The sequence below is a fragment of the Lissotriton helveticus genome, chromosome 7 (genome assembly GCF_964261635.1).
Source record: "Lissotriton helveticus chromosome 7, aLisHel1.1, whole genome shotgun sequence".
In the NCBI taxonomy this organism is placed as follows: Eukaryota; Metazoa; Chordata; class Amphibia; order Caudata; family Salamandridae; genus Lissotriton; species Lissotriton helveticus.
The window spans coordinates 1226172213-1226460570 of NC_136068.1; the positions used below are offsets into that span (position 1 = coordinate 1226172213).

Below are 288358 nucleotides of genomic sequence, written 5' to 3' on the forward strand. Positions count from 1 at the left end.
ATCCACCTACGGCAGACCCAAGACCTGCTGACCTTCAGAAAACTCCTCAAGACCTGGTTTTTTGAGCAGTGGCAGCATTCCCCACCCCAGCGCCTTGAGACCCTCACGGGTGAGTAGTGTGCTTTACAAATGATATGATTGATTGATTGATTGAACTGGTGCTTACCTCCCGATGCACTACGTGATGCGGTGTTCCGGAAAGAAATCCGCAGAGCCATTGTGGTCTTTTTTGCCACCAATGTGGGCTCTGTTGAGTCACCATCTACACTCAGGGAGGCCTTCAAGATGGTCATTCGGGGTGCTTGCACATCTAAGAAATCAATGTGTTTGAAGGCCGTATGAGGCCTTCTTTCCTGTATCGAGGAAGACATTTGTACGTTGGAGATGTAATATTTCCACACCAAAGATGCCACCATAATGGCTCACATCCAAGAGGCGCTGTTCAAATTTTGGGAAGAAGCGCATTGGAAAACTCGCTATCTCCACCAGGGTGCACAAGCTCAGCGATACGGTGAGGGTGGGCGCCCAGGTAAGACACTTGCGGGCATGTTCTGCAGACCACTTGTTTCCACCTACGTGATAGAACTACGAGATGAGGAATCTAACCCCCACCTCTTCCCCATCAGATCTACTTCAAACAATTACTTATTTTTATTCCCCATTATTATATAAGGCTACACTGGTACTGGAATCAAGTGAGCACAATTTTGACACTATACAGTCACTCTGGCCTGAACGTACTCATCAGACTTATTTAGAACCACACATCACCACGGAAGAAATAGTACAAATTATTGGTTCCCTACCCTGCAACAAAGCACCTGGCCTAGATAGTTTGACCATGGCCTTTTACAAGGAATTTGCTTCCTTGCTTGCCACCGTCTGCTGGGTATGTTCCAGAAAACCCAAAATGTAGGGTATCTACTGCCCTCACAAAGAGAAGCAGTAAAAATTAAGCTCCTAAAAATAGACAAAAAGGCTAATTTATGCGACTCATATAGGCCCCTATCCTTAATTACCATAGATAATAAAATCTGTGCCAAGATACTGGCTAATCACTTATCGCCACTCCTGGCACTAATAGTCCAGCCTGATCAATCGGGACTTGTTCCTGGATGATCCACCGGGCACCATTTATGCACAATCTTTGCGCTAATGTACCACTTAAATCCCCAGAGCAACTGCTGCCCTTTCAGATGCCACCAAGACATTTGATTCCCTGGAATGGGCATTGTTAGAACCGGGATCCCTAGTTGGCAGAGGTAGGTACCTTAGGCCAAGTAGGAACCCTTGTTTCCTCATTAGGGAAAGGAAGAACACCTTCTCAGTTAACCCCTGCTCACCACCTTGGTAGCTTGTTAAGAGCAGCCAGGCTTATCTTCAATGCAAATGTGTAAAGTATTTGCAACCACGCTCCCAGTGACCCAATGGTGATACCACAAAAGGACTCCACACAAGTTTCATATAAAAACAAGTATAAGTTTATATAAAAATCCAACATATGCGTATTTGTATTATACCTCCTGGCCAGTTATTAGGTCAGCCAGCTCTTGTAAGTCATGGTGGTATTAATGAGCACTTCTAGGTAATCCTATGCAGGCCTAATGCAAGGCTTTGCAATTTGCAATGCTAGAATCAGTCACTTTACAATGTAAGAATAATGCAGTTGTGATGCAAACTAATGCACTGCGTAATTCAACCATCCGGCAGTTCGTTATGCAGAAATATTGAGGTGCATAATGCACCAATCAGGTAGTTCAGTCTGCACACTAATGCAATGCGTAATACAACAATCAGGCAGTTTGTTATGCAGAATTAATGCAATGCATAGTGTAACAATCAGGTAGTTCGTTCCGCAAACTAATGCAATGCGTAATATATCAATCCAGTAGTTCGTTATGCAGAATTAATGCAATACATAATGCAACAATCAGGTAGTTCATTCTGCACACCAATGCAATGCGTAATACAACAATCAGGCAGTTTGTGATGCAGAATTAATGCAATGCGAAATGCAACACTCAGGTACTTCGTTCTGCAAACTAGTGCATTGTGTAATACACTCCGGCACCGATCACGGTGCTTCAGACGGTCTCTCCGCCCCTCTGACTGACTCGCGGTCAGTTTCCGTTACCATATGCCCCCAACATAGATCTGGTGTAAACCACAGTGCAGCTCCCCGCTCCGGACCCGGTACTGCCACTCCTTGGCACGTACGGGCCGCATCACAAGCTGGGCAGAGGCTCGCGCTGCCGGAACTGGCCCGCACCCCACCCCAGGTGCAGAAACACGTTACTTGGGGGTGCGACTTCGCACTCCTTTCCGCCTCTAACGACTTGGGCCTCCTATGTGGCTTGGTTGATTCCAGGCCGAGGACAATAACGAAGATCTCAGGCGGCAGCAGGGCACACGCAAGCAGCATCGCTGAGACTCCCTTGAGCCTTGGGTGTACACGGTCACAGGGCAATCCTCACGAAGGTCTCAGGCTGGACGAAGCACAGGCACACAGCACAGCTGAGACTCACTTGGACGCTAGGTGCATACGATCATAGGACAATCCTCATGAAGGGCACAGGCTGCAAAAAGCACAAGCAAACAGCGTCGCTGAGACTCGTTTGGACTCCAGGTGCCCACGTTCACAGGGCATGGCTTACGAAGGTCTCAGGCTGCCAAAAAGCACAAACATACAGCTTCGCTGAGACACCTCTAGAAACTTTTATGTTCCTGAGTTTCCACAACAGGGAGCCACCTCACCTCGGGCCCTTGGGTTTAAGTTACTTCAAGCACAGCAAAGTCCTTTCAAGTCCCTGTAGCCTCTTCTTTGGTTAAAACAACAAACTGCAGGCCAGCCCCAGAACACACAGCAAGGCTCAGTTCTTTTCTTCAGTCTCTTCAGCTGTTCCTGCCTTGGCAGAGGTTCCTCTTTAACATGAAGTAGCTTCAGTCTTGTTCAAACTTGATCAATCTTTTTCTCCAAAGTTCAGGGGCTTCAACTCTCATAGTTATACCCCTAAATGTCTTTAAAGTCTTTGTGTTCAGGGGGCACTGACACCTGTTCAAACCAGTTCTGGGTGCCTTTCTGCCAGTGACACCTTCTTCCTTTGATTAGTGGGGGTCTGAATACTCAATCACTGAGCAGGGGATGGAGCCATTGATTTATGGCTGCAGCCCAGGACTCTTCACCTCTAGGGGCTACTCCAACCCCCTACACTCCAGATGCTGGTTAGCCTGTTGCTGTCTCACCTCCTCCCCTGGGTCAAGACATTCCTCAGATCCTATCACTTTCAAATCCAGACAGTCAATCCACAACCAGGCAGAGACACACATAAATGTTGGAGCACAAAATCCCAGCCACTTCTAAAAGAGTGGTTTCTGAACAACACAATGCAAAAACCACCTTCATGAAAAGATGTGTTATTACATTGTGAGTTCAGGCATACTAAACTTCACCTCTCCATCTTAAGCTTTCGGGAAGCTAGGCTGGAAACAAAGTACACAGCCTTTCCCATTATGTCCTATGGGCAAGATGGCTTTTCAACAGTGAAAAACGAAATGGAGATTATTTCACTGTCAGGACATGGTACACACCTCAGTACATGTCCTACCTTTGACATACACTGCACCCTGCCCTGGGGTTACCTTTGTCCTACCATAGGGGTGTCTGATGTGCATAGAAAGGGAAGGGTAAGGTCTGGCAAGTGGGTGCACTTGTCAGAATAACATGGCGGTTTACCAAACTGCACGCAGGCCATGCAGTGGCAGGCCTGAGTTTCTCTCTATAAAGCTACTTGTGTGGGTGGCACATTTAGTGCTGCAGGCCCACTAGTAGCCTTTGCATTACTAGCCCTGGCACACATAGTGCACTTATCTAGGGACTTTACTAGCAAGGTAAACATACCAATCATGGACAACCAATTACCATTACACTTTATAAAGGGAGCACTTGCACTTTGACACTGATCAGCAGTGGTAAAGTGCCCAAAGCATCTAAGTGGGCAACTCTATGTCAAAAAAAGGTCTAAGGGGAAAGCAAAAAGTTTAGGGAACTTTCACCAAAAAGGGCCAAGTCCAACACAACCCCCTCCCAGCCATAAGATAGGGTAGACCAATCAACTACCTTGATGGACTTCCCTCCTTAGGGCGATAGAACACAGACGAAGGCCCGCCACCGCAGGGACACCCCACTGTTCTATGCCTTTCTGACTGCAGGGGATTCTCTTGGTCACTACTCCCTGGGCCAACTATGCTGCTCCATGGGTACTTCCTGGCAGTTAGGATCTCTCTAGGGGTGCTGATCTCTGGCCAACCCCCACCTAGAGCGGTACCCCTGGAAGAGCCATCGGTCAGGATACTGTCCACAGTTATCCTGCCCTCTAGGTTAGAAGTGGGTTTGCCCTGGTTACGTCTAGGGGACCTAGCCGGACTGGCTGGGAACTGTCCCACAGGTTTTCCCACGGAGTAACCCCTCCCTCTCTTAACCTTCCATTTAGACTTCTGTGCCTCCCATTTAGGAATGACACCCACAAACTTCAAGACAGCGGGAACTCTGGTTGCAGATGCCCCACATCCTCCTGATGCTAGGTGTTCTTCCTCGCACAGCTGGAAAGTAGGTCCTAGGGCTCCCACCTGGTGCACCTCTAAGGAACCCTCCAGTCTCTGGGGTGGGGTGGTGAACCCTTGGGGATGCTGCTCACACTCCCTCCCTCTCTTTTGAGACAGGGCACTAGCTTGCATGCCCCCCCACTACTCTGGGACCTCACTACTGTACTTCGCCTCTCTTCCTTCTCTAAGGCCTCCTCAGACCATTAGACCCATGCCCGGGGTCAGGCTCTTCTGCCAGCTCCCGGGAATCAAAGAGCTTGCACCCTAACACGGGTTGGCGCAATCCTGGAAAACAATTACTGAGCCTAGGCTCCTTAGGGGCAAAATTAGGCAACCCCTTCAAATCATTTGCCATGCTAACCAAAACCCAATCATCCAGTGCACGCTTGTATTCATCCACACTTGGCACAGGCTGTGCGCTGCCACCATTCAAACTGGACTCTACCTTTAATGCCCAGTTCCCTCATGCTTAACTCATGAGCTAAGAGAATCTTTTTCTCTTCCAGAGCGAGAGTGTTCATGCTCTCCTCTGCTCGCTTTTCACTTTCAATGAGCAGCGTTTTCTCTTCTCCTTGAGATTTAAGTTTTAAAACCTCCAATTCATGCTCTCTGACCCTTTGGTTTTCCTCCAGATCCTCTGGTGAAAAACTCCTCCATGAATGGCTACTACCAGCCCTGAGGCTGGTTCCTCCACTGGCAAATCCTGTGGACCAAATCCATTCCCTGGGTCATCCTCATCCACCTCAACATCACCTGTCTCCTGAGTCCCTTTGGATTTCCACCAGGCCCTCAAGGCCATTTGTAGCTCCTCCTTCTTAGCGCTACTTTTAATGGGACAGCCCAAACATCTGCAGCATTGCCTCAATAGATCAACTTTGTAGGTAAGCAAGGCCTCAATGTCGAACTCTAATTCTGCAGCCTCACTCGGCCATTATGGTTAGTTCAGTTAACTATAACTTGTGCCGCGTCAATGCACTGCTGTTGACGTCACATATTACTTCATTCATGACATGGTCAGTGACATCACTGATGACACTACTGATGACATCTCAAATGATGACCTGCAGCTCCCCTTGTGGAAAAGCAATCCAGCTTTGCTTCTCTGAAGCGACAGCAGGTTTCCCTGCTCTTGCTTCAATGAAGCAAAGCAGAGTTTGCTATGGCAGGGCGGGAGCCGCACGACTCCCGCCCTGCCATAGCAAAAAGCACTCAGGACACTGCAGGAGCCGGCTCCGGTCCCCAGGGCCAATAAGGGCTCCAGGAGGGGGGCCGTGTGGTCCCCCTCCCAACGTTTTAAGCCCCGGGGAGGAGGTAGTCCCGGGGTCCGTAACGGACCCCCGCATTTGAACTCTAAATGCCCCGGGGAGGTGGTGGGCAGTGTGGGAGGGGGGCTCGAGCCCCCCACACAAATGATTTATTACAGTGCTGGGGATGTGGCGGTCCCCGGGGCTTGGGGTGCCACAAGGCTTTTTTAATTAAGCCCCCGGGAGGTGGCGGTCCCCGAGGCAACGTGGGGGGGTGGGACCCCCACATAGTATTTTCATAATAAGCCCCGAGGTGGTGGGGCAGCGGGGGTGCCATGTGCCCCCCACACACAATCTGCATAGCCCCCGGGAGGTGGCGTCTTCGGGGCTGCGGGGGACCCCGCATGCCTCGTTACTAGTTTTTTACAATGCACCCGGGACCTGTCACACCCGGAGGCCTCATTAAAATGAAGCGCTTGATTTTTTTGAACATTTTATCAGAATTCGCGCACCAGCGCAGAAATATTTTTTCCTTGTAATCCTTGTGGGACCCCTGCGCAGGCCTAGTGGGTCAGGGTGTTTCTACCCTGCCCCCTTTTCTTGTATTTTATCTTTATTTTACAAAATGTCTGCCAAGACTTCCTGGTTTAGAATGTTGGCAGCCAATCACAGTGAAGCTCGTGCTCGGGAGGGTTCGCGAACTCGCCGCTGCCCCAGATATCGAAACGTTTTCTTTTTCTAATTTCTCAGCAACTACTGAACGGATTTACACCATTTAACAAAAAAGGGCTCTTTCTGAACCAAGGGCTACCTTTTTGCCAAATTCGGTGTAATTCCATTCAGCAGTTCGGGCTGTAGCTTTTTCTAAAGTTTCCTATGGAAATGAACAATGGGAAAACGCTTGACGAATCACCCCAAAACTGTCAAGACAGGAGCTGTCTTGATTGCCCCACAAGTTTTGAAAATTTCGGAAGATTTGTCGACCAGCGGCAAAGTTATTGGGAAAAGAAAAAATGCTTTTGGAATAGAAACAAGGTCCTAACTAAAACTACCTACTGGTGACTGCCAGTAGATATACACTAGAGTCATCCAGGACCTCAAAGATGGGCATGTAACTCCTCTTCCCCGTTTAAAACTCATCCTGGCAAGACCTGGAAAGGTTTCAAATATGCTGGAATTACTATGGTGAATGAAAATGAAAGAGGAGGAGACCGTACCAAAAAATTGAGACGCCTTGAATCGAAATTAATAATACGATTCAAAACTAGGAGCCCGTGGGGACTAAACGGGGATGAGGAGTTACATGCCCATCTGTGAGGTCCTGGATGACTCTAGTGTATATTTACTGTAAATATTGATACTTAAAATCTCTGAATGAACTTCATGCTTTCTGATATGTACAGAAATTTCCAAATTATCAAAATGAAAATATGGCTTAGATTTGAATAATGAAAGACATGTGACTTAGATACTGGTTTTTAATGTTTATTTGTCATCTGGTGTTGGAAGGCTCTGTGGACGGCACAAACGACACAATGGGAATTGAGTCGACCAAACGGCACTCAGCCATAACTGACTCTCAGACACTCAGTCATTAATTCAATATGCGCTTGGTCATGGATCTCGCAAGTATTGTGATAAGGACATTCAACTACTTGACTGTCTCGTCCATGCACTTAATATTTACTTGAAAAACGGTACAAGCACCTGCTAAATACCCCTCTGTGTCGCAGACTGCTGAAAACCGGCTCTATCCAACACCAAGACAAGCTGCAAAGCAAGCGAAGTACTACTAAGCCCATAATGCATCATAAAAAGCCATATGGTGACTCTAGTATAAATATCAAACACAAATGATGGACAATTGTTTGTTAACCGTGACCCGGGACAGTGTATGTCCGAAACGCGTAGGTGGGGAACCTAGAGGAAATTAACAACTAAAACCTTTGAAGTGGTGTGCGACGTCTTCTTAATTGAAGGTCTCTTTGCTCAGAGAGATAAACGGTTAAGGGGGGGTCCGAGGGGAAAAAAATTATTATAGACCTACTGGTACCTAGTCCCCCAACTAGACACTAAAACACACGGAAGGTACAGAAGGTCTCAGAAATACAGAGGGAGAGAAAAGAAAATAGCAAATCTCTCTATTGGGACCTAATAGTGTCCTCTTTACATGCCCAGAATACACAGTTAATCTGGAAACAACCAAGAAAACAAAAACAAGAGAAGATGCACAAGGAGAGGAAAAAGATACCCATCAGCCCACTCATAAGTGGAATCTCGTCATCTGGGTATATGTTGGTAAATGGTGTCCTCTAGGGTCTGCCTTGGAAACAATCCATAGGACTGCCTAGTGATGGACCCAGAACATTTCACCAACAGATGACAGTATATGAGCGGGAGGGGTTGAGGTTGCAGTGCTCAAAGAAAAAGAAGAAGAAAAGGAAAATAATCCAAGTGATTCTAAAAATACCTACGATGATGTCATGAAATACTTTATTAGGGCTGACCATCAAAGTGGTATGGTTAAAAACAGTATGCTGATAGCATGTAAGGAATTGCTACCCACCAATGTTGTTATTCGGTCAACATGTTTCAGCCTCAAGGGCTTTCGTCAGGACCTATGGTGCTACTGCAACACTTACTTAAGTGATGCAGTAGCACCATAGGTCCTGACGAAAGCCCTTGAGGCTGAAACATGTTGACCGAATAACAACATTGGTGGGTAGCAATTCCTTACATGCTATCAGCATACTGTTTTTAACCATACCACTTTGATGGTCAGCCCTAATAAAGTATTTCATGACATCATCGTAGGTATTTTTAGAATCACTTGGATTATTTTCCTTTTCTTCTTCTTTTTCTTTGAGCACTGCAACCTCAACCCCTCCCGCTCATATACTGTCATCTGTTGGTGAAATGTTCTGGGTCCATCACTAGGCAGTCCTATGGATTGTTTCCAAGGCAGACCCTAGAGGACACCATTTACCAACATATACCCAGATGACGAGATTCCACTTATGAGTGGGCTGATGGGTATCTTTTTCCTCTCCTTGTGCATCTTCTCTTGTTTTTGTTTTCTTGGTTGTTTCCAGATTAACTGTGTATTCTGGGCATGTAAAGAGGACACTATTAGGTCCCAATAGAGAGATTTGCTATTTTCGGTCTCTTTGCTCAAGCATAATCTGCGAGGCTGTCCCTCACCTCGCCGCCAGCACCAGCTAACCAGCTGCTCCCCTCGTTTGGGACATTTGCTTGTGGATATATATATATATATATATATATATATATATATATTCCTTCAAAGAGCCCCTGAGCTCAGAGACGCCACTCCACAGAAGAACAGGAAACTCCTTTTATTAAATGCAACCGGCTCACTTTCCCGGTAATTCATCTGTCCCTTACGCGTTTCGATGTACCTGCATCTTAATCATAGGGCGGGGAAAGTCACCAACACGGAAAACGGACTACAATATTTTCACCCTTTTCATGTGACCACCTTCCAATCCGTGGTATTCTGGGTATTGTAGTCCCAATTACTACCCTCCAGTGGGGTCCGTGTGATTCTCCTTATTTAAAAAACCCCAATTGTCTCCTCAATGTAGTAGCCCTCCAGTGGGCCCCAGGCAAGTGCTCCGGTTTAGTTAGCAGATCCCTCTGTGCTGAAAGGTGACTGCCGTCTTTTTAGCAGCCACACAGACCTGTCTGTTTCATCAGGCGGTGCAATCTCCCACGGCCGAGACAATTGGGGTTTTTTAAATAAGGAGAATCACACGGACCCCACTGGAGGGTAGTAATTGGGACTACAATACCCAGAATACCACGGATTGGAAGGTGGTCACATGAAAAGGGTGAAAATATTGTAGTCCGTTTTCCGTGTTGGTGACTTTCCCCGCCCTATGATTAAGATGCAGGTGCATCGAAAGGCGTAAGGGACAGATGAATTACCGGGAAAGTGAGCCGGTTGCATTTAATAAAAGGAGTTTCCTGTTCTTCTGTGGAGTGGCGTCTCTGAGCTCAGGGGCTCTTTGAAGGAATATATATATATATATATATATATATATATATATATATATATATATATATATATATATATATATATATATTACCAGTTATAGTTAGGACCTAGTTACCAAAGGAAATCCGCAACATTCTATTGGGAATAACTCAGGCGCAGTTGGACGAATTTGCGAGTAATTTTCCAGAATTTTGGCCAGCTCTGCTCCGCTCCTTCCCTGAAAGTTTGGGGGGGATTCGTGAAGTGGGGGCTGAGAAAAAAGGGGGGTCCCAAAACGTGTTTTCCATAGGACCTTTAGACACGGCTACAGCCCGAACGGTTGAACGGAATTACACCAAACTTGGCAAAATGGTAGAGTCTGGTATGCAGATCACGCTTTTGGTTAAATATTGTAAATCCCTCCAGTAGTGCCTGAGAAAATTAAAGTTAAAATCAATTATATATCTATGAGCGCGCACCGTGCCGTTCTGATTTGCTGTTTGACGTCTGTCAACATTCGATTTGGAGGAAATCAGGAAGTGTTACCCGCCATTTTGTCAGTGCGAGTCCACATATTGTAGATAAGAAAGGGGCACAACATGGAAAGGGGGCAGGGTGGAGACTCCCTGACCCCGTAGGTATTTTCAGGGGGTCCATTAAGGACCCCCAAGGCCGAAAATTTTTTTTTTTTCCTAAAAAGTTGCAGGGTGCGCGCACCGGGTCGCGCACCTCGTCTCAAAATGGCGTTTTACTAGTTTCTTTTAAAAGTTTGAAAACATGAGAAGGAGGCTTGGTAGACAGTCCCTGACCCCCTAGGTATTGTCAGGGGGTCCATTAAGGTACCCCAAGGCCCAAAAAAAATCATATTTTTTCTAAAACGTTGCGAGGTGCGCGCACCTGGTCGCGCACCTCTATTTACAAGACTGTTAAAAACTATAGCGGAGATCGTGGAAAGGGGGCAGGGTGGAGACTCTCTGACCCCCTAGGTTTTCTCAGGGGGTTCCTTAAGGACCCCCAAAGCCCCAAAAAATCTTTTTTTTTCTAAAAAGTTGCGAGGTGCGCGCACCCGGTCGCGCACCTCTATTTACAAGACTGTTAGAAACTATATTGGAGAACGTGGAAAGGGGGCAGGGTGGAGACTAACTGACCTCCTAGGTTTTCTCAGGTGGTCCATTAATGACCCCCAAAGCGAAAAAAACCCATTTTTTTTGTTTTCTTGTCGCCAAAAAGTTACGGGTGCGCGCACGGTGCGCGCACGGCGACAAAAAAAAGATTTAAAAAATTGAGTTAAATTAAAAGTTTGAGTGTTAAGATGTTAGATGGCTCTAAAAAGAGCCGTTGTGTTTATTGGCTGTTTTTGGTACTTACAAGTAAGTACCGATGCAGAGTCTTATGTTACAGAGGAAGACTCTATTCCCCTCATCGGTGAAATGTACACCATCTCTCCTATAGATGCCTTGCATGTTGTAACGCAAGTTGTTGTGGTATATACTACCCATTCCATAGTCTCTCATGTACGCAGAAACAGATTTATGTACATGTTTCCTTGCTTTCTCAATCTGTGAACAAAATTGGTTGGACCAGTTCCATTTTTGTCTTTGGCATATATTAGAATATACCAAGGCAGTTTTTGGAAAAAGTGTCATCAATTGCCAAAAGATGTCCTTTAAAAGCATTTCCAGACCTACCCCAGTCAAAGTGCCCAAGTCATTGCCACCACAGTGCACTATTAAAAGGTCAGGGTGTGGTAAATGCATAAAGGATTTTACCAATGGTATCAATTGGTGACATCTCAATCCTCTGTGTCCAATCCATACAATGTCCACATTTAGTAAATCAAGGTTGTAATTACCTCTGTTAGCTGCGTATTTTTGAGCCCAGTGGACATAGCTATGACCCACAAACCAGATTTTTTGCCTCTTCAAGGTAGGTGTGCTTGTATTCTGATGAGTTGTGGAACTGAAATGCCAGTTTGAAAGTGGTAGTTATGAAAAAACAGGTTAACATTCAGTGCACTTGAAAAACAAGAAATGATTGGTGCTTTCTTAAAATTCAGCACTGAAAATTAGGGTGCATGCTTTTTTTTTTTTTAAGAAGTCATTTCAATGGTTGAGAAAAAGTAATTTAAAGAAACATGGCACATGATTAGGTAGTACAGTGAGAGGTCAAACACCCTTGATGGAATATTTTGCAACATTGTATGATGAACTTTTGCACTGTGAGCTGGGTTAGGAGGGAGTTACCATGGTTACAGGGGAATGAGCACTGGGAGGATGGGTGAATGTTATGTGACTTTCAAAGTGTTCTAATGTACAACCAATTAAAATGTGCAGTTTGCTTTTGAATTTGTGTGGGAAGAATTTTTATTGGCTATGTACACGCATATGGGTCTGAAATGAAAAAGAATCTGTGCCATTATTATCAGGCTCTAGTGTCAGAAGCATTATTCAGAGAATCTGCTGCAGAAAATCTGTTGACTGTAATTGACACTATCTAGATCTTCCAAAGCATTTTAAAAGGTGAGTAATTATTATTTTAATAAAGATAGAGTGCTGTATGCACTATGGGGAAGATTAGAAGAGCTTATTGTGCTTATTTATTCTTGTATTTTGAGTCATGTTATTTTGTAATGCTGTTTAAGATAGAATGGTGCATATTGGAAATGTATTTTCAAAATGAGTTGGGTTTCTGCTTTGTTTCTGTAGTGGTAATTTAAATGAGCTGTGCTCTGTGTCAAAAACGATTTACTGTGGAAAATGTTTTCTGGTAAAAAGTGTGGTGTTTAAATTTTGGTCAAGGATTACTCTGAGTGTCTGTTTAAAGTCAGAAATTATATTTATATAATTTTCAATAATGTCACATGTGCTTTGTAACAATTTGCCACTTTTAGCTTAAAGGGTTTTCTGTGCCTGTGTCTCATCTTACTCTGTGCCTGTGTGGTACCTGAAATATGATTAATTTAATGAAGATACACTGCTGTATGCAGTTTGGGGAAGATTAAGAAGCATATTGTGTTTGTGTATGGTGTATATTGGAAAATAATTTTTGAAATGAGTTAGGTTTCTGTTTTGGTTTGTAGTGGTCATTTAAATGGGTTGTGCTCTGTGTTTTCTGGTAAAAAGTCTGGTATATATATATATGCTTATGTATAGGTAGCCTGGTTTTGGCCAGTACAGACGGTTAAATGTTAGGAGCAGACACACACACTGCTTTCAGAGACAGAGATGGTACATTACATGCAACAAGCTGCTCATGTTTTTAGATGACTTAAAAAGGATTTATGAGCAGAGACACACATATTGCTTGGAGAGACAGAGATGGTAAATTACATGCAACATGGTGTTCATGTGTTTAAGAGGACTTAAAAACGATTTAGTTTAGAAAATGTTTTCTGCTAAAAAGTCTGATATATATATAAGCTTATGTATAGGTAGCCTGGTTTTGGCCAGTACAGACGGTTAAATGTTAGGAGCAGACGGATGTATGACATTACAACGCATGCTTTTACATCGCATGCTTTTACAATGTGGTTTTTACAACGCATACCATTACAACGCATAGTGCTTTTAGGCGCTGGATAGTGAATTGTTTAATTTACTATTCCAACTCCAGTCCCCGTGGATAGTAGGGAAGATGTTGGATAGTACATTAAACTCATTCCCTATCCTAGAGCGCACCCCAGCGCAATGCGTTGTAATGGTTTGCGTTGTAAAAGTTGCGTTGTAAAGGCACTGCGTGGTAAAAGTTGCGTTGTAAAGGTTGTTTACCGTGTAATTTACCATCTCTGTCTCTGCCAGCACTATGTGTGTCTGCTACTAATATTTAACCGTCTCTACTGGCCAAAAAAATTACACACACTGCTTGTAGAGACAGAGATAGTAAATTACATGCAACATGGTGTTTATGTGTTTAAGATGAGTTAAAAACGATTTAGTATAGCAAATGTTTTCTGCTAAAAAGTCTGGTATATATATATGCTGATATATAGCTGGCCTGTTTTTGGCCAGTAGAGACGGTTAAATATTAGCAGCAGACGGATGTATGACATTACAACGCATGCTTTTACATCGCATGCTTTTACAACGCGGTTTTTACAACGCATACCATTACAAGGCATAGAGCTTTTAGGCGCTGGATAGTGAATTGTTTAATTTACTATTCCAACTCCAGTCCCCGTGAATAGTAGGGAAGATGTTGGATAGTACATTAAACCCATTCCCTATCCTAGAGCACACCCCAGCGCAATGCGTTGTAATGGTTTGCGTTGTAAAAGTTGCGTTGTAAAGGCACTGCGTGGTAAAAGTTGCGTTGTAAAGGTTGTTTACCGTGTAATTTACCATCTCTGTCTCTGCCAGCACTATGTGTGTCTGCTGCTAATATTTAACCGTCTCTACTGGCCAAAGAAATTACACACACTGCTTGTAGAGACAGATATAGTAAATTACATGCAACATGGTGTTTTTGTGTTTAAGATGAATTAAAAAAACGATTTAGTATAGCAAATGTTTTCTGCTAAAAAGTCTGGTATATATATATGCTGATATATAGCTGGCCTGTTTTTGGCCAGTAGAGACGGTTAAATATTAGCAGCAGACAGATGTATGACATTACAACGCATGCTTTTACATTGCATGCTTTTACAACGCGGTTTTTACAACGCATACCATCACAACGCATAGAGCTTTTAGGCGCTGGATAGTGAATTGTTTAATTTACTATTCCAACTCCAGTCCCCGTGAATAGTAGGAAAGATGTTGGATAGTACATTAAACCCATTCCCTATCCTAGAGCGCACCCCAGCGCAATGCGTTGTAATGATTTGCGTTGAAAAAGTTGCGTTGTAAAGGCACTGCGTGGTAAAAGTTGCGTTGTAAAGGTTGTTTACCGTGTAATTTACCATCTCTGTCTCTGCAAGCAGTATGTGTGTCTGCTCCTAACATTTAACCGTCTGTACAGGCCAAAACCAGGCTACCAATACATAAACATATATATATATATACCAGACTTTTTAGCAGAAAACATTTTCTAAACTAAATCGTTTTTAAGTCATCTTAAACACATGAACACCATGTTGCATGTAATTTACCATCTCTGTCTCTCCAAGCAATTTGTGTGTCTCTGCTCATAAATCCTTTTTAAGTCATCTAAAAACATGAGCAGCATGTTGCATGTAATTTACCATCTCTGTCTCTGCAAGCAGTGTGTGTGTCTGCTCCAGTAAACAACCTTTACAACGCAACTTTTACCACGCAGTGCCTTTACAACGCAACTTTTACAACACAAACCATTACAACGCATTGCGCTGGGGTGCGCTCTAGGATAGGGAATGGGTTTAATGTACTATCCAACCTCTTCCCTACTATCCACGGGGACTGGAATTGGAATAGTAAATTAAACAATTCACTATCCAGCGCCTAAAAGCTCTATGCGTTGTAATGGTATGCGTTGTAAAAACCGTGTTGTAAAAGCATGCGATGTAAAAGCATGCGTTGTAATGTCATACATCCGTCTGCTGCTAATATTTAACCGTCTCTACTGGCCAAAAACAGGCCAGCTATATATCAGCATATATATATACCAGACTTTTTAGCAGAAAACATTTGCTATACTAAATCGTTTTTAACTCATCTTAAACACATAAACACCATGTTGCATGTAATTTACTATCTCTGTCTATACAAGCAGTGTGTGTAATTTTTTGGGCCAATAGAGACGGTTAAATATTAGCAGCAGACACACATAGTGCTGGCAGAGACAGACATGGTAAATTACACGGTAAACAACTTTACAACGCAACTTTTACCACTCAGTGCCTTTACAACGCAACTTTTACAACGCAAACCATTACAACGCATTGCGCTGGGGTGCGCTCTAGGATAGGGAATGGGCTTAATGTACTATCCAACATCTTCCCTACTATCCACGGGGACTGGAGTTGGAATAGTAAATTAAACAATTCACTATCCAGCGCCTAAAAGCTCTATACGTTGTAATGGTATGTGTTGTATAAACCGCGTTGTAAAAGCATGCGATGTAAAAGCATGCATTGTAATGTCATACATCCTTACACGGTAAACAACCTTTACAACGCAACTTTTACCACGCAGTGCCTTTACAACGCAACTTTTACAACGCAAGCCATTACAACGCATTGCGCTGGGGTGCGTTCTAGGATAGGGAATGGGTTTAATGTACTATCCAACATCTTCCCTACTATCCACAGGGACTGGAGTTGGAATAGTAACTTAAACAATTCACTAACCAGCGCCTAAAAGCACTATGCGTTGTAATGGTATGCATTGTTAAAACCGCGCTGCAAAAGCATGCGATGTAAAAGCATGAGTTGTAATGTCATACATCTGTCTGCTGCTAATATTTAACCGTCTCTACTGGCCTAAAACAGGCCACCTATATATCAGCATATATACATATACCAGACTTTTTAGTAGAAAACATTTGCTATACTAAATCGTTTTTAACTCATCTTAAACACATAAACACCATGTTGCATGTAATTTACTATCTCTGTCTCTTCAAGCAGTGTGTGTAGTTTTTTCGGCCAGTAGAGAGGGTTAAATATTAGTAGCAGACACACATACTGCTGGCAGAGACAGAGATGGTAAATTACACGGTAAACAACCTTTACAACGCAACTTTTACAACGCAAACCATTACAAAGCATTGCGCAGGGGTGCGCTCTAGGATAGGGAATGGGTTTAATGTACTATCCAACATCTTCCCTACTATCCACAGGGACTGGAGTTGGAATAGTAACTTAAACAATTCACTAACCAGCGCCTAAAAGCACTATGCGTTGTAATGGTATGCATTGTTAAAACCGCGCTGCAAAAGCATGCGATGTAAAAGCATGAGTTGTAATGTCATACATCTGTCTGCTGCTAATATTTAACCGTCTCTACTGGCCTAAAACAGGCCACCTATATATCAGCATATATACATATACCAGACTTTTTAGTCGAAAACATTTGCTATACTAAATCGTTTTTAACTCATCTTAAACACATAAACACCATGTTGCATGTAATTTACTATCTCTGTCTCTTCAAGCAGTGTGTGTAGTTTTTTCGGCCAGTAGAGAGGGTTAAATATTAGAAGCAGACACACATACTGCTGGCAGAGACAGAGATGGTAAATTACAGGGTAAACAACCTTTACAACGCAACTTTTACCACGCAGTGCCTTTACAACGCAACTTTTACAATGTTTTCTGCTAAAAAGTCTGGTATATATATATATATATGCTGATATATAGGTGTCCTGGTTTTGGCCAGTAGAGACGGTTAAATATTAGCAGCAGACGGATGTATGACATTACTACGCATGCTTTTACATCGCATGCTTTTACAACGCGGTTTTTACAACACATACCGTTACAACGCATAGTGCTTTTAGGCGCTGGATAGTGAATTGTTTAATTTACTATTCCAACTCCAGTCCCCATGGATAGTAGGGAAGGTGTTGGATAGTACATTAAACCCATTCCCTATCCTAGAGCGCACCCCTGCGCAATGCTTTGTAATGGTTTGCGTTGTAAAAGTTGCGTTGTAAAGGTTGTTTACCGTGTAATTTACCATCTCTGTCTCTGCCAGCAATATGTGTGTCTGCTACTAATATTTAACCGTCTCTACTGGCCAAAAGAAATTACACACACTGCTTGTAGAGACAGAGATAGTAAATTACATGCAACATGGTGTTTATGTGTTTAAGATGACTTGAAAACGATTTAGTATGGAAAATGGTTTTTGCTAAAAAGTCTGGTATGTACTGCTAGAGAATCTTAGGTAGCATGTCTGTTAGGCCTGTTACTTGCCAAAAAGACTATATTTTTTGTAATAAAGATGTGTGTAACATGGTAATAAAATGTGTGGTTTTTTTTGTTTTTTTAGTGTTTGCTGCTCAAATCTAAGAACCTAGGGTGTAATTGAGAGTGTTCTGAATCTTCAAAACCATTTTTAAAGGTGAGTTTCTAATTTGTAAAGGGGATCTATTTTTTGTAGTTTATAATAATAAGAAAAAATTCTCTAAATGTTTCCACTATTTGTTCTGTGTTGACTCACAGTGTGATTTTAGACACATGACCAGCATGTTACATGCAATCTACTATGTATGTCTCTGCCTGTACTATGTATCTCTCTGCTCATACCATGTCACTGTGTCTCTACACCTTCTGTTTTTTGAAACTGCTGCATCTGTTTTTTTACTTAGAGCACTGTGCCATCAATTCTCAAATTGTAACAGTTTACTGTCTGCCTGCGTTATTTTATTTTTTGTCAGCACCATCTCTCTATATGTGTGCCTATACCATCTCTCTAGACCTTTTTATATGCATTTGCAGAGGTCTATTATGATATGATTGCTTATGTTTAGCATGAAATTTTGTACATGCTGTGCAATTTAGATTCTGAGTGTGCTGTTCAAAGGCAAAAGCAACTGTCTCTGTGGCAAATAGTAATCTTTTTAGTGAATTTACATTTCTGCACTGTGAGATGCACCTTCAGTCTGTACACAGTTTAAACACCAGTTTATTGTGCTAAACTTAGAAAATGCATTCCTAGAAATAAATTATAAAGTCTTTCATCAGTTCTATAGTCCAGAAAACCCTTAAGCAAAACTCACAGTAAGACCTCTTTTGACTGCAGTAATTGCAAAGGATAGTGGGCCAGATGTAGGTAATTCCTATTTACCGATTCATAAATACCGAATTTTACTGAATCGGTATTTATGAATTGGTAAATAGGAAGGTGGGAGATGTAGATAATTCTTAAATTTGAATTACCGAATCAGTAACATTCGGTATTTACCGATTCGGTAAATACCGAATCGGTATTGCCCATTGATTCCTATAGGCCTTGAAGCCCAAAGGAATCAATGGGCAATACCGATTCGGTATTTACCCAATCGGTAAATACCGAATCCTGCAAGGGTGCAGGGGAGGTCACTTTGACACCCTCTAGCACCCCAAATACAGGCATGTGTGCCATGTGGCACACAAACATGCCCTAAGGGCATGTCTGTGTGTCACATGGCACAGGTGTGCATGCATAGATGTGTATGCACAATTGAATTCTGTATTTTACCACCCAATACGATTGGGTGGTAAAATACCGACTTTTAAGGGCCTGTGGCTCTCTCAGGAGTGTCACCTACATGTGGAATTACCGAATCGGTAAAATTATTGATTCAGTATTTTACAGAATCGAAAATTTACCGAATCAGTAAATTTATTGATTCTGTAAAATGCTGGCCCCTACATGCCGAATCCTAAATACCGGTCGGTAAAGGTTGAAATCGGCCGTTACCGACTGGTATTTCCTTTCCTACATCTAGCCCAGTGTTATGTGACTAGGATCACAGTGTGAGTCTGTTTTCAAAAAAGAGGAAGGTGGCAGATTAATTTGTGTACTTAATGTATTTAAAAGTATGGTAATATATGTACTTATAAAATTGGTTAAGGTAGTTTTTAATTATCTATTTGTGAAAAAGATATAATTGAGTCTTTATATTTTTTTGGAAGGACCAGCAACATAATATTGCACTATACAATGGAAGACAATCAAGAAAATGTTGCTTTAACTTTCGAAATATCAAATGATGTATTAGACGAACTGATAGATGACATTTTTCCAGAGGACAATGAGACTATATTTGATGATTTTATGGATGAGAGTTTGGACAGTTCTTTTATTGAAGTGCTAGAAGTATTTGAATTCGAAAATCCAAATTTTTCTTATGATCAAAACGAAATTCCAGATGATGTCATGTTGCAAGTTTTATTGGACTATGAAATGTTTGACGAATACATTTTTAATTTATAATAAAACATTTTTTGATTCAGTCTTCTTGTAGTATTGATCATTCATGTTTTTAATTAATATGAAAATAAATGTTTTAATGAAATGTGTAAGAGATTAGGGTCACAAACATTAATTCTACTATGACCCCCTACACCGCCTGAAAACTACTGTACTATTTTTAACCCTAAAATATTATTCCTAGCAAATACGTCTATAATTTTGACATATCAATGCTCTGCTATCAAGTCAGAAACAGCACTCACTACATGATTTCCTACTTTGTTCAGAGACTGTTGCTATGTCTTATTTTTACTTATAAACTGAACCAGTGTTTATATTATTTAGTGGTTATAATTTCTATGTTATATGTTAGTAGAGGTCTATATTATTTTTTTTCTTTATTCATAACAGATTATAATTAAGAACAGAAAGAAAAATCAACATGCCGAACAAAAATGAAAAAAGGAAAAAACAAAAACAAACATACTATTCTAAGAGCAAACAATTAGAAGAATTACGTAATCAACAAAAGACGGACAAAAAGAAGAGTGCTCCTGGTAAGACAACCAAGGATTTTCTAAAAAAAAAATGTCAAAATAGAAAAAAAAGATAATGTGGGAAAGGAAAAACATTTAGCAGTATCTACAAGGACAAATCAGAGAAAAAAGAAAAATGTTTCCCAACTCTGCGGTGAAAAAATTTATAGACGTACTAATCAGTTTGCAGAAATCAGGAAACGTATGTTTTATAATAGAGTAGTTTCGAATTTGTTGAAAAATGAAAAAATCCCTAAAAGGAAATCTGCTTTTTATAAGAAAAAAAAGTATATCGAGAATGTTGTTGAATGCGCATTTCAGACAAAAAAAAAGTTATTTGTTTTAGTAATTAATAGAATAAATACACTGAATAAGGGAATCAAAGTTTTAAAAGCTAAGTGTAAATGGAAAAGAGTAATTAATCGGACTAATTTCTGTGATGTTTTTTCTGGAAAATGGATGCATAGTTCAAGTTGTGAGCCATATTTTAATGAAGAGAGTTACTTTCAAACTAATGATTTGTTGCATGCAGTTGACACCAGTGGTCGAGCATATGAGGTAAAGGATGGTTGTCCTATTGAAAAAGAGAAAATTGTGCCTAGAAATACAGAAGAGGTGAAAGCTGATGAAGTTTTAGGCAGATGTCCTAAGGCTCCTGTGTACACTTGGAATTGTAGTAGTATTTGCAGTGTACGACAGGATTCAATTGATTTCTTTCGCAATTTCTTATGTAGGTATGCTAAGAAAAGTCTTAAACAAAAAGTTAAAATGTTGCAAGAATTAGACCCTTACAGAGGGCATTCTCTGGCTTGTCTTTCTAAAAAAGTATGCCAGAGTTTTTTTCACCATTTCAGGATGTTAGCAGTGCATCATACCGAAGTAAGGAAATTAGTGAGAAGGTTGTATTATGCAAAAAGTCCAGCACTTAAGCGCAAACAGTTAAATAGTGCTCTTTTGCATGGATCTGAATTAGATGTAAAGAAGATATGTGAAGAAATTGAGGTTAGTTACTTTGGTCCAGAAGAAGACAGTGCAGAAACTGATACAGTAATAGATGGAAATGTGGTAGAAAATGTCCGGAATTTCAATATTGAAAATTTTGAACAGGAAGTAACAAAATTTAAGGTTATTGCAGGTGAAAAACCAAATTTTTCTTGTGTGTGTTGTCGACGCACTCATTATAAAAATCAAATCAGGTTAGTTGATTTATATTTAAAAAGTGAAGAGGAAAATAATTATGAGTGGAAACATTTTGCAACCTATTTGTTGGTAGAAAATTGTTTTGATTTGGGTTCTGATCAACGTATTTGTAAACATTGTTATAATAAATTAAGTGATAATAGAATGCCTGCTAGAGCTGTACATAATAATCTTGAGGTGGTGAGTATTCCATCTGAACTGAAGGATTTAAATACCTATGAGACTATTTTGATTCATTGTGTGCATCCATTTCAGGCTATTGTTCGTATGGAGCCTAAGACAGGGAAATTGCCTCCTTCAGATTTACAGAGAGGATTAAAGGGAAGAGTTGTATATTTGCCTCTTGATTTAAAGAAAACATTGAGACAATTGGTGTTGAAAATGTACAAGAGGAACCTTTAATTATTCTAGTTAATGGTGTGCCTACAAAGAGTAAGAAAATCTGGCAAGATTTAGTGGATGTTAGAAAAGTCAAAAGGGCAACGTTGTATTTGGTCAAAAACAATAAATACTATGAAAATGTATACGTAGGAGAAGAAGAAATAAATGAAGAAGAGGAAAATGATTTGCCTGCTGGACAAATTAAAAAAGTAGATGTGTCCAGAAGTGAAGAAATTTATGAACATTACAGTGTTCATCCTCTGCATTCCAAAGAAGCAATGGGGAATGCTATTGAATTATTTCAGATGAAAAAAGCAGAAGGAACTCCCATTAGTGTATGGGAAGAGAGCTTGGAAGCTCGTTGTTTTCTTCAGGTATTTCCAACAGGTCAAGGTGCATGATATGATGACCGACCTATGCAAATTCCTACATCTGAATACCGGACAACAAGATTATATGCAGAAGATGCGAGATTTCGTCAATGTATTCCATATTTGTTTCATCTTCTGTTTGAAAGTGACTTATCTGGACTTTCTTATGCAGTAAACCATATACTAAAAAGTGGAGTACATCTGCAAAATATTTCAGCAAGGGAGTTTATGGATAAAGTCCAACAAAAAGACACTGTTTTGGATTCTCACCTAATTAATCTAATGGCATGTCGACTTGGTACTAATGAGTATTGGTACCGTCGTCATGGAGATTTGAAATGTATGCTAAGAAACTTAGGAGCACCTACATGGTTTCTAACTCTAAACTGTGCTGAGTATGCTTGGGAAGATTTACTTGAATTTCTTCGAGAGGCAAATGCAAACATCGAAAATATAGAGTACAAGACACCTGGAGAACTGTGCTCTTTGGATCCAGTTAATGTTTGCAGATATTTTAATCATAGATTTGAAGCTATGATGTCTTTTATTACAAACAAAAAAAATCCTCCTCTTGGCGAAGTTCTGGATTTCTTTTGAAGAAAAGAGTATCAAGCGAGAGGTGCTCCTCATATTCATATGCTATTGTGGATCAAAGATGCTCCCAAATTTGGAAAAGACTCAGATGACTACTGTCTTTCATTGAAGAATATGCAACATGTGATATACCCAAAAGTACAATTGATAAGGACTTAAGAGGGAAAGTGTTACGATTTCAAAGCCATCGTTGTGGCAAATATTGTCGACGAAAATTCAAATAAAAGGATAAATTCTATACCAAATGTCGTTTTGGATTTCCACGAGCAGTAATTCCAAAAGGAAGAGTGAACAATTTTATGTCGTCTTTGCGACATGCTGTTACAAGAAAATCACCAAAAAATACGTACAATTTAAGAAGAAACGAAGAGTCAAAATACATAAATGACTATAACCCAGTCATTTAGTCCATGTGGAATGCTAACATGGATATTCAATCTGTTTCAGACAACTCTATTGCTGTGGCTCGATATGTAACGTCTTACATCACCAAATCTGAAAAGACGGAACTAAAGGATATGTGGGAAGACATTTCTCATGAAAAGAGCCTAAGTAAGAAATTGTATACCTACAGTTTAAAGATGTTATCTCATCGAGAAATTGGAGCATATGAATGTTGTGATCAATTATCATCAGCAAGTCTTTACGCAAAATCTCGAACAATCATTTGGGTGAGTTTAGGACTGGCAAGATCACGAAACCGAGTTTTGAAAACTGTTCAAGAAATTGAATATTTAGCAGAGAAAGAACCAAACAGTACAGACATTCTGAAGACAAACATGTTGCATACATACTATCCAAATAGAAGTAATCTGCTTGAAAACATTTGTCTGTATGAAATACTACAAAACTACACTTTTAAAAGGAATATTACAGAGGATATTGATAAAGGTGTTTATGCTGTGATTGGATGTGAAGGATATCTGGTGAAACAAAGAAAAGGATATCTGATTAATCACCGAAAGCTGAGTGGTGAAACTCCTGACAAAAGAGAATTTTACTATTTAGCTCTTTTGCAACTCTTTAAACCATGGCGTGAAGAAGAGGAACTACTTGGTGACTTTGACAGTTATGAAGATTCATTCAACGCATCTCAAAATAGTATAGAATGTCCTGTTTTTAGTAATTATCTGCAAATGTTGAAGGACGAAATAGAGCAAGAAGCAACAATAGCAGCAGAGATTGCTAGAGACAGTTCTCAAGATAGTCAAAGTTCTGCATCGTTGAGTCAAGATCCACTTGGACAACCAATTATCCAAAATGAAGCAGTCACTGCCATGGATGAGGTGGAAAGAGCAATGGAACAAGTTCAAGAGGATGTAATAAACTTAGAAGAATTGGAGAAGCAACTTAATCTGGAGCAAAAACAGATATATGATGAAGTGACAGAGCAGATTGAGCATGGTTTTCGTCATGAGAAAAAAGAATGCTCATGTATGTCATTTGAACCTGTCCAACTATATGTGAGTGGAGAAGCTGGAACTGGAAAAATGTTCTAATTAAAGGAATTGCCACATATCTACAGCAAAGAACGGACTCATCACTCTCTTGTGTTGTTACTGCTCCAACTGGGTTGGCAGCACACAATATTAAAGGGATTACTTTACATAGTTTATTGATGCTGCCGGTTGAACATGAAAATAAATTACAATACCACAAGCTATCTGGAGAAGCTTGTTGTGAAGTTTCTAGAATCCTTAAAAAAATTTAACTTCTCATTATTGATGAGGTAAGCATGGTATCAAATCTAATGCTTGCCTTTGTGCATTTAAGAATGCAACAGATTCTTAAAACAGAGTATGATGTGTTATTTGGAGGCAAACACGTCATCGTTTTTGGAGATCTACTGCAGCTAACTCCTGTAAAAGGACAACCTGTATTTAAAACTGTGACACATGAAGACACCAGAAAGTGCCTGGGAAGTATTGGAAATCTATACTACTATTATAAAGAGAGAACTTGCACCTTTTGGCCAGGTAAACTCGGGAACCACAGCGCCAATCTACACACCCGATACATCTATGAAAATGTCAAGGTGTGTAGATGGACATAGGCTATATAAATTTTAAAAAAAAGTAAATAAAAAAAATTAAGTTTGAAAACAAAGTAGTCCCCTGAAAGCAGCGCCGGCCGGGACCTAGCGCTGGCCGCGACGCGACGTGCGTGATGACCGCGACGCGACGTGCGTGATGACGACGAAGGAGGAGCGGCGGTGCAGTGACGAGCAGCTGTGCAGTGAGGAGCGGCGGCACAGGTAAGGAAAGGGAACGTTTTCGAGCTTTTCCTAAACTCTCAGTGCGAGACTGTGTGATGCAGGGGGAGGCGTCCCAGGGGGGTGAAGTGAGGCAGACAGACGACATGTCGATGGCCTTCCTAACGCGCCTGCACATGATCACACTTCAGAAAGACATCTTGAAAGAGCCGGGAGCACAGAGAGGAGGCCAGGCGACAGAAGCACGGAGCTTTAAATAGAAATCTTTTCTCAAAAGGAAGCCAGGCTGAAGCCTCAGACTGAAAGTATAGATTCGAGTTTCCTACTTCCAGGCAGAGCACGGCACCCGAAGTTTAGCCGGAGCCAGCTGCTTTTGTTTTTGGGCAGACAGAGGAAGGCAGAGTTACGGCAGCGAAATCTTCCTGGGGTGTCTTGGCAATGGTCCTCCTGCAGGGCAGGTGTTCAAAGAAGGACCTTTGCAGTGCTATCAGCTGGAAAACGCAGCAGTCATCATCTTTTTCGAATATGAGGCAGCTTGGAAAGGAAAATGTCGGAGCGGGAGTGAGTCGGGGCGGGAGGGGGGCGGGAGGGAGTCGGGGCGGGAGGGGGGCCTGGTCCGTGTCCGTGCATGGGCATGCATGGACAATGTCGGGGCGGGCGGGGGCCTGGGCGGCCGGTTGACCCTGAAGCCTCATTGCCCCCAAGCAACGCTGGGGCGGGCTGCAAGTGTTAATATATGGTCGCATTGAAGAAAATTGAATTTTGCCTTGTCATGTGTGCCTACGTGTCCCCCATTATATGTTATATGTGCATGATCGATATGCATATGTTCCCCCTTGACCGAATAAAGACGCAATTATAGTTGTGTCCAACGTTAGTATACCAGTTATCCAGTCCTCGTGAAAGCAACGAGTATTAGGCCTATGTTGCCAACGTTTTACATTATGCACGTTAATTCATCGAATTGTCCCCGTTACTAGGCCTCAAAGGGCCCGGACACCAGATTCAAGCTCCAGTCTCCTGAACCCACTCCGAGGAGCGATGCAGCCCCCACCTGCATCCCTGACCCTTCGCTTACTTTCTGCCAAGCAGCGCGGTGCCCGGCCTGGCCTGCCTGCCTGTCTGCCAAGAATATGTTATGCCTACAGTTATCAGTTCAGCTCTCCGTCTTCACATTCCTAAGCTAACGAACCGCATAAACATTTTCAGCTATAGTCTAGTCTTCCTGTCTCCATGCAAGTGAATTACTGAATTACTGTATTAATATCCATAGAAGATTCATAGCACACGCAATACATGAAGAATATATGCATGCACCAGCCTTAGTGTCAAGTAGCCTTTGCCCTGATAGCTTTTAGATTCTATCAACATGTACTCCAAACACCAGATACCAGATATGCTATAGGTACATGTCGTCCTGACATCGCAGACTTTAGTCTCCTCTTCTAGTGCAGAAGTCAGAGCCCCCAGCTCTCCCCAGTTACACGTCATGACCCGTTTGCGCGCACCACTAGGTTAAAGGGTCCAGCTGCCCAGGTAGCCCCCTCCATGTATCCACCCATTTATGACACTTCTGTGACGTTCTCATCACATGTCTTCGTGCACGCCCTGTGCACGCCTTCTTTGTACGCCCATGTGTTCTTATCTTACGTTTGTCACTTGTTACGCCTACTGTATTCAATGCAATTGTAATGTTTTACTATATATATCATGTACTGTTAATGAAACGTTGCAGCTGCCATTCCATGCCATTCTATTTCAGGCTGTTCCGATCCTGTCCCTTCCCTTATGCCTGATTAAAGCCTGTTCGACTCAGATACCCCGGATCCTACCTCTTATTTATTGAGCTATCTGTTTTATTTTATGCATAGAAAAATAGTACCGGTAATTAATTATTTATTTACCACATAATGGCGCCCGAACAGGGACGAGCCCCTTCCCCACGCGCCGGCGATGTAACGCAGGCCCCCCTGACCCTTCTACAGCCGTGACGGAACTCTACTGTGCACGTGCAGATATTTCTGCTTCATCAAGTCTCCCTCAGGCCCACGGAGGAGACGGAGACTGCGGTCCGGCATCCAGACGAGGCGGTGAGGAATGCGGTTCGTCCCGACCAGAGCCCAAGCCGAGAGAGCAAGGTCCGAGGTATCCGGAGGCCCACCTGTTTCCGAAGCCCGAAGTTCGAAGCGCATGCGTAGTAACCAGAAGTCGTAGCAGTCCAGTCCAGTCCGAGGCCTTCAAGTTCTGCTTCCCGGTGAGTACCGTTGCTGGGGGAGTATCTAGACGGGGTCATTAGTTTGTCTCCGGTCCGATGGGTTTGGGTACACAGATCCAGTCCGACGTGTCCATCTAGGTGGATACGGTATGACGTGTCTCTTTATGAGACCGGTATGTTCTGTACTGTTTTAGCAGTGCATCCAGTAATTCTAGTAAGTCCGTTCTCGAGAAATTCAAGTGTTATGTTTTTCAGTGTATCAGGTAGTATTCTGTTCGAACTGTTATTAATGTATTTCTATGTCGTGGTATGAGTGATTTGTTTGCCATTTCATTACTGTGATTATTGTGTATTGTGTTTAATTCAAGTACGACTCAAATATGCCTCTGTTTTCAAAGTTACGTCAGATAAAAACCAGAAAAGGGTTACTCGAAGAAGCAGTTCCTGTCCCTCCTAGGGACAGTCCTGGACACTTTATGTATCACAAGCATGGCTTAGATGCCATATTATATCTAGACTTATGGGTGGATTATACAAAGAATCTTGAAGAGAAATATAGATGGCCTGTATCAGGTACATGGGATGCCGAGTGCATCATGCGAGTATAAGAAGCATTATGGAAAAAGAAAGCCAGACAATCCCAGAAAGATGCCATAGAGTTATGGCGTAAAGAATCTCATAAAAGAACAGAGAAAGAATTCAGAAAAGCAGAATTAAGTAGAGAATCCTCAGAAAAAGCCCAAGAAAGGGAACTTCTAGAAGAAGGTGAACGAGTTAGAGCAGAACAGTCAGACAGACAGAGAAATGCCCTAATTAAAGGTATGTATCCTCTTCTCGCCGAGGGTTTGCCGAAGGCGACCCTGGAAGCACTCCATAATTTACCGCCACCCTTGGTTCCGACTAAGCTACGTCATAAACCGACTGCAGCTGAAATTTTTCTTTCGTCCTATTTGGATGATACAGTCCCAGAATATGCAAAACCTATTCCGCCTGGTCAACTTCAGCACCCTGTTAATAATGTAATTCCTGTTCCTCCAGCCACTGGTCCCGGGGACCCCGTTAATGCGCCAGCACCCCAGGATCAACCCACATTACGTACTCCTACTGTACCAGTCACGTTACCAGCACCCGCACATTCAGTATTAGTTGACGATTCCAGTTCAGGAGGAGCAGGGGGAGGTACTCCTATCACCCCGCCTCAAACAAGGCGACGGACGCTCAGAGATGTAGCGTTACAGCGTACGCCAAAACTGGCTACGTATGACGCCCTCCGAAAGTATCTTCCAGAGTGCGGACCTGATTGTAGATATGATCCAGTGCCAGGAGAAGATAGCATGCTAATATATTCCATACGTTTACGTCGAGTTGCAAGCTTCTTGGTTACCATATCGAATATGGAACCACATCTAGACAGAATATACCATTTTATTCAAACAGGGGAGAATCCAGAAAGTATTCACGAAGCTATGGCACACAGAAAAGTCGAGATTCAAGGCATGATTTTGCAATTTCTGATAAATTGTTTAATAAGAGAACAAGATTATCCTGATAAAAACAAAGAAGATATGAAAGTCCTGACAAGATGGAGTGACAATATATCAGAAGGAAAACACAGAACACAAAATTGTATAGAATCCATGTATAAAAAGATCCGTAAAGAAATAATAAGTATACACAAGAAGGAGGAAGAAAAGAGAGTAGCCGAGAAAGAGAATGACTCTTCAAGTGAAGAGGTAGACAGCGAGAATCCCGCCAGAATAGCGTATGTAGGTAGAACTAGATTTTCCGACAGACATTCACGTCTAGATTACAAGAAAGTTTTTCCTCCTCCCGTACCAGAACAGTGTTCTCTTGAACAAGTATTCCAGGCTACAGATAAAATTCTGAAATTACGAATAGGCTATAGTGAGCTTAGTACCATGCATGAACAAGAACTAGCCCGATCAGCAGTCCGATGGGTTAGTGATTCTACCACGTTTCCAGACGAAGTAGTGGCCCAAACGTTTCTGAAGCTGCCCCCAGCCGAGCAGCGACTGGTGGGTATGTATATGATCCAGCACCTCATTACACTGTATGAGGATCAGCATTCTGATCCAGGTCCTTTACATGATGTACTGAACGAGTTACTCCTAAACCGATGGAAAGGTCTAGGTACCGATTTAATTAGTGTTATATTAGAACAGCGCCACAAATACAGAACGTTCCTGAATCCACATTTTGTTCCTGTTCCACCCCCAGTAAGAAAATCATTCTACATAGACAGACAGAATCCGTTGCGAGAAGTACATCCAGTTAAGGGAGAGGGAGGAAATCTCGAACGAGTATTTGTTTACACCCCTATCACGAAAATAGAACTTCTAGAAATGAAAAAGTTAATACCCTGTCACGATAAAGATCCAGCAGGGTTCCATCGAGAATTAAAGGAAATGCTCCGTATGGGAGAATACACGTATCCTGATATCATTAAAATGTTAAAGGTCCTGTTGCCTGCGGGCATATATGAAAAACTCAAAGAAAAAGAATGGGAGGTGGGAGAGAAAAAGATTGATTGGACCGCATTAGAGACTGAAGATAACACACGAGTCCCAGGAACTGGTCTTGGGGATAAAGCCAAAGAATTACCCGAACTGTTAATACAGGTCTTGCCAAGATTACTAGCCACGAAAAAGGAAGATTGGGATGCCATCTCAGCCTGTAAACAGAAACAAGATGAAGACACTAGTGATTTTTATTCTAGATTTGAGAAATGTTTCATTATAAATAGCGGCCTGAAAACAAGTAGTGAATCGTATCCACATCTTTTTGTTACCAAACTAGTTGAGAATTCTTTACCGCAAGTTAAAAATAGAGTATTGAAAGTCGAAAGTACCTGGCAAGCTAATACTCCATCACAAATGCTCCAGATGCTACAGTATCACCAGAACAGAATCAGGGAAGAGCAAGAACACGAAAGGAGACGTATGAAAGACACGAAAATGAAAGTACTGGTTGCACAGTCTGTTCCACAAGACAGTCAGAAGAGGGGTCCGAGTCAAACTAGTCATTCTACAGCTCCTGTTAAAGGGACCTGCAATTACTGTAAACAGCCAGGTCATTATATAAACGAATGTGCAGTTCTGAAACACAACATAGCTACAGGTAAGACTAAAGAGAGACCACGTCCTCCTAGACAAGAACATGTTCCGCAGAATTCCCAGCCACCGCAGAACGCACAACAGACAGTTACAGTACCGCAGCCTATAGCTGCCACACAACACGTTACACAGCAGATGTACCAGTACGCACAGTCAGATTATCCAGAATATCAGCAGTATTCATGAAACAGCCTAGAGAGGGAGGTTGGCTTGCCTCTCATCGAGGTTCCTGTAGATCAAGAGGGTCCCTATGTACACAGTCAAGTATTAGGGAAAGACAGAAAGTTTCTGATTGATACAGGGGCAAGTAGGACTACCATCAGTCATGACTAGGTTCCAGGGGCTCCACTCTCAGGCTCTAGAAATGTTTCCCTGGGATTTTCAGGAAAGCCTATTGTTAATGAAATATCGAAACCAGTTTCCCTAGAAGTTGGTCCATTGTCCCGAACTACAGACTTGTTACTTACGAAATCCTGTCCTGAAAATTTACTAGGTATTAAGACCCTGAAAGAATTAGGAGCAGTTATATGCTGTTCCCCAGAAGGTGTGAGATTGTTTTTACGTGATTTTAAAGGTCATTATGTATTACGTGATTTTGATCCAAGATTATTGAAGGTACCTCAGCATTTATGGGCGCAAGGTCCAACTGATGTAGGTTGTATGCACATTACACCCTATCGTGTCACTCTGAAGCAAGGTGTTGTATTACCACGAATCCGACAGTACAAATTGCCACCTGAGGCTGTAGCAGCCTTATCCAAAATTATTGACGAGCTCATTGCTCAAGGAGTAGTTGTAGAAACTGACTCCAATGTATGTAATTCTCCTATCATTCCGATTCTTAAACGTACTGATCCCGATGCACCTCCAGTTTATCGATTAGTGATCGACCTTCGAGAACTTAATAAATGTATCATACCCCAGTACCCAGTGGTTCCAGATATTTCTTCCCTATTGACTGCCATTGATTCCGAAGCTACGTTCTTTACTGTTATTGATCTCAAGAACGCATTCTTTAGTGTCCCCATTCATCCAGACAGCCAATTCCTTTTCGGTTTCTGTTTAAATGGAAGAAGCTATAAATTCACACGAGCTCCTCAAGGTTTCACAGAAAGTCCTAGTATTTACAGTCAAGCACTTAAAAGACAACTAGACAGTATTCACATGCCAACTGACACTGCCCTGCTCCAGTATGTCGATGATCTATTGATCACAGCCCGTTCTAAACGTGACTGCGAACGTGCGTCACTTACAGTCTTGTATTTCCTGGCCGAGATGGGGCACAAGGTGTCCCCTTCGAAACTGCAATTTTGTGTCCAGCAAGTGGTGTACCTTGGACACTTACTGTCCAAGAGGGGTAGACAGTTGACACCTGACCGTATCCAGTTAATAGCACATCTTCCACAGCCCAAGACACAGAAGGAGGTACGAGCTTTTATCGGCCTCACTTCTTACTGCAGACAATGGATTCCTCAGTACGCATATCTAGCCAAGCCACTGATACAGTTAACGACACAGGAGGCAGCCACATTGACTGTCCTCCCCTGGACCCAAGAACATACACTTGTTTTCAATGAGTTAAAGAAAGCTTTATGCCAAGCACCTGTTCTAGCGACACCAAACTACAGTAAGCCTTTTACACTTTTTGTCACTGAACGTGATGGTACAGCATTATCTGTTCTTACACAAGATCAAGCAGGACAACACAAGCCTTGTGCTTATTTCTCTAGCACATTAGATCCGGTGGCCCAGGCTCTGCCTGCGTGCCTCAAGTCAGTTGCAGCCACAGCTCTAGCTATCAGACAAAGTGATTCCATAGTGTTAGGACACTCCCTGACAGTACAAGTTCCACACTCTGTGGAAGTTCTTTTGAACCGAACACAGACTCAACACTTGACAATTGCACGTTTAACAGGGTATGAACTGACACTGTTCCAGCCACACATAGAAATCAGACGCTGCATCATTTTAAATCCTGCTACACTGTTACCCTCAGTTACTTCAAATCCTGCCACACATGACTGTGTGGAAGTTGTTAACACCATGACAAAGCCACGACAAGACTTGACAGACATTGCATTACTTGATCCCGACCTGACACTTTATGTGGATGGTTCATGTATGAGAACAAGTACAGGAGAGTTAGTAGCCGCGTATGCAGTGACTACTGAAACCGAAGTTATAGAAACACATCGTATTGATACCCTGTCTGCTCAAGCAGCAGAGCTAATCGCTCTGACCCAAGCCTGCATACGAGCCAAGAACCTGAAAGTAAACATACATACAGATTCACGTTATGCATTCGGAGTCGTACACGACTTTGGAGTACTCTGGCAAGAAAGAGGTTTCATGACCTCTCATGGAACCAAGATTCAGCATGGCCCCCTCATTCAAGCTCTGTTAGAAGCAATACATTTGCCGAAAGCCATTGCCGTTATGAAGTGCAAAGCACATACGAAAGCTACTGACACCATTTCCCAAGGTAACGATCTAGCAGATCGAACAGCCAAGCTTACAGCTCAGACTCCAGACATTCCAGTTAACACGACAACGACAGATATTCCAGATCAGACTACTTGTATGACAGTTAAAGACCCTACACGAGATGTACTAGATATACAGTCACATGCTACTCCCGACGAAATCAAGAAATGGTCTGAACAAGGAGGGGTCCAGACAGATCAGGGATGGTTGACGAAGGGAAAAGCCACATGGTTTCTCCCCGACTCTATGGTTCAAGTTATTGTTAATACCGCACATAGTCCAGCACATTTAGGAGAAAAAGCCATGATAGACAGTATCCAGAATATTTGGTTTAACAAGCATTTACGAGCAGCAGCCAAACAGAAAGTACGTACCTGCATGATATGTTGTCAGTTCAATCCAGGTAAAGGTGTTCCGGTGGAACAAGGTGGATTCCATCCTCCTGACCACCCTTTTGAAGTCCTCCAGATGGATTATATTCAGATGGATCGATGTCGAGGTTTCAAGTATGTCCTCGTAGTAGTATGCGCTTTGTCCAGATGGACGGAAGCATATCCAGTCCCAGATTACACTGCCGCGACCACTGCCAGGCAGTTGGTTCGTGAGTATTTCCCCCGCTATGGATTACCGAGGGTCGTGTATTCAGATAACGGCCAGCCATTCTCATCCGAACTCATGAAACAAGTATCCCTTCTGTTAGGGTACCAGTGGAAGTTCCACTGTGTACGACACCCCGAGGCAGCTGGCCTCGTCGAGAGACATAATCAGACTCTGAAAATCCGCATTGCAAAGGTATGCGCAGAGAAAGGCGTAGATTGGATGGTAGCACTGCCAGTCGCCCTTTTTTACATGAGAATGGTTGCTCACTCCCGTTCAGGTCTGTCCCCTTACGAGGTAGTTTTCGGTCGTCCCCCAAACATGTGGGGTACACCTAGACCACGTACAATTACTGATGTTGACAGTAATATGCTGACAGATTACCTGGCTTCCTTGATGTCTGCACTACTCTCTTGTCGTTCACAGGTCGCTGCTGCCTTTCCAGACAACACGCAAGTGAAACCGCACGAGGTCGTTCCAGGCGATTTGGTGTTGATAAGAAATTTTGATCGTTCAAGTCCGCTGGAGCCCCGCTGGAAAGAACCAAAGCTCGTTCCGATGACAACAAGGACTGCGATCAAGGTGGAGGGCCGCAAAGGCTGGTTGCATTCCAGTCACGTTAAACGATTCCATGGACTCCGTCCAAAGACTTTTCTCAAGGACTGCCCCGTTCTCAAGGACTGCCCAGATACTGACTCTAAACTTCCCCTGTTAGAGAAAACTCTGCAGCAGGAGTATAAAGAAAAATTAAGGTCTAGTAAGTCAGCCAGTTTAATTGTCTAAGTCCCTCTCGGGTGAAACGGTTAGACAGGTTCCTGACATGTATGAGATAGACCCACATAGTGAGAGAGTTAGTCGAAACTCTAAGAGAATACGTTATCGAAAGAATCTTCGAAGTCGATGTATTGTTACTCTATTAATTATGTTATTTCTGAGTCTTACGATTACAGGCATAAGTTATGTTTTACATATATATTTTCCTCCTATCGTTTCACATGTACATTTTTCCTCTAATGTTACAGTAGAGCACACATTTAGTGAACTACCTCCTCACGAGTTATCCTATCGTCTTGCCATGCGCAATAATACTTTTATCCGTATGTTACACTATTCACACCAGACTAGCAATGCCACTAATTGTTGGGTGTGTGGTCGACTCCCCCCTTTCCAGACACCGAAGGGAGTTCTGCCACTCTTTCCCTATCCATTTTCACACAATGGTTCATGTGGAGCATGGTCCACGTTAACGTCATCCTCAAACGATATGTCCCTTCTGAATAGAACATGTTTCCCAGACAAGGAAGGTCTTTCCCATAGAACAGGGTTAGATCTAGAAAATGAAGTATATGATCTAGGTAATTATTCCTCGAATTTCATGGTTTTGAATGTTCAGTCCGAGACTACTCCAGATTTGCCTGCTATTACAGTCCTACCAGTGAAAGGCGAATTATGTGTCAGAAAGAATGGTTCAGTACATCTAGGACATAGTGATTGTACTACTGTGGTCGAGTATAGTGACAGTGGGAAATCTACTTTCAAAGCCTAACGTCATTCTTATTTTGTATGTGGTCAGACCGCATATGTACGTCTGCCCCTCGATTGGGATGGAACATGTTACATTGCCTTCCTACTGCCACCAGTTTTTCTAGCCCCATCCGATTATCACAGAAACACACATCTAGTACACATCAGACATAGAAGGGAGATCGAGTCCCCAATTGTCGATCAAACTGAAACTGCCTTAGAACAGTATCAAGACTTCAATAAAGGTTTCTTTTTCTTCATAGGTCCTATCCAGAATAGTAAGTTAATACGTAGGCTAACCAGAACCCTTGAAGCCGTAGTGAATGAGACTACTTCCGCTCTAGGTAACTTAACCGAAGAACAATCTGCTATGAGATTTGTCGTGCTCCAAAATCGTCTCGTTCTTGACGTCATACTGGCCGATAGGGGCGGAGCTTGTAGAGTCATCGGATCTAGTTGCTGCATTTTCATTCCTAATAACGCACCGTCTGTTTATTCAGCTATAACTAGACTTCACAAGATAGCCTATCAGTTACACCAGAATCCAGGCACCTGGACATGGTCCGGTTGGCTCTGGAGTATAATATCTGCCTGGGGATGGAAAGTATTGTCATTCCTAGGAATAGTAGTAATGATCATATTCAGTTGTTGCCTATGTTTACAATGTGGCCCTGCGATTTGCGGCTTGTGCGCTACATCTTGTATTCCTAGTCCTAAGTCCCGTTCCAAGAAAATTCAAGACGAGCAAATGATGCTATATGAACAGATAGATGGTATCATGACTATTGATGTTTCCTGAAGGAAACGTAGGGCACAAGGAGGGAATGAGGAAAATTGAATTTTGCCTTGTCATGTGTGCCTACGTGTCCCCCATTATATGTTATATGTGCATGATCGATATGCATATGTTCCCCCTTGACCGAATAAAGACGCAATTATAGTTGTGTCCAACGTTAGTATACCAGTTATCCAGTCCTCGTGAAAGCAACGAGTATTAGGCCTATGTTGCCAACGTTTTACATTATGCACGTTAATTCATCGAATTGTCCCCGTTACTAGGCCTCAAAGGGCCCGGACACCAGATTCAAGCTCCAGTCTCCTGAACCCACTCCGAGGAGCGATGCAGCCCCCACCTGCATCCCTGACCCTTCGCTTACTTTCTGCCAAGCAGCGCGGTGCCCGGCCTGGCCTGCCTGCCTGTCTGCCAAGAATATGTTATGCCTACAGTTATCAGTTTAGCTCTCCGTCTTCACATTCCTAAGCTAACGAACCGCATAAACATTTTCAGCTATAGTCTAGTCTTCCTGTCTCCATGCAAGTGAATTACTGAATTACTGTATTAATATCCATAGAAGATTCATAGCACACGCAATACATGAAGAATATATGCATGCACCAGCCTTAGTGTCAAGTAGTCTTTGCCCTTATAGCTTTTAGATTCTATCAACATGTACTCCAAACACCAGATACCAGATATGCTATAGGTACATGTCGTCCTGACATCGCAGACTTTAGTCTCCTCTTCTAGTGCAGAAGTCAGAGCCCCCAGCTCTCCCCAGTTACACGTCATGACCCGTTTGCGCGCACCACTAGGTTAAAGGTTCCAGCTGCCCAGGTAGCCCCCTCCATGTATCCACCCATTTATGACACTTCTGTGACGTTCTCATCACATGTCTTCGTGCACGCCCTGTGCACGCCTTCTTTGTACGCCCATGTGCTCTTATATTACGTTTGTCACTTGTTACGCCTACTGTATTCAATGCAATTGTAATGTTTTACTATATATATCATGTACTGTTAATGAAACGTTGCAGCTGCCATTCCATGCCATTCTATTTCAGGCTGTTCCGATCCTGTCCCTTCCCTTATGCCTGATTAAAGCCTGTTCGACTCAGATACCCCGGATCCTGCCTCTTATTTATTGAGCTATCTGTTTTATTTTATGCATAGAAAAATAGTACCGGTAATTAATTATTTATTTACCACAGCATTTCAAATATACTGAACTTATTCAAAATATGCGACAGGCAAAGGATACTAAATATGGAAATATTCTCCAAGATATAAGAATTCAAAAACTAAGTGAACATGCCAAAGAAACTTTACAAACACTATTACTTTCCAATTTGTTTCCAAATTAAAATAATGTGGCAGAGAAAATATATAGTAAAGAGGCAGAAGATAAATCAGTTATATGCCTGATGCCAACTCTACACGAATGTTCTATGTTCAATGAAAAAATTTTGAAGTTAGAAAATGAAGAAATTAAGAAACTGGAAGCTAAAGATAGAATAGAGCATGAAGGAAGTACTATTATTTTGTCAGAAAGGTTGAAGTTAAAATTGGATTCTTTAGAGAAATCAATATCTAAAACTGCTGGTTTAGAAAAGAATCTGTATGTATGTTTAAAATGTCGTATTATTTTACGAAGAAATTTACATGTGGAAAGAGGTTTGGTGAATGGAGCAATGGGTAATGTTGTTGGTTTTGTGAATTACCCCAATAGAGATGAGATTGAATTTTTAAAAATCAAATTTGATGGAATTGAAGAGGTACAACAAGTCAGTCGTTGTTCAAATCGATTTTTGCTTGTAAAAGATTTATAAGTCCGACGAAAACAGTTTCCTGTTTGTTTGGCATATGCGGTGACTATTCATAAATCTCAAGGTTTAAATGTAGATAGTGCTTTGATAAATATTGGAAGTACTGTGTTCAAAGAGGGTATGGCCTATGTTGCTTTATCTCGTGTTAGAACTTTATCTGGATTGTATCTGATTGATTTTGACGAGACAAAGATTAGTGCAGATTTAAATTGTGTGAAAGAGTATAACAGGTTAAGAAGAGAATATGCTCCTAGTTTACCTCAATATCCTTTAATTGAAAAGTGTGTGGTAGGTCGAAAAAGGAGATATGGGGAGGAGGAGCCAAGATGGCGATCGGAACGGTCGCATAACCGCCTCGCTCCGTGATCTCTTCCTCCCCGCCACCTATCCTGTATTTCATCCTGTTCGGGGTGTTCAGAATTTGGTCACTGAGGAAGAGCCGTCACTTACCATCCTTCTCCGGGGCTCTGGCGTGCAGTGATTTCGGCGTTCTGCCCTGGTCGCCTTGTTGGCCTTCCCGGCCCTGACGCCGGGGCCTCGAGTGCTGTGCCTGCCCGGAGATGTTCGGAGTGCCGGCGGTCCGGAACCGGTGGAGAGACCCGATGGTGGGAGCCTGAGAGCCGCAGGCCGGGACCCCCGGGGCGGACCCGCCCCCGCTGGTGGGCCACCCCGCATGTCCGTTCGCCTACCGGCCCGAAGAAGAGAAGCCGCGCTGTCCGGCACCCCTCAAGTGAGAAACCCACTCCTGTTGTTAATCCCGACCGGGATCCGGTGCTGGGCTCCCCCCGAGTGCTGTGGGGAGCACGCCCGTTCTTCTGGTGACTCTCCTTTCTCCGCCGAGCGCCTTCCGCCGCGGTTTGGCGGTGAGCCCTGGGGCCGCCGGTGCTCCTGGTGGACTTGGAAGAACCTGTGGCGATGGCGGAGGGTGCTGTACTTAAGATGGCGGATGACCCCTCGGGGTGTCTTTCTCCTGGAGACAGGGAGGCTGCCGCATTTGCTTTCTCCAGCCCTCGCGTAGTTTGGGCGGCCCCTACTCGGAGTGCTATCTTGTTTGCCCTGTCTGCTATGCGGATCGACCTGTCCTTGAAATGTCGAGCCATGGAATTGCGGATAGCTGCCATGGTGGCTCCGCCATTTTGTGACGAAGTGTCGTCTCCCCGAATTGTACTGCCTGGAACTTCGCCGGCGGCTGTGCTGGGATCTCCGGCTGGGTGCTCGATTCTATGGGATCTAGCGGACCCGGTGCCGATGCTGCAGTGCTTTCTACATCCTGTTCTCTTTGCTTCGTGCTGGACGGCTCAGATACTGTGCTTGGTCACATGGATCCTTGAGGAACTTTTGCATTCTGACTGCTGCAGAGTTCTCCTGGTTGCTTCTGGTTTGCCGGGACGGTGTTTTGCGGAGATCCCACCGGCTTTTCCTGACTGGTGTGGACCCACTGTGTTCTGCTGTTTTTTGGCTGTGGCGGGGTTGGGAAGCTCGACTCTTCATAAAAGTGGACAGGGGTGATCGTGCCCGGATGCCTGTGGGACCCTTTTTACATGGCATCTCCGGGCCTCGTTATTCTGGATGGTTCCTGTTTACATCCCGGTGTAGGCTTTTCTTGACTCTCCTTTTCGACCTCGATTAGTGCATTATTGTTGCGGGGGGGTAGTGTTTTATGTCTCGGTCGCTGGCTCCTCTCTTCTCTCTTTCTTCCTTATCCTCTGTTTCCTTTTCCTATTCCCCTCTCTTTCTTCGTTATAATTCCCTTTCTCTTTTTCTATATTTCGGGTGACTCTGGGCGACAGGCACGCTGTTTGGTGGGGTAGGCCGTAGCCATTACAGTGATGTAGGGTGGGGGGGGTGTTTGTTATTTTAGTTTGTTTTATTCTATGGTCCCTTTATTGCCTTTTTCTAGGGGGTGGGCTATGTCCCTTGGTGTTTACTCCTCTGTTTCGCTAGCGTCTGCACTTTCTCCTTTTTCGGGGCGGGTGGGCTGTACGTGTGGCGTCCACTTTATTTGTTTGCTGGTACTTTTCCTCTATTCTGCACCTGTTATGGGCGTGTGAGGTCTTTGGGCTTTGCCCTACTGTGGTCGTCTGCTTGCGTGGGGGGCTATTTCCCTCCCGCCCCCCCCTTCTTTTCTGTATATGTTGCATGACGCGCTGTTAGATATGGTTGCTGCCTCCTTTATATAATGTAAAATGAAACCTCTTTTATCCTGCGCTGGCGATGTAACAACTTTATTTGCATCCATCCTGTATTCTCCCTATCGTATACATTGCTTTGTTATTTTGATTCTCCTGACTTTGCGGCCGGCCCCTGTGGTTGTAGGCCAGCGCTTGTACTTATACGTGTCTTTCAATAAAGGTTTTTAAAAAAAAAAAAAAAAAAAAAAGGAGATATGAGGAAAAATGTACTGAAGTAGTTGAGAAACGAAAAAATAAATAAATGAACCTGTGATTGGTAGCAAAAAGCAAAAAGTTAGTACTGAAGAGATTGTTGGATTTAAATTTGAAAACAGTTCTGGTGTCAACTGCTATGCAAATGTAGTGGTTAATGTTGTTTTTTTTCTTAAAAGTTTACAGCAACAGATTGTTGAAAATCGGGACCAAACATTTTGTTGTTCACTAAATTCTGTGTTTCAGAAATGTAACAGTGATAATAGGCAAATAGGAAATGTTTCTGAACTTCGAAATGTTTTAGACATATGTACTGGACTAAACACTCTTTCACTCATTTAATTCCTCAGGGGCAAATTTAAAAAACCCATTGCGCCTGTTTTATACTGCCTGTGCATACGTTTTCTTACACTGTGGCAGTGCAAAAGAAGTGCCATAGTGCAGAGAGATGCATCACGTTGTAAAACCCTGCACCACATGAAACCAGTCTCAGGTTTCATGTGGGCATTTCCACGCAGGGGTAAGCATTCTGTCACAAGAACTCCTTTGAAAAGTGATTCAGTAAAATCTACAAGATTTCACTGAGTCACTTCATCAACACTAATGTGTCAAAACATTGCATCTGTTGAAGCAGATGTAAAGGTTGACATAGCACGTTACAGATAGAGGAAGTTGGAAAAGTGCTGGAGTTGCGTCCTGCATGCAACAGAATTTCAATACTGTGCAAACTTTCAGCCCTAGATGTGATGTACATCAAGAGTGGTGCAAGGATTAATTTGTGTATCGCATCTTTCCTGGTGCATCTTTACTATTTTGCAGAGATGTATTGGGTAACATAAATCTATCCCTCTGTTCCATTCCCTTTCTATGCTTTCCTAAGTCCCTTCTTTCTCTTATTCAATTTTGTAATCACTAATTTACCAATTCTCATTTTAACTTACCTCCCTTTTATCATCCTGAAATCCCCTTCCTTCATCATCTTTCCATTTCCTTTACCTTCACTCCCCTAACCCTACTCTATGTATTTCTCTTTGCCCCTTACTGTCTGTCCATATAGTCATCCTCACTTGCCTTCTGTGAGTCCTGCACTTTTATTTTCTTTTTTCATACTGTTCTTCCCATAATTTCCTTTAACTCACTAACCTACCTTTAAACATCTTGGGGCTTATTTACAAGCCCTTTACGCATCTTTTGCGCCGCTGTTGCGTCACTTTTGTGACACAGCAGCGGTGCAAAAGATGCACCATGGTGCATGTTATTTACAACGTGACGCATCTGGGAGATGTGTCACGTTGTAAAGCCCTGTGCCTTAATGAGGCATTATGGTGCAGGAGGGAAGCGTTCCTGCGCAGGAACGCCTGCTAAAAGTGGCTAAGTGAAATCTACAAGATTTCACTCAATCACTTTTAGGCCAATGCTATGTCAAAACCCTGCGTCTGATTAAAGCAGGCGTAAGGCTTGACACAGCATTAGTTGAATGTGCCCCCCAGGAGCATTGCTGGACCTGCATCGTGCATGCGACGCAACTCTAGCAATGCGACATCTTTACGGTACAGATGCGTCACACATCTGTGCCGTTTTTGTCCCATGGTGTGCCACATTATAAATGTGGAACATCAGTTGTGGCGCTTGGGTGGTTTTGCTTGTCGTAGGTTACTTGGCGCATCGCTGCTGATTTGCAAAGATGCACCATGTAACGTACATCTGCCTCATTGATTCAGTCATTCTTTTACTTCACTTTCTTCAGTCACTATACTTCCTTTACCTCACTCATTTGCTCAGTCCCTTACTCCATTTTTGTCATTCATTTCAGCTAGCCATTTATACACTACACATTCATTCAAAAGAAAGATGACACAGTGCATAAGAAATAGAGCTCTTTTTTGAAAAATGAGTTAGTTCTGAAAAGAACTTTTTTTTTTTGGTTTTCTTATTTTGTATTTTTTTTTAACAAAGTTTTATATTTTTGGGGGGGTTTTTGAAACGCAAACTGAAATCCTGAACTTCAAAAATGTTTAACAGGAACAACAAAAAACTGAATTTTAAAAAAATTATCTCTTTCTTGTGCACATATGCTCATTGATGCGCTTTTCCACAAGCACAAGACTTTGTTCAGAATATACAAGAATTTTGTTGCACTTGTTGCACTTCTTGTGCACTTTCTTCAAAAAAGGCCTCAGGTCCAGTTCAGCAGTTGAAGGAGATGGAGGTGGTGCCGATGAAGTGCTGGCCACAGCTGGTGGCAGTTGTGTGGCCAGGGCTCTAGTGGATGCCTTCGCAAACTGCGCAGGGTTCACTTGCCTCACATGTCTCATCATTGTGTGAATTGAAAATGAATATTTTTTGAAGGGTTTCCCCTAGAAAGGACAGTGTCACAAATTGTGCATGTGACTTTAGCTGCATTCACCTTCTTTAGTCCTTCAGGATATTTAAAAAATTGCCAGATAAAAGATTCTTTTACTCACCGTTGAGGAGGTCGATACTGTCCATCAGAATCAGATGACGATGATTCCTGTCTGGCTGCCATTTCAATAAATTCTCTGAGAAGCTGGAGAGGGTCCTTCTTACACGAGAATGAAACAGATAAAGAGGGAAATGGGTGGGGTTTTTGAAGATTCTAGAACTAAAACTACTATGAACCAATGAAAAGTGTTGTTTTTGAGTCACATGACTTGACGGTCGCGCACGTCGCTTTAAAATGGCGCTTTGCCCGATTATCATAAAAGTTTCAAAACATAAAAAGGAGGCAAGGTAGAGACACCCTGACCTCCTAGACCTTCTCAAGGGGTCCCAGAAAAATCTCGACGGGTCAAAAAAACGTTTTATTTTTTGTTGAAAAATAGCGGGGTGCGCGCACAAGGTTGCACACCCCGTCTCAAAATGGCGTTCAACTCAATTTACATAAAAGTTTCAAAACATAAGAAGGAGGCATGGTAAACACTCCCTGACCCCCTAGGTATTCTCAGGGGTACATTAAGGACCCCGAAGGCCCAAAAAATCCTTTATTTTTTTTCCAAAAAGTTGCAAGGTGCGCGCACCCGGTCGCGCACGTCGGGCGGGGTGCGCGCACCCGGTCGCGCACGTCGGGCGGGGTGCGCGCACCCGGTCGCGCACCTCACAATTGAATTAAAAAAAAAATCAAGTCATGTGACTCAAAAACAACATTTTTCATTGGTTAATATTAGTTACAGATCTAGAATCTTCAAAACCCCACCCATTTCCCTCACTATTTGCTTTATTCTCTTTGAAGAAGCACCCTTTGTGGAGCTGGAGACAGAAAAACCATTGAAATTCCTCTGTTATGGTTAGTTCTGCTAACTATAACTTGCGCGCCCGCAATGCACTGCTGATGATGTCACATATTACATCATTCGTGAAATGGTCAGTGACATCACTAATGACATCTCAAATGACATCACTGATGACTTCATTGATGACATTATCCAGTGAATGTGGTTTGGTTTGATATTTAAACATGTATTATATATATAGCAATCTGCATTGAAGAATGACTGGACGTCTAAGTGTCTGGATGGAGGATTTAGTAGCTGTGTGATTGACTGTTTAAGTGATTTAAAGTGTCTCACTAAATACATGGGTTAGTGACTAAACTGTGTGAACGTCTCTATCACTCTGTCTGTTGTTGTGTAAACTGCTGCATCAGTTGGTCACTTGCTACATGAAAGTCTATATTAGTTATTGATTAGTTGGCTGAGTATTTGTATGGGAGAGTGAATGTGTGTGTGGTTGGGTGGGGGTGTGTGACTGTGCAAAGATGTGTGAATAGTTGATTCACTAGGTATATGAGGTTAAGAGTGCATTTGGAAACAGTTATTTGGGTGAGTGAGTGTATTTATGGGTGTGTGATGAGCAAATATATCTCTCAGTGAGACATGTCCAACAAAGTAGAAAAATAAAAGGCAGTGTATGTGAAATGAAATGAAATGAAAGTAATTCTTTTATAGCGCATGGCTACCCGGAGGCATCGCAGCGCTTAAAGCTACGACACAGAGGTCTGAGAGTGAAGGATGGAATTCAGTTATTAGTTAGTTTCCGGGGAAAAGCCAAGTTTTTAATTTCTTACAGAATGAAAGATGATTGGGTTCCTGATGAAGGGAGAGGGGCATAGAGTTCCATAACTTTGAGGTGTTATGGGAGAAGAGGCGCCCGCCAGAGCGAGCCTTGTTGACTCTGTTGACTTCTGCCAGATTGAGTTCATTGGAGAGGAGGTTTCTGGACATTTTATATGGTTTGATCAGTTTAGTAAGGATCGGGGGGCCTTTGCCTTGCAGATTTTTATGGGCAATACAGAGGGCCTTAAAGTGTACCCGTTCTTTTATCGGTAGCCAATGAAGTGTTTTTAACGCTGGCTTGGCTGAGTAGCGATGGTTGGTGCTCGTCAGCAGTCTGGCTGCAGAATTTTGGACTACTTGGAGTTTGCAGATCACAGAGGCCGGGGCTCCCAGATAGAGCACATTACCGTAGTCCAGCCTAGATAAAATCATGGCTTGGACTAGGATCTTTTTGGCTCTATCAGGAAGTTAAGGCAGGATTTTGCGTATAGATTTTAACAAGCTGAAGCAGGTGACCGCAGTTTTCCTGGCTTGTACTTTGAATGAAAGATCATTGTCTAACCAGAATCCTAGACTCTTGATCACACTTCTTGGGGTTGGGCCAACGCCCATAGAAGGGGCCATAACATGGGGGAATTGAATGATGCCTTCTTGCCCAGGAACATCGGTTCAGCCTTCTCGTTGTTGAGTTTGAGCTGAGACTGGCCCATCCACTTTGCTACCTCCTCAAGACAGTCACTCAAACTCGTGTGGGACAGATCTGCCTGGTTCAGAGAGACCACGAGCTGAGTGTCATCAGCATAGCTGATTAATTCAATTCCGTAGGGGGCAACTATATCGGCTAAGGGGTACATATACACATTAAAAAAGTGTGGGGCTCAGGGAGGAGCCTGTGGTACCCCACACTGCAAGGGTATCGGCGGTGACTGGCAATCCCCTTCAAATACTTTAAAGTACCTTTCCTGGAGAAATGATTCAAGCTATAAAAGGGCTTTTCCCGAGACTCCGATTTTGTTTAGACGGGCTAAAAGGATACGGTGGTTTACCGTATCGAAGGCGGCGCTGAGGTCTAGGAGGATGATGGCCACATTGCCATCTGTGTCCAGGATCCTCCTAGACTCTTCAACCACCTTAAGAAGTGCCGTCTCCGTCCCTTGTCCAGGGCAAAAGCCTGTTTGAGAAGGATGGAGTAGGTTAGAGGCTTCCAAAAATGAGGACAATTGGCGGTTTACAAATCTTTCTGCCAGTTTACTGATACCCGGGAGAAGGGAAATGGGACAGTAGTTGGATAGGTCTCCCGGGTCCAGGTTAGTTTTTTTTAACAATGGTTTGACCATGGCCATTTTCCAGTCCCATGGAACTGTGCCTGCTTCAATCGAGGAGTTGATCAGATTGAAGACATGAGTAGCGATAATGGGCAGGACTGATTTCAGGATGTTGATTGGAGCAGGGTCAAGTGGCGAGCCACTTTTTACTGAGTTGAGGAGGGGGTGTAACAATTCCTCAGTGAGGGGGGTGAAGGAGGAGAGTTCAGGAGTGGTGCCTTGAGAGGGAGGTTTAGTTAACGATAGTGATTCAGGGGTGGTAATGGGTGGGAGACCTAGAAGAATTTTTGGGATTTTAGTGTGGAAGAAGAGTGCAAGTTCTTCACAACGGGACCCTGATGTGTTTGGGACAAGAGGGGGGTCAGAGGGTTTCAACAGAGTTTTGACAATTCTGAAAATCTCTTTCGATGACAGTTGTTGTATATAAATAACTATACATAACAGTCAGTCAGTGTATGAGTGATTTATGGATGACTGTATACTTGTAATAGTGATTTTATAAGACACTAAGTATGAGTTACTATCTGTATGAATAAATGAATAAATGAAGTGGTGTTTGTATAAATGTGTAGCTGAGTAAATGTAAGTGTGATCGATAGTTTGCATAAGTGAGTAGGATGACTGCATAACCGAGTAGGATGTGTGCTGGTGTGTCAATGTCTATATAGGTGTATAAGTGCATTTGATTGAGTTCTATTGATGAGTGACAGCAAGTATGAGTGAATCTATAGGTGAGTCATTAGATGTGTGTGTAGACCTAGGAATGTGTGTCTTTTTATTTCATTATTTATTTTTAATAAGCTTGAAGACAAAGCAATAACACAAAGCATATGAGTATATCATGGACATCAATATGAATAACACATTTTATATATAACAACAAAGGAAAAAGGGATAAGTTGGGCAAATCCCGTATACCCTAATAGAGCAAATGCAATAAACCATTAACAAAACTAGTTCTTACGCTTCAGATATTAAGCTATTATGTAAATGGGGCCCATATTTGTAACCCCCTCTCCCGCCTCCTCTTGCCCCACCTCGAGAACACAGCTGATTCCAAATTATAGAGAGCTAGAATCCTTGCTCTCCAATTCACAAAAGTGGGGGCATCAGGGCTAATCCATTCGGATGTTATACATAATCGTATTAAAGACATAGCAATAAATATTAGGGCTGAGGCATGACTCGTTCTAACACATGAAGCAGCAGTCTCGCAGCCTAATATTACTAATTCGGGAGATAAAACCACAGGAATTTTAAGGCTTAGGTTGATAAATGTTTGAACATCTTGAAGGAACAGATCGAGTTAGGGCAAGTGAAAAACATATGGACATCATTGGTTGCTACTAAATCACATCTCGGGCAGCTATACCCCCCTACTACCCCATTTGGATATTTTGGCCGGGGTATAGCAAAGATCATATAAGGCCATATAACTTTGGGAGCGTAAGCTCCCTGAAATTAGCACCGTACTAGATAACTCTAATGCCTGCGAAATATCCATGTCAGCCTTACCTAGCTTGTTCCCCTATTTAGTATTATGAAGAGATAGATCATCAGGGAGAGCTGAGAGTAAATTTTGGTAAAGTAACCCAATTCGTGACCTCTTCAGGATCAGATCCATAAGTGTATTCTTAACAAATAAGGTGGGGATTTTATGCAAAAGTTTATCTAAATAGCTTCGAATCTGTAGGTATTTAAAAAATTCATGAGTGTCCAAGGCAGACTTATCTTTTAAAAAGAGAAAAGAGGCCATGCTCCCCTCATGAGCTAAATCCCCTAAAACGGTAATGCCATGCAGCCTCCACCTGATTGTAATTTGGTCTTCAAAAATGGAGGGTAGTAGTCTAGCTACAGCAAGGGGAGTGTAAAAATTAATATTAGGAATGAACCATTTCCGCCGTAGCTTCCTCCAGACTATAAATTGACACAATAACTTTAAATTTAGTTTTCTTGTAGTAGCTAGGTTCGAGAACCAACAATAGTATCCCCTTGACATCCTCTCCTAAACCAATCTCAAAAATAGAGGGACTACAAATGATGGAAGTGCTGCTCTGTCCTTGAAGAGTGGCACAGCAAAATGTTGAAGTAGAGCTGACCAGTTGTAGAGCAGCAGGTTAGGGACCGACCACCCTCCCCTGTCTAGTGGCAGTTGCATCCATTTCGCCGCCCTTCGGGGCTGGCGGTAGCCCCATGAAAACCTACTGCAGCATCTCTCTGCACGAGCGAGGCTTGATTGAGCGAACTCTAACGGAATGGCCCTGAATATATAAAGAAATTTCAGTAAGATCAACATCTTTAACACATTCCTTCTTGCTGGAAATGAAGCTGACACATCGCTGGTTAGCACAATGATATCATCGGCATATGCCAGAGCTTTGAATTCAAATGAATTAATCCTAACCGGAGATATATTCGGAGAAAGCTCAAGTTTACCTAAGAAGGGGTCTATATAAAGAGTGAATAGCAGGGGGGTGCAGGGGCAACCCTGCCTAGTGCCTCTGCTAATTTCAAAAGATCTTAAGACCAAACCTGATAAAGTTGCTTGAGTTGTGGTATAGAGTGACTGCAAGGCGTTAATGAAGCTTGGACAGAACCCCTTCCAATGCAGAACTTTCCACAGGAACCCCCAGGCAACCCTGTCAAACGCCTTTTTGGCGTCTAACAGGATTGCACCGAGGGGGGATCCTGTAGCTTGAGCCCAGTTCAAAAGTGCTACAACACGGCGGACATGGTCCGCCGTGTTCCTACCGGGAATAAAGCCATGTTGGCGAATAGAGACTAATGGGGATATCACTGATGCTAATCTAGTAGACAAAATTCTTGCTATCAGTGTTGATCAGTGATATCGGCCGAAATGAGGCAGGTTCCAGCTCCGGCTTGTCTTTCTTTTTAAAAAGAATGATGGTTGTATGACACCAAGAGTCTGGTATATGGCCAAGCTGCGCATCTCTAAGATTGGTTGGGAAGTCCTCCCGAATCTCTGACCGAAATATGCATTAGAACTCCAAAGGAATAGAGTCCGGGCCGGCTGCCTTGCCCTTAGCCAATGAGTTCAGTGCCAGTTCAACCTCCTCCCATTCTATAGGTGCAGGCAAGACAATATTCTGATGATCTGTTACTTTTGAAGTGTTGAGCCCTTAAATAAAGGCCCCAAACTCATAATCTATATTAAAGTCCTTAGCTTCCTCCATATCTAGAGAACAATAGAACTCAGAAAATACATTCAAGCCTCCTTCTGGAGTGTCGTGAATGTGGCTCTGAGAGTCCTGAATCTTAACAATAAGGTTAGCCAGGGCGCGCTGCTGGAGTCGTTTGGCTAAAACCCTGCCCGATTTTTCACCAAACTCGAACATCATCGAGCAGTACTGTAAGTATTTGGCTGCTAGATCCTGGCCCAAAAATTCTAGCAGGGAAGCCTTGATAAGAGCAACCTGTGCTTGGCTATAAGTTATATCACGGCCCTCCTTGATCGCACCTGTGAGCCGGATGTCTGCAAAACGTAATTAGTCAATCCGCCCATTAATTTGCTCTTGGATTTGCCTCTGTCGATAGAATGAGAAGCTCTTTGTTTCGCCATGAATCGCTGCCTTGAGTTTATCCCAAACGATGTTACATGGGGCAGACCCTCTATTGATGTTCAAAAATTCTGATACCCAGGGCCTCATGTGATCTAAGTATAGTTGTTCTGATAGAAGCTTTGTCTCAAAGGTCCATGATCTAGGAACCTTCGCAATGCAATTTAGAGTACAACCAATAATCAGTGGATTATGATCTGAAATAATACGGGGTGAAATTGAAATTGATGTACTATCTGCGAGCTGATCGGACAAAAAAAAATAATCCAAGCAAGCCATTTTATTTTGAGGAGCTGAAAAGTAGGCCCCCTGTTAAATTTAAATCGGCTTTAAATTCTTAAAGAAAGGAAAAGTTAAAGACTTAGATCCATATAGATTTAGCTTTTCTAGATTGTATCCAAAAAGGCCTTGGCCAGAATTTCAGACTCAAAAAATGTTGTCTGGCCTTGGTGGATAACTTTAAGTTTTGCAGGGAAAAGCAAAAATACCTGTGCCCCTTTAGACTGGAAAGGGGCAATTAGCTGACGGAGCTCCCACCTCGGTTCAACCGTAGCTGGGCATAAATCGGGTCTAACAAAAAATTGACAGCCCTTCCCTGCTCTTTGCCTATCAGGCCTAGCCAGATCGTAAATCCTTTCTCTAGCTAAAAAGTTATGCAAACAGATTACAATAGCACGGGGTCTATTATCAGTTTGACCAGGTCGTTGTTTAGGTTTGAAAGGAAACCGGTGGGCACGTTGAATTTCCAATTGCCAATCCCATTCCTTAACCTCTGGAAAGGCCTCAGAAAAAAGTTCAGCCACAAACTGTCGGGTATCCGATCCTTCAATGCCCACAGGAACCCCCAGAATTCTTAAATCATTTCTCCGGGCCCTGTTTTCAATGTCCACTAGTTTCCACTGGACGTCTTCCCTCTGGGATTGGAGTGAGTCTATAGTGGTCTTCTGGGTGACTATGTCGTCTTCAAGAGTAGAGATCCGGGTCTCTGCTTTGGCTACCCTAGATGCAATATCTGCACAGGTTATGACCACTCTGCGAAGCGAAGTTTGAACCCTGTGGCATGCCCCCTGTGCACGGGCACTTTCCTGTCGAGTCTCCTCGCGATGTGCAATTATTGTCTGGTATATAATTGCCAGGGTAATTTCACCCGAGGGTGGGCCTGAGCTGGAATCAACTCCATTGGTGGTAGGATCTTGGGCATTGCCTAGTGCTCCAGACTGTGCAGAAAATGAATAGTCCCAAGCTAGGGAGCCGGTGTTTGAGTCAGAATCTTGAGGTACTTTTCGAACTGTGGAGAGGCCCTTCAAAGTGCTAGAAGAGTTCAGGACATCATTAGTTCACCAGTCACCCAGACCACTATCTTCGTCATCAGTCCAGTTCTTATCTAATCCATTGTCGTCCACTGAGGAGCCTGTATGATCTGATAGGGAGAAAAAATTATCTCCATCTGTATCGCCATCAGTATTGATTGAGGCAGATGGTAGGGGAGCTTGCAATACCACTGTCCGAGGATGATCGTTTTGAGAGGCTGTAGAAAGAACCAAAGAGTGGGCAGCTGCTGATTGTGTGTTAAGCACAGAGTCTGAAGGGACTACAACTCCCAGCAGCCCACTGGGTTGGGCAGTCAAATCCAGTAAAGGTTCCACGCTAGTAACAGTCCCAGCAGCATTACCACCAAGCACCCGACCTCTAGTGGCCCAATTGTACCTCCAACCATGCCCCCATCGATATCACTAGGCAAAGCTGTAACAAAAGATAGCAGAAAAGCATTGTCTTCCTTACCAATTGACGCCATGGAGAAATTAGGAGGAGCAGTAAGGGAATTGCGAGATTTCAAAACAGCTGGGCTCTGTGGACTTTGTGTTGTTTTATTTATGCTGCTTGCACGAGATTGGAACATAGCTGGGACTGGGACAGATTTGATGTTTTTCACTGTTTTACCAGATGCAGTGTCCGGCTGGCCCCTTTTAATATTCTTGGCAGATGGAATTGCAGACTGAGCAGCTGGCAGGTGAGGCGCTGAGGAGCCGGTTTTCGTGGTAGCCCAAGCATGGTTTTTTGCCTGCCCTTTCGGTGGCATTGCGGCGCTGACAGAGCGCCGTTGATGGAGCCGCTGAGCTGGGCACAAACCGCTACCCAGCGAACGCCATGGACCATGGATCAAATATAACAAACAACGTCGATAAATGCAGGGCCACCGGAGCATCCCCTAACACAGATCAGAATAAAGGAATTTGTTTCAATGGTTATAAATTTTCGACACCTTGATAAAGGGCAAGGAAGTCAGCAGGTCATCCGGGGAGTGAGAAACGCTGAGACCAGCTCACACGGCCAGGAAACCGCCCGCCATCTTTATATTGGTGTGTCAATGGTTTAAAAAATGGTACTTTGTATTTTACAGTGAGGGATCAAAGGTTAAACTACTGTGTGATGAGGTGTATCAGATTGTCATGTGGATGATGTCATCAGTGATGTCATTTAAGATGTCATCAGTGATGTAATCAGTGAAGTCACTAACCGTGTCATAAATGATGTAATACGTGACATCATCAGCAGTGCATTGCAGGCACGCGTTATAGTTAGCAGAACTAACTATAATGGAGGAATTTCAATGGTTTTGCACAAGTGAAATGTCCAGCTAACTATAACAACCCTGAAACCTATGGTTTTTTCAGTGAATTTGAAAGGTTTTTTAAATTATCATTTTTAAATGTAATAATAGTTATATGTATTTTTTTGCTACTGATTTTCTACCGTTTTTTAACTGATTATTTTTAAATATTTTATTTATTAAATAACATAATATATTTTTATATTTTTTATATAAATGGGAAAAAAATTAAAATATTGAAGCTGAAATATTGTTTTTTATTTTCTATTTTTTTTATTTTAATATGTTTATATTATTTTCTTTATTATTTTTTTCCCAATTTTTTGGGGGAGTCGCGCACCCAAAGCGTACCCTTCACGATCGGTGCGCAGATTCTAGCTGCCATTTTAGAAATGTTGTGAAGGATCCGCGTACAGTGTATGAGGAGTGCGTATTTTCAGAGATGTGCGCGATTGCTATGCGACCGGTCCGTGACTCCAGCTCCCGTGCATTTGCGACACATGTGTATTACTTTACGCGACGTTTGCGCGGTGAAGAGTTCTGCATGATGTCATATACGTGTTGGGCGCGGTGAGTGCGAGACTCTGGCGAATTCTTTTAGGTCTAAAAGTATATGTATAAGTATATATTTTTACTTTTAATAAACTTATATTACTTTTAAATGCACTTTTGTAAAGTTGCGTAGGGTGCGTGCTGCGTGTGTGCACGGTCCGCGAATCCCATGTGACCTGAAAAAAAAAGATTTGATTGGTTCATAACATTTCCCATTGTAACTATTGAAGGCCCCCACCCATTTCAATCATTCTTCTTTGAGCATCTTTGGAGATTCATCTCTGTGCTTTTAAGAAACCTAATTTCAGCATTTTCTTTTTGTGTTTTTCAAAAAGAAAAGAAGAACATGGCTTCAGGACAGGAGCAACAGAAGGAGGAACATTCTTCAGAAGAAGAATTTTTGCCAGGAGCTCCCCGTCCTCAAAGGCCAGAGTCAGTGGTATGGACATTCTTCTCTAATAAAAGAAAGGGACCCAAAAACCCAAAGGAGTAGGGTACCAAACGACAATTGTCTAAACCGAATTTCCCCTTTGGGCTATGATAACAGAAAATACACAATCACAAGCACAACATTCAATTCAAGTAGGAGCAAAAGAGAAAATATAAAAATTAGATTGATTTCATAAAAAGTATGCAAATTTATTCAGATATACATTAAAAACATATTCAATAATACATTGTCATTAAACAATTATACAGTAATATACAGAAATATACACAAGTGGGAAACAATAGAAAGGAAAATATAATTCCTATACAACTGAGGAAGATACAATAGCCCAAAACAATGCAATCTCACTCTATCACACGTATTGCTATCTTGGTTAGAGTTGTTGCTTCACGGACTTAGTGTATCACTACTCAGAGAGTGCATCGACGCGTTTCGGTGGGCATATAATTTAAGAGCCAACACCTTCTTCAGGATGGAAATCCTTCACCTTCCCAGCAGGATAGAAGAAAGTGAATGTCACGAAGGTCATCTGTCGGATTTGTGAGCGAGTGCTATCTAGAGGCAGTAGTGAAAAGAAGTATTCCTGTGGTATAAACATTTCAAGACCATTCATCCGGTGAATCTGGCTCAGGAGGATTGTAGACGAGCGGAAAGGAATGCTCCACCTGCAGTTCCAAGTACTTCTGGGACATCAACTGCTACATCTGCACCAGACATACGCCCAGAGTTTGCTTTTCTTGAACAGCACTGCGTCAAGTGCAAGAAACGTATTTGTTTTGAGGAGCAGTCTGTAAAATCAGTTTTTGCTGTGCAACGGAACCCTCGTTGCTGCTTAGTTTTTGGGGAATGCCAAATAATTACTAAAGTTCTTCTCAGAACTAACTTCTCTGGTTAAATAAAGAACTATATCCGTGTGAAAGTTTGGTTGAATATATGTGCATAATTGACTGAAAGAATGCATTAGTAGTGTATGGTGAATGTATAAGTGCAGAACTATAAGGAAGTGCTGCAGTGTGATACTGTAAGCTCTTTAGCTGCACTGCACTGTGGTACTTCCGAAGCACAGGGATGTGACATATGTACATAAATATGTTGCAACTCTATGCTACCCTCTGCATTGCTGCACAAACTGCAGACACACAGTGACACAGGCATCCTTGCACCATGGTGCAAGGATGTTTGTGTTGTGGGGAGATTGTTTTTGTGCAGGAAGGGACACCTTCCTGCACAAAAACAATCAGTAAAGGCATTTTCCTCTTTCAATGCAGCATACATTGAAAGAGGAAAAATGAAGAGAAATGAAAACAATTCTCCTTGGTGTGCCTTGCTACACCAACTGGATTCACACACATCTCCAGATTTATGATTTATGATAAATCTGGAGATGTGTCTTGTTCTATGAGTGTTACGTGGAAACACGCACAGCAACACCTATGGAACGCCCCCTTTCAATGCAAAGTGCTGTGTATGAAGAGCTCGTATTTACAAGGAGAAGAAAAGCTACGCAGTGCCTTTTCCTATCCTTGTAAATATAAAGGAGTGTCTGGCGCCATCAGTATGTTACAAAAAGGGACGTATTGCTGGTACAAGGTGCTTCTAAATCTGCCCCATAAGTGCTTCGGTATTGGCAGACTGATACAATAAGAACATATTGCTGGTTTGTTGATTGAAGAATTGCATGAGAGTGACAGGAGGTATCCTACACTGTATAGGTAGCGCTTTAGTATTTAATTAAGTAGACCAATAATATGTATCTGTTTAGAGATTTGTAGGGATTATGCAAAGAATACAGCATCTGTACTTGTGTTGGTGCCTAGGTTATTTTATAAGAATACCCCTAGTAACTAGAATGATGAAAGTGCTGCAAACAGAGTGGACACTTAATTTATTAGTGCTTAGGTATTGGTGGAGTAATAGGATAAGTAGCGAGTGCTGGATTGGCGATTGGAGAAATGCATGGGACAGACTGGAGGATTCGAAAACAGCATAGGTAGTAACTGAGTATTTAAAAGAATGTATCAATGCTAAGTACCTTATTAGAGGTCTGCATGCATAATGCTCACAATATTGCAGCTGTACTAGTTTTCCTGGCTAAGCCACCATTCCTTAGGTACATGATTAGTAACTAGAATAATTTCAGTGCTGCAAAGAGAGTACTTGTTCAATTTATAAGTGCGTAGATATTGACGGAGTGATAGGATACGTAGATAGTGCTGGATGGGTCAATAGAGAAGTTCATGGAACAGACAGGAGGATTTCTACAGCACTGCTTGTGTGAATGCCTGAATCATTCTGCAAATGAAAAAGCAGTGACTGGGTTCTGATACGACTAATAGCTGACAACAGGATAGGTTTTTAAGCAGTTATGTGTCAGTAAAGAGATTAAATAACTGCATGCTTCTGTCAGAATGGTTGTACAAGTGGACACAGACTCACAGTGTGATTCTAGACAAGCAAGACTATTCCCTGGACTTTACCAGAAGAGACTCACTAGTCTGGAAGGGGTTAGGTGACCGCATACATTCTACACATTTGACTACAGCAGTGCTTGTGTGAATGCCTGAATCATTCTGCCAATGCATAAGCAGTGACTGGGTTCTGATACTACTAATAGTTGACAGCAGTATAGGTTTTTAAGCAGTTATATGTCAGCAAAGAGATTAAATAACCACATGCTTCTGTCAGAATAGTTGTACAAGTGGACACACACTCCAAGTGTGATTCTAGACAAGCAAGATTATTCCCTGGACTTTACCAGAGGGGACTCGCTAGTCTGGAAGTGGTTTGGTGACCACAGACATTCTACACATTTGACTACAGCACTGCGTGTGTGAATGCCTGAATCATTGTGCAAATGCATAAGCAGTGACTGGGTTCTGATACTACTAATACTTGACAACAGGATAGGTTTTTAAGCAGTTATGTGTCAGCAAAGAGATTAAATAACCACATGCTTCTGTCAGAAAGGTTGTACAAGTGGACACAGACTCAGAGTGTGATTATAGACAAGCAAGACAATTCCCTGGAATTTACCAGAAGAGACTCACTAGTCTAGAAGGGGTTAGGTGACTGCATACATTCTACATATTTGACTACAGCACTGCTTGTGTGAATGCCTGAATCATTCCACAAATGCATAAGCAGTGACTGGGCTCTGATACTACTAATAGTTGATAACAGGATAGGTTTGTTTTTAAGCAGTTATGTGTCAGCAAAGAGATTAAATAACCACATGCTTCGGTCAGAATGGTTGTACAAGTGAGCACAGACTCACTTTCAACCCTAACCCCATTCTGCTTAATGCCTGTTACCATAGTAACAGTTCATGGAACACTCAACTGAACACACAGGTCTCAAGTTCAGCACACAATGTTGCAAATTCAAACAGCAAGTGTGCTTGACCTTCCAAAGTACAAGCTTATCTTATCTAATGTACCTTTGAAAAACGTTTTACTAACCAATAAGAAACATGCTTTTAAAACACAGAAACATGCACGCTATTTTTCAGTGTATAATGTTCTCAATCAGCCAATCATTTCTCTTCTTTTTTTAAAACTGCATCTTGTCCACCATTTTAGAAATATCTTATTTTACAAAATGCCTACTTCACATACAGACGTCTTCTGAGTGCATCCGGATTTCCCTTCAAGATGCTTAGAGTGTGGATTGTGGGACACAGCTATATTTTCTTTTGCAAAAGTTATGCTGAAAGCAGAGGTATTGACAAAGACCTAGCTTTGCAAAATGTAGATATTAAATGGATTGGACAGAGAGGATTAAAGTGGCACCAATTAATGACATTGGTTAAATCCTTTTTGCATCTCCAACACCCTGACCTCATAATTATGCACTGTGGTGGCAATGACCTAGGCACTTTGACTGGGGTAGGTCTGGAAATGCTAGTCCAATTGGTCGCACACTGCTTGTCCTATCAGCGTGTTGCCCCAAGCATTGTGGTCCATGAAGTAAGCATCAGTGGGTGCGCCTCTGCCAGGGTCTTAAGCAAAAAATCACTGTCGCGTTGGCCATCCCTGGACACGTGTTTCGAGGTTGTTACCTCTCGTCAGCAGGGAATAGGCATATATGTAGGGGTGCTGCGTAGGCTGCCAAAAAATATCCTCAGGTCCGGTACCACTCGTGGCACGCAAGTATCTGGACCTATGAATATTTTCGGCAGCCCACGCAGCAACCCCGTGCACACGCCTAATCCCTGCTGATGAGCGTTAATGAACGCGAAACACGTGTCCAGGGATGGCAAGCACACCAGTGAACACCCTCAAGACTCAACACTCGGGTAGAAGCGCACCCGCTGATACCGACTACATCGACCATCATGCTTCGGGGTCACACGCTGAAGGGACGAGCAGTGTGCGACTTCATTCGGACATACTATTTATACAGGCTCCCTTGAGCTGGTGGAGGTGACGACCTCGAGATAACGCACCTGCGCGCCTTAAGATGTATCTGGACCTATGAATATTTTTGGCAGCCCACGCAGCAACCCCGTGCACACGCCTAATCCCTGCTGATGAGCGTTAATGAACGCAAAACACGTGTCCAGGGATGGCAAGCACACCAGTGAACACCCTCAAGACTCAACACTTGGGTAGAAGCGCACCCGCTGATATCGACTACATCGACTATCATGCTTCGGGGTCACACGCTGATGGGACGAGCAGTGTGCAACCTCATTCGGACATACTATTTATACAGGCTCCCTTGAGCCGGTGGAGGTGACGACCTCGAGATAACGCACCTGCGCACCTTAAGAGGTATCTGGACCTATGAATATTGTCGGCAGCCCACGCAGCAACCCCGTGCACACGCCTAATCCCTGCTGATGAGCGTTAATGAACGCAAAACACGTGTCCAGGGATGGCAAGCACACCAGTGAACACCCTCAAGACTCAACACTCGGGTAGAAGCGCACCCGCTGATACCGACTACATCGACCATCATGCTTCGGGGTCACACGCTGATGGGACGAGCAGTGTGCGACCTCATTCGGACAGGTCTGGAAATGCTAATGCATGACAGCTTTGCAGAATTGATTTTACTAATCCCCCAAACTGCCTTTGTCTACTCTAACATATGCGAAAAACAGAAATGGAACTGGTCCAATCAATTTTGTCCACAAATTGAGAAAGATAGGAAACATGTCAATAAAGCTGTTTCTGCTTATCTCAGAGATTGTAGGATGGGGTCCATTTACAACAAAAATCTGCGTTTCAATATACATGGCATCTACAGGACAGATGGTGTACATTTCACAGATGAGGGTAACAGAGTCTTTCTCAACAACTTTAGACTCTGCATAGGTACTTACTTGTAGGTACCAAAATCTCCCAATAAACACAAAGACTCTTTTTAGAGCCACTCAAGATCTAAACATATAAGCTTGATTTATATTTTAAAATATCATTTTTTTTGCTTGGAGTCGTGCACCCAGCACATTTAGGAGTCACGCACCAAGCGCGTTCACACCAGGGGGCCGGCCTGGGAGTTGCGCACCCAGCTCATTTTGGAGTAGTGCACCCAGCGCGTTCATACCAAGGGCTGTGCTGGGAGTTGCGTACCCAGTGAATTCACACCAGAGGGCCACGCTGGGAGCCACACACCCAGAGCGTTTGCACCAGGGGGCCGTGCTGAGCACCGCACTGGAGTCACGACTTCAAATGTTTCCGTAAAATAAAAACCACTATTTCTATTCACCCCGGGGACCCCATCCCCCGGGGCCTATACACAATAATGGGGACCGTGGTGGGAGCCCCAATGCCCCACGGTCCCGCCGGCTCCCCGCGTCCTTCGGGAGCCGGCATTGCTTTTCCACATGGGGAGCTGCTGACATGCATCTCCCCGTGTCAGCAGCTCCCCGTGTGGAAAAGTGATTTTGCTTTGGTATTTGGAAGAGAGAGCAGGTTTCCTGCTCTCTCTTCCAAATACCAAAGCAGAGTTTGCTATGGGAGAGCAGGAGCCGGGAGGCTCCCGCCTTCCCATACCAAACAGCAGTGTCCTGGGGTAGGCACCCCAGGACACTGCAGGAGCCGGCCCTGAGGGGTAGTGGTCCCCAGGGCCATCAAGGGCTCCAGGAGGGGGACAGCAAGCCCCCCCAACTATTACAACAACCTGGGGGGTGGTGGTCCCCAGGGCAGTGGGTGGGGTCGTGTACCCCCTCTGAAATATATAAAACAAAGAACCAGGGGTGGCAGTCCATCTTAAAAATCAATGCCCTCGGGGTGCTGGTCCCCGGGGCAGTGTATGGGGATTGGGGCCCCCCATAATATTTTTCTCCCCTGGGACCTGCCCCACCCGGGGGCTTAATTTAAACGAAGCGCAGGAGCCTGAACTTCGGTTTTTGCATTTTTGCGGCTGGATCTGCGCAACCTGTGCGCATCACAGCATCTTTTTTTTTTAATGGTTTTTTGACCCTGGAGGTCCTTGTGGGACCCCCTAAGCAGGCCTAGGGGGTCAGCGTGTTTCAACCCTGCCCCCTATTCTTGTTTTGTACCTTCATTTTACTGATTTCCTGTACCTCACTTCTACCGAGGCACAAGATGGCTGCCAACAGTACCTGGTTTGGACTGTTGACAGCCAATTAGAATGCAGCTTCTGATTGGCAGGATGCGTGGATCCTAATCTGTAGGGTGCGCGGATCCTCCGCGGCCATAGATATCACTATTGTTTTACATTTGATTTTCTCAGCAACTACTGAACGAATTTACTAAATTTATTATGCAGACCCAGAAGCTGAGATCGGTCCTGGACCAGGGTTCAATTCCCCGCCTCGGCGGATCTTGGCCTAAAAATTCCACGGACTCGATAATTCTCGCCCCGGTGCCTCCTCGACTCTCGGGTTCACACTCTGCGACTCTGGGCAATAGCTTGCTTAATCTCCACAACGGCCCCTCGCGGCGGGATGCCTGACTTTCACCTTGTGGATACCCTGATATCTCACAGGGGAATACCAGGACGGGTTCCCTAAGCAAGCGCCGGGAAACCCACTGCGGGTAGCTGTGCGCTATATAAGCTCAACTACATTTACATTTACATTTACATTTAACAAATAGAGTTCTTTCTGAACAAAGAGCTGCCATTTTGACAAATTTGGTGTAATTCCGTTCAGCAGTTCGGGCTGTAGCCGCGGCTAAAGGTTCCTATGATAAATTGCATTTGGGACCCCCCTTTTTTCTCGGCCCCCGCCTGACGAATCATCCCAAACCTTTCAAGATAGGAGCGGACCAGAGCGGGCCACAAGTTTTAAAAATTTCGTGAAGATTCGTCAATCGATGTCAAAGTTATTGGGAATAGAATTTTCCTATAGTAACTAGGTCCTAACTATAACTATCTAATGGCGACCGCAAGTAGATAATATATAAACATATCCAAGCCCCCGTACCCAACCTACGAGTAGCCCTCGAAGAGCAGCAGCCCACTGAAAAGCTTTATTTTATTTATTTATTTATTTATTTATAACACTTATAAAGCGCGCTATTACCAATCGGTGTCATGGCGCTGAAGTGATAATCCCCAGGGAAGGTATTTCCGGGAGCTAGAGGGAAAAGAGCCATGTTTTGAGATCCCTTCTAAATGCCAGCAGATTCTCGTTCTGTTTAAGGGAAAGAGGGAGGGAGTTCCACGCCAGCGCTGCTCCCCTAACAAAGCTCCTTCCGCCCCAACGCACCTTCCTGATCCGGGTGGTTTTAACCAGCCTTAGATTGGCCGACCTAAGTTGTCTACCTGGTCTGTACCATTGAAAATGATCCTGAAGGAACTGAGGGCCAAGACCTTGGTATGCACATTAAGCAGTTCTAAGGCCGTAATTGCCTGACTCGCTTCAGAGTGTCTATATTCCTTCCTCAGAGGCTCGGCAATATAAGAAAACATATTGTGCACCACCCCTTCATTTAAATGCTCAGATGCATATCCTGCATGGAATGCTCTGCCTTGGTTTCAGTAGAGCATTATGGGCATTGTGGTGTCCTAGTTATGATCTTCTTGCCGGTAATTTTAAGCCCACAGATGAGCCTTGGTGAGCCGGTATGTGCTAAATCCTTATGCTGCTGCCCCACTGTGGGCTTAAAATTACTGGCAAGAACAATATAACAAGGACACCACAATGCCATGTGTTAATTATCAAAATAGATAAGTAAAAGGCATTGTCATTTACAATGCCAATAGCTTAAACTCTCACATATTTGAGACCTATTTCATTTCAAAGAAGTGGCGTCCATTGTCCTGGCTGCCAGCAAACTTGTTCTCATGTTGCTGGTAGCCAATCAGAGTGCTTGCTTCTGTGGGGGTCTGACTCCCAAAGGAGAAAAGGAAAAACGCTCCCTGTACCAACCAGAACGCTGTAATTTTAAATTGGTGATCCCACAAGAATATGGCGGTAGTTGCCCAGACTCAACGGTCCAGATATACAAGATTTTTTGCAAATATGTAAAAAAAGATTTAACTGATTTTTGCAAAACCTGAGATATGGCCTATCATGTTTAAAAATCTACCTTCATAACCAGCCTGGTGTAATTCTGTACAATAGTTCTTGCTCTATTAGAGAGCAAATATTATTATGGGAGTGAAAAAGAGTACAGTTACTTTCAGATCACGCCAAATAAGTTTGCTGCCCTACTGATAAAATTTAAAGCCAATGAAATAAGTTGTAGGTTTGAGATGACAGCCAACTTTTATATACATTCCTTGAAACCTACAATGTTATCAACAAAACAAAAATTAATTTGTTAGGCAAAAGCAACTTAACCATAACAACAGTTACACATGTTCACTCAGTAGCATTCACTTAAACATAGCTAAAGGAAAGTTAGGGTTCTTATCTGAGATGTGAAAAAGAAAACGTGTACAACAAAATGAAGAAATTTACCTAAAACAGCTGAAATGGCTGCACTTTGTCATCATGCAGTAGAGCTCATTTCTCATGCCTTTGGCTATGCTTAATGGCCACTGTGTGCGGTGTGAGCCTTCAGCCATGTATTTGACCCAGAGTCCATTCTTTCAAAAATTAAACCGCAGATTTAGAGACACTTTGTGTTAGGTTTGTGTTACTTTTTTAATTAATACTTAATGCAAAGTGTAGTGGTGGGATTTACAATCCAATGTAAATCGGGATTTGATTTGAATTGTAACTTAAAGTAACACAAAGCTGGGTAATGTGCTGCCCTGCATTATTTTGCATCAAGGGGGCATTCCATTGGCGTTGCACTGGCGTTCTCATGCAACCACCCTTGTTTTTTTACGCAAATCCTTATCTAGACGGAATTGTAGACAGAGATTTATGCAAAAACCCTCTGCCTCCATGAGGCAGGAATAATAAGGTGAAACATTTTTGTTTCTCCTCGTTTTTCATTTGTCGCATGTACACTGCATTCTGCATTACACATGCAAAGTGATAAATGCCTTAAAGAATAGTTTCTGTAGTGGATGGGAGCTTCTTCCTGTATCTTATGTTATGTTACATGAATTTATTGTGCGCACGGCTACTCAGGAGTGTCCCGGCACGTGTCTAAAGGGGTATCATGGTGAGCTTCAGATAAAAAATGGGTTTTCAGCTTTCTTTTAAAAACCACTGGATCCTGAATAGTGCGCAGAGCCAGCGGTAGAGCATTCCAGGCAATAGTTGACTTCACTGAGAAGGAGCCACCACCCATCCTCTGCCGCTTAAAGCGTGGGACACGGGCCAGGAATAGGGATCTGGAGCGCAGAGGGCGCATAGATGCATAGAAAGACACCCGCCTACAAAAATTATGCTTACCACAACACAGATACCGTTGAACTATGGTGCTGGAATGTCTGCGTTGGCTAGAGACTGCCAACATTGTTCTAGGGCAGGGAGAGAGCAGGACAGTGCCACATCTTGGTAGATGTGGTTCTGTTCGGTTCTCTTCTGTTCAAGCAAAGCAACACAGTTGCATGAATGTTTTTTTTATTTGATCTGTGCCCCGGTGTACCTGGGTTTCCTATGTGCACAGCTGACTCTCGACATAACTTTTTCACTGTGCACTAATTCCATTGTCCAATCCACCAACACCAACTGTGCAAGGACTTCAGTCAGACTGAGTGGGCCTGGAAGAAGGGTGTAGTCTGCCCAGGACTTGGTGTATCCCAACATAATTTATCAAGTTGCATTAGATACCAATCTTTAAGAACCAGCTCAACACGAGTGACTATGATAGCACTTTTCACAATGCTAATGATGGTGGTGACAGTGAACACAATGGTCCACATATAATAAATAGGGATGAAAGAGACACACGATCATCATTAACTAGTACAGAAATGGAGAGATGGATCATAGAAGGCGTATCTTTAATAATCCTGGAAATAACCTCAATTCCTCTTAAGTCGTCATATATGCATGTTCGGGGTATTCTACCAGACTACTGAATACAAAATATCATTCTACAAAAGTAGTTATTACCACATTACTTTTTAGTTAAGTAAAGGTTGTTATGCAAAATGTACTATTGCTACAGAGCGCATTAAAAATTTACTATCCTTAACTCCACATATATGTTCCTTGATGGGTGAAATAACATGTATGTGTCATGCTTCTTAACCATATGGCTCACATTGTCAAAGCTATAATTTTCAGTGTGTGTCTGTGACGTCTTTTTATTTCAGCGCCTTCAGTCTGGCTGGAAACTGGCAGAGTGCAGTGTTAGGCCAAAATTAGTAATGCTGCTTTCCGTCAGTTTCAAAATGTAGGTATGTGCCGTATTTACAAGAATGCGGTACTCCCCTGCGTTTCCCCTAGCACTGGCACTAATCACTAGGGGTGATTATTTATGTGCAGAAAAGGACACCTTTCTGCATATAAACACCCTTTTCAGGCGATTTGATGTTTCCATGTGTGCTGCAAAATGCAGCACACATAGAAAGAGCAAAATACGAGCATCGCCTGCTTAACGGCAGGTATTCCCAGGCCCTATTTTTGGCGCTGCCACAAACTTTAAAAATATGGGGCAGCATCAAAAGGCATTGGGTGTAGTGGTGGACCGCCCACTGCAACACCCACTGTGCCACCCTTTCGCGCTAAGTGCTGCATGAAAAGGAGCATTATTTACAAGGTGGCGTTAAGCGGCGTTAGGTGGCTTAAAGCTGCCTTGTAAATACGGTGAAGGACTTAACGCAACCAGAACGTCCAAAAAAGTGACGTTCTGGTGAAGTTAACTCCTTGTAAATATATGCCCCATTCGTGTCATTTGTCTAACAAGTCCAACTGAACAAAAGGGGGGTATTTTTCAATGGAGCCTCCCTGGAATGGGGTTAGGTTAAGTGTGCAACATCTATTTCTCACATAGAACTCTAGTTTACTATAAAATTACCTTCAAAACTATGACTCAGGAAGACGTTCATGCCTGTCATAGAAAACAACTGATTACGAGTTATTCAAGGATATGAAGGGCTACATTATTTATCAGTGCAATAAATAACAACTAATATGATATTATGGGGAATAACAGGTGGATTGTGGTTTTTAACGCACCAAAATCCATATGATAAGGTAAATACCCTAGGGCAGATTTACAAGCCCCATGCGACACTTTTGCACCGCTGTTGCACTTTTGTGATGCAGCGGCAGTGTAAACAATGTGCCACGTTGCGACACATTTACAAAGTGACGCATCTAGGGAGATGCATCACATTGTAAATCCCTGTGCCACATTATACCTCGTTAGGTGGGAGTTCCGATGCAGGAAAACCTAGTAAAAGTGACGCAGTGAAATCTACAAGATTTCCCTGTGCCAATCCTACGACACCACTGCGTCAAAACCTTACGCCTGGGAGGGACGCAGCACAATAGGTATAAGCCTTCATGAGCATTGCTTGAGTTGCGTTGTGCTTGCAGCACGACTCCAGGAATGCGTGACCATTGCAGCAAACTATGCGTGACGCATTTGTTAATCTAGCGCCATAGTACGCAGCATTGTAAATGCGATGCATCTATGGTGGTGGAAGTTTTTTTTTGCATGGCGCAAGGAAACTGAAGCAATTCTGCTATAACATAGAGATGTGTCAGTTTCTTGTAAATATGCCCTCCTCCACTGTCTTCCGCTGTTATTTTTCAGCAGGTTTGACCAATTTTAACAAAGGTTGAGTTACTTAACGCATCTGATGTATAACGGATGTGTTAAAAACCTTCAAACTCGTAATTCCGATCCATGTGTTAACAAGGATTAACGCATGGGTCTGAACATTAGAGCAACTCGCAAACGGGCCCCAACACTGAGAGGTTTGAGAGAACACGCTTCCTAAACGTTCAAATAAGACAAAATATATGATTTGAGCTGTACTGCCATCTAAAGGCAAGAATTCATATCAGTTTACAACTCCAAAACCGTTTCACAAACAAAATACGTAGTTAAGGCATCTGCACTTATTTTTAGTTATAATCAGCATTATATTTAGGCGTTTTCATTTTAGCAAAGTTTGAGTGTTCAGCTATCTACAATTAAAATAAATCATAGCTGATCCCTTACGTTTTGGTTCCATAAGAAGCAGGAATTCAATTCATTGAAGAAGCTTCTGCTCCGACTTTTCTCTCCGTCACTACGAGTGATGAGGGCGCGCTACTGGTGGAAAGGCGACGCTTCTGCAACTCCCCTGACAGAAGGCGTTCAGCATGATAAATCACAAAAAGAAAGTAGACTTCTTGGGGCAAATGCAGGATCTTAACATATCCGGTGGGGGCAACATCATGCAAATACAAACATATGCAGACAGAATTCACAACAAAGCAAAACATTACTCACACCGGCATATCTGTGCATGTAATTTGACAACTGTGCGATTTAATTCTAATCGGAAAGTGAAGAATCCAGTGACTGGTCAGGAGGAAATATTGCTTTTACAGTGTTGCACTGAGACACTAAATAGAACCGGTCACCAAAATAAAAATGACCCCCATTAGCAAATCAGATTGCTATAAAAGTAGCTAGCCCATGCTTTCAAATTGGGACAGTTTTGTCCTTGTAAAGACATGGGGGCAGATTTACAAGAAAGTGACACATCTGTAGAGATGCATCACTTTCCCTGCGCCCCCCCTGCGTAACGCCACCATGAATGTGCCGTATTTACAATACGGTGCACCATGGCGCAAGGATTGACAAATGCGTAAGAAGTTCTGTCGCATCTGCTGCAACAAATGTCAAGCATTGCTGTAGTCTTTTACGAGGCTTTCCTGCATGGGAACGCCCACCATGTATACATTATACATGACGCAGGTATAATGTGACGCAGGGCTTTACAAAGTGATGCATCATCCTAGATGCGTCATGTTGTAATTCGGCCGCATTTTTAGGCTGCTGCGTCACAAACATATTTATTTACAACAAGGGGTGGTGATGGACAGAGTCTCTGAATTAAGCAGAGTACTCTCACCCAGTCAAGAGATCAGGGCTAGATCCAACACCGTTTTTTAGCTCATTGCACCATCCCAGTTTCAGAACCTGGCTGTATGCAAATTAGTCTGTCCCTGGCCCAGTGCATCATGGGAACAGGGCAGACCAGACTACAAAAGCCAATTCTTACACTGGGAAGGAAACAAGCTTCCGGGGACCGGTTTCTGCCATTTCAGGCATCTTCGGCCCGGCTTGCTTGAATCCTGATGGTGCAATGAGCAAGGGACTCACATCTGAGTATACCCTTCCACGCTTAGGGTGGACAAAATTATTTACAACAAGGGGTGGTGATGGACAGAGTCTCTGAATTAAGCAGAGTACTCTCACCCAGTCAAGAGATCAGGGCTAGATCCAACACCGTTTTTTAGCTCATTGCACCATCCCAGTTTCAGAACCTGGCTGTATGCAAATTAGTCTGTCCCTGGCCCAGTGCATCATGGGAACAGGGCAGACCAGACTACAAAAGCCAATTCTTACACTGGGAAGGAAACAAGCTTCCGGGGACCGGTTTCTGCCATTTAAGGCGTCTTCGGCCCGGCTTGCTTGAATCCTGATGGTGCAATGAGCAAGGGACTCACATCTGAGTATACCCTTACACGCTTAGGGTGGACAAAATTATTTACAACAAGGGGTGGTGATGGACAGAGTCTCTGAATTAAGCAGAGTACTCTCACCCAGTCAAGAGATCAGGGCTAGAAACATATGCAGACGGAATTCACAACAAAGCATGACAAAACATTACTCACACCGGCATATCTGTGCATGTAATTTGACAACTGTGCGATTTAATTCTAATCGGAAAGTGAAGAATCCAGTGACTGGTCAGGAGGAAATATTGCTTTTACAGTGTTGCACTAAGACACTAAATAGAACCGGTCACCAAAATAAAAATGACCCCCATTAGCAAATCAGATTGCTATAAAAGTAGCTAGCCCATGCTTTCAAATTGGGACAGTTTTGTCCTTGTAAAGACATGGGGGCAGATTTACAAGAAAGTGACACATCTGTAGAGATGCATCACTTTCCCTGCGCCCCCCCTGCATAACGCCACCATGAATTTGCCGTATTTACAATGCGGTGCACCATGGCGCAAGGATTGACAAATGCGTAAGAAGTTCTGACGCATCTGCTGCGGCAAATGTCAAGCATTGCTGTAGTCGTGTTGCAAGCACGACACAACTCCAGCAATGTATGTTGAGGCTTATCTTCATTGTACTGGGTCAGTCCTTATGCCTGCTTCAAGCAGGCGTAAGGTTTTGATGCAGTGGTGTCCTAGAAGTGGTGCTGTGAAATCTTGCAGATTTCACTGCGTCACTTTTACGAGGCTTTTTACGAGGCTTTCCTGCATGGGAACGCCCACCATGTATACATTATACATGACGCAGATATAATGTGACACAGGGCTTTACAAAGTGATGCATCATCCTAAATGCGTCATGTTGTAATTCGTCCGCATTTTTAGGCTGCTGCATCACAAAAAGTGATGTAACGGCGTTGCAAAATGACGCAAGGGGCTTTTAAATCTGCCCCATGGTGTATAAGTATATTGCAAGGTTTAAAAGATTGCATGGTTTTGAGCTTGTTGCAGGCCATGTTTGTTTTAATATCAGAGAAATGCAAGAAAAGTTTCTTAGACTGACTAGCCTGCAAATAAACAACAGTGTTTGAGGCCTTAGATAAATCTTTGGAAGATCCAATCATAATTTTTGTTTCAGGGAGAGATACTTGAACGGGAACCTTTGTCAAAAGAAATAGTGCAATAGTGCAATGCAGCGCAGAAACCAAAGGTGCTGTGCTGTGTTGGTCTAGGGTGAGAGATCAGACCATCTCTAATCTTCAGCTCTGGCACACAAACAGTCTATCTTGCCCCTTGCATATATATTTGCCCTCAATACAAATTTGTGAGTATAGGGGGGTGCACAGTCTAAATATTGAGTTAGAAATAGCGACCTACAAAAATATTGTGTAGGAAATATCGAAGGTACATAATATCGAGGTCAAGAATATCGTTGGACAGAATATCGACCCTAAGGTAAGTAATATATATTTTTTATATCGATGTAAGTAATATTGAAGTTACTAATATCAATATTTGTATTAGTGTTATGTCTTTTATTATGTATGTGTAATATTTTTTTGTTAAGTATTTTACATGTCCCCGTCCGAATCTCCCTCGGAACCCGCTGTATGCGACATCTGTACGGCTCGCTGCTGGTTTATACGACCCAGCAAGTACGATATGTGTCGGGTACGCACCGTACGACCCTTTTTCTGCCGGAGATTAAAACAGCCGTAAAAGCAGAGTTCGCGATGATACAGGTACGGAACGGCCCCCCCGGGTCCGGTGTATACCCCCATGATCGCAGGGGTACGCACCATACACCCAGCATACATGGGGTACGGAGCGTACTCCCCATGATCGCAGGGGTATGCACCATACCCCATGTACACTGGGTGTACTGTGCGTACCCCTGCGATCATGGGGGGTACGCACCATACCCCATGTACGCTGGGTGTACGTTGCGTACCCCTGCGATCATGGGGGTATGCACCGTACGGTGTGTATGTGATTGTGCGCTTTTCCGTACGAATCGCCCTTACCTGACGTGGACCGTACGGATCGCGTCCTGATACCCTGGTCCGGATCGTACTCGTCGGGTCATAAGGCGTGTTATTATTGTATATGTATTATTTATTAATTTTAAACATTATTAAATATTTTTAACTATGTTTATTTGGTTTATAAGTATTATTTACTTTATGTTACACTTTTTTTATTTAAAAAAAATCTATATTTTTAATTACGATATTGTAATATATAGGCTGTCGATATTCTTGCTTCTGATATTCCAACGTCGATTTTTGTGTAGGTCAATATTTTTTCCGTCGATATTGTGTCAGTGATCCGTATAGGGGCATACTTATGAGCCTATTGCGCTGCCGTAGCATGATTTTTTGTGACGCTCCAACGGGGCAGAGCACCAAATTATTTTTATGAGGCCATGCAAAGTCACTTTGCATGGCTTTTAATGACCACATAGAAATGGAGTAAGGGAAAGCAGCGCAAATCACTGCATTGCCTTACGTCCTTGTATAGGGCAAGACAAGTTTTACCCATAGGCTGAAGGAATGGTGAGGCTAGGAGCTACGCAGCTCCACATATCCTATTATGCATTAGAATCCTTCTTGTGGGTGGGGACCCCCAGAGTCCCCTTTATAACATGGCCAATCCTCCTAGAGAGAGACAAAAGCCATTTAGCCGAAATGAACTCCTGTCACACTGCCATACCGCATACATGACAAGGATTTTCATAGGGATTCGAATTACGAGGTTTTTTTTTTTTTAGTTTTTGAAAACCTTTATTGATTTATGCACAATAAACAAAGGACACTTTTCGATTGGCTTGGCAGTTGTAATTACCAGAAGAATACAATAGGCATACAACTTAGTTTCCAAATGTTGCAGCAGGCAAGTAAAACCACAATACATTTCGCGTTCGACCTGCATCACCCATCCGGCCATGAGCGCCCCCTCCGCTTCAGGACCGGTCCCAACTGTATCTGAAGGTATCTTATGGACTCACTCCACAGTGCTTCTATATGCAACCCTTTACTCCCTCTGTCACTATCAGTGTCGTAGTTGTGTCACTTAAACTTCAAGGCTGATCGCTCTCAGACCTTGTGGTACCCCCTGATGGAGGCAACATCCCCTGCTTTAGTCACCCTGTATGTGCTGTACAGCGCCCAGAAGTTCTTACGTCTATTGCGAGGTGGGAGAAGATCACTATAGTTCTCTGTTTGAGTGCCGCAATATAGCATGTCATTCACCCACTGAGCCATCGTTGGAGTCGGTCCTCTCGACCAACACATCGCCACTCTGCCTTTGGCTAACAGCAGACCCATGTCGACTACTCTACGTACCCCTTTAGGAATTGTTTTGGAATAGCCCAGCAATGCCAATGCTGGCTCCGGCGCAAGCTCGAGTCCAATCGCCTCTGCAAGCACCTTAAATACTTGCTCCCATAATTTAGCAATTCCTGGGCTTGTCCATGCCAGGTGCAAAAAGTCAGCCAGCCTTTTGCCGCAGCACTCCCACCTCCACTTCTCTCTGAGGCCATATCTGAACAACCTCTCTGGAGGATAGTGGACCCTGTAAAGATATTTAAAGTGTATCAGACAGTGTCTACCATTCAGGGAGATGTGTTTTGTGCTGGTGCAGCAGTACGTCAACATTGCGTCTTCAATGTCTCTATCTAAATCCCTCTGCCAAGCTAAGCGGGCTTTAGTGAAGTGATTCTCTCTATAGGACATAGTCAGTTTATATATTTTATAGACTATACGCTTCAGGTCATCAGTTTTGATGACGCATGACACCAAAGTTAGTTCCGGTGGTTACCCTAAGTCATCCCCCAATATTTGCACCGAGTTCTGTGGAATTGAAATTCTGTAAGAAGGGTGGGCGTTGCGTCTCCGGTCACCAAGTCGATCCCGCTTTGCACTGTGCCACCTTCAAATAGGTTTCCTATAGTCCGGACCTCTATTGAGTTGAGCACATTCACTACTCCCCTATCTCTACATGGGGCAACCAGTGGCATGTGTCTAGCAGAGCAAGCGGGGAATATGGCACCCACCTGTAGTTTTAGAAGTTGGTGCCAGGCATGCGTAGTTGCTTTGATTGAGTCTAGTATCCCCGTCCTACGATCTGGGGGTGAGAAAAGCAGAGCAGGAAATGGGCAAGGGGAGGCTACCACCTTCTCTATGCGTAAGTGTGGGGTGTCTGGTAAACTATGCATCCAGTGGTAAGCCTGTGCACTTTGCGCCGCCCTATAGTATAAGTACAAATCAGGGGCCCGAGCCAGCCCATGTGATACAGTAAGGTGAGAATTTGCCATCTGGCCCTTGGCTGCTTGCCAGCCCAAGCTTATTTAATCATCAACGTTGTGAGCCTTTTGAAGAATGTGGTTGGGAGTACCAATGGGATGTTAGAGAAAAGCAACAGAAAGCGAGGGAGCACAAACATTTCCATTATAGAAATTCTGCCCATCAAGGATAAAGGTAGTCGAATCCAGCCATCCACCTCATCTTCCAAATTACTAATCGCTACATTGTAATTTTCTCTAAATACGATCTCAGAGTCCAAGTGCATCTGGATACCTAGGTATCAAACCGAGTCCGTCGACCACTGGAAAGGGTAGTCAGGCTCAAACTGCATCGTAGCAGGAGTAGGAGGAAATACGATAGACTTCAGCCAATTTACTCGTAATCCAGACACTGCACCGAAGCCAACCACTTCACGCAGAACAGGGAAAAGGTTGCGCTTTGGATCATGGATATATAGGAGCGTATTGTCCGCATAGGTAGAGACAATACGTTCGTAACCCAGGAAATGTACCCCCTTATACCTAAGGTATTCCTGAAGAGCACAAGATAAAGGTTCTGCCACCAGAGCATATAGTATCAGTGACATTGGGAAGCCCTGTTGTGTGCTCCTAGTGATATGTATAGCATCAGTTACCAAATTACTAATTTTGATACGGACTGTGGGCGCATTGTACAATACGTTGCGGAAAGACTTCCCCCAGGCCCATCCTCATCAACAATCATGAAGGTCCATTCGACAGAGTCAAAGGCTTTCTCCATGTCGAGAAGTACTGCCACCGCTGATATTTCCGGCTTTGTGTGCTGTACCGCACCGAACACTGTACGAAAATTGTAAGTAAGATTTCGACCCGCAACAAACCCCACCTGCTCCAGGGCGACAAGCGTCGGGATCAAAGGGGCCAGTCTGTTTGCTTGTATCTTCGCAAACATTTTTGTATCGACGTTTAGCAAGGAAAGCGGGTGATAGTATGCGCATTCTTCAGGGGGCTTGCCCGGTTTCAGTATGGCACAAAGATCGCCTCCCTCATCGAAGGGGGCATAGTGCCCGACACACACATGTCGTCAAAGAGAGTGAACAAGTGCGGCAATAGCAGGTCCAAGTACACCTTGTAGAAAGTGACTGTTAGGCCTTCAATACCCGGCGCACTGCCCGATTTCATGCCTCATTGAGCCAAAGTAATTTCTTACCTCTCTAGGGCTGGCATCAGGAATTCACGATGTGTGTTCGTGAGCCATGGTAACTTTATATTAGTTAGGTAGTCTACAATTTTGGCCTCAGTGCCTCCGCTACGAGTGGAGTAAAGCAGCAACTAATATTGCCTAAACCTGTCTGCTATGGCTGTCTCTTCAGTGAGTGTATCTCCCTCTGTCGTCTTGATTTCTGCGACTACCGTTTTTTTCTTGTCGTTTTTTGAGTAACTGGGCTAGCACCGCACCCGGGCTTTCACCCTCCCCGTATGTGCGAGCAGTGGCGTATTTACCAAGGTGTTTGATTTCCGCATCGTGGTACTTTTCTAACTGGCTTTAAACTCCTTCAAATTGGCATCATCTGCACCTATCTGAAGATGTGTCTCCAGGTTAGTTAAGATCATTTCCAATTCTGTAAGTCTCCGTCGTATTGCCCTAAGGACCCTGGAGTGTTTAGCCATAGCGACTCCGCTGGTATAGACTTGGAACGCCTCCCATACCACCTGGAAGCTGTCCACCGAGCCCACATTTGTGTCGATAAACGTTTCATTCGCTTCAGCCAACTTCTCCTTGAATACAGCGTCTAGCAGAGAATAAGGAGGGAACCTCCAAGTAAAGGGGGGGATAGTCTTCTGTGAAGCATCTAAAGCCAGTACTATTGGGGAATGGTCCGAGAGCATCCTGGGTAGCACCTCGCAAGACCAGGTGTACTCATACAACTGCCTGGATGCTAGCCAATAGTCTATGCGGGAATGTAAATTATAAAACGCGGAGTAATGTTTGTATCCCCCTTTGTCGGGGAATCTTTGCCGCCACACATCATGTAGGTCCAGTGGTCGAAGTGCATTAAAAAAGTACGGGAACTGTGATGCTGCGTGGGGGCTGGGTGAGTGATGAGTGATTGAGTGTGGGGGCGGAGTCCAAGGCGTGGCTAAAAAAGCTAAATATTCTGTAACTTTTTTCGGTCTTTCACAACATACAAAAAAACACACCTCAAATGAAAAATACCTTACGTGCAAATCAAGTTAATTAGCGGGAAATGCACCATTGGACATTATGAAACATTTATTAGTTAATGCACTGCAGAGGTCAGTGACGTAACATGAGCCCCCGCTGTGCTGAGGAGCCTGAGATCCAGCAGGCCCCCGCACAGCTAAACATACAAGATGATGGACGGAATGTTGCACAATGGCAAAACATTCACCCCCAGTCACAGCTCTGGGTTTAATCCATCGTTATTTTGCTCACCAAGCCACCCAGTTCAGACATGGCCATATGCAAATCAGTTTTGACCCTGTGCCTCATGGGAACAGTCCAGACCGAACTGCCAAGCCATGTCTTCCCTGGACCGGAATCAAGCATCCTAGGACCGGTTTCTGGCTATCAGCCGTCTTCAGCCAGGATAGCTTGACTCCAGTGGCATAGTGAGCACGGGACACACGTATGGGCATACCCTTCCCACATAGGGTGAACAGCAAAACACACAAGATGATGGACGGAATGTTGCACAATGGCAAAACATTCACCCCCAGTCCCAGATCTGGGTTTAATCCATCGTTATTTTGCTCACCAAGCCACCCCAGTTCAGACATGGCCATATGCAAATCAGTCTTGACGCTGTGCTTCATGGGAACAGTCCAGACCGAACTGCCAAGCCATGTCTTCCCTGGACCGGAATCAAGCATCCTAGGACCGGTTTCTGGCTATCAGCCGTCTTCAGCCAGGATAGCTTGACTCCAGTGGCATAGTGAGCACGGGACACACGTATGGGCATACCCTTCCCACATAGGGTGAACAGCAAAACACAAGATGATGGATGGAATGTTGCACAGGCAAAACATTCAAACCCAGTCACAGATCTGGGTTTAATCCATCGTTATTTTGCTCACCAAGCCACCCCAGTTCAGACATGGCCATATGCAAATCAGTCTTGACCCTGTGCCTCATGGGAACAGTCCAGACTGAACTGCCAAGCCATGTCTTCCCTGGACCGGAATCAAGCATCCTAGGACCGGTTTCTGGCTATTAGCCATCTTCAGCCAGGATAGCTTCACTCCAGTGGCGTAGTGAGCACGGGACCCACATCTGGGCATACCCTTCCCACATAGGGTGAACAGCACAACACACAAGATGATGGACGGAATGTTGCACAATGGCAAAACATTCACCCCTAGTCACAGATCTGGGTTTAATCCATCGTTATTTTGCTCACTAAGCCACCCCAGTTCAGACATGGCCATATGCTAATCAGTCTTGATTTTGCATTTGGTACTGTGCACAGGCACTGGCCTGAGAGCTCCTGACTGGGCCTGGAGTGTGGGGGGCCCTCTCCATGTACTTTGTAGGGGGTGGGAGGGCCTCAAGTTTCACTACACCACTGGCAGCGGTCTGTGTCTGTAACCAGAGGGCCACAGAATTGAACATTGGTTGAGAATAGTGACTTGTGTATTATTAGTGCTACGAGGTCGAGTCTGTGACAGAAAGCACTGTGAATATGAAAGTCTTTATTTTTAACTTGCATTATACTAAGTATAAGATAGGCTGCTACGAAATGTGCACAAAAGTTTAAGATAAAATGCTTCCAAAATATAGATGTTAATTATACCCAGACTGTACATAGTGCCATTTATTTTACAACTGTCCTTGCAATACCACTCAAAAAGAATACATTTGTGTCATCAGGAGACTTTGAGTGATTCAAGCATCCTTTACATGGGCAGGTTAACCAGTTGTGCACATTTACATTTCTTTCAAGCGGCAGCCACTCTGACAAGAACGCTTGTTTAGCTGCCTGTCCCTCTCTAGGTATCTCAGCACAGGAGACTCCCTGCCTTCAGAGATGGATTGGGGCCAAAAATTGGCCCAGGCACCTAAACCAAAAAATAAAGTGGCCCACATTTGCGGATTACAATCTTTCATGAAGTTTTGCATGTTTAGTATCATGGGGCTAACTTTCGAATAACTTTATGGTAGACAAAGTTGCCATAGCTTCTAGGGTGAGTAACATTGGTCGGGACTGGCTTAATTATTACACCGCATCTCACCCACTGGTCTCTGGGCATTTATTTTTCAGGTCCATGAATCTCTCTTCATTAATGTGCCCCCCTTCCTCCCACGCTCAGGTCCATGACTTCTTCCTGGCCATTAGGTACTAAAGCTCCTATTTGTTTGTATGGATCCTCACTTTCCATTAATCAACAGGTCACAAGAAGGTCATGCTCATCCTTCGGTCTGTTCACTTTTGAGGACCTGCTGCCCTGATCACTTCAAGACAGTGGGGTTCTTGTTCATCATCAGATTGTCCAAAGACTACCCACTCGTTATCAGGAACAGTAAGCTCATTTCAACCCTATGGGCCCAGCTGCTCCTGCTCAGCCTCACATCCCTCACACTAAGATGACAAGAGTCTTCTGTACACTTCCACATGCCCTGGCAATCCTACTCACCCTCAGGTCCACTTTTATCCCCCTTCAACCGTAGGCTCTCGATCTCTTGCTTACTCTTACCAAAACCTCCTGTGGACACCCATGTCAGGGAAGACCATGCTCACTATGAAATTCTCTGAGGTGTCTGTTTTCTTTCAGCTCAACTGATGCTCTGTGCAAACTATGGCCTTGAGTTTCCCACTTACTGCTACATCTTCAAACTCCTGTGAAAACCTAAGCTCCACGTGCTCCCTCTCAATCTTAGGTTCCCAGCAAATGCCCAGCTCAATTTAGCTCCTTGAGACTTGATCTTACACTCTGATATCTTAGTGTCCAGCCTCAATCTTAGTTTGCAGAGGCTCCTGTTAACCACACTTTCAAGGGACTCCTGCTCGTCCTTCTTAACCTCACTCGCCCAAGACCTCTCACTCCTAGGTTTCTGATTTTCTCGTTCACCCTGCTGCTCATTGCCCTTCCTAGTCACATATGAATGCCCAAACTCCTGCTTATCCTGTTTGCTCAAAGACTCTACGTGGTCTCCAGGTTTAATTATACTTATTTTCAAGGCCTTGACTGAAATGCCCCTCACTGAATGAGAAAAAAGGGAGGGCCAGCATGTTTGCCTGCCTGCTGGTCTCAAGCTCGCACCTGTTTATGTTAGGTGTGATTAGGTACACACCATCAGGCTAGCCCCCCCTTTTTCTTGCTTACATCAGGTGTGATTAGGTACACACCATCAGGCTCAGCACACTGATCGAGTTCTTTTTCGATTACGTGTAGATTAGTTGTAAAGTTAAGGTGTGCATAGACAACATCCAATTACCCCCACTGAATGAGACATTTCTGCTCATCCCCAAATGCTAGCTTCGGCCGCCCACCTCACCTACTTGGCGGCTGCAGTTGGAAGCTTCCCAAGACTCCTACGTAAGTCAATGAAGCCAGAGGGAGTGGCCATCCTGCCATGTGAAGATGTTAGGGCAGTTAGAAAGTTATACAAAAACCCACTACACACAATCAGACATACTAGACTGCGAGACTCCCAACTGTGAGTAAAACAGGTGACCAGAACAGGTAGATTACGGTATTTTACAAGCCTGTAAAATCACTTAATTATTTAAATGCCTGTTGCAGGAGCTCATGTGCACACTTCAGGGCACAATTTGGACTCTGGCAGGGCCATCTCAGCCTTTTATCTTTTCCAGACTATTAAAACTAGTACCATTGTGCTGAATAAAGGCAAGGTACATTTTAAAGTGTATAAAACGCATTACACAGCAGGCTTTGCATATGTTCTTTATGGGTTTTTTTAAGCAGAAAGAAAGGTTAGTTGGTTATTGGGGGTGTTCCTTTTGGCCTCTGCTCCTGTAATAAAGAGAGGAAGAAAATATTGTGGGCCCACATTAAACTCTTTATTGGCGCTGGGTGTGACTATGTGTCACCCAGGTGCATTGCCCTTTCTCCAACTTCCCATCAGCCTCACTAGAGTTCTTTCTAAAGTTGCCTGTAATCCCAGTGCATTGTACACCAGCTGCAAAAAAGACCTCCGTTAGGTCAGCAGCACGTTTACCTTGACCATAAAGGGACATACCTGGGATGCAATTGGCTCCTTACCCCTCTAGCAGTCGGTGCTACTGCACCTGCTGCACTATTTGTATCTATGCCCCTGAATAAGAAGCATATCTGCTGGCAATCCAACCAAGAGAGTAGTAGCAAGGTGATTTATTGTTGCCCCAGCAAATACAACAATAGCATTTACATTTATTAAGCCAATTGCTCACCTCAAGTTTACCCCAACATTCTGTGTGAAATAAGAGAAACATCCTTTTTTCTCTGTTAATATTTATTAGTTAAGCATTCCAACAGCTGGGCTAAAATAATATTAAGAAAAGGTAGGTTCGGTCATATAATCAGTCTGGGTGGCGATATTGCTTGGGTAATGCATATCTCTTCTGAATATAAAAAACTGCAGTTATAAACAAAACGACAAGTATTCAAATTACTCCGAGTCATTTTAAAGAAATTATTATCTGCGACCAGGGAGTGGGGACAAATGCTGTGTTCTGTCATCCTGAACTGAAGTCACTTTCCTGAAGGCTGGCATCGCCTCGACTCTCTCACCGTCCTAAGGCAGAGAGAGAGCTCTGCTGCTCTCCCGTGGAGAGCCGCCCACATGTGCCTTCAGAAGGGGCGGGAGATGGCGCCCTGCATGTTGTCATTGCTCCAGGGGTCCATTGTCATTCTAACAGGCTCTAACATCCTGAAAAGTAGGTGTGAAAAAATGGCTCAAAGCTATCTTCAACCAATTGGCCTCTACACCGGCCGAATGGCCTCTTTCCCAATCCGATTCGGCATTAACCGTCCCGGGACAGGTGTCTTCACGAAAAGTAGGGGAACGGTTTTCCTTGAATTAAAAAAGTATGGGCACGCCGGGCCCCTCCGGTCCCGCCCACTTCAACCACTGTGTAGGTCGTACTGGACCATGACATCTGTCACTGTCCAAGCCGCCTCCTTGACCTGCCTTTCCGGCCCCCCTGATCTATTCAGATGCGGGTTCAAGATTAAGTTGAGTTTGCCGCCCCAGAGTTGTTGCCCATCTCCGCAAGCAAGCACCTTTTCAGACAATGCAGCATAAAAGTTGGGATTATCACAATTGGGGCCGTATATATTAACTAGGAGTATGTCCATTCCCTTTCCCCGACATCTAGATATTACATATAGCCATCTCTGTCAGTGTATATTGGTTCGAGTTTAATCGATACCTTGGGGTTTACCCATGTAAGCACTCCTCACGCATATGTGGTAAAACCTGCTGCGTGTATGTGTTAGTGTAATCCCCTGCTGCGATGCATGGGGCTGTTAAGAGGGAGGTTAAGAGGGAGGTGCGTCTCTTGTAGTAGCGCTATATCTATTTCATGTCTAGTCAAGTAGGCCAGGACTTTGCAGAGCGTCCTGTGATCATTAAGACCCCTCACATTCCATGTGAGTGTTCAAAGCTACCATGCGCTGGGTCACTGTGGGATCTACTGCGATCAGTCGTGCGATCATGCGTAATCAGTCCAGCTGTGCCTGCCAGGGCCTCTGATTCGGGGGTGACAACCACAAAGTGAGCCTTTACGCAGATGATGCCATCCTCTCCCTAGCGGAGACTCTCACGTCCCTACGTGAATTGGTGAGGGAGTTCTAGCTTTAAGGTCAATCTTAACAAGTCCCAGGTGCTCAACTTATCCTTAACTCTGACACATGTAGAAACACTACAGCGGGATCTCCCCCTACAATGGTCTCGTGCCCCCGTGTCTTATCTGGGCATTCTCCTTGCCCCCACCCTCCCTCGCACCCTGGAACTGAACTATTCAACTCTGGTAGATCAGTCTAGGAAGGCATTGGATTGCTGGACTAAGCTCATTTTGTCCTGGTTTGGGCGAATCGCAGCGGTGAAGATGACAATCTTGCGGAGGATCCTGTACCTCTTCCAGACTCTGTCCCTGGTTCCCCCTCCCAAAGCCATGCAGGCCCTACAGCTGGCCATAAATACATTTATATGGGGCAACAAGACTATCGCATGTCTCCCGCAAGCTTACCCCCTTGAGCAGTAGATAGCGAACAAGAAAGATGACAAACACCGTATTGCGGATCTCTATGTTCTTCTTGCTCCAGCCCAGAAAGGTAATCGCTCTAAAGGCCAACTCCGCTGGAAGGCTGAATTGGGGAGAACCCTTACGGACAAGGAGTGGGACAATACCCTTTACAGAGCCTATCACATGGCCTACAATACCGCTGGAGCCGAGTCTGCATTTAAGGTAGCAGCTTATTGGTACCTCATGCCCGCTCGTATCCACCAATGGGACAAGAACCATACTGAGGAATGCTGGCGGGGCTGCAGTAAGACAGGCTCCCTCTTCTTTGGCACTGTCCAAGACTGGCGAGATTCTGGGAACAGGTGCTCAATGATATCGACTCCACCATTGAGACAGAGATACCTTGCTTTCCGAGCTACACTCTCCTGGGACTTTCGAACCCAGTAACATTTCCACTACGGTCGTTGAAAGGCAGGCAGATGGCACTGGCATTGCTCGCTGCATGTCAAGCGATCCTGGTGCACTAGGACCCTGCCACAGTCCTGGACCATACGGCATGGCTCCATAGACTTTGGGCGACAATAGCTATGGAACGCCTCTCTTTAGTACAAGGATCATAAAGGCAAGAAATACGCAGAACTATGGGCTCCTTTCAATGCACTACTATCGAAAGACCTCCGGAAGTTACTTGCCCCAAACTCCTGCAAATTCTCCAGCTGATCCCACACAGTCAAGAAAAGGGAGTCTCTAAGATGGGTTAATGGGGGATTTTAGACTGGTCCTGGCGGGGGGGGGGGGGTTGCTTTCTGACATCTTTCTTTCTTTTTCTTTCCAGGGGGGAGCGGGAGGATGGTGTTTTCCTGTCTCTGTTATGATTCCAGTTCTTCGGTCTGGCACGGTTTTCCTGATGATTTCCCTTGGTTTTTCTATTAAGTAGGCATGTTTGTCATCGCTGCTGGCCTCTGGGTTGTAGGCTATAAAGCTGTGTACACCTATATCTTTACACTATGGATCCTTCTCTGGCCGCCGGACACTGGGGTTGAAGGCGAATGGCTGTGTATATTCGTTGCTATGCCTTCTAAAAACGAATACCAAAAATATGTTCCATAAGTATGGGAAAGATAATATTAAAAAGAAAAGTATTTGGGAGATAAGATGTTGGCAAATGTAGAGTAAGGAAGTTTTATTTAGAGCATGCATAATTTCCAAATGAATCATTTTTCAGAACAAAACCACCCAGAAGAAAACATGCCCGGGATTTGAAACCATTAGAGATTTAAAGACAGCCTGAATCCCAAAAATCATTTTCTAAATTGGCAAAGGAAAGAAAATATCACAGATGCTGAATTAAATGGCATTATTCAGATTAGTACTTTCAAATTTGACAATGCTACAGCCTTGATGAATAGCACTGTGACCAATTGTTACGGATGTATGCATGCAGAGATTTTATTCCAAGACTCCTTTTTATGATACAATTACACTTTTAACTGTTAGCACCTACAGTGTTGGTAAGCTGTGCCAATGCTGGTTAGCACCTTCCAGCTTTGCAGCTGTGGAGTAGCACCTGTCTGCAACCAGTGAAAATAAGAATTAACATTATTTCCTCCAGTGTCCTCATCCTGCTAAAGTTAAACATTTCATATTTGCATGAGGTTATACTATTTATAATGAAATGTAGAAATATTCAGACAAAGAAGCTGCTGAAAAATTCTGAAAGTAGCAAATAAATAATGCAAGGTAGCTTGAAAGTTATTAACAAGAGCGTGCAAACACTCGCCAAACAACTCTACGCTATAAGCACTCTAATGGTTTTGCCCCTTGACCTGCTAAAAGTAGAATTGAATCTTTCATAATATAGACATGCCCAGTTGTGAGCTATTATATGCTGAGTTTAACACCTCACACACTGATTTGGCAACTCATAAATGGCAGTGCCCTATAGGTACCTTGTGTAGTTTGATCTACACACAAACAACCATGGCTGAAAACAAATCCACCTACACTTTGTTAGGTATAAAAGAAATAGAAAATGCTCTGTTTCCATAGCAGAAGATTCACGTATTACTTAGCTGCTCCTGCATGCAGTCATTTCCCTGCCTATCGCTACCTTCTATTTTCATGAGTGTCAGAAGTATAAGTCCTTGGGTTGGCATGAAAAAATGCACAAAACTTTCCATTATACCATATGGGCATTGTAGTTTGAATTTTCTTGCTACACCCAAGACAATCCAGCACTCATAAGTACGGCTGGAAGTTCAAATCCTCTAGATCAGAGGTTCCCAAACTTTTGACTCCCGAAGACCCCCATTGAGTCCCCACTGGAAACCGGGGACCCCCTAGCAATTTGTATGATTTAAATTTCAAATATTAAAACAGTAATTTAAAATAAAACACGTGTGCACACAAAACAAATTCTCAAATACTAAGGATTTTGGGGCCAGATGTACGTCCATTTCATTTAGCGCCTCGCAATTGGTGGCATAATGTGAGTCGCTAAAGGAAATGTACAACAGTGTGTTTAGGCTCATTAATATTAATGAGCCTCTCGCAATTTGCGAGCCCATTGAGAATGCCAGCCCTCCCAGAGATGGTGGCCTGCTGGGCTCAGCAGACCACCATGTCTGGGACTGCTTTTAAATAAAGCAGGTAAAAAAGATTGCAGCCGTTTTCCATGCTTTAAAAAAAAAAGAAAGAAAATGAAAAGTTTTCGTTTCATTTTTTAAGGGCAAGTAGTTGTCCCTGGGACCACTGCCTGCCGTTAAAAAGTCATTTTGCATGCATTTGCAAAGGGGAAGGGGTCCCCTGGTGACGCCTTCCCATTTGCGAATGCATTACCATGTACTTGAAGTAGGTGGTAATTGCAAGTGTTTTGCGACCGCAATTGCGGTTGCAAAAACATTTGTACATGGTTTTGAGACTCGTTATTTGGAAGGGAATGCCCCTTCCAAATTGCACGTCGCAAAACCTATTTAGCGAGTCACAAAAAGATTGCGACTCGCGAAATAGGCTCTCTACATGGCCCAATAGGTTTTTGCATGTCCAAACGGGTTCGCAAACCCATTTGCGCATATAAAAACGGTCGTACATCTGGCCCTTAGTATTTTATATTGAAAGAATTTGCAAAAAAGGAAAACATTTAATGGGAAGGTTGGTGCTGCATCTCCGTCACTAACTTTTAAATTGTTGGTTTTATTTCGCATTAGTAATTGAAGGCCTTACTATGCACCAAGATGCAACAATCTTTGTTGGGGTATTTCAATGATTCCCTTATTATCACCCTCCAACAGTGCCTTTCATATCTCCATAGTCCCTCAGTCACATGTATTTCATTTGTTTTAAAGCATCTCTCATACCATTGTAGGATGTCAGAGCACTTTACATCACACACATATAGAGACAATGAATCATATATGTAAATCAGTGTATAGAAAATGTTACATAGGTAAAGGGGGCTACAAGGTATAGTATTCACATGTCTTTCATACTGGTAGGTATTTTTGAAGAGTGCTTGGTCTGGAAAAGCACAAACTCAGGGTTCAGAACATAACACAGTGGCTAGCACTGACTTTAACATTCAAAATGTATTTCCACCCAAATAAACCTTCTTATCAGCATCAGGATAATGAATGCCTGGGGAAAAACATAAGCTACTAATTGGTACCATGCAGTTTGCAAGCAGCTCTTTGATGACAGTGTATAGGTCCCTCTGCTAGATTACGATTGTCACTTATGAAGTGTACAGTAACAAAAGAATCTGTGACAAAAGCAGTAACCTATGCACATAAAATATGCTCTTTAAAATGCATGTTACACGTTCTTTGCAGCAGGCATATTAACCCTCTGTGCTACATTAGTTAAGTCAAAACTGCCACTGAACAAAACTCTCATCTCTCTCCAGCAGGTACATTAATCACTGGCATTATCTTGACACTTTTATTGTTGCTCGAAAGCTGCTAATTATACAAGAAACTTTGCTGTGCTTTTAAAACTGCTGCCCACGGACCCTCTGGGAATGTGTCACGGACCCCGGGGGGGTCCGCGGACCCCAGTTTGGGAAACACTGCTCTAGATCACACATTCCTTTGTAAATCAATCACTCTGGTAGAGCCTGTGACTCTTTGTAACCAGGGTAAGCAGTACATTTTAAACCATATTTGTTAATTGTATCAGAGACCCAAAATGTTGTGGTAGAACTTTATATCCTCGCCCGGAAGAGTTGTTGAAAATGTTCCTCGACCCAAAATGAATATGGATAATCTGCACCTTAATAAGTTAAACTAACGCTGAGCTATTCATGCAGAAATCGATCCTCCTAACCTCAGAGGCCCAAACCTTTGACTTGAAAGCAGTCCATTATGCATCTTGTATTCAAAAACTATTGCACACCCAGCATCCTTTGTAGATTTTGTGAACATTCACAGAACACACCTGGCAAAACACACTTCTTCATAAGCACTTGATCTAGCACATTGACTGGTTTTAAGACTGTTTTTCGACGTATTCCATCGTTCTTCTATTCACTGTTTGAAAGTTTAGTTAACCCCTGCTCACCCCCTTGGTAGCTTTGCACGAGCAGACAGGCTTATCCCAAAGGCAATGTGTAAAGTATTTGTACCAACACTCACAGTAACACAGTGAAAACACAATAAATGGACACCATAACAGTTAAAAAAAAATATATATCTTTATCTAAACTAAACAAGACCAAAACGACAAAAATCCAACATACAAAAACTCAGTAGAATGTATTTAGAAAGGTTCTTGCAAAAATAAACTTGTAGATGATGAAATGCGACACTTTACTCATTAAGTACCTGGGATGCGTAATGCAAAACAAACAAAACGAGTCGCAAGGAGAAGTGGATGCGTCCGTTCTTCCAGCGCTCCGGTTCCGATGCGACAAGATGTTGACTCGATGCGTTGTAACGATCCAGTGCAATGCGAGAAAATGGCATCTTTACTGCGATGCGACAACGTAGAGGCGATGCGTGCATGCCCAACGGCCGTGCGACGAACTCGGAGGTTTTCTGAGCCGAGACAGGCCCTGCGACATGCTTCTCCGGTGATGCGATGACACTCTCGGTGTCGGGGACATGCTTCTCCGGTGTTGCGGCGATGATCAGCAGCAGAGCGTTTCCTCAGTGATGCGACGGCCCTGCGACAAGCTTCTCCAGGGATGCGGCGGCACTCTCTGTGCGGAGGCACACTTCTTCGGTGAAGCGACGGCGAACAGCGGCAGCAGCGACACGCTTCCTCGGTGATGCAACAGCGTCTGCTGCGGGGTCATCACGCTTCTCTCTTGTTGCGTCGCGCTTCCAGCTCCCCACTGCAAAGAGGCCTCACACACAGTACAGGCACTCCTGGCAGACTGGAACTCCCAGCAAGGAAGTTCAGGGGAGCTGGGGCTGAAGTCCTTGTGTGCCTGGGGCTTCAGAAACAGGAGTCTAGCTCTTCTCAGGCCCTTGGAGACTTTTCTTCAGATGGACACAGCACACAACAAAGTCCTTCTTCAAGCAGGGACACAGCACACAGCAAAGTCCCATGGTCCTCTCCTCAGTAGAAACAGCAAACTGCAGGCCAACCCCAGACACACAGCAAGGGCAGTACTTCTCCTCACTCTCTTCAGCTGATCGTCTTTGGCAGGGATTCCTCTTGATCACTAAGTAGTCTAACTTTCAGGGGTTTCAACTCTCATATTTTACCGCAAAAGTCTTTGTTTTCTATGTGTGAGGGGTCCTGGACCAAGTCCTAACCAGTTCTGGTGCACTCTGCCAGTGCACAACTTCTTCCTTTGTCATTGTGGACCAGGGTCATCAGACGCACCACAGGGGGTGGAGCCAGCATTGTGGAAGGCAGGCACAGCCCTATTCAGGCCCAGATGCTACTCCCCCCACCACTCCAAATGCAGATTGGCCTATTTAGCTTAGTGCTGACTCACCCAGACTCCTGGAGCCACCCCAGCCCCTGTCACTCTCAAACCAGACAGTGAATCCACAAACAGGCAGAGGCACACCGAAAAGTTTAACAAGAAAATAGCCACTTTCTAAAAGTGCTATTTTCAAACACAGAATTTAAAAACCATACTTCCTATAAGATGTGTTATTAAAATCTGAGTTTGCGGATACCAGACTCCAAGTTTACATCTCACTCCTATGGGAAGATATGCAGGTAAATACACAGCATTCCCCATTCTGTCCTATGGGCAAGATAGCCTTTCAATAGTGAAAAACAAAATTGGCAGTATTTTACTTTCAGAACATGTTACCCCCACTAGTACATGTCCTACCTTTCACATACATTGCACCCTGCCCTGGGGGGTACCTTGGCCCTACCATATTGGTGTCCGATGTGTAAGAAAAGGGAAGGGTAAGGCCTGGCATGTGGGTACACTGACCGGGTCAGCATGGCAGTTAGCAAACTGCACACAGGTGCTGCGGTGGCAGGCCTGAGAAATCTATTTGGGGCTACTCGGGTGGGTGGCACAATCAGCGCTGTAGGCCCACTAGTAGCATTTGAATTACCAGCCCTGGCACACTCAGTACACTTTACTAGGGACCTACTGGTAAAACAAATATGCCAATAATGGATAACCAATCACAATAACAATTTACGCAGAGAGCATATGAACTTTAGCACTTATCAGCAGGTAGTAAAGTGCCCAGAGTCATATAGCCAACAACCACAGGTCAGGAAAAGCAAAGGAGTAAGAATCAAAAAGGTTGGGGAAAAACCTGCAAAATGGACCATTTCCAACACTCATGTATCAAATGAGATGATTCACAAGTGAGACCAGTCTTTTGGTGAATGAACTGTTTGCAAGAAACTATTGTGGAAGTTCCACTGGTTATGCCCTCAATGGCATATCTCATTGCGAAACAGTTAATTTGACCACGAAAATTGCACCAATCGTAGTGCCAGGTACTGTAACTGCCAAAAACCAAGAATGCTCAGAACCATGGGTCATCTGTTTCAGCAGGAATCAATGTACAAGGAACGAAGCCATGGAATCTTTGGATTTGAGCAATCTGTTCCAGTGCATCTGTCCATTTCCTGCACTAGCAGTTGCCAAACCGATAACAAAGGGTTGCCGACTTGATATATTTATATGCCACTTGAAATGCAACAACTTATATGACAGAGAACCCTGCATATGGCATCTACATATTTGGGAAAGAGTGAACGAGGTTCAAATCACTTTCCAGCATGAAAGAGAAAACTCTGTTCCTGCTCTTCTGCAATAAAATGAATAAAGGTGTGCCAAAAGGACAGTCTGTACCCTTCCTATTCTTTTTGCTACTTTGTATCCTGTCGCACCCATCTGCCTCAGTGGAAAAAAGGTTTGGAGGTTTGTCCTCTTAGTTTATATATATGTGCATTTAATAATATGAATCAGCTTTTAGTTTACTGTATTTTTTACATAGTAATTTGCATATGTATTTTATGATTATCTTTTTTTGTTATAAATGTCTTAAAATGCAGTTATTTGCTATAACATTCCAAGGATTTCATGAAAACTGTGACAGTTCTTGTTTATGCCTCTTCTATTTTATCTTAAGCCTGCTTTTAGAGTCGTTTATCTCTTTTAAGAAAGTGTTAAGTTTTAGGCATGCAGAAACATTTTTGTCATCATGTCTGCTTGCTTTTTATTTATGAACTCTGCCATTAAATAATAGACGCTCACTGTATAAGTTGTAATGTTTGATTGTTTTTAATTATAGGAGGTATAATCATTATCTCAATCAAGATGACACATTTATCGCCATGAATGTTAGTCATGTTGATACTTTAGAGTTTGCAACTATAAATATTAAGATTAGATTGTCAATCAGATACTATAAATATTCAGGTATCTGACCATAAGCTGGCGGGACTTCACAATAAGACTATTCAGCCAGAGGACACGTCGATTTACAGCATCAACAAACCCCAGTCGGGGTCCCCACCGAAGCAGTGCAAAGAAGTAGCTTTCCTCCTACAACTCTTTTTCATTTCCCAGAAAATGCTGTGATAGAGAATAGCTGACCTGCTATTTCTAGTGAAAACAGGTATGCTGTGAAATCCATCTTAAGAAACTCGAAACAAAGGTTTGCTATTTATTGCTTCTGATACAATTGATGTTTTTGCCTACCATGACATTCATAGCTACATCTTCTTAGAACTCCATGTGGTTATTGCTCATATTTTATAAACTAGACTAGGATTTTAAAATAAACATTTCAAAAGTCCCTCTTCTTTTTCTTAGGGCTATTATGAGTGGGATTGGTCGTTGCCAGAAACATTTCCTGTGCAGGTTTGCTCAGCGGATTTTGTATGGATTACAGTCCAATTTGATTTCTAATTTCTATATCCTACCACTGCTCTTGCGGGGGATGATGGCAGAGATAGTATATGTTAGACCTGCCCGCATAAGGGTGGACTTTCCCCAAATTTGTTTTCTACTTACCTCTAATTTCTGCTAGATTTTAGCTTCTATTGCCCTTAAGCCTCTGTGCACGTTACACTGCTAACACGTGCTAAAGTACTTGTGCTTGCTCCCTGAATTGGCATATACCTAATTGGCATACTTAATTTAGCTGTTAGCCCCTTGTAGAGTGGTACACCATATACACAGGGCCTGTACATTAAATGCTACCAATGGGCCTGCAGCATTTATTGTGTCACCGGCCTACCTAAGTAGCACTCCACACTTGTCTCAGGCCTACCATTGCAGCCTGAAGGCAGTGTAACACTGCCATGTCGACTTGACATTTAAACCCCCTTGCCCGCCATAAACTCCCCTTTTATTATATATGCGACCCCTAAAGGGGCCCTTGGTAGCTCATAGGCCAGGGTGCTGTGTGATTAAAACATTGGACATGTCCTGGTAGTGAAATACTCCAAAATTCGTTTATTACTTCTATGAGGCCTATTCCTCTCATTGGATAACATTTTGAATTCCTTATTACATTCAATAACCTATAATTCCTGTTTGAGAGAAAGTGGATATCTCATGTATTGTTCCTTTGATATTGTAATGATAAAACCTCTTTAATGGTACAGTCGAATTTTTAATTATGAGTTTGAAAATGCCACTTTTAGAAAGTTGGCATTTTCATGCCCTTATCCCTTTGTGGCTGTAGTCTGTCCTGGGTCACATGAAAAGATGTAGCTGAAAGTTAGATTGTGAATTCCTCCCAGACAGTCACACTATAGAGGGGTTTGGTGTGCCTCGGTAGGCCATCACTGACAGGATGGGGTTGGAGCTAAGCACAACCCCATTTACACCTGATTAGGCTGTGTCCTCTCTCCTCACAAATGGCCTACCAACCCTGTATTATCATTGCACCCTACTTGGAACCAGGGCAGGTGAGTCAGGAAATTCCATGCACTTCAAATAACCTCTACAGAAGCTTCTCCAGACTTTCCAGGAGAAAGACACCAGATTATAAAAATAAGGCCTTCAAACCCACCCTTTGGTTAACTACCAGACCGGTGGAAGGACTCTCAGAGGATAGCCTGCTGCTGTGTCCTGCTGTGTCAGACTGCTTCTGTACCTCGAATGACTGTCCTGCTGCCTGGAGCCTATCCTGCTGTTGACCCCTGCATCTTCACCTGCACCCAGGATTTCCAAAAATGACACCAAGGGCTAGTTTGCTGGCCTCCTGTTCAGAGCCATCAGGTCATAACTGGCTCCCACCATCCTGAACCTGCACCTGGACCCAGCCTGAGTGAGTTCTGAACCCCCAATAGGTCTTCATCCACTCCAGGACCCTTAGTTGTGGTGCTAGAGGTGCCAAGAAGACCAATTTCCAAAACTAAGGACTGACTCAAAAGTAGGCCAAAAAGTGCTCTGAGAACAAGGAGAAGAACGGAACCAACCTGCTCGCCTATCCATCTAATGTGCGTAGCCGGTCTGATGGACTTCGCTCCTTCTCCCGCTACTTTCTTCTCCACAGCAGAAAATCCATTTTAGAAATGCTTCACCAAAGTGGCATCTGACCTCATCGAACTGTCTTCAACTTCAGGCCTCTGCCTCATCCCACTAGAGCTTTTCAACTTCCATTTCGGCAACTAAGTCCAAAGGTGAAAATCTTCACTGTGGCTTCACTCCACAGCCATCAGATGACAACACTCCCTCCTCGAAAACTCTTGCAGCCTTGCCCCACTGAACTTCTACCATCGCTGACAATTTTCTTCAAGAATCTTGCCATGTCTGAGGGTAATCCCTGACCCTGTCCAATCCACACTTTATTTCCAATCCGCACTCCACTGAGGTTGACCTTAACTTTTGACTTGAGCCAGTCTTGCGCAACCAGATGTCAGTGGTTCAGTCTTTGATCATTTAGTAGCTAGATTTCACAAAAAAAGTCATAGATCCGGTTCTGCTGATTAGATTTTTGTCTTTTAGGTGTCAAATAATTTATTAAATTTGACTTTATTATTTCCAAATATGTTTGGGATTTTTTTGGGCTGTGCTTTCATCTTATTACTGTTTATGTGCTGCATAAACACTTTACATATTTCCTCTAAATTAATCTTGACTGCTTTTTGTGCCAATCTACACAGGATTAAGCACAGATTAATTTACTAACTTTTGTGGCTCACCCAGTATGGAATTGTGGCTGTTGCTTGACAAGGCTCACACCGCCATCAACCAACAACCCGATTTCTCACAGTATTGATGCAGCACCCTATGGGGCAGATTACGATGTTGGATGCAACACGCAATCCTATTCCTCACAATTGGCGCATGCATTCTGAACAGAATGCATGCTCTCATTGTAAAGATCAGAGTTGCAGTTCATCCCATCAAAAGGGCGGCACCATAGCTGCCCCCTGGGCCGACATCCAGAGACATTGCACCCATGGGTCCCTGCTGGGGCCCCCAAAGTCGGATACCCACTGCCTTTCTGTGTTGGAAAGGCCGGCACGGACAGGCTGTGGGAACCTTCCATTGTGAGCCCGTCGGAGGCCATTCGGAAATCCGTTTTGGATTGCATTCTGACTGACCCCATCAAAATTGGTCAGTCGGAAAGGAATCCAAATGGGACATTTCGATGCGGTCGAAACGTCTCAGAGCGACAGTCCGAGCCGTTTCCGACCACATAAAAATCGGCCCCTTAGTGGGGCCCCGGTGATCTAAATCTTTAAGTAGTTTCAGCTGCACACTCATTACGCTTACGCATTACGCTTCACCTGGGCAGCTGAACACACAGCGGGTGCCTCCATAGACGCGTGGTGAGTTTGTCTTGTTACACAACAACTACAGGATTTCGGAGCACTCAGGGTTATTATTAAATGATTTAATCTTGCAAACTCGTTTCGGCGTTGTGCCTTCATCAGTGCCATAAATCATTCTACATTTTGCACAGCATTACGACATTTAAACAACCTGATGTTCATTTCATTGGTAGAGCTGCAGCCAAACAGGAGACGGCAAGTGTTTCTTGCATCAGCATGAATATTTAGTGAGAACGGCCTCAATCTCCCATCATGCATCATCCTTGATGAATTTAACAGTACTCTGTGAATCTGTTAAGCATTACGGCCCCTTCTCATTGATAATTTCTCATCATGTCATCTCAAGCGGGCAGTCACTTCTCGCCCGAATAGCTGCTGTGCCTCTCCCTCACCTACCACTGATTACACTCGACAGAGTTCCTGCAGGAGTACCCCGTATGGCTAGGGCACCACGGACTTGTATAGTCCGCGTCCTTCAAGGTCGGCAGACTCCGGCAACAGCCGTTCAAGCTTGCCAAACACATCCCATTACGCTTCACCTGGACAGCTGAACACACAGCGGGTGCCTCCATAGATGCGAGGTGATTTCGTCTTGTCACACAGCAACTACAGGATTTCGGAGCACTCAGGGTTAATATTAAATGATTTAATCTAGCAAACGTGTTTCGGCGTGGTGCCTTTGTCAGTGCCATAAATCATTCTACTTTTTGCACAGCATTACGTCCTTTAAACAACCTACGGTTCATTTCATTGGTAGAGCTGCAGCCAATCAGGAGATGGCAAGTGTTTCTTGCATCCGCATGAATATTCAGTGAGAACGGCCTCAATCTCCCATCATGCATCATCCTTGATGAATTTAACAGTACTCTGTGAATCTGTTAAGCATTACGGCCCCTTCTCATTGATAATTTCTCATCATGTCGTCTCACGCGGGCAGCCACTTCTCGCCCAATTAGATGCTGTGCCTCTCCCTCGCCTGTCGCTGATTGCACTCGACGGAGTTCCTGCAAGTGTCCCTCATATGGCTAGGGCACCACGGACTTGCAGAATTCACCTTTGATTTTAAACTATCAAACCCCCCCAAGTCCACATATGTTGTCAAAGTTTATGAAGAAGATTATGACAGTCTCAGCTCTAATTGAGGATCTTCTAAGTAAATAAAGTATTTATTGGGTAACAGCAAAGACAATAAAAAAGCTCCAACATATAAAAATGTCTCCAGCCAGGCATCCCAGCCTTGAAGCAAAAGGCAGAGGAAATGACCCAGAACAGAGGAAATGACCCAGAAAGACACTTTGATATATTCCCAAGTTAGGCTCATGTAGCGAGGCAGCTTATTCCTTAAATTTTCCTAGAATTTTTTTTTCAGCCGTTACCATTTGCATGCACGACAATTGTGGATTTGTTTCTCTAATACTACTTTGTTTACACATCCAGCTTTGCACAACATTATCACGATGCATTGAACATCATGTACTAGGCATCTTTACGCACTAGGTACAAAAGTCATTTTATCTTCATCCTCTGGATGACAGCGAGCGATATATACATATCCATAACATTACTAATCTTTTCATTATAAATAATAGGTATCCCATTAGATTGGCAGAGGAGGCACTTCTGCTGACACCGAAGGTCCCTGCATGCTGAGAAATCATCACACATCAGTCTGACATTCCGTGAGGGGTGTCCAACTCGAGACCAAGTTAGGGCCCTTTACTCTCTACTATCGGGTAATGGGGTTGGATCGTCCCTTGGGGGAATTCTTGCTCTACACCCATACACACTCTAGATACACTCAGGGTAGGGTTCACATCGTAGGAGTACATTAGATTACCACTTTGCATATATGCCTGCATATATTCATTGCTTCAGCACCATGGTACAAATCAATCTACTGTTTACTCTTTTGGTGCTTGTAGTCTCCTTTATTTGCTTCTGTCTCCTAATCATTGCAGCACATGTATTTTATACAAGAAGAACGTTGGTTCAATAAAATTATTGAATACGTCCCAGTGTGTATTATGTATACTTCTCTGAGAGAAAGTATGCATGAGTGACTAGGCAAAAGATTCAGTACTGTTTCCACGATCCCTGAGTGATCAGGGTTGTCAGGATCAGTGGTTGCCAGAAACTGTTCAATCCCTGGTAGTTTAGGGGGCTTACAGTGGCACTGTGAGCTAGGCGTATAGGCCAACATCTCCTACGGGGTGTCTGGAATCAGTCTTGACACTAGGCCTGGTCGGCAAATTCCGTTCCGCTTGCGGAATTTGGGTAATTTCGCGTTCCGCGAAGATCGCCAAATTGCCCAAAATTCTGCATTCCGCGACTTCGTGAAATTGTTTGCTTGTTCGCATTCTCAAATGCGTGTTCGTGAGATATTTCCGCCCGAACACACAAACAGCAATTGCGAACAGTAAAAAAGCCTCTCAATTCCGCAAGTTCGCAGAATTTCTGCATGTAGGCGGAGATTTTTTACCGTTTCGCGGAGATTTGCGCAAAGCGATTATGCAGATTCCGCCCACCCCTACTTGACACCAAGGGCCATATGTAGGTGGCCAAATACCGGTCGGTAAAGCTGAAATTCGGTAAATTTTGGCTTTACCGACCGGTATTTAGCCCTGTGCGATGTACGTATTACCGAATGCCATCGGTAATAACGAATCAGTAAATCATTACCGATTTCTTATTTACCGATCGTTGAACACCGAAACAAACAATACTGAATCGGTAAATAACGAATCAGTAAAAATCCCAAAATGCGATGTAGCAAAAATCGGTAATACCGAATTTGACAAAATTCGGTATTAACGATTCGGTATTTATCACTGATCCTGAGCAGGTGGTAATCAGGTGCAGTGCCTAAAAACAGCCCCAAAATGCAAGAGTGTGAACACAATGGCGGGCCTCTACCTCATAGCAAGGCGGCTACGTTTGATAGCAGCAGGAGTGAGGATTTGGAGACAGAAAGAGCGGGTGTACAGACTGCACGTCACATTGTTCCAATTGACTGAACCAGAAATCCATGAGAGGTACAGGCTGCACCCACACACCATCCTTGACCTCATACGGGACCTGAAACCATATCTTGAGCATCAGACACCAGGGGCGCAAGCAATACCCACCCATGTACAGGTGCTCTGTTGCCTCCACCTCCTGGCCTCAGGAAGTTACCAGGATGTGATAGCTGCAGTAGGTGGTGTGTCACAGAGCTGCCTATCCAGATTTTTCAACACCTTCCTGGACGCCATGATGGGCCGAATGCATCATTACATAACCTTCCCCAGTACACAGGCGGACCTGCAGAAGACCAAGCAGGATTTCTACCAAATGGCGCAGTTCCCACACGTCATTGGCTGCGTCGATGGGACCCACATACCAATCTGCCCACCTGCAGCAACAGAATACATTTATCACAACTGCAAATCCACTCACTCCATAAATGTGCAGGTGATATGTGATGCAAAATTCATCATAACTGACATTGTGGCAAAATTCCCAGGGAGTACCCACGACTCGTACATATTCAGGAACAGTGGTATCCATACACGTCTGGCTGCTGGTGAATTCGGAGAAGGATACCTACCAGGTAAATCAATGTGACACACCCTGATGTATTCCTTGGCTCAACCTATTGGTGACACAAATTAATGGCACTTTCATTTGCATTTAGGTGACAGTGCATATGCCCTCCAGTCCTACTTACTCACACCATACCTCAACTCAACCATACCAAGGAAGAGGAGATACAATGTGGCACATAAGAGCACACGCATCATGGTGGAGCGCACCTTTGGACTGTTTAAAAGCAGATTCCGTTGCCTCCACAAAAGTGGAGGTGCACGTCAGTACTGCCCCAACAAATGCTGCAAAATAATTGCAACATGTGCAATGCTCCATAATCTAGCCACAAAAAAAGGAACAGCAGTGGAACTAACTGACTCTGAGGACGAGGGCGAGGACAATCCCCAGCCAGAGCCCTGCGCAACTATTTCTGAGTGAGTAACGAGACAGAGCCAGTAACAGTTTTTGTGCAATTGTGTTTAATCCGCACACCACCAGTATTGAAAGCAGTGTCCATAAAGACATGGGTTACATCACCCATCTGGTGATTGCCAAATAGCAGTAGGCCTATTTTCTGCGCCCACGCACTGCATGTCCACGTTCCCTGGCCACACTGTCTGTAGTGTCAGCATGTTCCTGGGCAGCGCTGTGGCATTCGCTGCACCTCCTGCCCTCGGTGGGAGAGGGTGTAATGCTACCACGGCTGGTAGCCTCCTCACTGTCGCCCCCCTTCCATTGTGGCCACCTTCACATTTTGCAGCAGTTCCAATGCAGAGGTCATTGAGACCATGCCCCTGGCCACGTCCCTGCTACAATGCGCCGTCTCCTCCTGCATGGCGATAGACCTTCGACACATTAGGGAGGTAGCACTGGCCAGCCGTTTCACTGCCTTGGTATAGGCCTGAAGTATATGCCTCTCCCTGCACCTACAAAGACGGTCCTGCTCCAACTGGCTGCAGAGTTTGTCCACAGAGGTTGCAATTTCCATCATTCCCTCAGACATGTTGTCACCCATTGAACTAATGCCCTTTTCAATCCTGTACATGTGTTTGTTCATGTGGGCCACCTCTCTGTTCAATGTTCGCATCTCCCTCCATTGCAGGCCCTGGACCCTGGGCATGTTGCTTTCTAGTCCAGCAAAGACACTTTCTTCCTGTTCAGAGCCTTGAGGACTGGCTGGCCTTGCCCTGCGGCGTCTTGATGAAGTGTGGGCACCCTCAGATGGAGTGCCAGCCCTCACTATGTTGCCCTCCTCATGGATTGGAAACTGTTGGCCCCCTGTGCCCTCCTTCTCCGACTCCTCCATCTGCTGGAGGGTAGCCACGGAATGCCTCCTGCCTGACTGTGGTGGTGGTGGTGGTGGTGATTGTTGCAGTGGTAATTGAGTATGAGGAGATGGCGGCCTTCCCTGGCGCTGTGGTGATGTCTGTGAAGGAGTAGTTGGTGGTGGTGGTTGTTGTGCGGAGTTTGTGTGCCCTGCAGGCAAACTCTCTTCATCATGTTGTCTCCCTATGGCCTGGCTGTCTTTGTTCTGCTCCCCTCTGCAGCACTGAGAGATGTCTCGCCTGTAATGACAGAATGTAGATGTACTCACTTCTCTGGCTGCATTTGCATTGCATTAAACATCATGCCTAAAGATCACAGTGACTGTCCTGAGCTTGCCAATTACTTTCACATGCTATTGTTTTTGCTAGGCTGACTATCCTATACATCCGTACCCTAGGACTACATCTCTCACAATGCATAGCAGGTAATGAGTAAGACATGAAGTGGAGTGGGAGCCCCTATGCCACTATGGGGATTGGGGTTGCGGAGGGTGTAGCACATGCTGGGCATGCATCTTACCTTGTTTCCTTGCAGCTCTGGAAGAGCTGTCTGCGTCTCCCATGCCACTCACACTCTGCGGCTAGAGGGTGGACTCTACCATCAGTTCCAGTGGTGTTGGTGCAGGTGCTTTGTTCTTCCCTCCGCCAGTTTTGCCAGCCTGCCTCTGCATCTCAGCCATCCTTGACTTCGCCGTCTTCCTGAGGTCGTACCACCTCTTCTTGATGTCCTCAATGGAACGCTGGGTGACACCAATTGCATTAATCTTGCTCTGTATCCCACTCCAGATCTGCCTCTTCTGAGACTCGGGCACACGGAGGGACTGCTTCCCAAAAAGCTTGTTATGGTCCTGACTCACATCCTGAATTAGCACCTCCAGCTCCTTCTCACTGAACTTCATCTTCCTTTTCCTTTCAGTTGCCTCCTTCTCTCCCTCCTGGCTTGCCATTTCAAAAGTTTGTTTTTTTTGTTTTGTAGCTGTGAGGCTATGTAGCTCCTAGATCCTCTGCTCACCTGCATGCTTCACAGTCAGCTCCAGATTCAGTGCAGCTGCCTAGGTGTGGCCACTTCCTGTTTGGGAGGTAATCGGATGACACAGGATTGGCTGATTCATCAAATTACGAATTTTTGGATTACCGAATCGGTATTTACTGAATCGGTAATGGATTCGGTAATTCCGATTCGGTATTGCTGTTTCGTTTTTTTTTTTTACCGATTCCTTCCGAATCTGTATTTTTTACCGAATTTCAGCGAATCGGTAAATTTTACCGATATTTTACGTAATCGCTTTTTCCGATTCCTTAATACCGAATCGGTAATATTCGGTATTAAGGAATCGGTATTCATAGTTTACCTACATATGGACCCAAGGCTTTAGTCAATGTTGTCCAAGCAATGAGCAGATCCTATGGATTAGTAGGAACCACACAACAACCTAAGCCAGCTATACATTTTAGCGAGGACTTTAAAGTTTTTGCCAGTATTTTCAAATACAGAAAGAACAAGCTACTTAATTACCCTCATTCTTCTCCTACAACCCTGGAAGGAGAGCTCCCAACTGATGATTAACACTAGGGAGGCTAATAATGTCTGAAATGCCAATCAAGCATATATGACAGATTCTATGGAATATTTTATGCATACTAACTTTGCCTGAGCCTAATCTACTTGTTTCAACAGGAAACAAACTGCCTGCAGTATTGAATGCAATATCCAAATTGCCTCAGAGAAATAACAGTACAAGTACAGTTTCGCCACTTAATTGCATCAATGCACTTCCCAAACATTTGTGAAAATGTAGCTCTACAAAGTCAAGAGGCACTCGACAGACCAGATTACTATGAACCACAACTTATGTTTCATCTGGAAATACAAGTGAAAGGGCTCTTTTGACACATGTAAACAGGTGAATATATTGGAACATCTGGCTTTTCACTCAGATTTGGAACATATGGTCTCAGCCCACATTACTTTAATGGAATTTGTTGCCCCCCCAAAAAAACCTTACACAATTAAATAATCACTTGGGCCTCTGAAGATGTGTGAAATCACATATTTACAAGAAAAACTATGTTCAAAGGCTGAGGAATCACAATTAGCAGACCTGCCTGTAGTGTCCTCTCCAGCTCGGGTACTCGCTAATGACTATGCCACACACAGAGCTTAGTACAACACATCTTTATTCTTCTGCATGTAACTGCGGACTCAACATTCTAAACCTGCATTCACTTCTCTATGCTCTAATGCTCACGTCACAGTCCATGAGGAACCACAAAGGTTCCATCATTTCAAACTCAATTGACACTACATTTCCCCCTCTGTTAAATAAAATATTAAACATTTTTCAAATATATACACAACCATAGCTCTTCAATGAGTCTTTGGGTGCTTGGTCACATGTCCTGACCATGTCTTTGGAAACAGGGGTTAGGCAGTAGAAGTGTCCATGACCGGCGTTGGTGGTGTAGAAACAGCAGCAGTCAAGGGGTCTTTAATTGTCCTTTCAGACATAATCTCTACATTGACATCATTGCCTGACGAGCGATGAGCCACATATTGGAAATGCAAGGAATCTCGCAAAATGGACTTCCAGGGACGTTTGGCAGGCACAATGTGTAATTTGCTGGTCACAACATGAAATGGTTCAGCATCAAAAAGAGCATCAGACTTTCATTTTATATGCTGACGAACAAGCACTCGATCTCTTCTAGCAAACGTAACATCTTTTGCATGTTGACGCTTGTCTGCATAGGTCTTCATTTTCCTCTTACAATCCAAGTCTTTCATGCGAGTTTCTTCCTCAGTTCTTGATCTTCTGCTGGTCCATTGAGGTAACTTGGTCATCTTTGCTCTCCCGAACACCAAAGTTGCAGGGCTTTCACCTGTGGTCAAGTGGGAGTCAAACATTCTGCTTGAAGAGTCGAATTTGAGACAGTTTTACGGTTGAGCTTTACTAACACAGCACGCTGGAGAGCTTTCTTAAGATTACTCATGAAACATTCAACAAGGCCATTGGCCTGTGGCTAAAGAGGTGTGCTCTTCTGATGCTTCACATTAAGATGACTGAGAAAGTCTCTGAATTCTCGACTGTTGAAAAGTGGGTTATTGTCGAACTTTAAGATGGCAGGAACAATCCTTGTCATGAAGATGCTGTCTAATCTCTCAATAACATGTTCTTGAGTGATAGATGAGAGATCTTCTGTCAATGGAAAACAGGAGTATTCATCAACAATCACCATCAGGTGATATTCGATTTCAAGAGGACCGAAGAAGTTATCAGGAATTCTTTGACATCCATGTGTTGGCAACTCTGGCATGTTTAAGGCGTGTTGAGTGATTTTCGATGACAAGCAATTGCATAGATGGCAGGCCTTCAATTCTCTTTCAACTCTCTTGTCGAGATGAGGAAACCAGACTCAGTCTCTGTGAGCTTGTTTCGTAACAACAATTCCACTATGTCCAAATGGGCCTCTTCAATTTTCTGTTGTCGCAGACTCTTTGGAATGACAATTCTCAAGCCTCTTAGAATAATACCTACGTGAGTAACAGACAGCTCATCTTTGACATTGTGATGTGTAATAATGTTCTTCAGTTTTAGCATGTCACTATCTTGTCTTTGCAGTGACAATTGGTTCCAATGAAATAGCAGCTGGGGTGTTGGATTTAACAATTAAACTTATGAAGGGTTCAGTCATCTTACAATGGGTGCCAGGGCACTGTAGAGGCACTCGTGAGAAGTAGTTGGCAGGGTTCAGTTCTTTCACTGTACAATTCACGATGATGTAGTTGTATGCTTGCAATCACAGACCCCAACATTCAATACGAGGAGGCATTTTTGTTTTGGATTGCCAAAAATACTCACTAATGCTTGATGATCTTTCACAAGTGTGAAAGGCTTCCCATACAAGAATATGTGGAAATATTCACACGGCCACACCGCTGCTAAGCTTTCTTTCTCAGGTTGTGAATAAGCACGTTCAGTTTGGGACAAACTTCGACTTGCATATGCCACAGTACGTCTTTGAGCATTTGGGTGTCTGCTGTGCTGCGCAAGGATGGCGCCTAACCCGACAGGGCTAGCATCAACATCAGTATGAAACTTTGGATCAAAGTATGCCACTTCAATAGCATTCTCAATAGCTTGTTTGATTTTCTAGAATCTTTACGAGCATTCATGTGACCGAAGAAAAGAAACATTATTTTGCGTTATGTCTCTTAATGATGCACTGACACTGGCAAAGTCTTGTATGTTTCTAGATCAATAGTTGGTCATCCCAAGGAATGAACGTAACCTGGAAACATCTTTTGGGGGACTGGAGCTGACAGTGCTTGAACCTTAGCTGTATCTGGTATCATGACCCATCAGAAAAGATATGGCAACAGAGTTTTCCAACTGGTGATATCCTTTATTGAGCTAAAGGTGAGATACTACCACCACACCATTCAGTTGTGTTAACATGTTGGCAATGTGCAGACCTGGATGTCATTCTCTTTCAATTGCCTTATTCGCTTGATGCATATCCACGCAGATGCGTACAACTCCTTCACTGTACTTTTTAGGTGCTATCACTATGGAAGAAACCTATGGATTTGGACCAGTGAAACACTCAATTATATCATCGCAACAAAAGAACATTGAATTTTTAGTGGCTTTGATGCAGCCACGTATACACTTTAGTTTTCGAATTGTCTAAGTCCGGGAAATGGAGACAGTTAATTATATTTTTCATCAGGCATAATATTTATTGATGCACCACTATCAATAACGAAAGGTATTGAACAACCATTGATTTTTATTGTGATTTTCAGACGTTGGAATGACTTTTATGTTTTGTCAAGTTGACTTCTCACATGCGGCCAGTCAAACAATTGCACATTTCTCTGAGGTAAACTTCGACATGACACAGCCATCTTCTTAACTATCACTTGTCATTGATACGGTAGATCTGTTTGACAAAGATTTAGATGTTAATCGACTTCATTTGGTGTTGATTTGGCTCACCTGTTTTGGTTGCTTGGCCTTATGGGCGTGTGTCAAACTTTGCTTCTGGAACGTTCAGGAGAACATTTTGTCTTCGCAACATGACACAATTACCATTTCCTTCACCTTGTAAACCATTACAAAATGGTTTGCCGTTCCACAGCCTTTGCAGGTTTGCCCAACGTCTGGGACTTTACCTTTGTGTGGAAATGAAAATACACACCTGAAGCACAACTTTTTTTTTCTGTGCAGAATTCACTCTGCATCCCTCTCCCTTGTGCTTTGGCTAACTTTTTATATTCATGACTGACTCATTCCGAGAGCCTCCAGCCTCCATGCCAGCAGCTTGTCCATCAGCATGCACTTCAGCTCTGGCAGCTATAAGAACTTGCTCCAGACTAAGGGCCTTATTTATGAAGGCCTTGCGCCGCCGGTGCTCCACTTTTAAAATGGGAAAAAGTCATTTTTTTGTTGTGTTTGACTAAAGATGTACCTTTCGATATCTACATTTGGCATTGGATTGATTTTTAGGTTTAATGCTGCTTTGATTTGACTGCATGCAATTTCATCACCACTTGGCATTTTCCTTATAACTTCTTTTATGCCTTCACCAGCAAGAGTCTTAAGGTAATTGATAATTTTTTTGTTATCTGCTTCATCTATCACATCAATTACATCATCAAATTTATCTATCAAAGCAGTCCACCTGTCAACTGTATTCAGCTTTCTGGTGGTATCAAATGGCACTGGTGGTTTTAAGAAGGGGTCTGCATTGTAATCATTTAGAGATTGGCTGACACTAAGGGTGGAGTTCTATCTGACACCATCTGCTGACAGCTAGGACCTGTTTCATCCATACCATCTCCAAGGCCCTGTACTGTGCTGGCATCTGAGTCATCTTGGACAGTCCGTGGAACCTTGACCTCCATCTTAGTCTCCATGGGAACCCTTTACTTTCAGGAGACCTTTAGAGTTGTTCTGAGCTGCCACCCGGCACCTATGATGGTGTGCCACTTCGGGTATGGACAGCTGTGCAAGCACACCCCCAGGTGCTACCTCTTGTGTCCCTTCCCCCAGAGCTGTGGCACAAAGTCTCTCTCTTGGCTCCGTTCTTGAAAGCAGATGACTGTTACCTCTGTTTGAATCTCACTGCTTGTAAGCATCTCTTTATACTACCTGACACGTGGCTGATCTCTGCCTTGCAGTGCTTCTGCACGCAGCATTATCACGCCATATGATGTATTGATTTATGTTGCCTAGTTGCGCTGTACCTCTATCGGTGGCCTTCCTAGCAGGTTTTCAGCCCATACTGTGTAAATGTCTCAGTGAAACTTTCATTATCTTCAAATGCTTTACAAGGACTGGGGCTGCGCTTTGACTCCACATACACCAAACGTCGATTCCACACTTTGACGGAGACACATTTTTGAACCCTGTACATAGAGACACAGGTAGCCTTGCAGTATTTTCCAAGTCATCTTAATTGGTTCCATGTCAAGGTAGCATCAATCTCTGTCCAGCCAGCTCTGGTCAAGTACCATCCCCACAAGGAGCAGCCTGCCTAGCTGCTCAGCCCATCGCTAACTGTCACCACTCATTCACTCAGGCACCCAGCCATTCCACGCATCACAGTCACACCAACATTCCGTAATCAACTCACACACTGGCTGAGCAGCTAAGAGGACCTAGGCTGGTTTACATGTAAATATATTAATGATGATATAACACACATTTGGCATGCACAAGCAGTTTTCTGGATCACGGCAAACTCTCTGGGAGAGCACCCTCGATCTTCAGGTAACATCTCCTATTTCACCTTCAGTTGTAGCATCCTACCCACCCTGGTTACTCACCAATGACTACGTCACACATGTAGCTTAGTATAACACGTCTTTATTCTTCTGTGTGTAACTCAACATTTTAAACCAGCATTCACTTCACTATGCTTTAATGTTTATGTCACAGTTCTACAGAGTTCATCAGGAGTCACAAGGGTTCCGTCATTACAAACTCACACGACATTACACCGCCATTGAAGTGTACCCAACGCTAATACTTTCACACAAATCTAAAGTTTCTAATAACAACACACAAACAATTTGGGTAGGCAATTACAAGGTCAAAGCTGCCTCTCAAAATAGATCAAGCTTAAATAATGCTAAAGGAACAAGCAGTCAATGTGAAGCAGCCACTCACAAACTAGAGATTAGGTTAGCTCACTCACAAGGCTATTATCACAGGCAGGTGGGAGTTTCAACAGGTGGAAATTCAAGTGGAAGATGATGCTGGCTTCCTGGGTCTCTAAATTCGTCGAAGAATGGCTGAAGAGAGGCAACATCAATAGAGGTATGCTTGACATACATCTGCTTGTGGAAATTAAGTGGCTTTGTATGCTACTGACCGGATAGCAATATGATAACCTTTTGAGAAACTTTTGACTTTTCACGTTTCCACTAAACATGGTGTAAATCCGATATCCTTCTGTCAGTCTTCCAAGCAAGCACTAAACAAGCTAAGAAAGGGCGCCCAAAGGGTGGCTTGGCCATATACATAAAACTGGACAACAAAATGAAAATCACAAATTTAAAAGTAGATAACCACTTTATACAGGTCTTCCTACTTGACAACTTCCATTTAGGTGACAAACCTACAAGCTGTACTAATTTTCAAAATGGTAGAAAGATTCCACTTTGTGCAGTTTAAGAGCCAAGGTATTCCATAACATAGGTGCAGACTTTCTCTAAGTTACAGCCTTAGGGAAAGCGTTTATTACTTAGTACTTCCGAAGAGGTACTGGAGTCTGCTGTAGTGCATTGTAGAACAGGTAGCACACTACACGATTGTAATATAGCAAAAAGGACTGCTTGGCTGAAAGCATGTTAGATTGAAATTTGTCCAATGTGGTAAGTGATTTCATGGCTGGTGCGACAAGTAGAGTATAGCTCTTATCCTGTTATGTGTTGCTACGCCTAAATGTGCAGTGTTGTGAAAAGGATTGAGGAACAGACCTCTTGAATTTTCTGGTGTCTAGTCAGAGGGTTGTGGATTGTTAGCATCCGATGTTTGGTAAGTTTTTTGGTGCGGTGTGCAGAGGGACTGATTGCTCATGTTATGCTGTCATTGTGTAGCTGCGCTTATGTCTGGAGTGCAGGGGTGGAGGAGTAGTTTCTGGCTATTTGGTAGTTATAATTATCTGTTCTTCTTAGTCAGATCTACATGTCATCTTGGATATAACCTCTTCTTCTCACGAGGGAATTACAAAATTGTGTTCCACAACGAGTGAATGGTGTTTCCTCTGTTGTGTTTCTTCCTGCAGGAAGTGGTAGGGTGAGAAGCATAGGTGACACTCGATATGCATTATTTACACCTGGTCCTGCGTTTCAGGCTTTTGCAGCATTTAAAAGGTAACCAAAAAACGAGCATTAAAACAGTATCAAATTCTACCAGCAGATGTCCTCGAAGTAACTGAAGTTGTTCTTCCTTTTCAGAGCAGCAGCATCGAACGTTCTGCGGTGTTTTCTTTAATCTAAGCACAGTTTTCAAAACCGTTCAGGAGTCATTGTAGATTTAAAATTGGAATTACCTGCCCCAGACGCATCTGCTTCCGGTAAACACCTTAAGGTAGAGAACATAAAATACAGAACATACAACCAGTACTCACTGAACAAGTGCATGCTTTTCATAACGCTCCATTTATGTCGTATCCGGCTGTGGGGTTGCATCTATGAACTGTTGTGTATAATTCCAGATAGTTCATCTGAAGCAAACAAAAACCTCAGCTCCCAGGTTGCACCAAGTTTTCAAAAGAAAGTTTCAGAAGCAGTGTTAGTCATGTAATCTTGAAAACGAACAGTGAAGGAAATAGAAGCCCAGTGGATGAAAACATACACGATTGAAGTCTTGCACCGCGCATAGGAGTCGCCGCTTTATTTTCAGGCTCTATCTCTGATAACAGCCTGAGTGACTTAATATATAAAATGATTTGTGCTCACAATGTAAAAGAACAATGACTAGCATTTAAATATTATTCCGTAAACCGAATCATACCAATCTAAACAAGCAATTGCAACGGCAATGAGTTTGGCATTTTTTGATTGAAAAGATGCTTGGCCATCTTGGGGGAAACTTAGCTGAAAGTAGGATATGGGTAACACAAGCAGTTGTTTATTCTCACCCAAAAAGGGAATTGTGTACTGCTGCACATGTTATATCTGTTCTCTAACAGTTTTTTCTTAAGTAGGCGAGCACTATTGATGCCCATGCTGTGCTTGTTTTCTATGTTAGTGAGTGCTTATGCATGTACCTATGTAGGTATCTGGGGCCAGATTTATCAACACTTTGTGCTTGCTTTGTATCACAAAAGAGACGCAAGACAATGCAATGGTTTGATTTTGTGGTTTACTTTCCAGATCAAAACATGTTTCGCACTGGAAAGTAGCCGCAAAGCACTACTTGACCCTACTTTTCATCAAGGAGAAATACCATGGGTGGCAAATGGGCATGGTTTACGATCATTCATAAGCAGGGATTTGTTCCATAGATTCATGTAATGTTACACAAAAGTTTTTCTTTCTAAAAATGTGTATAACTTTGCATTTTTGTCGTACTGCACAGCACAAATACAAAGTTATAAACATTTCAAACTATGTCAAAGTATACGGCCACATGCATCAAACGATTTTGGAGTCGCAAACGGTGCGAATCGGAAAATTCGACCGTTTGCGATTCCAAAATCTTTTTTTGGTATGCATGAAACAATTTTCCAGAAACCGCAATTTTTTGGAATTCCTAAAAATGCGATTGCATTTAAGGAATCGCATTTGTGCGATTCCTTAAATGCAATGCATGATTTTTTTTAAAAATGCGAATTTTCAAATAGGAGGTGCAAATTAACACGAGGTTGACCCTCGTGTTAATTTGCGAAATCCTCCAAAAAAGCTCAAAAAAGCATTTTTTAAAGTGTCATGTTACACACACACATGTCCTTTGGACATGTGTGTGTGAAACCTGCACTTAAAAAAACATTTCAAGGGTGCAGGGGGGGGTTCTTTGGACCCCCTCAGCACCCTTGTAATGCATCAACAAATTGCGAATCCTAAACAAAAAAAAAATGCAAAACGGCATTGAAAATCAATGTAATGCCATTCCTTAATTGCGATTCGCAATTAAGGAATCGCAAATTCCGAAAATTAAGAAATCCCCCCAAAAAATTGGATTTGTTGATGCATAGGATTTTGCAATTCCTAAATTGCGATTCCTTAATTTTCGCAATTTAGGAAATGCAAAATCCTACAATGATGCATGTGGCCGATAGTATTTTGTACTGGAAAAGTCCCCTCCCAGTACACAACCTGTGCTTGACATCACAAACAAGCCCTTGCACTATGGAAAAGCACCATATGTTAGTAGATATGGCACTGTTCAGCTCTCCCCCTTTCACACATTTCAGATCAGCAACTTTGGTTGCTGTGCCGTATTGTGTGAATTCTTTGTAAATTTGCACCCTGGTATTTGGATAGGTCAAACCTAGCAAAAGGGTATGGTGCTGAGAACGGAACATGGAAGCTGGCTAGGAGGTCCAGTCGCGAGTTCCCTCCAAGCGTGGCCCACAAGTTGATCAAAAAATGACCTGCAAACCTTAACAGAGCAAGGAATCTTCATGTTTTAAAAAAGGAAGGTACTTACTGGTCCAAAGGGCGTAATTTAACATCGGTGTAGCCCATTGTGGCCCCCAAGGGAAGTGAGGTCGACAGACCAGTCTTCCCCTTGGGTGTTCGCGCGATAGCAGGACAGGTAGGCTAGGATAGGCTGGGGGGTGGGCTTAGGTGTGGGGAGTTAGGGAGGGTACATAAGGGGACAGGGGAGGAAGTCCTTCCTCTTCCTGTCCCCGGTGCCGCAGGGAACAGTTAGTTTGTAGTGGTTGGGTGTTCGTTGTTGCAGGGCCTGGAGTTAAGGTTAGTGGTAGGAGGTGTAGGGGTGTGGGTCTGGATGCCGCTGGTGCCCCAGTGTGGTCCGGTAGGTGGTTTGCTAGCCTGATTTCACCATCGAGTGAGGGGCTGTGAGTTTTTGCCGGCGGGCGCAGTCCGCCCTTGGTCATTACACGCGTTGCACGTGAGGTGCGAGGTGCCGTATACCACGCATCTTTGCGGGCAGCACGTAGGTGCCAAATCTCACGCATCTCGCGGGCGTGCGGGAGGTGCCGAACTGCATGCATCTCGCGGGCGTAGTAGTCTTAAAGGGTCACGTAGAGCAGGGCCTCAGTGAAAGGGGGGGCCATGGCGACACCGGACACAGAGGCGGTGCGCGAGGCTTTGCTGGTGTTGGGGAGGGCCGGTAGGGCGGACCTCTTGCGGCCAGGAGTGCTGGATCAGGCGTGGGACGGCATGACCCGGACGCCGAGGCCTGCGTCAGCGGGTGTGGTGGCGGTGGTGGTGGCCTGCATGGATGAGCCGCCAACGGCCCGATCAGGCGCAGGTGGGAGGGGTAGAGGCAAGAAGCAGCCGGAGGCGCCTCTGCCCGGAGGACGGCGTAAGAGCCTCCCTGCACGGTTGGTAGAGGTGTCGGTGGGGGTGGGGGGAGGTGTGGAGTTTGCGGCGTGGGGCCGCGCGCCGCCGGTCATGCATGTTGGCAGCCCAGCCCCATCGGATTCGGAGGCGGACGGGCTAGATCAAGGGGGCATTGATGAGGCCATGAGGGAGGACAGTGAGGGCAGCGGTCAGGAGGGTGAGGTTGGTTCGGAGGTGTCTGCGGTTGAAGAGTTCACGCTTGCGCTGACGGAAGGGGAGTCCGAGCCTGAAGTAGGGGGTGGCCCGTCAGGGGAGCAGCCGGTGGATTTGTCCTGCGGCAGGAAAGGGGTAGTGAGGGCGCCCGTCCCCAAAGGGAAGGGCCCGGCCAAGGCACTATACCAGCAGGCAGGAGGGGCTCACCCGAAAGGGGGGCGCTCGGCCCCACAGCAGGAGGCAGAGGTTTCCAAGGAACCCTCCGGGCACGACACGTGGTATGCCAGGTGGGCGCACATGACTGAGGAGGAGAGGATTCGCGACCAACGTCGCATTATTGAGGAATCTGAACAGGCATGGCAACGCTTTTGCGCTGCCAAGGAGGCGCGGGCGGGTGGGGTGCATGGGGGCAAAGGGGCCCCGGCACCTGCGTAGAGGCCGTGGTGGGGGGACCCCCGGGTCACGGGGTGAGTGGGTGTGGGTAGAGGGGTCAGGGACTGCTATGGCGGCGCAGAGACCTAGTGGCACTGGGGCCTCCCCGGGCGCAGACGGCTCGGGGGGGTGGGAGCAAGCCAGCGGTGAGTGCTGGCAGAGGCAAGGGTGGGCTGGCGGGGCGCAAAACAGCCTCCAAATGCCGGGACGAAGCAGCAGGGGGGTCCGCGGCGGCCTGCCCTCCACCGAGGGAGCGCGCAACTGCAATGCTGGAGTGCGAGTTTATAACTGGAGTGCGAGGGAAAGGTGCAAAAAGAGTGGTGAGTGAGATGCGGGGAGTGGCAGCAGTGGAAGTGGATGAGGAACGGTTGGACTATGAGGGCGAGGACGAGGAGTTGGAGGAAGGCAAAGTGCGTGACAAGGAATGTTGGGTGAGAGGGGGAGCGACAACAAGCAGGATTGTTTTTTTACAGGAGGCACAGGACGGAGCTGGCCGGGCGGCAAAAGGGAGTTAGAAGCCGGCGGATGCCAGGAGGACGGAGTGCGGAGCTCCAACGACTTTGGCAGGTGAGGGTGCATGGTGGGATGCCTGGGACGAAGGTCCTAGAGGGGGGCGCAAGAAGGCCTGCCGGTCGGTGGCGAGTGGGGGATGGCTCTGTGCGGGATGTGGGGACCTGGGGCCCATTCCAAAGGATGGTAAGAAGCAGGTCGTGACGGCCAGCGCGCAGACAGACAATGCGGAGGATCAGGGTGGGAAGGAGGATGGATCGGATAAGCTGAAGAAGAAGTTGCCTTACATGGGTTTGGCGATGCCACTCGGGTCGCATTTGTCGGAAAAGACAAAGGCCAGGATTTGGAAACATGAGTATGTGGATGTTTTCAAACTTTTACATAGAGAAATTCAGGCGACGGAAGGGTCTAAGGAGGAGGAGTGGGAGTTGACCAGGCGGCCGAGGGTGCCTGTGACAATGGAGAACTGGACGTCGGCGTTCTTGATATACGCAAGTATCTATTGCGAGAAGCATGCGGACAGGGCGATAGCATTGTTTAAATATATGGATGTGATACGGAAGGCCCAATTGCATTTTGGGGGCTAGTTATGATGAGGAGTTTAGGGCCAGGATTAGTGTGAACCCGGACAAGCCATGGGGTGACATTGATCAGGAACTATGGGTGCAGTGGATGTCTTCTACGCAGGCGGCAGCATCTACTCATACGGCGAGTGGTCTCCCGATTGCGTACCGGCCTTTTGAGCCTCGTTCCACCCAGTCCGGGGCGGGGGGTCAGGAAGTCAGGGAAAGTGGACGGGGCTGCTGGACAGCAGTACAAACCTGGAACTACTGGGGCCTGCTGGAACTTTAATAAAGGTTTCTGCACGCGACACACATGTAAGTTTAAACACGAGTGCTCCAAGTGTGGGGGGCGTCACCCGGTCACACAGTGCCTTACTCTTGCCACACCTTCAGAACAGAGGAAGATTACCAAGGGTAGGGGCCAATCTGGGCCGAAGGGCCCCTATTCCGGTTAAGTTGGAGGCCATGGTTCCATGGCTCTCTAGGTACCCTGATAGAGAGGCGGCTTTGAAGATTCATTGGGGGTTTGTGGAAGGATTTCGGATTGGCTATCAGGGTCCCAGGGAGAGGCGTTGGGCGGAGAACCTGCGTTCGGCGAAGGAATTGCCTGAGGTGGTGGCGAGCAAGTTGCGGAAGTAGGTCTCTGAGGGTAGGATTGCTGGCCCGTTTGACACGTGGCCAATGTCAGACCTTATCATTTCTCCACTGGGGGTGGTTCCCAAAAAGGAGCAAGGGGAGTTCAGACTGATTCATCATTTGCCATGGCCTGAAGGGAGTACGGTGAATTACTTCATCGCAGAGGAGGATTCCAGGGTGTTGTATGCGTCGGTGGATGATGCCGTTGGCTTGGTGAGGGCTTGCGGGAAGGGGGCAGATTTGGCCAAATGTGATATTAAGTCAACCTTTCGTCTCCTCCCCATTCACCCAGCGGATTTTTCGTTGCTGGGCATGCTATTCAAAGGGGCCATCTTTGTGGATATGGTGCTACCGATGGGTTGTGCGATTTCTTGTGCGCTGTTTGAAACCTTCAGTTCCTTTTTGCAGTGGACTTTTGTGGAGAGGAGTGGGCACCGGCTGGTGTCGCACTACCTGGATGATTTCTTGTTTGTCGGAAAAGGGCTGACGGGAGAGTGTGGTGAGGCTCTGGGACAGTTCCAGTTGTTGGCGCAGGAGTTTGGAGTTCCATTGGCACCAGAGAAGACGGCGGGCCTAGTTGTTGTTTGACCTTCCTGGGCATTGTTATCATACGCGCAGCGGACGGGCGCAGCGGGCGCGCCGTTTGCGCGCCGAAGGCGCGCCTAAGGCAAGCCCGTCTGCGCCCGTCCGCGCCCAGACGGGCCCAGGGCCCCGAAATGCTGCCCAATCTTTGGCATACTCCCCTGCTGCACTTAGAAATTTCCAGCAGCCCCCCTGCGCTCTCCTATCCACAACCTGGGACCGCTTGACATCTCTCGGCATTGCGGCCGACCTGGTTTCTCCCAGTCTCACCCGTGCACCTGAGTTGCCCCCTGCGCCGCCGGAAACTTGTATCCGTATATTGTATCTTAACACCCGGTCTCTCCCCCAACACCAGGCTGATATTTTTCTTCTGCTGACCGCGGAAAACCCAGACATCCTGCTGCTCACTGAGACCTGGCTATCCGACTTATCCCTCCCTGACATCCTGGCTGCCCTACCCCCTAACTATTATCTGCTGAACGCCAACCGGCCTCTCGGCCGCCGTGGCGGAGGGGTTGCAGCAATTATTCGCAAAGATCTACCTCTCATTAAGTCCACATCTTTATGCCTCCCTGATGTTGAAAATTTGGTAATCAGCCTGCCAACTGAAGCGGGGGCTTTGACCCTTATCGTCTTATACCGCCCTCCTACCCTGATGCCATTATTTCCCGTCACTCTCTGTGAGCAGCTTGCTGCCCTCATGACTTCCTCAGCTCGCGTTGCCATATATGGCGACTTCAACTACTGGTTCAACCATGCTGCCGCTGGTCCCCATGCCACCGAATTGTTTGAGGCACTTTCTAGTCTCAATCTGACGCAGCATGTCACCTCCCCCACCCACACCGGGGGCAACATCTTGGACCACATATGGACTCAAGGTATCTCACTTCTCGGTCCGACTGTCTCCCCCTGCGTCTGGTCAGATCACTCACTGATCGAGTCATCCATCCTCATAAAGGGCCTGGTCAGGCCCCCCCCCGATCTGGAGGGTCCGCCCGGAACTGGAAAACTCTTGACTCGCCTGCCTTTCTCTCCCTACTTGCTAAAACCCAGCCTCCACTCCCCGAGTCCTTGGACATCAACACCATGGACGCTAACATCTCACACTGGTTAACAACGGCCAGTGACACTTTTGCTCCCCTTATCTGCTTCTCCCGCACTCATCCTAATAAATCCCACAAATGGTATAATTCCACTTTAAAGCAACAACATCTGGAGCTGCGCCGATTGGAGCGCAGATGGCGGCGCCATTACCTCGGCCCCGACAGGGAAGCCTACGTGTCTGCGCGCAAAGCCTACAAAGCTGCAATTATCACCACCAAAACCTCCTTCATCTCCAACAGGATCCTAACAGCCCCCAATAGATCCAAGGAGATATTCAAAGTCCTTGGCGAATTGACATCGGACGCCAGGACACTCCCGATCCCACCTCCCTCCTTGGAATCCTGCACTGCTTTAAACTCCTTTTTCACCGATAAAATCACTGCCATTAAGAATTCCATTCCCCACTCACTTCCGCCCGCCACATCAGTTCCCCTCCCTGCGAATACACCTACCTTTTCTCAGTTTCCTGCGCTCGACCCGGAATTACTTGCTAGACTGTCCACTCGCGTGAAATCTGGATCTCCCAAGGACTGCTGCCCTCCTTTTGTGCTCCGTGACATCTGCCATACCTTTCCTCACTGCATCCTTCCCTTGCTCAACTCCGCTCTCATTTCAGGCACAGTTCCCAGCTCATTCAAAGAGGCCACATTGGTGCCCCTTTTAAAAAAGCCCGGCGCCGATTCAGCAGTCCTGGCCAATTATCGCCCCATTTCCCTCCTACCTTTCTTTTCCAAAATCCTCGAGGCTCATGTCACGACCTGCCTCTCACATTCTATCGAGGAATCCAACTACCTGGCACCCAACCAGGCCGGGTTCAGACCAGCTCACTCCACTGAGGCCGTGATCCTCGCTGTGCTGGATAATCTCAGGCGCAGCGAGGACAAAGGACATCCCCAGGCACTCGTTCTACTCGGCCTATCGGCGGCTTTCGACACGGTGGACCATAACATCTTAATCCACCGTGTCGAATCCGCCGGAATCTGTGGGGCTGCTCTGTCTTGGATTAAATCCTTCCTCGAGGAGAGGTCCCAGGCAGTAAGCATGGGTCCTTTCTGTGCCACCAGTGTCCCCTCGTCCTGCGGAGTCCCTCAAGGATCATCTCTGTCTCCCCTCCTTTTTAATTTGTACCTCCAACCCCTTCTTCACTCCCTGGGTAAATGGGATATCACCGTGTTTAACTACGCGGATGATTTACAACTTATTTTTCCCCTCACCTCCCCTGACGCCGTCACCAACTTTCAGACTGCCATGACACACATCCAGCATTGGATGAACCAAAATCAGCTCAAGCTCAATCCAGGCAAGACTGAGCTCCTCCTTCCGGGGAGAAGCGCCCAGTTTTGGGGCCCCCAGTACTGGCCGATTGAGCTTGGAACACCACCTTCTCCTGCTGGATGTGTCAAGAGCCTCAGAATTCTGATCGACTCCGGGCTCACCCTCAAGGCACAGGTGAGCGCAGTAACATCTTCCTGTATGTTTCAACTTTACAGGATTCGGAAAGTCGCTCACCTCCTTTCACCTGAAGCATTGTTGCAAGTTCTAATAGCCCTGGTGATGTCCCGGCTGGACTTCTCGAATTCAATCTACCACGGTCTCCCTCAATCTCTGCTATCGAGGTTGCAGATCGTCCAAAACCAGGCCGCCCGGTTGGTCTTCAAAATCCCCAAATGGCAGTCGGCCCAACCTTTATTACGCCATCTTCATTGGTTACCAGTGAACGAAAGAATTACGTTCAAGGTTCACTGCCTGATCTTTAAAGCTCTCACTGGCCCTGCCCCTGCTTTCCTCAAGTCTCTCATTACTCCTTATTGTCCCCCCCGCACCTTGAGGTCTACCCATCTTTCGCTTCTTGTTGTCCCCCGTTTCAAACTCGCAAGATCAGGCGGCCGCAGCTTTTCCTGCTTAGCCCCTAAGCTGTGGAACTCCCTCCCTCTCGCACTTAAGTCATCTTGTTCCCTCCTTTCTTTCAGGAAATCCCTAAAAACTACGCTCTTTCCTCATTAAATTCTCTGCTCCCCTGCTTCCTCCCTTCTTTTCCAATCCAATCAGCGCCAGGAAACCTCCGGTGACAGTGCGCTCAAGAAATCCATAATAACATAACATAACATAACATTGAATTGGATTCGGTGGCGTGGCAGGCGCGGCTGCCGGTGCAGAAGGTGGCGGAGATACAGGATGTTTTGACACAGGTGATCGGCGTTCGCAAGATTGATTTGAGGCCGGTGCAGCGCCTGCTTGGTTTGTTGACTTTTGCGTGCCGGGTGGTGAGGGCAGGGAGAACGTTCTGTAGGCGCCTCGGTATGGCCATGTCGGGGGCAGAGCTCCCTCACCACAGGGTCAGGGTCACGATGGAAGTCCGGTCGGACTTGCGTGTTTGGTTTGTTTTCCTTGAGAATTCAATGGTGTGTCCCTGGATTTTGCACGCGACAAGATGGTTTGGCAGGTGCAGCTCTACTCTGATGTGGCGGGTGCAGCAGGGGTCAGAGTTTTTTGGGACGGGCGTTGGTGTGCAGAGCAGTGGCCGGCTCATTGGATGCGACAGGGTAGGAGCATTGCTTTTCTCGAATTCTTTCCCCTGCTGATGGCGTTGGTGGTGTGGGGGCCGGAGTTCCGGAACAGGTCGGTTTTGTTCCATGTGGACAATATGACGGTGGTGGAACTGGTGAACAATCAGAAGGCAAAGGATCTGCGAGTGCTGCGCTTGCTGCGAAGTTTCATGCTGATCTGCTTGCGTTTTAATGTGCTTTTCCGCACGTAACATGTGCCTGGGGCGAGTAATGACATTGCGGATGCGTTATCTCGTTCGCAGTGGCAGTGCTTCAGGAGGCTGGCGCCGGGAGCAGAGGCTTGCAAGACCAAGGTGCCGGAGGGTATCTGGGCCTGGGGGGAGTGAGAGTGGTGGGTTTGGTCGAGAAATCTATAGCTGAATCCACGAGGCGAGCGTACAGGTTGGCATGGTCTGAGTTTGGTGCCTTTTTGGGTTGGAACAGGGCTGCGTGGGGGATGCCACGGAGTGATTGTGAACGGGGAGTGGTGCGTTTTGTTTTGGATTGCATGGACAAAGGATTGTCGCAGACTACGATAGCTGGGAAACTGGCTGGCATCTCGTTTTCCAGCATGGTTTACTTGGGTTTTGATCCATCCAGGGCGGATTTGTTGAGTCGAATGTTGAAAGGTTGGTGTCGCATGAGGTCAGAGTGGGGAGAGGGGAAGTTGCCGCGTGAAGCGATCACATTTGAGTTGTTTACGGAAGTGCTGGGGGAATTGCCCCACTGCTGTTATGACGATGGGGAGGTGACGTTGTTCCGATTGTGCATGGTCTGGATGTTCTTCAGGGCGTTTCGGGTGTCGGAGTTGTTGGGAGTGCGTGGGGCTCAGGGGCATTTGTTTGAGGATGTGAGGTTGGATGGGGCCCGGCTGGGTATATGGTTGGGTCGTTCAAAGACGGACCAGATGGGTCGAGGCAAATGGGTGTGGCTGAAGGAGAGCAGGTGTGCGGGTGTGTGCCCGGTGCGTGAGTGGACGGCCTTTTTGGGACGAGTGCAGAGGTCGGATGGAGAGATTTTTGTGCAGTTCCAGTTGTTGGGTGTGTTACGGATGGCTTTGCGGAGGATTGGCAGGGATCCAGCGCGTTTTGGCACTCATTCATTTCGTATTGGTGCGCTGGAGGTCCCGCTGCTGCGGAAATGAAGGAGATCGGAGTCAGGGTAGCCTGGGGGGGTTTGCTGCGGTTTTGTTACAGATCTGTTTTGCTGTGGTGTTAACCTCTTTCTCTTCGTAGGTTGCGTTCGGGGGCCAGGGGCCAAGACGGTCACCTGGATTGTTGGACACTCCTTTGTGCACTGGGCATCAAAATATGCCTGGGCCTGTGGAGCAGTCATCACGAAGTCCATTGGTGGGGTAAGAGTGGGATGCGTTGGGGCGACTTGTTGCCCTGGCTGACGAAGAAGGTGTCTCAATTGGGTTGCCCGGACATGCTGGTTATCCACCGGGGAGAAAATGACTTGGTAAAACTGTCAGGAGTGTCCTTGTTACATTTGATGCAGAGGGATCTGGAGGCAATGAGGAGCAATCTGGCTGGCGCCTGTATTGTTTGGACAGAGTTTGTGCCACGAAGGATTTGGAGGGGGGCACTTAAGCCTGCTGCCATTGAGAGGGCAAGGCGGAAATTGAATAGGGCGATGAGACTTTTTTGTGATGCTCACGGAATCAAAGTTCTGGCACATGTTGGGCTCCGGCTGAAGGAGCCCCTTCTCTTCCGCGACGACGGTGTGCACCTTTCGCACATGGGAAATGCTTACTATCTAATGGAAATGCAGGATACCATCAGCTTGTTGTGGAACGAGTCTATCTGGTGTAGGAGAGATTGAGTGCAAAAGGTGCACGTTTGGTGGGGCAGGTAACCGCCCTCCGGGGGTTCCCTGGGTGGCAGAACTTGGGAGGGGGAGTCCATGACGGGCAGAATCACCCTTTCGGGGAGGGGGTTACAGGTGCAGGATGGGGGTGTGGTAGATGGAGGTGAGATGATGGCAGATGCTGGAGGAGGATGAAGGTGAAAGGGGAAAGTGAATGGTATGCGTGAAGAGGTCGTGGTGTGAATTGGAGTGAGTAGTGGAGTATGTGAATGGGTGATGTTTGGAGGTCATGATGTTGGGGGGATTTTTAACTGTTATTGATGTTATGTTGAAATTTGGTTGTCATACTTGTCCTAATAAATGGCCTTTTAAGCTAAGACATTCGTGGAGTGGTTATTTGCGCGATGCGGCCCCCAGGAGAAGTGAGGTCGACAGACCAGTCTTCCCCTGGGGTGTTCGCGCAATAGCAGGACAGGTAGGCTAGGATAGGCTGGGGGGTGAGCTTAGGGGTGGGGAGTTAGAGAGGGTACATAAGGGGACAGGGGAGGAAGTCCTTCCTCTTCCTGTCCCCGGTGCCACAGGGAACAGTTAGTTTGTCCGCCCTCCCACCCTACAAATTTTCAGGAGTGAGGTAGTGGCAGTGTTATTGGTTTGCTATCAGTTATTCGGCGTGCCAGTTTAGGATGGGTTGACACTGGGAGAGTGTTTGCAGAACTTGGGAGGGGTGGGGAGTCCATGACGGGCAGAATCACCCTTCCGGGGAGGGGGTTACAGGTGCAGGATGGGGGTGTGGTAGATGGAGGTGAGATGATGGGAGATGCTGGAGGAGGATGAAGGTGAAAGGGGAAAGTGAATGGTATGCGTGAAGAGGTCGTGGTGTGAATTGGAGTGAGTAGTGGAGTATGTGAATGGATGATGTTTGGAGGTCATGATGTTGGGGGGATTGTTAACTGTTGTTGATGTTATGTTGAAATTTGGTTGTCATACCTGTCCTAATAAATGGCCTTTTACACTAAGACATTCGTGGAGTGGTTATTTGCGCGAGAGAGACGTGCTGGGGTTAGAGCAGCGACTCTCTCGCCAGCGTGGTCTCGAAGCAGGAACCGGCGGGTAATTACGTTCGAGTCTCCCGGGAGTGCGCACGCATAGGGGAGGTGTGTGGTCGAGGGCTGCGGCGGGACTGCTTTGCAGTCGAGGAGCCATGGCCAGAGTGATCTATTGAGGCCCCACAAGTGACTGGCTTGCCTGCCCCACGGCAAACCCAGGGACCAGCACTCGCAGCAGAGAAGGCAAAGAAGAGAGAAGAGGATTGGGAGAGCTGGCGTGTACAAAACTGGTAAAGTGAAGGAGGGGGTAAAAGAGGGGTCTTGGTGGCTTTAAACAATCCCCAACAAGACTTCTGGAAGAACAACCTGCACACCCCGAAACAGCAGCCCTAACTAATACTAAGGATCAAAAAAGCCTCCCCACAAAAAAAAACTAAAAATTCAAATTACGATTTGTGTTACTCTTTAAGGAGCAGACATCTCATTTCTGAGGTTACAAAGCGGGCAAGTCAAAGCTCCTCAGGGAAAGATCGAGAAAAACCCTCCTCTTACATTGTAATTAAAAACAGCAGAAAGTTGGCCGACAAGCAGAGGGCTAAAAAAACAAGGGGGGGGGGAACATCACCGTACTTTCAACAAAAGCTGCTAAAGCTGCTAAAGCCGACCAAGCCAGACAAGGATCAAAAAATAAGGTGACGCCCTCCCTCCGATCCTTTTTTAGGATATAAGAAAAACTGGCATCTAAAACCTCAACTCTTGAAGGAAAGAACCAGCCTGGTGAGGTTAAAGAAATGCAAACTGCAGTGCCACTCACCAGGGATTAAGGAGTAGTAACACAAAATCGGTTTCATGCCCTGGCGTTAAGAGACCCAGAAGAGGCAGGGGTGAATCCACAAAAAGCCTCCCAGGAAGGCCTAGAGACAGGTAGCATTCGGTGCCATAGTACACCTCAAAGCGGGCAAGGGAAAAGTCCAGAGCAACCCCCACATGCCGGGATAGATAATCTGTTGGGGACGTTAATTGGAGAGATTAGGGCAAATTTTGCAAAATCTGAAAAAAATCAAGAAAAGATTCAGGCAACTTCTGAAGCGCTTGAATCTAATGTAAACTCCTTAATGGATCGAGTGCTTGTTATGGAAAATATAGTGGAACAAACCGGAAAGGAAGTAAGAGCCTGCCAAGGGGAAATTGGCACGTTAAAATCAAACGAGAAGGAGCTTAGAGAGAAGATTGAAATATTTGAAAATAATGCAAGAAGAAACAATCTGTAAATCTTAAACGTTCTGAAGGGGTTGGAAGAGCAGAACATAAAAAAGTTTGTGGTAAACTTACTGAAAGACTATATGCCTGGGATGGATGAGATAACACTGGAGAAAGACATCCAGAGAGTCCACAGAGACCCTTTCAGGCTAGGTAAGCTGAGGAAACATGCTAGGAACATTCTAGTGAATTTAAAAACCTACACCATGAAGTGATGCTCTAAAAGCAGGCACTTTCACTAAAGCAGACTATAACTTTAAAATCCGCTCCAACCTATCAAGAGCTACACAAGATAGGCAGTGGGAGCTGGGAAACCATATGCAGGAGCTCAGATCGTTGGTGGCGACAGTTCAAATGAAATTCCCAGCCTTACTAAGGATCATTTGGAAGAACAGGACTTATAATATCAGAGAACCAAGAAATTTGATCAATCTTATAGAACAGATTAAATCTAAAAAATAGGAGGTCAGTCCTAGTGTAAAACAAGAGCCTCATAAAGACGGCGCTCGAATAGGACAAACCAGCTTTGCCCAGTGACAGCAGGGAGGCTTCTCCAGGGGAGAGTGGAGAAGTTTTTTGTTAACCCGTTCAGTGCTCCTGTTGGCCAACGGCCGTCGCAACCCCGCTCACTCTTTAGAACGCCCGCACCGCAGCGGCAATTCCACCACAGTGAGGGCATTAGGTATGTGCACTTTCTTTTTATTCTGGTGGGAAACATTAGGGAAAAAAACACAAAAATACTGTCCAATGTGCAGAACATGAGTTTAGATAAGATCCTGATAAATCAAAAGAAGCTCTTAACGGATGAAGTTGACGTGAAAGAATTAACAAAACGTTAATGGCCACAATTTTGGGTAATAACAAAATAAAAGTTATATCTTGGAATGAGAACGGCCTCCGGTTTAAGAAAAGACGCCAGAAAATGTTTCAATACTTAAAAATAAAAAAGTGTGATGTAATAATCTTGCAAGAAACTTTTAAAAACAGAATGGAGGGACATTGTGAAACACCAAAAATGGGTTGATAGCATATTTGTACTAATCAAGCTTGCTGTTTCAAGGGGGTAACAATTATTTTTTTTTAAATCACCAAAAGTTATAATTTTAGAAGAACATACCGGCTTGAAGGGAAGATGGGTAGCTAAAATAAAAATAGAGGGAAACCCATATAGTATAGTTCGGTATTATGACCCAAATATGAATGATCCAGACCCACTACAAGCCTTATACGCTCAACTAACAGAAGTTTCTGCTCCAATTATTCTGGTAGGAGATTTTAATTTGTTACTAGATCCCAAGAATGATAGACATCCATTAAATCTCCCAAAAATGAGACAATGGCTGAGTAGATTTAGAACAAGAAAAGGCAAAGGAAGAAATATGTAGAAAGAAGGGTGACCTGTCAAATTTACTGGAAGAGAGTGTAAGAAAAAGTGGGAAGTCAGTTATCTGGCAAACTATGAATATGGGAACGGTAGCGGGGAAACTTCCGACATAGAAAATTAAAACAGACTCCAATAGGAATAAAATCACTCCAATACAAGGAGACTATGGGAGAACAATTAGTAGAGGATCAGGGGATCGAGTATACCTTCACAGACTTCTTTCAAGCTTTATACGATGAAGATCTAGTAGTTCCGAGTAACCTAGTTGATTCTTACGTGAGAGAAGCTGCATTTGCAAGATTAGAAGTAGAACTATGTGAGATGTTTAACGCAGTAATTACTATGGAGGAAGTGATGGATGCATTAAAGAGACTGAAGAGAAGAAAGGCAGCAGGCCCAGATGCATGCCAAACGAGCTATATAAGGTCCTAAAAGAGACACTGGATCCCAGATTAGTGGATTTATTTAATATGGTTTTCTTTAAAGGCTAAGCCCTCCCAAAAACCTGGAATTACTCTACCATCAGTCTAATTTTAAAACTAGGAAAAGACCCCTTGAAATGTGAGTCATTTAGACCCATTACTCTCCTAAATAGTGATTACAAAATGTACACGCAGATTTTAGCAACAAGACTAGGATGTATCACCAGCAATTTAATCCACGGAGACAAGAAAGGCTTAATCAAGGGGAGACAAATGCATGACCTTACCCATCAACTAATTAGAGCTTTCAATATTGCCACCCAAGCAAAATTCCCACAGGCTGTTCTCACATTCGACGCTGCAAAGGCATTTGACCGAGTAAATTGGATGTTTCTGCATAAAGTAATACTTCATTATGATTCAAGCAACAATTTTTTAAATGCAGTAACGAATATATACACAGCCCCGGTGGCAAAAATTCTCATAAACGGCAACCTCACGAAGAAATCCAATTTAAAAAAGGCACGCGGCAAGGCTTCCCCCTCTCTCCTCACTTATTTCACTTATACATAGAGCCTATAGCTAGACAGATAAGAAGATCGCAAGGGTTTATTCCTTTTCATTTTAAAGGTTGGGTTAGAAAAGTGGCCTTATACGCCGACGATCTGATGGTGTTCACAAGCGACTTAAGTACATCCCTTCCTACAATCACAAATCTGTTAAATGATTTCGGTGAGATTTCTGGATATCAGGTTCATCATCAGATAACAGAATTAATGGTGTGGAATTCCAAAACACCAACAGTAAAAACAAAAAACAGAATAAAGTACCCAGGGATCGAAGTTTTAGACAACATTGATGAGATTGCGCTAGTGAATTTTTATGTGATCCCTCTGGAGTTTGGGACTCAATGGATCAAGAAGATTCAAGGTGAATTCAATGGATTCATATGGGCCTCGAAGGAGGTGAGGGTTGCGTGGAAAAAACGATGCAGGGGGAAAAATCAAGGCGGTATTCCCAGCCCGACCTTCTTTTTTACTACAGTGCCTTCCAGTTTAAGAAGATCAGGATTCTTCTTAAAGCTCACTCCTTCTATACACCTATGTGCCACAGATGTTGGCTGCTGTATATACAAATTTGGCCATCCAAAATACTTCAAGAAAATCAAATTGAAGGTCTTAGGCGCAGCCTGCAGATTGTGGTATGAGATAAGGAGAATCTTGAAAATCCTGTACTACAGTAGTTTAGCATCCATCTGGAACTCACCAGGAACTCCTGAATGCTTCAAAGACACTCTGGCAGGACCTTTAAATAAGTGGGGGCAATTGTTTCAAGCAGGATCTTTGAAAAGCTGGGAATTTTTTTCAGCAAGTACGGATGGGAAATTGTCTAGGTTCAAATACTATTAGCTGGCAAGTTGAGTAAAGGGTCTGAAAGAGCTTCAGGAAGATGAAACGGAGTGGGAAAAAGAACTGCAAAGTGGGCCAGCAAGGAAAGAAGTATTGAAATGGTACTGGTCCATGAAACAAGCAGGAGAGGAGGAATTCACTCTACTGATGGACCTATGGAAGAAGAATTTCCCTGCACACGATCTGCAGCATCTATGGCAAGTATCTTGTTCTTTTTTTATGGAAAATAGTAGTATCTGCACCTCTCAGGAAGAATCAACTTTTTACTTTACACAGGGCATACTGGACGCCAGAAAAACTAACCAAAATGAACAGGCAAATAGTGAAAAACTGCCCAAAGTATGGGGAAGCCAATGCAGACGACATCCATATGTTTCTTCATTGCCCCCACCTTAGTATATTCTGGGAAGAAGTGGGTAAGAGTATTCACAAAGCATAAGGACATAAGAGGTAAGCGTAAGTACTGCTATTTTTGGTACAATGGAAGGTAACGACTCATGTCTTAAATAATAATCAAAAACAACTACTGTTTATGTTAATCTTACTGGCTAGGAGAGAGATATGTATGAAGTGGATACTTGCCAACCCTCCAACTTTAATTGAATGGTGATCTTCCGTGGAGAAATTCAGAAAGCTGGATAAATCCAGAGGGAAAAGCAATAGGATTACATTTTGGGAAACATGGGACAATAACATGCCTATGGTATGGTAGGAAGGGATGTCCGATGATTACTTACAATGCAATTTTAAAAAAAGTACATTCAGGTATGGTCATCTTGGGCGCCCCATGGGAGACCATCCTAGTGAATTTGGAGATTTCAAGACATAATCTCACTGTAAGGTGTGAAGGCAGTCCCTTCCTAAAAATATGAGAAAAAATCCCTCTCAGAAGCAAGTATGGGATCTTGTCTAATCATATCTCAAACTTTTGCATAAATAAGATTCATAAAAAAAGAAAACCTAGCGAATAGGCAGAGAAACATTGTACAGTGTCAAAGGCAAGATTACAGCATATGAGTGATTGTATACATAGTGAGTTTCTGGGAAAGGAATGCACTGTTACTGCATGTTAATGAAATGTGCTTTATTAAAGAGGTGTATTTCCAACCTTTTCCTAAACTGGAGCAGACTTGAGGCAGCCCTGAAGGATACAGGGATTATGTTCCAAATCGTGGGTGCATAAATGGAAAATTACTGCTACCTTCCTTTTTTCATGTTTTACTTATTTTTCTCCAATCTGATTGAATCCTGACTGCAGGTGCACTGTTAGCTACCAGGGATTGTGAGCTTCTCAACCAACTAAGCAGGGGTGCTGGTTGTTTTGGCTTTGTAACTGAAGCAGCTGGTTTTGAAGATGGTGCAAGCCAAGAAAAGCAGCCGGTAGAATCCCTTCATGTAAGAAATGGGGTCTCTAATTGGCAGAGGTTTGTCTAAATAGGGACCCACACTCTGGTCAGGGAAAGTGTATTACACACCAAAGTTTACCTGTGCTCACCCTCTGGTGGCTTGGCACAGAGCAGTAGGGCTAAACTAAAGAGGCAACGTGTAAAGTATTTGTGCACAAACATACAGTAACACTGGGAAAACGCCACAAAAGTACTGCACACCAGGTTAGAAAAATAGCTAATATTTATCTTGGCAAAACAAGGCCAAAACGCCAAAAATCCAACATACACATTTCAAGATATGATTTATTTTTTTAATTAAATAAAAAAATGCAATGCTTAGAAGTCTATAGCTCCAACTGGGGCGATCTGGTTGCACTTCAGTACCCTGACATCGTCGAAAAACAAAAACACAGCGTCAGACCAAGGAAACAACATCAGAAAACAAGATATGGCATCGCAACGGAGGTGAGGAGTCTTGGTTGTAGGTGAGGCGTTGATTCCTTAAGGTGGTGCAGGGTCATTGAATCATTTTCCGCTCCAGGATGATGCGTTACACAGAGGAGGCGATGAATCAGGTCGGTTGTTGGTGTGAGACAGTGAGACATCGGATCCGGAAGGCGATGTGGCATCAAGACGATGTTGATATTGAGAGCGTGGACCATCAATTCCTCAGTGTCAAAGTCGAAATACTGGGCCCAAGATGCTGTGCAGATCAGGAGTCATGGAGGGTTGGGGATGCGGCTGAGTCGGGATGGGGCACCACAAATGTCAGGGGAGCAGTGTCAAGTCTCACACTGCTGCACTTCTTCAGGGGCCCCATGGAAAGGTTGGAGCTGTGTTAAAGTCGAGATTGTGGCATCGCACACCCCGCGAGCCGTGTCCGCAGCTTCGGTGCAGGCAGTGGCAATGCATCGATTTTACAGAAAACACCCAGCATTGCAGCATTGATTTGTTTGGTTTGCAGCCCCAGATTCACCTCTCAGAGTCCAGGACTTGGTTTTTCACCACTTGGCAGCTCAGGACTCACAGCAGAGGATGGTTACAAACTGCAGGTGAAGTATTTTATGTCCCTGAGACTTCAGCAACAGGAGGCAAGCTCAATCAATCCCTTGGAGAGCCTTTAAACAGCAGGATGCAAAGAGTAAAGTCCAGTCATCTTAAACCCAGTCCCGAAGCAGCAGGCCAACACAGCAAAGCAAACATCAAAGTGTCAGTCCCTCCTGGCAGCACAGCAGCTCTTCTTCCTGGCAGAATGCCCTTAATCCAGACGTTTTCTGAGTATATGGTGTCAGAAGTCCAGAGCTTACACCCATTTTTGCCTTTGAAGTAGGGAGACTTTAAAGAAAGGTCTTTGTAGTGCACAAGACCCTGCTATTCCTGGCCCTGGCATCAGACACACTGCAGGGGGGTATGCAGCTCTTTATGAGGGGACAGGTGCAGTCCTATTCAGGTGTCAACTCCTCCCGCAACTCTAGTTCAGGAAGACCCATCAGCCTAGTGAATGGTCATCAGGATATGCAGGGCACGCCTCAGTTCCCTTTGTGTCTGACTGCCTAGAGTGAATTCACAAAGCCCAACTGTCATCCAACCCAGACATGTATTCTAGGGACAGGCAGAAGCACAGAATGGCTAAAGTAAGAAAATGCCAACTTACTAAAAGTGCAATTTTCAGACCTGAAATGTTAAAACCAACTTCACTTCAACAGTGTTTTTATATTGTGAGTCCATAGACACCAACCTCCACTTTCTATCTGCTCCAAATTGGACGTTACAAGTCAGCTCCAATGCTAACCTATAGGAGAGATAGGTCTTGCTGTAGTGAAGAACAAATATAGCGTTTTTTTCAAAACTAGGACATGTAAAACTTAGAAGCACGTGTCCTACCTTTTAGGTGCACTGCACCCTGTCCATGGGTTACCTGGGGCCTACCTTAAGGGTGACTTATATGTAATAAAAAGGGAAGGCTTGGGCCCGGTAAGTAGGTGAACTTTAAAAGATAAATGATAGAGTGCACACCTTTCCTTTTCTGTTCTGTTCATTTTTTCATTGTTTCATGTGACAATCATTGTTGAAAACTGCTCAAAGGCAAGTTCTTGGCATGCAAGGCCTGACTCATGCTCTGTTCCAAGCACGGACAATCTAATATCCAAACTTGAACTGCTGCGCCATCGCGCTTAGCCTTAAGCCGCACAGTCACACAAATACGCGTTAAATAACGTAATTCCATCTGAAACATAGTAATCCACTGTAATCCGTTTTTGCATTTCAATCCATTTTTATTCAATCCATTAATCAACGTTAATCTCTAATTTTTCAATAGAGGCAAAGTGGTTCCAAACTTTAAGTACGGAAGAAATGCCCATCCTAGTCCAAAAAGATTTCACTTTACTTATCTCAACCGCCAAAAGTCAACAAGTGCCTAGAATGTTTCAGCTCCATGCAGCCTCAGCATAATGAGGTTGTAGGCATGCCAGGGCTATTATACACATAAACAAAGTAACATGACAAATGCGCCTCCACAAGCACAAGAATTAGTAGATATACATATCTTTAAAAAAAGATTTGCCAGTATTCTTGATGATAGTCGCATCTCTCCAATTCATGCAGGGTACAGTCAACAAAAAATCCCTTAACCAAACCTGTCAAAAGAAGCACAGCTACATAGTGGCTACTTCTTTATGATACCTGTATAGCTTGTCTCCCCAAACTCTGGTAAAATACACGGGGCACTCCCCCATAATTCACAAAACTCATTTCTGAATTTTGTACTGTACAGATGTTCAGGACCCCTCCACAGATCGTTCAATGAACATGGCATAGCTGGATTGATTTCACTTTTGATATGCATATAATTTACCTAATTTTCTGATGATTTCAGTTGTTGCTTGCTATGTGCAACATCTGTGGCCAGGAAACACACTTCCACTTATCAGCCACACACTGGACCTGATTCACGAACTGCACTTTTGAGTAAGTTTACAATTTTGAGTGAGTTTACATGTCAGTATTCACACAAACTGCACTTTTGTAGTAACATACACTTTTGTAATGAGTCCAGCACTACACATGACCAACCACTGGTACAGCAACATAAAAAACAATGGTGGTAGGGACTTAAAATAAAAATTCTATAGGAAATAATGCAAAATTAAATTAAAATATTTAAAATTCTAAAACTTATAGACAAATATAAATGAATGTTACAAATATATAAAAATAGTACATTAATGTAATTTAATTTAACATTATCATTATTTCGTATGGAAAGTGTAAATTGCTACAAAAGTGTAACTTACTGCAAAAGTGCAAAAATAAAATTACAGTTTGTGAATACCAAAAAGTAGCAAACTTACTGTAAAGTATAAAGTTACTCAAAAGTATAGGGCACCTTTGTGAATCAGGGCCAGTGTAAACAGCTATAGCACAATATCAGCTTCTGTCCTCTCAAAACACAATCTAACTGGGTTCATATAACCTCTAGGTTATATGTTTATATATGTACTAATAAAGCACAATCCTTGCACAAGAGATTTACCGTAGAGGAACCATGGTTGAAAGGGGACTTAAAAAATAAACTAGATCTTCAATTAATTCCTAAAAGACACCAAAGAATACTTCCAAATAGGTTGGAATGTGAGACTAGTCTGTTGCTTGTAGCTCCATACACAGAATTCCCGGCCAGCTCTTTTTTTATAGCTGACATGATGCACCGATAAAAAGAACAAGTTTGTAGATCAAAGTGTTGGTCTAAGTCAATAAAGCTATTTTAACCTGGTGTAATGATAGAAAAATGTTGTCCTCTGATATGAAACTCATTCTCTGTTATAAAAGCCAATAGATGATACAGATGTCAATGTTTTTAACAGGCTCAGACTGGCTACTCTGCGTGTTGAGGTGCTGGCTGAGTTTCACTGCTGTGGGGCGGGTTTTATTTCCGGGATCTGCCAGCCACTTTCCTTCTTGCAGCACTTCTAAATAAACAATTTAAAAAATCAAATGGTTATAAAGCGTGCTTTACAAGCAACTCTGTACTTTGTTATAGATAAATGTGTTTTACCTAATAGAATGTTATTATAACAAGAATACATGTGGTGTCTATAATCAAATCCTGGTGTATGAAGTAGACAAGGCATTTATAAGCTGGTGGGATGGAAATGACCTCTGCATGGTATACAGGCCTGTACCCATGCCCTGCATGTGAAACGGTTCTCCTGTCTTATGCTGTTCCTGCAAAAAAACTAACCTAGCACGTGTACTGTAACCCAGGCCTCTCCATGGAAATGCCAAGATCGAGAACTTACTCCGCAACCAGGAAGTGAACACCACGTGCCCACAAAGCTCACATGTGGCTTTTGTCCAAAACCTCCATTGGTCATGTAAAGTGGAGGCAGCAGCAGACCGAGTTCTGTAAATTAGTAGTCAGGACCAGACCATCTTCCTGTGTCAGAAAGGAATGCAGTCTGCTGACCCTACTCATGCAAAGTTCTGCGTTATTGGAAACACAGCAGACTTTCCATGTGTGTGTTTAGGTTGTTGGCGTAAGGATAATGTGTAGCATGTTCATGGTGACCAGTGCCTATGTACGGTGAGCGTATGAGTGTTTGGACTAGTGGGATCTATTTTCGTTGACACCTGAATTCATATGGCACAAGATGTAGGGTAGATACAGCTTTCTCAGGCAGTGGAAGTGTATTGAATGCATTCCTGTGCCTGGAGGGTGGAGAACCAGACACTGATGTGAAGGAGGATGGAGACAGGGACAACTTTTAGAAATTTTATGAAATTCTTTCAGCAAGGGGCTGATGATTTGATTTTGATGAGTACAACCATTTGGAAGAGGTAAAAGAGATGGGCTGTGAGAGCAGATTCTGTCGCTAAAGGTGAGGAAGTTTCTAGGGATGTCTTTCCCTTTTCCCTGTCATTGTCTACTACTTCAGAAAGGCTGATGACAGCCAAGTGCAGACTCTTCACACTTGATTGTGCTAATGTTTTGGATACCCTTTCTTTGACTCAGTCTCATCACTGCCTGTCATGAGAGCTATAACCTGAGTGAAGATCCCTGTGGGCTCGGAGAGGAAGGTGGGAGTCGGATCCTACAGAATAGTTGAAGAGCTGTGCAACCAGGGCTGATATCTGCATGGCAGTCAGTCTCCAAGCAGTGAGAAGTTATCACTTGAAGTCTACGCGTCTAACACCTTTAGGTTTGACTGCCGACCCATAGAGGGACGGAAGTCCTGCTCTGCAGGAAAAGTGAATGTCCATGAAGAGAAGCCCATCTCTACTTCCAGCACAAAGAACACCCAGAAGCACCTGAAGGCAATCAAGAGTATAGTCTGAGCAGCCCTGTGTCTTCAGGAGTCTCCTCGTCTCGGAGTACAGTTCTTGCAGTGAACCACCTAAAGTAATGAAGGTTTAAAGTAAAACTGTACCATCTAGCACCCCAGCAGTGTGCCCAAGGACTGGTGCTGCCACTTCCCAACATTGTTGTAAGTGGTGATGGAGCTGTGATCACCGGCAAAGCGTAGGCTACAAATGGTGAAGACAAAAACCAGGCTAAACCTGGGCTGGGTGCCACAACTTCAAAGACAGAAGGACTGAACTGATCCTGCAGAGGTAAATCTGCTGTGAGAAAACCAACTATTGCCAGTGTGATCACATTTTGGCAAGAACTGTTTAACCTAATCTCCAGATTATCTTATGGTGTAATCACTAGTGAGCTGCACCTGTTCCTAATCTATGCCTATGCCTGTACTTTTGAGAGAGTCACGGTAACCATTGGAAGAGATGCATAGAATGGGGAGAGGGCACATTCAAGGTGGGTGTCACGCTTAACAAGGAATTATAGGTCAGATCTCAACCCTGTCACCAAACCCTATTGAATGGTGTAGTATTTCATTTTGTTATGATATTAAAGTACTTTCATTTTACTAAGATAAGCACTGGTCTGGACAGTTGGTTATTGTGTCTGTTGTTTGACTGTTGAGTCTGACTTCTTGCTGGGCCCATATTACGCTGTTTCCCTGCTATTGAGAATCAAGTGCGTTAGGGGTGTACATCATGCAGTTTAAAGAGGCTTAGGCAGAGAGGATCCCAGAACAGCAATGGTAAATGACGTCAACTTCCACAGTTGTTTACCCAGCAATATCTGACTATCTTGTAACCTCCTGAAAGGGGTTGACACAAGAACACACCATAGTTTTCCAATAGAAGGATGAAAAAGAACGTGTCAGATGATATTAGTTGGTGAGACCACCGCATGGACACATTTTTGGGTATTTTAATTGCATAACAAAATGAGATTCCTACTATTATAAAGACAGGATTTCATTTTGATCTTGGCAAGTATGGAGCATCTACCACAAACAGCCAAACGTTTGGTACCCCTGACCCATTTAGAAGTGGAGGGTCCACAGGATTTCTTCCAGTGGTACCTCAGTTGGCTCCACTGCTTCCAGAAACCCTTAATGTGACGCCAGGTCACACTGACTCTCACCCCATCTCCATTTCCATGCCCGAGATTGCTGTCCTGTGGAAGACAATCAATTAATTGGAGAAAGTCTCCTTGTGGAACCGGGTTATTGTTTTTTTTCTTTTTCTAAAACAAACTGTTGCGTTTTGAGTTCATTTAAAAAAAAAAACTAAAAGTCTTCAGAGTGATGGCAAAACGATTAACTTATCTGCTACAGTGGACGCACTGTAAGCAATGAGAGCTCAGGCAGGCAGGCAGGGATCTCAAAATATGGCTGGTGGTCACGCGCCAGGAGAGCAGAATCAACGGTCTCCATTGGCCGGGTGGGATGGCTGGACACCCACCATGGTCAAAGTAACCTCCAGAATGTCTTGTCACTCTAATATTGGGGGATCAGTCCTCTATACAACACACTTGCTGGGGGTTTTGTGGAACTAGCGGGAACTGTCGGAGTGTTTGTCTAGGCCTCAGGTAGGAACGTTCCTTTGATTAAGAGTTGGTCTGCCTCCTGAAAAATGTTTTCTCCGTCTATAAAACTATGCTTTCCTGGGCAGAAAAGACTGAAAACTCACAAGCTTCCCAAAAGTGTAGTTTAGCAATAAAAAAATCCTTATTGGCGTTAGAGGAACTAATATCTGGGAAATCTTTTTTAAAAAGCCCAAACTATAATTGAATACCATAAAAAGCACATTTGAGAGTCATTATCATCTATTACACTTGAAGGAAATGCTCTTTAACATAAAAAAAAACGTTCATGGGAGAAGGGAAAAAGAAAAATTAGAGAATCATTTTGGTAAATGACATGATATAGCCATGATATCAGATCTAAATTGTATCCATAGACAAGAAGCACTCGTAAGTGCTCATTAAGCAATAGTCTTATGTTAATGAGTACACACTGAGCCATAATGACTGCATCTGTAGAAGTATATGTTTTTTTCAGTCAGTAACACCAGGGCTCTCCTACTCAGTGATTATTGCCAATACTGCGAGATACTACTGAGTGGATTCTACCGAAAATATCAGTCTGAGACTCAGTGAATCTGTTAGTAACCTTAGACTGTTGCTTAGTAGGATATAGCAGTAACACCAGGATGCTGCACAACAGTAGCGGCTCGCAGTGGGAGTGTTGCGGGGGGGGTGGGGGTAGTAAACTCCGGCATACGGCCAACCGGAGGTAAGTACACAAATAAATAAATAAAATGAACTACATTGCGCGCGCTGCAAAGTCATTTGCATGTGCATTGCAGCATGCGCAATGTTATTTGTTTTATTTATTTACTTATGTACTTACCTCTGGTCAGCCGTATGCCGGAGTTTACTACCCCCCACCCTGCCCCTCCACCACCCCAGCACCCTGCAACACTCCCACTACGAAGCGCTACTGCTGCACAATGGTCTTACTGACTCCTCATGATCCAACTCAATCATTACTGTATAGTAAGTAGGATATCCAGTGGATGATACAAGCTTTATAAATATCCTTAGAGAAATAGCAAATGTCATAAAATCGAAGGTTTAAGGAAGGATTAAGAGCGGACTCCTGAGGCGGAAAGCCGGGAGTAGGACAGCTTGTTTTTTAAAATTCTTTGTGTCACAGATAACTTGTATTTTAGGAATTACTGTCACAGATTACTTGTGTGCAATTTTACTCACCGGACTAAACAGTTGTGTGCGCAGCGGAGCCAGCGCTGACGCCACACGCATTCTCCCCCTCGCGCCCTCCCGCCACGAGCGGAGGCCACGCCCCCTTCAGGACACGCCCCCAAACAAACACTCGCGCATATAAGGCGCCGTGTTAGGGCACCAAGCAAAGATTAAGAGCGGACTCCTGAGGCGGAAAGCCGGGAGTAGGACAGCTTGTTTTTTAAAATTCTTTGTGTCACAGATAACTTGTATTTTAGGAATTACTGTCACAGATTACTTGTGTGCAATTTTACTTACCGTACTAAACAGTTGTGTGCGCAGCGGAGCCAGCGCTGACGCCACACGCATTCTCCCCCTCGCGCCCTCCCGCCACGAGCGGAGGCCACGCCCCCTTCAGGACACGCCCCCAAACAAACACTCGCGCATAGAAGGCGCCGTGTTAGGGCACCAAGCAAAGATTAAGAGCGAACTCCTGAGGCGGAAAGCCGGGAGTAGGACAGCTTGTTTTTTAAAATTCTTTGTGTCACAGATAACTTGTATTTTAGGAATTACTGTCACAGATTACTTGTGTGCAATTTTACTTACCGGACTAAACAGTTGTGTGCGCAGCGGAGCCAGCGCTGACGCCACACGCATTCTCCCCCTCGCGCCCTCCCGCCACGAGCGGAGGCCACGCCCCCTCCAGGACACGCCCCCCCATTCTACAATTCTAGAGCAACATAAATTATGTGTAATCCTCGGTCGCGCAGCGGGCGAGCGCAGCGGGCGCGACGTTTGCACGCCGAAGGCGCGCCTAAGGCAAGCCCGTCTGCGCCCGTCCGCGACCGACCGGGACTAGGGGCTATACCCCCTACAGGCCTTAGTTCATCCACGTCCAAACCTATCTGTTATACACGCAGTGACCTACTAGCTCTCTACAAAGCTACCATGGGTGTTAGATCTCTCCCATGTATCCAAACCGGCCCCGGCCTAGCCTATGGACCCATCTCTTGTCGCTCATGCCGATGGTCATGCATGGACCAATTCTCAACTGATCACCACTCATCTTCCACTAACAATCAGTTGGAATTAAAATGCCTATATCTTAATGCTAGGTCTCTACCTAAACATGCACTGGACATCTGGGACATGTTGAAATCTAGGACCCCTGACCTGGTTTTTATCACCAAAACCTGGCTATCTGACACCAGCGCTCCAGACCTGGCCAACGCCCTTCCCCCTGAATACAAAATAATTACACAAAATAGACTAGGCAAAAAAAAGGAGGTGGAGTCGCTGTGATTTTCAGAGACCACCTAACATGTCTCACGGAAACGATAACTATCTATCCCGAACATGAGATATTACCATTTAAAATCCTTCTGGAGGGCCTTATCATACTAGCCGGTGCAGTTGTCTATAACCCCCCAGGGCAACAAACCAGTATTGGTGCTAAATTATTGAACCAACTACTACCATTCTGCCTAAAACATAACAACTATATGGTCGTTGGCAACTTCAACGTCCATTATGAAAATACTAATGCCCCCGGATCCTCCCAGTTGAAATATGAAATGGAAATCCTACAACTCAAACAGTGGGTCGAGGGCCCTACGCACTCAGCAGGGCACACCCTGGATCTTCTCTTCACGAACATTAAGTCGACCACTATGAAGGAAATCCTCCCCCTGTCCTGGTCTGACCACTCCATGCTATCTTTCTCATTTATACTCCTCGGCAAACCCGTGAAGTCCAGACCTACTCCCTCCATCATCAATAGAGCCTGGAGACTAATCAATGACTCCAATTTTCAAAACCACTTCCTTGAGACAGATGTCACCTTGTGTGATGACTCTTCCATTTGCAGTAACGCCACTCTTTTAGAAACTGGAATTCGCCAAACGCTAGACAAACTAGCGCCCCTGCGGGTATTAAAGAAAAAAACAACTACCAGGGAAAAATGGTATATCCCTCTCCTCAAAAGCCTTAAAAAGGAATGCCAAAAAACCGAACATCGATGGAGACAAACAAAGGATTCGGAAACCAGAGCAAACTATGTCACCAAACGGAAACAATATATCCTAGCCATTCGAGACGCAAAAAAAGTATACTTCAGTCAACGAATCCATGAAAATCAAAATTCCGCAAAAGAACTGTTCAAAATTGTAAAGGACCTCAGCAATCCATCTAGTACCTCACAAACCCTCACCCCCTCAACTGAGGCCTGTGAACGCATTAGCACCTTCTTCGCTGATAAAATTAATAAAATATACTCTACCTTCGCCCCCTCATATACCTCTACTTTATCCGACAACCCTGATGAGAATTCGCTAACATCAGACAAAGGCAATTCCCAACCAGACACAGGCAATCCTCCATGTCTTACTAGTTTTCAACCATTCTCCGAAAATGAGGTACTATCGGTACTAAAAACAATTAAATCTGGCTCTCCTGCGGACCCATGCCCCCCCTTTGTGTTTTCCAAAATTGCACCAACACTCTGCCCTTTCATCACCAAACTTTTTAACCAATCACTCACCACTGCGTCTTTTCCGGAAGCCTGGAAACACGCATCCGTGACCCCCCTTTTGAAGAAAGCCGGATCCGACATCTCCAACCCAGAGAATTACAGGCCAATTTCCCAGCTCCCTTACCTCTCCAAAGCTTTGGAAAAACTGGTTAATATACAACTGCCCCGATACTTGGAAGACAATTCACTCCTGGACTCCACCCAGACCGGCTTTAGAGCCAACAATAGCACCGAGGCAACGCTGCTGGCAGTGTCGGACAGTGTGAGATGCATCACAGATCAAGGGGGATCTGTGGCTCTGATACTGCTCGACCTGTCAGCGGCGTTTGACATGGTATCACACGATTGCCTTTTAAACACCCTCCTAAGCAAAGGGGTGCAAGCCACAGCATTAAGCTGGATTAAATCATTTCTCAGCAATCGCACCCAAGCAGTTCACATGGGCCAATTCCATTCAAAACCCTACCCCATCAGCTGTGGAGTCCCACAAGGGGCCTCACTGAGCCCCACTCTCTTCAATGTCTATGTTTCATCTCTGGCTGACATTGGAAGAAAGTGGGGCATCGGCATATGTTCCTATGCCGACGATACACAGCTGATGGTGAAAATGGATGAAGGGCTGGAGACAGCAAAAAAAAAGCTACATGGCTGTCTCTCTGAAATGGCAGAATGGATGCGCAACCATTGCCTAAAACTAAACGCCGGCAAATCGGAGATACTACTGTTCGGAGGAGCCAAACTCACATGGAACGCCACATGGTGGCCACCATCATTGGGGTCAGCCCCTATCCCGAAACAGCACGCCAGAAATCTCGGTATCATTATGGACGACGCCCTGTCCATGAAGGACCATATACGATCACTCTGGGGTAAAGGATTCGCAATACTCAAACTTCTGGCAAAAATCTTCTCTTGGATACCTCTGGACTGTCGACGTACAGTCACTCAGGCCCTCCTAGTCAGCCGCCTGGATTATGGCAATGCCCTGTTCGAAGGGATGAACGAACAACTGTTCTCCCGTCTACAGGTCCTACAAAACCAGGCGGCTAAACTGGTATGTAACAAAGGCAAGCGAGACTCAGCATCCGCATGCCTCAAAAAACTTCACTGGCTACCGATGCGCCAGAGGGCCACTTTTAAACTACTCTGTCACGCGCACAGAGCTCTTCATAAAACGGGCCCCACCATCCTCCAAGGAAAAATTGAATTCTATATCCCCAACAGGAACCTAAGATCGAATCACTTAGCCCTGGCCAAATCTAAGCGTATTCACAAGGCAAGGACAGGCGGACGCGCCTTCTCATACTTGGCTGCCAAAAGGTGGAATGAGTTACCTGTAGATCTCAGACATACCACAAACTACCTTCCCTTCCGCCAAAAATTAAAAACTCACCTCTTTCCTAAAAACTAATTCCCCAGCACAGTCCTCAGTAGTCTCCTTTTGTTTTACAGCGCCGTGATATCCCATGGGATGAGTGTCGCGCTTTACAAATACCAGAAATAATAATAAATAATAAGGTGCTGTCTAATAGAAGCTTCAGATACATCAAGGCGCTGTTGCCCAGTGGGTGCTTCCTGAAACTTCCGGGTGCTGATAGGTTGATGCTGTTGCTCATTGGGTGTGATGTATTCAGAAAATATAGGCACCTGCCAGAGCACCAGGGCTCTTATTTCCTGAAACTACTTCCAGAATCTCGGGGAATTGTACATTCGGTGGTGCCAGTCATACAGAGACACTGCACAAGGGAAATGCCACTGCAAAGAAGAAATGCTCAAGGAGTGCCACCTCATACATTCAAATACAATGTTGAATCAGTCTTCAGCCCGAAGAAGGCAGCAGCTATCGTATGACACCTGCATGGACCGATACTACCAAGTATATGGGAGTGTTCCCAGGCCCCATGTGTCTGACTACATATGCATATGGTAGCCTGACTTTAAATTTGGGCCTAGGTTAGGCCTGTCACTAACTATGCAATGTTTGCCATGACAGAAGATGAGGATAAAGACAGCTTCCCCAGACAGTGGAAGTACGGATGGAGATCCTAGCACTGGAGTAGGGAGAGAAGAGACAGGGCTACCTTTATAAATTGCATGACGACATTTGTTAGCACAAAGCTGATGATTAGTTGTTCCTGAGCACTGCCATTTTGTTGATGGTAGAGAAATGGGGTTGGAGAGTAGTTTCACAGTTGTAGTACAAGGTGAGGATGTTTTTAAGTCCAGCATGCCTTTTTGTTTAGCCCTGAATACTGCTCCAGAGAGGCTGCTGCCAGGTTCATACCCTCACACATCATTGCACGTGTGTTGTGGGTGTTCCAGTGTGGAGACAGCAACAGTGCTACCTCCTGTGAGGAGCATCGCTCTTCACAAAAGTTTGAGAATACTAAAAAAAAAACAACCCTAAACTACTTTTGACATTTGAGACAATGGATCCACATCTCCTATCAAGAAAATGTGTATAAAAGTGGGACTCAAATAGCTCGACATTGATGCAGTTCCCGAATCCTACATGAACAAGGAAGGGGATGCTCCACAAAGTACTCAAAGGACTGATATATATGGCCAAGGTTGGTCATTTTTATTACTTATAAGTCACCTCTAAGGTAGACCCCAAAGGCTCCTAGGACAGGGTGCATAGTATTTAAAAAAGTAGGGCCTGTGGGTTTAAGTTCACACTGTCCTGGCAGTGAAAATCTCCTAAATTCGTTTTCCACTGTGGTAAGGCCTATCTCTCCCATGGACTAACACTGGGTTACTTAATGTACATAATAGGTGGATTGGGAGAAGTTAGAGATATGTTGTTTAGAATCAAATTATTTGTAATTTAAACTACTCTTTAATGGTAAAGTCAGATTTTGATTCACAATTCTGAAAATGTCACTTTTGCAAAGCTGAATTTTCTTGCCCCAACCATTTGTGCATTCTGACAGTGACTGTGAATGGCTCTGCTGTTGGAATTTGGTTAGTCCATCCAGGCTGTGATAAAAAGGGCTTGAGTTTGGACAGGATGTGCCATCCTGGCAGGATGACTAGGTGAGACTGTACCCATCCCCACTTGCACTTCAAAGGGTTTTGCTGCACACACACTCAAAGGAATCTGACACATGTCCTACCTGTCTGCATTTTGTCACCCTAGACAGTTTGGAGACTTAAAAGGGTAAGGGGAAGAACGTTCTTGTATCAGATGTGGGGGTAGTTCAGGGAGTACCCCCACACAGAGGCTGGCACTAGGTATAAATAGTGGACCTCGAGGGACACTCATCAGATCTCTTCTTGAACTGGGGAAGACTAAGAAGAAGGGCTGCCCTGTTGTTGGAAGGACTGTCTGCTGCCGTGCTGCCTGAGAAACGAAGTCTGGACCTGTTCCCTTGAACCCAGGACCACCAGAGTGACTCCAAGGGCTAGCTGGCTAGGCTCTTGGGTGAGCCTTAACTGACACAACAAGCTTCAGAGACCTGCGCTGCATATTCCCAGCTGACAAGGCCCAATTGGACCTGTCTGTACCCTCCTCCTGGCCTCTGCAGGACTGAGTCCTGATCCTGAAAAGGTGCCTCCCATGTCCGGGACCCTTGGCTGGCATAAGAGAGTAATCCTCCTTGTCCAATAGAAGGTTCCCTCAAAACCAATACAGCATGATGCAACTCGACACAGGATCTCGCATCGCAACACTTCACAGCTCCTGATGGGCAGTCTCATTAGAAATGACACAGTGAGACGCACTTGATGCAGAACCTTGCATCACAGCACCTTGTAGATACTGGTCGGTAACCTGATTGGGAAAGACTAAGCCTGATGCAGCGCGACGCAGGATCTTACACCTCTGCCCCAAGTACAATCAGGTACTCCATCCAATGGGCCAAACTCAATCCTGTATCTGTCTGTTACAGGATCGCGGGTGAACAGATAACCACAGTTGCCGATTTTTATTTTTGGGAACTATTTTCCCTAGAAATTTTCAAACTCAATAACTCTGGTTCTGCTAATTGGATGTTATTTGTTTTTGTGCTATTTTATTCACTACAATTTACTACATTTTTCTAAATTGGTGTGGAATTGTTCTTGTTTGGGGAAGGGGTTCGCTTTATTGCTGTTTGCATACTACTTAAATTCTTTACACATTGTCTCTTAGTTAATCCTGACTGCTTTTTTTGTCGCGCTACCGGAGGGTTAAGCACAAGTTAATTTAGTGACTTTTTGTTGTTCACCCTGACAAGGATTGTGTTTATTACACACCTGTCAAATAATTACCCAATTTCTTACAACCTTTAATTATCCAAACAAAAACCACATTTTAACCCCTTGCGTGCGTCGGCCGGCCTCCGGCCATCCAACGTCATGGTGGGCGTGTGCGGAGGACGGTCGGGGGCCGCCGAACCACGCCCACGCCATGAATCACCTGCACCGCGGCGAAATTCGTGCCGCGGTCAAGGGGTTAAAGGACTCCTCCTTGATAAAACAATGTTATGAGAGCAATTTATAAAGGTAACTCAGTAATCAAAAGTTTCAGCTTCCACTACATTGTTGAACGTTTGGTGCTATGTCAAGGTAGTCAAGGGCGTGATGGTTGCTATTGGAGTAAAATGGAAATGGACTGTGTCCATTTCTGTTTTGGAATACAGTGATCACAACAAACAAAATAGCTGCCCAAAGACCTCTCTCTAGTTTATTTACAGGAAGAGTTATCCGTAGCTCTGTTTGGCAAGGAATGTCTTTGGACGAAGAGTTAATTTGGCTTTTAGCCAATATTTATGATACGTTTTCTGTTTGGGATGAGTTTCAGCACATGCCCGATGATAATGGGCCCACCAATACTGGGTGCAGTGTTGCATATATTCCTACTAGGCCTAGTGTTACTTGGAACCATTACGCACCCAAGCCAAGACTTATCAAGGGCTTGTGTTGGTTTTGCCTCACATAAGGCGGCACAAGGCAAAGCAAGCCCTTAAATTAGATTTACTATGGCACGCAGAGCCACCTTAAGTGGCTCTGCGTGGCATAATAAATCTTGAGTAACACAAGGTAGCGCAAGCAAGTGGGTAAGGTGTCCCATGGGTGGAACGTGGGTGTTCCCAAGCATCCACCAATGTTTTAGGGTGCATTCACAGATTTACTAAGACTAGTAAACCTGGGAATGTATCAAAATCCTACATATTCCTAGGGGAGGCAAAATGAGGATAAATATGTTTACTTCTCGTTATTTTCTCTTTTTACATGTGCTTCATACTGCAGCACATATTGAAAGAGAAAAATATCTATAGGGAGTGTTTTTGTGCCAGAAGGTGGCTGTAATGCAGACTCCCTTTGCACCACGGCTCATAGGTGCCTGCATTGGCGCTTTGCAGCCACAAGTGCACCAGTGCACAGGGAGACCAGGAATGCACCATATGTTAGTAATTGTGGCGCATTCCTGCTCTCTCCATTTTTTGCAGTGCAGCATGCTGTCAATGTGCTGCACTGTGCTACTTCAAATGTTTGTAAATTTGAGCCCCAGTGTTTGTGGGGCCAGTGACACAGGACGCAATGCCACACCATGTAATTTCCACACCATAACATCCACAAAAAACTTGGAATTTCATATCTTGCACTCAGATTTAATTTCTTGAGTTGCCATTTCCAGTGCAGTATTTTAGCACTCATTTGCCTAATAAGAGGACACGCCTCTCAGAACTATGCAAATAAGTGAAGCGTAGATGTACATGAAAAATATTACTTAATGTAAAAGTACAGTTATGAGTATCTCTGAAAACATCATGTAAATGAAATACTATAAAGCATACATATATGCTACATGCCAAGCCAAATCAGAATAACAAAAGATCCACCACAGACCGCAATCACAAGCAGCAATAAGACGCTAAAACACAATTTTAAACTTAAACCTAAGTCCTGTAATCTTCAACTATAGTTGCATGTTGTTGTAAAACCAGGTTGCCCCAACACCACTGAAGATTCAGACTATTTTGCTCAAGTGGAACAGCCACTCCATGAAGGAAGAGGCAAACATTGTGATCCCCTTTGCAGTGAGGGAAACACAAAGGTGATGTATTGTTTGCAAAAAGTGTCAGCTGACTGAGACCAGCCATAAACAAATTAGCCCTGGTACTTCTCAAGTATGAAAAGCCCATTTCTCAACTTCCAGACAAGGTCCCTTATGAACGAGAATAGAAGTGCCCCCAGACCAGTTTCAGCCAACCAAGGTCCCTTTAGTGAGGTGTAACTTGAGTCCTGCTGCACAGTGAGCATGGCACCCACATCTGTGCATACATTTTCCACTTAGGGTCTTACACCTAGGAAACCACAAAGGTGATGGGTGGAATGCTCGCAAAGAGGCACAGACACAGTTATTCAATCGGATCGCAATGCAGTCCATTGTGTTTTTTGCCCACTCTGTCAAATCAGATAGAGACCAGCAATAGCAAATTAGTGTTGTTTCTAGTAGTACCTGTCGAGCTCAAACTACTTGGCCAGTTTCCCTATAAACAGGAACAAAAGCAACCTCTGAGTGATTTGAGGCTATGTAGGTATAGTAGGAATCCAGTGAAGTGGGGGATCCAAGCATGAGCATAATTGTAGCACTTAAGGAGTTGCTCTGAGATAAATACAAAGGTGATGTGTGGGATGATTGCAAAATTGTTGTCACTATCTATCACTTGGTCTGCATTCCAAACCCAAAGTTACTTTTTTTGCTTCACCTGCTCTGTCTTATGGCGGCATATTTAAATATGTTCTATATTTTTTGGTGTATTTTTTCACTTGTTACGTTCTGTTAATATTTTCCTCATTAGGTCTCACACTTTTTGTCACATTCATTTATGTATTCCATGTTTCTCTGCAAGATACATTGGTTCACTTGAAGGACAAACAAATGAATTGCTATAGACGCCAAAAGGCTGTTCCATTAAAGGTTCCCATTAGATGAACATTCGGTGGCACGTTTAGCAACCACATTAAGTCATGACCTGCTAATAAGATTCAACTTGCCCAGACATTCCTCTGCTTCTTTGCTAGGTTTCTGCTGCTGAAATACAAATCTCACTTGGCAGCTTTGGCAGTACCAATAGATGTAGCCTACAAATCAAAAAGCATGCCAGGCTTTCGAGCCTTGCCAGTACTTGTATCTTTAGTCTGCAGCAATATGTTCTCAGACACCTTCATGCATCTTGGTGTCAGGTAGCAGGCCTAGGAAGAGCTCCTCCCCTGGAAAATCATGTGTACCGGAGTCTGGATTCAGTGGCATTGTGTTTCCTTACTGAATAGAACCATGATAGTGCTTTGTCACAGTTCCATATGAAATGATTTCATGGATGTGTGGGGGTTACACCCTTTGTTGTGACTTTGGGAATATTGTCTTCCTTATGTCAAGTGGAGGCTCCTGGAGCTGCATACAAGCTTTGTGCATCATATTTTGGTGTCCAGAGGATATCTATAGCTGGGCTTCATTATGCACCACCATCTTCTTAATGATCAACATCATATTCTCCTCCAGCCACTTCAGATTGTGATGGTGTACCAGCAGCTCCCTTGCTTAGATGCTTTGGTCTTTTAATTCCACGTCTGTTTTACAAACAGACTACGGTCACATAGTGCCATATTGTCTGCCTGGCCCCTACAACACATTTCTGTATTGCAAATTGTTCAGACTACAAAGTATTCCTTGTTCTTCCAAACAGCGAAGAAACCCCAACAAGAAAGAGGTCAGTTTCACAGTGCCATACAGATCATGTTTTGGAGCAACAAAGGTAAGCAAGGCTGGGTTTGAAGTGGGGGTTGTTGCTGCTGCTAAAACAGCAGTCTGAACAGAGGTGATTTGTACTTCCTCTGTGTCACTCTCATCATGAACAATGGCAGGTTCATCTTCCTCACTATGATGACTACTAGTTGTGCTTTCTAGAAACTTTCTAAACATTATTTTGCATTGTCATCAATAGCAGCAGATGAGGAGACTCTCCTTGTCAGTGTCACCTCTTCTTAATTGGGGTTGGAGAACCTGAGGGAGTTGCCCTTCTTTTTCTTGAAGAAGATGCTAAAGAAGATGATGCTGATAAGTAAACAAGCAACTCATCCTGCTCCAGTCTTACATCATAATCCTGTTTGTCTTTTGGGTCAATTCTGCCTCACTCTCACCATGACTGCTGTCGCCGCAGCACTGAGAGGAAAGGGATTTTGTCTCCAATAGTTCAATGGTTTTTGGGTGGTGATATAAAGATTTAGGAATGCTGTTGAAAACTGATCCCCCACACACAGCTCATAGTACTCCTTGGCCAAAGAAAACAGATGTGTTGATGCCAGACTATGCAACGCTGATGCTCTTTCCAGATGTCTCAGACTTCTCACTGGCTGGTTTGCTGCCAACAAGCGGTTTCTAGGAAGCCATATTCCAGTCTCCTTAGTTACCTGAGTGGTTCAAAGTCATAAAATGATTTTAAATGAGAAGAGCAGGGCTGGGCTCTCTCTGAGTGTCAGATTGTCTCGCTGGAGACAAGAAGCTATAAAAAGACACAATATCAGAATTGTCTATTGCAATGAATGCAAGAAATAACATAAATAAAATACCATTACTAGTAGTTTGACATGAGCCCTTCATAAAGGTAATATTACATGAATATTCAAAGACAGTTTTTCAGGAGTAAAATCTGTCTTGATTGCTTGTAACCCGTGAGTGTGCCCTACAGCGATCACACACACAAAGGTCGATGGCATAGCGAGATGGAACAAATAGCACTATAACTAAGAAATAGGAAAGCATTCAAATGAGTAAGAGACTCAAACCTGGGATATTGCTAAGAGGCACAGAAGCACAGACAGGCAGCCACAGAGAATGCACGTATGCCTTAATTTATATTGTTTTACTTCTGCAAATTGCCCACATCCCATCTCAATACCTGATCTGCTGTAGTTCTTCTACTAATCCCACCTACCATCAGCCCGAACTACTAATTCAATCCACCACAAAGACCCTGGAGTAAATGCATGGAATATTTTCCTTGAAAGAACAATACTAACCCTGGTAACCACTGGATTAAACACTAAAATGTGGGTCAGTGAATCAAGGAGGGTTGAAACATGTATTCAAACTACGCATATTAGACGCGGCCTACGGGCTATACCAACCTGAAACACAGTAATAAAATGTAGACAAAATATCAGTAAGTCAACAAAGATGTTTATGTGTTCCAAAGAGATCTATCTAACGCTGTAAAGCCTGCGGCGTTACGAAATCTGAGGGGGCCCCCTGCAAGGTACATGAAGGGGCCCCTGCTCCGGATTTAATCAGGAACTCTCAGGCCAGAGTACTATGCTGAGGGGGCCCCCTGCAAGGTAAATGAAGGGACCCCTGCTCCGGATTTAATCAGGAACTCTCAGGCCAGAATACTGTGCTGAAGGGGCCTCCTGCTGCTCGGGACCTCCCGCACGGGTGGGATGTGAGGGCCTGTGTTATGCCACTATGTAAAGTCCCCAGTAGAAGGCAAACACAAGGTTGACAACAAATCGAAAACAGTTGCATGCTCCAAAGTGTCACCCCTCCACACAGAGATGGAGCAAATACGCCATATTATTCGACATCAAATCGATCCACAATCACCTACACCTAATAACACCACAACAGCAGCATTGAGACCGCGAAAATGATTTAAATGACAATAATATCTCACAACCTAATGCATACTGGCTTACTAGGCCCATTACTGTCAAATCTACCAAAAGGTGATATTAATAAATTTGGGGAAATTGAGGAAATAGATCCACATTCCTTCACCTGTACCATACAAAATTGCCCTTTGGCCGTACTGTACACAGGCCCTCTTGCACCTCCTTTCCAGTAGCTAGGGGGGGTGAGGGGGGCGGACCGCCCCAGGCGGCACTGTTTTGGAGGCGGCAAGCGCGGCACGTTGCACGCATGGTGGTGTGGTCGCGACCGAGTCACGTCACCCGGAAGTCAGGCAGTCTTTCTACAGCATGTAGGGCAGGGCTGGCCCTTGCAAAAGAACATTAAAATATAAATAACCCTCCGATGCATTACCAAACCTGGAAATAGCGACGCTGCTGCACTAAGACCATTGGATTTAGTTTTTGATGTTCTTTAATGAAGCCCTTATTGTTCTTACTGCTTTTTCTTTACTGTTTATCAGTCCATGTCGAGTTTTCTGTGCGTCCGCTTTTCTTTCTTCGTTTTTTTTGTTGCTCCTTTATTATTTTTTCTTGCGTGGGTTCCGTGCTGGCTTATCGTCGCCAGTGTAGTGATGAAAGCACAATGGTGAAATTGTAGATACCTTTATTAAAGTAAGCCAGCACGAGTGCTCCTACAGACTCGGAGCGTTACTGCCAGTCAGTTGGGCAATCAGCTGGCAACTGTCACTTCTGACAGTTCCCATCTGGTGACCTCACTGCTGGTACGGTGTCCTCGCAGGGACACAGATGCGTGCGCACATGTGATATGGTGCCCCGTAGTGGACACAAGAACAGACATGCCAACACTCCCGATTTAGGCGTGAGACTACCGATTTCAGGGCTAGTCTCCCGCCTCCCGATTCCTGCAAGCAAAAACCCGATTCCTCGGAGTTTCAGCTGACAGCGCTTGGTATTGTGTAAAGTGCCAATTCTTCCAGCAACAGTCAGAGTGACCCTGCAGGGGCTCTAGAAGGGGTGAAAAATCAACAAAGCGTGATTAACAAGGGAATGGTCTTTTAAAGACCTGTGAAGTACTGGGGGGGGGGCGGCTGTGTGTGTGCACAGGAAGCTGTTTTGGCCCGGGCTGTCACACAGGGCGGGTGGGGGGTGAGGCAGCGGGGAGGGAGAGGAGTGCATGCACTGCCAGCAACCTGCCAGGCCAGTGCACAACACTTGCATCACCCTCTCTCTGCCTGCCATTACGCTGCATGTTTCGGAACGGTAAAAAAAACGTGCATTTGTGTTTCGAATGTCCAATCCTGCAGCAGCACACTTATAAAGCCCATACATAACAGTAACCCGATTCAAGGCCCCATTCTCCCGATTTTTTTTTTTAATCTACCTATTTGCTCTTCTGAAATGTTGGCATGTATGCAAGAACTACAAACGTAACAACCATCCGATCCCCCCCCCCCGCCGGCTTGGGGCAAACTCTGAACGCCCCCCATGGCAGTAGATCTCACTACAGCGTTTTAACCCCCTCGCTGAGCCCCAGCCAGAAGCATGCCAGACTGCTGTGTTTTCCGCGGGAGTCACTGCGACCTTGAGGTGGCCCGTTACTGAATAGTGAGTTCCTAATCATATCTCTCTGCTCAATAACATTCTCTTTTAAATTAATAGCGTGATCATTCTGATAGTCTTCAGCGGCCTGCTGCCCTGTTTCAAGCAGGAATTTGCCAGGCAGTGATGTGTGATACTGATCCATGCAGCCATGCGTGAAGATGTAAAGAGATGTTTTCAGAGCCTTTGTGTAGGTTTGTTAAAAACCTCACATCTTGGCAAGAACTACAAATATTTCTACTTTCTTATTTCTGTTAGAAAGTTATGACTTTTACAACAAATTAAACTGCACATTTACTCATTTACAATTAGTAAATTGATCTGTCAAAGAAAGCATTGCAGGAAAGAGGTTGGGCCTGATGTACAATATTTGCATGATGTGTGAACTGAAGTAAGTGTGACTGATGTTGGTAACTTGCTATAGCTGCTAACATTTGCTTCATTCCTAGCTGCCTGCCTTGCCCCTATATGTTTCCCTCGTCTTCGTTGCAAAAAAAGTGTCACTCATAGTTGTTGAAATGTTACTCATAATTATGCTGACATTATAAAAATGTCACACTTAGCAATCTGAAACCTTGGCAGCTATGTTATGTCTTAGCAATCTGAAACCTTGGCAGCTATGTTAGGTCTGGCCTGCTGTTGTTACCTGTACTTCCGGTGCCAGCTGCGCCCCTCCACGTGCACAAACCATGAGCTGAACATTGCAGGCATTGCCCTGCAACTGCAGAAACGTAGACATGGCCGCCGGTTGTACAGTGGGGTGTCGGAGAACATTCCATAAAGTATAGAACCCTGCGAATGCTGGTAATTTCTATGTTTTTATTTCTTTATTTAAAAATGTATACCACACGCAGACGACGTTAAAGTACTGTACAGTTATTTTTTTACAAAAAAATGTGAGAAATGAGTCCAAATAATAAACATACATATTTACAAAGAAATGTTCAGGATGACGTCAGAGCATTTTGCAATCTGTACATACATATTCTGAGAAATGCATCCAAGTCATACAATCCATGTTAGCAAAGATGTGTTGTCTTATAGTGAACGTTAAGTCGTCAGTTTGTTCTTCACACTACAATATTTGATTTAAGAATTGCACTGCATATGTGGCAGTGCAGGTGCTGGAGAGAGCTACAATTAAATGTCACAAACATAAGTGTTAGTATGGTGGCAGTCTGTGTGTTCTACTTTGTACTGCCGGTCACCAGTGTATTTAACTGTGTAGCCTTGGACCGTGTCATGTATGTGCATGTAACTTGCATGATCAAAGTAACTATTAGCGGCAATACTACGTGTCTCCCGGTCCTTTTTCCCCAGACCCCTCCCGCCCTCTCCAGGGGCGGCAATCTGAGGGATAGCCCTGGGCGCCACAAGCTCTAGCTACGCCTCCACGTGAGCTTGCACCCTCACTTTTCCAGATATTTCATCAACAGACAACATAAATCAGAGAGAGAAAAATGACTTCCTATTATACCTCTTTCAACCAAAAGCCTATCAAAATGAAATATGGTGGGAAATATTTACTTGAATTTTATTTACACCACACGAGACTGTGCAGGCTAATAATGAGTAGTGCTGTACAACCAGTACCAATGACAGAGTATTTAGCAAACACCAGAGAGAAGCCTCGAGGACAGAGTGATCGACGTGCTTCTATGTGCTTGGTAGTCTGAATAGTACTCAGTGCCGGCTTTGGGATTGTGCGACTAGCGCGCGAACACCGGGCACCAACCTTAAGGGGTGCCATTTGCGTGATGAGCGGAGGCAAGATAATAACAGTCTGCATCGATCTTTCTGCGTCTGGCATTGATCAGGTGAGACTAACAGCAGCAGGATAACTCTGATGGTTTTGCACGTGATGGAGAGATCTGTGATTTGTCTAGTTGCAGTTTTGACTCATGGTAAAGTAGCATGGAAGGATAATGTCCTCACTGCAAAGCACAACGTTTAACAAACAGAGCACAAATTTATATTTTATGTAGTAGATATCTACTGCTTTTGTCACAGCAGTGTTTTCGCTGCATGGAGTTCATAAATTACAATCCTTCTTACATAGCACAGTGAGCTATTGGTTGCTGCACTGAGTGGAAATATAGTAAACCTGTCCCTTCGTTCTCCCAGACCAAGCAGTCCTTACATATAATGCCTACCTGTATGGATGAAATGTGAATCCTATATGTTGTAGCACCCATTGTTTTAAGTAACACTTGTATGATTCATTGACTCTTTATGGTATGTTTGTATTGTAAAGCATGCTAACACTCTACATTGGGATAAGTAGTGCTATAAAATAAACAAATGTGAAAGAGGAGCTAAGGAGAGCTAGGGAGCATTATCGGAGCGTGGTAGTGAGGGAATTCGCGAAAAAGGGTGTCATACTCATAGGGGGTAGGGGCGACAACAAACTTTGTCACACCAGACGCATCCAACGCTAAACCCAGGCCTGATGGTACTTCTAACCTAAAACAAAAAAAATTGAATTTGCATGGTAAACTTGTCCAAGGATGCCTTCAGAGAAAAATATTTTTAAATAAACACATGAACATGATTTTAGGTTAATGGTGCAGTTGCAGTGAGACAAAAGGATGCCTACATCTGTCCAGCTGCTTTAACTTGTGCAATGAACGATGCTAGGCCGACCGCATATCCGGTTCACAGTTTCCACAAGACAGTTTTTTTCTGCATGAACCAAGCCAGGCATGAACTGAGCGTCATAACAGCAGAGATGAGAAAAATTAAATATTGTCTATTATACTATGCCCAGTTTTCGTGCTTTATGTTGATTATAAAAATAATGTACCAGTCTATGTAACCCTCAGCGTACCATTAAGGATGGTCGCAAACAACTTTGGTATTCTTCCTTATCAGTTCGTCAACAAAATTTGATTCATGCCGCGGGTCAGTGACCTGTGCCGCCGAAGTGACCATTGCCCTAAGTTGACCCCCTCTGAGTCTGCTACACCCCTCTCATCTTGTTTGGCCCAGTGAAGCACCCTTTTGTTCCCTCCTTCTCTCCCCTTCCATTTCTAATTTGCTACCCGTATCAGTGAAGAAGTCCGGTACTGCCTGTTTCTGATCCCTGAACCCTCTCCGGTTTGTTCGACTCACTTAATCTGACTTTTTTTGGTACCCCTTGAAGTTCTCTTCTCCATTTCCCGTATCCCAGACTTGATCCATATTAAAACCTTTGTACTTTCCCCCCTCTACCATCTATGCCCCTTATTACTTGTTTTCTATGTTATCTAATTTGCTCTATTAACGGATGTATTTATGTAACACTGTTTTTTTCTCTATTCTATGTTTTTCTATATTAACTCATTAAACTATGGAACACTGTTCTTTAGTAACAATTTTCCTCATGTAGGGGCAGATGTATCAAGCGTTTTGCAACTCGCAAAGGCCGAATTTCTTCAAATAATTAAATAAAAAGTGTAGTCTGTGCTTCTAGCATGCCTAATGACTCAACTATCACATGTCTGTGTGTTGCAAGATAAAAATACTTAACTTAAGAGCATTTTTCAGACGGCAACCGCGTGCTCAGACATTGAAAATGCTCTGGTATGGCCCTTGCTTACATCGGTACAGAATATTCATTTTATGTCGGTTGTTTCTAATCATTTCAAGCGCTGACGCGCTGATCCTTGGGTTCAGGATGAGTCATTAATCAGTGTTACTCCACTCTTAAGCTGATTGAGATTCAGGCCCTCATTTATGGGGATTTAGCGTAGGGCAGAGAAGCAGGTCAGCATGCTGTGCTGCCCTACGCCAAAGTGTAAGGGCAGGAACCCACGCATCGTGTTTATGAGATAAGGTGCGTTACTGTGCTTTCCCCCTTTGCAGGTGCCTTTCGACAGCATGCACCATGGTGTAAAGGTGCCTGAGTTGTCAGCAGGATTGTTTTTGTGCAGAAAGGGGCACATTCCTGCACAGAAACAATCCTAAGAGGCTGCTGCAGACATTGAAAGAGGGAAAACAAGGAGAAATAAAGCTATTTCTCCTCATTACCCCTCACCTCGGAAGGTGTAAAGTTTTGGCACTACCCTAGGTTTACATGCTCTTCTAAATCTGGGGAAGTCTCAAAGTTCATGGGTGTTGCGTTGAAAACCCCACTCAACACCCAGGGAACGCCTCCCGAGATCAGAGTAAGACAATGCAACAATTTGCGCTGCCTTGCCTTACTTTATATCTATAAGGCCATTCAAAGCAACGCATAAACTTTGAGTGGCCCCATAGATATGATTTTGCGATTTGCGCAGCAGGAGCATCACAATAAGTGACCCTCCAGTGGCACAAGGGCCTCGTAAATATGTCCCTCAATGTATAAAAGTGCTCTAAACCAGTTAGTCAGGTGTGTCTTGTTGATCATTTTGAAGTGGGCGCTCCGGTGTAACCCACTGTGCATGCAAGTTGTTTTTTGAATTTCTTATTGCCTTCTTACTGAATATTAATTATGACAACGACACAAAAGTGGTGCATGGAAAAAATAAATCCTTTTTTAATCAGAAAATGACATTTTGAGATTTAGAATAATAAAGCGGGCATGAAGGTAATTGAAAATGGGATTCTATTCTCATATGTCAAAATATTCACATACAGTTTTAAAAATTATATGTAGAGTGTCATTTTTGAAAGACATCTTTATAAACAAAAACAGAGAAATTAATTACACTCTTAAGAGCATGTTGGAAAAAATATAGTATTATAGTTGAGGTGGTAAACGTATACAGCACAGCCATACCCTATACTTTGTTGAACCCCTTTTTAGCGCCATTAACCCCCCTGACTGCAAAAAGATTGCATCATCCACATGTAAAACCATGGTGTGACAACATCTGCTATCGTTCTTTGATACCAGCAAAATACAGGATTATTTGTACCATATTTATTCTTCCTGGTAGCATACAATGATATAAGAGATACGGTCTCAAGGTCACAAAGCAACCAAGGGTACCATCCCCGAGTCGGCTTATGTGTAGCCTATTACTTTGAAAGGAACAGAATCCCAGGCAGTCACTTATCCCGCCCCTGCAAATGTACTTTTGCCATCCTCTCAAAAAGAGCATTGGCACACACAAAAGCTCGGGATCTTTTACGTCTGTTTTTAGATGTACTGCTTCATTTGAGACTGTGATTGCTGGTGGGGGCCATTGGAACTCAATTTTGGAGACCGGCACTTATTTTTCCTCATCAGACACTTACAGAGAGAGGAATATAAACAAACAAAGCAGAAAGATGGAGGGAGAGAAAGAATGGAAAACCGTCACAAAGCAAGAAAGCAGGAACCTGCAGAAGTGAAATTAAGGGGTCAGGGAGGACCTGGTAGGCGATTAAAAAGGAATGAGGTGGATTTAAGATTACACAGCCTTGATATTCAGCTCACTGACATTTAATTGCACTTGCTGAGAAGTTCTGAGCAGAGCTTTGGGCATCAGCACTCCTTCATTTACAAATTTAGCACTGCTCTGATGTAACACACGAGGAAGCATATGGGGTCAGTCAGAAGACTGAAGGAGTAGTGTTAGTTATTAAGTGAGCATGCACTGCAACAGAATAAGTACTGTTACCAAGTGAGCTGATGCGAGGTAAGTAGACAATATGCCTTCATTTTGCAGACGACTGAAGAAGGAGATACGGTTTTTCATATGAACAAAATCAGAAGACAAGCTGCAACCTCATGGAAATGTAAACTTATAGTGCCTTTTGCAGAAGATTTTTAAAGAGGAAGAGAAACAGAAAAACTAAAACGTTTGATAAGAGATCATGGGGTTTATTTAGAAGCTGATTGCACTGCTCCAGCGTCACTTTTAATAAGGAAAAAAGTGGCGTACCGGCGGCGCAAGAGGCTTGTAAATGAGCCCCCGTGTTGGGTCACTTTCCTTTAAGGTTTACTGCTGCTGGCTATAGCATCAGGTCTGAGATATATTTCTGGCAAGTTTTTTCTTATAGCCCAACTGTTGACCAGATATCGATCCATAATTCTTGTTGTGTCCTCAGAGATATCATTGAGTAGGATAAAAAAAGGCCTCATCATCTGTCTCTAGCTGTTCTTTCCTTAGGATGTCCTTGACGGTATTACCTTTTATCTCTCACAGTGCGGGCAAGACAGCAAGAAATAGTGCAGGTCCTCTGTCTACAGGTGAAGTCGGCTGCTTTCATTTATTAAGCAGGATTAATTAGGGTCCTCAGTGGGTGTTCTCCTTTTTCCGTCCTGGTGAATGGTCTCTTCTGACTTGTGTTTGTAAGCACAATCAAGTAGGGTTGAGCATGCTAAAATACAACAAAGTAGCCAGATGGACTGGCTGGTTGAAATGACTCCAGAGCTCCACACTCAAATTCCCAGTGGAGCTCAAGAAAAGAGTTTGAGATTGCTGAATTGAGTCTTCTTTTAAGTTTGAGACTAATACTTTGGTTGGCGGCTGTCAAGATGAAGCTAAGACATTGTTTTTTTTTCGCAAAGCCAGTGTTTATTTGGATTTGAGGTACAGCGAGAAGTGTTACTTTAATGGCATGTCAACTAAGTTTTTCCCTGTTGATTTAAATCTTTGCAGCCCTTTTTATTGTCGACATTTGACTTCTGTTTTGAATCAAGTTGTAACTGACGTTGTATTCCAAGATGATGTTGGGAAAGACTGCCTGTAGCAAAGTCTCTCACAATTTTCCTTAAGAAATGCATATCTTTTTTATCCAGACCCCATAGTTGTGACACCTCAAGAGCAAAATGGCAAGGATATGTATTCATTTTAAACGGCAAAGGTTTATCCAAGTATATAGTTCCATGCTGGTGTCTGATATACCTAGTACACTGTTTGCAGATGTAATCTCAGTCAAGCCTTGTTGGTTACTAGTATTCAGATAAGATTACAGCATCATCTTCACTTGGCCTTTAGGTAATTGTGGTGCAAATTTTATTTTTGTCTCTGCAGTAGTCAGCTAAGTATGCAAGAGCATAAAAAAGAAGTGATTGATGGAATACTTGAATTAACCTCAGTCCAATGAGATCACTCAGGCCGCATCTCAATCCAACGTTTCTCACCCACCATGCCACCTCAGTTTGGACCTAGCCAAATGAAAATCAGTCTTGATCCTGATCCAACGGTAACAGTCCAGCCAGAACTGCCAGGCACGCTCTGTACTTGAAAACAAGCAAACCAGAACCGATTTCGCCCTTATTATGGGCTAATCAGTCAAGGATAGCTTGATTCCAGAGGCACAGTGAGCACAGGCCCACATCTGAGATCAACCCATCACAGTTAGGGCATCAAAAACACAAAGTTGTCGATGGAATGCTTGAATACATTTCAGCCACTGGCAATCACTGAGGGCTGCATCCCAATCCATAATTTTTTACTAACCATGCCACCTCTGATTGGTCCCAGCCACATGCAAATCAGCCTTGACCCAACTACAAAAGGAACAATCCAACCCGAACTGCCAGGCCATGTCCTCCCTGAACCAAAAAACAAGTAACCCAGCACTGATTTTCCTATAGCTGGGTCCAAACTGAGGTGGCATGTTGTTAGAAGGTGGTTCTGACCATCTGAGCCACCCAGATTTTTCACTTTTTGAACACCTAATTTTTGAGCTTTTACTGTGGTAGAGCCTCATCAGCTGGGACTCACCCACAGGCAACTCATGAGGAAACAGACTGCATGTGGATTGCACCAGTGTTCCCCTTGTGAGAGAAGGCCACTGCACTGCAGCCAGGGTAAGGGGCACCGGACTGGTTACATGTTGACACGTGTACACTCGTGTAAGGGCTGCGCGGGGGAGATTCCTGTTGTGCGCAGCCTAGGAGCAGGTACACATAGAATGGTGTGGCAGGAAATATGCAGAGTTGGGTGGTGACATGGAATAGTCTTTATAATGTGGGGAGACACATGTAAGAGAAAGTCTGTGCGCTCTACTGTTTTCACTGTAGGAACACTCCATTACTCTCCTATGAAGATGAGGACCACATGGGGTAGTTTCACTTCCAGACATGCACCAAAGTACACTGTAAGTTGTGTAAAAATAATTATTCTGCTAAATCCAAAGCCATATCTGTACTGCTTATGGGTCATCCAGAAATGTCATATTCTTCTGACTCAGCTCATAACCAGAGCTTGGCTGGGTGTGACACTGCCAGGCTGGATTAATTACCTTCCTCCCCAAGCTGTAGCAACAGAGGCCTAGCCCTTCAAGCATTCCAAGGGTGAAGGTCTCCTCTCCAGGAGGGAGAGATGGGGTGAAGCTACAGATTATCCATCAGCGCTGTCACCCGGTGCCAGGGACCAGGCCTGCTCCGGGACTGGGCCATGAAAGCAGCAAGGGGGGAAGGGGTCTTTTCAGAGACCATGAGGCATGAGACCCCTAGACGATGCCATTTTGAACTATCCCAGAGGCCTGTGCAAGAAGGAGGGAGCAGGGGAAGAAAGGTGATGTGTCGCAGCAGGAAGGAGCAGAAGAGCCTTCCTGCCAGCCCCTCCAAATTCTATTTAAAGGCTTTGCATAGGAAGAGGAGCTTTCTCTGGAGTGTGGTCTTGCTGGAGAAGACTGGTGCTGGAGCCTGGCGCAATGGGCAGTTGGAAGGAGGAATCCCCTGACTGTCCCAGGGCTGTGGTAAATAAATAAATAATACCCTATTTTTGACTAGGCATATATCATAACAGATAGCTCAATAAATAAGAGTCAAGATTCGAGGTAGTAGGAGTTTCTGCAGGTTTATTACAGCATAAGGACAGGATCAGGACAACCTGCATAGGAACAGAATGGCAGGGCTAGAGTGGCCCGGCAGCTGCCGGGGGCTAGATCTGGGATGAGCGCGCTAACTTTTAATAACAATACATGAGCATTTATACATAACGCAAACACATAGCATTACATTGCAGTAGGCGTAGCAGTGGGTGGAGCAGAAGGCGTGACGCGTAGCAGTCGCGAAAGATAACAGTAAAAGTAGGTGTAACTGGGCGTATACATAGACATGTGGTGTAGACGTAACAGAATATGTCATGAAATGGGCGGAAACATTGGAGGGGGCTACCTAAGGAGCCGGGACCTCTAACCTAATGGTGCGCGTAAACTGGCAATGACGTGTTACGAGGAGAAGCTGGGGGCTATGAACTCTGTGCTAGGAGCAGAGACTAAAGTCTGGAGGGTCGGAGCGACATGTACCTAAACCCTATCTAGTATCTGATGTTTAGGGAACATGTTGATATAAACTAGAAGTCATGAGGGGAAAAGCTAACTTGACTTTAAGACTGGACCATGCATTATTCTACATGTAGTGCGTGATGAAGAATATTAAATGACCATTAAATACAGTATTTCTCTAACATGGAGACGCGAAGGCTAGACAATGACGGAAACTATTGATGCAGTTCAGTAGCTTAGGAATGCAGAGAAGGAGGACTAAACTGATAGCTGGAATCATAACATACTCTTGGCAGACTCAGAGGCATAGCCAGGCTGCACCGGGCACTGTGAGACAGGAAGTAAGTGAAAGGTCGAGGATACAGGTGGGGGCTGTATCGCTCCTTAGCGAGGCTTCAGGAGACAGGAGCTGAATCTGATGTCCGGGCCCTGTTGAGGCCTGGAAACGGGGACTTTATAATGGAATAACGTGTACACTGGGGAACGTGGCAACGTAGCTTTACATAGGCCTGATATTCGTAGTATTCACGAGAACTGGAAAATGACATACTAGAGGTGGACACAACTATAATTGCGTCATTAATCGGACATGGGGAATAACATATGCATATTGGTCATGCACACATAACATATGATGGATGACACGTAGGGACACAGAACATGGCAAAATTTACTTTTCCACATTCCCTCCTTGTCACTACGTTTCCATCAGGAAACATCAATATTCATGATACCATCTATCATTTCATATAGTATCATTTGCTCATCTCGAATTGTCTTGGAACGGGATTTAGAACGGGGCTTGGGACTAGGAATACAAGAGGTAGCACAAATGCCGCAAATCGCAGGGCCACATTGTATACAGAGGCAGCAGCTGAATATGATCGCTACTGCAATACCTAGAAAGGACAGGACTTTCCATCCCCATGCGGAAATTATAGTCCAGAACCAACCGGACCATGTCCAGGTGCCTGGATCTTGGTGTAACAGATGGGCAATTTTATGAAGTCTGGTTATAGCTGAATAAACAGACGGCGCGTTATTAGGAATGAAAATGCAGCAACTAGATCCGAGAACTCTACAGGCCCCGCCCCTATCGGCCAGTATGACGTCAAGGACGAGACGATTCTGGAGCACAACAATTCTCATAAAGGATTGCTCTTCGGTTAAATTACCTAGAGCGGAGGCAGTCTCATCTACTACTGCTTCAAGGGTTCTTGTTAACCTACGGATTAGCTTACTGTTTACAACTGTACCTAAATAAGGGAACACACCTTTATCTATATCAATGAATTGTTCTGCGGCAGTTTCAGTATAATCGACAATCGGGAGGTTTCTCTTGTGTCTAGTATGTACTAAATGTGTGTTTCTATGATAGTCAGGTGGAGCTAGGAAAACAGGTGGCAGTAGGAAGGCAATGTAACAGGTTCCCTCCCAATCGAGGGGCAGATGAACATATGCAGTTTGACCACAAACAAAATAAGAATGACGTGAAGCTTTAAAATTAGATTTCCTACTGTCACTATACTGGATAATAGTAGTACAATCACTATGTCCTACATGTACAGAACCATGACTACGGACACATAATTCGCCTTTGACTGGTAGTACTGAAATAGCAGGTGAGTCTGGAGTAGTATCAGACTGGACATTCAGGACCATGAAATTCGACGAATAATTACCTAAATTATACACTTCATTTTCTAGATCTAAACCTGTTCTGTGGGGGAAACCTTGCTTGTCTGGGAAACATGTACTGTTAAGAAAAGACATATCTGTTGAGGATGACGTTAACGTGGACCATGCTCCACACGAACCATTATGTGAGAATGGATAAGGAAAAAGTGGCAGAACTCCCTTCGGTGTCTGGAAAGGGGGGAGTCGACCACACACCCAACAATTAGTGGCATTGCTGGTCTGGTGTGAGTAATGTAACATACGGATAAATGAATTGTTACGCATAGCGAGGCGGTAAGCATATTCGTGAGGAGGCAGATCACTAAACGTGTGCTCTCCTGTAACATTAGCAGACTTATTTACATGAGGAACTGGAAAATACAGGAAAAATGCGTAACTGGTGCAGGAAATCATTATGCTGATGAATAATATGAAGCTTAGAAAAATGATACATTGAATTGAGTTTTTACTAACTCTCTCACTATGGGGGTCTATTTTATACATGTCAGAAACAGCCTAACCGTTTCACCTAGGGGAGGACTTATACAATCAAACTGACTGACTTATTTTACTAGACCGGAGCTTTAACTTATACTCCTGCTGCGGAGTTTTCTCTAACAGGGAAGGGGTTGTGTCAATGTCTTTTGCGGGACAGTCCTTAGGAACAATATTTCGGCAGTCTTTAAAATCCTGGGAATCCTTGGAAATATTTTTAGAAACGGGTTTCAATCCATTGAAAAGTTTTACATGAGAAAGATGTATCCATCCTTTTCGGCCTTCCAACTTCACGGCTGTACGGGTGGTGAGGAGGACCTGACGGGGCTCCTTCCAACGAGGTTCCAGCGGACTTGATCTGTCAAAATTTCGGATCATCACCAGCGAACCTGGAACGATTTCATGCGGTGCCACCTCGGTATTGTCTGGAAATGCGGCGGCAACCTGTGAACGACATGAGTTGAGGGCAGACATCAAGGAAGCTAGGTAATCTGTCAGCATATTACATGAAACATCAGTAATACTTCGGGGTCTAGGAGTACCCCACATGTTAGGGGGGCGGCCGAATACGACCTCATACGGAGACAGACCTGATCTGGAATGTGCGACCATGCACATATAAAATAAAGCGACTGGCAGAGCTACTAGCCAGTCCACACCTTTTTCTTTACAAACTTTGGCAATGCGGATTTTCAGAGTCTGATTATGTCTCTCGACTAGACCGGCTGCTTCAGGATGGCGTACACAATGGAACTTCCACTGGTACCCTAACAAAAGGGAAACGTGCTTCATGAGTTCAGATGAGAATGGCTGACCATTATCAGAATATACGACTCTAGGGAGTCCATATCTAGGGAAGAATTCACGAACCAACTGCTTGGCAGTGGTCGCGGCTGTGTAATCTGGGACTGGATATGCTTCTGTCCACCTGGACAAAGCGCATACAACTACAAGGACATACTTGAAACCTCGACATCGCTCCATCTGAATATAATCCATCTGGAGGACCTCAAAAGGGTGGTCAGGGGGCTGGAAACCACCTTGTTCCACCGGGACACTTTTACCTGGATTGAACTGACAACATATCATACAGGTACGGACTTTCTGCTTGGCTGCAGCTCGTAAATGCTTGTTGAACCAAATGTTCTGGATACTGTCTAACATAGCTTTTTCTCCTAAATGTGCTGGACTATGTGCGGTATTAACAATGACTTGAACCATAGAGTCGGGGAGAAACCATGTGGCTCTACCCTTTGTTAACCATCCTTGATCTGTCTGGACCCCTCCTTGTTCGGACCATTTCTTGATTTCATCGGGAGTAGCATGTAACTGGATGTCTATGACATCTTGTGTAGGGTCCTTAACTGTCATACATGTAATCGGATCTGGAGTGTGTGTCAGGTTAACTGGAATGTCTAGAGTCTGTGCTGTAAGCTTGGCTGTGCGATCTGCTAGATCATTGCCTTGGGAAATAATGTCAGTAACTTTCGTATGTGCTTTGCACTTCATGATAGCAATAGATGTCGGTAAATGTATGGCATCTAGCAGAGCTTGAATAAGGAGACCATGCTGAATCTTGGTTCCATGAGAAGTCATGAAACCTCTCTCCTGCCAGAGCACTCCGAAGTCGTGTACAACTCCGAATGCGTAACGTGAATCTGTGTAAACATTAACTTTCAGGTTCTCGGCATGTATACAGGCTTGTGTCAGAGCAACTAGCTCTGCTGCTTGAGCAGACAGGGTATCAATACGGTGTGTCTTAATAACTTCAGTGTCAGTAGTCACTGCATACGCGGCGACTAGTTCTCCTGTACTAGTTCTCATACATGAACCATCCACATAAAGTGTCAGGTCGGGATCTAGTAACGGAATATCTGTCAGGTCTTGTCTTGGCTTTGTCGTAATGTTAACTACTTCCACGCAGTCATGTGTGTCAGGATTTGAATTAACTGATGGTAACAGTGTAGCAGGATTCAGGATATTGCAGCGTCTAATTTCTATGTGTGGCTGAAACAGTGTCAATTCATAACCTGTTAAACGTGCAATTGTCAAGTGCTGTGTTTGTGTTCGGTTTAAAAGAACTTCTACGGAGTGTGGAACTTGTACTGTCAGGGAGTGTCCTAACACTATGGAATCACTTTGTCTGATAGCTAGTGCTGTGGCTGCAACTGACTTGAGGCACGCAGGCAACGCCTGGGCGACTGGATCTAATGTGCTCGAAAAATAAGCACAGGGCTTGTATTGACCTGCTTGATCTTGTGTGAGAACAGATAATGCTGTACCTTCACGTTCGGTAACGAAAAGTGTAAAAGGCTTACTGTAGTTCGGTGTAGCTAGAACTGGAGCTTGGCATAAAGCTGTCTTTAACTCATTGAAACTAAGTGTATGTTCAGATGTCCAAGGGAGGACAGTCGATACGGCTGCCTCCTGTGTCGTTAACTGTATCAGTGGCTTGGCTAGAAATGCATACTGCGGAATCCACTGTCTACAATAAGAAGTAAGGCCGATAAAAGCACGCACCTCCTTCTGGGTTCTGGGCTGGGGAAGACTCGCTATTAACTGGATACGGTCGGGTGTCAACTGCCTACCCCTCTTGGACAGCAAGTGTCCTAAGTAGACCACTTGCTGGACACAGAATTGAAGCTTCGAAGGGGACACCTTGTGCCCCATCTCGGCTAGGAAATACAGAACTGTCAGTGATGCCCGCTCGCAGTCACGTTCAGAACGGGCTGTGATCAGTAGATCATCGACATACTGGAGCAGGGCAGTGTCAGTTGGCATGTGAATGTTGTCTAGTTGTCTCTTAAGTGCTTGACTGTAAATACTAGGGCTTTCTGTGAAACCTTGAGGAGCGCGTGTGAACATATAGCTCCTTTCATTTAAACAAAATCCGAAAAGAAACTGGCTGTCTGGATGAATGGGAACACTAAAAAATGCATTCTTGAGGTCTATGACAGTGAAGAACATGGCTTCGGGATCAATGGCTGTCAATAGGGAAGAGATGTCTGGGACAACTGGGTACTGAGGAATAATACATTTATTAAGCTCTCGTAAATCAATCACTAATCGATATACTGGAGGTGCATTTGGATCAGTACGTTTCATGACTGGAATGATCGGAGAATTACATACATTGGAGTCAGTTTCTACAACTACTCCTTGAGCAATGAGCTCGTCTATAATTTTGGATAAGGCTGCTACAGCCTCAGGTGGCAATCTATACTGTCTGATTCGGGGTAACACTACACCTGGTTTGAGAGTCACACGATGGGGTGTGATTTGCATGTAACCTACATCAGTTGGACCTTGCGCCCATAAATGCTGCGGAACTTTAGACAGTCTGGAATCAAAATCTCGTAATACATAGTGACCCTTAAAGTCACGTAGGAACAGTCGTATTCCCTCTGGGGAACAGCAAATAACTGCACCTAACGCTTTCAGTGTCTTAATGCCTAACAGATTTTCTGGACATGACTTAGTAAGTAACAGATCAGTGGTACGGGACAATGGACCTACTTCTAGAGTGACTGGCTTAGATATCTCGTTAACGATAGGTTTTCCTGAAAATCCAAGGGAAACATTTCTTGAGCCTGAGAGCGGAGCCCCTGGAACTTCGGCATGACTAATTGTGGTCCTGCTTGCCCCTGTATCAATCAGAAACTTTCTGTCTTTCCCTAATACTTGACTGTGAACATAGGGACCTTCTTGATCTACAGGTATCTCGATGAGAGGCAAGCCTACCTCCCTCTCTAGGCTGTTTCATGAATATGGCTGGTACTCTGGATACTCAGACTGTGCATACTGGTACATCTGTGATGTAACATGCTGTGTTGCAGCAATAGGCTGCGGTGCTGTAACTGTCTGTGGTGCATTCTGTGGCTGAGGAATCTGTGAAACTTGTTCTTGTCTAGGCGGACGTGGTCTTTCTTTAGTCTTACCAGTAGCTATGTTATGTTTCAGAACTGCACACTCATTTATAAAATGACCTGGCTGTTTACAATAATTGCAGTTCCCTTTAACGGGAGCTGCAGGATGACTGGCTTGATTCGGACCCCTCTTCTGGCTGTCTTGAGGAACAGATTGTGCAACTAGCACTTTCATTTTCGTATCTTTCATACGTTTTCTCTCGTGTTCTTGCTCTTCCCTGATTCTATTCTGGTGATACTGAAGCATCTGGAGCATCTGGGACGGAGTATTTGCTTGCCAGGTGCTTTCGACTTTCAGAACTCGGTTTTTAATTTGTGGACTTGAATTCTCGACTAATTTAGTAACAAAAAGGTGAGGGTATGACTCACTACTTGTCTTGAGACCACTGTTAATACTAAAACATTTTTCAAACCTAGAATAAAAATCACTAATATCTTCATCTTGTTTCTGTTTACAGGCTGAGATTGCATCCCAGTCTTCTTTTCTCGTTGTTAATAATCTGGGTAAAACTTGAATTAATAATTCTGGTAATTCTTTACATTTATCTCCAAGACCGGTACCTGGTACTCGTGCCTTGTCTTCAGCTTCTAGAGCTGTCCAATCGATCTTTTTCTCTCCCACCTCCCATTCTTTTTCCTTTAGTTTTTCATACACCCCTGCGGGTAGCAGAACTTTTAACATTTTAATGATATCTGGGTAAGTGTATTCTCCCATACGGAGCATGTCTTTTAATTCTCTATGGAACCCTGCTGGATCTTTGTCATGACAGGGAATTAATTTCTTCATCTCGAGGAGTTCCATCTTTGTAATTGGAGTGTATACAAACACTCGCTGCATTTCGCCACCCGTTCCTTTAACTGGGTGGACTTCTCGTAACGGATTCTGTCTGTCTATGTAGAATGGTTTACTTTCTGGGGGTGAGACATGAACAAAATGCGGGTTCAAGAACGTTCTATATTTGTGACGCTGTTCTAGAATGACACTAATTAAATCGGTACCTAGACCTCTCCATTTATACTGGAGTAACTCGTTCAGGATATCGTGTAACGGACCTGGATCAGAGTGCTGACCCTCATACAGAGTAATGAGGTGCTGGATCATATACATACCCACCAGTCGCTGCTCGGCTGGGGGCAGTTTCAGAAACATTTGTGCCACTATTTCGTCTGGAAAAGTGGTAGAATCAGTAATCCATCGGACTGCTGATCGGGCTAGTTCTTGTTCATGCATAGTACTTAATTCACTGTAACCGATTCGTGATTTCAGAATGTGATCGGTAGCTTGAAATACTTGTTCTAGAGAACCTTGTTCTGGTACTGAATGATGGAAAATAGACTTGGGTTCTAGACGTAAATGGCGGTCTGGAAATCTAGATTTTCCTACATACGCTATTCTAGCAGAATTCTCGTCGTCTTCCTCTTCAGGATCAGAGGTACTTTCTTTCTCGCTTACTTGTGCTGCTTTACGCTGTTCGTGTATCTTTATTATCTCTTTACGGATTTTCTTGTACATACTTTCCATAGCACCGACGGTCTTGTGCTTACCCTCGGCTATATTATCACTCCACCTTGTCAGAATTCTCATTTCGGCAGAATCTTTAGACGGGTAATCTTGTTCTCTTATTAGACAATTAATCAGAAACTTTAATATCATGAGCTGGATCTCGGCTTTCCTTTGAGACATGGCTTCGTGAATACTTTCTGGATCATCCCCTGTACGGATGAAACGATATATTCTGTCTAGATCTTCTTTCATATTCGGTAAGGTGACTAGATACTCGGCCACCTTTCTTACACGGAACGAATATAAAACCATATTATCCTCGCCTGGGACTGGATCATAGACACATTCGGCAAGGGATTTTCTTATTTCTGCTACAGTCTGATGTCTAGGCATACGCTGTGACGCTTGTGCATGTAATTCGGCTAACGTTAAACGCTTGTGTGGCGGCGGGGTTTGAGGAGGACCTCCTCCTGCGGCCCCTAAACTAGAATCATCGACGGACATTCTTCGTGGCGGAGCGGGAAGTTGAAATGCTGGCTGGACCGGGGGTACCGTAGCAGGTACTCCGGTGTCTGGAAGAGCGGGAAGTGCCTGATTTACAGGGACTGGCGGAGCGCGGACAGGATTTGCATATTCTGGGACTGTGTTGTCCAAATAGGACGAAATAAAAATATCAGCTGCGGTCTGTTTGTGACGTAGCTTGGTCGGAACTAATGGTGGCGGGAAATTACTAGATGCCTCTGGGGTCGCTTTTGGCGAGCCCTCGGCAAGAAGAGGATACATACCCTTAATAAGGGCATGCCTCTGTCTGTCTGACTGTTCGGCTTTGACTTGTTCACCTATCTCGATTAATTCTCTTTCTTGGGCTCGTTCTTGGGATTCTCTACTTAACTCTGACTTTCTGACTTCCTTTTCGGTTCTTCTATGCGCTTCTTTACGCCATAACTCGATGGCATCTTTCTGTGACTGTCTGGCTTTCTTTTTCCATAATGCTTCTTCTACTCGCATGATACATTCGGCATCCCATGTACCCGATACAGGCCATCTATACTTTTCTTCTAACTGTTTGGTATACTCTACCCATAAATCTAGATACAATATGGCACTTATGCCATGTTTCTGATACATAAAATGACCTGGACTGTCCCTCGGCGGAACAGGAACTGCTTCTTCTAATAAACCCTTTCTAGTTTTTAACTGACGTAACTTGGAAAAGAGCGGCATTGTAAACTTGAATCGGAACACAATACAATACACAAAGAACAATAACAATTGGGAAAACAATTCAGGCATACCACGACATTGAAAATACATTAAACAATATCATAACATAACAGTTCGAACAGAATATTACCTGGAATACTGAGAACAGAAATACAAGAATTTTCTCGAGAACGGAACAGACTAGAGTTACTGGATGCACTGCTGTAACAGTACGGAACATACCGGTCCCATAAAGGGACGCATCAAGACCCGTATCCACCTAGGTGAACACTTCGTTTGTGAGTCTGGGTACCACCAACCCACGGACCAGGAGTCAATTTAGATTGGTCCTGTCTAGATACTACCCCAGCAATGGTACTCACCGGGCAGCACGGAACGGAAAGCCTCGGACTGGACTGGACTGATGGCGACGAACTTCGGACTTCGGACTTCAGTTACGGGTGGGCCTCCGGATACCTCGGACCTTGGACTCTCGGCTTGGGCTCTGGTCGGGACTCGCCGCGTTCCTCCACCGTCTCGTTTGGATGCTGGACCGCCTCCTCCGTCTCCTCCGTGGGCCTGAGGGATACTTGAAGCAGAAATATCTGCACTTGGCCAGTATGGTTCCGTCACGACTGCAGAGGGTCAGGGGGTCGGCGTGGCTTCACCGACGCGTGGGGAAAGGGCAAGTCCCTATTCGGGCGCCATTATGTGGTAAATAAATAAATAATACCCTATTTTTGACTAGGCATATATCATAACAGATAGCTCAATAAATAAGAGTCAAGATTCGAGGTAGTAGGAGTTTCTGCAGGTTTATTACAGCATAAGGACAGGATCAGGACAACCTGCATAGGAACAGAATGGCAGGGCTAGAGTGGCCCGGCAGCTGCCGGGGGCTAGATCTGGGATGAGCGCGCTAACTTTTAATAACAATACATGAGCATTTATACATAACGCAAACACATAGCATTACATTGCAGTAGGCGTAGCAGTGGGTGGAGCAGAAGGCGTGACGCGTAGCAGTCGCGAAAGATAACAGTAAAAGTAGGTGTAACTGGGCGTATACATAGACATGTGGTGTAGACGTAACAGAATATGTCATGAAATGGGCGGAAACATTGGAGGGGGCTACCTAAGGAGCCGGGACCTCTAACCTAATGGTGCGCGTAAACTGGCAATGACGTGTTACGAGGAGAAGCTGGGGGCTATGAACTCTGTGCTAGGAGCAGAGACTAAAGTCTGGAGGGTCGGAGCGACATGTACCTAAACCCTATCTAGTATCTGATGTTTAGGGAACATGTTGATATAAACTAGAAGTCATGAGGGGAAAAGCTAACTTGACTTTAAGACTGGACCATGCATTATTCTACATGTAGTGCGTGATGAAGAATATTAAATGACCATTAAATACAGTATTTCTCTAACATGGAGACGCGAAGGCTAGACAATGACGGAAACTATTGATGCAGTTCAGTAGCTTAGGAATGCAGAGAAGGAGGACTAAACTGATAGCTGGAATCATAACATACTCTTGGCAGACTCAGAGGCATAGCCAGGCTGCACCGGGCACTGTGAGACAGGAAGTAAGTGAAAGGTCGAGGATACAGGTGGGGGCTGTATCGCTCCTTAGCGAGGCTTCAGGAGACAGGAGCTGAATCTGATGTCCGGGCCCTGTTGAGGCCTGGAAACGGGGACTTTATAATGGAATAACGTGTACACTGGGGAACGTGGCAACGTAGCTTTACATAGGCCTGATATTCGTAGTATTCACGAGAACTGGAAAATGACATACTAGAGGTGGACACAACTATAATTGCGTCATTAATCTGACATGGGGAATAACATATGCATATTGGTCATGCACACATAACATATGATGGATGACACGTAGGGACACAGAACATGGCAAAATTTACTTTTCCACATTCCCTCCTTGTCACTACGTTTCCATCAGGAAACATCAATATTCATGATACCATCTATCATTTCATATAGTATCATTTGCTCATCTCGAATTGTCTTGGAACGGGATTTAGAACGGGGCTTGGGACTAGGAATACAAGAGGTAGCACAAATGCCGCAAATCGCAGGGCCACATTGTATACAGAGGCAGCAGCTGAATATGATCGCTACTGCAATACCTAGAAAGGACAGGACTTTCCATCCCCATGCGGAAATTATAGTCCAGAACCAACCGGACCATGTCCAGGTGCCTGGATCTTGGTGTAACAGATGGGCAATTTTATGAAGTCTGGTTATAGCTGAATAAACAGACGGCGCGTTATTAGGAATGAAAATGCAGCAACTAGATCCGAGAACTCTACAGGCCCCGCCCCTATCGGCCAGTATGACGTCAAGGACGAGACGATTCTGGAGCACAACAATTCTCATAAAGGATTGCTCTTCGGTTAAATTACCTAGAGCGGAGGCAGTCTCATCTACTACTGCTTCAAGGGTTCTTGTTAACCTACGGATTAGCTTACTGTTTACAACTGTACCTAAATAAGGGAACACACCTTTATCTATATCAATGAATTGTTCTGCGGCAGTTTCAGTATAATCGACAATCGGGAGGTTTCTCTTGTGTCTAGTATGTACTAAATGTGTGTTTCTATGATAGTCAGGTGGAGCTAGGAAAACAGGTGGCAGTAGGAAGGCAATGTAACAGGTTCCCTCCCAATCGAGGGGCAGATGAACATATGCAGTTTGACCACAAACAAAATAAGAATGACGTGAAGCTTTAAAATTAGATTTCCTACTGTCACTATACTGGATAATAGTAGTACAATCACTATGTCCTACATGTACAGAACCATGACTACGGACACATAATTCGCCTTTGACTGGTAGTACTGAAATAGCAGGTGAGTCTGGAGTAGTATCAGACTGGACATTCAGGACCATGAAATTCGACGAATAATTACCTAAATTATACACTTCATTTTCTAGATCTAAACCTGTTCTGTGGGGGAAACCTTGCTTGTCTGGGAAACATGTACTGTTAAGAAAAGACATATCTGTTGAGGATGACGTTAACGTGGACCATGCTCCACACGAACCATTATGTGAGAATGGATAAGGAAAAAGTGGCAGAACTCCCTTCGGTGTCTGGAAAGGGGGGAGTCGACCACACACCCAACAATTAGTGGCATTGCTGGTCTGGTGTGAGTAATGTAACATACGGATAAATGAATTGTTACGCATAGCGAGGCGGTAAGCATATTCGTGAGGAGGCAGATCACTAAACGTGTGCTCTCCTGTAACATTAGCAGACTTATTTACATGAGGAACTGGAAAATACAGGAAAAATGCGTAACTGGTGCAGGAAATCATTATGCTGATGAATAATATGAAGCTTAGAAAAATGATACATTGAATTGAGTTTTTACTAACTCTCTCACTATGGGGGTCTATTTTATACATGTCAGAAACAGCCTAACCGTTTCACCTAGGGGAGGACTTATACAATCAAACTGACTGACTTATTTTACTAGACCGGAGCTTTAACTTATACTCCTGCTGCGGAGTTTTCTCTAACAGGGAAGGGGTTGTGTCAATGTCTTTTGCGGGACAGTCCTTAGGAACAATATTTCGGCAGTCTTTAAAATCCTGGGAATCCTTGGAAATATTTTTAGAAACGGGTTTCAATCCATTGAAAAGTTTTACATGAGAAAGATGTATCCATCCTTTTCGGCCTTCCAACTTCACGGCTGTACGGGTGGTGAGGAGGACCTGACGGGGCTCCTTCCAACGAGGTTCCAGCGGACTTGATCTGTCAAAATTTCGGATCATCACCAGCGAACCTGGAACGATTTCATGCGGTGCCACCTCGGTATTGTCTGGAAATGCGGCGGCAACCTGTGAACGACATGAGTTGAGGGCAGACATCAAGGAAGCTAGGTAATCTGTCAGCATATTACATGAAACATCAGTAATACTTCGGGGTCTAGGAGTACCCCACATGTTAGGGGGGCGGCCGAATACGACCTCATACGGAGACAGACCTGATCTGGAATGTGCGACCATGCGCATATAAAATAAAGCGACTGGCAGAGCTACTAGCCAGTCCACACCTTTTTCTTTACAAACTTTGGCAATGCGGATTTTCAGAGTCTGATTATGTCTCTCGACTAGACCGGCTGCTTCAGGATGGCGTACACAATGGAACTTCCACTGGTACCCTAACAAAAGGGAAACGTGCTTCATGAGTTCAGATGAGAATGGCTGACCATTATCAGAATATACGACTCTAGGGAGTCCATATCTAGGGAAGAATTCACGAACCAACTGCTTGGCAGTGGTCGCGGCTGTGTAATCTGGGACTGGATATGCTTCTGTCCACCTGGACAAAGCGCATACAACTACAAGGACATACTTGAAACCTCGACATCGCTCCATCTGAATATAATCCATCTGGAGGACCTCAAAAGGGTGGTCAGGGGGCTGGAAACCACCTTGTTCCACCAGGACACTTTTACCTGGATTGAACTGACAACATATCATACAGGTACGGACTTTCTGCTTGGCTGCAGCTCGTAAATGCTTGTTGAACCAAATGTTCTGGATACTGTCTAACATAGCTTTTTCTCCTAAATGTGCTGGACTATGTGCGGTATTAACAATGACTTGAACCATAGAGTCGGGGAGAAACCATGTGGCTCTACCCTTTGTTAACCATCCTTGATCTGTCTGGACCCCTCCTTGTTCGGACCATTTCTTGATTTCATCGGGAGTAGCATGTAACTGGATGTCTATGACATCTTGTGTAGGGTCCTTAACTGTCATACATGTAATCGGATCTGGAGTGTGTGTCAGGTTAACTGGAATGCTAGAGTCTGTGCTGTAAGCTTGGCTGTGCGATCTGCTAGATCATTGCCTTGGGAAATAATGTCAGTAACTTTCGTATGTGCTTTGCACTTCATGATAGCAATAGATGTCGGTAAATGTATGGCATCTAGCAGAGCTTGAATAAGGAGACCATGCTGAATCTTGGTTCCATGAGAAGTCATGAAACCTCTCTCCTGCCAGAGCACTCCGAAGTCGTGTACAACTCCGAATGCGTAACGTGAATCTGTGTAAACATTAACTTTCAGGTTCTCGGCATGTATACAGGCTTGTGTCAGAGCAACTAGCTCTGCTGCTTGAGCAGACAGGGTATCAATACGGTGTGTCTTAATAACTTCAGTGTCAGTAGTCACTGCATACGCGGCGACTAGTTCTCCTGTACTAGTTCTCATACATGAACCATCCACATAAAGTGTCAGGTCGGGATCTAGTAACGGAATATCTGTCAGGGCTTGTCTTGGCTTTGTCGTAATGTTAACTACTTCCACGCAGTCATGTGTGTCAGGATTTGAATTAACTGATGGTAACAGTGTAGCAGGATTCAGGATATTGCAGCGTCTAATTTCTATGTGTGGCTGAAACAGTGTCAATTCATAACCTGTTAAACGTGCAATTGTCAAGTGCTGTGTTTGTGTTCGGTTTAAAAGAACTTCTACGGAGTGTGGAACTTGTACTGTCAGGGAGTGTCCTAACACTATGGAATCACTTTGTCTGATAGCTAGTGCTGTGGCTGCAACTGACTTGAGGCACGCAGGCAACGCCTGGGCGACTGGATCTAATGTGCTCGAAAAATAAGCACAGGGCTTGTATTGACCTGCTTGATCTTGTGTGAGAACAGATAATGCTGTACCTTCACGTTCTGTAACGAAAAGTGTAAAAGGCTTACTGTAGTTCGGTGTAGCTAGAACTGGAGCTTGGCATAAAGCTGTCTTTAACTCATTGAAACTAAGTGTATGTTCAGATGTCCAAGGGAGGACAGTCGATACGGCTGCCTCCTGTGTCGTTAACTGTATCAGTGGCTTGGCTAGAAATGCATACTGCGGAATCCACTGTCTACAATAAGAAGTAAGGCCGATAAAAGCACGCACCTCCTTCTGGGTTCTGGGCTGGGGAAGACTCGCTATTAACTGGATACGGTCGGGTGTCAACTGCCTACCCCTCTTGGACAGCAAGTGTCCTAAGTAGACCACTTGCTGGACACAGAATTGAAGCTTCGAAGGGGACACCTTGTGCCCCATCTCGGCTAGGAAATACAGAACTGTCAGTGATGCCCGCTCGCAGTCACGTTCAGAACGGGCTGTGATCAGTAGATCATCGACATACTGGAGCAGGGCAGTGTCAGTTGGCATGTGAATGTTGTCTAGTTGTCTCTTAAGTGCTTGACTGTAAATACTAGGGCTTTCTGTGAAACCTTGAGGAGCGCGTGTGAACATATAGCTCCTTTCATTTAAACAAAATCCGAAAAGAAACTGGCTGTCTGGATGAATGGGAACACTAAAAAATGCATTCTTGAGGTCTATGACAGTGAAGAACATGGCTTCGGGATCAATGGCTGTCAATAGGGAAGAGATGTCTGGGACAACTGGGTACTGAGGAATAATACATTTATTAAGCTCTCGTAAATCAATCACTAATCGATATACTGGAGGTGCATTTGGATCAGTACGTTTCATGACTGGAATGATCGGAGAATTACATACATTGGAGTCAGTTTCTACAACTACTCCTTGAGCAATGAGCTCGTCTATAATTTTGGATAAGGCTGCTACAGCCTCAGGTGGCAATCTATACTGTCTGATTCGGGGTAACACTACACCTGGTTTGAGAGTCACACGATGGGGTGTGATTTGCATGTAACCTACATCAGTTGGACCTTGCGCCCATAAATGCTGCGGAACTTTAGACAGTCTGGAATCAAAATCTCGTAATACATAGTGACCCTTAAAGTCACGTAGGAACAGTCGTATTCCCTCTGGGGAACAGCAAATAACTGCACCTAACGCTTTCAGTGTCTTAATGCCTAACAGATTTTCTGGACATGACTTAGTAAGTAACAGATCAGTGGTACGGGACAATGGACCTACTTCTAGAGTGACTGGCTTAGATATCTCGTTAACGATAGGTTTTCCTGAAAATCCAAGGGAAACATTTCTTGAGCCTGAGAGCGGAGCCCCTGGAACTTCGGCATGACTAATTGTGGTCCTACTTGCCCCTGTATCAATCAGAAACTTTCTGTCTTTCCCTAATACTTGACTGTGAACATAGGGACCTTCTTGATCTACAGGTATCTCGATGAGAGGCAAGCCTACCTCCCTCTCTAGGCTGTTTCATGAATATGGCTGGTACTCTGGATACTCAGACTGTGCATACTGGTACATCTGTGATGTAACATGCTGTGTTGCAGCAATAGGCTGCGGTGCTGTAACTGTCTGTGGTGCATTCTGTGGCTGAGGAATCTGTGAAACTTGTTCTTGTCTAGGCGGACGTGGTCTTTCTTTAGTCTTACCAGTAGCTATGTTATGTTTCAGAACTGCACACTCATTTATAAAATGACCTGGCTGTTTACAATAATTGCAGTTCCCTTTAACGGGAGCTGCAGGATGACTGGCTTGATTCGGACCCCTCTTCTGGCTGTCTTGAGGAACAGATTGTGCAACTAGCACTTTCATTTTCGTATCTTTCATACGTTTTCTCTCGTGTTCTTGCTCTTCCCTGATTCTATTCTGGTGATACTGAAGCATCTGGAGCATCTGGGACGGAGTATTTGCTTGCCAGGTGCTTTCGACTTTCAGAACTCGGTTTTTAATTTGTGGACTTGAATTCTCGACTAATTTAGTAACAAAAAGGTGAGGGTATGACTCACTACTTGTCTTGAGACCACTGTTAATACTAAAACATTTTTCAAACCTAGAATAAAAATCACTAATATCTTCATCTTGTTTCTGTTTACAGGCTGAGATTGCATCCCAGTCTTCTTTTCTCGTTGTTAATAATCTGGGTAAAACTTGAATTAATAATTCTGGTAATTCTTTACATTTATCTCCAAGACCGGTACCTGGTACTCGTGCCTTGTCTTCAGCTTCTAGAGCTGTCCAATCGATCTTTTTCTCTCCCACCTCCCATTCTTTTTCCTTTAGTTTTTCATACACCCCTGCGGGTAGCAGAACTTTTAACATTTTAATGATATCTGGGTAAGTGTATTCTCCCATACGGAGCATGTCTTTTAATTCTCTATGGAACCCTGCTGGATCTTTGTCATGACAGGGAATTAATTTCTTCATCTCGAGGAGTTCCATCTTTGTAATTGGAGTGTATACAAACACTCGCTGCATTTCGCCACCCGTTCCTTTAACTGGGTGGACTTCTCGTAACGGATTCTGTCTGTCTATGTAGAATGGTTTACTTTCTGGGGGTGAGACATGAACAAAATGCGGGTTCAAGAACGTTCTATATTTGTGACGCTGTTCTAGAATGACACTAATTAAATCGGTACCTAGACCTCTCCATTTATACTGGAGTAACTCGTTCAGGATATCGTGTAACGGACCTGGATCAGAGTGCTGACCCTCATACAGAGTAATGAGGTGCTGGATCATATACATACCCACCAGTCGCTGCTCGGCTGGGGGCAGTTTCAGAAACATTTGTGCCACTATTTCGTCTGGAAAAGTGGTAGAATCAGTAATCCATCGGACTGCTGATCGAACTAGTTCTTGTTCATGCATAGTACTTAATTCACTGTAACCGATTCGTGATTTCAGAATGTGATCGGTAGCTTGAAATACTTGTTCTAGAGAACCTTGTTCTGGTACTGAATGATGGAAAATAGACTTGGGTTCTAGACGTAAATGGCGGTCTGGAAATCTAGATTTTCCTACATACGCTATTCTAGCAGAATTCTCGTCGTCTTCCTCTTCAGGATCAGAGGTACTTTCTTTCTCGCTTACTTGTGCTGCTTTACGCTGTTCGTGTATCTTTATTATCTCTTTACGGATTTTCTTGTACATACTTTCCATAGCACCGACGGTCTTGTGCTTACCCTCGGCTATATTATCACTCCACCTTGTCAGAATTCTCATTTCGGCAGAATCTTTAGACGGGTAATCTTGTTCTCTTATTAGACAATTAATCAGAAACTTTAATATCATGAGCTGGATCTCGGCTTTCCTTTGAGACATGGCTTCGTGAATACTTTCTGGATCATCCCCTGTACGGATGAAACGATATATTCTGTCTAGATCTTCTTTCATATTCGGTAAGGTGACTAGATACTCGGCCACCTTTCTTACACGGAACGAATATAAAACCATATTATCCTCGCCTGGGACTGGATCATAGACACATTCGGCAAGGGATTTTCTTATTTCTGCTACAGTCTGATGTCTAGGCGTACGCTGTGACGCTTGTGCATGTAATTCGGCTAACGTTAAACGCTTGTGTGGCGGCGGGGTTTGAGGAGGACCTCCTCCTGCGGCCCCTAAACTAGAATCATCGACGGACATTCTTCGTGGCGGAGCGGGAAGTTGAAATGCTGGCTGGACCGGGGGTACCGTAGCAGGTACTCCGGTGTCTGGAAGAGCGGGAAGTGCCTGATTTACAGGGACTGGCGGAGCGCGGACAGGATTTGCATATTCTGGGACTGTGTTGTCCAAATAGGACGAAATAAAAATATCAGCTGCGGTCTGTTTGTGACGTAGCTTGGTCGGAACTAATGGTGGCGGGAAATTACTAGATGCCTCTGGGGTCGCTTTTGGCGAGCCCTCGGCAAGAAGAGGATACATACCCTTAATAAGGGCATGCCTCTGTCTGTCTGACTGTTCGGCTTTGACTTGTTCACCTATCTCGATTAATTCTCTTTCTTGGGCTCGTTCTTGGGATTCTCTACTTAACTCTGACTTTCTGACTTCCTTTTCGGTTCTTCTATGCGCTTCTTTACGCCATAACTCGATGGCATCTTTCTGTGACTGTCTGGCTTTCTTTTTCCATAATGCTTCTTCTACTCGCATGATACATTCGGCATCCCATGTACCCGATACAGGCCATCTATACTTTTCTTCTAACTGTTTGGTATACTCTACCCATAAATCTAGATACAATATGGCACTTATGCCATGTTTCTGATACATAAAATGACCTGGACTGTCCCTCGGCGGAACAGGAACTGCTTCTTCTAATAAACCCTTTCTAGTTTTTAACTGACGTAACTTGGAAAAGAGCGGCATTGTAAACTTGAATCGGAACACAATACAATACACAAAGAACAATAACAATTGGGAAAACAATTCAGGCATACCACGACATTGAAAATACATTAAACAATATCATAACATAACAGTTCGAACAGAATATTACCTGGAATACTGAGAACAGAAATACAAGAATTTTCTCGAGAACGGAACAGACTAGAGTTACTGGATGCACTGCTGTAACAGTACGGAACATACCGGTCCCATAAAGGGACGCATCAAGACCCGTATCCACCTAGGTGAACACTTCGTTTGTGAGTCTGGGTACCACCAACCCACGGACCAGGAGTCAATTTAGATTGGTCCTGTCTAGATACTACCCCAGCAATGGTACTCACCGGGCAGCACGGAACGGAAAGCCTCGGACTGGACTGGACTGATGGCGACGAACTTCGGACTTCGGACTTCAGTTACGGGTGGGCCTCCGGATACCTCGGACCTTGGACTCTCGGCTTGGGCTCTGGTCGGGACTCGCCGCGTTCCTCCACCGTCTCGTTTGGATGCTGGACCGCCTCCTCCGTCTCCTCCGTGGGCCTGAGGGATACTTGAAGCAGAAATATCTGCACTTGGCCAGTATGGTTCCGTCACGACTGCAGAGGGTCAGGGGGTCGGCGTGGCTTCACCGACGCGTGGGGAAAGGGCAAGTCCCTATTCGGGCGCCATTATGTGGTAAATAAATAAATAATACCCTATTTTTGACTAGGCATATATCATAACAGATAGCTCAATAAATAAGAGTCAAGATTCGAGGTAGTAGGAGTTTCTGCAGGTTTATTACAGCATAAGGACAGGATCAGGACAACCTGCATAGGAACAGAATGGCAGGGCTAGAGTGGCCCGGCAGCTGCCGGGGGCTAGATCTGGGATGAGCGCGCTAACTTTTAATAACAATACATGAGCATTTATACATAACGCAAACACATAGCATTACATTGCAGTAGGCGTAGCAGTGGGTGGAGCAGAAGGCGTGACGCGTAGCAGTCGCGAAAGATAACAGTAAAAGTAGGTGTAACTGGGCGTATACATAGACATGTGGTGTAGACGTAACAGAATATGTCATGAAATGGGCGGAAACATTGGAGGGGGCTACCTAAGGAGCCGGGACCTCTAACCTAATGGTGCGCGTAAACTGGCAATGACGTGTTACGAGGAGAAGCTGGGGGCTATGAACTCTGTGCTAGGAGCAGAGACTAAAGTCTGGAGGGTCGGAGCGACATGTACCTAAACCCTATCTAGTATCTGATGTTTAGGGAACATGTTGATATAAACTAGAAGTCATGAGGGGAAAAGCTAACTTGACTTTAAGACTGGACCATGCATTATTCTACATGTAGTGCGTGATGAAGAATATTAAATGACCATTAAATACAGTATTTCTCTAACATGGAGACGCGAAGGCTAGACAATGACGGAAACTATTGATGCAGTTCAGTAGCTTAGGAATGCAGAGAAGGAGGACTAAACTGATAGCTGGAATCATAACATACTCTTGGCAGACTCAGAGGCATAGCCAGGCTGCACCGGGCACTGTGAGACAGGAAGTAAGTGAAAGGTCGAGGATACAGGTGGGGGCTGTATCGCTCCTTAGCGAGGCTTCAGGAGACAGGAGCTGAATCTGATGTCCGGGCCCTGTTGAGGCCTGGAAACGGGGACTTTATAATGGAATAACGTGTACACTGGGGAACGTGGCAACGTAGCTTTACATAGGCCTGATATTCGTAGTATTCACGAGAACTGGAAAATGACATACTAGAGGTGGACACAACTATAATTGCGTCATTAATCGGACATGGGGAATAACATATGCATATTGGTCATGCACACATAACATATGATGGATGACACGTAGGGACACAGAACATGGCAAAATTTACTTTTCCACAGGGCCCGGACTGCACCTGGGGGAGTCCAGGGCCAGTGAGGAGTAACCTGGGCCTCTGCACAAGGAGAAGAGAGGCTCAGAAGGAGAACCTGGTGAAAGGCTGGTGCAGGGAGCCAGTGAAGAGGGCTCCTTGCTGAGTTCACCCCCATGGAAGCCAGGAGGGTGGCGAACAGGGCTCCAGGTGGCTGGGGCTGGCCATCAGGAGCGGGAAGAGGTCAAAATGGTTCAAATCGGTACCCTGGGGGCTCAGATATGCCCCCAAAATGATAGGTGACCTTTGACCTCTAATGGGACCGATATTGAAGTGCGTGGGGGCTCCACTGACGGTCTTAGATGTGCCCCCGGGGTGGGTCGGATCCCGGGTCCGCTCCAGAAGAAGAGAAAGTCACGCTCTCCGTGAAATTGCACCCAAGGGGGTGCCAGGAGCCACCCTGGCCCCCGAGCAACACCGGAGGTAGGGGAGTGCCGTCGCTTCCCCCTCAAAGATTCTGGACCCCGCCAAAAAGGAAGCCGTGGAGCACCATTGTGCTACCCGTGAAGATCTCGGGGGAGGGATCCCCAACTTCAGGCCCTGGTGACTACGGTGAGGAGAAGGGGTGTGCCATTGATTGTCCCCCCTGCTGGGAGAACACAAGCCAGAGAGTGCTGTCACGCTCCCCGCAAAGATTTTCTAGGTACCAGGGACCCCAACTCTGGGCCTCGAAGCCAAGGGGGGAGTCGGGGAGCACCGTCTCGCTCCCCATGAAGATTTCCCTATGGGGCCTGGGCTCCCCAACTCGGGACCCGCGATGAAGAGGGAGGAGGGGGGTGTGCCGCTGAATTCCCCCATAGCAGCAGCAAGGAGGAGGGAGTGCCGTTGCACTCCCTCGAGGCCCCGCCTGACCAGCAGCAGCCTTCGTGTCTGCCTTTAGAAGCGGGCAGACCAGAATGGGAGCGCTGGCATGCGGTTTGGACGAGGAGCCGGCAGGAGCAGCCGGGAGTGGGCTCCCTGAGCAGAAATTAACCTCACTTGTGCACAGAAGGGGTCCTGGTGGGACCAGACCCCCAATAAAAGGCTAATGCGGCACAAGGCTACTATCCCTAGGCAGCGCAGCTCTCCCTGGAGCAGCGGGAGAGCCGCTCATCAAATATGCATGGTATTGAGTAATGTGTGTGTCTAATGAATGTACTCTTCCTTTTATGAAGCAAAGTGCAGACTGGACAATCAATTATTGAGTGTTATTTCTGCATACCTGCAAATGGCCATTACTAGCCCAGAACACCTCCCATGAGTGAGCCTTAGACTGCTCTGCAACGCTACCCTCTGAGAGTCAAGTGCTACAATGGGGTGTTTGGTTCCCAGTGAAGAACAAATGTAGACATGTTATTTGTGCAGGCCTCACAGATACTGCCCCGTTTTCCAACACATGTTTTGCAAAATAACGATGGACAGGGATACAGTCCGAGTAATTACCAGTAGCTGATCACCTATTGTGCTTATGTTTACATCCTTACATCGTGAAAATGTATTTCCTACGATTACGTTGCCCCATCACCTATTGTGCTTAATTGAAACCCCACCCACACCTCTCACTGTCTGAGTCTGCTTTGGATTCACTTAATCGACCCCGCTTCCCCTATCACCACCTCTATCCTCACTTCGAGGACCAGTACGTTCTAATCTACTGTGCTTCCTCTTTCTCCCCCTTCTTCTCTCCAAATCATGCATCCACTCACTCTTCCACCATCAATCTCAACCCCACACATCTCTAAACTCGCCCTAACTCTTGGACCATCCTCTACCCACCCCATCTCTCTATACATGGTAAAAAAAAAATTCAAACACAAACTTCTCTGTCTCCACCCAGAAACCTTATTTGCTGGTCACCATAACAGCCCTAACTCCTCACTTATCACCAACTTCATCTTCTTCACCAAACGACCATCTAAATGGAAAAGCATATTTCCATGTCACCTCCTGATCTCTAATTCAAGCAACATCCCATACGGTCTAAAACTCTCCACTACACCTTCTTCTTCCCTTCCAGGCAAAATAGAAATCTCCATCTTCAAATCTGGAACTATACTCATCCAAGCGTCTGAAAAGCACCTCGACATCTTTGAACAACACTTTAGAGCTATATCCCAAACTCTCACAATTTCTTCAAATCCTACCCTCTCACCCCCTCTACCCCTAGACTCATCACCCCCCCTCTCAGCCCAGATACCACTACCTCGTCTCTCTGACCTACCCCAACTTTTATCACCTTCTTCTCCCTTCACCTCTCCCTCCCCCCTATCGCCTCTTCCTGATTTTCCCCCTCCCTCTCCTACTCCCAACGAACAACACTTTAGCACTTTATCCCAAACCCTCACACAATCCCCGAACCCTTCCCTCTCACCCCTTCTACCCCTAGATTCATCACCCCCCATATCATCCCGTCCCCCTTACCTCGTCTCTCTGACCTTCCCCAATTCTTATTGTCTTCTTCTCCCTTCACTTCTCCCTCCCCCTTATCGCCTCTTCCTAATTTGTTATGCTCTGATACACGCGGCTCTCCTTTCAACCTCCTCTCCAACATCCCCCCTCCTTGCACCACATCATACATCCACACAACGATACCCCCTGCATCCCCCTCTTACCAGATGATCTCCCCCGATTCCAAAAACATACTCTACTCAACGCTCCTCCCTCCACTCGACTCCCTTCCCGCTTCTCCCTCTGCCTCTTACCTCCTGGGACCCCCATGTCCCATTAATACACTCTCTTCTATGCCCCTCCCACCCTTGACTCCCACATCCCTTACCCTTCTGCCACTTATCCCCAGATTTCCCCCTGTTCCAATAATACACTCTCCCTCCCCCTGACTCCCTTATCAATTCTCCCTCTGCCACTTACCCCATAGTACCCCCCCTTTACAACTACACACTCTCTTCTATGGTCCTCCCTCCCCTTGACTCCCTTACCACATCTATCTCTGACACAGTTCCCCACTCCCCCTTAACTGCCCCCACATATCCCCCACAATCACCCTCCAACACCTCCCTGCTTTCTTCAACAACTCACAATCCAACAAATACACCACCTCCTACTTCCTCTATGCCACTTTCACCATACTGTCTGTCCGAAATTAATACCTTTCCCACATCCTTCTCTTGTTCACCTCCCCTCTCCAAAAATGATCCTCTCCCTCATTATAATCCCACCCCCCTCCAGGCTTTTCTCCTCATCCTCCACACGTTATCCCCCCTAAACAACCCTAACTCGACCAACAGCCCAATAAATATGGATCCACAGCACTCATCAACACACACACTGGCTTCCCCTACCATTGAACTTGTCCTTATGTCCCTCATCTTAGAACTCTCCTCACTCAGAAGCGATATCACATTCCTTACTAAAATCATCTCCTCGCACAACGCCACTCTCCTCAACACATCCACATATTGTCCGCCAAACTCTATCACCAACAGAAACACTCCTCCTTCCAGCACCTACACAACCAGCACCTTACCCACTCAACCTTCCTTAATCGTCCCTCCCTACAATACCAACATACCCACACCGCCACAACTTGGTACTCGCCCAATAACCTCTGAAGTTAACAGTTCCACCAACTTAACTTCTAGCAACTACACAACCAGCACCTTACCCACTCAACCTTCCTTAATCGTCACTCCCTACAATACCAACATACCCACACTGCCACAACTTGGTACTTGCCCAATAACCTCTGAAGCTAACAGTTCCACTAGCTTAACTACCTCTCCCTCACCACCTTCGTCCACTATCCCCCTACTCAACTGTCTACCATCCCTGTTCTCCTAGGAATAAGCAGACTCCCCCTTCCTCCGACCTCCCCAAGACCACTCCAACAACTAAGACCTATTCCCCCTTGCCCCCCCTCCAAATCGCCCGACCCCACTCCCCTCTGTTGCATGCTGATCAATTGCCGATCCACCTCCTGCCACGCTACTGAGATTGCTGAAACCATTCTTAGTGAAAACATTGACATTGCATTCCTAACTGAAACCTGGCTCACCTCCCAACCCACTCCCATCCTCGACTTGCTTATCCCCCCTGGTTACTCTATCATTAAAAAAGATAGAATCGAACAAACAGGAGGAGGACTCGCCATCATTTTTTAAATTGAACTTAACATCTCGCTCGTTCACCTACAAGATCCTTCATCCTTTAAATATCTTTGCGCTGATCTCATTATGCCTGACTCCCCCACCACCCGGTTGCACACTATCTACCATCCCCCTGGAAATAACATCCCCTTTACGGAAGAGTTGACTGGTCTTATTATACAATCATCGCTCTCACATTCTAAAAATCTCTTCCTCAGTGACTACAACATCCATTGGAACAAAAGTGATGAGCCTGCTGTCATCCTATTTAATGATACCATGGACATCACCAATATGACCCAACTCTGCTATTCTGCCACCCATAACAAAGGTGCCACCCTTGATGCTATTATGACTAGCAACGATCTGGCCTCCCTCTCAAATATTCTTCCGGTAGACTGGTCTGACCACTACCTTATCCTCTTCACCATGAATAGATCCATGACTCGCCACGCCCCCATCAGCTCTTTACCTAAGAAATCCACCTGCAATCTTCACCTTATTCCTCCTGGTGAATTGGAATCCACAATTAAGGCCCACTTACTTCTCCCTCTCTCTCTGACAGCACCGCCGACCTAACTAACCATTATAATAACTCTATTATGAAGCCCTCGACCAAATGGCTCCAATCAAACTCAAACAACAAAAAAGCAACCCTCCTAAGTCTTGGTTCAATTATGAACTTAATAACGAAAGACGGACCCTTAGACATTCTGAACGGGTTTGGAGGAATCATCCAACCATTGACAATCTGGCTCTCCTTAGAACTGCTAGAGCCCAGTACAGAAACATATCTTTAATGAGAAAGCCTCCTTTCTACGATCACAACTTGATCAGGCCAGAAACCGCCCTAGAGAACTCTTTAACATTGTTAAAAAACAAACCTCCACTGGCCCTCCTAAAATATTAGCCTCTATTGACAGATGCGAAGAAATTGCCAGTTTCTTTACGAACAATATCAACAAGATCGAACTATCCTTCTCTTTCCCTCCCACTCTCCCTACAACCTACCCCCATCCTATACACCCTCCCCAACACTCCTAACTCTCCTCCGTCCACTTTTTCCACACCTCTCGATCCTTCTCATCCCCTCCCTGCTCTCCCCCAACAAGATACCTTTCCGAAAATAAGCCCCCCTACTAAAAACTATGCCTCATGGAGTGATTTTAGTCCAGTATCAGAATCTACGATCACTAATATCATTGCCAAACTTAAACCTTCCTCCCACTCCAAAGATCCTCTTCCCGGTCTTTTGGTTCAAGAACTTAAATTTATCATTGCCCCTATATGGACCAAAATCATCAACTCTTCTCTTTCCACTGGCTGTGTCCCCACCTCCCTTCAGATTGGTCAAATCTCACCCATTCTCAAAAACACCACTGCTGACCCCAATGACCTTAACAACCTTCGTCCTATCTCTAACCCTCAATTCCTCTCCACAGCCCTCGAAAAATAAGTCCTATTGCAATTAGAGAAACATATCTCCTCCTTCAACCTTCTTGATGTTTTCCAATCCGGCTTTAGAAAGGGATCAAGTACAGAAACTGCTATGCTAAATATCACTGATGACATTCATCTCTCCCTAGACAAAGGGTAATCCTCATTACTAATCTTCCTCAACCTCTCAGCTGCATTTGATACTGTCCACCACCCCACCCTTCTCAACACTCTCAAAGACTGGTTTGGCTTAGATGGCAACGTATTCAAATGGTTCTCCTCATTCCTTCAAAACAGATCACAGCAAATCAAGCTCAGCCACTTTTTCTCGAAACCTCAACCTGTCTCACTCGGCATCCCTCAAGGATCCATCCCCTCCCCAACCCTATCTGTTCATGGAACCACTCACCCTCATCCTCAAACAAGCTAATATCATTTACCACCTCTATGCCGATGACACCCAAATATATTACAAGATCAAATCCCACAAAGACATTCTCCACCTCAATGAGACATTGACCAGAATTCAAACCTGGTTCCATCGGAACCATCTCAAACTGAACCAGAATAAAACTCAAATCATCCTTTTCTCCCCCAAAAACAACTCCCTTCCCATTCAACTCTGGATAAATGACATCAAAGCTCTTAGCTGCCCACTCTCCACCTCTAATTCTGTCACATCCCTAGGCATCAGTATCGACCAGAATCTAAATCTCATCCCCCACATTAAAAATGCATCCAAAAGTGCGCTTTTCACCCTTCTCCACCTCAAGAAACTTAAACCATTTATTCCAGCAGACGATTTCAAACTTGTTGTCCAATCGCTTGTCCTTTCCAGAATTGACTATGGCAACGCTACTTTGGCAGGCACCCCTAAAATCCATCTTGCACCGATTAATTCTGTCCTCAATCTAGCTGCGAGACTCATCTCTGATTGTAAAAAATTTGATCACATCTCCCCCGATCTCAATTGGCTCCCAATAGAAGGAAGATCCACCTACAAGATTGCCTGCATCACTCACAAAGCTCTTCACCAAAACACCCCTTCTTACCTTACAACAAAACTACACAAAGCAGGTTGCTCCAGGTCCCTGAGGAGCACAAACTCCCTTGTCTTGATCCCACCCAGACTCAAATGTCAAAAGACCCAATCCCGTGCGTTCTCTGGTAACGCTCCTACAATTTGGAACTCTCTCCCTAAGGATCTTTGCTGCAACCCCTCTTACCCTCTCTTCAAAAAGGAACTCAAAGTACTTCTTCTCAACAAGTATTGGGGAATCTAATGTTACTTACTCTGAACATGTTCACTCCTTTCTCTTCCCTTTTCCACTCCTCTTCCCACCCCCTCTCAATCCCTTCATTTTCTCACCCCCCTCTCATCACCCCCTCTCTCTCCTAACTTTTAATATTCATTTTCCATTTAATTTCATCTCTCTGTTTCTTTGCCCCCTTTGCCCTGTTGAATGCATTATCATACTGTAACTGTTGTTTGCTTAATTGTTCATTTTATCTCATTATAGTCACCATCCTTGTAAAGCGCTCTGATACTCTTGGGTCCAGTAGCGCTATATAAAACACTTGAAAATAAAAATAAATAAAAATTCAAGTATTCCATCCATCAATTTTTGTACATTTCTTTATTTATGCAAGAGCCGCAGTGCTGTCTCCAGGCTCACTGCATACAGCTATACACAAGAGTTTCCTGGCGGGCCTGTGTGCAGAGCGTAGTGGGAGAAAGAGATGTAATAGGGCGAAATGCCATCACTTATATTGGGTGACATTCTGAATTCCAAATGGCTGTCCAGTGGACTGATCCAAAATGTGAATGACACTCATGCAAGCAATGGCTGGAGGAGGCATACCCAAAGCTCTCTAAGTGTGAGCTTGCATGTATATATGATGTAATTATGAATATTATTATTATTTTTATTATTACATAAGTCTGGATCGATAAATCTCTCCGTGCACTAGACCTAAAAAAGGTCCAAATCAGCCCAGAATATATAAAATCATTGATGCTCTCCCCTCCACCCTCAACTTTTTAACATACACTGGACAACTAGTAATATACTGTAGGATATTTTTAAGATTGGATGCATATATGTTTGTACCTATGTATATGATATAGCTATAATGCAATCCTAGCCAAAAGGCAGCAGAGCGCTATACAGGGTCAAGGCCAAGCTTAAAGTCAACAAGTGATAGGACAGATAAATGGATTGTGGATAGTCCATACATTGCAATGTAGGGTTCATTAAAGGGGCAAGCCTTCAACTATTTTGTATATCGGAGAAGCTTTAGGGCAATCCTAATGGATTCATAGATTTTGCTCCAGATCCTGGGTGCACTTTATAGTCTGCAGTTTGATGGTGTCCTGGCTGCAGGTGATGGTCTGATTGTCTGCACAATAAACAAGGTTTAGTCATGATAGCTTTGTAAATTATGAAGATCATTTTAAAGATGGTGCAGGCCATCAAGGCGAGACAAAGGAGTTTGCTCAGCATTGTGAGTCTCTGAATATAATTCCGCAGGCCGTGGAATAGACGTGCTTTGGCGTGTAGCATGCTATTAAGACTTGCCAGTGTTATTTTTGAGCTTGTGTTGTCTGGTAGGTTGAAGGCACCCACGATGGTTGTGAGGGCATGTCAGCTGCAGTAGGTGGTGGGGAGATCTGGAAATTCAGCAATGAAGTATTTGTTCTGACCGGGAAGTCTGTAATTGAGATGGAAGGTGGTGTTCTGAGTTCCAGAGAGTAGGACATTTCTTGTTAGTGTAGGGTCATGAGATTATGTGTGCTAGGATCCATGTGGTTCTGGGAGGACTCAACAGAGGAATTATGTAACTTGCTTGTTAAAGTGTGATTATTAATGGTTATGACATAATGAGAGGGTAGTGTGTAATCCTATGCTGTGGATGGAAGACGTCTGTTACAGAGCTCCATGTGTGGGGTATTTATTTACATGCTCCCAGGCTGTGGAGGACGCTACAGCAGTTAGCAGTTCCATGGAGTTGAGAGTTAATTGCGATCCCAGGGTGCCATTGCATTATTGAGTGAGAGTTGGAATATGGGTTCTTTTGGTTGAGGGTGTGTGGTAGCTAGTGGGATGTGTATAAGGTTGCGTCTATTTTTTGTATAAATGATATGTGATTGTCTGGGTCGGCTATACTGGGTGTGATTGTGGGGATTGGTAGCAGGTGTTGCTGGGTTAGGTAGGCACCGGATTATTTTGCTTGTAAGTTTCCGTGGAACAGGGGTTCTGGGACAACACTGTTCCTGGCTCTGACAGGCACAAACAGATGATGCTGTTGTTTGTGTCTGCCCTTTGGGGAAGCCTGGGCACTGGCGTGCCCTAAATAATTGTTTGAAGAAGGGAGAAGAATGTATGTCGGAGATTTTCCATTTTGAAAGGCCAAATGTATATGATGAATTTGGCCTGTAGTTTGCTGTTTAATTTTGCACCATCTCCCATTATACAATCATCATTCATTAAGTTACTAAAGTTCCCTTTTTTGAAAAGGGAAGAGGTCCCAAATAACGTGGCACACATCAGCCAACATATACAAATATATGATTTTGTTAGACATACAGTTATGCAGAAAGGTCCTTGCTCGAAGGCCAATAATGCTCTCATTTACTTTCCATGATTCTTAAATACTTTTGCCAGTGGTTGTACATATCCCAGTAACAAAAAGTCATCACCATGAATTCAACTTTCACATAGTGCAGAGGTCAGAATTAATAATCCTTCGGCTGGGCCGCCAATGCTAATTATCCTTAATTGCCCTCCATCCCTAAACATTAGCCACCCATTTAGGCTCTATAGCCCTCCCCTTCACCTGCCACATTTGAATGTATACAGTTATGAATTCCTACTTCCTACTCTTTGTCTTTGATTCTCCCTCCCCTTTCTCTGGCTGCCTCACTGGGCCCAGCTTGCCACATGTTCCACTTCGTCCAGTTCCTTCCCTGTATTTCTTTCTTCCTATCCTTTCGTTCTCTCTGCCTGTCTTCTCCTGAGACCACTCTTTCAACTCTTCATCTACTTCCTGTACATCTTCATTACGTAAATCCCGCTCCCCAACAGCAAAAATTGAACCGCATCCTGACTAAACAGCATCGTCCATTAGAATCCTGTATCCACCTGGTTAACCACTCCAGTGCTGCGCCCCTTGCTGGACCCAGATACTATCCTGTTCACTTCCTTTCTCGTCCTGTTAACGGCACCTGGTCTCCTAGCAAGCCTCTAAATAGACAAATTCTTTCAAATATTGTCTGTCCTATCCCTTGCATCTTACATTGCCTTTGAATTATTGTCCTCAATTTTCAATAACCCACGAATGGTAAGGTTAAGCAAGTAATCCACCCAGTTACATCAAAATAATATTAGGACTTACCCTGCTCGTGCTTAATTCCCATAACATGTTCAGCAGATGACTACACTAATCCCCACTGCCACCTTGGTGTTTTCCAAAGCTCCTTGCTGCTCATAAGTGATCAGATAGCCACACTTCCTTTCTCCTTTCTGCTATCTTTTAAATGCCTGGGAAGAAAGACAGCCCATTTGTAAGTGACACCTGTCCGCTGCTCTTCGTACCATTACCCCACAGTTTACCAGGCATTTATCCACCTGAGCCCTTCAGCCTATCCTCCTTCCAGACCAATGTATGTGCCTCTGGCAATGCCCCTATCCTGAACAAATGCATACTAAAACGCTGTTCACTGCCCCAGCCAGCCTCTAGAATGCAAGCATTCACGATGCATCCCGAGAACTTGGATAACATTAACCCTTTCACCGCTCATGAATAAACGCCTTCCCTATTGTTCATACCCCGACTGCTAAGTAGCCACTGTAAGTCTTCACAGGACAGATACCTTGCTTGCCTGACCTGCCCTGTCTTACTCCTGTGCATCCTTATTTGAAGCCTGCCACTTCTAAACATATCCTCATAGGCCCTCATCCCACCACTTCCAAAATTGTGAATGCATCAAAAAACATGAAAAAAAATGCTCAAAACAAAAGAACCTCCTTGGGGGCGTGCTCTTTACTCAGATGGTTTATTCTCTCTTTCAGTATCCCCCGTTTGCCTGTCAGCTATCAGACCTCCATCCTCTTCATCGGGTCCACCTCTCCAAATCCCGTTTCACAAATTCACCCCCACTCAGCACATCCCCAAAACATAGCTAAAAAGAAAACTATTCCACCATTTCCCCAGTATTGGTAACCAGAGACAGCCTCTTGTCCACCACAGTTAACAACGTTATGCCTCCTTTCCCTAATTCCAGCCATCATGCTCCTCATTCTCCTCTTCCTTCTGCTCAAAATAAATGCTATCAATGCCACACTATGTGTTGTCCTTCTCAATCCAGTGATTACGTCTTCTACCAGACTCAATACTTTCTCCGCCCTAGCACCCACAAACTCTCTGACACTGTTTCTGCTTTTTGATTTACCTTGGAAGTCAATCCACAGTACATTGGGCACTGAATATTAACTAAAGTATCTTCCATCTTATTCCAAAGCCTGGTTTGTGTGTGGGATGGAAAGTTACTTTTATATGCAAGCCTCTAAATGCCAGATTTCTCAGCAACCTCACTCCAAATTGGCCATTTGCAGACACCCTATTATTCACTTTAACTGTTGCTTTGTTTTCTATCATGAAAGTCTCCTTCCCGTTGGTGAGTTCATGTCTTCTCCGTTACATTGCCATAGCCATTGGAAAAAATTCCAAGAAGACAATGCTTCGATTGCTTCTCTTCCTGTTGTCTTCCCACTGTTCAGCTTACCGCCATCCTGTCCAACATAATGCAAAGGCGCCTAACCCAGAGGCACTTCAGAGAACATTTCCACGGGCCAAGTTGGGTCTGAAATCATTCACATCATCATTCTGTAGCTATATCCACTCATGTATTTGTTGTCTTATGCCCTCCATAATTCCCAACTTGTGGTGCAGCTACATCGTGTCTCTTGTGACTAAAGCTATGTGTTATGAGAATAATCTTCCGGTGCCACTACCTTGCATGCAAATTTCAAGTACCACAATACTTGCTGCAGCTTCTTGAACTCACATCATATCCTACCAGCCACCTCCATACATTGCAACATTTTAAAACAGGAAGATTTTTTTTAATAAATCTTTTTATTAAAGATATCAAGGCAAATACAATCACATTTGTTAACATTACAAACATCGTTGTTAAGCATAAACCTTTGGGTCTATTCGGGTGACTCTGGTGTGGTTTATAACTATGGAAAATGTTTGCCTTATTTCGGAGCTATAGGGTCTTCCAGGTCGGGCTTGGGGAAAGGATCAGGGGAACACAGATATAACCACGATATTTATTCCAACTTGACCATACTTGAGTCTATTTTCAGGGACACCCACTGGAGACATACACTGCCTTCTCTCTGAACATGCACCAGTCCATGTCCTGTTTCCAAAGTTTCAGGCTGGGGGTCTCTCTCGCTCCCCACAATCTGGTAATATTACGTTTGGCTATCATGCAGCCCAGCGCCACCTACAATTTGCCTTTGCTACCCAAATCTGTCGGTCCCCACACATTTAACACCTTGGGTGCTTGCCAGAGTTTTCCCCTGTGCTGGACCTTAATGTAAATGGGTGTGGTCATGACGAGCGCAGCTCATCATGAGCACCCTAGAGGTATACCTCATGACGAGCTGACCTCGTCATGAGCACGGAAGGGGTTAAAATACTCTGTCCAACGTCTCATTGCAAGGCTTGACCTAGGACCTCTGACAGACATTTGACAAACTTCGCCCAATATGCACAAACCTCAGGACAATCCCACAAGGTGTGGATAAAAGTACCCTCACTCCCACAGTTTCTTTTACATTTCGAGTCCTCCCCATATCCCATACAAACCAGAGCTTTTCTGGAATAATATATCCTGTGCAAAATCTTCAACAGCACTAATTTAAGCCGTGACAGGATTGCAACCTCCCTCAGAGAGGCAAGTGCCTCCACCCAGTCTTCATCATCTAATTCTGGTATGTCTTCCGTCCATTGCTCCCTGAGTTTTTTTAGGGGATCAGTGGTATGATTTACGAGCTTACGGTACGTGAGGGATATTGATATATCCGGCATGTACCCGTCAAGTAGTCTATCTTCTAGTGGCGTTGCCAGAGGCAACGTCGTTCCTTCCTCCAGGCATGCCTGCATAGCGTGTCTTACCTGGTAATATCTATATAATTCTGAATCCGTTCGGATTCTCGCTGTAGTGTGGAAAACTCTATCACTTTACCATTCTTCCGCGGGTCTCCCAACCGTGAGAACCCTATGAGGTCCCACTTGTCAAAACCCTTGGTAGTTCCAAAGTTCCCAAACAGATAGGAGTCCCTTATAGAGGTAGATTGTGTGAGGCGCGTGTCCCATCCCAGACTTTTATGTACCATGTGCCAGATCCGGACCGAGTGTGATGTGGGAACCGTCAGTATCAGCCTCACTGGTTTGCCGTAAAGGGCTCTGGTATAGGACCCCCCTGGTAAATGCCATCTATGACTCTCTGTTCGCCCTCAATTGCAGCAAAATAGGATGCTAGAATCGGGTTCGGTGAGTTGTGGAGGACGTACAGAAAATGGGGTAACGCCATCATTTTAAATAATGCAGCCCTACCCAAGAGGGACAGCAGGAGAGTCCTCCAGAATGCCACATCACTCTTGAGGTGCCCAATTGGGGGCCGAAGATTGTGTTCATAGTATTTTACCGAGTCCGTGGTAATATATATGCCGAGATATGTGAAGCCCACCGTTGCCTCTTCTATTTTGTACCCCTTTGGCAATTTTGGGAATTGTCCCCGTAACACATAAATTAGCGACTTTGACCAGTTTATTGTATATCCAGAGTACTTACTAAAGGTGTTGAATATATCAAGGGTCCTGTCTATTGAAGTGGCTGGCGATGCCAGATACAGTAAGATGTCGTCGGCATAGAGGGAGATATGATCCTCCCACTCCTCTGACCATCTCAAACCTCTGACAATCGGGTCTCTACGGATCGAGCAGGCCAGAGGCTCTAGTGCTAGGGCAAATAACAAGGGAGACAAGGGGCATCCCTGCCTCGTGCCTCGTCCTTGTCCAAATGTCACATTTTTTTATTGTTTACTACCAGTTGCGCTGAAGGTTTACTATTTAGCAGTTCAACCCATATATATTGGGCTTGTCCAAAACCCATTTTCTCCAGCACTGCGAACAATTATGGCCATTCAATCATATCAAAGGCCATGGTGGCATCCAAGGACATAACCACCACATCTTCTCTCAGTGTATAAGCCCTTCCAAGCACCCTGTGTAGTATGCGAAAGATTCAAAGTGGTATTTCTCACCGGCATTAAGTCGGACTGGTCAGGGTGCACCAAATCCGAGACCACCGCCACTAGTCATGCAGCCAAAAGTTTGGCTAAAATCTTTACCTCCGCATTTAGCAATGAAATCGGCCTGTATGAGGAACAACTCTTGTTAGGCTGACCAACTTTATGGATGACGACTACTGTTGCAAGTCGTTGGTTGCGGGGGAGCTGGCCTGACTCACAGCTTTCCTCATACATAACTTTGAGGTAAGGGACAATTCTATCTGGCTTCAGTTTGTACAAATCGATAGGGAGGACATTGGGACCCATAGCCTGACCGACCTGACCTCGTCAGAGCCGGTCGTTCAACCCGCCGCGTGGCCCATCCTGAGTGTGCCCGGTCTCCGCTGCCAGTAATTGTATTTGCTTCACTGTTGTGCCAGTATTTTTATTTGTATTTGTATTCCGTGTCCACTGTTGTGCCCCTGATTTCGTTTTTGTTGCTTCCACTGTTGTAACCCTGATTCTTTTTGTGCTTCTACCGCCGTTTTCTCCCGCTGTTCCATCCCGCTCCCCGCTCCCTGCAGCTGCTCCCCCACGGCCCCACCCCCATTTCCTTCTGTTCACCGCTCCCCTCCCCACTCGCCACCCCGCTCCCGCCTCCCAGCTGCTCCTCCCTCCCACTGGATACTTAGGGTGGTGTCCGCGAGGCGGGGAGCTGTGACCGACCTGACCTCGTCAGAGCCAGTCGCTCCACCCGCCATGTGGCCCATCCTGAATGTGCCCGGTCTCCGCTGCCAGTAATTGTATTTGCTTCACTGTTGTGCCAGTATTTGTATTTGTATTTGTATTTCGCGTCCACTGTTGTGCCCCTGATTTCGTTTTCATTGCTTTCACTGTTGTGCCCCTGATTCTTTTTGTGCTTCTACCGCCGTTTTTTCCCACTGTTCCACCCCACTCCCTGCCGCAGCCAGCAACCTCACACAGTGCTCCCCCGCGGCCCCACCCCCGTTTCCTTCTGTTCACCGCTCCCCTCCCCACTCGCCACCCCGCTCCCGCCTCCCAGCTGCTCCTCCCTCGCTCCACCCCCCCCTCTCAATTTATGGCAGTCCGCACGTACGCGCCGCGAGCGCGTCGATGGTGCGCCGAAGGCGCTCCAAAGGCAAGCCCGTCTGCGCCCGTCCGCGCCTGGCCCGCGCCCAGTGCCTGAACCCCTGGCCCCCGACAACGCCAGACCTCACGACGGACCTACGACGCCGCCACCCTCATCGCACTCAACACCGGACGGAACACCACCTGCTACCGAGCCACCCCGAAACGCACCCACAGATCCTTCACTTGACATGCCTGCAAGTTCACCTGCCTCCGGACCGGCACCGCACCCGACAAGCCGAGCACCAGCAACAACCACCTCAAGTGCATCCTGCTCAACACCCGCTCCGTCCACAGACACGCCATCGAACTATGGAACCTGCTCGACACAACAGCACCAGACGTCACCTTCCTCACAGAAACCTGGATGAACGCCTCCTCAGCGCCCGACATCGCCATAGCCATCCCGGACGGATACAAGATCATCCGGAGAGACCGCGTCAACCAGACCGGAGGAGGTATCGCCATCGTACACAGGAACACCGTCCGCATCTCGACCAACTGCAACGACACCCTCACTGCCGCCGAACACCTCCACTTCCAGATACACACCGACCCCAAGACGACCCTCAGAGGCACCCTCATCTACCGACCCCCGGGACCACGCACACAATTCAGTGAAGACATCGCAGACTTCATCAGCCCGCACGCCCTCTCCTCCACGGACTACATCCTCCTAGGGGACCTCAACTTCCACCTGGAGAACAACAACGACAGAAACACCACCACCCTGCTGGACAACCTCCCCAACCTCGGGCTCAAGCAACTGGTGAACACCCCCGCTCACTACGCCGGCCACACGCTTGACCCCATCTTCTCCGCAAGCAAGCACATCTCCTTCAGCCACTCCACTGGACTTCACTGGACTGATCACAGCTGCGTCCACTTCAGCTTCAAGAGAAACACGACCCTCCCCCACCCACAACAGGCGCCTCGCAGGAGCTGGAGCAAGATCACCACCGAGCAGCTCACCACCTCCCTCAGCCAAAACCCGCCCGCCAGCACAACGGACCCCAACGAAGCAGCCAGCAACCTCACACAGTGGCTGACTGACTGCGCCGACGACCTCGCACCACTAAAGAACCCTCCCAACAGACCCGGCAGCAAGAAAACCCCCTGGTTCACCGACGAACTCAAGGACTCCAAGAAGAACTGCTGCACCCTCGAGAAAGCCTGGCGCCACGACCAGACCACAGACAACATGACCGCCCTCAAGCACGCCACCCGCTAGCACCACCAGCTGATTTGCACCACCAAGAAGACAGCATTCAAAGAACGACTGGACAACAACGCCCACGACAGCAAGGAACTCTTCAGCATCGTCAAAGAGCTCTCCAACCCCAGCGCCGGAAACAACAACATCACTCCTTTGCAAGACCTCTGCGACTCACTCGCCTCATTCTTCCACCGCAAGATCATCGACATACACAACAGCTTCGGCGCACCATCCATGCACCCAACCATCGAACCAATGCCCCCCACCACCACCCTCTGCAACTGGACCCCAGTCAGCCTCGAAGACACCACCCGCACGATGAACACCATCCACTCCGGATCACCTACCGACCCTTGCCCCCACCACGTCTTCAACAAGGCCGACTCCATCATCGCACCCCATCTAGGGGACATCATCAACACCTCCTTCCACACCGCCACCTTTCCGGAGAGCTGGAAGCACGCCGAGCTCAGCGCCCTCCTGAAGAAACCAACAGCGGACCCCACCCACCTCAAGAACTTCCGCCCCATCTCGCTCCTCCCTTTTCCTGCCAAAGTCATCGAGAAGACCGCCAACAGACAGCTCGCCGCCTTCCTCAAGACGAATGGATCCCTTGACCCCTCGCAGTCCGGTTTCCGAGCCAACCACAGCACCGAGACCACCCTGATCGCAGCCACCGATGACATCAGATCCCTGCTCGACAACGGGGAAACAGCAGCCCTCATCCTCCTGGACCTCTCCGCAGCGTTCAACACTGTCTGCCACCGCACCCTAGTACAGCGCCTCAGCAACATAGGAATCCAAGAGAAGGCACTGGAGTGGATCATCTCTCCCTCACAAACGACCCCGCCACCGCCAGAACCAGCCTACACGAAGGGATGAAAGACGTCGCCGAATGGATGAAGAACAGCCGCCTGAAACTGAACTCAGACAAGACGGAAGTCCTCATCCTGGGATCATCGCCCTCCGCCTGGGACGACTCCTGGTGGCCCCCTGCCCTGGGCTACACTCCCAAGCCAACGGACCACGTACGCAACCTGGGCTTCATCCTGGACTCCTCCCTCTCGATGACCAGACAAGTCAACGCCGTCTCCTCATCGTGTTTCAGCACCCTGTGCATGCTCCGTAAGATCTTCCGCTGGATCTCCACCGAGACCAGGAAGACGGTCACCCAGGCACTCGTCACCAGCCGACTGGACTACAGGAACACCCTCTACGCCGGAACCACAGCCAAACTGCAGAAAAGACTCCAAAGCATCCAGAACGCCTCTGCATGACTCGTCCTGGACATCCCCCGACACGACCACATCTCCGGCCACCTGAGAGACCTGCACTGGCTTCCCGTCAGCAAGAGGATCACGTTCAGGCTCCTCACCCACGCACACAAGGCTCTCCACGACCTGGGCCCCAAGTACCTCAACGACCGCCTGACCTTCTACACGCCCACCCGCCAGCTGCAATCGACCAGCCTAGCCCTCGCCGCCGTCCCACGCATCCGCAGAGCCACCGCCGGAGGAATTTCCTTTCCCTACCTGGCAGCCAAGACCTGGAACTTCCTCCCCATCCACCTACGGCTGATCCAGGACCACCTTTCCTTCAGGAAGCAACTCAAGAAGACCTGGCTGTTCGTGCAGTAACGTAGCCCCCCCCCCCAGCGTCTTGAGACCCTCCCGGGTCAGTAGCGCGCTATACAAATGCCATGATTGGTTGATTGATAGCCTTTCCGGCTTACAAGTCGCTAATGGCTCGCACCACCCCTTCATTAGTTAGCCTGCCATCTAATTAGTCGCAATCCTCCTTCGTCAATACTGGGAGCTTTACGTCCGTCAGCAATGCCCTAGAGTCTTCAATGGAGCCCCCCAAGTGAAATGTGTATATTTGCCTGTAGTTTCTGGCAAATTCATGTGCTATTATCTGCGGATCCATAATCAATTTTCAAGCCTCATCCGTCAATTCCGCAACCAAGCAGTTTGTCAGGTCAAGACGATCTAGCCATGCAGGTATTTTCCCTGCCTTATCTCCAAGTTCGTTTATTCTGCTGAGCTTGTCTCTGAACAGTGTTTTTGCTCTCTAGTTGGCTACACTCCTGCATTCATCTTGTTTGAGGTTAAGATTGTGAAGTAAATCTGGATCATTTGGTTCCCCGAGTCTAAGAAGTTCTCCTTCCAACTCCACAATTTCCCTTTCCAACCTCTCTAATTCTGCTTTTTTATCCTTTTTGGTTCCAGCTATTTGGGAAATGGCCTGCCTAAGGACCACTGTCTTGAACGCCTCCCATAGTGTAATTGGCGACCCCACGAAACCCTCATTCTCCTGAAAGGATTGTTCTATACCCTGGGTCAAGTGTTGCCGTATGGCAGGAATGCTGAAATACCATGGGTTTATTGGGGACACTCTACCCACCTGGCCCACTACCGCTCCCAGCTGTACCCACATCGGGGAGTGGTCGGATTTGCCTAGTGCCATGTGCCTAACTTCCGTAATGTGACCCGCTAAATCGTCAGGCGTTAGAATATAATTGATGCGGGAGAAGCTATGGGGGACCCTCGAGAGAAATGTGAACTGGATCTCTGTGGGATGTCGGATTTACCAGATATCCACCAAGCCAAGTGCATCCAGAAAGGTGGACAGAACCCTTTGTGCCTGCCCCAAATCTCGTGACAGACGTTGGTCACTCTTGACTCACACAACCGAGTTAAAGTCTCTACCTATCAATAATTTCCCTTTGGTGGACTCAATCAATATTTGTCCCGGTGGGGAGTAGACTGACACCAGTGTTAGTGGTCCACCTTCCCACCTCCCCAAGACCGCCGCAAATCTATCCTGTGCATCAGTCCAGGTGCAGTCAGTCAACATGGGAAAGGATTTGTGTACCATTATTCCAACGACCCTTCAGCTGGATGTGAACCCCGAATGTACAACTAGTCTATAGCCCCACTTATCCAATGCCCTATAGGTGTTTCCCATCAGGCGCGTCTCCTGGAGGAGCACCACCTCTGAGGCGTGTCTTTTAATGAACTGCAACACAATGCCCCTCTTCAACTTGTCACCTAGGCAGTTGACATTCCAAGATAGCAGCCTAAACATCTTCTCACTCATTATTGCAATATCTGTCCATTTCAAACCCCCCCACCACCGAACACACTCGCCCCTGGCCTGCCCCGGAGTTATCACCCTAGCCTTCGTTGCAAGTATCAGCAAAAGAATTGACTTGATTGACCCTTGAGTGAACTGTTACAACTAAAAAATACCCAACTACCCCCCTCCCTGCGTCCCCGGACTCTGGGCTTCAAATGGCCCATTTCCCCAATTGTGCAGAGTGCCTGTCGCCCTTAACTATGCAACTAACTTAAGAATTAAGGGGGATGGTTACTCCCGCACAGTGGTCCCACTGTGGCCTCTCACTATCCCCACTGATCCTTGCATTAAGGTTAGCATGGACAAAGAAAGTCACTTAGTATGTAAAGTAGCTTCGTTATCTGACCGATGCTTCAGATCGATACCTCAGCAGCAAGGAAGAGAAATTCAGCCCATGGAGTTATGAGTCAGTAGCCGCATATGGGCAAGTCCAGAGTACGTGTAGGGTCATGGGCCTCCACTTCATCGAGCTTTATGGTCTCTTGTCGGTCGCCAGCCTTCCAACCATTCCTGTGCTGCCTCTGGGGTGTAAAAAACCATGACTTGCCATCCGCTTCCACTCTCAATTTTGCAGGAAACAACATTGCATACTTGACACCTTTGTCTCGTAGTTGTTTCTTCACGCCCAGAAAGGTCCTGCTTTGTCTTTGGACCGCAATGATAAAGCCCGGGAAGAAAGACAATTCGCTGTTCTCAAATTTAAGAGGGGGATTGGCCCAAGCCGTTTGCAGTAAGACATCCCGGTCTCTGAAATTGAGGAGTTTTGCCAGACTTGGCCTGGGGGGATACCGGTTTCGGTCTGCCTCCTGGTACCCTCTGCAGCCTCTTGACTGTGAATAATTTTGATAGAGTCTTGGGCCGAAGATGATTAAGTAGTAAGTCTTCAACAAATAGGTCCACCTCCGGCCTTTCTGATTTTTCAGGGCCGTCAATAATTCTGATGTTGTTGTGTCATGCTCTGCCTTCATACTCATCCAACAGGGAGTCTGTCTTTTTCTGGGCGGCTTGAAGTTCCCTGATGTCCTTTCTCATCTGTTGGATTTCAGTGCTAAGCTCCATCGTAATTCCTTCGATGGTTCTAACTTTCTCACTGGTTTTCTAAAGGTCGGTCCTGATCAGCGCCATTTAACAAAACATAACATGTGTATTTGTAAAACGACCAGTCACCCAGAGGTATGTTGGTGCTGAATAACAGATGTTTATTGTTACCCAACTCAATGGTACTCATTTTATCGACCTCAGAGGAATGAAATGCTGTGTGGACCCGCTGGGATTTGAACCTGTGACCATGAGGTCAAACACAGGTTCCTGTAGTGGATGCATTAGTCCACTGAGCCACCAGACCCCGCTGGGATATTGTATCCATTCTATGCTCCTGTGAGGTGCGCACTCCCGCTGTGGCCACCATGGTGTCTACAAGAGTTGGCTCTTCATTCGATTTGTTCTGTGCCATCTCCGTCTCCCCTTTGCTTGAACATCCCCCTCTGCAGCTTTTTGAATGGCATGCTTGTCTAGCTTGGTCTGGAGTGTGCTTTTCTGTCCTTTTGGCCCAGACATGGTGCCCCGCTCGGGAACTATATTCTAACAATAGCACCCACAAAGCAGCACTCAAGTGAGTGTTTTCCCCTAGTCAGATTAAGGTCAAGTAGAAGAAGCTGTTTACTTGTTGGGGCCACTCATTGGCAATTACACAGCTGGGTGTGTGGCATTCCAGCACTACTGTAATTGCGTCTGTCGACTGGGAGCCCAACTTCTTCCAAGCTTCACCCTCTGAGGCACCGTCGCTGACACTCTCCTTGCCACCTAGTTAATGTGACTCACAGATATCGGCTCGGGCTAGTCACAGGGTTAAAGGTCCTCGGGGAGTTCCACCTTCTCAGCAATGCAGCCCAACACTTCCTCTTTATTCCCCAGCACTACTCCGTCTGCAGGTCCACACACACCGCCAGAAAAATACCAGCCAAGGGTCAGTTTACACACACAAGAAATCTCCCGGGTTTCTAGGGGTTTTCTGCCCCCGCTTGGGTGCAGATGCAAATAAAAATATCACTGAAACAGCCAAAATGTGTGCGTAAGAAATGGGAGCCACCCTTCACTATGGGGCTTCTCACTGGCATGCCCATAGGCATATCCCTGGTGCCTTGTTGTCTATTGCCCCCATCTGCCTCCTGAGAGGGCAGAAAGACGGTGGAATGTTTTGGAGGGATGGGACATTGGCATAACCGTTTTGGGCAGCCCCCATCCCTGCATATAAAAAAAAAAACAATCACTGGTGCCTTGTGTCTATTGCCCCCCTTTTTGCCTCAAGGGGGGCCGAAAGACTGTGGAATTTTGTGAGGGTGGGGGCATTGGCATGCCCATCTTGATCAGCCCCAACCGGAAATAAAATAAGGCAAATAATCCCTGGCATCTAGTGTGCTTTTAGGGGCTATCTGTCTCCCAGGGGGGGCAGAAAGACTGTGGAATATTGTGGGGGAAGGGGCATTGGCATGCCCATCTCAAGCAGCCCCCACGCCTAAATACAATAAAAAAAAATCCAGGCATCTATTGGGCTTCTTGCCCGCCCGGGAGGGGCAGAAAGACTGAATATTCCAAAACGTAATGGGGGAGCAAAGGTCCTTGCCCAAGGGGCTGCTCCCCCTCCCTGGTGCCTTGTGGTGGATCGCTGCTTGGGGATCTTCCTCCTGGGGTGCAGGGATCCACTAGGGAGGGGTACCATTGGAAAGGGGAGATTCTCCCCTTTCCAACAATACTTCTCCTGACTTTCTACATGCTCACGGGGCTTAGATAGCCCCTAGAGCAAAAGTGAAAGTGAAACTGAAATGAGCCTATTGGCTTATTTCCTATCGGCTCATTTCAGTTTCATTTTATCTGAAATGAGGTCAGCGCAATGTGTGCACTGATCTTCATTTCAAAGAAACCAAAGAGACAGCCTCAGGAGCTGGGGAAGCCTTTCCCCAGCTCCCGAGGCTGTTGGGAGGAAAAGGAAATCTCTCTGGTGCCCGCCAGGAGCTGTCCTGCACACATGAGCACCGTGGCGCAGAACGCCCCCGCCATCCGGCGCATGGAAGGGCTTAATATCGTTTACAAAAATATCTTTCCAAACAATAATGCTTTTTAAATATATTTATGTATTTTAGAATATGTTTTAATAGCATATTTCATAAATTGTTTGTATAAGTATTGTTAATGTTTTAAGTATAGTTTGTAATGTTTTTATTGTTTTTAAATTTAATTTTATTGTTAATTGTTATTTCTAGTGTTGTAGCGGGTTGGGTGGTTTGTAGGGGTAGAGCATGTGAAGGAAATTAATTATAATTAATGAATAATTAATTTTTTTATATTAATTATTTAATTGATAATTAATTATGTAAATTGTGTAAATAATTTATTTTGTAAGTTATATTATATATCTGGTGCAGGTTGTGGGGTTTGTAGGGTTACAGGGAGAGACGTAAATTAATTATAATGAATTAATGATTATTTTAATTACTTTTAATTATTTTATTGATAATTAATTATTTTAATTGTGTAATTAATGTGATTTTCTATTTTCTGTGCTGGTTGTGTAGGAGTAAAGTATGGAAAGGTAATTAATTATAATTAATTAATAATGAATGTTAATTAACAATAATTATTTAATTGATAATTAATTATATAAATTGTGTGAATAAGATATTTTTAGGTAATATTTAAGGTGCGGGTTGTCGGCTTATTAGGGGTAATGGGCGGGAAATTCATTAAATATAATTAATTAATTATTAGTTAATTGATAATTACTTATGTAAATTGTGTAATTATACTTTTTAAGATAAATTTTAGGTGTGGTCTCTTGGGTTTTTAGAAGTTCAGACTGGGAAGTAAATTAAGAAATAATGTAATGATAATTGTTATTAGTTTGTTAGTACTTATTTAATTGAGATATTTTTTAAACATCTGTTTATTCAAAACATTTGCTTAGATACAATACACTTATACATTTCAATCAGCTAAGTACAGGTTGTAAATCCCCTTTTTCCTCCCCTCTGTGAACAATGGAACAAATGATCGCTGAAAGCTCATGTCGCCCTTCATATTCCACCTAGTCTAACCCCTAGCTCCGCACTTCATACCATGTCCCCTGTACCCTTCCCACCCCCACCAAATCTTCATCCATTTCCTTGGGCAGGCCCTGCTCTGGTATATAAAATTTTCCGCCTGGCTGCACCAATCTAGATCTTGTTCCTAGGCTTCTAGCCTTGGCGGGAGAGGCGCTCCCCATTCCCTAGCCACATTTCGCTTAGCCACTCCTACCCCTGTCAAAAGCCACAATCTCTGATATTTGGGCCACGGATCTTCCCCGGATCCACGTAGTAGCAGCCATCTCATCTCTAGCGGGATTGCCCTCTCTATGACGTCCAACATAACTTTGGTGGCTTCCATCCAATACCTCTAAATGTTTGGGCATTCCCATAGAGTATGAGAAAACGATCCCACCTCCCCACATCCTCTTCTGCACTTGTCTGTTTCCCTTTGTCCCATCCTATATAGGAGTGCACTAACCCGGAACCACGATCGTATGGCCTCCTCCCTCGGTCCCTGCAGTGTCTCTGCCTAGTCATCATCCTCTAGTATTCACACTTCCATTTCCCATGCCTCTCTCAGGTGGACTAGTGGGTCTGGTGAATTGTTAATGATTTTCTTATATGTCAGCTAAACTGCTGGATACCATAGGGTGCAGCAGAAGTCTATCCTCCAGTGGCGTGTATTCTGGCATGCTAGCCCCTTTGCGGATGTATGTCCTTAGTGCATGTAGATAGTGAAATCTTTCTGTGTCCGCCATGCTATATTCCTCCTGCAACTCTTGGAATGTGAGCAATGCTCGGCCCCTCCATACGCCCCCAAGCAAATCCAGTCCCTATATTGTCCATTTATTAAAACCTTCCAGCCTACCCTCTTCCCTTAACAAATCACTGTCCCACAGGGTGTTCTTTCAGTCAAAAGGGATTGTGCACTTCAAATATCTATTTAGCTCATGCCACACCTGGGTGACTGTCCGAGTGTGTAGTGGGTGATGTTTTATTCCGTTTCTTTGGTATAATACCGTCGGATATCCTCTATCTCCCATCGCTTGTCTGTCAATCCTGTATGCAGGCTCCTCCTATCTGCATACACCCACGCATTCACTTTGCTCAGCTGAGCTGCCCAGTAATACTTCTTAATATATGGGACTGCCAGTCCCCTTTCATAAACCCCCCTCTGAGGCTTTGAAAGAGCTATTCTGGAGCTACATTTGTTCCAGTGAAGCCCCAGCTACTCCCCATCTATCTTCCGAAAGAGGTCGGGGGACCCTGCATGGGGTGTTTTGAAGTATATAAAGAAAGCGAGGCAGGGCCGTCGTTTTAAAGAGGGCCGCTCTACCCATTAAAGACTATGGGATGCCCCTCCAGTGTGCAACATCTTGAAACTTGTCCGCACCAGCAGGGGCATTTCTCTGGCCACTCTTGGTGGAGTATCTCCGGTCAGAGCGAGCAATAAGGACTTATTCCAATTGATCTGGTAGCCGGAGTAGCTGCCAAAAAGCCAAAAAATGTGGAGGAGCCTAGCCATTGCACTGTATGGTCTAGTGGCACAAAGAAGGATATCATCCACGTATAGCAGGATTCATTCTTCCCACTCCCCGACACCTCCTATGCCTCTCACCAGATGGTCCGCCCTTACCCAGGCTGCCAGCGGTTCCAACGCCAGGGCAAAGAGCATCGGAGACAGCGGGTACCCCTCTCTTGTCCCCCTTCCCAGCGTAAATGGTCTAGACACTACCCAGTTTACCCATACTCCCGCCTTTGGCTCTCTATAAAATAGCTTGACCCACCCAATATATCCTTGTCCAAATCCCAGTTTCTCGAGTGCAGCAAAGAGGTATGGCCAGGTATGGGAAATCATTTGAGCATTTAAAGAAAGCAGGACTGCCTCTTCCCCTGGCTTGTCTCGGGTCATATTTAAGACCCGTATAGGAGTCTAAGGTTTAATCTGGTACTTCTTTGTGGTATAAAACTGAACAGGTCTGGATGCACCACTGAGGATATCACTGTAGACAACCGGGATGCCAGGACTTTTGCCAACACCTTAACTTCAAGGTTGAGCAGGGATATGGTCTGTAAGGGCTACTTTGCTCCAGGGGCTTCCCTTGCGTAGGAATAGTTATTATTAAAGCAGTACATTGGTCTTCTGGCAGGTACCCCTTAACTTTCTCTGCCTGAAACATGTTGAGCATGGGTGTCGCCACTATACTAGCCACTCCTTTATAGAGTTCGATTGGTAGGCTATTAGGGCTCTGTAGTACTTAAAATTCTGGACCCGTGTTATAAACATAATCGTATCATGACGATTTTTATATCAGAAGACCGAGAATGACTAGTACACCATGTACAAGCATTTTCGTCATATTCAAGTGACGATTTCACCTTGAAACCGTAGTTTTCGTCCTGAACCCTTGGGTTCCATTTTGTGTACGGCAGCCATTTTGTGAGTTGCCCTCACATAGGCCAATGAACTAAGGCCAAACACTGTTCCTAAAGGACACGTACACCTTCTTTTTGACTTCTCTTTGACCTGGGCAAGCTCACTCCACTGCCCAAGGCCAAACCTGTTCGGTCAGTTCCTCTCCCAGTGGCCGAACGAGATAGCATCAAGGCACAACATGCCATAAACCTTTCATCACACACAAACCACGCCTAATCTTGCACACACCTTTCCCTGTTTCCTACTATATGACTTGCTTTACGAGGAGGAGGTGCCCGTTTTTATTGGGGGTCCACCAATATCTGATGAAAATGTTGGGCCTTGCCGGGTAATTTGTTGTGGGCTGGACGAACTGAAATATGGGCTTGTCATCATGACTCTGCTTTTTCTTTGTAGTGAAAATATGTGAATGGTCAACTGTAAACCTAAGAATGTTTGCCTGAAGCGTAATATTTTGTATAAAAAGAGAAGGCTGGCTTTGTAAGATTGAGCAGTCTCCTGAGAATATACACTGTGTTGTACTTCTAGGATACCTGTTACTTGGTTGCAGCCAATAAATTCGATCTTTGACTTCACCTAGAAGACTCTGTGTTTCTGTGTCTGAATCAGGAGAGTACCCGAGGTCTTAGGGTGTACCCTGACACCGCTGGGTTACCGGTTCGGTACCGGTTCTGAAAAACAAGTACCTCAGTTGGCGCCCAACGTGGGGCGATACCAGCGGTACCGGTCCAAGCCAGAGGTTTGTGAGGAGCTTCGTGTGAAAATTCTGGAGGAAGGCCGCCACTTCATCGACCCCTGCATGTCGACGTGGTCCGAAAGTCTTTGCTGCGAGGTTCCCCGCTTCCCGACGGCTACGAAGGACTGCTGCCCTGGCTATTGCCCTGATTTGGACCCTTGATGTTTGGTAGAGCGAAACGATAGACGAGTCTTCTGGTGCAGTCATCGATACCTCATTTAAGTATAAGTGGAGCGTCTCCCAGTCCTTAGTTTGGGTATCCCCTTGGGATCTTTGATTTGGAACTTGCAAGTGCCAAAGCCGAAGGACTCGTGTATTCACGAGAATATCGTATTCGATAATCCTTTGAAGTTTGAAGCTAGACTAGTGAGCGAAGATGCCTGGTCTTAGCAGACTTGGAAATTTGTTTTGTCTTGGTTGTGATAGGGATTCCCGATTGGAGGACTCGTGTCCGGTTCCTCCGATTGGAACTCCAACTTATGAACTGTATGTGAAACATGGAGTAGGCCCCATCACATATAATGAAGTGTGGATCAAATACACCAGAAAGGATGGTGTTCTAAAATGGCCCCAATATGGTAGCTTTGACACGGAAATCCTAGATAATCTAGAAGTTAAACTCTTTAAGAAGAAAGCCCGGCCGGCGATGTTTGACTCTTTCCGCCTATGGCGTAAGGAAGCCAAACAGAAAGAAATTAAATTAGAGAAGAAAAATAAGAGAGAAAGGGGTATCTCGATAATGCAAGCTGCTATGCAGTTTAAAGATAACGAAGAAGAACAGGCAAGCGAGCAGTTGCACAGGCAACGTAAAATGGTAATCGATAAATGTCATCCGGTTTTGCCGCCTCTTCAGCAAGATGCAGCAAAAGAACTTGAAAAAGATCCCCTAATGTCGCATTTGTTGAGTTCGCCACCCCCCTATGCACAGAGTGCTACGGCACCTCCGCAGCCTTTAGCTGCGCAACCTTTGGTTGCATTGCCTCCTGCTCCTCCACAACCACCAGCTGCTCTTCAGTTGGTTCCTACTCTGCCGGTGCAGCCTCCTCAAGGGCCACCGACTTTGACATCTGCCTTGCCTTTACTTCCTACAACTTTGACTACTATATCGACTCCCACTCCTGGTATTCCTTCTGACACTGCCTCTGCATCTGCCTTGCCTCCCCCCGCTTTTCCGCTTGTCTTTTCATCAAATTCTCCCTCTGTTCGACAAAGAGTGACTAGCACGGTCACTAGCCTTCTATATCCCTTCTTTGGGGCAACAAGCACGACTCCCGCCTCAGAGCGTACACAGTTGCGTAGCCAACTGCCTAATTCTAGGGAGAAGGAAACGTTGAATTATTTGGCACATAAATGGGTTACCGAACCGACGAAATATGAGCTAGAGTCTGTTATGGATGTCTTCCATCAGTGGGAAGCACCAAAGCAGAGATACGTTTTTGATAAAATGTGTACTTTCCTGAGTGAGGATTTAGAAGAGAATGATTTGGAGCCTAATCCGCCTGAGTTGTGTCATATACGGTTCGAGTTTGGAAAAGGCGCAATTGTGGGTTCAGATGTTAAGAAAGCAGTTGTGACGTTGTTGTCATTGAGAAGTGAGGGTGTTTCTCGGTCATTGTTTGAGTCTGATTCCTCTGTCAAAAAGAAGGTGAGACAATATCCCATGAGAGAAGTTCCCCCACAATGGAGAGAAGGGGACCCAAACTCTAACCCAGCCATTTTGCCACACTTTCAGCATGTGTGGGTACATGTCCCATGGAAGCAAGCTGAAGTCTTGGCCCTTAAACAGACATTACCTGATCCCCGTAAAAATCCTGCAGGGTATTACAAGGAATTGTCACAGACTGCAGGCTCTTGCATTATGAATTTAGCCGACATAGACATGTTATTTGGGAATGTTGTTCCACAGCCTCTATGGGGAAAGAGTCATCATGCAGATCATGATCAAGAGTTAGGTGACTCATGGGCTAATATTGCTACTGCAGATGCCTGACAAGTTGGTGGTGCTAAACCAGAACCTTTAGTAGCAGATCTCCCTGGTAGGATCATTAATTACATGAAGACTTTAATGCCTGCGATGCGTGTGAATTGGGACAAGTTGTCTGCGTGTAAGCAGAAGAAAGATGAAACAGTGTCTGATTTCTTCACCAGGTTTGAAGAAACGTTTATCGACCACAGTGGTCAAGATATGAGTACATAAGGTGGTCAACGGTTGTTCGTTGACAAATTCGCGCACAATTTGCTTCCTGAGTTGTGTAAGAAATTGAAAGATTCAGAAAGTTTGTGGGCTGTATCCTCTTCAGCACAGATATTGGCTACTTCACAGTATTGTGAAAATAGAGATAAAGATGAGAAAGATAGAGCAGACAAGAAAACGAAAGAGTTAAAAACAAAGGTCCTTTTACAGCAGGCGTACCCGCCTCGTGGTGGTCAGAGTAACTATCAGCAGCCTCAGCAGTTTCAGAGAGACACGCAAAGGACCGAATATCCTCAACAACGTTTTCCTGTAGGCCCTAATCAATGTGCATATTGTAAAGAGGAGGGTCATTTTAAAAGTAGTTGTCCTGCTTTATTACAGCGCATGAATGGTGTTTCCAGTGCAAGAGGTATTTCACAAGCACCTAGAGGTAGAGGACGTGGAAATTTCCCCCAGAACGCACGTTCCTTTCCGCCTCAGAATTCAATTAATAGGTTTGATCAACAGAATAATGCGTCTGGTAGGACAGCACAGTACTATGCTGATGACTACTATACAGAAGATGAACATATGGAAGGTAATGATTGCTAGGACAGCCATAGACAAAGAGAGGGAGTTGTTTCAGTTCCAGTAGATCAGAGTGGACCTTATGTTGAGGTGATTACATCAGGTGTGTCAGAGCCTTTTCTGTTGGATACTGGTTCTACAAAGAGTTCCATTATGCACTCTAAACTCCCTTGCACACCTTTGTCTGGCAAAACAAATGTTTCAGTAGGTTTTTCTGGTGCCCCGGTTAGAAACCCAGTTTCTAGTCCTATGTCCCTTTCTGTTGGACCTTGCGAATTCGAAGCACCCCTTATTCTGACGACAGGTTGTGGTGAAAGTTTGTTGGGATTGGACCTGTTAAAAAGATTGTATGCGACTCTGTATTGTTCTCCTTCGGGAGTACAACTTACACTAGGTAAAAAGGTGACCTCTCCAATGTATTTGTCGAAGGACAAACTTCCAACAGAATTGTCATTTCTTCCTGATATTCTTTGGGCTACTGGTCCTAATGATGTTGGTCTTCTGGAATTACCGCCACATGTTGTGACATTGAAAGCCAATGTTAAAATGCCACGAGTTCCCCAATATAAGATTTCTAGTGAAGGTGAGAAAGCGTTGCTAGCGATCATTTATGATTTGATTTAAAAAGATGTAATTGAAGAGACAAGAGGCAACGTTTGCAATAGTCCTGTTCTGCCTGTCTTGAAGCGTACTGATCCTTCCCAGCCACCTGTTTACAGATTTGTGATTGATCTTAGAGAGGTCCATAAAATAGTTGTGCCACAATTTCCAGTTGTTCCTGATATCACTGCCCTATTGACTATGATTCCAGCTTCCGCGACATGGTTTTCGGTGATTGACTTGAAGAATGCTTTCTTCAGCATCCCGATTGCCGAGGAGAGTAGGGATATTTTCGGCTTCAGATTAGGAGGTCGAAGCTTCCGCTTTAAACGCGCTCCCCAGGGCTACTGTGAAAGTCCATCGATATATAGTCAAGCCTTAAAAACACAGCTTGATACGATTGTTTTACCTGATGGTGCTACCCTTGTCCAGTACGTCGACGATTTACTTGTCGCTGCAGATACTGAGGATATCTGTAAAGAAGCCACGTTGTCATTGTTGCGTCATTTGTGTGATTTGCATCACAAAGTGTCTCTCTCAAAATTGCAATATTGTCGACAAGAAGTGACCTACTTAGGTCATCTCTTATCGAAGGAGGGAAGGAAACTGACCCCAGAAAGAATTCAGGCAATCGCGAAGTTGAGTGTGCCAAGAACGCAGAGAGAAGTGCGTGCTTTCCTAGGCATTACATCATATTGCAGGCAATGGATACCAAATTTTTCCTTGCTGGCTAAACCTTTGGTGGCATTAACTTGTAAAGATACACCGAATCCCGTCCCATGGTCTGAAGAGTGTCAGAAAAGCTTTTCCGAATTGCGTGATGCATTATGTTCGGCTCCTGTGTTGGGTACCCCCGACTACAGTAAGCCCTTTACATTGTATGTCCATGAGAAAGAAGGTTGTGCATTGTCAGTGTTGACACAGTTGTTCGGAGACAAGCAGCGTCCATGTGCGTATTTTTCGTCGACTTTGGACCCGGTAGCTAAAGCATTGCCAAGTTGTTTAAGAGCCACAGCAGCAGCAGCTGTTTCTACTCGACAGTCTGCTGGTTTAGTGATGAATAATACATTGATTGTGATGGTTCCACATGCAGTGGACACATTGTTAAACAGGACCAAGACACAGCACTTAACTAGTGCTCGATTGACAGGTTACGAGTTGACACTGTTAGCGAGTCATGTACACATAAAAAGATGCAACACGCTTAATCCAGCTACGTTGTTGCCAATTGTAGCAGAGCTAGATGCTTCTGAAAAGCATGATTGTTTTCTCAGAACAGAAGAAGAAACGAAAGGGAGAATAGACCTCCAAGATACTCCTCCTGTAAAGTGTGATGGTACATTATGGGTGGATGGTTCGTGCTTCAAGCTTCCGAATGGAGATACGACTGCGGCATATGCTGTCACGACTTTGCATACGATTGTTGAAGCTGCACGTATCCCACATAATTCAGCTCAAGCAGCAGAGTTGATTGCACTTACACGAGCGTGTGTGTTGTCGAAAGGAATGAAAGTGACCATATATACCGACAGCCAGTATGCATTTGGTGTGGCTCACAGTTTTGGACGATTGTGGAAAGAACGTGGATTCCTGACTTCGCATGGAGCCAAGATTCAGCATGGTCAGTTGGTGAATGAGCTTCTTGAATCACTTACTTTGCCCTTGCAAGTTGCGATTGTGAAATGTAGCGCACACAAAAAGGTGACTGATGATGTTGGTCGTGGAAATGCATTTGCTGACGAAATCGCAAAAGAAACTGCAAGGGATGTGATGAGTCGAATGTATGTTGCAGGCCCTGCAAGATGGATTGGTGATGTTGGAATGTGTGAAGACACGATAGAGAGTGTGAAGTCTATTCAAGCTGAAGCTACAGAGAAAGAATTAAGTGTGTGGAGAGAAAGTACGGGTAAATTGGATTCAAATGGTTGTTGGATTGAATTGTCAGAGCATCAGAGATGGTTGTTGCCCGATGCGTATGTGCTTGCAGTGGTTACAATGGCCCATGGAATGGCTCACATCAGTGTGAAAGGGATTTGTAAGATGTTGGCTCCAGTATGGCAAAATGCAGGAATTCCTAAGTGTGCAGAGAATGTGGTCAAGAATTGTATGGTGTGTCTGAAATACAACCCTGGTAGGGGAACCCCAACTCCAGCTGGTCATTTTGCGCCTCCAACGTATCCGTTCGAGGTTTTGCAGCTAGATTTCATCCACATGGAGAGGTGCAACAATTTAAAATACGTACTCGTTGTTGTTTGTGCCTTTTCAAGATGGGTGGAAGCATATCCCCTAAAGGACAAAACTGCCTTATCCACAGCTAAAGCCCTTGTGAAAGAGTTTTTCCCTAGATTTGGAATGCCGAGAATGGTCTGGAGTGACAATGGAAGTGAATTTGTGGGACGAGTGATGAAGAAAGTATGTGAAGGGCTAGGCATCCAGCAGAAATTCCACGCTGCAAATCACCCCAATCAGCTGGACTAGTAGAATGCTATAATGGCACGCTAAAGCTAAAACTGGCCAAAATTCAGGCGAGCTCTGGTCTTAAATGGCCTGACGCTCTGCCCTTAGCACTCCTATCAACAAGAATGACTGTGCATTCGCGAGTGGGACTTAGTCCATATGAGATAGTTTTCGGCCGCCCGGCCAACATATGGGGAGTGCCAAGGCCCACAAAATTTAGTGAAATCGAACACCCTGTTTTGCTTGACTATTTGTACGAATTGACGGCTAAATTGCGTGTTTTACACCAACAGGTTCACGATACTCTGCCTCAAGCCTCTGAAGCTCCAGGTCATCACATCGATCCTGGATCCTGGGTGCTGGTGAAAAATTTTCAGCGAACAAAGAATGACCAGCCCCGGTGGACCGGCCCATACCTAGTTCTTCTCTCAACGAGATCAGCCGTTCGAGTGGAAGAGAAGAAGCACTAGATCCACGGCGTACATTGCAAGAGGGTGCCCTTGCCTCTGCCGTACGACCAGTGGGTCCAGGAGGGTGTCGCTGACTCAGAGACTGAAACTGTGCCTCGTTTTCCACCTTTCAGTGGTGCACGTATAAAAGGAACAATTTCCGAACAAGAAAGTGACAATCTCTTGCAAGCATCAGTGCCACCGTCAATTCGATTGGACACTACAGAACCTGAACTCCTTTTCCGGGACCAGACAATACCGGGAAAACAACGATATAATCTGAGGCCGAGAACAATGGACAAATAAAAAAATATTCCTTTTCTTTGCTATCTTTGAAAGTGCAGCTCTCTCATCTGAGAAACTTTTTTATTTTTGTTTTTCGAACCACCATCCGGGTTCCGCTGTAGGGTCGCAGTTGCCCAAAGTCTTTGGGGTGCAGCTGAAGACGTTAGGTCGACAGTTCTGGTTGGTCTAAGGGAGTTGCCCTGGACTGACAGAAGCATTCCTTAGCATAGAACACCCAACCATCGCGAGCAGCATATTAGAGAGGATGGAGTTTTTCGAGATGGAGAGACCTGCCAAGGAAATGAACCTTAAAAGCAGAATATGTAAAATGATGACCAAGAAAAGCTCTTTGATATTGTGCATTTTAATGTTATTCAGTGTAATGATACTTTTAATAGGATATGTTTTATTCTCTTTTCGAATGACATTTGCACCCACTACATCGCCCATACCTCCTCCTTCTACTGTTTCCCCACACTCTTTTCAACCCCTTCCTGAACATGAATCCACTAGGAGATTAGAGTTTATTAATAACTCCTTCGTTCAGCTTTTGCACCAACACCAACTAGTAATGAACACGACTAACTGTTGGGTGTGTGGTCTTATGCCTCACACAACGGATAAAGGTATTCCCTATCTGGTCCTGCCATTCAGCCACAATGGTTCTGTGTGGGCATACAGAGCGATGTTCATCTATGCACATGAAGTCTACCCCCTACGTTCTGTAACAGAAAATCCTAAGAATAGTGCTCTAGTTAAGGGTATAGTAGACATGATTAAGGAAGATATCACCTACGAGACTATCCCGAGAGATGAGACACTAGTATACATAGGATGGAACGTGACCGGATATGGAGCTACTCTGAGTGAGAAACAGCAAGCTAAGAGATCTTCCCCGATTTGGATTGTACCCCATCAGGGCCACCTGTGTCTGCAAGGTACTGGCAAGAATCCCAGAGCTCAGTTAGGGAAGAGTATCTGTACTGAAACGTATGTTTTTGCATCTCAGACTTCCCCTTCGTTTTTAGCAGCTAAGGGTACCTATTTCATCTGCCATGATAGAGCCTATACATGGTTGCCCCCTGACTTTTCGGGCACATGTTTTGTTTCGTTCCTGCTGCCTCCTACCTACACAGCTGCGGCAGATTGCCATAAGACAAGGATAGTTAGAGGTGTCTTCAGTAAAGAGGACACTGCAGAACAAGAATTTGGAGACTTCGTGAGGGGTTTTCTGCCGTTCTGTGACCCATGGTTAACAGCAGGAACATTAGGCAATTGACAAGGGTGGTTGAATCCACCGTAGTTGAAACTGCCGGTGCCTTTAGTAACTTGACTGCTGAGCTCCAGTCGGATCGTCTTATGACCCTTCAGAACAGGGTCGCGTTAGACGTCATACTTGCAGACCGAGGTGGGGTATGTAAATTGATCCAATCGAGTTGCTGTGTTTTCATTCCAGATAACGCTCCAACAGTGTACCAGGCCATCTCCAAACTGCATAAGATTTCCGAATCTATTCATGTGGATAAAGGAGATTGGTCATTGATGGGATGGTTCTGGGAACTGATATCCGCTTGGGGATGGAAAATTCTGATGGTCATTGGGATGATCTTAGCCATTCTTTTCCTGTTCTGTCTGTGCGTACAGTGTGCTCCTGCAATATGTGGCCTCTGTGCTACATCGTGTGTAAGGAAACCTGTATCAAGGGACGAGCTAAGTAATAGGATGATGCTACAGCAACATCTCAATGACTTTAGGAATATAGACCTGGACTCAGATTAGCATGTGTATAGGTTATTGCCTATGTAAGGGCAAAAGGAGGGTTTGTAGTACTTAAAATTCTGGACCCGTGTTATAAACATAATCGTATCATGACAATTTTTATATCAGAAGACCGAGAATGACTAGTACACCATGTACAAGCATTTTCGTCATATTCAAGTGACGATTTCACCTTGAAACCGTAGTTTTCGTCCTGAACCCTTGGGTTCCATTTTGTGTACGGCAGCCATTTTGTGAGTTGCCCTCACATAGGCCAATGAACTAAGGCCAAACACTATTCCTGAAGGACACGTACACCTTCTTTTTTACTTCTCTTTGACCTGGGCAAGCTGACTCCACTGCCCAAGGCCAAACCTGTTCGGTCAGTTCCTCTCCCAGTGGCCGAACGAGATAGCATCAAGGCACAACATGCCATAAACCTTTCATCACACACAAACCACGTCTAATCTTGCACACACCTGTCCCTGTTTCCTACTTTATGACTTGCTTTACGAGGAGGAGGTGCCCGTTTTTATTGGGGGTCCACCGATATCTGATGAAAATGTTGGGCCTTGCCGGGTAATTTGTTGTGGGCTGGACGAACTGAAATATGGGCTTGTCATCATGACTCTGCTTTTTCTTTGTAGTGAAAATATGTGAATGGTCAACTGTAAACCTAAGAATGTTTGCCTGAAGCGTAATATTTTGTATAAAAAGAGAAGGCTGGCTTTGTAAGATTGAGCAGTCTCCTGAGAATATACACCGTGTTGTACTTCTAGGATACCTGTTACTTGGTTGCAGCCAATACATTCGATCTTTGACTTCACCTAGAAGACTCTGTGTTTCTGTGTCTGAATCAGGAGAGTACCCGAGGTCTTAGGGTGTACCCTGACACCGCTGGGTTACCGGTTCGGTACCGGTTCTGAAAAACCCAGTACCTCAGCTCGGGGCTTTACGTGACTGAAGGTCCTGGATACACCCCACTATTTCTTCCTTAGAAAACTCCTGCTCCAGCATCTGTTTATCCTCCTCAGATAGTTTTGGGAGTGATATCTCACGCAGGAGCTCTACAGAGTCCTCTGTGGTATGCGTCAATACTGGAGCATACAGCTGTTTGTAGTAGTCTGCGAAGGCTTCTGTGATTTCCTTTCCTGTCGTATGGAGTGTCCAATCTGGCTCTTTTATTTCCTGCACCCAGTTCCTACCCTGGCCCGTTCGTTTAAGCCTCGCCAACATCTTACTAGCCATATCCACAACCTCATAGAGTTTCCTCTGATTTGTCAGTGCGTGGGCCCTGGCACTGTTCTCTGCTAGGTCTCTCAACTCCTTCTGGTTAACCTGCACCCGACGGGCGAGTACAGCCACGTCCTCACCTTCAGTCAGTGCCCTGGCTTCTAGGTCAGCAATTTCGTTCTCGAGCTCTACATACTGTGTCGGCCTTTCTTTTCGTTTCCCTCCTATGAATCCCTGCACCTGCCCCCATATGACTGCCTAATATGCCTCCCACAATGTGTTTGTTGATTAAACCGATCCTGCATTCTCCTCAAAATTTAGCTCTGAATGCTCTCGTACCTTCGGCCTGAAATCTTTTTGTTTTTTATTTTTATTTTTTATTGATTTTCATAAAGTCTTCTACAGTGTACTGGTAAAGCATTGAGGAATACAATTGTATGAAAAGAGAAAAGAAAAAGAAAAAAACAATCATCAACATCTCGTGGCTACAAAACATGCAGAAACAGGATAGATTCTAACCACATTGGCAGGGAAACGGCCTCTACAACGAAGCTGTTTCCAAAAAATCCTTTACCACGCATGCATTACAACGCATGCGTGGTTACAACGAGAGGTTTTACCACGCATACCTTTACTACGAAAGTAGTGGTAAATGAAAAGAAAAAAAGGGGAGTTTGGGGGGTCTCCCCCATAATAAAAATAAAGCGTTGGGATAAAAAGGGGGGCTGGGGGGGTCTCCCCTCCAAAAAAATAAAAACAAACCTGAAGAGCCGAAGCCAAAGCCGAAGCAATCAACGTTGTTAGAGAGGAAACGGAAAGTAACTTCCGCTTCCTCTTAACGACGTACGACCGACGTAAACAAAGAAGATGGAGAGAAGGCAAGTTAAAAGGTAAGGGGCATTTTAGTAAAATAAATATATATATATATTAAGGGTTAAGGGCAGGGGTAAATATAAGGAGTGGAGGCTGGGGGCATGTAAGGGGAGAGTTATAACCTTTATCAAGAGTATGCCCTCACCATGCATACATTTACAACGAAAAACGTTGTAAATGTATGCGTGGTAAAGGAATATTCGAGGTAAAGGTTATGCGTGGAAAACGAATTCCGTTGTAACGCATGCGTGGTAAAGGCATGCGTTGCAACGGAATTTGTTGTAACGTCATACAATCACATTGGCATAGTTGCATGTATCATTCGGCACATGTGTTCACAAGGAAATATTGTCGGGGGCATTCGGCTGTGCAACAGATCGCAAGTATATCAATAGGGGCTCCCAGATGTCATTAGGTCTGGAGGATGGCAGCAGCTCCTCCGCATACAGCACTAGATTTTCTCTGCATTATTTCAAGTCTCTGAGCCAGTGTTCTACTGGAGAACTCAGTGTGCTATCCGCACCATCTCTACTCGTCATTTTGCGATAAGCAGTGCCTACCTCGCCAGTCTGCCCGTGGTACCCTTCAGGAAGGGGACTAGGCCCAGCAAGCATATCCGCGAGGAACATTGCAAGTCAATCCCAATTATCTTGGACAATTTAGTATTCACAGCGGCCCAGTATTCCGACACTTGCCTGCATGCCCAAGCAAGGTGCAAAAAAGTCCGCCCCCAAGGCCCACACCGTTTACAAGCATCAGTGTCCCAGAGCCCATATTTTAAAAGTTTTGTGTGGCATATAATAAACCTGATGAAGGTATTTAAAATGTATGATACGCAGATTTCCATTAGGGGTGAGGGCGCTAGTCAGTTGGCATCAATGTTCTCATTCTTTCTGCGTGAGCTGGGGATCTAGATATTCATTCCACCAGTCTCGGCTCCTATTGCATGGGGGTCCTATCCTCTCTAGCAGCATGGTAGAGTTTAGTGACCAGCTTGTGTCGGGATGGGCTTATAAGCAGTGTGTGCAACGCCAGCGTCATTGATGGCTCCGCAGGAAACGTTGGATAATGGTTTGACAGCCTTTTTTTTTCAGTCTATGAAATAGAAAAATGAAGAGTGGTGTCTTGTTCTGTATGTAGTCAGTGTCGTTAGCAGTCAAAAATGTGCCATTGGGATATATGTCTTGTAGCTTGTCAATGCCCACCAGTGCCATTGTGAAAATAGCTCCCTGCTCATGTGTTACCGATATGTCCGAGTGGTAAGCAGGAGGTAGCAGCGGGGAGTATAGTGGTAGCTTTCCAGACTCACAGCCCAATGTCTGCCAAGCAGCAATTGTCGAGTTGGTAGTGTTAATTGCATCTCGGGGCATAGTCCTATGGTCATGTGTCAGCATAGAGCTCAACGGGATGGGATGAGCATCCCAGTGTTCTACCGCCAAATGCGGGATAAAGTCGTGAGGCGTGATCCAAAAATGTGTGTATTGCGCTTGCGCGCAAAAGTAGTACAGATAAATATCGGGTACACTGAAGCCCCCGCGCTTGTATGTAAGTGTAAGAGTCCTCCAGCCCACCCGAGCCTGACGACCGCCCCAGACTAGGCGAAGCAGCAGAGAGGGTATCGTTTTTTTTAAATGTTGCGTGAGTTGGATCGGTATGTTACTGAAAATATATAAAAACTTAGGAAGCACTACCATTTTGATCAATGCAATGAGGTCTGCAAGTGAAAGTGGGAGTTTCACCCATCTATCCACCTACTGTTCCAACACCGTAGTGGCAGTTCCATAGTTCTCTTGGATAACGACATCTGGGTCCCGGTGGACCCACACCCCTAAATGTTTAACCGACTCTGTTACCCATACGAGGGGAAATTCAGGTTCATACGTAAGTGTACACACCGTCAACGGTGTGTACACTTACGTATGGGGTGAGTTCCTCTGCATAGGCTTTGTAGAATTCGCAGGGAAACTCGTCAGGACCTGGCACTTTTTTGTTGGGTAGGGCGTTTATTGCCATTCAAATATCTTCTGCTGTAATAGGTTGGCTGGGATATTCTCTCTGGCCATTCGACAGCCATGCGATGGCCACCTGTGACAGATAAGTATCAAGTTCAGCAGTATCGATCTCGCCTTGCGAGGTATACAATTTCGCATATGATTGCCGGAATTGGTCTGTAATGTCTGGGGCACTATAGTGGTCACAACCTGTGTTGTCTGTGATCTTAGTAATGACATCCCAACCTATACGTTTTTTTATCTTAGTGGCTAAATGATGTCCCGGTCTCCCACCCTCCCCATAGGCACGAGCTACATGACGTTTAGAGATGTATCTCATCTCCTCCTCTGCTAACTTTGCATGTTCGAGTATAGTGTCCTTGATGGAAGCCAAAGTTGACAACAAGGCGCCATCTCGTAGTCCTGCTCCAGCCTTGTCAGAGTAGCCTTCACCTTAGCCAATTGGCCTTGTAGGTCCTTTGAAATACCAGCTGATGTACTTATACGGGTGCCCCGAATAGTGGCTTTGAACCCCTCCCAGAGCACCCCAGCGCTATCTACAGAGCCCTTATTGTGTGCAAAATATTGTGTGATGGCCTCGCAAATTGTTTCCAGATAGAGAGGGTCCAGCAGCGCCTCAGGCTGAAAGCGGCAGGTGAAGGACCTGGGAATAGTTTGTGGTATAGAGAGGGTGAGAATGACAGGACAGTGATCTGAAAGTGTGCGTGGAAATCCCTGTACATTCGATACCCAGCCCGCTGCCTCCTCACTCATCAGCCAGTAGTCGAGGCGAGACCAGCTGCCATGTGCCGTGGAGATGTGTGTGCCCTCGAGTGTCTCTTCATTTCTATGTCATCATATGTACAGTAGCCCCAAGTCAGCCATTCCATCATTGATTACGCGAGCCGCCCCAGGAGAGTGTCCCTCCCTACCACTGGATTTATCCTTGCTATGGTCCAAGTGTGTGTATCGGTCTCCTCCCCAGAGAACCACAGCAACCGGCAGACTGAGCAGTACAGCAAAAAGACGTTCATAGAGCGCAGGGTCATCTATGTTGGGACCATAGGTATTGACAATGGTGATCAGCTTGCCCGCCAGTTTCCCATGTACCACAGCACAGTGACCTGCAGTGTCAGCACAGGTCTGGATGGCGGTAAAGGGAAGGCCTTTTTTGACAAGTGTGAGAATCCCACAGCTATAGGAGCTATAGGAAGAAGCAAGATGGTAACCAGCCCAGTGAATCCCCACCAGTTTATCAGTAGCCTGCGTCAGGTGCGTTTCCTGTAATAGGGCAATGCTGATCCCATAACGATCCAAAGGCGCTATTACCTGGCGGATCTTTTTTGGCATGTTAAGTCCCCGCACATTCCATGTTAAACAGGAGATGGACATTACATTATTATGCAGAAATATAGCGAAATATACTTGAGAGAGAGTTAATCCAGAGTCCCAAACAGCCTAGATCCAACAAGTGAGCGTGTGAATATATTTTAGCCTTATAGTGTGCATGTGTATTGTCCAAGAGATGGATAAAACAACCAGCCACATAAACAACCCCTGCAACACCCTCCCACCCACCATCACCCCCCACCACTTCAGCAGCCTCAACTTGCTAAAGCCACCCCAAACCCCCAGGAACTATTCCCAAGTGCAGTGCCGAGGGAGTAACCAGTTGTGGGGAATACCCATAAGGGGGGCACCGGAGCACAGTATCCCTACCGGTGAGATAGGAGGTGGCCGAGCCAGCGTGAGATCCCCTTCCGGCCATTGTAACGTTATATAACGGAACACCACAAGGGCTGCCCTCAGTGGTAAGCAGCGCAATTTGAAACAGCAAAGAAAATATTGTCATCATTAACCCAGAACATGTCAAATGTCAGTAGTGCTCCCGGCATAGTTCAGTGTGGCAATCCGGTTGATGGCCGCCATCTTAGCTATGGAACAAAGCAAAGGCATACCCCAGCTCCATCACATCCGCCCCGCAGATATCACTGCTCGTCTTCCAGTTCACTAGTACCCTTGCCATCACCCCCCGCCATGTGTTTTGGGGATTGGCTATGACGTGTGACAGTTTTGGCAAAAGCCATCGCCGATTTCGGGCAGGTGAAGATCTTGTACTTTCTATTGTCTTCTATGCGCAACCGCACAGGATATAGCATGGCATATGGTACATTAGCCGCAATAAGAAGTTTATTGACAGACTGTTACTCTCTTCGAGCCTCTTGAACAGCTACAGTAAAGTCGGGGTAGAAGGCAAGGGCGTTACCCTCATGAGTGATAGTACCCTTCTCGCGAGCCAGATGAAGGACCATATCGCAGTCTCCACAATTCCATAGACGGGCAATGATGGGGCGTGGTGGGGCGCCTGGGGGAGGACGGGCAGCCAGAGAGCGATAAGCATGTTCTACAATCAGGACCTGAGATAACTGCTCCGGCCCAAAAAACTCACGGAGGAGTTTCTCCACATACATCTCCAGTCGGCCTGTGTTTGTGGATTCTGGCAGGCCTGTAATGCGCACGTTGTTGCTACGTGATCTGGCTTCCAAGTCCTCATTACGGGCCTGTATGACAGTCAGCACCTTTTCCATTGACGTCGTTTTGGCATTGACCTGTTGCAAGCCGTATTCGGCATCAGAAATACTTGTCTCCGCTTCCCCCAAGCATCGCGCATGCTTGTCCAATTTCATTGACATATGATCCATGCGCAAGTTCAGGTGGTCAATCTTTCCATCTATGGATTGCAAACTAGCCTGTACCGCGAGAAGGGTTTTTTCAATGTTGGTTAGGTGAGCAGCGGGGGCGTCAGCCTCAGAGTCGAAGGCAGCATGCTGAGAAGCCCTGCTGGTCTTGCGTGGTTCAAAGGTGAGACGCGGCTGGCCGCGCTCAGATTTTCCCATAATGGTGGTACAGTTTGCGAGTAGCAGATCTCAGCCCAGACAAAAAAACAGAAGACCCCACTTGGCAGCACAGCACAGGATGTGATGGAAAGCAGGAGGCACAAAGCAATCCGCAGCACCCCAGAAACCGCAATGTAGCTGAGATTCAGCACCAATGTTACAAATTTAGTGTGTGCCCAGGGCAAGAAGTGATAGCTCAGCAGGTCTCAAACAGGGCCCGGGCCAGAGGAGAAGGACGTGTATACCCCGTGTCTCCAGTACAGTGGCTCCACCACATCAGGGGGAAAGCAGTGCAGTACAAGTTCCCAGCAGAGCTGAGGCAGAGATGATATCAAGTCCAGTCACAGTCAGTTGGTCGGCCACAGGAAAAAGCAAAGCGACAATGTCTCTGGCACCAGGACAGGGGGGCGTGGAGGCCAATGATCCGGCACAATACCACCACCACAGAGTTGAGGGGGAAAAAGCAGAGCAAGCCCACACCAAGGCCACACGCTGCCGTGCCTCACCACGAGGTCAGGCTGATCAATTCTGGGGGCACCGCCAGGCAGAGTCACTAAAGGAGCCACACCACTTCAGCCATCAGGAGGAAGCGAGCCCACCGCCTTTCTTGCAGCCAGCAGCACACAGGAATCTCCCTCGCAGGAGCAATGGTGTCACCAATTCGCAGTATGACCTCTGGCTAGGCCACAATGGATAGCAGCATTTAGCGCCTGCAGGGGAGTTGAGATCAGAGCAGCAGCACGTCTCCTGCAGCAATGGACACAGCATCATACCTTCGCGATACAATGCATACGATTCAGATCTTTGAAAATCACCCCTTCAACAAACAAGAGCAATTATTTGTCACCTTGGACGTATGCTCGCTCTACACGAGCATACCGCAAAATTAAGCAATAGAGGTAATCAAAAATACTCTGGATACCCGTCCATCACCCCATTGGGTTCCCACTGAATTCTTTGTACAACTACTGTAGATTGCCATGTCAAAAAACTATTTCATGTTCCAGAATGACTTCTTCCTCCAATGCAGAGGAGTAGCTATGGGAGCTGGGTTTGCTCCTAGTTTGGCGAATCTATTTATGGACGACTTCGAGGCTAAATACATCTACTCTAACCAAAACCCCCATAAAGACTGCATAACGAAATGGAACAGATACATAGATGATGTCGTGATGATCTGGACAGGATCAGAAGAAAACTTTAAAAATGTCCTGTCCTGGCTAAACAACTGCTCAACCGCCATTCAATTCACCATGTCACACAGCAAGGATTCACTACCCTTCTTGGATTTGACCTTCAAAGTGGAAGATGAGAAAATAATAATGAACCTTTACAAAAAACCGACGGACCGCAACACATTACTCCAGTACAATTCACATCACCCCAGAAACCTGAGAGACAATCTGCCCTATGGGCAATTTTTGCGCCTACGCAGAAATTGCACCAGACGGACAGATTATTTCAAAGAAACAGATCTACTCATCACTAAATTACTAGAAAGAGGGTACCACAGAGGTCTCCTGAACAGGGCACGCAAACAAGCGTGGTACCGACCTCGTGAGACACTACTCGAAGCACAGGAAAAATCCGAAGGAATGGATAAACTAATCTGTGTCACAACACTTAACACAAGGAGCCAAGAAATTAACAAGATAGTGAAAAAATACTGGAACTTAGTTGGCCCTGAAATTGGAATACCTGAGCCCCCTATGTGTTCATTCAAAAGGGCAAAAACATTAAAGACTATGTAGTATCTTCCTTCCTTGAAACTCCCAAGACCAATGATATAATAACTCAATTAGGCCTCCCGCCAATCATAGGCCACCAAAGATGTGGAAATTGTAAAATGTGGAAATACACCAAAACAGGAAACTCCTTCACATACAGGATAAAACAACATGCCCTTACAAAATTCACCAACTGCAACAGCCAGAATGTTGTTTACTCAATCAAATGCCCATGCCAATTGCTATACATAGGGCAGACCACCCAACGAGTAAAAAATAGGATCATGCAACATCAAAGCAGAATTCACTGCAAAGTACAAGGGGCGCCCCTTGTTGAACATTACAACACCTATAGCCACACACATGAGGAATTGGAATGGTGGGTGATTGAAAAAGCTGAGTTGCACCAAAGAGGAGGGAATATGGCATCCACCCTCAATTATAAGGAATGCCGCTGGATCCATACCCTCGATTCAGTAGTACATGGGCTAAATGAACACGAAGAAACATATTTACAAATGAGCAAACTATGATCCCTGCGGTACACTATTGACACTGTATATACATCCCAACTTCTAGCCATGGGGCACTTATCTACCCATAGATATAGCAAAAGAACCCCACATAGACCTAGAGACCTTCCTACCTAACAGCTTCAGACATGCTCATGAATAATGTCATTTGAGTGTTAACAAATGTAATTGCGTCTAATCTGTATGTAACACGTTAAAATAGGAAAATATATGTGCTATATTACAGTGGTGTATAGATGTAGATATGACCTGAGAGTAGATTATCACACCAGAGTTATATATGTTGCTGCCTTTTCTCATGACCTGCCTTGTCTCCAATATTGTGACTAATTCCGTCAAACTTGTAAACATGATAATACCCAAACGAATAGCTTCGCTATGCTCTGTAGTTTTTCGAGCATATGAACCACCGAGCACACACATCATACAACGAGAGGAGGCTCCACTCCACCCCTCTCCAGGTTTTACATTTGGCCTAACATACAGGTCATTACGTGTTCGACATCACGTAGGTCACGCCACAATTATTTAAAACAGTACGTGACACGCTGCCCTTAACGCATTATTTGCTGCATCGAGAAGACAGACGCTTGCTGCTCGACTCTGAAGTAAGTGCTCCTCGCTTGTGCCCCAGCCTATTAGCGTAGATCCACACCACCCTAACTAATCTCCAACCTTAAGAACCACAGTGGCTGATGTTTTTCTAACCCATATAGCACCCACGCCTGTAACTTCATCTCCCGGCACTAATACAGGAAGGGCTATTTTAAACCCCTTGGTTCCGAGTGTATTGCACTACAGCCTGGCTTCATTAACTTATATTAATTCCAGGATAAAGTTTGGTTAATGACAATTCCGCTAGACGATGCATAATTCACCCAACATCGGGCAGTCACCTTTAGTCAATTATCGAGCAGGCTGGGGAAAGGACTGCCGCTCGTTCGCGTTTCATCAGACGCGCGGCAGCCTTTTCATAGTTGCACCGTTTCCTAATAAGAAGTGGGCCACGCCAATTTTTCATCATTGCCTCTGGAACTAGCACCATTTCGGGATCGTCCACCTTGGCTTTAGTTGTGTTTGATAATAATATGTTTATCCGAGACCTATAATTATCCCAGGTCTCCGCTTTACCCCCCAGGTGATCGCAACAGCGGCACTCACACAAACCTCTACCCTCCCTATTTCTTCACCAGCTGGTGAAGAAATCTACAGCATTTACTGCAGAAGGTATGTACGGATAGGAACAGTTACCTTCTTAATTTCCTGTGACAACTTGGGTATTGATTATTCATCTTACCCTCAGATTTCGCCATTGATTGATCCACTGCCGGGGGTGTCGGCTGACACCCTTCGTGCTCAGACGATTGTTTAAAAGCAGGAAAACCTTCAAATCATCAGGTGAGCAAGCCAGGCTTGGCACTGTCTCACGGTTTTAGAACACTTTTTCACACACCTAGAACTAAAATAAGCCCTCATTCCTCCACAGGTTGTCCCCCGTTGTTTGTCCTGATGAAGACCCGATACGGTTGCGAGAAAATCTGCACCTTTTAATAGGGTCGAAACGTCGACGTTGTGTTACTTATCTGTCCATACTAAGTTTCAACCAAAAAGAAAAAATATACGTGTTTGTTGGAACAATTGATTTCAAATTATGGACTGATACATATTTATATCTTTATATGTTATTGTGTCAATACACAGTCATCACTTGTCACTATCACTCACTTAAGAACCTTATTGTAATTGTGATACCTATGTTATTAATGTTTTGGACAACCCTTTTCCAGTTCTTTTTATGATTAACTCATGCCTGATTTTCAAAATAGGAAAATTCTTGCGAAAATCCAAACTGTGGTGTGTATGTTTTTTCCTTTTCTTTTTCAAAAGATTACATTGTTTTTCCCTTTCGTAAACACATTGAAAATTATTTCCAAGAATATTATTGTGAAATATATAAAAAAGTGTTGAAAATAATTGAATCCGACAAAGAAATTGGTGTTTTCCCAACAGAACCATTGTTTCTTTATATATGTAAATGTAAATGTGGGATTCTTGTAAAGCGCACTATTACTCTACCTGAGTGTCCTGGCGCTGTAGACCGCTGGGGAACCCGTCCTGGTTTTTCCTGTGAGATGGTCCCTTTCTGGGTATCTCCAGGGTGAAACCAGGCATCCCCGGCATCTGTGGGGGGCCGTTGTAGAGATGAGGCAAGCTTAATGCCCAGAGTTACCGAGTGTGTTCCCTGGTTAGAGTAGGCACTGAGGCGAGAATTATCGAGTCCGTTGACCCTAGTCCAAGACCCTGCCGCGTCAGGAATTGAACCCTGTCCCGGGCCGTTCTCTGCTTACAGGTCTGCCGCCTCTAACCAGTGAGCCACACCACTCCATATGTCTGACAAAAGGATCATTTAAAACCAAACAGGTTCACCACAGTAGAAACGCGAGTCCTCCTGCTCCTTTGACTGCTGAGGTCCCCGGACAGCCTGACTCTGTGATAGTTCATGCTCCCCCAGTCCTTACTGCTCCATACCCCTTTTACAATACACAAAGTCCAAAAGCATTGCCATTTTCAGTGATTGTTTTAGCAACACTGCACTCAGTAGTATATGTGATAGCAGTGCTTGTTGGAGAGGTTTGTTTCTTCATGGAAAGGAATTTTGTCTAAAAATGCACCTCTTGCCAAAGTCAGTAAACCAGTTTAATGTCCTACTGATGAACCATTGTCATGGATAAGAACATAAGTGCATGCAATGTACAAACGAGCATTAACAAAGCGAAATTGTATGTTGTTGGCTTTCAGCTTTTTAGCTTTGACTCTACTTGCTTTTTCATGGTTTTTGCATAACTTTATTGTTGGGTAAGCTTCCAGGCCCACATCAATCTGGATTTTTGGGGTTACAGCAAAAGTATATTTTTGGTCTCAGAAAGCAAGGAACTACTTTGGGTCTCATTATGATGTCAGTTGGAGTTCCCCCCAACCCACATCGTCGCGGATGAGGAACCGACCAATCTCTGGTCGGCGGTCCCAAAACCGCAAAGGGGGCCTTTGAAACCGCCCACCGCCCACAGCACAAGCGCCCATTGTCAAATGGAAGTTTTTGCACATCCCTGCACCGTGTGGCAGGCACCTCATGGTGCCTGCCACATGGTGCAAGGATGTGAAGAGGGGCACCATAGGTGCCCCCCAAGGCCTTAACCCTAAGGCCAGGGGAAAGGGGAGCCCTCAAATTCGCTCTGCAAAAGCCTTGCCATGTCAGGATGGCTGACATGGGAAGGCTGTCGGAAACCAACATCATAATCCCAACGGCGCAAATACCGTCCGCTAAGGATTATGTGTGGCTTCTAACTGGCTCCTTGAGCCTGTCGGAACCTAGTCAGATTGACCGGACGGTTTACACTTCGACCACTGACATTATAATTCGGCGGTGGAAATGTAAACCTACAATGTCGGTCTGTAAACCTCGGACTAGCAATCGGAGGCTTACTGACCGACATCGTAATAGGTTGATGTGCTCCTTGTGAGTGAGCAGAACACTATCACTAATAGTTTATTTAGCTAAAGACTGAAGTGGCCTAACATATGGTCTATAATGTAATGGGTGGAGGAAAAATGTAAATGACACAATTACATGCCAGTGGATTAAGACTGCTGACTGAAAGCCCCTTTAAGTATATTATACTTACAATTTTAGTAAGAATCAAAGATCTTGGTGAACGATAATGCTATCCAACAGAATCACTGTAGCATTACAAACTTAGAATAAATGTCAGCTATAAGTAAGGAAATACACATCAAAATCGCATGCCAGTAGCATATTATGTAAAACCAACAGCGCAAAGTTTAAAAAATGTACTGCGTGTATATTAACTGTAAACTAACTTTATTTCTCCATTTTATAACACATTGATTGCCGACTTTATTAAAAACCTCAGATCGCCCTTGATAAGCAGAAGCACGTCACTGTGCATGACTTGCCAGTGTAGGTTACAAATTCCAGCTTACACAGGCCATAAGTCAGGGATACTATAAATAGGACCCTGCTCTGCTAAAGCCTCAATCGCATGCTGCATGTAATGGTTCTCAGAGAGGATCACTGCCCAGAGGAGAAATACTAAACGCTGTGCAATAAAAACTAAACCGGAATGTTTAGGATTACCACCTCATAGCACTGGCGCATTTCGTGTATTTCTCATTTTGTCAATAACGCTTTTCACTGTCTGTTTTATTAAAGAAATGCTCTCTTCGAACGACCTTATTTTACTCAGTAGGATATCTCTGGGTAGAGTTGGAACCTTTCTTGTAAATATTTTAGCTACAATTGTCAGAATACTTTATAATATGGCAAGTATTCTTCTGTTTGCTCTAATAATCATTCTAACGCGATTTAGACTGCTCTCTTTACCTGCTTTCTTTGTGTGTTGACTGTTTTATGTTTATTTTTCACTGCTGTTCCCAATTTGTTACCGGCCCTCATTACAGATCAAAGCGATAAAAAACACAACCCCGAGTCCTCATTTTAACCGTGACAGACTGGAATTGTCGTGTTTGAAAAGTAAAGACCTATTAATTCCGGACCCGTAAACACAAGTCCTGTGAGAACTGAATGTGGCATAACGACCAGAGCACCCGACTTTGAAACAGGGGAGCCTGCGCCTTTAGTATCTGATCAAATCACTTAGGGCCCGATTCACAAATGTAATCTGAGACAAAATCCTAACATGACGACTTTCTTAAGTTAAATTTAAGACAAAATTAAGTTTAAATGAGAAAAAATCCTAGTAGTAAAGTTCAGATTTTGTCTCAGTTAAACTTAAGTTTGTCTAAACTTTAACTTAAGACCAAAACTTAAGATTGACTGAGACAAAATCCTAACTTTAGTAGTCCTAAATGCCTTCTGTGAATGCCGAAAGTCGTAAAGTTAGGATTTTGTCTCAGATTTCATCTGAGAATCAGGCCCTTAATATCCCCAGTGCCCGTACCATATAAACATCTAATGTAACTAGTGGCTATGTAACTGCTGGGTCTCGGGTCGAGTTCATGCTATATAAAACTCTAAAACAAATGGAGTCAGTGCAGGAGTTGCTGGTAGAACGATTGTTGTCTCTGGGGTTGATCCTGTAGTAATCATAACCTGGGTGTACGTTAATAGCTACAAATAATGGTTGTGTTGGATTTTTATTCTAAACAATTAATTGAAGAGATCAACCAATTACTCAACAACTGTCTGGATGCTGCATTAATTGCTATACAGTACACAGATATACACAAAATACAAATGGAAAGAATAGTTGTACACATGAGTCCGTTTTCAATCAATCCCAGACATTAGGACGATTAAAGAATATCCCATTGCCTCTCGTACATCATTTTTCAAGGTCCTTTGGGCAGGCTCATTGTAGTACCTTGTACAAAAGACTGCCTCTGTGGAGTCTATATATTGTATATACATTTCTTCTCTTGCGCCGATACACTTAAATGACTGCACAAGCACTGTTGCACTTTCTTCAGGTATGAAGCATCCCAATTGGCATGGTTCATCCTGCCCCAAGGTGAATGAACAATTGTTTGAATATACTTTATGTTGAAATCGGACTCATGTGTACATCCTTCTTTCCATTTGTATGTTCTACATATCCGTGTAGCATTTAATGCAGAACCCAGATAGTTTACAGTAACTGGTTGATCTCTTCAATTAACTCTGGTATCGCTGCAGCAAAGGTGAACCAACTAGTAATGAGCTCCTAACTGAGCTAACAATGAAACTGAACAGAAAAGTGAAGGAGTGTACATTTGCACAATTATTATGGCTGTTTGAGAGTTACATACATATTAGTGCAGCAAGATTGTTTTGCCAGGATAAAGTTGAATCTAAAATCCTTCATTACAATCAAGTTACTTGACTAACTATGAGACTTGTCTCATTTCACCTCAGGATGATATTTTATAGCTGATTTGTTTCTAGTCAGTGGTTGAGACTTCACATGAAAGTTTCTGACTCGAAATTGTGTGATCCTCGACAACTCACACAACTGGCTATTTAGTAACATATGACAATTAGAGAGTCTTTAAATAAATGGTGGTCCTTCTGGTCAATGCTTGATAGGGCTACACCTAATCACGGGTTACCACCGGGCTTTGACCACTGACAGAGGCCTTGTTGCCAAGGGTTCCCTCTGCACCTGGTGCGGGAATTTCGTATATTTTCGGAGAAAACATTGAAAACATCGCGACTTTACTTCATTCCAAAATGCCGGATTGACCCCGAGGACTGTATCATATTTCTGCAGTGTGTGCTTCAGCACTGAGTGGTCGTCTAGGTTCTTGACACTGTGGGAAGCAAAAGGGGTCCCTTTCACCCGAGGGTGTTGGGGCATGGAGGACTCGTCCCATTGAGGGGATGTCACATAGCCAGGTGTAGACATTTCACCTAGGGGTCTAGTTGAACATCTTGCAAGCAGTTAGGAAAACAATCTGCGTTTACTTTTTTCCCCACAGAGACAGTGTTCCCTTTGTAAATTAAATAGTCCCCACTCCACCTTGGAGGTCAGTACAGTAACTGATCAATAGTTTGCAATCCCTATTGAGGATCCAAACCCTTAATTCATCCCCTTCCAAACAGAAAATATGATGGAGATGCTCCTTTCATACCCCCTTCTATTTGAATTAAAGAAAGTTGCAAAACCCTTTCATGATAACTAAAAACATTTCCAACTCATAAATAAGATTTATTACAGTTTCGGGTCGCAAATCCTGTGATTTTGTGACTCGTGCTTTCTAGACACAAAAGAGCGCAGATACTGGCGTTGACCAATGTTTAGAGAATTTGAGTATCGGAGCCTGCTGCCAGGCAGAGATCGTCGGTATGAAGGGGGCCCTACAATGGTGAGGGTTAGATTTATTGAGTTAATGGATGGATTAGAGAGGCTACTAAGCAGCAGCACCACACGGACATCTCGCAAGCTTGATCGGACAAGTGACTGCTCAGAGGACATTAGAATCCAATAGAACGGTAAGGCTAGGTGGCTTGCAAAACCTTCATTTGTTTTGTCACATTATTGACAATGAAGTTTTGCCTGCACATGATTGTAAGCATTGGTACTGTTTTAATGATTTTAAATGTAACGTCATAGTTTTTTTGTGACACCTGAGCCAGTAAAGGAGGATATAAGTATTAGGCTCTTTTAATTATAGCATACATATATACCCACATGGAATTTAGAATATTTTATAGTTTTAATTAACTGCAATAAATATTTACTTACTTACATGCTTTTTACATTTGTACTTTGTGTAATGCTGGTGGTTAAGAAAATCCGGCCTAATTGTTTTCAAATATTTTTCAGCATCTTTTTTCAATTTTACCTCTGTTCCTTTTCAACTAGGTTCTCAGACATATGAGTGAGACACTACGGGGTGCGTGACTGCAACTGCAATGGAGGCAGACGTGTCTGGGTAGACCTCTGCCGGAGGCTCCCCTAAACAGGCCCTGCTCTCCGAATCTAGTCACTCACGGAGGCTCTTACTGAGCGCAGCTTCACCAGGAAAACCTTCAGGAGCGCCGCTGCTAATTTCACCTCGCACGGACCCCGCTGTGCGGCTCCCGACTGGGTGGACATCCCAACGCATGATCCCTGCAAGGCCAGCTCCGGCTACACGAGCCCGGAGCTTAGCTCCACCCACAAGGCCGCAAAAGATGGCGAAGCTGAATTGAGCCGACAGGGACAGACTGTGGCTGCTTATCCTGCCGCCGCTAATGTAATGATGGTTGTTATTCTCGGCCCCCCCCACAGAGTACAGGAAGCCAGGTAGGTGAAGAACGCTGTTTATTTACGTTCTCAGTAGTTACGCTATGCACAGAGAGCCGAGCGTCTAACTGTCCAGCTCTGACGATTGCTGCCGCTTTCTCTCGTTCGCGCCTTTGCCTCTGCGCCTATTGCGCATGCGCCAGTGTTCCGCTCTTGCCTCGGTGCGGCGCGTCATCACGCAGTGCGCCGGAGACTAGAGCGGAACACTACATATCTCCTTCTTTTCCAATAACACAAAACAATGCTCCAAGTTAATAGTCACTCATATCATAGTCTCTGAACCGAGAGGGCAGGGTGACTGTCCTCCCAGTACGGGTTCTTCTTACCGGGGTGAGCCCTTCCTTGTTACCTTCACAGGGAAGATTCCTCACGTTCCTCGGTGTGCTTTTCTCCTCTTCCCCAGCCGGGGCAGCACTCTCCACTGTCTCTTCCTCTGCCTGTGCTCCTATTGTCACTTCATTGTCCTCTGAGGCAGATCTCTCATTCTGCCTCTCGTCACCTTTCTCCATCTCTTCCTCGCCGTTAGTTAGCCACCGATCCTCCTTCTCTTCCTCTTTGCCTGCCGGCCATTGCATGATCCTGTTGACCTTTGCCATGCAGTCTTGGGACCATACTCCCCCATCGCTGAGTAAAGCTGCTCTCCCGTACACTTCTTGGACCTGCAGAGGTTTGCTGTACTTGCTTTCGCCTTTTCTTTGGAGGGTTGCTAGTTTGACCCTAACCCATTCCCCTCTTTCCAGGTTCGTGTCTTTGGTGTTGTGTCTTCTGTTGTAATGTGCGGCGTACACCTTACGGGCTTTCTCCAGGTTGTGCTGTACTACCGCCGGCGACCATTTGCTCGTCACAGTTTTCTCTCTCCATACTACATTGTCTCTCGTGAAGGGGAGTCTGCCCCTCAGGATCTGGAAAGGACTGTATCCTAGGGCTGTCAGGGTGATCCTGTACGCCCACAGCATGTTCTGCACTTCCATTTCCCAATCTTTCCCTTGCATTATAGCCGCCTGTATGGATCCCATCAGTACACGGTTGAACCGTTCTACTTGTCCGTTGCAAGCGGGGTGATACACTGCAGTGTGTTTGGACTTTATCCCGTTCCTCTCCATGTACCTGTTCCATTTATCAGAGGTGAACTGCGGTCCATTGTCACTTAATATTGTACTCGGTATTCCTTCCCTTAGGAACAATGAGGTGAGGAATCTCAGCACTGTGTCTGTGTCCATGTTTTCTTGTACTTCTATCTCAGGCCATTTAGAGTATTTGTCTATGACCACGCATAGATACTTGGCTATGCCCCGGTTGTTGAGTACGGGCCCCAAAACGTCCACTGCTATATCTTCCCAGGGGTTCTGGGGTCGCTCAAATTCCCCCAACGCCGGCCTAAGTGGTCTCAGTATTTTATCAGCTCCTTGGCACTGGGCACATTCTCTCACTTGCCTTTCTATCTGACTGTCCATTCCCGGCCACCAGTACATTTGTTTCGCTCTCAGCTTCGTTTTCACAATGCCGAGGTGACCTTCGTGGAATTGATTCAGTAGCAGGGGGATAAGGGTCGCTGGGGGCATCACTTTGTCTCCCCGGTACACGAAAATGCCCGAGTCACTCAACGATATCTCCTCCCGTATCTCGTAGTATTTCCTCAGATTTGCGTTGAGGTGCCTTTTTTCTGGCCAGCCAGAGATCAGGTATTGTTTGACCTCCCCCATCTCTCTATCTTCTTCGTAGGCCAATGCCCATTCTTGCCTGCTGATGATCTTCTCCGCATCCTCCATCACGGCTACCATCTCGTCTGTTTCGGGAGGGACTGCAGGTGCGTCTTCCATGGCGGAGGCTCGGCTCAATTTGTCCGCCACTTTGTTCCTTGTCCCCGGCAGGTACTCCACATCATAGGTATAGTCCAATAGCTTGAGCGTCATCTTAGCGATGCGTGGAGTGGCAGTGTCGTGGCTGCTTGAGGTTAGCACCTTGACCAAAGGCTTATGATCAGTTTGTAGTTTGAAGCGGGTGCCCCAGACAAATTGTCGAAACTTGCCCATGGCCCACGTGACAGCCAGCATTTCTTTCTCAATGACGCTATATTTTTGCTCCGTGGGAGACAGCGCACGGGATGCAAAACTGAGCGTCTCTACAGTGCCATCCGCTCTTTCCTGTGCCAGCACTGCTCCCAGTCCTCTTTCACTGGCATCCGTTGTCAATATAGTGTTGCCTGTAGGGTCATATCCGTGCAGGGGTATTGCACCACTTATGTCATTCTTCAACACCTCGAATTCGCTCTGTGCCTCTTCATCCCAGTTGAACTGCGATTTGTCTCTGATGAGCTGGCGGAGTTTGTGAATCTTGGTGGCGAAATGTCTGACGAATTTACTATAGTATTCCGCCATCCCGAGGAATGACCGCACTTGATCCTTGTTGACCGGGGCACTGGCCTCACAAATGGCCTTCACGTTCTGCCTTTTGGGGGATATACCTCGGTTCCCAATTTCGTGTCCTAGATATGTGACGGACGACATGCCCAGCCGGCACTTGCTCCACTCAGCTGTGAGACCATTATCTTGAAGCACTGTCAGTACCTTCGTCAACTTCTCGTCATGATCTTCCTTGCTCGACCCCATGATCAGGATGTCATCCTGAAAGTACTGGACGTCTGGGAGGTCCTTAAATAAGCGATGCATTAACTTCTGAAACACCGCAGCCGCTGAGGCCAGCCCAAACGGTATGCGGCGGAATTGATAACACCCAAATGGTGTGATAAAAGAGGTTAGTGTCCTGCTTGAGGGGCGTAAGTCGATCTGATGATATGCAGATGTGAGGTCTATGGTAGAAAACCACGACACTCCCCTTGTTCTTGCCAGCATTTCCTCAATCCTCGGCAGGGGAAACTTCTCCACTATCAAGCATTTGTTGAGCTCGCGGAGGTCCACACATAAACGGACCTTGCCATTTGGTTTCCTGGCCATGACCACGGGGGCCAACCATTCCGAGCTGTCAATCGGTTCTATAATCCCTTGTTCTTCCAATCTTCGGAGTTCTTGCTGGACAGCATCTCTGACCGCAATGGGGATGTTCCTGACTTTGTGTGACACCGGTCGGGCGCCCTCCTTGAGGAGTATTTTGTGCACAAATTTGTCCAACTTCCCTACCGAGCCACCAAACACCTTGGGGAAGGTCTGCTTTAGTTTTTCGTGCTGTGGCCATGGGCTGTCGTCTGTTAGCAGGATCTGTTCTTTGCCGCCCGGATCTAGCTTGATACCGAGGTCGCCCTGGTCTTTCCAGCCTAGCACAGAGGGTCCCCGCTCTGCCACATACAGCTTGCAGTTCGCAGATCTGCCTCTAAATTCAAATTTCAAGGTGCGGAAACCTACCATGGGAATCGCATTTTCGGTGTATGAAATGGGACGAATGTCCGGAGGCTCTAGCCGGGGACCCAGGATGGGCACGAAGTCCTCCTCCCATACTGATCGTTGCACAATGGAGTACGGGGACCCCGAGTCGATTGCAATGTGGACCTTCACTCCCCCGATCAACATGTCTGGCGCGGCTTGTCAGAGCGCTTGCCCGCCACATCCAGGACTTGTTCTTCGATGCACAAGACCATGTCGTCGTTCTCCAGGTCTTCTTCATCCGGGGCCTCCGACGAGGACTGCCCTATGTACTTCACCACAGGTCTCTTCCCTTTCTTGCGGCACACCTTCTCAAAATGGCCGACGAGGCCGCAGAAAGAGCATCTGGCGCGAAATGCAGGACACCGTTTGTCTTGAGCGGAATGATCCGCACTCCCGCACCTGTAGCACGCAAATTTGCTGTCCGTGGGTTGTCTACCTGGAGCTGCTTGTTTCCCTGTCCACCTGGGATCTTGTCTTCTTTCTCCCGCAGATCCCTTGTACCTCGTGGTTGCGGACGCTTCGTCTATCTTGTTGACCATCTGCCTCTGTGCACTCTCCCTTTTTGCTGATTCAGCACAGCGCTTCGAAAGTTCCGTTTTCTTGACCATGGCAATGACGTCTTTGAGTGAGGTCTCTCCTTGTGCCCACAACTTGTCCTGTACCGATTTGTTCGTGGTGTGCATGACAATTTGGTCTTTGATGTACTCATCCTGTAGTTGCCCATACTTGCATGTGATGGCCAGGCGCCTCAAAGCTGCCAAATAATCATCAATCGACTCCCCTTGCTCTTGCTTCCTTTGTTGGAAGTTGTACCGATCGACGGATACACACACCGCTGGGCGGTAATGGTTGTCTAAGTCCTCCAAGGCGTTCTTGAAGACGTCATCTGCTGCGGATGGTCTCTCCGCTGGCACAATATTCGCAAACACCCTTGCACCTTCCGGGCCCAGGTTATGCAGTAGCAACCTTTTCTTCCTAGCGCTGGGGAATTCCTCACCATTCTCATCTTCCAATGCGCCCACATAGTTTTTTAAATACTCCTTCCAGTCCTCCCATTTCATCAAGGGTTCCCCCGGTCTGGGTAGGAATGGGACGGGCGCCGTTAGTGACGTCATCTGGTTGCTCATTCTGGGCGCTGTTCTTGGCTCTCCGTCACTGTTCCCTGGGCTGCCTGGTGTGGTGGGACTCCCTTCTCCATTTGAGACGTCCCCTTGGCTTGTGGGACTGCCAGGTGTGCTGGTAATGCCACTCCGTGCGCCACCGAGGAGGTGCGCCTTTTCTTCCTCCCTGTCACTGTCCCTTCTCTCTGCCAGGTTCCCAGTTATGAGCCCCTCTGCGCAGTGTGTAGGCTTGGACCTGTTCTATGTAGGTTGGGTGCCACGTGGTTGCAGTTTGCTGTGGTCTGGCGCTGCTGCCGCGCTCTGTTGTAAATAGCGTCGTTTTTAAGGGTGTGCTCACCGTGTGGTGTCCCTTTCCACTGTCTCTGACCTGTTTTCCTTGCTATGTCCTCTGTCTCGCTCCTCTTGAGTTGCTGTGTGGGGCTGGGGTGTGATCCCAAACCTCGTCGCCACTGTAATGATGTTATTCTCGGCCCCCCCCACAGAGTACAGGAAGCCAGGTAGGTGAAGAACGCTGTTTATTTACGTTCTCAGTAGTTACGCTATGCACAGAGCGCCGAGCATCTAACTGTCCAGCTCTGACGATTGCTGCCGCTTTCTCTCGTTCGCGCCTTTGCCTCTGCGCCTATTGCGCATGCGCCAGTGTTCCGCTCTTGCCTCGGTGCGGCGCGTCATCACGCAGTGCGCCGGAGACTAGAGCGGAACACTACAGTTAACTGAACACTCACCGATGGGCAATCTAATGAGGTTGGAGCCCCTGCTGTATCGCCTACCCATCTCTGCTGCATGAGGCACTAGATTGACTGCTGGCCCCTGCGACGTGTGGGGGCGGACTGTGCATAACAACGCTACCCAGATCACTTGCATCACCGTTGCCATCACTGCGCAACTCCAGTGGGTGAGCCCCCTCTGACGGAGGGGAGAGCTGCGGCTGTTCGCCCCGCCGCCGTGTGAAGATCCGTCGATGGGCGGCGAGGTGCGACTGGAGCCCCTATTGGACTGCCTGCATCACTCTGATGCTTAATATCCCTAGAATTGGCTGCTGGCCGCTGCGGTGAGAGGAAAAGGGCAGCAAAGGAGGACGCTGCCTAGACCGCCTACGCCGCTGCTGCTCACATGGCGCGATTGCGGTGAGTGATCCCCCACCAACAGACGGGAACTGCGGCTTTTCACCCTCCCGCCGCCCCCATATACACCCGCTGATGGGAGACGAGGTGCAGCTGGGGCCCCTGCTGCACCGCCGGCCTGTCTCAATTGCATGAGACCCCCCCGGACTGACTTCTGGCCACTGCTGTGAACGGAGGAAGACAGCGTATGAAGATACTGCCCAAATCCCCAGCGTTGCCACTGCCCTTGCGGCGCGATCCAATGAGGAGGGCCTCCCCTGCGGGGCTGCCTGCCACGCACTATCGGCCAGTTCTTAGGGTGGCAGGCTCCCTTATGTTGCTTACGGAGACATTGCTGGCGGCAGCGGGGCATGCTGAGCCAGCCTGCGGACGTGCAGGGTGGAGGGGACTGCTGGTGCCCCTATGGGAGCTGTGTGGCAATACTCACAAGAAATTTAAACTTGCCCCACCAACTGCCTGAGGCCTACGAAGCTGGTAATCCCACAGAGCTGACGCTGTGTAGGCACCTGGATGCCATCTTATTGCCCAACCTACCAGAGCCTATGGCAGCAAAGAGACATGCACTGTTATTCTCGCAATCGCTGCACTATTAGCACAAGCGCATCGCTGCTCTGGCGTGCCGCACCTCGAACGCCCGGCACCGGCTAACCGGGTGGTTTCCGGAGGGGGAACTTGCCGGTGCCCGCAGATATTTACACCACCGACGCGGAACATAAATGACCTCTTCTTGAGGTGAAATTGTGCACCACTGCCTGGTGTGACCTGAGTGATTGAGTGGTGCAGATGATGGCCGTGCTGCAAAGGAGATACCTGTGTGTAGCGGAGGAGCCCCACTACTGAAGTTACGAGCTGTGAAGCAGTTGCTGATCGCGAACCGTTGGCGTCGACCTCTATTCCCCTTTATCCTATCGGTTGATGTTTAGGTTGGCGTCTCAGGTCTGAGCGCCAGGATACCCGTAGGGTGGCAGCTGCGCTATATAAGAACTCAATTCAATTCAATTCAATTCAAGCCTGCGCCCTGGAGACATCATGTTGGGAACTTGCTGGACGCAGACCAGCATAGGTGTACAAACTCTGCGACTCATGTCGGGTGGCACCCAAGCGCGGACCGGAACAGGAGGAACACAGACCCTACCGCCGCTGTCCAAGCCTAAATTGGACAAGATGGCGAAGCAAGGACTCACGGATCAAACTGCAAATAAACTAGATGCGGTGCTTGCTGCAATGGAGCGGCTGGAAGAAAACATCAATCAGACCCGCACCTTCCTGGAATCTAAAATCGACAAGGTGGCCATCGACCTCACTCATCTGCATGCAGATCACTGGAAGCTAATGAACCGCACTACTGTCTTGGAAACTAAGCTCACCGACATCAAACCGCAGGTGACTCAGACAGATAAGCATGTACAAGATTTATTGAACCGTGTGGAGTTCCTGGAAGACAGAGCCGAGGATGCTGAAGGGCATGCACGACGTAACAATGTGTGCATAGTGGGTGTTCCGGAACGATGGGAAGGAAGGGAACCTACCTTGCACATGGAAAATGGGCTCAGAGATCTACTGTCTGAGAGCGAGCACATAGGGTCCCAGCGAGACCCCCTCCCACAGGATCGACCCCGCGGCCCTTGCTCCTCCGACTCCTCAATTACCGAGACTTCATCCTACAGAAAACCAGGAAGCCGCAAGATATTCACATAGACAATCATAAAATAAAAGTTTTTTCCGGACTATACTATCCAGGTGCAGTGACAGAGGTTCTCATTCATGGCGGTGAAAAATAGCCTTCGGCAAAACAACCTGAAATATTCCCTGCTGTTCCCGGCGCGCCTACGGGTGGTTGCAAGTGACAAAACGCACTTCTTTAATACATCGGAAGAGGCAGAGGATTGGCTAGATACCTTCACCTCTGCGAGACCTCGTGACACTGCTGAGACAGCAACCTTACTGAAGCTAGGGGGCCCCTTTCGCCGCTGCTGGAGAGAGCGTAGAGCAACAGGGACGCGGTCACCGCCTTCACCAACTGTAGGATCACACTCAGAAATGATTCTCAGCGGACGAGACGCCCTGCAGGCAGTAGCGGAGATCAGCGGCTCTTTGGTGACTGAGGATGCATCCAACTCCAGTCAACGGGATCTATCTAGTGACAACAAGCGTATATATGGCCTGCAGAACTCACAGGATTAAACTGAACAGCCAGATGTCACCCCACAGACGGCGGACATAATAGTATGAACATTGTGAGACCCTATCATTGATTGGACTACGATTTGAGGTATTGTGGTATTTATTTGGGGCGTGCAGTCACTAACAGTATAGCCATACGTGGTAGACAATGCTATGATTCCAAATGTTTGTATGAGGTTGGGGGTGACATCATGCTATAGGGCGGGGATGCAGGACTTAAACACATACTCTGCTGCTGCCATGTGGGCGCAAGTACACATCGCTCGCCCGATGAGTGTTCTTGAGCCGGTGTGCACAGACTGCCTTATTTATATTGTATTTTCCTGAAGACGGGGAGCCTCTGAGACACTAGATACGCAGATTGTAAGCTATCAAAGCGCATCACGCAGCGCACTCCCCCAGATCGTTTTGACTGTTATCCCTATTGAGAGTTTGGACGATTGCTGGTTGCATTTCCGCCCTTTTGGAATTGCTTATGGTTATGTTCTTGTTCTGGTTTTATTGTGAGATATCATTTACTGTATGTCGATTTATACAACATAATATGCCACGAGTCAGTATGCTAGGAAAGCTGTGCACTGCCAGGGCTTATGCACCGTACATGTTTGTTGGGCCGCTACAGACACATGGTCGCTTAGCGCATTGTAAGTTCCATGTCTTCATTTAAAATTCGTACATGGAATGTGAGGGGCATGCATTCACCATCACGCAGGTATCAGATATATTCATACCTTAAACGGCATCACATAGAAATAGCTCTAGTGCAAGAGACTCACCTGGCCAAAACAGAAATCCAACGGTTGCACCGCGCTCACGTGGACAATTGTATGCCACGGGGTATTTGGCTTTTGCGCGAGGCACGCTAATATGGGTGCGGCCGAGGGTCCCGCTTAAAATTACACAGTCATTGGTGGACACTGAGGGCAGATATCTTGTAGTTAAGGGCACACTGGATGGCCGGCATGTTGTACTTGCATTGCTATACCCTCCAAACACAGAGCAGGCTGCCTTCTTTGACAATATATCGCGCATCCTGGCGCCATGGCACAATATTCCCAAATTCTTGGGGGGAGACTACAATAGCGTACTTGACGTATCACTGGATCGTTCCTTTCCACCCCTTCCGGGTACAAACACACACAATGCCATGAAGGCGTTAACTAACTGGACAACACAATGGCACCCGAGAGAAGCTTGGAGACATTGTCATCCCCACACCAGGGTATATTCCTACTACTCAGGGGCTCACGACTTGCATGTGCGGTTAGACCATTACATGCATTCTGAAGAGCAGCGCCCTCATATATCTGCAGTCTATTATTTGGGCAGGACACATTCCGACCATAACCCACATATATTAGAGGTGTCGTGGGAACACCCCTGCCCGCCAATTCCAACCTAGCGGTTGCAACCAGATTTGCTATTGGACACATTCTTTCGTAACCTGATAGCCACTAACATCACCCAATACTTTGAAGAAAATACTGACACAGCCTCGACGCCTCAGGTAGAATGGGACGTGTTTAAGGTAGTGATCAGGGGTGATTGCCTATGTGCGCAGGCGGGTATGAGGAGATAGTTGGAGGCTGAACTCACACACCTTGAAAATGAACTGCTCCGAAAGGAGGGAGAAGCGCTAGAGGGCAATGCTGGGCCCTTGGAGCACGATAGAGAGGAACACTCCAGATTGCTAGACCGGCTCGGCAATTTGAACTATGCAGCACACTCAGCACGCACCCACCATATGGGAGACAAACCTGGCAAGTTGCAGTCGTGGTTGATACGGCAGGATGCAGTTACTGCGCCCGTAACATCCATACCAAACACACAAGGCGTCACGGTACATACCCAGAGTGATATACACAACGCTTTTGTGGAACACTATTCCGCGATGTATAGGTCTTGTTTGCAGGCTACAGATGCAGAAATAAGGGAATTTCTTTCCACCCTAATGCTGCCGCAACTGACAGAGCACCAACAAGAGGAACTAGGTAGGTGCCCCTCTGCTGTCGGAGGAAATAAGGGAAAGTATTTACTCCCTGTTGAATGGTAAAACACCGGGTCCGGACGGACTACCGGCTGAATTTTACAAAGCCTACTCGGACATATTGATACCGGAACTGTTGCAGGTATATGCAGCGGCGCTAGATGACACAGCGCTCACACCCACGCAAAATGAGGCAACGCTGATCTCCCTTTTACAGCCAGGCAGAAGCCCTGAACTGCTGGGCTCCTATCGCCCACTGGCTCTGTTGAATACAGACTATAAAATACTTGCCTCCACCCTAGCTAAACGAATGGCCCCGTTTGTGCCGACTCTGGTACATAACGATCAAAGCGGATTTCTTCCAACCAGAGGCACCTCCCTTAATATTCATAGACTATTTAGAATCCAGAAGTACACAAAGAAGAACTTGCCTCGGTCTGGTTGTCTAGTACTGGACCTAGAGAAGGCCTTCGATTCGCTGGCCCTATCTTGCGGCGGTCCTGCGTAAGTGCGGGCTAGGAGACCCACAGTACGGGCTCGCACGGATGGGCTCATTTCTGATACAATCAGGGTTAGACGAGGAACCAGGCAGGGATGCCCTTTATCCCAGTTGCTCTTTTCCCTTGCTATGGAGCCTTTAGCGGCCCTCCTCTGAGAGGGTGGCGCGGACTGGGGCATCCCCTTGAATGATGGACTCCACACAGTGTCCCTATATGCGGGCAACCTGCTGTTGTACATAAGAGACCTGCATGCTGTGCTGCCAGCTGTATCCGCACTGTTCTGTAGCTTCGAGGCAGTGTCAGGCCTCAATGTAAATTGGGCTGAATCAGGCGCTTGCTCTTTCCGCGAGGACGTAGCCGTGACAGATATCATTATGAACGGGACTGCGCTTGTTTGGTACCCGACCACGTACAGGTACCTGGTCATATATATCTACAGGTCCCCAGCAGACATATTGGAGGGTAACTTGGTACGGGCCATCTCCTCTGTAAGGGCGCAGATGCAATTCTGGAAGACTCTACCGCTCAATGTGATGAGTCGTTTCACCCTAACCAAAATGATAGTACTGCCAAGGCTATTGTATTATTTTGCAACCTTTCCGGTATATGTCCCAGTATGACTTTTTAGGGAGCTGGAGGGATTAACCTGAGGCCTAATTTGGAATGTGGGGCGACCCAGGATAGCACTGCAGAAACTGTATGCGCCACCGGAGAGTGGAGGCTTGGCAGTTCCTCATCTGGAACTATATTACTTAGCTGCATAGCTACAGTGGGTCACAAAGTGGCTGAGTGGCAACAACCTGACGGACACGGCGACCGAGACATCAACATGGACGCAGAATCAGATCTATAGTTTGTTTCACCCACTGGCGAAACTCCTCCGCCCGACACAGATGCATATTGAATTAGCCAATAGATGTTACAGGAGGAGCCTTCAACTCACAAAAGACACGATCCTTTATGCCCCAATACTGCCACTTTTCAGGACACCCAGAGGTAGAGACTCTATAACGGACATAGTACTGACGTCCTGGGCTGAAGCAGGAGCGGAGACGCTGGGAGACCTATACGCAGATGGTATCCTTCTGCCTTTCGTGACCCTAACGGCAGATAATGGTTTACCGGTGGGTCAGTTCCTTCTACATGCAGCCATCACACGGATGTTGACGCTAGCATAGGGAGACTTGACTAATGAGCCGCCGACACATCAGTTATTGCAGTATTTTCATGTCATGGGGGAGGGGTCGCATGTGATCCACTGGCTAGTACAAGCCCTGCTTATCCACGTATTTAAACTACTACAGAGACTCCGCACACGTTGGGCTGAGGACAGAGGCCATCCCTGGACCGATAAGGAATGGGAACGCATCCTAGCCAGTGCCACGCACATACCACGCAATTCACAATTTAAACTTATGCAAACTTATATATTGCATAGCGTGTGCCTCTCACCAGATAAGATCAATAAATATTTTAACATCAACACCTCCGAATACCCGAGATGCCGTCTCCTAGGTGCTGACCAATCACATATGCTATGGTCTTGCCCCCTGCTATTACCCTACTGGCACACGATAACAGAAACACTTAAGAACTGCACTAGCGCCGAGGTGCCTACCACATGGGAGGTTTGTATCCTGGAATTTTACAAATGAACTAAGGCCAACAAAGTAAGTTCCAGATTTCGCAACCTAGGCCTAATAACCGCAAAACACCTGATAATTGAGAGGTGGGAAACAAGGACCCTTCAGAGGTACTACACTGGGTGAAATCCCTAGAGGTCTGGGCACAAGCGTAGAGCACCATCCTTCATAGGGAAGAAACGGCAGGGTTGCGAAAGTATCCTATTGCACAAACCTGGGATGCTATCCTCAGAGCCCTTGTACACTTGAATGCTACATTGCATGCACCTCCTACGCAACAAGCGGGGAATAATACCTGACAGGTCGCTTGGGTGAAGTGGACACGCTGCAATTATAGGAAACCTCAGCCACAGCTGTTGGGTTAGGCCTCACTCCTTAATGACACTTTACAGACTTCTGCTACAAGATACCCTAGTGTCAATGCAACGGCATATAACATAGGTAAGCAGCCCACATTCACTACGTACCCACAAGCCTAGTCACGACTAACCTCTAATGGCACTCTAGATACTGGCTACATATTCCTTTAAGCATTTCATATCTCCTTTCTTTTGATTTTATTTTGTTTTCATTGGTTGTGATTAAAATGTTATAAAAGAAGATATCTAGAGAACAGATTAGACATTTATATATATATCTTTTTTTTTGTCCATGAAACATTATGTGTTACAATTTCAAAGTTGAGCTGAGTATGGGCAGCGCACTTCTGTATACATCGATATACTTACGCATTGATGACCACTGTTGGGAAGAGGCGTACTTGGTAGACACATTCCGCTCCTCAATCAGAGTTGACAGTACGTGCGGGCCATTGATGCCTACGATACTTTATAAATGCATGACACATTTTGCACTGAAAATGCAAACTGTACCACGATTGTAAGATGGATATGCCTTGATTTATGTGTACAGATAATGTTATTATAAGTGCAATGCGTATCGATGCTCAGATTTCATGTAACAGAAAAGATCAAATGCAATAAAGATATTTAAAAAAATGAGTGAGACACTCCATAGAAGGAGTACGGCGAACAAAGCAAAAGTTATGCAAATCTCACGATCACAAGTCATCAACAGAAGAGCTACACAAATCATACAGGCTCTTACATCATACTACTGCCAAATCACAGAACAGAGCAGACAGATTACACTAATCCTTAATGCTCAGGGCTCAGATAGAAAAAGAGATTGCATTAATATGAATTTTCAATGTACATAATGAAATGCATTCACACAAGTCATTAATTAACAGCCATTTTAGTAATTACGTTCCGGTACCCAGCCAGCATAACTCACAATAAATCTACCGAGCTCAACATGAATTATCTATAAAATATCAGATGTAAGTACATTTTAAAAGAGAGACATAGTGTCCATAACAAAAACACTATTTCAGATAAATAAACTCAATTCCACCGTACAAAAGGGTATCATTGTCACCAAACTCTCACATACACTACTGTGCATTCATGGGCAGGGTCTGCTTTTCAAGTCCATCATCATCAAATACCAGGGATGTCCATCCTGTGGAAAGCATTATAGGAAGTACATACAGCCACAATAGTATGTGCTGCAATGATTTGAGAATGGGTCATCATTATGTCACGGATAGTGATATGTGCTCCAAAATGCCCACAGTATGTTTTGGATGGGCCACTTCCTGTAGGGGCAGCACTATGTCACCAATAATGTCTATAAATGTTGTGTATCATGCAGGGATGGAGAAATGGGCAAGGGTTTGCTAAGAATACTTGCAGAATGTCCTGGATGGCAAGGGGCAGAGATAACCAACATGCTGCCCAGATCTCCAGCATATGCTGGACCACTACTATGCAGGGATAGCGCCCCTGCTACTCTAGAAGTGGGCAGAATGGCATTACTAAATTTACAAGATCAATGGGGATCTTTTCGTCAGGGAAGATTTTCTCTGGTGCTTCTCTAACCTCAACTGGTACTCCCCACATCAAAAATGTCCAAACTGTTTCATTGCTCTCACTCTCTCTCTGTATCCAATGAAAATAATCATAATGCGAGCCATGTACCTGCTTTAGACACGCTCTTCCTAAGTTACATAACACCTTTCCTGCCATTTTCTGCTCGTCGTGAAGTAGGTTGAACATATTTAAACCTCAAGTCTTTTGGCTTTTGAAACTCCTGCCTTTTGAATACTCCTAAGGCATGATAATCCAAAATGGAGCCTCACGCACCATATTGCTCAATGTACAGTAGCTTTGAGCTGCAAACTCAAGTGCCCGCCTTCTAATATAAAGGCAGCCCCTTATGGCAGCTGGTACTAAGAGCTGTGAGCAGGTTGCTTGACATGTGTTAACATACATGAATTTGAGAGGATGTTTGCTAATTTTGGCTGCATGATACCAGAGGGCTCTTACGTCTCTTCCTGTTTTTTCATGGTTTACATCATGCGGGTAATTAAAGCTTTCTAACAAATTGTCAACACAGATGTTAAGGGCTTCAGCAAGTGCAAATCTATTCTGTTACATCTGATTCTGTACATCCGGTGTAATTAGGAAGCAGCATTTCTCTGTAAGTATGTAGTATATATCTAGATATGTTATTTCTGACCTGTGAATACGAGATTGCATTACTATTGATTTTCCAATATGACCCTTCTAAATACAAACTCCATTATTCAGTAACGTCACTGAAGAAGCGAGATGGAATTTAGATGGAACTTAAGATAGATGCTATGTATATTTTCGGGGAAATAATTAGGCATGTGGTATATCACGATATTCATTTAATTTGCTGTGATATATATAGCTTTGGCCAATTTGTATAGGAAGTGCTCTGAGAAATCCATTATGTTGCTACCAATTTTTCAATGATTGTTGGGGGAGGATGAGCCACGACGCCTGTGAGATGGATAAAGCTTGTCTAGCATATTTACCAAGGTTTATGAATAATACATTCAGAATAGAGCGTTAAACGCAAATACAGTAGGTTGGATTCATGCCACGTTTCCGTTATAAACACTGACTATGTAGATAAAATTCAATTATAGAAATGTGTCTTAGTTGGATAGCTTGAATCATGTATCTTGCTCTCCTGGACCTACATTGGATCCCACTCTTACAGTCTGTCAGTATTTTTAGCCATGTTCATTTGAAAATGATGCACTAAAATTTCTGATTGCTTTTTTCTCAATTTTCTGAGGTGGAGAGACACTCCTCCAATTCCCGTGCAGGGATTCAGGCTTACCCGATTTCAGATATGCATTTACACACCATCCCTTTCAACTTTCAACAGGCATCACTGTATCTTACTTAAGATTTTGTCAATGAAATCCATCAGACTTTAATGATTAAATACTGTTCTACATTAATTTACTTTATATTCTGTAAACTGTTTGAAATTGAATCATGGACATTTTAAATACATGGCATTTTTGTAATTTTCTACAAACCAGCTCTGACGCTCTGCTACATTTCTTTCCACTCCCGCATTTCATGTAATTCTTTTCTTGTCAAATGAATGAACGCAGAGATAATCCATAATATATAAATCTATATCTGTGGTGGCATTAAAACTGGAGCATTGAACAATTATTATCCGATTTGAAGTATTAGATGACTGGCTCAGACAGTCCAAGGACATTTGAGCTAATCCACACTGAAGCGATTTTTATTAGTTGTTTCAAAGTACATTGTCTTCAAGGTACATTGTTGGAGGCGTTTGCAGTTTTTTTCCTAGAAACTGCTCTGTACCTGGCACAAGATTCTGCAGGGCCCAAAGTTGGTGATGGTTGTTGTGTTCCCCTGTGAAGGGGTGCTGTAGGCCATTAATGTCGAGAACTCCCAAAAGTCCAGTGTTTCTTTTTAAATTCACTGCATTGGAGACGATGGGCTAGATGTATGAAGCCTCATCAAGTCGCAAACAACCTGATTGGTAGAATCAGACCGTTTGCGAATGCAAAAAAGCATTAAAAAATGTACCAAGCCCAAATTGTGATTTGGTAATCTGTTACCGAATTGCAATTTGGGTTTGCGAATCGGTATTTGGAAGGGGTGTGTTTAGTTAGGTCATCCCTTCCAAACATCGATTCGCATCGGTATGTACAAATGTTTTGCGACAGAAATGCAATCGCAAAACATTTGAACTTTACTGATTCCTCAAAGTTGGTGGTAAACAATTAGCAAATGAGATGGGGTCCTTAAGGGACCCCTTCCCTTTTGAGAATGGTTAAAAACATATTTTTTAAAAGCAGGCAGTGGTCTAATGGACCACTGTCTGTGATTAAAAAGTTCAACTTAATTTTTTTTATTTTTTTATTCTGCGTTTAAAAAAAAGATTGCTTTATTTAAAAGCAATCACAGACATAACAGAAAAGCTGACCAGAGCAAGCCACCATATCTTTGATGGCAGTGAATTGGGGGTCACAAAGTGCAACCTACTTCATTAATATTCAAGTGGCATGTCTATTTGCAACTCACTACGAATCACTATTTAGGAAATAGGGGGTAAATAATCATTTGTACATTAGTATGATCGTTTACAAATAGTGGTTCACAAAAAATTGCTATTTGGTCATCTCCATTATTATTGTTCGTACATTTAGCCCAATGTCTTCATCTCCTCTTGGGATCCTTGCCTTTTTAGTGGGGTAGATTGCTGGCTCGAGCCATAGTTGTGGCCAGGTCATTCACCATATGTCTCTAGTAGTCTGAATTAAAGGCTGTACCTGTCGACCATTTTGTACTCATTGGACACCCAGACTACTCTGTCCAGCATAAGCCCTAACAGGAGGTCAGAGTTGCTGATACCTGATGATGAGCTTTTCAGAGGGGTAAATTAATCTCTAACACGAATGTTGGGAGGAAAGTCGAATAAGGCATCATCAGTGAGAACATTTGGTAAGGCAGCAACCTGTGAGAGGGGTCAAATTGGGAGGGCCTTTGTGGGCCTGATGATATTAGCTTCATGAACTGAGATATTAACAGCTGTGATTCAATTAACTTAAAAATAAACAGTAATTGAGTAGGAAAAACCCTTAGTAGGCCTAAGTAAAACAAGTTTATTTGAGCAATTTGGTTTAATTGGGGGGACTTCCTTTCTGGAGATCCAACCCAACACTGGAAAATCCACTTGTATTGCTCAATTATCGTATTCTTCTGCGTACAGGCCAGAGGGTTAGGTGGGCATTAAATGGTGGAATTCTGCCGGTTAGAAAATGGGTCTCTAGTTGCCAGAGGTTTGCACCCTATCCAAGTAGGGACCACAATCCTAGTCAAGGTAAGCTAGATACAAACTTTAAATTAACCTGTGCTCAGCCTCTGGTTGCTTGGCACAGAGCAGGCAGGCTTAACTTAAAGGCAATGTGGAAAGTATTTGTGCAACAGACACACACACACACAGTAACACAATGAATACAGCACAAAAAGAGATCATATGGGTTTAGAAAAATAGAGAATATTTATCTGAGTAAAACAAGACCACAAGGGCAACAATCCAATCAGTAGAAGTCAAGATATGAATTTTTAAAGAATAAATGCAAAAGCAGTGCTTTAAAGTCAATAGCGCAAAAAGGTTACTTGAGGTTGCGAGGGCAGGGTAACTCCAAAGTTCAGGTCGACCACAATGGAGGGTCAGGCTGGCTACCGGACTCAGACAGGTAATACTAACAAAATACTTTGGATGGAGAAAAGAATCGATACGGAAAACTCAAGGCGAAGAGTCGAGGAGGTTCAGCATCATCGTCGATCCATGGATGGAGGCAAGCGTCAGCGTCAATCTGCACTGTTGATGGAAGCTTTGATGTCAAACACCTTTGTGATGCAGGTGCTGCGTCGATGTTGAGCCGCGCTGTCCGTTGGCGTCTAGCTGAACCAGTTGTAAAATCACTGTCATCGGATCTGACTGGTACAAAGTCACAGCTGCCTCAACATCGATCTAGGAAAAGCTGCAAGAACCCAGTTCTGAGACCCAGCCCTGGTTTAGAGGGCACCCCAGGCAACGGTATGACTCACACATGGCAGACACCAGCAGCACTAGCAGGGTTGTAGGAAGGGATGTATGACGTTACAACGCATACTTTTACAACGCATACCTGTACAATGCATTTTTTACAACACATTTTTACAACGCAACATCCATTACAACGCATTCCATTACAACGCATGCCATTACAATGAATATTTTTAAACTACCTTTACAACGCATTCCATTACAATGCATACTACCTTTACAACGCATAACATTACAACGCATAACATTACATTGCATGTTTGGTAAGTATTGGATAGTGTAGGGGTAAAAATTACTATTCTAACTCCAGGGGGTGCAACAGTAGGGTAAGTGTTGGATAGTGTAGGGGTAAAAATTACTATTCTAACTCCAGGGGGTGCAACAGTAGAATAAGTGTTGGATGGTAATGTTATGCGTTGTAATGGTATGCGTTGTAATGACTGCGTTGTAATGACATGCGTTGTAGTGGTATGCGTTGTAGTGTCATGCGTTGTAATGGTTGCGTTGTAAAGACATGCGTTGTAATGGATGTTGCATTGTAAAAGTTTTGTTGTAATGGTAGTGCGTTGTAAAAGTTGCATTGTAAAGTTGTTTCCCGTAGGAAGTCTTTTGGATTCCCTGAGACTTCAGAAAACAGGAGGCAAGCCAGCAAGCCTTTGGGGTAACTCTGGGTTCAAGTTGGATGGGTCCAGCCTTTGTCCTTGGCAGGGCAGAGATCAGCAGGGCAGTGCAAAGCAGAGAAGCAGTTACTCAGAACAGTCAGTCAAGGCAAAGTGGTAACCCTTACAGCACAGCAGTTTAGCTCCAGCATAGTTTATTCCAGGTCTGATAGTGTACTTTTCTTGGTAAGGTCGGGTATGCCCAGACGTGGGTCCGGTGCCCACCATGTCACTGGAATCAAGCTAGCCTGGCTGATAAGTGATACCATGAAAGTGGTCCCAAGATGGTTGTTTCCGTTCCAGGGAAGCCCTGGCTTGGCAATTCGGGATGGACTGTTCCCATGAGGAGGAGAGCCAAGACTGATTTGTATATGGCTGGGTCCAAATTGGGGTGGCGTGGTGAGCAATAAAACAATGGATTCAATTCAAATATTTGTGACTAATGGTGAATGTTTGCAATGTTCAGCATTCCGTTCATCATTTGTTCTTTTTACTTTTACTTCTGTGGGTGGCACAATAAGGGCTACAGACCCACTAGTAGCATTTCATTTACATTCCATAGGTATATGGTATACCACTTTACAAGGGACTTACAATAAATCAAATATGCCAAACAGGTGTAAACGAATTATACCATGTTTAGAGAAGAGAACACTTGCACGTTAACACTGGTCAGCAGTGGTAAAGTACCCAGAGTCCTAAAGCCAACTTCAAGAAGGTCAGTAAAAGAAGAAGAGGAAGGCAAAAACTTAGAGGTAATGCTGCAAAAAGCGGCGTTTCCAGCAAAGCCCACCTATCATAGACAATCAGTTACCCAATCCAAATATGCACCAGTGGTCAAGCAGGGACATATAGAGGCAGAAAGTTAACTGTTTTTCGAATTCTATGGTGCTTTATGCACTGCATGGAAACTTATCCATGAGATACCTATTCCATGGGATCATGATCAATTAATCAGCATTGAACATTCTTTTGGGATACCTATGATACAGCAGCTAACTCAAGATGTGTGGCAGGGTGTTTTTCTAAGACTTTTCTTTGCCTATGTGTAAAAGGGAAGTGGGGATCTGATTAAGCACGTGTCTATAAATGTATCAGGCACAAGGACATCTTGTGTGACTGGATGCATGTCTTATTCAGGAAACACGGATGATGACTGAGTTTATGAGGGTAGATAAATGTTTTTCTCTATATCTTCAGAGAGAGGGAATCCCAAAGGAAGGACTGTTCATCTAGATCTAAAAATGAGCTGCAGGTTGTATGCAAGGTAGTGGATGTGAGGAATTCTAATATTTGGTTCTCACGATTGTGTTTGCTCCAGGCCCCACAGAAAATAGCCTTTCACTGATTACAGGTTGCTAGCAGCGCTAGTGACAAATGGAAGGGGTGTAGAGGAATGGTCAGTATCAAAGAGTTTCACATGCTTGGGGTTGGAACTGATTTCAAAGTGGGCGAAGATAATAATAATTTTTGTTTACCCCAGATGACCGGCCTCGCTGAGGAGCCCACATAAATGTATACTCCTCCATAAAGACAGATGTTTTCTGATTTAGTGGATACAATTATGTTACCTTCAGCCAAACCTCCACACAATGTTATTTTATCCAATTGCTGATTGTTAAGTGCAGAAAGTGGTTGCCTTCAGTATGAGGTGCCATGCCACATTTAGATGATCTTGAAATATTGTACTTTGAGCGTGTCTATTATGTGAAAACCATAAAAATATATTAACTTAAAAATCTATTCCCTTAACATTCATAAAACTTTCATTAGGATAGACAGCTCATTCGATGTGATGTAAAATATCACTGACTCCCTAACAGAGAAAGGCTGGGGCGAAGCAGGCACCTCTCCTGCGTGTTATTTATAAAAGGAAATTTAAATCCCACTTCGAGGATGGGAACTTGGGTTTTGGGGACGCTGGCCCTGAAGCGGCAATCTGGGGTACTCCCTCTATGTCAGTAGTCGGGCCCAAGATAGATTAGACGGCTCTCAGGTTTCTATGGAGACTGACCCAGTTTGTGCCTTTAACAATTTATGAAAGATTACCTTGAGCTATACCTGCAAAATGGCTTGTTTCAAATACAAAAGCAACTGTGATTGATAATTTTTTGCCTCAGTGCACTACTAAGAGTGGCAAGCCACTCTCTGGCCTTATATATTCCCCTTCATACACCCCAACCCATTAGAAGGGAGGAAGTAGATCCAGAAGGAATGAGGTCTTGTCCTAAGGTGGCTGATAATAAGATATCCTTGACATGGCAGGGGTTGGATCTTGCCTAGGTGACTCTAAGCCTCATGAAGTAGGGGTAGGAGAAACAGGCTGTTTGACCTTGGAAACTCTGTTTCTCAAACTTTGCCAGGCTCGTAAGGTACACTTCACTGACGCCATCACCAGGAAGTAAAAGAAGATAGACCTCCATAAGATGGTAGTTGATTGGATCAGGAATGTGGCATAAAGAAGAAGACGTTTCATGTGTTGGTTGAGACCTAGGGAGGAAGGGACCAGTAAGAGCTTTGCTTAGCTCTATGTCAAAACCCCATGTGTATGGAAGGGGAAGGAGACAGAAGAAAGAGGGTGGCAAAGTGGAAACGAGGCAGGACGTTTAAATACCCTTTTGCAATTTAGTAGCCAATGCAGTGGACTCTGAAAGTTTTTTGGAGATGGCATGTTGGACCAATATTTGTGTTTCACAAAGGTGTGTACAAGGCTGAGGATTGGATAGAAATCCAAAAGCTGCAGGAACGTCCCAACACCTTTTTTAAGCTGTATTAATTTAGTAGAGCACTGATTGAGCAAAACTATTAGTACTGGGCAGCAGCAGTTTTTGATAAACGTCCTCAGCCCTGAGTTCCCTTAATTTCAAAGTTTCTAATGCTTTACTAACTACATGAGATGTTCCAAAATAATGGCTACGGGAAGTGGTATTACACATTTACAACAAGCATTGTCAAACACAATACGTCTTGCCTTAAAAGGGCTCAGCTGTTGGCATTGAAAATGCTTGATTGCATTAGCACTAGGGAAATAAAGGAGAATCCAAAATAGCTGCCTGGTGTGTGACAACGGAGGTTTATGCATGAGCATGCACAGGCGGTCACCTAGGAACGGTTCTTCAATTATTCTTTTTTATTGAAAATGAATGATGTTAATTGCACATGTGTGCACCTTCGTTGTGATGCACTGGCAGCCATGTTGTCATAGTATGTGACATTTTAATTTACTGTTCCAAGATGACTAACGACCATTTTACAATAGTACACAAAAACAAAAGAAAGCAAAGTATCTGTGTTGCGGGCAAAGTCAATAGGTCTCAGTGCAGATTTTGCAGACATTAGGTCCAGCTCACCCAACCTCCTAAAGTGAGAAATCTCTTTGGTGTGCACATCGGAGAGAATTCCATCATCTCGGGCCTCAGGAGGAGGAGTAAGACAGGAGTGAAGACATTTAACACTAACGCACCAGCGATTTTCTTCCTCAGGGTAAGGGCCCCAGCACATGGTTTGGCTCCCCCCATGGTACATCAGATATTCTGAACCCCAAAGCGCCAGATTGGGGAGTTTGTGCCCACTCTCCCACCACAACGTGCAACAAGTATCACTTGCTTGCAGGGCATGGGTGATTCCCCAACCTCATTTCAAACACCAGTAGGAAGTAAAAGAGAGAGAGAGTAGTAGGCTCCCCCGGACAATTGGTGAAGGAACACATACTAGGCAGACTGGCAGATCATTTGTAATTTTTATTGGATTTCTCTACGTGTTTGTCTTTCAAATGTATGTCAGTGGGCAAAACAAAAACATTTTGCAAAACGTTATTTGAATCAGGATATCTGGATAACTGCAAATACAGACTTGTACAATTACTATGTTTATAAACTCAAGATTCTTGATCAGATTCCAAAATTCAAAGCTTTCTTTCATACCCGCTTTTAGTTCAAAAGATTTTACTTTAGGAATTGAGCCATGGTTGGCACACACTAAAAAAAATATTATGAGCTGTAGCTTGGTAATGGTTCTGGGTGTCATATCTTTTTGGACTACCAACGATCAAATATATTCCTGGGACAAAAAGTGGTGGCCTGTCATTACTCTACAGTTATTTTGTACTTCAGCCACCAGTGCAAAAAAATGTGACCTATACCAATGACCACTTGGGGAATTCCGAATTTTGTCTACTTTTCAGAACTGCACTGATCTCTGGGTTCACCCATAGGTTTCTGTTGTAAATACTATCTGTATGTAATATCTCTATGATCCCTGTTTCCCTATGTACTCCCCACATTCCAGAATATGTGTACTCTGACTCTACACTCCATGGTCTATTTGAGGCAGTTGGAGTCTGGTCAGCAGGCGTTGGGTCACTCTCTGCTATTCTCCAGAATAAACCACCTCAACAAGTTATTATGCCTGTGAAGTCATTTACTACATTTATGGCGACGACTGAATGCTGACCAGAGAAAGAAAGGACGTGGTTGGAGCGGAATTCACGTTGTGACAGGAGTGTGTTATTTTTCACACATCTCCCTCCCACCCCCACAAACTGACTACTAGTAGAAAACTGCAAGCATATGAAATATTGATTGACACTTAGAAAATGTCAATAGCTGTGGGTAAAACAATAATGTTTTACAAATCTGTCTATTCCAGGAAGTTGGGAAAGGTTGGCCTCAGCTTTTCATTTATGTAGTTCTTAGGGAAAAAACATACACTTATTTTCTAGAACCTTTTCAGCCCCAAAAAGTGTTACCCTGTGGCTATTTTATCAGTTCTCTCTAGGAAAATTCACAAACTCTGGTTACATTTAGGATCCCCAACATTTGATAAAGAAAAGTACAGAAATTGTTTATGGAAAAAAGTTATGAAGGTTTAAGTGAGACCTGTCCAAATGTCCAAAAAGGGCTTAGCATTCTTAGGAGAAATAGGTTAGCAGTGAAGGTGTCAAAAGGCCAAGCTATTTCCTTTGCTAAGGCATCAACATTAGGGAGAAAAAAGGAAGCAGAATTCCAAAATGACCTCCAGTGTCACAGATCCATACAACATAATTCGTAGGTGCATAGGTTCCATGCATTGTTCTGTGGCAAGTGCTGCCTGATGCCTACTGGGCGATATGGGAGTGTGAAGCAAAACTGTAAACCCCAAGCACAAGAGGATGGTCATGTTCAAACTAAGTCCTAGGCCAGCTCCAGATACAAGTCTCGGTCCTGTTGCGGTCAAAAGACAAATCTTGACAAAAGATCTACGCTTTAGACCATCTCTCCCCACTACTCCTTCTCCAGGGTGAGGCTATGCAGTTGGTGTTCTAAGGATATAATTCTGCCACTATCATGCAATTCAGATCCCATTTCACAGTTAGAGCTGATGCGACTCAAATTTCAGGGTAAGGACTTCAAGGAGCAAATACAGCAGCTTTTTTAGTTGATTCTGGATACTGTTGTAGTGCCTCTGGGTCCCATGGATCTGGTGGGGCCACTCGGCTGGACTTCTGCCAACAGGAAACTCTCTAGTGCTAACTGACTGCAATGGGCCTGTGCCCTGCCTCTTGCTTGCACCAAGCTGTGCCTCCTCACCTTTGCCAAAGGCAACACTGGTTACGTCTGGGTCAGAACCATCCTCTGCTCCAGAGGCTGTGATTCTGAATCCAACAACAATGGCAGTTTCAGATCCAGTGCTTTTATTTGGATAGATCTATGATGATATCACACTATGAAATCACCAAATCCTAGCGCTAGTCTGGGAAGAGTCTCTTATGATGTCTGTGCCTCACTACCAGTGTTGCAGATGGCTGGGTTCTATTTTTGTGTTTCTAACATTAAATTGCATAGAGCATGTTCTCCAAGATGAATATGAAGAATGAATATGAAGATGAGGAGGTGAACAATGTTTCCTCCATCACTGCACTGATGCTGGCAGGCCTACAAAATGCTAGTTGCTTTGCACCTCTACTGAGACTGAGATGGGCTTTCCATTGGACCTCCCTACCAAAGGAAGAGCTTTTTTAACAGTGGTGGTTCGCAGAGCTGAAGAGATACTAGTGTTGCAATTAACTACTCTGGAAACTCAGGTAAATTTGCTCCAGAAATTTTGAAATGTTATAGGCAGACATTCAACATCTGAACAGTTGCTGCCCTTCAATGAGGCCCAGGCAGAGGCATAGATAGCAGAATTGTTTAAGCCTTGGTAAACTGTACTATTACTAGGCACCAAAGGCCTGCACCATGGACCCAGCCTTGCTGATGAAGCATCTAATGCTGTAAAGTCTAGCCTAACTGACTTCTATATTCTTATACCTTTCCATAGGCTCTGTCAAACAGGGAGTCAAAGTGCACTGATGCACTGAGGAAAAAAGAGTCTTCTCCTCTGTCAGCATGTTTGTGAAGTCTTTTAATTCTGGTTACATTTTTGTCGTGGTTTACTCATGGCCTTTGGGACATGTATAGTAAGGTTTTGCCCACTCCTCACATGGGGGTTTGGGACTCATTCGTTTAGATGGTTTATAATGAACAGGATTTAGGCAAATAGGCTGGTTTTGCCACCATTAGTTTGTTGGCTGTGCAATGGGCACCAGCCTGATAGTCCAGGAAAATGCTTGGATGCGCTCCAGAGATTTCTCTACAATCTCTACGTTAGAGTATTAAAAAGATATCAGTGATATGGTTTGTTCAACCCATCAATTTCTCAAGGAATAGTGGAAATTCCTAAGCTACTTTCGGGGCTTGCCTATTGCCATAAACTACCCTCTCAATCAGAAGATTGTATGGTGTCCTTTGATTTGCAGTATGCACATTTTCTTATGCCCATCCTGCAGTAACACAGGGGCTTTCTGAACTTTGTGGTGGAGTGGGTATCAGTGTACTGTCCCGCCCTGTGGCCTCCACTTACCCCCTAGATTTCCACAAAGAGGATGGAAATGATGATGACCCAGCTTTACAGATCAAGAGTACATGTATTTCAATACCGCAATAACTGGTTGAAGAAAGGGGGCTAATCACAGCCAGTCGCAGCCCCCCTGCAGATGAAGATCATGTTGCTATACTCCCAGGGCAAATCCATCAGGTAACCAAAACCTCATCGACAGTCATTGCAGGACGTTCCCTTTACAGGGGTCATTCTGGACAAAGTGAAGTTCATTGCCTTTTCACAACCCCAGCAATTCTTGCAGATCCAAGATATGTTCATAGTGGTAACTGACACATCATCTCTAGGCTTGGGGGAGGGTGGTGGGATTCACATTGTTTGATACCAAGCACTATGAGTACCATTTTGAGAAAAGAGCTGAAAGCCAAAGGTATGTCTTTACTGGAATCGCTCAGACTAGCAGAAGAAATTTCCAAACCCACAGTAATGCATCATTAACTGATATTAACAACTTATAGTATCCAACCAAGAATACTAGCTAGCTAGCGACCCTTGACCCGACCAGGTAGGTCGCTCCCCCTCCGCACAGCACCGCCTGTGTCTCCCTGCTCCAGCTGCCGCTGCCGCTGCTGAGGAAGTTCAAGCCCCTCCACCACCAACAGGCTACCACCTGCGCCTCATCCGTGGTGGCCAGTGGTAGGCTGTGGATATGTTTGATCATCCTCCGCTTTATTGCTTTTATTGTATTGCCTGTATTTTCATTGTTGTGTCTGTGACTGCTGTTGTCTGTCTTCCCCCTCTGCCTGTGCGTGGTCCGTGCCCCTTTTTGTTCCCTCTGTTCCCCTCGCTGTCCCCGTGCTCTCTCTGCCCGGTCTTTCCTTCTGTACCCCTCGCTGCCCCCGTGTCCCTGCCCGGTTTTCCCTTCTGCTCCCCTCGCTGCCCCCGTGCCTCTCTGCATGTTCTGCCTTCTGTTCTTAGCTGCCCCTGTATTTCTGTATTCTGTATTTTGCCTCTGTGCCACTCGTTGTTTCCGGTATTTCTGTGCCCTTTTTGCCTTCTGTGCCACTCGTTTTCCCCTTGTTTTTGTGCCCCTTTTGCCTTCTGTTCCACTCATTTTTTGTGCCCGTCTGCCTTCTGTGCCACTTGTTTTTCCCTCTTTTTTTGTGCATCTTTTGCCTTCTGTTCCACTCGTTTTTTGTGCCCTTCTGCCCTCTGTTTCATTTTTTTTTTTTGTGTGCCTTTCTGCCCTCTGTTCCACTCGTTTTTTTTGTGCCCTTCTGCCCTCTGTGCCACTTATTTTCCCCTCATTTTGTGTGCCCTTATGCCTTCTGTTCCAGTCGTTTTTGGTGCTCTTCTGACCTCTGTTCCACTCGTTTGTTTTGTGGCCCTCTTTGCCACTCGTTTTTCTCTCGTTTCTGTGGCCCTTTTTCCTTCTGTTACCTTTGTTGTCCCTCACGAACCCCGCCACTGCGTCCCCTGTGACCACGCCCCCTGACTGCCTACTGCCCATTCGCTGCCCCTGCCTCCCGCCTCCCAGCTGCTCCTCCCTTCCACCTCCCCTTATATGCTGGCCGCTGCACGGGCGCGCCTAAGGCAAGCCCGTCTGCGCCTGTACCGCGCCCAGCGCCAGAACCCCTGGCCCCCGCACCCGCCATGACAACCACCGCCACTACGACATCAGCACTCTGCACGCTCTCAACTCCGGACGGAGCCACACCTGCTTCAAGGCTGCCCCAAATCGCACACGCGGCCCCTTCACCTGCCGGAACTGCAGCTACGAACCACCCGCCAAGAAAGACCCCAACTACCTCCGATGCATACTACTGAACACCCGCTCCGCACACAAGCATGCCCTTGAGCTCTGGGACCTGCTCGACACAACATCCCCAGTCGTCGCCTTCCAGACAGAGACCTTGTTTAACGATTCCTCCGCACCCGACATCACCATAGCCATCCCAGATGGCTACAAAATCACCCGCAGAGACTCCACCAACTGAGTCGGAGGAGGAATCGCCATCGTCCACAAGAACATCATCAGGGTCTCGACTAGCACCGACGACGCGCTCAGCACCGTCAAACACATGCATTTCCAGATCCACACAGACCCTAAATCCACCCTCAGAGGCACCCTCGTCTACCGCCCCCAGTTTAGAGACTCCATCGCCGACTTGATCAGCATGCACACCCTTACCTCCACCGACTACATCCTCATCGGAGACCTGAACTTTCACCTTGAGAACAACAATGACAACAACTCCACAACCCTGATCGCCAACCTCGCCAACCTCGGACTGAAGCAAGTTGTCACAACGCCCAACCACTACACTGGCCACACGCTCAAACCCGTCTTCTCCTCAAGCCTGCACGTCTCCGTCAGCTACACCACCAAACTCCTCTGGACCGACCACCGCTGCATTCACTTCGCCTTCCAGAAACCCACCACACACCACCGCATCCAACAGATCCCCGCTGCTGCTGGAGCAAAATCACCGAAGACCAACTACACGCAAACCTCGCTCTCAGGCCACCCACCGAACCCTCCAACACCGACGACACTGCCCACAGCCTCAGACGCTGGATCAAGGACTGCCCCAACACCCTCCCCCGCTGAAGAAACCCCCCCACAGAGACACCAGCAAGAGGATCAGCTGGTTCACCCCAGAACTCCTAGCCTCCAAGCAAGCCTGTTGGAAACTAGAGAAGAAATGCATAGTGAACAAACTCCGGACAGCCACGCAGCACACAAGGATGCCATGCACAACCACTACCACCTCATCAGGGCGGCAAAGAGGACCTCCTTCAAAGACCACCTCGACAACAATGCACACAATAGCAAGGAGCTTCTCAACATCGTGAAGGAACTCTCCAACCCCAGCTCCAACACCAACGACATCCCGCTGTCGCAAGCCCTGTGCGACTCCCTCGCCACCTTCTTCCACCGCAAGATAGCAGACATCCACGACAGCTTCATCACCCAGACAGCCCCAACAGACCCTCCCCACACCATCGACCACGACCCCCTGCTAGCCTGGGCCAGCGTGAGCATCGATGGCACCATCATGACCATGCACACAATCTACTCCGGCTCTCCGTCAGCCCATTCCCACACCACGTCTTCAACAGAGCAAGCAGCTCCATCGCACCCCACCTGCACAATGTCATCAATCTCTCCCTCGAGACCGCGACCTTTCCAGAGATCTGGAAACACGCCGAGATCAACGCCCTACTCAAAAACCCCAAGGCAGACCCAAGAGACCACAAGAACTTCTGGCCCATCTCTCTGCTCCCCTTCCCGGCCAAGGTCATCGAGAAAACTGTCAACAGACAGCTAACCCGATAACTCGAAGAAAACAGAATCCTGGACCCTTCCCAGTCAGCACCCACAGCACCGAGACTGCCCTCATCGCCGCTACTGACGACATCAGGATCCTGCTGGACAATGGCGAGACCGCAGCACTCATCCTCCTAGACTTCTCTGCCGCCTTTGACACCGTCTGCCACCGCACACTACGCGCACGCCCCCACACCGCAGAGATCCGAGACAAGGCTCTGGATTGGACCACCTCCTTCCTCTCTGGCAGAACCCAGAGCGTCCACCTCCCCCATTCCGTTCCAAAGCCTCCAAGACCATCTGCGGCGTACCCCAGGGATCCCCCTCAGCCCGGCGCTGTTCAACATTTACATGGCCCTGCCCGACAGCACAACCTCAACATAATCTCCTACGCAGACGACACTCAGCTGATCCTCTCCCTCACCAAGGACCCCATCACAGCCAAAGCCAACCTCCATGAAGAAATGAAGGCCGTCACCGACTGGATGAAGACAGCCGTCGGAAGCTGAACTCGGACAAGACAGAGGTCCTCATTCTCGGCTCCAACCCTTCAGCCAGGGACGACTCCTGGTGGCCAACGGTACTGGGGGCAGCCCCGACACCCACTGACCACGCACGCAACCTGGGAATTATCCTCGACTCAACGCTCTCAATGGCCAAGCAAGTCAACGCCGTCTCCTCCTCCTGCTTCAACACCCTCCGCATGCTCTGTTTAAACTAGTAAAAGATCTTTCTGGCATGTCTTCTGCACCTAAAGACCCTTCTTTGGACTCTTCCCAATGCAACGCTTTGGCTAAATTCTTCTTTGACAAAATTGATAAGATCTATGCTATCCTTGATGCCACTCCCAATGCTCCTACTTTCCCTGAGCCCGTACTCTCCACCCCGTGTTTCGCTGTTGCTGATGATGGTACTCATATTTCTCCACCAATTCACTCTTGGGAACCGATTTCTCTTCCGCTCCTCCAGAAATATTTACATGAAATTAAATCGGGTTCCCCCAATGACCCACTGCCCCCTCAAATAATGGCCTCCCTGGACCCAAATTTGCTAGAGATCATACTAGATATGTTGAATGCCTCACTGGAGGAGGCTTCAGTTCCCAGCGAATGGAAACATGCAATGGTGGTTCCATTGCCAAAGAAGGCCAATGCGGATTCTAATAACCCCTCAAATTTTCGTCCTATCTCTCTCCTCTCTTGTTATTCTAAAATTCTTGAAAAACACATGAATTCTTCTCTCACCTCTTATGTTGAATCTTCTCACCTTCTTCACTGCTCTCAGTCTGGGTTCAGGGCTGGTTTATCCACGGAGACTACGCTTCTTGGCGTGTCTGAGACCATCAGGAGACAGGTGGACAATGGGGAGACTGTGGCACTCATCTTGCTTGATTTGAGTGCCGCATTTGACACCGTCTCCCATTCCATCTTATTGTCCACCTTGCAATCCGTGGGGATTGTTGGCCCAGCCCTGGCTTGGATTGCTAGTTTTCTTTCTAATCGCACCTTCCAGGTCTTTTCTGCTACTTCTGTTTCTTCTATCTACTCTTCCCCTTACGGTGTTCCCCAAGGGTCGATTCTTAGTCCCCTTTTCTTTAATCTTTATGTGAGACCGCTTGCTTTCTTGGCAGAGCAAGCGGGTCTCACAATATATTCTTACGCTGACGATACTCAAATCGTCTATTCACTTTCCACCAAGAATCACTCGCCTTCCGCCTCCTTGCAGACAGGTTTGGAACAGATCGCCAATTGGATGCAGAGACATAAATTAAAGCTCAATGGGGACAAAACGGAGCTGCTCCTATTCGGTCCCAATGCACCTTTGTGGGGCCCGCAACATTGGCCTCTGCAGATGGGCCCTTTACCTACCCCCTCAGATTCTGCCCGTAATCTCGGGGTTCTGCTTGACAACCAGTTGTCATTGAAGCAACATGTGATAAAGGTCTCTGCCACCTGCATTACCATCATCAGGTGGCTTAGAAAAATCACATGGATGCTCCCAGTGGATACCCTGAGAACCGTGGTCCAAGCCCTTGTCATCTTCCGGATGGACTACGGGAACGTACTACTCCTGGGCGCCTGTAAGGAGGTATTAAAGAAACTTCAGGTTGTTCAGAATATGGCTGTGCGCCTGATATGTAACCTACCCACTAGATCTTCGGCCACTACCCATCTGCACAAACTGCATTGGTTACGAATTGAGAGCCGTATAAAATTCAAAGCCCTTTGCATTATGCACCGTATTAAAATGAACAAAGCCCCGAAATATCTATCTTCCTTGGTCCAGCACTATGTCCCATCCCGCACTTTAAGATCATCTACCCAAAACAAGTTTCAAATTCCACGTGTTAAGCAAGCCAAGATGGGCGGACTTTCGTTCGCCTTTCTGGCCCCCTCTTTATGGAACTCTATGCCCCAATCCCTGCGCTCGGAAGTCTGTTATATGACATTCCGCAAAGGTATTAAGACCTGGCTTTTTAACATGTAACTGCCATGCCCATGGTTTTCTTCACTGTTCCATCCTCCGTTTGCTACAGCGCCGGGAAACCTTCGGGTAGCTGCGCGCTCAATAAATGCAATTATAATAATAATAATAATAATAATAATGCTCCGCAAGATCTACAGATGGATCCCGACAGATACAAGAAAGACAGTCACCCAGGCCCTCGTCAGCAGCAGACTCGACTACGGAAACGTGGGAGCCCCGACCAAGCTCATCAAACGACTACAACGCATCCAAAACGCCTTGGCACGACTGATCCTCGACGTACCACGCCACGGCCACATCACCCTCCACCTGAGAAACCTGCACTGGCTCCCCATCAACAAGAGGATATCCTACAAGCTCCTCACCAATGCATACAAGGCATTCCACAAAACCGGCCCAGCCTACCTCAACAGACAGCTCTCCTTCTACATCCCCATCCGCGAGCTACGCTCCGCCGACCTCTCACTCGCCAAGGTCCCTCGCATCCGAAGAACAACCACCGGTGGGAGATCCTTCTCCCACCTCGCCGCCAAGACATGGAACACCCTCCCACTGAGCCCACGACAAACCCAAGACCTGCTGACCTTCAGGAGGATACTCAAGACCCGGCTGTTCGATCAGTAGCACCCCCAACTCAGCGCCTTGAGACCCTCGCGGGTATGTAGTGCGCTTTACAAATGATTGATTGATTGATTGAACCATACCTTATTTTAGTGAGAGGTACCTATGACAGACTACTGTTGACAGTATTCAGATTGGGTACACTACACAGAATAATCAGTCTCCCAAATATAAATGATTGTGCTACAGTGATGCAACTATGCCCCTGTGATGACAGATCAGAGCAGATGACACTCCATGTTCTTTTCTACAAATGTTACAGTACACAAAGGAAGAAATGGTTATTGCCTCTTTTAAAGAAGCTTGGATTTAGAAGATGTCGACCTGCGTTTTTAGCACTGCAATTTTTAGAAAATGAGTTTACGATATGGATTTTATTAATGTTTCTGGTAAAATGTAGAAAATCGATAATATTATGATGGAAAAATTGTTTAATAATCCTGCTTTTAAAATACTATGTTTTATGTGCTTTTATGATATTTTTTAAAACAGAAATAAGGCTTGTTACTTACTTACTTACCTAGATGAGGTGTTGCTCAGAAGGCTCTGGTCGCCAGTGGAGCAGTGGAGGGAACATATATCTCACCTAAAGCTAGCGTCATCGGGTTGGCTGCAAAGGGTTTTCTGACCTCTTTCAGGGGAAACAAGTACAGCAAAGTGTCTGGATCTTGAAGGGATTCCCCTAATGGTCTGTATCATAGTGGGTTACCTCAGTGCCATGGTGGAAAAGTTCAGCCGATGTCATCTTGTTGATCACTTGTGGTATCTGCATCTGGAGGTGGTACAAAGTGTCTTCGCCCAGTGGGGCATGACTTGGGTGGACCTTTTACCACATCAAAGAATGCTCAGTGTTACACATTTTACACCCTGGAATGTTCATCTCATGATTCATTAGGCAACGCATTCCAGAGGAATAGGACTTCCTTTATGTATTTCCACCTCTTCTGTATCTTTCCAAAGTTCTAAGGTTAGTGGTTTCATGATGCCTTCAGACTACAGTTGTGCCTTATACCTAAATACGTAAATAATTACATAAATACCAAAATAAAAATGCACCCCTATCCATGAAGTTGTAGATTTCTGATAGTATTACTGACAACTTCAATTCCATATTTACCACAGGCACAGTTATAATCATTTAGAAAATGACTAAGTGAGCTACGTCACTTTTTATGCTACAGAGAATTAGTTCAGAAACTCTTTAGTTGCTTCCATTAAATTGCATCCCAAGATGCACTGCGAGAGATAGCCTGTGTACATCCTAAATGTGTTGAATGATCTGTGAAAATACTGCTTTGGAGAGAGAGTCACGAGTAGTTGTGCAGATGCTAGCAATTATGCTTCCCCAAGTACCACACTGTGCAGCAGGAAGTTACATTCCTATCAGAAAGTGCAAGGTCTTCATTTTGTCTTTGTCTTGTGTGGACGCATGAGAATATACTTCTTTTAAGTGATGTATTTTGTGGGTGATCCAGAAGGGTTCCCCAACCTATACATGTGCCCATCATATAGCATGTATTATTTCTGGATTGAAGACAATTTGAGATCTGCTTTGAGTGATGGGTGCAACATGACAAACGTCCATTTTCTGTAAGACATTTTGTCTCAGGTACCTGTAAACTTGCTTCCTCGTGCATTTCTTGGGTGCCATGTAACCTGTTGCAATACGATATTGCTTTCCATCTTACATTCGAGGCAAAACTCGTTGACATTCATTCAGGAACAGTTGATATTAATGGGTGCGAGGGGCTTTGTCCTCCCACCCTGGGGAAAAAGAAAAAGATTTAAAAAAAGAGCGAGCAGCAGGTGGAAGTAAATTGCAGTAGCTGCCCGATCACGATCAAGAGGCAGCATGGGAAAAAATAAGTGAAGTACATTGAGATGTTGTGTAACCTCATTTCTAAAAACACTGCTTGTATTGTGTATAGTACTTAAGCAAATCTTTGGGAAAGTAGCTTCACCCTGTGGAAGATAATACCTGTCAGGCATACGGTAAAAATATTGATTGATTTCATGTGTGCTCTTCAGATGGAACCCTCTGGATTTTCAGATATGGTTTGTGAAGTCTGAGCACCAAAGGTAACCGTTTGGACATGCAATCTTCAACATTTTCCCAGAAAGAAACTTCAACACCCACACCCACAAGTAACATAAGGCGAAATGATGGGGCTCCCCTGCAGAACGTGATAAGTGGCCCGAGTCTCCAATATTTCACAGATATCCATGGTTCTTCGAATGAATGGGGCACCCGTGAATGAGTTGGAGACCCCTGGAAAGTTGGGGGTCCGCTGCGCCACAAGGGCTGCAGGGGCCTGCCTTAATCCCCTGAAATCCACTTAATGGAAGCCAGATTTACCTGTTGCAATTGTTGAATCAACTTGGATGCAATTAGTTATGTCTCACCGCTTTCAAATTTCACCAGCCGCCACGGCATTCATTTTGATAATGTCCACACTATACAAATAAATGAATTAGTTGAAAAAGCAACTTCTCCTGGACAGGACTAAAACTGAATTGGACAGATAAGTCTCGCATTCTGACAACTAGGGGGGAAAAAATAAAACAATGCTTTGTTATTCCTGACCTTCCAGGATGCAGTGTTATGGTGAAATGGAAACGTAGTCAATGCAGACACTACTGTTGGCACTGATTCTGCAATCAATGAACACGAAGCTAAAACCATACAGTAAAGATACTTGGGAGCAGTATTTTTATACACATGGTGTAATGATGTTGATGTAAAGTGCCCAGTAACCAAACTGGTCAGGCACTAGGACCGGCCCGAGTGAGGGACGAGGGCGGGCGGAAAGGGAGGAGCTGGGGGACCAGGGAATCAGTTAGCCGTTAGCCTTGGCAGAGGAAGGACCACACATAAAGAAGGTCTTGAATTATTACCCTGTGTCTGCGTGAGTTACTGGGCCAGACACTACAACTGGCGACGAAGCAACTAGACCCCAAGCGTGTAGACGGCTACAGCCGCAACCAGGCGGTAAAGATCCCGCTCGGAGCTCTCCCCACGTGTGGAGGCTCGAGCGCGCTGCATCAAAGCGCCCACCGGGAGCCCACACCAGCGGCGGAAAGAGCGGAGCTCGCCCCACGTCTGGAGGCTCGAGCGTGCCGTGCAAAGTGCCCACCCCGGTGGCGGAAGAAGCACAGCTCTCCCCACGTGTGAGGCTCCAGCGGATCGCCCAAAAGTACCAACCGGGAGCCCACTCCGGCGGCAAAAGACAAAGAAAACAAACCTCTTCTGCAGCAGTGACTCTGGCAGTGGATCGCGGCTGCAAACGACAAGCGGTGAGTGGGGAGTGGAAGCGCCGAGTGATTAAGTGGCTCCGGCAGAAAGAACGAGCAAAACGACTGAAATCTCGCCGAAAACGAGATTCTCGGGCGGCCATCTTGGAGTCAGGCAGCATTGACCAATCCCCTGCGAGGGATCGTCGGCGGCCGTTTTGAAGTCAGGCAAAGAGCCTGAAACACAAACAAGCATTGGCGAGTGACAAACAAGCATTGGCAAGTGCAACAAAAATAACAAACACGCACTGGCGAGTGCAACAAAGACAGCAAACAAGCACTGGTGAGTGCAACAAAATAACAAACAAGCACTGGCGAGTGCAACAAAGCAACAAACAAACACTGGCGAGTGCAACAAAGACAGCAAACAAGCACTGGCGAGTGCAACAAAACAACAAACAAGCACTGGCGAGTGCAACAGAGTAACAAACAAGCACTGGCGAGTGCAACAAAATAACAAACAAGAACAGAGAGTGAACTAAGACTGCAAAACAGTCAGAAACCACAGGTATACAATGACCGACCCAGCCCCCACAAGCATGATGAGAGCCTCATTTCTACGCAGCCCCGAGCCCCTCGTTCTTGAATCCGGTGGGAGCATGGGTCCACGATGGCAAGAATGGATAGAAGATTTTGAAGACTTCATGAAAGCATCCAAAGTGACAGACCTCGAAGAGCAACTGTATGCTCTCAAGAATTTGATTGGCAGAGAAGGTGGACGAATCATAAAAGAACTGCCAGAAGAGTCCTCTGATTCCTACACTAAAGTACGTGAAGCGCTTGACCTCAAGTTCCTACACAAAAGGAACATCGACTTTGAGCGGTATACATTCAACCTGGCAGCGCAAGAGAAAGGTGAACAAATGGGGGCGTTCGTAACACGTCTGAGACGATTGTCGAAGTACTGCGATTTTGACAAATTCTCAACTGAGGACGCCCTGCGACTAAGAGTCATAGAAGGTTGTCTCTCCGAGCCACTGAGACGCAAGCTGCTCAAGAGAAGCTACGCGTTGGAAGAGATCGTAGAGATGACGAGAGTAGATGAGCAAGCTGACGAACACGCGAAGAAAATAGAAACCGGGAAAAGTGAGAGACGGGAACAAGTCTTCAGAATGCAGTCTCGACAAGAGCACAGACGGTCCCCACCACAGGTTCGTTCCTCCAGATCCAAGAGACATCACCACCAGTCAAGCAAAGGACACAAAGACACGAGTCACATGAAGGGACGATCAGACAGACAACTCAAATGCTATTGATGCGGATACGACTTCCCGCATGCAGATGCATGCCCAGCACTTGGACAACAATGCCGGAAATGTGGTAGAGACAACCATTTTGAAAGCATGTGCGAAGAGTGACCACGGGGGAAGACACCAACGACACCAACCTTCAAACAGTTGTCATCATGTCAGAGCAGTCCAGGATAGACGAGACTCATCCACTGGGTCATCACAGTCCAGCTGCCTTTCCTGCAGGACATGTCAATCTCGGCGGTCGTCATCAAGAGAATCTCGATCTCCATCGCCCATCCCCCGAGATCGAAAAGAATACCTTTACCGTGTAGCTGACCTTGATCAGCTGAAAGAGTACCTGCGTCTAGACATCAGAGTCGGCTCCCACCCCACCCAGTTCGTGCTAGATAGTGGAGCAACGCTAAACTACTTACCAGTAACAGAGTACCAACGCATGAAACCACCGCCAAAGCTAGTTAATGCCCACGTACAAGTGTATACATGGATGGCCAAGAAGCCACTAACATGTCTTGGGAAGTTCGAGACCGAACTGTCATATGAAGATCGAACAATACCAGCCTACATCCATGTCATCGAGGGGCCTGAAGCCGACTGCCTCCTGAGCCTAGCCACCGCTGAGCGATTGAAATTGGTGGACATCTTATTCAGAGTCACTGACAAACCAGCACTCATCCAGAAGTTCCCCAAGCTCTTTTAAGGCCTGGGAAAAATGAAGAACTGCCAAATAAAATTGCATATAGATGAACAAATCACACCGGTGGCGCAACACCACCGAAAAATCCCGTTTCACCTGCAAGAAGCCGTGGAGAAGGATCTCCAAGACCTGCTGGAAGCCGACATCATCGAGAGAACAGATGGACTAACTCCATGGGTCTCCCCGGTCGTGGTGGTCCCAAAGAAAGGAGAAACCGGCCGAGTCCGTCTGTGTGTAGACATGAGGGCGCCCAACACGGCAATAGAGAGAGAGACACATCCAGGCCCTCACATCAGTGACATGATCACTTCCCTCAATGGAGCCAAGATTTTTTCAAAACAGGACCTCAACAAAGGGTACCACCAACTAGAACTGCACGAAAGGTCAAGATACATCACAACATTCTCGACACACCTTGGATTATTCAGACATAAAAGACTAAGCTTCGGGGTGTCATCAGCAGCAGAGATATTCCAAGAGGCCATCAGGAGAACAATACACAACATTCCACAGGTCCTAAACTACAGCGATGACAACCTTGTTTATGGAGCAACGACTCAAGAACACAACAAAGCACTGGATCAGGTCTGTCAGGCGCTGATGTAAGCGAACCTCACACTCAACCAAGATAAGTGTGAACTTCACAAACCCACACTAAAAATTTTCGGACACCTATTCTCTGGAAGCGGAATGAAAGCAGACCCAGAAAAGGTAGCAGCGATAAACCACACACCAAGCCCGGAGGACGTAGGTGATGTACGATCATTCCTAGGCATGGCCAGCTACTGCTCCAGATATATACCTGACTACGCCACGCTAAGCTGCCCGCTAAGGATGCTCACTAAACAAGGGCAGCCCTTTCAGTGGTCCACTCAGTGTGAAGGGGCATTTCGAGAGATCAAGAGAACCGTAGAATCAGCAAAGAACCTAGCGTACTTCAATCCAAAAAAGAAGACGGAGATAAAAGTGGATGCCAGCCCCGTAGGATTAGGAGCCATCCTTGCGCAATATGTTAGAGAAGGAGACCAACGGCACATAGTAGCATATGCCAGCAGAAGTCTAACGGACACGGAGAGAGCATATTCACAGCCAGAAAAAGAAAGCCTGGCTGTTGTCTGGGCGTGTGAACACTTCCACATTTTCATTTTTGGAAAACATTTTACACTGATAACTGACCACCAAGCCTTGATCACAATATTTGGAAACCCGCGAGCGAAAATGCCACCGAGAATAGAGCGATGGGGCCTATGGCTCCAAGAGTACACCTACACCATAATTCACAAGCCAGGAAAAGATGCAACCACTGCAGACTACATGTCCCGACACCTCATCAGATCCAACAAATCAGAACAATCAATCGCGGATGAATACATTCACTTCGTAGTAGACCAGGCGAGGCCTCCGGCCGTTCCACTGGAGGCCATTTGTGAAGCGACGCAAACGGATGCCACCCTGCAAGAGGTGAAACGTCTGATCCAAACCAACAGCTGGAGACACACGCAAAGCAATGAACAAAACAACCACGAGATGGCGGCATTCAAACATGTCCACGAAGAACTGTCGATAGCAGCAAATGGTCTCATCTTACGAGACACCAGGATAGTGATCCCACGACAACTCAGACAAGGGGTCATCAACCTAGCACATGAGGGACACCGGGGCATAGTAGCCACAAAAAGAGCACTCGGTGAAAGAGTCTGGTTCCCAACACTAGACCTGATGGTGGAGACGACCCTGAAGGACTGTCCGCAATGTCAACCGGTAAGTCATCCGGATCCCCCTGCACCACTACAAATGTCTCCACTGCCGGAGGGTGTCTGGCAACACATTGCCATTCACTTCTTCGGGCCAATCAAAGCGGGCCAATACGTCCTGGTCATCATGGACGAATACTCCAGATTCCCCATCGCACAACTGTGCACATCCATGAAAGCATTGAGTGCCATACCGATCCTAGAGGCGGTCTTTGCCGCATGGGGCATTCCCCTAGTGGTGAAGTCAGACAATGGGCCTCCATTCAACAGCCATGACTTTGCTGATTTTGCTCAGCACCTCAACTTCACACACCGCAAGATCACACCACTATGGCCACAGGCCAACGGAATGATCGAACGTTTCATGGCCACGATCAAGAAGACCATCCAGCAAGCAGAACTCACCAGAAAGAGCCTTCAGACAGCACTCGACGAGGTATTGCGAGCGTACCGAAATACGCCTCATTCCACCACAGGCAAATGTCCTGCCACTCTCATGCTAGGACGCCCAGTGCGCACCAGAATACCAATGATGAATATGGCAGCGCACAAACTGTATCTCGACTCTGATCATGAGGAGATCGCGGCCAGAGACAAGATAAAGAAGGAAAGGATGAAGGACTATGCCGATGAGCGACGCCATGTTACTCCCCCTCAAATCCATGAGGGAGACTGGGTGCTGGCACGACAAGAGCAGCACAGAAAGACTGATTGCCGATACCATGAGGTTCCACTCAAAGTGATACAACAAAAAGGAACCATGATCACTGCAGAGACCGATAGAAAAAGACTTACTAGGAATGTGACGTACTTCAAAAAATGCGGACCCGATGTCAAAGAGCTACTGACCGAACCGAAACTGGAGCAGAGAGACCCAGAGACACTGCCAACTCACAGTCAGTTATTGATGGAGATTGCCGATGAGAATGAGCGCGACAGTCCTAACCTCCAGTCACGCCCCAGACGTGTGATCACGAAACCGTCTCGCTTCATCGAAGTATTCTATAGAAAAATAGTTTGCTGTTTTGCTGTGGTGTATATTATTTTGTTTCTTTTTCACAGAGGGGGGAGATGTAATGATGTTGATGCAAAGTGCCCAGTGACCAAACTGGTCAGGCACTAGGACCGGCCCGAGTGAGGGACGAGGGCTGCCGGAAAGGGAGGAGCTGGGGGTCCAGGGAATCAGTTAGACGTTAGCCTTGGCAGAGGAAGGACCACAAATAAAGAAGGTCTTGAATTATTACCCTGTGTCTGCGTGAGTTACTGGGCCAGACACTACACATGGAAACAAGTGTGAGGCTGCAGATAGCTGGAAAATATAACTAAAGAAGGCACAGGAAGATGACATTTAAATACTATTTGCAATGGTCGTCAAGAGATAACATAACGTCATCTACTAGGCAGTTCAGGCACAGTGTTATTCACAGTTCAGTTTGCTAAAGGTAATATTCTTTATCTATCCCTCTGTAACTAATAAGTATTTTTTTCTGAGCAACAAAATCTAAAAGTACCTTGCACGCGATCCATGGACCAAGTATCTGAAATATCAACGAACTGAGTGTCTCAGCAATCCCTAAATCAACATAGCACAAAAATAGTTTAGTTAGCATAACTTCTTTTTCAAAAGAAGCGCGAGTAATTAGCATACTACACAATCTATCACATAATCCATTATATAAAATTTAATTCCAATATCACAAGATACAGGATTCATGGTTTGAATGAAGCAGCCAACACGTATAACGGGTGACGCTTCGCTCTAAGGCCACGGGGGCATTTCCAGAGCGGCAGACGGACTTCTGGCCCCAGGATACAGCGGGGCAATCCAGCTGACGTCTTGAGCCTCTCCCACCACCACTGGCGTTTAAACTGCTCGCGCCACCCGCTCCGCGGGGGAAGCTTCGCTCTAAGGCTACGGGGGCATTTCCAGAGCAGCAGAGGGACTTCTGGCCCCAGGATACAGCGGGGCAAGCCAGCTGACGTCTTGAGCCCCTCCTACCACCACCGGCGTTTAAACTGCTCGCGCCACCCGCTCCGCGGGTGACGCTTCGCTCTAAGGCTACGGGGGCATTTCCAGAGCGGCAGAGGGACTTCTGGCACCAGGATACAGTGGGGCAAGCCAGCTGACGTCTTGAGCCCCTCCAACCACCACCGGCGTTTAAACTGCTTGCGCCACCCGTTCCGCGGGTGACACTTCGCTCTAAGGCTACGGGGCCATTTCCAGAGCGGCAGAGGAACTTCTGGCCCCAGGACACAGCAGGGCAAGCCAGCTGATGTCTTGAGCCCCATCCCACCACCACCGGCATTTAAACTGCTCGCGTCACCCGCTCTGCGGGATGCGCCAGGTGAAGCCTGGGCCAAGGGCAGGCCCGTCGTCGCCCGTCATCGCCAGGAAGAGGCAGGGCAGGGCCCTCCTTCTTTCATCTTTGCTACGGGACATAAGGTACTTTTCTCCATCTACTTTGTTGGGCCCTTGTGGTTTATGCTCAAGGGTGTTTAATCTAAGAGAACTTTTCACTCTAGTGAAAGCCCTATCTTTACGGCCAAAACCTGCCGAATTCCCCCCTGGTCAACATCATCCACCCCATGGGCAAAAGGAAGGCAATGGAGGATGGGGGGCTACTGGGTGCAAGAAAGGGGAAAAGCAAAGAAAGTGATTAATGCAGCTAGTAACAGTGTTCTTGATAGAATTAAGTTGATTGTCAGTGAATGTGAGGAAATCTTGGGAGGTATCAATAGTACAGTACTGGACGCCACCATTAACCCTCTGGAGAAGGCACAAGACAAGAAATCTACACTAATAATTCCATCGATTTTTAAGAAACCATCCCACAAATCCTCCATTCTTACCATACACAGTCCACTGGCTGACGGCTCGAAGGAATCTCCCCTAGACGCACCTCCCTCACCACCTACAATCTTAATCAATTCAGGGGATGCATGCGATAGCGCAGTTGATGAGCAGCTCCCCTGTTCAAAGAGATTTGCAATACTGGAGCATATAGCTGAGGGAACTCCATCTCTCCCAGCTAGCAAACACACTGCCATTGGCACTAGTGATTCAGCACCTAGATGTAATTGTGGAGCCGTAAATGAGGGCTTGGCACAGAAAGTTGAATCACTCCAATCTGAGCTGGCATTCTTAAAGAAAATGGTGGAGGATTTAAATTGCAGGGTCGAGCTCCCCCCTTTAACCACCGGGCTATCATCTCAGCCTCAGTCTCCCCCCCCTGTACCTGCCTTACCTCCGAATAGCTCATTGTCTGGCATTCCCCCTGGGGTGCAGTTTATTCTGTTGATATGAACGATGTATTTGTATCATCACTTTTATGCATTACAGTACTTAAATCATACATCAAATGACAGGACCATCAACCCACGTCACAGGACCATCAACCCACGTCACAGGAGACATAAATTATGTTGACACGCTCATAAATCATCAACGAGACGGGTCATTAATCATTCCCTTTGCCAGGTCATAAATGACTTTTGACAGGCTTGCAAACCATGTAACAGGTCATAACTCACAACAGTAGACAAGCCATAAATAATTTTTGACAACTCACAATTATGATCAGTTATCTGCTTGCCATACTTGTGACCTCTTAGTATGTCCTGGCCATCATACATGACGATTTATAGGGCCATAATGCTCCCTGTTGGTTTTCCGCTGATTGCACCGGGTGGCCTCTTACTTGGAGTTAAGCCCCAACTCGCTACCTTGTTTGTCCATTTTGTGCCCTGCCATCCAGCGTGTGTGGGCTGTGAGTGCTGTCTCTGCTTAAGCCCCCCCCTTTGGCCTACTCACCCTGCCGTAAGTCATCCCCAGGTAAGTGGCCTTTCTCCTTCACACCACCCTGCCAGTGTGCCTCCTTAACCACAAATGTCCCCCTTCTTGGCCACTTCGCCTGTCATCCAGCACTGTGACACTGTTGTTGTTCTTTGGTGTGGGTGGGTGGGTGTCGATTTTGGTCCACGCACTGCCCCACTTCTGAAGAGTTCCTATGCTGGGGCATTGGTGACCCTACAACTTCCGCATTGACCTTTTTGAAGTCAATGTGGCGTTTCCCCATTGGTGTGTTAAAAGCATCACCTGGCCATCTTTTGGCCAGGTTTTTTTGCGTCACCTTTTGGCACGCTGAGTTGACCTGGGGGAAGAGGGACTCACCCCTTTTGCTTTTGAGCACACTGCAGCACCCCAACCCAGTATGTATGGTTCCGCTGCAGTAGTTATGGCATCGGCCCATGAGGCCCACTACAACTGTACTTGCATGACACTCCTCACAGGCACCCCAATAACGTTGCCAACACATATCTTGTTTATTATTGTAAGTTGGCAGCAGTTTAGTCTGTTAAGATGTATGACATATTTGCATCATCACTTTTATGCATAGAGTACTTGAGTAATAAATGAAATGACAGGGCCATCAACACACGTCACAGAGGCCATAGATAATTTCGACAAGCTCATACATCATTAACGCGATGGGTCATTATTCATTCCCTTTGCCAGGTCATAAATCACTTTTGACGGGCTCGCAAACCATGTGACAGGCCATAACTCACAACGGCTGACAAGGCATAAATCATTTTTGACAACTCACAATCCCGTTCTGTTATCTGCTTGCCATACCTGTGACCTCTTAGTATGTTCATGCCATCATACATGGCATTTTCTGGGGTCATAAAGTTCACTGTTGGTTTTACACCGATTGCGTGGGAGGTAGCCTCTTACTTGGAGTTAGGCCCCAACTCGCTACGTGCTTTGTCCATTTTGGCACTGCCGTCCAGCGGGTCTAGGCTGCGAGTGCTGTCCCGCTTACACCCCCCTTTCAACCTACTCACCTCGCCGTAAAGCATACCCAGATAAGTGGCCTTTCTCCTGCATACCATCCTTCCGGTGTGCCTCCTTAAGCAAAAAAAGTTCCCCTTCTTGACCACCATGCCACAAGGGAGGTTTTCATCTCCCGATGGCTCACTCCTTCCTTGCTGCGGGACTTGTTTTCAGGAGCAGCTTGCCATTGCCAGGGATAACATAGGTTGGTCCAGAGAACATTCATCCCTTCTTCTGACAGATGCACTCCATCCGGAGCGTAAAGATCAGGGCGCCCAGGGTTGATCAGGCCATGCATGATGCTCTCCAATCTGTTGGTCCTTCAAAATCGGCTGACTGCAATGTTCAGTTTCCTCCTGGAGTTGTCAACTGCGCTGTTTGACATGGCCCCTCGCCATTCCAACATGGTGATTATTTCAGACCATATAATGTTTGGCTGCTTTTGCCAAGCCTAAGCAGATGGCGTGGAGGAGGTCCCTCTTCCCCAGATGTGTGAGGTTGTTGCCTTCCAAATGGGTTGCTGAAAGCTGCTCCCATCTCAGCCCAGGGCAACCCCACAATCTGACGCATGTAGCTTCCAGCCGGCCTGTTTGCCTGTGCCTGCCTTGAGACTACCACATCTGCATTGGGTCGAAATATGAATGGCCGTCTACCCAGACCAACCAGAGGTGGGTCCCTGCTAAGGCAACAAGTACAGTGTCAGGCTGACTGGGTATCATGACTCTTCCCTCTCTTTTGTTTTTTTAAGAATAGCTGTGGCCTCATGTTTGTTTTATATGTGTTGGAGCGCCACCTGCCCACTGCCTTTATTCTTAATTCCATCATCCCATGTTGTGCCGCTGTTGTTGCAGCCCCTATTCTAAAAGAGTCTGATCCAAAGTATGCGGGTGGGAGTCCTGCCTTATGCAGAGCCTGGCAAATGTTCGCTGTGAGCTGGAACCTGCTCATCAAGTCCCCGTTTCTGTGCATGAATAGTGCCGTATTACTGTGTATTTGAAAAGGCCACAAACTGGGCAATATCTGGGTCTTCTATGCATTCTAGCTGTATCCAGGCCCCTTTGCCTGCCTGATCTGTCTTAGTCCCTCTCAACAGTATATCTACACTTGCTATACATGGCTTTACATTGGCTGCATGCAGGCATCTGTTTCCCATGTCCTTCTTTGATGGGGCCATGAGTTCGCTGACCCTGAATGCTCCCAGAAATGCTGTAGCAAAGGCTGCTCTGAATAGTATTACCTCAAATGTATCCCTTGACACCTCCTCCAGTGTTTCCATTAGCTGGGTCAGTTTCTAAATTCTATGGGCCAATGTGTATCCGGTTTCCTCCTCTCCAGAAATGTCTACCCTTTCATGGCTGACCTGATGTTTGTTGGAGGCTGTCGGGTTCTGCCCAGCGTGTGTCTTTGAAAAGTGTGCCACTGCTGACAAGTGATACCAAAGGGGATGATGGACGGAGCACTTGAGCAAATCAAACACTCACCCCAGTCAAATGATCTAGGTTTAATCCATCATCATTCTTTAGCTCACTCCACCCCCCAAGTTCAGACATGGCCATATGCAAATCAGTCTGACCCTATGCCTCATGGGAACAGTCCAGCCTGAACTGCAAGGCAATGTCTTTCCTGGACAGGAAACAAGCATCCTGGGACCGGTTTCGGGTTCATAACCCTCATCAGCAAGGCTATCTTAAATACAGTGGCAAAGTGAGCAAGGGACCCACGTCTGGGCATACCCTACCAACTTAGGACGAACAAAGCAATACCAAAGGGGATGATGGACGGAGCGTTTGAGCAAATCAAACACTCACCCCCAGTTAACTGATCTGGGTTTAATCCATCATCATTCTTTAGCTAACTCCACCACCCCAGTTCAGACATACCCATATGCAAATCAGTCTGACCCTGTGCTTCATGGGAACAGTCCAGCCTGAACTGCCAAGCCATGTCTTCCCTGGACCGGACACAAGCATCCTGGGACCGGTTTCGGGTTCATAACCCTCATCAGCCAGGCTATCTTAAATACAGTTGCAAAGTGAGCAAGGGACCCACGTCTGGGCATACCCTACCAACTTAGGACGAACAAAGCAATACCAAAGGGGATGATGGACGGAGCATTTGAGCAAATCAAACACTCACCCCCAGTTAACTGATCTGGGTTTAATCCATCATCATTCTTTAGCTAACTCCACCACCCCAGTTCAGACATACCCATATGCAAATCAGTCTGACCCTGTGCCTCATGGGAACAGTCCAGCCCGAACTGCCAAGCCATGTCTTCCCTGGACCGGAAACAAGCATCCTGGGACCGGTTTCGGGTTCATAACCCTCATCAGCCAGGCTATCTTGAATCCAGTGGCAAAGTGAGCAAGGGACCTATGTCTGGGTATACCCTGCCAACTTAGGGCGAACAAAGCGATATCAAAGGGGATGATAGATGGATCGTTTAAGCAAATCAAACACTCACCCCCAGTCAACTGATCTGGGTTAATCCATCATCATTCTTTAGCTCACTCCACCCCCCAAGTTCAGACATGGCCATATGCAAATCAGTCTGACCCTATGCCTCATGGGAACAGTCCAGCCTGAACTGCAAGGCAATGTCTTTCCTGGACAGGAAACAAGCATCCTGGGACCGGTTTCGGGTTCATAACCCTCATCAGCAAGGCTATCTTAAATACAGTGGCAAAGTGAGCAAGGGACCCACGTCTGGGCATACCCTACCAACTTAGGACGAACAAAGCAATACCAAAGGGGATGATGGACGGAGCGTTTGAGCAAATCAAACACTCACCCCCAGTTAACTGATCTGGGTTTAATCCATCATCATTCTTTAGCTCACTCCACCATCCCAGTTCAGAAATAGCCATATGCAAATCAGTCTGACCCTGTGCCTCATGGGAACAGTCCAGCCCGAACTGCCAAGCCATGTCTTCCCTGGACCAGAAACAAGCATCCTGGTATCGGTTTCGGATTCATAACACTCATCAGCCAATGCTAGCTTGAATCCAGTGGCAAAGTGAGCAAGGGCCCACGTCTGGGCATACCCTTCCAACTTAGGGTAAACAAAGCGATACCAAAGGGGATGATGGACGGAGCGTTTGAGCAAATCAAACACTCACCCCCAGTCAACTGATCTGGGTTTGATCCATCCAGCATCATTCTTTAGCTCACTCCACCACCCCAGTTCAGACATGGCCATATGCAAATCAGTCTGACACTGCCTCATGAGAACAGTCCAGCCCGAACTGCCAAGCCTTGTCTTCCCCGGACCGGAAACAAGCATCCTGGGACCGGTTTCGGCTCCATAACCCTCATCAGCCAGGCTATCTTGAATCCAGTGGCAAAGTGAGCAAGGGACCCACGTCTCGGCACACCCTGCCAACTTAGGGCGAACAAAGCGATACCAAAGGGGATGATGGATGGAGCGTTTGAGCAAATCAAACACTCACCCCCAGTCAACTGATCTGTGTTTAATCCAGCATCATTCTTTAGCTCACTCCACCACCCCAGTTCAGACATGGCCATATGCAAATCAGTCTGACCCTGTGCCTCATGGAAACAGTCCAGTGAGTTCTTGAGAATATGTCAAATAATTCCTTCCTCTATATCCTTTCTTTTACTGCTAGAGGGAAGTGGCTCGCTAGCCCTGTTGCTCTAGTGGTCATTGATGGCTGACCTGGTGCAGGCCTTGAATATGCCTCAGGAGCTTGACCTACCATTGCTGGGCTTCCCACTCTGCTTGCGCTGCCCTAGGCTGTCAGGGGGGAAATATTCTCCCTGCCATTGCCCTGCCCCTTAGTTTGACCTGTGGTAGGCCCTGTTCTATTGTTTTCCCTTATTGGGCCAAGCTGCTGCCCCTGCATGGGTCCAAGGCGTGTGCGCCATTAGGTGCCATGGGAGCCTAGACACCTTCCCCTCCTGTGCCAGTGGGACTGCTATACCATGGCCCTGCATGCCTAAATTATTTAACAACAAAGAGGCAAATGATTTTAAACTTTCTGTATAACTGCACTGATATCCTGGCTCACACCATTGCAGTAAGGGCTGCAGGCGGTCCGTCCTTCTGTCCATGCCCTTTCTTTGGAGCTCTTGTGGTGCTTTTCTTGTGCTTGCTGGCCACTCACGCTCTGATGGTGACTGCTGCTCTGTCGTCTTGCTGGCTGCTTGACCCTTCTCCCGGATCCTCCTGTAGGTGTGGGCACAGGCAATCGTGCTGTGCTTCTCGGAAGCTGCCCGGAACCTTTGCAGAAGCTCCTCCAATGTACCTAACCGGCTCCTGGTGCCCCGCTTATACAATACCTCCTTTGCTACTCCTCACAATCTGGAGGTTTTGAGCAGCGCTTGGGCCCGGGTTACTTCGCTCCAACCGGAGCTGTCCCCAGCCCTTCCAACCTCCACAAGCTGTTGCCGACAAAGGGGCTGGGTCGTGTTGCTCCTATGCGAGCCATCCCCAGCCCTCCACTGTACCACAGCAATGCACTAACCAAAGTCATTGCCCCTTTAAGAGCTCCTGCTCTCTGCTGCCGCACTGGTGGGTAGCGGCTGAAGCTGGCACTGGTGGTAGTGTGATAGTGTGGCACTGGTGGTAGAGTGAGAGGCAGGCACTGATGGGAGTGTGAGAGGCTGGAACTGGTGGCAGTGTGAGAGGCTGGCACTGGTGGCAGAGTGAGAGGCTGGCACTGGTGGCATGGCTGAATCTCCTCTTGTGGGCAGGGAGGGCAGGAGCCGGCTGTTTAGCACAGAGGAGGAAGCAATCGGCCGGGGTAGGCGGCCTTCTGGAACTCTGCCACTGGCAGTGGGTCCCGAACCTTTGGACTGGAGAGACTAGTGACACCAATGGCAGCTACCGCTCCTGGCCACAATTGGCTCAGCCATGCAGTAAGTGTTGTTTGTCCCCCGTTCTCTGCAGAGAAATGTCAGCCCTGACTGCTCCCACCCAGAAAGTGGAACGGAGTGGAGTAGTCTGCCAACATCAGTATCCTCATTCATCCAGAAAACAATTTTCTCCTTTCAATTTTCGTTCACGCACTGCCCCACTTCTGAAAAGTCCCTATACTGGGGCAGTGGTGACCTTAAAAAAAAACCTACTGCACCCTTTGCAGCCGAGGCGGTGTACTCCCATTGGGGGTTTCAAAGCTTCACTGGCCACCTATTGGCCTGGTTTTTGGAGCCCCCTTAGGCGTGCGGAGTTGACCTGAGGGAGGGAGGAGCCCCCCTTTTGCTGTTGGGCACACTGTGGCAGCCCAAACCAGTATTTACAGATCTGCAGCGGTAGTTCTGGCACCCACCAGCATCATCATTGGATTACCACGATCTGCAGCACTGACTCTAAAACTCCGGCAGTTATTGCAAGCACTCCTTCATAACCCCGACATTCATCTGAAATTGTAGTGTAGTTCCTATATTCCCAATAGGCTCTGTGCATTGGAATAATATAAACAGCAGTGTAGACGTAGGACTGAGGTCATCTAGGTCTCTACTGACTATATTAGACTTAATTCATTTTGCCAGCTAGCTCAGAGGTCACTAGAAACTTTCTCGAATGTTCAGAGAAGAGTTAACTCTCCTGATTTAGACAAGAAGGGATTAGCTTCTGGCAACCGCATAAACATGACAACTTTGCTCCCTCAGAATAAAGAGTGTATCTCTAGAGTCGTGCGAAAACAATAGATAACTATTTAACTCAGTCAATCGTGCATACTTAGTTTCACCAGAGTGCAGAGAAATAGAGAGACAGGCGTTTTCAATAAAAGGTGTTATTTATTGAGTAGTCTTCTTTCTCATGCAAGAGAAATGAATTGCCACAATTGCAATACTTATCATGAAGTAAAGTGCCTACAGTAAAAGGAGTATTATGAAATAATACTGTAAAAGCATTGATATGGTTTCTTAGCCATATGATACTTTAAAACGGATAAAATATATACATACATAAAAACATTGACTAACGTACTCAACTGGTGCTTCTAAGATACGCCTACCCCTGTGTACCTGACCTAAGCCTAATACGTGGGAAGGAGTAAGTAAGTTGCAGTTTAAGTTAAGTTGGTTTATTGCCAAGAATCTGAATCAAGAATTCTCTTAAGGGTTTAGTCAGCTCCGTACCTTGGTTCTAGAATGTAGGAGGTCTTGTATCTCTCTCTCAGGACTCGATCTCCCAGCAACCCGCAAGGGTGACTGGAAACACCGGAGCTGGATTTCTCGGCAAGAGAAAAGACAGCGTCTCTCTCAGTGCGTCAAGGGCGGGTCAGCTTCCTTCGGCTCTCGCATCAGCTGGGCGTCGGGCAAGTAGATAGCCGCTGATGATGACGAGTAGATTTCTGTGCAGATGCGTCTTGAAAAAAAGTCATAGGAGACCATATGCGTTCTCTTATCAGGAGTAGAGACATGGCAGAAACATAGGCACAATCTAATCGATGGTTATAACAGACACTGTTCCACCAGGATTGAAAGGAAAGTTGTGTGGAATGTTTCCAATTTTTTGTTATTTGCTGGAAAGCAATAGCAATCAATAAATCTACAATGTCTATGTTGTGAGAGAGGGTTTACCCCAAACCACCATGACTTGTTAATAATGATATACTGTTGTAATTTGTTTCTCCTTTTTTGTTCGCTTTAAATTGCTATCATACTCTGTTTTACAGCAATTTCTTCCTTATATTGTTTGATACCCTTTAAAAATCCATTGACTTTTTACCTTCATATGTATTTTTTTATTTATTGTATTAGCGTTTCCTTTACCCTTGTTTCTCCTTTCCTCCCTCCCTTCCCCCTCCTTTCTTCTCCTTTCTTTCAAACATTTTATAACACAAAGGTCTCTATGCAACTATTTTCGATTCATTATTTCCTGTTTTTATATTGCGTAAATCTCAATTCACTTTACTTTACTTACCACTTGATAGCTATTTGATTGCTTGTACTTGGTTGCTCTTTCTTACAAATAAAATCTATGTTTAAACTAAAAAAGATATTAACTAGATATATCTGAAAGATAGGTGAAAATAAAAGCAATCGAAGTAGATTTTAAGTTTAATTCATATAACAAAGGTTAATCCAAGGCCTTAGATTGGTGAAAGGAAGCTGTAAACATAATATGCAGTCTCTCCAAGTCCTTGTGCTGTGCACCGTGTACTAAATTCTGTATGTCTCCAACTCCAGCCGTGGTCCGTACAGGTAAGCGCTGGGAGGCTGGCGGAGGAAAGAGTCGACAGACAACAGAATAGGATTTCTTTTTTTATTCCTATTTGGTTGCCTGTCGACTCCCCCCCCCCCACTCCCGTCACACCGTACCCCTGCCCACCACCGCACTAACCTGCACGGCCACTGTTCAACTCACTTAATTTGGAGGAGGTCAGATATTTGGGGAACAAAAACCTAAGTTACATATAGTGATTTCATAGTTATTATTCTCTCCACAAAATTCTTACAAAGGGACAAATTTAGAAAGGTGTTGATTGGTGTTGGTTGAATTTAGAAGCGCAAATTGTTTGAGTTTATATTCTAGATTACAGATATCACAGAAGGCTGTTGATACTCACCCATACAGAATATTGTGCTCTTTTTGTCTAAGTGTGCATGAGACAGATATTGATTGATCTGTTAAATATTTTTCACTGTTTCGAATTAAGCAAAAGTTTCAACAAATGTAACACCACAAACCAAAATAATTAATTGAAGACTGAAAATCAAAAAAGACCACCTATTCAACAACTCTTTGAAGAAGGGGCACTTTCAAATTACAAAGGAAAAGGGTGAACTAGTTCCTAAGGTACACTATAACAAGGGCCACTGGAATTTTCAAATTCTGCTGCCGCAGCTCTTTTCATCAAGTAAGGAAGTGCCGCATTTACCACAGATTTTTTTTTTAAATAATTTCTAGCGTAAACGGATCAAACGTTACAAAAAATGTGGGATATGTGTTTGCACGCATTGGAAGATGCATAGTAAGGGTTAACTGGTCATCTTTCAGTTGCTTATTTAAGTATTTGGTGTCTAAACTGATGCTAATGGGGTGAGGTATTTGCCCAGACAGTATTACCATGTGTAAAAATTACAAACTAATAAAGTAATGCTGTCAAAAATGTGCTGCAGTATGCAGCATTATTTGCCTATTCTTGCTCATAATTTAGTCAGCTTTGCCATATAATTTGATGCTCCCCTGCTGCATAATTACAGTGGCCCTGACTATCACATGCTGGGATCAAATTTTAGTTTTTAATTGAGGATAAGAATAATTTGTCCTACTGGATGAATTTATAAACACTGCATGCTCCGGAAAAAGCCCTAATTTTCCTTAGACCCTGAATGCATTCACTAACACGCTGTTCAGATGCAGAGAGGGCCTCTGCCAGCATCATGGTATTAAAAGAAGGAGCTTAAGTTATTAAACTGAGCAGCTTTAATCATCCAGTTCAGAGAAATGCAGTGCTTCAGGGGTGGGGAGGATTAGTAGTATTTTTACCGCAAAGCCAATACATCTCATCCGAGCAGTGGCGCGCGGCTCGCTGCCTCCCCAGGTGTTCGACGTGCTTCAGGTTGTGCTTCACTTCAATAGCATGGGATCAAATGGAGTTTTACCTGGAGATCGACCCTGTCACCTTGAACCTGATCATTCTGGTCGCTAGTTACGTCATCCTTCTACTGCTCTTCCTGATTTCCTGCGTGCTCTACGACTGCAGAGGGAGAGACCCCAGCAAGGAGTACGCCCCGGAAACCCCACCGGCCAGCAGGTCTCCCATCCGACTGGTGGTGATGCAGCAGGGCTCGGCCTGCAACCACTGGGGGAAGGGACTGGTGCCAGCCTACACAGACCCGTCCGAGCTGATGGACAAACGGAGCACTATGGTGTGAGGGGGCGTGGTCTCCTCCGCGGGGGGCCACACGCTTTGCGTAGGCCGGCTTCATGCAAGGGTACATTCCCTCTCCTTAAAAAGACTCGCTCACAAAAGTAAGTACTAATGATTGCTTCTCATTAGCATCTCTAGGGTGGGTGGACATGTGATTGTTTTACCTGGCATACTTGAAATGTTATGTTTTACTTCTAAGCACGCTGATTTAGAGTTATCGTATTTAAGGCCCCCAGATATACCGTGGGATATCCAGTAAAACACAGTGCAATACATGAATCCAGAACTGTTTTTAAACACAGCACACATTTCACAAAAAAAGGTGACCTCTAGGCTCAACTGCCAAGTTGACTTCTCCTGCAAACGTTTGATTTGTGAGTTATAATAAAGTACAAATATATAGTACAATAGATTCAAACGACTATGGTTAAGTTTTGCAGCAAAAGTTCATTCTTGTACATTGCTAAAACCACTTTGTGTCGATTCCCTGGTCATTTGTGGAAGGTGGTCGGTGTCTGGGATTGGGCAGCACAAAAACTATATGTTTTGTGACAAATCCATATTTAGTAAAGTAACATGGCCCAATTTTGTTTACCAAATCGTAAAACCAAAGCGGTGTATTGCTTGATGCACATACTTGTAACACATTGGTTTAACTCTAAAGCATATATTTGACATATTTTCCCCGTTTGTTGTCTACACTAGACAATTTAAACTGGAGGGTGTGCCTCAAGATCAAATCCTATGCTAGCCTTTTCATCATATTGTGAGGCTGAGCATCACACAGAATAGCCGTTTTCTGCAAGAATGATGTTGATGCCGTCATCGGCAGGTAACAACCCCAAACCCAAATGCTATGTAATACAGCACTATTACCACCTACCAATGAAAAGATATGTTAGACCCATTTGGGGGTGCCACAAAGCAAGCAGCAGCTACTGGGCCACAGCCATGGTGTGCTGGGGTAATTCGCCTCTTATTTCCGTCCTTGCATGACTCTGAAAAGTCAGCTAAATAAAATCCTTTCACCACTTAACTCTCAGTGATAGTGATAGTGAGCAGTCACACGCTTGTCAGGGAAATGAGTGTGAGGGTACATCAGACTCAAGACTCAACAGACACGTAACAGTGCATAAACTGATTGTACAACCCAAAGTTTATCTTTGTAAAAACAAAATATGTTAATACACAGTTAAACGTAATGCCACACAAGAGTATTAGCTACTCAGAGTCGCTGGTGGATGGTTATGCCTCCTTGGGGAAGATGCCTTTCTTTGCCTCCTTCCACCTTCCCCTTATCTAAATGCACCCCTGTGTTGACTTCAGCACAGCTGCATGCCCACCCCTGGTCTGGTAGGCAATCACAGAACTTAGTCTCTTAATGTTAGTTTCACCTTTATTCAAGGCTCAGGTTGGTCACGCTTTGGCCTCCTGCTCCTCAATCTCGGATTTTCCACGGTCAGGCAATCAGGTGCCTGCTGCCAGTGCGTGATGCCACAACACCCCTATTCAACACTGATGCAGCCTGCAGCAGGGTCCAGAGGCTGCAGCAGCTATCCTCAATTGGAGGGCCTCTTCTGGGCACTTAGTCATTTGATAGGCCCAAATGTTGCATCAGGGCCTCCTCCTAGATTGAAGTGAATAGAACGAATTAGCAGCTTGACCCTCCTTGGTTGATGAGGCAAAACAGTGCACTTCTGGGCGCTGGTTCGAGGATGGCAGCTGAGTCACTTCAAGGCACTGCAACAGTGGCAGATGAGTTCCATTCCTCAGCAGCTGCACAGTGATACGGGCACACTCTGGCAAGTGCATCAAGGCAGCAGTTCTTTTCTCATGGACTAGGTCGTGTGACCACACAATTGGCAAGTGCCACAGGGGCAGTCATCATGCAAGTCTGTTCAGTCACTTTTGGGACACGTTCCATGGTCTTTCCCAGGTCATTTCTTCAGCTCCACAGACTGCTTGGGCACATCGTTGAGCAAGTGCCACGGCTGCAAGTGCAAAGATTCTAGCTTGGTGTGTCTTTCAACTTGGTAGTATTCTTTTCTTCAGCAATGCAGATCACTCGGGCATATAGTGGAGCAGTGCCTCAGCTGCAACAGCACAGTTGACAGGGTAGTTCACTTGGCAGAACTTCCAGTATGACAGTGATGACCATTTCTGAGCTTAGAGCATACCAAACATGCTTCCATGAGTCTCTGTCAGAAGGATCCACATGGGGTCACTGCTCTTGCCTACACCAGTAGTTCATTCCTCCTGCACAGTTGGTTCATTCTTTTGCTATTCCTAAGAAATGACCCTCCAGGCGTTTACGAACAAGGGACAGGTCTGCTTTCAGGCCAAACTCCAGGTGTTTTCCCCTCACCTCTGGGAAGCTGGCTGTCAAGCAGGCACAGTCATCCTCTGGGTGCCCTGTGAAGCCCCCCTAAGTGGTTGAAGAGAACATGGAACTGGAACAACAAATGGGTCAACACTTTATAGACTGATTCAGGTACATCAGGGGTGTGTATTCTCTGTCTGCACTTTCAGAACCAATTTGAGGTGGATATTCTTTCCGGTGTCCTTCTCAGGGTGTTTCGGAGACTCGGCCTTTGTATAGAGGAGCCTTTCCCAAACTGTGGGCTGAAACCCACTGGTGGGTCGAGAGCTTATTTTGGGCGGGTCACAAAAGTCAGAAAAATAAATAAAGATGCCTTTGACTTCTGTGTTTACCTTGTCACATTTTCCATGATTCAAAGATAGAGGTCAAATGTCTGGCTGTTTTGTTCTTTTTTACATTGGAATAGGTGTTTACATTTCTTTCTCTGACTGTAAAGTGAGAGGAGTTTTTAAAGTGAATTGTGTGACAATCTAGGATACTGTATTTTGCAGCACACAAAAAATGTAAATAACTAAATGAACTGTATGCATCCTACAGTTAGGAAAGCAAAAATGAAGCACGATTTTAGTAGGATCAAAAAATCAAGAAACTCGGTAATGAACAAATGATGAATATACAAAGAAACCAGATTTCTACACATTCTCATTTGTGTGATATAACGTTTTATCAGTAAAATTGTATGTCTGTGCAAATGTAGTCGCTATTTCAATGGATAATGTGCTGTCTGTAAATAACAATGCTCTTCCACATTATGGTTTACTTACATTCAAAATCGCCTCTCGTCATGTCCATTAAAGGTAGGTGGGTCCGAAAAATGTGTTATTCTAGAAAGTGGGCCACGGTTCTAAAAAGTTTGAGACTCACTGGTCTAGAGTGATGCTCCTTGCAATAGAGTTGCTTCCAGGCAAGAGCACCCTTTGAGATGGTCAAAGAGGTATGAGCATTCTGCACCTAGCCAACAAAGCAATATCTGATAGCGATCATGAAGTGAAACAAAGTGCTGACCCCTTTCTAAAAGTCCTCTCCCACCAGTCCAAGGAATGTCAGCATACACTTTCACTGTCTGGGAGAGTAATCTCACCACCATCATGAGCACATGAGAGTGCCAGGGGCTACCAAAACTGAACACACAAACCTCCTTCATCCTGGATCAGGCATAGAAGTATAAACAGTTTACCATGCAAAAAACACACAGATAAATACAAATGAATACGCTAGCCTTAGGACATCAGCACAAGGATCCAGATATCCAGGTACACCTTGAGCAGTGGAGCTTTACACTAGTGGACCAGTAGGCCACCATTCCTGTGATGTATATTAAAAGGTCTGGTCATACTAAGAACACTACAAAAACATGATATGCTGCTACTACTATACTGAACATGTGAACCCCTGACAGAACAGCAGTCCTCTGTTCGGAGAACGTGCTTGATAACCTTTCCAGTTCCATGATACATTCAGGCCAAGAAACTTATCAATGGACAGGCCTAGGCCTTTGCACATGTGCTAGATAAGGGTGAGGCTAGGGCAAAATCCAATAATAAGGATACCACATACTTGCAGTTGGGTACTCAGGACAAGGGACATGACTGTACACCACGTATGGGACATTACCGTACCACAGAATGCAATGTTTACAGTTCTTTTAAAAAAATGTAATTGATGCTATGTCTAAATCAATGTCTGCAGTGTATGGTTGCTATTTAAATGAAAAGTTTCCACTTTTGGATTAGTCATGCTTCCACTGTTGCAAGATGTGTCTTTATATGTATAAGGTACAATGATATTCCAGTTGATATGGTGAATTTCTACAGATTTTACCCAGCCATGTGTCTTTAGAGAAGGTATACATTTGAGATTTTGGAGGTCTGCCTGCTAATATTTAGATTGTGGCTACAGACAGATTTATGTGTCTGTTGAAGATGTATTACTTCTTCTATGGCACATATACTTATACTAGTAGGCTTTGAGTCAGCTCCTTTCTTGTCTTTTTGCCTATCTCTGGTGTTTGTTCTTCAGTCAACAGCTTTACTCTCTATTCTTATGTTTTGCCCACTCAGGAGCACTTCGGTATCACAGCGTTCTGACTGAATAGGTTGCATCTATTCACTGTTGACTTGAGGGAACTCTATACGGAAGTGCTACAGGCAGCTACTTGTTAACAATTCTTTAAAATGTATATGGGTCTGCCCCTATCCCAAGACTCACAGGCTTTCTTCTCTATCTCAGTTCTCAACATTCAGATTTGATGGCTTTTCTTCCTATTATTGTGCTTGTCCTGCCCAAGGAGGGTTTGTGTGTCACCATAATTAATTGAATGAGATGTATTCTTCCACTGTTGATGACAGGGAATTATTTTTCCATGTGCATCTTTCTATAGTATTTGAGTTTTAGCACTCAATGGAATTAAATGGCTCTGCTCTTTTGTCAAATGCATCCACAGCTGCCTGCTCCCTCCCTGTCAAGCATTGCTCCCTTTCTTTCGATTGTTTGAAGCAAATGTGTATGTTTCCCACTGACTTCAACTGTTAGACAATCTTTTTGTCATTCTAATTCTTGTGACTTGTTTATGGTCTTTGCATTTTCCTTACTCAAGCTGTGAGTAACTTTCATTGCGTCAGTGGGTAAGAACTGGAAAACAAGTGATTTCCTTCCCTAGAGGGAGCTTGCTGAGCTATCACGGGTTTCATGAACACAGGCGTTTGTATTATGTTTGATGAGGTAGTTATAAGTGTCTTTAGGACCTACTTGATGTTTCAGAAATAGAAAGCACACACCTCTGTCTATTTCCTGACCGTCCATCTGAAAGGATGAGCTGCCTCTGAACCTCCAACGCTCCATTCCACTGTATCCGTCACAGTGGCCACCCTCTTAACCACCGCCGCCAGGTCCAGCAGATGACTCTTTCGAGCATCCTTAAAGCCACAATGGACGAGTTAGGCACATTACTACCACTGTGCAGTTCCCCACCTCGATTTTCAGCTCCAGAGTCCAGATATAGGATCCATCATGTGCCAACTGACGCAGGACACTCTAACTTCGTTCCTGTGTATGCTCCCCCTCAGAGGGCCAGGTTGCACTCCATATGTCCTAGGATGGCACCTGGAGATTGCGCGATGCTACTGCAGGTACCATCCCTTCAGGGGACACAGCAAGGGTGTTCTGAGTGTTGCTGATAACCTTCCAGCTGTTTCTGGCTCTTATGACTCGATCATCAAGTTGTGGAACCCACTGATAGTCTGCAAGCACACCAGAGAGCAACTTCAAGCGGTTTGTCTGTCTCTTACACACCTAAGGGTAGTAACACCATCATTGTCTCTTCAGCCCAGCACAAGATGCTTAAGGTGTGGAACTTGGCTAACTACACACGGAAGATTAATGGCATAGGACACACTGGCTTCCTGATCACCACCACTGTCTCCCCTGGCAGCTCTCACTGTGCCTGTAGAGGGAAGGATCTGAGTAAGAGATGAACACTTGTACACCCTACAGGGTGGCAACACTGTCAGGCACAAAGCAATCACAACTAGCTGCGTGTGGCCGCCGGTACGAGCATCAATATGTGGGATTTTTGTGGACGAAGTGAAGTCGGAAAAGATGAGCATCAGCTAAAAACAAAACATGAAACAATTAAACAAAAAAAAGATATGAACCATAGCTCAGTCATGTTCGGATACAGGTAAAGCAGTCCTACAAAAGAACAGCATATGCTGCCTGCGTGACAGAGCTAAGCAGATCAAAGGAGTGACAAAGGTGACTTGTGTGGGGGTGACACTGGTTGCATAATCTGGTTCTGTTTATTGGAGTTGTGGTAGTTGGAGTTATGTTTTCCTTCTACAATATTTTCACTTTTGCTTCTTCTCTCATATTTAGCAGTTTAAAAATCAAGCACTCTCACTTCACAAAATTACACAGAATCATTATTATTTATGCTCCTACACCCTGAAAACATGAACTTCAGTGTGTGATCTCAGCGGAAAGTTTCCAAACTTTGGTAAAAGGAGTATTTTGAAAATGCCCTCACATTTTGCACGAGAGCGGCCACAAAGACCTGGCGATCCGGTACTTCGCCAGCAGGCCTCCCTTCACCAAATGCTTTTTTTGTAAACAGGGGAAAACAGCAGGAGGCGAGTGGTTTGTTTCCAGGATCAGTCGCCCTTGCTTCCTTCGTTTTCTCTTGCTTTCCATCCGGAGCCGTCTCCAGGAAGAACCCCTGCTGCCCCACTTTCTGTGTTCAACCTACAGATAGTAGTAAAGGCTCCTTCTAAATTCAATTTTCTTTTTTTATATGTCTTTTTATTAAATCAAAACTCATGCTTCGACCATCACATGACAAAACATGTTTGAGTAACAATGCTTATACAGTGGGCCCCAACAGAGCACACTACTCCTCTGAACTGTGTATGATCTTAGGTACGGCGCTTTTGCGGCGAAGCACAACAGTACTTTCCTTGTATCTCTCCTACCGACCATCTTGGTGTCCCTCCCGCAGTTCTCTTGATAGAGCGCGGGCTAACCTGCTCAATTTACCATACACACCTAGGCCCATATACTATATATACATTAAACAGGAAAACTATACTCAATCAATTTTTGATTTTGCCATTCGGGATCCATACTATTTGTCTTACCAATCCAAGCCACCAATACCTAGGATCAAGGGAGTTAGCAAGAAAATAGGTAGTATAATAACATTTAGCATTTCATAAATAACCACAAACTCAAGAAAAGCTTAAGTTATTTTATCTAAATAAATCTTTAAATGTTTGAAACCATAAAATCAATAATTTCTTGTTCTATTTAGAGTGATGTAGATTATAACTAACATATGCAAATAATTTGGAAATAAGTATCATTAAGCATTCTGACAAAGGGTGGGTAGAGAAAGGGAAAGCAGTACAATGACATACCCACACTTTATAGTTACCTAGAATGGTGTGGTGACCAACCCTGGCCACGGGCTGATGACAAAGGACAAGAATCCCAAAGTGCAGGTGCCAGCGAGAAGGAACAGGCGCAGACCAGAATCAGGACAGGTTTCGGACCAAATTGGAATTGGACAGGACCAACTCAGGCTAAGACCGGCACCCACAGCTAAAGTGCAACGCCTGCGTCACACCTCTCTCTGCAGCTAACAGCCGAACCCTGATTGGGTCATCAAACTCCTTCCCAGAACCCCAATTGGGTTATCGAAAATTCTAACAGAGTGCTCCGCCAGCAACTCTGCTCTCGATCACCTATGCGTTGGGTCAGTGACAGGTCAGCTATTCTGGCAAGTCGGACAATCTAACTAGCTAAGCCTACCCTAGTTATACTATTTTCCAGGTCAGTGTACCACCCCCAAATGTTGCAAATGTGTGAATCCCACAATTTTATTGGACAAAAAACGAGGAGTACTCATCACATCATATTGATATGAGGTAACTTGTCAATCATGTATTTAAATGTTCCCTCCCATAACTTTATCTTCCCATGTACTTTTTATTCCGCGCGGTAGTGAATGTAACAATAAGACATTTAAACATTTTATTCAATTCAGCTTCCTCTGGCAGGGTGAGGAGTTCACTCTTCTCATGGTTTTTTCCATCCATGTCAGATTTGGCACTGTATCAATGCCACAGCTTCAGCGGTTTGAGGTTTCTTTCTCACAGGCGCAGTTTCTCCAAGATGGAGTTCAGAGGTACATTTAGGTCCAAATACGATACATGCAAGAATAGAAAAGAAACAGTTTTAGAGACACAGAATAAAATGAATGCACTGTATACCACCTCTTTCTACTCTATTCCCATTATTGTATTTAAACTATTGCATTAAAGGTTAGGCAAAACAAACAGCTTAGCCAAGCAGCGATGCAAGCTTCTTGCACGTTAGGACACAGAACAGCCATCTTAATTCTAGTGCGCAGAAGCAAAAGTTTCCCACCAAGCGAAATAACACGTGAGAATGACATACACATGCACAGTATAAAATCCCGCATAGCAGCAACCATTTTAATGCAAGCGGATTATAGTTAGTAAAAGCACATTGTCAAGCTTCCCCTCGATACCTAAAATGTCGTGTAATGCAATATTAATATGACAGAACATGTTAGTTAGTACATTAATATTATTTTCGAGAGGGTTGAATACAAGCAAGTCTCTTTGCGTGTGCAACCTTGCTCCATAACTCTAATCCCCTTATCCTCTGTACGTTCTCCATGCATCCACACCTTTCCCCAGTTTCTATTTCACCCTCTCGCTTTATAGACCTCACGTTCCACCCTCTGGCACCAGTCCAGGTCCGTTTCCCAGTCAGCGTAGCAGTAGCCTCCCACACCCTCACGATATTGTGCTTAGCAACTCCAGCTGCCACTTTTAGCCAATTTTTAGTCTACCCAGACCAATCCTGCTCCCCTTTTATTCCCAGAAGTAGCCATTTTGCGTCTAGCGGGACTTCCATCGCTACTACCCTGGTCATTGTCGACGTCATCCTTGCCCAGTATCCCGGTATCCCTATATCAAGGGGCAGTCCCAAAGGGTATGAATTAAGGACCACCTCACTTCAACAACCCCTCCTGCACAGTTGGGACTCCGCTCTTGTTATTCTCTGCAGAAAGGCTTGTGCATAATAAACCCTGTGGTGTATTTTAAACTGTACTATCCGGAATCGCACCCTGATAGACACCTTATGAGGTCTCTGAAGGGTCTCCATCAGTCATTATCTTCTAGAACCACCAAGTCTTCCTCCCATGCTGATCTCAGGAAGGCCAGTAGATTGGGGGAATTATTTTCCTATAGATCAAGAACACTCCTTTGTGCGATTGAACCTTGGTCAGTATCCAGTCCTGCAGCTGTGAGGACTCAGGCAATTGTTTCACCTCCATCAGATGGCATTGAAGAGCGAGTCCTAGGTGTAAATGCTGGAATTGCTCAGTCTCCGCCAGGTTGAATTCCCTTTGGAGGTCAGCAAATGGTATGTAGGCCCGATTCCTCCAAATATCCCCCAGATGTTCTATACCTATGAGCTAAGCAAACCCAAGGAGATGATGGACTGAGCGCTGAAACTTTACAGACACTCACCCCCGTCACAGACCTGTGTTGAGCCCATCATCGTTCTTTAGCTCACTTCGCCACCTCAGTTCAGACCCCGCTATATGCAAATCACTCTTGACCCTGTGACTCATGAGAACAGTCCAGCCTGAACCGCCAAGCCAGGTCTTCCCTGAACCAAAAACAAGCATCCTGGGACCAGTTTCAGAGTAACAAGTCTCGACGGTTGTGGGTACCTGCATTGGCCTGATGCGACAATTGAGAAAAATTTCAGCTTTACTCTCATTTTCCACCCTGAGACGCGTGGTCTCAGCCATAATTTTGGCTAGGCTGGACTACGGAAACTCCTTGTATATAGGGCTACCCCAGCGGCTGCTGGATAAGCTACAGGGGGTAATGAATGACGCTGCCAGGTTGATTTACAAAAAACCCAGGACGGCCCACTCGTCCCCACTGATGCAGGAGCTACACTGGCTCCCGATTCGGCAGAGGGTTGTATTCAAAGGACTGTGCATTGTACATAAGGCGCTATATGGCAATGCACCAAAATATTTGAAATCTCGCCTATCTCCCTACACGCCGAGCAGGACTTTGCGCTCGTCGGATGCTACCTTCCTATCTCAATCTCGTTTTAAGTTGGCCACGGTGGGGGGGCGTGCCTTTTCCAATACACTCCCTGCTCTGTGGAATAAATTGGCCCCGGAACTAAGGAAGGAATGCAATCTGTTAGCCTTCAGGAAAAAATTAAAAACGGTTCTGTTCAAGCAAGCATGGAGCAGCTTTTAGATGCACTGTTAAG

General features: G+C 45.3%; 1 protein-coding gene across 1 annotated transcript; it reads left to right on the forward strand.

The window, feature by feature from the left end:
• The first annotated feature begins 277870 nt into the window (after positions 1–277870).
• Positions 277871–278155, forward strand: SMIM36 (small integral membrane protein 36). Its single transcript, XM_078650804.1, has one exon. It carries the CDS (start codon positions 277871–277873, stop codon positions 278153–278155), a length of 285 nt encoding a protein of 94 aa, XP_078506930.1.
• Positions 278156–288358: the final 10203 nt, after the last annotated feature.

Excerpts from the sequence above, each read along its gene's own strand:
- SMIM36 (XM_078650804.1), top strand. The coding sequence starts at position 277,871 with ATGGAGTTTTACCTGGAGATCGACCCTGTCACCTTGAACCTGATCATT.